The sequence below is a fragment of the Pollicipes pollicipes genome, unplaced genomic scaffold (assembly GCF_011947565.3).
Source record: "Pollicipes pollicipes isolate AB1234 unplaced genomic scaffold, Ppol_2.1 Scaffold_7231;HRSCAF=8579_pilon_pilon_pilon, whole genome shotgun sequence".
Lineage (NCBI taxonomy): Eukaryota > Metazoa > Arthropoda > Thecostraca > Pollicipedomorpha > Pollicipedidae > Pollicipes > Pollicipes pollicipes.
The window spans coordinates 36,712,897-36,961,261 of NW_023597034.1; the positions used below are offsets into that span (position 1 = coordinate 36,712,897).

Genomic DNA, 248,365 nt, shown 5'->3' on the forward strand with positions numbered 1-248,365 from the left:
ATTTAGGTTCTGGGGGCACTCTGGACACCGATCTGGAGCTTGACCTTGTTTGACCTCACTTAATCCGAAAGCCATGACCTAAGAACCTTAAGTTATGGCACAAGTGCGTTCCTATGTAGTATACAGGCCAATACACCCTACAAATTTGGCGTCTCTAGCTTTTTTAGTTTCTTGAACCTCAGGGGCTAAATTGACCGCAATCCGCGTGAGGGGCATTCAACCAGCTGCAGGATACTTAGTAAAACGAAAATGTGTTCCGGCTCTCCGAGGTTCCAAATAACGAAACGACGTGAGGACTTCGAACCAGCCACCATGGCTGATGCAACCTATCAATCAGTCCTTCAATGAACTTCAATATGCTATCATAACGAATATATATTTCACTCAATAACATGGCATCACGCATGCTTCCTTGTTTCGTACTCCCTTATTGCGGCCAAACACATAACTTGTTCGACATTTACAAAGCAACCGCTTTTATACAAGCCTAAGCCTTTATCACAGGCCCAAACCTCCATCATCGAGGGCGCAAATAACCACGGCAATCAGGGCGCCCTTAATCCATAATCGTCATCACTCTTTGATCTACATGAAAATCGGGCGAGTACCAATGACGTCATGGAAGTCTGTAATCAGCTGATTTAAGCGTCGCCCCGGTGATGCGCACGACTGGCATCTGCCAACGATCGTGCAAACACCAATTTTCGGCGACCATTGACGCGCCACGCAAGCAGGGAAGCATTATTGTCACTACGTTTAAAAACCATTGGCAGATGTTACCCTTCCCACCCTGCACATCAAAAATTGGCCCCATATCCGTGTGCATCGGCATATCCGCCGAAGCGCTTATTCGACGTGCCTCACGTCTACCCATGCATCACAAGCAACGCAGGATGCCTAGAACATCAGCACTAGTGCAAGCGGTCCCAGACTGATGGGACTTGTGTTTTTTCACAGGATGAAACACATCGCACATCTAGCAGTACTCCCTTCAAATGTTTATATCACAGGTCTGGTCAGTCTGCTTGCGCCGCACGAGGTTTATCCAAAGCCAGAGTAACACGAAAAAATGGCAGCGAAGTTGAAGGCATCTGATTGGTCACATGAACTAGTGACGTAGCGAGAAGCTCCGTTAAGCCGTTGTCTTTACAGCTGTCTCCAACGTCAGAAGAAACTGCATGCCTCATCTTGTGTTCATGAAACCTTCATCGTTTGGTTCGCAGCGTACCACAGTTTTATTAGCCGTTTTCAATCTGATGGCAATGGTCATTACGTTCTGACTCCTTCAACCAGGTGATAATGGGGTGGTATTAAAAATGTTTCGGTCGTCAGAACTGCGTTTTCCGACAAAAATCAGCACTTACGGACTTGCATCATGAGACTTTATTAGCTGGTGTGAACACAATAACCTCATATTGTCATAATAACCAGGGTGCACGCACGATTTTCGTGGAAAAGGGACGGAACTCAGTGAGTACTCGCTGATTTCTACTCGCTGTCAGTGGCCTTTTCTGCAGCTATAGCAATGTGTGCCCAAGGGGATGGACCACCTCTCCCGCCCCTTGACTATATCTATGATGGTAACCTTGAAACGGATAAGATGTGGCAACCCATTAGGGTGTCGCAGCCAATTCTGACCTTAGAAGCCCCCCCCCCCCCCCCATCCACGTCGCAAGGAAGTCTTTGCCATCTGACCCACCATACAGCTTCATAAAACAGCCGTCGTGAATTTGGCAGCCTAATATCCTCACGGTGACCGCAGAATGAGTGGGTAGCAATGTGTGGTTACCAGCAACCAATGTGATGTCGACACAACTCAATAATAATCGTGTTTTGCCTGCGGCGGCTTCACGGCCGATCAGGAGAGTTGCGTGCGCCCAGTGCCTGCTCCTGGATCTAACCCTGCTGACCGGGTAGCCGGTCGAATACGACTCGCTCGGTTGGGGGAGGTGGGCTCAATTTGAGCTACAGACATGAGATCTAAAAGCTAAGAGACCCTGGGACACGGAATTAATTGGGATTTGATCAAACTCAAAGGGTAAAACTGTAAGTAAATTAACTTGTGTCAAAATTTGACTTCCCTGGGTAGTGATCTGAGGTCAAGAATGGCCAAACTTCAGATGGGTGTCCAAAGTGTGTACTGACCTCCTCATGCGAACCGTCCCAAATTTAGATACCTGTTCTTAGCAAAATGTCTCAGGTGTTCATTTCATGGCGCTGACCTTACATAATATCCAAGGTCTTAGTGTTCAAAAACCCACAAGGTTGTCTCCACTGTTTAATTTGAAGTACCGAATGAGGATTACGCCAGGCAGTATGTGTTCCTCAAAACAAAAGATTATCTGCGCCATTTGTGGTCGGTGACCTCCTCTTACCTTCAAACAGTCCAAGGAAGATGTCTGTTGACGTCCTTGTTATAAATAAATTCAAAATGATCATCAGAAGCTACCCCATCAAGAAAGCTATGCTGTAAAAAGGCAGATTGGTTTTGGTCTCGGTCTGACCGTCTTATCGCGCCCAAGCTCAATGTACTTGTTGCTATCTGACTGAAATAGGTCGTATTGTCTAAGAAACTATTTTGAAGATACCGGCCTCGTAAACTCTACTGACGCGTTAGATTGAATGATTCCCTTGAAACTGCCTTCGCTGACAGCGACGGCCTGACTTTGATCTGCATAGGTCAGCGACCTTACAAGGCGCATCAAATTTTGCTCGTCAAAATATTTTATATTCATGTACTTGCTGACTACAACGATGGAAAGTTTGGCGCGGCTACACGGTACCGGTCGGTCATTATTCTGGAAAAAACCTTCGTGTGTTCATATTGACTACCTCCCCCCAAACACAGTGAGTGTTTGAGCGAGAGTGAGACAACAGGAGCCTGTTACAGGAGCCTCCCGAGTCAACAGGGCCACTCCTGGGGCCTCCTCACCTAGACCATGGGCTACCTAAGCCATAAAGCCGGTCTTATGATCCAGAAAACAGACCTCGTGATCCAGAAAAAGATCTTTTGAGCCCGATTTTGAATCCTTTAGCTCACCACTGGCCTCCTCGATCTGAAATCTGGTAATCTACGAGATCTACAAAACCTATAGTTTGGAAAAAGGAGCTTCCTAAAAATTTTCACGACGGGGCAGAAACATACTTTTGCTTCCCGGCATTGGGGGCAACTGAAGTCCCTGCCCCTTGCTGCGCTGTCCCTGCGCCAAGTGCCGCGGTAGGTAGTAGAACGACATTTTAGCATGGTTTGTTTTAGGGGGCGTTGCCTTTACGGGCTTGAAACGGACTAACATCGGCAGCAGTGTGCTCACATTTTACAACCTTTGCTAAGATTTTACAGTGGCTTTGTTGACAACAAATGCCGCTGTAGGAAAGGCAACGATGGAAAAAATATTCGTTTTTTTTGCTGCTCGCATAGTTGCCACTATCTGTTGTTTAACCTCATGCAACTATCGGTGCATCCGAGTCGAGAGCCTCGAAAGCTCTGAATTCCGTTATGCGCCCGACGACCCTAATGTTGCATATCACAGGCGAAGGTTTGCGGTGTGTGCCAACCTGACGTCATGCTGAGACTGACCAATTATAAAAAGACTTCAAAGCCAGAGCCACATTGAGGTTGAAGTGTACAAGTATTAGTCCACTGTTTTCCCCCATCCTTGAGTGGCCCTTGCTCGCGGCAGCCATGTCTCAGGGTTCTCCTTCATTTTTGCCCATTTGTTATTGTGAGGGTGGCTTTGATTAATGTCAGGGCTTGTCACACCGAAACTATTTCCCGGCGTTTTTATTTCAATCACTGTTGTATATTTTCCATGACAACCTGGATGTTTGAATGATGCATTTGTGTTGTCTTGTAGCTGGCTAAAAGCCGGGGTTCCGCCCCCTGGCTGTAATCCGTCCTGGGCTGTTTTGCATTCACCTGAAGATGCCTGCTGGTGTACTGACCTAATTTGTCTATTTATAAGTGGGGCATATGAAAAGTCAATGTTAAATGTATTCTTTAAAATAAGGCTTTTGGGGGGCCTGGCGCACTGCCTCATAACAATGTCTTGTGAACCTTGAACACTTAGTTGGCATCATGTCTAAGCACAGGTCTAATGCAGGTGGGGTGCAGAATCCCAGCTGCTTCAATTGTTATGCTCTTCTGGGCACCAGAAGTGGCATGTTGAAATGGGTGAGGCTGGTATGTGTGCTGGCCCTTGCTGGTGGCATTGAGCTTTATAGGTGAGTTGGATGCCGAGTTATTTTAATATGGTTCCCACTTTCTTCTGGGAAATATGTATCAGGGTATAATTGCAATATTTGAACTTTGGGTATTGTAGCTGGCAATAAATATAAATGAAGCTGGCTAAAGCTGATGTGTAATAATCTTCTGTGAATTATATCCCAGCTTAAAGTTTTGTGGTTTGTCCTCATCAGCACAAATTGTTAGGTATGTTATGGGCTGTACAGGATGAAATCATGCAAATGTGCCTTGTATAACATGGTATGTCTAAGGTTGATAGTTTTATTATGATTCATTGAGGCACTTGCAACTGCAACCAAGTAGTCCAAATCATATGTACTCATTGTCTCCAATACTCTTTTTCAGCTTGGTCATGGTTCACAAGCATGTCCATCAAGAGACAAGGCTATGCTCTGCCTCTGCATGCACTAAAGACTCAATTCCAACAGAAAGAGTTAGATCCCGGCAGTAGCTCAGCCCTGGTCCTGTAAAGAAAGCCTGTGCCATCTCGACAGCATCAGAGCAGGAAGTGAAGGTTATGGAATTTTTGTAGCTCAATCTATAATGCATGATCTTGTGCTCATGCCACAGCTTCAGTTGCTCATTTTCACAGATAGAAAATTCATAGATAAGAATATTATCTATTTGTGCATTATAATGGTATTCTTAAAATGTTCAGGTGTGGGGTTTGTTGGTGTAATTATCTACTGTTGGTTTTTTCTAGAACCAGGCTGACTTTGAACAAGCATTTTACATGACTGATGATACAATGTACCACTATATGCAAAGCCTGCAGTGTTCCAAACATCCTGTTGTCAGTTTTATGCTGACCTTGACCGTCCCCTTGCAGGCACAACGTTGGCCGGGTATGAGCTGCGTGCAGCTTTCCTGCTGGTGCGGCACGGCGACCGGGGCCCACTGCTACACGTGCGTAACCTGACTGACCTCGACTGCGGTACGTCAGCGTCGCTCTCTGGCGACCTCCGCCGGCTTTACTCCAACTACAGCCGCGCGGCGGCCGCGCGCGCCGCCGACCCTTTGTGGCAGGCGCGGCTGGCGGCGCTGAGCCAAACGCGCCTGCTGCCGGAGGGCCGTGGCTGCCGCGTAGGCCGGCTGACGCGGAAGGGTGCGCTGCAGCTGCTGCAGCTGGGCGCAGCGCTGCGCGGGCCCTACGCCCGCCTGGTGACCGGCCCGCTGGCGCTCTACTTTACGCCGCTGGAGCGCACCTTCCAGAGTGGTGCCGCGCTCCTGTACGGCCTGGCTGGCGAGGCGGCCCTCTCGGCGAGCACCGCGTACCGCGTGACGCGCGACGTCCACCTGTGCCCGGCGCGCTGCAGCTGCGCGGCGGCGCAGCGGCTGCAGACGCGCGCCGCGCTCGAGCGCCGCCGCCAGCTGGAGGCGCACCCGGCTGTGTCCGAGCGCACGGCGCGCGTTGGCGCGCTGGCGACGGAGCGCGCCGCCACACGAGCCGCCGCTGCGCCCGGGCGAGCTGTGGGATGCGCTGCTGGCGTTCGTCTGCCACGCTGCGGCCGCTGCCTTGCGCTGCCGGCCGCTGCGTGACGCCGGCCCGACGCCACCAGCCTGTTCGCCTTCCGCCGCTGGGAGAGCCGGCAGCCGCGCGCGTGCACGAGCGGCACGCCGCGCGGCTGCGCATGCGCGGCTTCTTCGCCGAGCTGGGCCGGCTGCTGGCGCGGCTGGAGGCGGGCGCCGCCGACGCGCCGGCGCTGGTCGTGTTTCGCCGCGCACGACCTGACGCTGAGCGCGGCGCTGCTCAGTCTGGACGTGCGCGCCATGGCCGTTCATCAGCAGCCACCGTACGCGGCCCGGCTGGCCATCGAGGTGTACGCGCCGAGCGCTGAGCACACGCAGAAGGGACTCCAGTTCCGCATGGTGTAACAACGGTGTCGACTTGACGCCGCTGCTGCCCATGTGCAACAAGAATGGCCGAGTTCCGGTACGGCCTTGTGGGCTGGCAGCGCTGATGAACTTCACGGGGCCGGGGTACATGGCGCCGTTTGACGGACGGTCATACGAGGAAGCCTGCGACGATCCCAGCAACTAGGTCGTTTTTTGCGAGGGCTGAATGATCCCTTCACGTGAACAATGGCGATCACTGAAACCCCCGTTTAGTGTCCTTAACGGCTACGCATGATGGTGGGCGCTCCTTGCCACACGAGTCATGTGGTATGTAACTGGCGGAACGGTTGTTGATAGGTGTCTTGTCATTTGCTATGTAACTGGTGGAACGTCGGATGACGGATGTCTAGTCATTTCGTAAATGACAGCATTTCATATATTTGATTTTGTTGGTTTTGGAGTCCTGGGCGCAGGGACAGCGGCCCGGCGTGGCTCTCGTATGCATGTATTACGCCTGCCAGCCGGCTATTTCAGGTCCAGTTGTGGAGTTGGCGAGTATTTGCATCGATCTCAGGCAGGGCACCGAATCTATGGCGTGCACCATTTTACGATACAACCCTAGCCTGCAGAGCTTGAAACGTTCCTACTGCGTTAGCCAGCTGTAGGCATGGTTGACCGATGAGAGCCGGCCGTTTCGGAGGTCCCCTCCCACTGCATGTGTGGGGAAAAAACATCCGGGCGCCGTTCCCCGTCCCGCCGGGGCGGCTGCATTGATCGGCGTGCCGGGGGGCGTGGTGTTGTGACCGGTGTGAAACGCTTTGATGCGTACCTACTTTTGATCACAGGATTCAATTTTTTAGTGTGCTAGCTATGAAGATATTCTAGTCTGCGACGCCGACCGGCTCTGCTCTGTGCGGTCATAAATGGTTACCAAGGTATTCTAGCCTGCGACGCCGACTGACTGGGCTGTGTGGTGATGCTTGCTTTTAGTTATTGACCTGTTCCAGTCAGCAACGCCAACTGGTTCTACACTGTGCGGTGATAGTTTGTTATTTAACGCTAGATAGCCGTCAGTCCTGTTTGACTAGTAGCGTTGCGTCGATCTTATTGCATTTTTTCGCAATGTATGAACTACTTATTACTCCGTTGTGTCACAAACAAATACTTAATAGTGCAAAATTGGCCTTTTGTGCGTGTCATACGCCCCAGGCGTTAAGCTGCAGGTGTTGATAGCAATAAAGCAGCGGATAGTAGACAATTTTGTGTGTGCTTGCGACAACCACCGGAACTAGTGGCGACGCCACAACAGCGTCATCATAGTAACTACTTGTGAGGGACGTTGGAGGCTGCCGGTAGGATATGGGTCCGTCGCGGTTCCACGTTCAAGTGGACTGAAGTTTTTAGTGTACGGCGCTTGTAATTTGCATTACTTTGCTAGGCCCGTGGCCGTGCGTGACTGACGACTTACCCGACGGTCACGTGTTTTCCCTACGCCTGGCGCCAGGCAAATTCGGCACGTCCTTGAAGGGGACGATCGTGCTAAGCGTCCGGCTGCTACCAGTAATAACTCGAGGAAATAGGAGCAGCTCATTTTCATTCATGTATATCATTTTTTCGTGTATCATTTCAAAAAGCAGGTACCCAAAATGTTGGGCACACTGTTTTCGACATAGACATATTGCCGTAACATTTTAGACGCGCGTTTTTATGGGCCAGTGGCCGCAGTGCAACGGGGGAGGGTCGACAACGTAAAGTTTCTAAAGCCTTGATTGGAGATTGTGCTACGACTTTTTTAAATTGCGTTTTATGTTTTCCTTCAGGACAGCAACACGGCCGTCTTTTGTCTAGCGCATCTGTATATTGTCTACCTCGGTCTACATGTACCTACTTTTAGTGATGCTACGCTTATTGCAGTGTAACCAGGTGGGGGCGAGTTCCGCCCAGCTCAGCCAGTGCGTAACAAGGGAAGGGGGTAGACGGCAAGGGAATGCTCACAAAGGCGTAACGTAGGGCCGTCTGCCGCGATTTCGCGGGAAGGGCTCTCGGTATGGGAAAATTCCTCCTAATTTGGCCGCTGCAATTTCGGATGGAAAATGACGCACATGTTTCGAAAGAGCAGCCCTGTTAAGCGGTAGTAATTGTATCTTCCATAGAGGAATGCGCTATGTGCGCCTGCGACATGTGCTCAAGGTGTTTGAGATTCTGAAACGGTAGGTGCTAAAACAAATTGTGAACAGATTGTCCGTGGTTTGCTTAATTTTGAATGCAATTGTGACTTGCAAATGAATGTAGGCTGCTAATAATGAAGTGATCGTTGTTTGCCTCATTTGAAATGTTCCTTTTAAGCATAAAGATATCAAATATATGATACAACAAGTGGTCCCACGCGTAGAAGTGCAACAATCGCCTGAGCACTTTTGTCAGTGAGCAGTTGCATGTTTTTAAAGCCAGCTATGAAGGGTTGAACTTCAGAGCATTTATCTGATTTTGTGCTTGAAGTACACCACAAGGCACAACCTAAGTGAAGACATCAGTCTGTGGTACATTAGGAGAATGTGCATGAAGTATGCCTACATGAAGTAGAGGCACTTGAGATGCTGGAACTTATGAACAAGGATGTCCATTTCAAGAGTAGGGATGCTGTCAAAAGCTGAACTTAGCTTATGCCACACCATGCCTGGAGTATTATGCACAGGGTTGGTCCCATGTACCCAAAAGGATATGGATAGGCCTGGAGGGGGTATGGTAAAAAGCAACTAGGATAATAACTATGATTAGCAACTTAGAATATGAGGAGATACTTCAGGTCTTGGATTGTATTCATTGAAATATCATAGATGTAGAGGGGTTCTCATAGAGGTATTTAAGATTGCAAAGGGAAAGACAAGGTAGATCTACAAGTGCACTTGAAGTTAGGCAGAAACTTAGAGGGAAACCAGTCTCAATAGCAAAAGGTAGGAGCAGAACTGTGAAGCTGCATATGTCACTTAGTCAAAGCATAATCAACAATTGGAATGGACCCAGGACTGCCAAAACAAAGTTGTAGAAAGTCCCCTCCCTAGCAACAGTTGAAAATGATCTGGACAACTTCTGTTGATCTAAGGGATCTTATCTCTAGTAAATTAGGGAAGTGAGGTCATAAGATTAGTGGCTAGCATGGGTTAGAAACCATTAATGGGCCCTGTTGGTCTGTCTGTTGGTCTGATGTGTTTGTGTCTTTATGCCTAGAGCTGAGCTCTTGGTGTTGTGTGACATGGTTGTCAGTTGTCATTCAACTTGTTCAGTGGTCATTTTAGTTGTAAAATACTGTTTAAGTGGCAGAGGTGCATGTCATTTACTTCCCCGCACTACTAGTGTTGGAAAATCTAAAAGTCTTCCTGGTAGCAGAGTACAAATGTTTTATAGTGGAGTACAAAATTATCCAAGTGCTGCAGGTCATTACAGTTGTATTTATGTTATCTTTAAGAGATAACAGTACAGTTGGTGGTACTCAACAAAAGCCCCACTTTTTATTTACAGCAATTCATGTAAAAACACTTTAAATGAAAGGAAACATCAGTATTAAACATGGCACACTGAAACAACAGTCTCTTACTGTGTACTATGCAACATGTGTGAATATACATAGGTTTGCAATTTATGAAAGGTTCTGCCTACACCCTCCGAAATGAAGAGTAATTACCCATTGGGCTTACACACTCTCCCAAATGGAGGGCGACTACACACCGGGCTAATGCACCCTCCAAAATGGAGGCTGGGTATGATACGCACAGCCAGAAAAAAAAGTGGTACACAAAAAAATGTGAAGTAACATGCCACAGACTGCTACCTACTCATGCTCCCACCACGATCACGCTGCTCACGGCTCCACCACGGTCACGTCACTCACAGCTCCACCAGCTAACTGGTTTTAAAAACAGCTAAGCATTTATGCCCCCCACCTTGCAACTCCCAGTCAACAACACGAGGCTCTGCATGTCCTACCTGAACAATAGAGACAGGCAGCACTCCTCACCGATTTATGGAGCCAGCGGGAGTATCATGCCTGCCAGACCCGTGCAGGCCGACCAAAAGGGATCAGAGTCAGTCACTCCGCTGACTCCGGCGGATAATGCAATGTATAAATGGATTTTGATGCGCTTTTACTGATACCATTGAAGAATATGATAATTCACGCTGCAATTTAATCATAATTTTGTCCTTAATCTTGTTTTTGTCCTTCTCCGTAATTTGTCGGACCAAAATTATGGGTTCATCTTACTCCGGTGTTCTGGTGTTTTTACCGGAGTGAGATGGGCTGTCTCCAAACAGTTTTTTGGGCGATGTATAGCAGCGTTTTTCAACTTAAAAGGATATTTTTGTAAAGCATGAATTACCAGCTCCAATTTCACACCCTTAAGTGACAATTTAACTTTGTTTAAGTCCACAGCTTCCGTAACATTTTTGTACTCCGGGTACCAGGAAGTGGCCAAAAATCCAACCACATGGCAGTTCTGGATGAGTACAAATAATAGTACAAAATAAGTCCTTCATAATCGTGATGTCCATCTCTGTACAGCTTCCCTCCAAATGCTTACAAATCTGTCCGAGGCATGAGCGCGAGCAGAATATTTATGCTCTTGACAAATCAGTCACGAGGAGGCGAACCATTAAAGCCAATTGGAAGAGCTCTGCTGTGTTCAAACCTCCAACCCTGAGCTGGGAGGTGGGTGCGAGCCGCTGAATAGTTGAGACGTTTCCGACACTGAATTGCGAGTGATTCTCTTATTTGCATTGCCATGACACAGTGGTGTTGCGTGAGTAGGCAGCCATCTGTGGTAGGTGATTGGCAGTGTGGTTTTCTATGACTGTTCGTTGCATCTTTGGCATTAATGTGATTCGTCGTCAATGGTAGGTTAAGTGATATTCAAGTTGGTCTGTGTAGGGCATAGGAAACGAGAGCTTGGCTGATCCACAGACCGGTGCGATTCTGGTACTCGTAACTCATTTCCCGGTATTGTTCAAAGGCGATATTCCATTCAAACATTCACACTTTACTTTTCACATTTCCATACATGGTTTATCATACACCTTAGATGGCAGGCAGACACAGGCTGCTTGCTATTGGCACCTCAGTCTGGTGGGTGCAAGATTTGTGCTCTCACGGATATCAATACATGGCTCCTAATGGAAGCAGCAAGTCTCACGCTGTTGCGCCTTTTGGTTTTTTTTTTGTCCTGACACAAAAAGGTAAAATGAGTTTCCCACAGGCCGTTTTTGTTGCATCATGATGGCGTACAAAATATTTCATATTACCTAGTCTACAATCCTGCGGTATAAAAATCTCCCAGTATACATTATGCCAGGAGACGTCAAGTTTTCCCAACCTGCGTCTAGGCAGATTTGTCCATAGAAACTGCTTTTGCTGGCTCCTCTGCATTTGCAGTTGGGTATAGTCAGGAAGTACCTGAATGTGGTTGGTCTTCCAGGTCTCAGGATGACGTCCGGGTTCTACAGCTATGCCAAGCTGACCAAGAATGCCACCGAGTACGCGCGGCGAATGAACCGGCTGAGCTGCCGCATCTTCGGCGAGGTGGCGCGGCCCACCACGCAAACGTCCATGAGAGTGGTGAAGCTGCTGTCAGAAAGGCCCAAGTACAAGGACCCAGAGTATGTGACTACTATCCACGCTTTAAAGAGACCTACTAACTTGATGATTCGGCTCAGGGCACTGGGTCTGTACCGGGACTGAGCACCAGGACTTCAACGATGAGATGAAGCGGTTGCGGAAGCTTAGAGGCAAGGGACCGCCCGGCCAAAGGGCCAGGGCAAGCGGGCCAAGAAGTAGGGATGGGCCCTTTTTCTCTCGTGGTTTGTCAAGTGCGTGGCTTGCGCAACTCAGTGATGCTCCGTCGAAAATGTTCTGTTTGAATGCTGTTTAGTCCAGTAAGAACAGCGTTGTGTCGTAAGCAGTCTGCTGACATAAACGAGGAAAGAGCGTATTGCTGTTTCGTACTGGCGAAGATGTCTACATCTCTGTGCTGAGATCTCCAGTTTGTTCGAGGACGGCCTGGGTGCTCTTGCGCGACTCGGTGACTCGGTTTTGACTTTGACTGATGGCTTCTTGGCGAATGCCACCGGATTTTCAAACTCAGTCACACATTTTCGAGGCACATCACCGATCTCTCGCTTGCGAGCGGCGTCTGGTGGCATCTGTGCGCATCCGGTCGGCAGCTCGTGTGCTCCAGCTGAAGGGCCGCAAAATCCAGCTCAGTCGCGAACTCTCCAGAACGCTGGGACGCCTGTCATATCACAGCATTATCAAAACGGGCTCCACAACCACACCCGGTGCACGGTATGTTTATTGCGGTAAAAAAGTACAAAAAGTCAAAAATCATACTCCTAGAAGTCTGTACTCCTCACGACCTTTTGTGACCCACAAATATTCCGGCACTGCGTAAGTAGACAAAGCAAATGTCGATTATAATCACATCTGACGGATACAAATAAACCTCAGAAAGAGAGCAGGACGATGGAGTCTCGGTCCACGCCGCAACACACCCCGCCAATTATGGACTGGACAAGGGAGCCGACGTCCCTGCATCCCCCACGGACAGAGATCGTGCAGAGCGCGCGTCCGGGGGCGCGGCACGCCTCGGCACGCCGCAGCGGCCGTTGACGCGTCAAACATCGCACGCGAGACGAGCGCGTGCCAGGCAACTCATTCACGCCGCTGGCCCCCCCGAAGCTGGCGGATTAGTGTACATCAACGACAGGTTAGGCCCACTTGACGAAATAAAAATATACATATATAGAAGAAGTATCGTGCAAAGGTTCGGTGGGATGTGCTGATTAGCTATATAACTTCATCAGAGCCATCAGTCATGTCTTGCATGCATTCCATTCTTTGCCGAGTGCAAACTGTAGCAGTTTGCAGACAGAAGTTCAGCTCTCTTACTTAGCACAGACAGAGCTGTCCCAGACAACCACAGGCACACACACAAAGCACAAACTCCAATCAGCCCTTGCGTTCACGCTCCCAAAGAACACATCTCCATAACTTCAGCGCTCACACCAACTGATCGCGGAACACACTATGTACTATGTGATCGAGGAGCACACTCCACATGATCAGGGAGCACAAGCCGTCCGATTACACAGCGCACGAATTGTATCGGAACATGTAGAACAGACTCCACCGAACCATGTAATGCGGGAGTCCGTCTGATTCCAGAGCCCGCCGGCCTGACTCGGACCGGGCAGCTGCCCACTGCGCCCGGGCGGCAGCGCACCGGGCAGCGACTAGATCGGGGCAGCGGTAGGTGCCGAGCGCGGCTCCCCGGCTCCCGCTGGAAGCACGCGGCGGAGCTACTCTGCGGAGAACGAACGGGGCCGGCGGCACGGAGGGCCGGCGCCCGGCAGAGCGGGTCCGTCTCTCCCCGGAGCGGCCGCTACATGACGGCGCACTTGCGCTGGCGCCGTCGCACCGGCTCCGGCCGCAGCACGGCGCGTACCGCCTCGTCAAACACCTGCCGGATGGGGACGGGGTTAGCGCGGTCACCGGCAGACATAGACCGCCAGCGGGGTCACCGGCGGATACAGACCGTCAGCGGGGTCACCGGCGGATACAGACCGTCAGCGGGGTCACCGCTGGACACAGACCGTCAGCGGGGTCACCGGCGGATACAGACCGTCAGCGGGGTCACCGGCGGACACAGACCGTCAGCGGCGTCACCGGCGGAGACAGACCAGCATCGGGGTCACCGGCGGATACAGACCGTCAGCTGGGGTCACGGGCGGACACAGACCGTCAGCGGGTCACCGGGACACAGACCGTCAGCGGGGTCACCGGCGGATACAGACCGTCAGCGGGCCACGGCGGACACAGACCGTCAGCGGGGTCACCGGCGGACACAGACCGTCAGCGGGGTCACCGGCGGACACAGACCGTCAGCGGGGTCACCGGCGGACACAGACCGTCAGCGGGGTCACCGGCGGACACAGACCGTCAGCGGGGTCACCGGCGGACAGACCGTCAGCGGGGTCACCGCGGATAGACCGTCAGCGGGGTCACCGCGGCGGACAACCCGCAGCGGGGTCACCGGCGGACACAGACCGTCAGCGGGGTCACCGGCGGACACAGACCGTCAGCGGGGTCACCGGCGGATACAGACCGTCAGCGGGGTCACCGGCGCACACAAACTGTCAGCGGGGTCACCGGCGGATATAGACCGTTAGCGGGGTCACGGGTGGACACAGACCGTTAGCGGGGTCACGGGGACACAGACCGTCGCGGGGTCACCGGCGAACACAGACCGTTAGCGGGTCACGGCGGATACAGACCGTCAGCGGGGTCACCGGCGGACACAGACCGTCAGCGGGGTCACCGGCGGATACAGACCGTAGCGGGGTCACCGGCGGACACAGGCCGTTAGCGGGGTCACCGGCGGATACAGACCGCCAGCGGGTCACGGTGGACACAGACCGTCAGCGTGGTCACCGGCGGACACAGACCGTCAATGGTTGGCGATATTTGGGAAGCGCACTGCTGGGTGTTCGTAAACATGTATCCGCTCGGCCGCGCACATCCTGCCCACTCATTGCTCTCAGTTAGGTCATCACCAAAGCACCGCCCCACGAGGGGTTTTCGTTGTTCGATGCCTTGTTAAAAAGCAAACGGGTCGTGGGATCCAGCTTGCATTCGGGCCATGTGCGTCGTCCGTGTGTAGGAATTCAACAGAAGGGATTGCTCAAAGCAGCGGCGCGTTCACGGCTGGCAGATCTTTGGCAGGCTTCGTGATGAGTGAGGTGTTGCTCAGCGGATGGCGCAGAAAAAATGACGGGTCTTTGTGTAAATTGGCTAGAAATGTGTGGTGATCTTCCCACAAATAGTAAACACGTCGAATACAACATTCCGACAAGGAGGGCCGCATTTGAAAAGTCGCGAGTGTAGGAAGAGGCATACCATGGGCCTTGTTGTTTTGCACGACACAAATAACCTCCAAGACAACCGCTCGCTGCTTGCAAAATCGCGGCATGAGTCACCCCCAGATCATTGCACATATATGGCAGCCCGTAATGCAAGCGAAGACGAGCCAGCGACCACAAGCTTCGGGTATCGGGTAATGAATCAGCCAGGCCATACCACAAATAAGGCACGCGGGGAGACATTGTGCATCCATCTAGCAAGACTTAAGCGAAACCGCTTCCGTTCAGGATCTTGCTGGGCCAGTCAGTTATGGTGTCACAAAACGTCGCCACACCAGCATTCAGTTCCAAGCTCTATCGGTGCTGGCGTCGCACCGCGAACAGTCTTCATGATCATTCACCGCAGACATAGCCCATCACGACGCCACCAGCGACGGTGCAGCACCACAGACCTCTGTGGTCGACCTAGATTCTCTCAAACCGCTGCCGCCACCGTGAACCCGTGGTCCGTGACCTCTCACCTGTTTGAGGCCGCGCTGGGTCAGCGCCGAGCATTCCATGTATTTGACAGCTCTGATCTTGTGCGCCAGCTTCTGGCCGTGCTCCCGTTTGACGGGCGACAGGCCGAGCTCCGACAGCTGCTGCAGCTGCTCCTTGTCCTCCCGCAGGTCAATCTTGGTACCTGGACGGTAGACTGGGCGTCACGAAGAGCCGCCTCGCGCCAACCGGAAGCCGTGCAGACGACTAGACATCCTTCCATCCCACTTAGTCGAACACCACACTTTACTAACTGGCTGTTGTTTCCTTACAATGTGTCAGTACAAAACGCGTATAAACATAAGCAGACCCAAACTTCTTGAGTTCTGCTCTTTTACAACGTCCTCCGCAACAAACCATAGATAACCTAGCGCAACTATCTCCATCCACGACAGGCTTAGCTGGCCGCCAGACAACCATAGTGCGGAGCTCGATGGCGGGGAGCACCTACCGACGAGTATGACGGGCGCCTCCGGACAGTGGTGCTTGATCTCGGCGCACCACTTGGTTGTGACATTCTCGAACGAGGACGGACTCACGACCGAGAAGCAGATCAGGAAGACGTCTGTCTGAAATGGTGCACAGAACATTTACTTGACTGATGTTGCAACACAGATCGCAGCGCGGCAACTGCTGGCGTCCAGATATCGTATCGACTTTTTCGTTTTGTCCCTATGTTCCATATTTCTTTCACTGATTCTAGCACAACTGCACAGTTCCAAGGGAACTAGACACACCACATCCTCTCTTTTGCATCCAGTAAATGGGGTGATAAAACAAGCATACAAGTCGCATTTCCCTTCTGCCGTGAGCCCCGTATTTCCCGTGCGGTGGTCGGGTGGTTACCTGGGGGTAGGACAGAGGCCGCAGCCGGTCATAGTCCTCCTGGCCAGCCGTGTCCCAGAGGCCGAGACTCACAGGGATGCCATCACACACCATGGGTGCCGAGTAGTTGTCGAACCTGCAGAATGACCAGATGTGGACATCAAATGCCAATACACTCACACATTGTAAATCCAGGAGACTACAGAATGTCCGATGGTGGAATGTCATACACAAGATCAAGCTGGTAGTCCAGACTAAGGAAACCAGGGAAATAAACTCAGCACCTGAGCCTTGGCAAGATATTGTCAGAGGCATGTAGCACCAACAGGGTCATTTCCTGGACAGGCAATAGAGTCCCCCAACTATCTGCATCACCCAACACAAACTGCCACTAGTTTTTGTTTACCCATTTGTCTCTGATTTCGACTGTGTTTTATCTAAGAGCCAATCCTTGAACTGGAGTAAATTTGGTAAAATGCAGGATGTCCTATGTTATCAAATTCTCAAAGATACAATGAAAGTGTGCAGGATTAAATCTGACAACCTGACATGTCATTCAGCAAAGGAAAGGCTTGCTCAAGCCCAAAACCATTACTGGCAAAGCATAAATGCACCAGGCTAGGCTTACTGCTAAAATACTTACACGGTGGGCACATATTCTCCTGGGAAGCTGTCTGTGGTGTAGGAGATCAGCATGCACGTCTTCCCAACTGTGCCATCTCCAACCACAACACACTTAATGGGACGACCAGATGACATGCCAGCTCTGTGTTGGTCAACGGATGTTCCAGGCCCACTGCAGGTACAGGCACAATGTGAGAGGAGATCTTTCCCACAACTCCTTACTATTTGGAATAAAAACACCAAATGATATTGTGCACATCTTACTTAAAATAACTGCACCCACCCAATCTATTCAGAAAAAACCAAAGCAGCTTGAAGTGCCTCCACCTTATGCATATAATACCTTGTTGTCTGTCAACTTAATACCAATAGTGCTGCAATATGCATGCATTGTTTGGATTCAAAATGCATTATTTGGTTACCAGCATGCTGTGATATTAGCAAATCAACAGTATTTAAGTCTGTGGCATTATACCTGCCTAGTGAACCAAAGCAAAAGGTGTCAGAATGGCAATTTCTATGATCATCTTCATGTTTTGGGATAATGCAAAATTTCAGTCTTACAGCCCTTCTATCAAATATTAATATGACACTATAAAATTTACATGTAAGATCACAGGGAGTGTCCCAGATACCTCTTGTTAATGCACCTTTAATGCCAAAGATGCCAACAATGCCAAATTTATCTTTGTTCTTGTATTACAGGCCTCAGAAGCAGAAGGGACTTTTCAATACTTAATCATATACATGGTTGCATATCACTCATAATGTATTATGCTATTTCATTTGCTACTTTCCTGATTATGCTTTGCATTTGATGCTAAGGATTGCACAATTAAACATCTCAAAACCAGTTAGAAGGGATAAGTTTGCAGCCATCCAGGCTTCTGCAAGTTGCCTTATTGTGGCAGAGCCCATGCTGATGGTAAGAGCTTCCTGATGTCTGTAATATCATTTGCAGGCTGTAAACTAACAGAATGAATACAGCAGCCATCAGATATAACAATTACACTGACACAATGCCAACAAACACAGGGATATGCAGGAAATGCAAACCTAACCCATAGAGTCATCTAGTCAGTCACAATAGCAGTGTACAAGAAATCCATCCACATGACTGACCCACGACCTCGTCTTTTTCCTTAACGGATGGGTCCAAGGAACCTCATGGGCCATGACTTATTCCACGACGGTGGGAACACCTAGAACTTGCTCATTCTGTTTGGTACTAGAGCGATTGGCAGTGAAATTGGAGATTGGTACGCACACAGTTCTCCTAGGCACACAAACAGACTTCGGTCTACGATACCGCCCAGCGTCCGACGTTCCGTCCACTCGCCATTTACCCACCCACCGGCAAACCCCCTGACAAGGCCGGCAAACCCACCCAGAGTGACTCACCCCTCACGCCTCGACTCAGCGATCGGCGCCGCTCCGGCGACCATCAACGGCAGCACTTCCAAGGAAAGGTCTATAGTGGCTAGTCCAACCCTGATTTGCTTATAGTCTGTATGGCCCGGCAAATGACGTCACTGGGTCAAGCTTTTCGGTTGTCTCCACTTTGCGGGGCACAATCGCTGGTGAGTAACGGTTTTCTTGCCACCTCGCAGTGGCGGAGCCACTATGCCGCTCAAGATGGGATGAAATTGGTCGAGAAGTGGCCTTTTAATCAAGGAGGATCTTTGGACTAAAGGCATCCCGTTCCGACATTCGGAAATTATAACTGGAGCCTTTAGAAGCCCTGCTGTCGTCTTAAAATGCAAAAATGCAGTGAGGACAGTCGGTCACCTCCCGGAGGAAGCACAAACTGAACATGATGGGCTGACTATGAGGGACCCGGGAGCCATGAGGGACCCCGGGCCGTGATGTATCATTGCATCATTGGAGGGCCAGGGCCAGAAGGTCCAGCTGGAGTTCGCATTTAGGACCCCTCCCCGGGCCAGTCCCTCAAATAGCAGTCAGAAGGCCTGATGCATTGAGCAAGGGCATTTTGGGACGTCCAGGGCCTCCTGGGACGTTCAGGACCTCCTGGGACGTTCAGGACCTCATTGTCGGTCAGGCACCACCAATGCCGAACAGTCAACCCAGGTCTTGTCAGTCTATCCACTCGGGGCCAGTTTCCGAATCCAGAAAAAAGGCCGGGACCACGACTGTCACTAAGGGCCTCTTGTTTTGAACGTAGCTCTGAGATCTTGAGGAGCCCCCGGCGTCGGTCGTGGGCAGAGGTGCAGGCAAAATGTTTGAGGTGACGGGCCACCATCAATTGCGATGGAGGTTTACTTTTATGAGTGAATCCCAGCGCCATTGACAGTGCCCAGTATGGCAACAGACTTCAGACTAAACAAACATTAACACGCTCCCGGTTGGCCGGTTGGATACCCTCCGCTCGGGTGGAGGGAGCGGGGGTCAGTCTGACCCCCCGAAAGGGTATGCTGACCTGTACGTGAACTCTTCAGGTCAAAGTTTGAGTCTCCTAGATCATAAACTTCGGGCCAAATAAGGTCAAACAGGGTCAAATTCCAGGTTGGTTTCCAAAGGGCAGCTAGAACCTAGACAACTGTTCTAAGCAAAGCTAGCTGTTCTAAGCTCATTTGGTCAATGACCTTGTTTGACATTTTAAAGGTCAAGGTAACCAAAATCATACAAGAATGCTTTGGGTTTTGGAATTGAAGAAACGACAAAGATTATGCTAGGCGCCATGTTCCTAAACACAAAATGTTGACCTCGGTCATTTTAGGTGAGTGACCTATTCTGACCTTTGAGAACTTCATGGAAGGTGTATAATGCGGCTCCTGTTATCAATAAATTTGAAATGAGTTCCAGAAACTACTCCATACAGCAAGACCTCGAGTGATAAAACAGATTGGTTTTGACCTTAGTCTGACCCTCATACCTGACCATAGGTCAATGTAATTTGTTTATTCAATTGCTGTGTTGCATAAGAATGTATCCCAGAGATGTGTGTCTTCGTCTTACGCCCCGTTATTGGATCAAACTGAGCGATTCCCTAGAAACTGCCTACGTTGAAACTATGGCTTGACTTTGAACTGCCATAGGTCAGTGACCTTGCAAGTTACACCTAAATTTGTTATGTTAAACGATCTGCTATCCAATTGTCTACAGTCAAACAAAATTTGGCGGGGCTATGCAGCGCCATTCGGAAACCATTTCGAAAAATCTTCAGGAGGTCAATTTGACCTCACCCGAGGGTGTGTAAATCGGTGTCGCACAGGGGTGCAGTGACGGCGCTGCATACTTTCAATAGGGGGCAAAATTTGTCAAGCGGTCTCCCGAACAAAGTGGGGCCTCCCGGGCAGCGTAATGTTCGGTGGAGAGGAGCACGTGCTCCCTCATCAAAATGTCACAGGCATCACATCCATGTAAATAAGTGTCGACGATGTAGCACTTGCTCGGGTGGGGATCAAATGCCCCCCGTAGGTTTTTTCGGAATGATTTTCGAACGGCGCGACGTAGCCGCGCCAAATTTGTCGCAGCTGTAAACAATTGAATAGCGGATAGATGTCCCTTCTAAAGCCACTGAACCTTATCAAATTCTCAGCCCGAAATCATTCCTGACAAAGCATAAATGCACCGGGCTATACTTATTGCTAAAATACTTACACGGTGGGCACATATTCTCCTGGAAAGCTGCTTGTGGTGTAGGAGATCAGCATGCATGTCTTCCCAACTGTGCCATCTCCAACCACAACACATTTAATGGGACGGCCAGATGACCTATGGCAGGTCAAAGTCGGGCCACGGTTTCAGCGAAGGCAATTTCTAGGGAATCGTTCAGTCCGCTCCAACAGCGAAGTGTAAGACGAAGCTACACATCTTTGATATATTTTCTTAGGTCACACAACAATTGAATAAACAAATTACATTGACCTAGGGTCAATTACAAAAGGTCGGACCAAGGTAAAGGCCAACCTGTTTTAGTACTGGAGTGTTCACTGTATGAGATCATTTGTAGTGCTCACTATGAGTTTATTGATTACAGGAACCGCATTATACACCTTCCGTGGACTTCTCAAAGGTCAGAATAGGTCATTAACCTAAAATGACCCAGTTCAACATTTTGTTTTAGGAATAGACTGCCTAGCGTATCCTTTGTCGCTTATCCAATTGCAAAACTCAAAGCGGCCTTGTACGGTTTTGACCACCATGACCTTCAAAAGGTCAAAAAGGTCACGTGCCTTAAATGAGTATGTGATCTTTTGGTTGTAACAATTATCTATGTTCTAGCGGCCCTTTGGAGACCAACCTGGATTTTGACCTTGTTTGACCTTATTTGACCCAAAGAACATGACCTAGGAACCTCAAACTTTGACCTAAGAGAGTAAACGTAAAGTTAAGCATACTTTGGGAATACGGTACCTCTGTTTCTCTTAGTTCCTGAGATATCAGGGGAGGGGCTCAAATTGACCCCCACGACACCCGAGCGAAGGGTATCGAACCGGCCACCCGGGTGCGTGTTAAAGATTCAGAATAGGGGCCCTCAAATTTTAGAAGAGATCTCAAAAAGAGATCTTGGTTTAAAAGTTGAAAAGGTCATCGAAAATCAAATTCCCGGGGAGCGTTGACCCTAACCAGAACATTAACCTTCCCTTGAAAGGAAATCGTACCGCCTGGTTGGCACCTCCGGCTGGCACCGTCAACACCAGCTTAATTACAATATAAAAAACACAAATCCACGGCTTATTGGATACACCTTTGGCTTGCAGAGACTATGCCATCACGCGGCATATTCAACGAAAGCGACAAATAACGAAATATGTAAAAATAAAAACATGGACCATAAAAACGTAACACCATAACAGTATGTAAAATACCGACCCCCACAGACATACCCAGCTAACCTGCACAGAGGGCTCAATGACTGTCCCAAAATGGCGGCGGTTTTCATGCATTGGCAGGCAGCTGTTGTCCTACCTAGTCCTACGTATCTATGACGAATTTGGTGTCCGAATTCACGTCTGCTCCCAAACCCGTCGGCTCTACACTCCGGAGACCGCAGCGTTCTGTGACGTTGTTTCTGTTGCCTTGGGCTGGACTACCGTTCAACTGGTTTCACCCACGTACACGTTTGATAGTTGTCTAATAGATGAAGTATCTTTTCTATAACTCATGCACATCCCTGGTAGTCAGCACATCACGCCCATTCCCGTCAGCCAGAGGTCCGCTTGGTCAATAAATTCTATGAAAGATGATGAGCGTAACCCAAAATAATGTAGACACAACCCTACATATAGTACCACGGCTCTCTCCATGCGTTTTCAAGGAGTTGATCACGTAGTGTAGAGAAACAAGCCCGCAAGTACTTGCGGTAACCCTACTGGCTTTAGAACAGACCTTCCCACCAGCGCGTAGAGCTAATCAATTTCCGCAGCGAGCCGTCAGCAGTAAACGTACACTTCTGACTCTCACACATGCGTGATGTGAGACTTTCAATGTTTTGTTTCATTTTTTGACCTCCACACGGGTCAACAAGCAAGAAACGACCAGCATGTGAACATGCAAACAGGGGTAGACATGCAAATAGATGCGCATTTCCATATAGAGTGTATCGTATGACAGCCTCCTTTGAACAAGGAGGCGATGCAAAAGTGCTTTGCACCTCTATATTATAGCCGAACTCATTGTGCAGTTTGCTGTCTAAACCTGTTAAACGAAAATGATTTAGTTACAAGGAAAGAGCAAAATTGGGAAATGGAAATTGTGCACGATTGCCGGCATGACAGGAATGTCGGCAAAATACGCATTTTGTGTTGAAGTTATCCGGAATTCAACTGACTCAGATCTCCCCAGCGATTTACCCATAAGATATGCCTTACTACCAAGTCTATCAGTGAGCTATCGATGTTGGCTTACCCTGGTGCCTAAAAGGTTTGTTTCAGCTGAGCAGCGTACCTGCTCACTCGACTTTCCCCCAGTATTGTTACAAAATCACGGCTGTTGAAATCTACATGCCACTGACCATAGTAGTGTCTATGGGATTTCAAGCCAAGGTAGTTTTCCTGCTTTCCAGCTAAAACTGCGCTCGAACCTGACGGGGGAGGGCCAAAGCACCACGAACTTCTCTCCTCTCTGACTGCGCCACTGGTCAAGAGCTCACAGTGCCTAACGTGGAATCCTGCTCGCCACATTAGTGTCCGAGTCGGAGTTCTGAATACCTTTACTGAACAGGGACTGGGGTGGGATCCAGAAAGTCAGTGGCCTCTAACGATGGGGCCCTTTTACAATGAAAGAAGACATGCAAAAACATAAATTAACGCTTCTACGATAAGACAATGAGTATCCTCTGCGTCGGTTACAGGCCTCCAGTACTGAACGGAGCGGAAAGGAATCCGCCCTATTCCAGCCAGGGCCTGATAATTGAACTAATCCTTGACCATGAAAGGTAATGTGAAACATGACTTTCCAGTGTCTTCCTCCCCCGTTACCCCCCCCCCCCCCCCTCCCCCCACCCACACACACCAGGAGTGTTTTGAGCACGAGCGTTCGCAATCTTCGAGCCCAAAAACTCCTTTCACAGCGTTACAGTCTCCGTCAAAGTGAGCAAGTGTTGGTTTCTGCAGGCAACACCAGGCGGCCAGGAAATGCGCGCGAGAACGGCCATGTGTGGGGAAATAAAGTCTCCGAAATTGGTTAACACGGGCTCTGGTAGCGGTTAATTTGGCAACCGGAAGTTTTTTATAGAATAGTTTTTCGCAGGCGCTCTTGCCGTCCCAAGCCTCGCGTAGTTTTAGGCCGATGAATAGCGGATAGTTCAGAATAAAAAATAGATCTACCTCGTGAGGTCGCTAACTTATGTCAGGTTGAAGTTAGGCCGTGGATCTCAGCGAAGGAAATTTCTAGGGAATTGGTCGATTTGATGGCACAGCGGAGGGCTGGACAAAGACAGTGGTTAAACCAAGAGCAAAACCATTCTGTTTTCATTGGAGAGCTTGCTTGATTAGGCAGTTTGTGACACTCATTTGGAAAATAATGATAACAAGAGCGGCAACAAAATCTTCCAAACATTTCATAGGTCATATAAGGTCTCTGACCTAAGCAAGTGACCTCTTGTTTAGAACAGGTATCTAGGTTTAAGGCGGTTGCATGAGAAGATCTGAAAGCACTTAAGACATCAATCCCGGGTTTGACTTGCTCGACCTTATTTGACCTGTGGTCGTGACCTAGGAACCTCTAAGTCTGCCGCATGTGAGTCTGCATATAGGTCAACCCACCATGTGAGTTTAGTGTTTCTAATACTCTAATTTGCTTAGATCTCAGCGGGTGGAAATTGTCACACATACAAACGTGAAGTATTCTGCCTGCCGCACAAGCACGTGTTAAAGATCAATTCGTGCCAGCGATATGCTAAACTTGGGCATGCGTTTCACATGCAAAATTTTGACGCCGATCCTCTGGAAGGATATCAGGCACATAAATACGAACAGCGCTTAGAGGTTCCACCACTGCGTCAAAAGTTCGTGGCGATGGAAATGCTCATCCGTTCCGAACAACAACGTGTGCACGTGTGAGGTATAAAGCCGAAAATACTTTCCACACCTGCGAATTTATTTCATATAACAATAAAAAGTACAAGTTTCCAATGCACTGTCCTTGCAAGTCGCCCTTTGTCCGCCGCCTGGTGTTAGCTGCAGGACCGACGTGGTTCGATTTAAGGATACTGTTACCCGGTTGGAACGTGCTGAATTAGTGCATTGAGAAATGATTTGATATCTGGTTCTTTCATCTTATTTGTCTGGTTTACATGCGCACCAGAAGTCAGTTTGAGTGTGAAATGGTTCGAGAAGTGAAAAAAACGCGACCCATGATTCAAAGACACAGCCTCAGCCAGCCTTTCACTCGACAATCGCCATCACCAACTCTCCAATCGCCGTGAGCCTTGTGGCCAGTTGATGTCCCTATTTGGGCGGGGCGAGGCCGCTGCGTTTGGTGCTCTAAATTTGATGCCTGAGCCTGCGATTTCTCTTTAAAGAAGAGTCTTACGAGTCTACTCTTTTTAAATCAACTGAGCAGCGCAGGCGATTTCATGGAGCAACCAACGCAATTATGCTTCAAAACAGTGGTACCTTTGATGCTTTGAAGCTCACGTAAATCGGATACTCAACGTCTAATTGCATACATTCCGTAAACGGTTGTAGCACATCGCCCGATGCCCGATGCCCGATGCGATGACCATTAAGCCAGCCAACGGATGTTATGCGTTGCCGTTGCTGCCGTTGTTGGCGCGATGTTTCCTGCTGCCGTCGCAGTTCTCTCGCCGAAACACTTCTCCTGGTACCGAATCCACTTCGTTTCGTCTTCTGCGCGGTGTGTTGCGCGCTTTGGGCCCTGAAAATGGCAATATTCAGGACCTCAGGTCACTGCCCCATGGCCTGAGTGTGGTCGATCATTCATGTACACAGATTTTGGTACCAAATAACCGATTTTATGCTAAGTCGTCTACCGAGGTCGATAGTAATGAATGCAGGTATGTCGAATAGCAGTGCAGAAATGCACTATACATGCACTCTCTCGGAGTGCTTGTATGGGAAAACTTAACGTGAGGCGACAAACATGGAGCACTTGTATGAAAGCCGACTTGAGTTATGTCTTCCTGCGGTCAAAATAACAGCGACACCAAACTATCAATGGTGCCATTCATGAGGGTAATTAAGCGAAATATTTACATCTGGTGAGAAAAAAGCTGAGTGTTAGTACATTGTTTTACCAGGACATCGCTGACTAGCATACCACTGTTTTTGTTAGAGAGACTGGAGCGTAGTAGCTAGCAGCTGTCTGCCCAGGAATACGATATTGTCTCTATAAATCATTTTTTTACATCAACTGCTTTCCGATCCACGCACTCACTAAAGGGAAAGTTTGGGTCGTTTTAGGCACTCGCTCCTGGCCCCTGCAATGGATGGCCTGCGGCTGACGGCAACAAAAGCAGTCGTCAATGATTTATAGGTGCGCTGGTTAAAAATGTGCGAAATAAAGAACAAAGCAGCAGACACCGGGAAAACGCTGTCAGCTCCAACTTGAAAAACGATGCTGCCATTTCTTTCTTATGTCACGATTCCAAAATTTGGTGTGCGCGCAAAAGTGTTGTGTGTTTGTGTTTGTATTTACACAAATAGTTTTTGCACGCAAAAGTGCTGAGAGAAAGGAAACAGATAAAATGGGATTGTCTTCGCGATGTTCATCCTGCGGAATCACCAAAAATCGTGGCAAGGAAATCTTCGTTGCAATTTAGACAGAACTGTACGTGAAGTACGAGCTGAACAGTATGAACCCATATGATAACAATACCTGCTTTCCTAGGCACGAGTCGTTTTAGGAGCTCGCTGTTAGCCCTTGACAGGTATAGCCTGCGGCCGATGGCAACAGCCGCGCTAAAGGTCAGTTGACGTCAGAAGGCAGGACGGACCGTGCCGAGCATTGCGGCACGTTAACGCGCGCTCGGGTGGGGGTCAAATTGACCCCCCGAAGGTTTTTCCGGAATGGTTTCCGAACAGCACGGCGTAGCCGCGCCAAATTTTGCATAGCTGTAGATAATTAAATAAAAAATTGTTTAACATCAAACATGTATATGTACTTTGCAGGGTCGCTGACCTATGGTAGGTCAAAGTCAGGCCATGGTTTCAGGGGAGGCAATTTCTAGGGAATCGTACAATCTGATACAACAACGGAGTGTTTGACAAAGCCGTACATCTCTGATATGCTTTCTCATGCACTAAAAATATTGAATGAGCAAATTACGTTGACCTAAGGGCAGGTGTGAAAGTCAGACCAAGGTCACAACCAACCTGATTTATTACTCTAGGGCCTGCTGTATGAGCCAGTTTGTGGTGCTCATTTCGAATTTATTGACAGCAGGAACCGCATTATACATCTTCCATTGACTTCTTGGAAGTCAGAAAAGGTCATTGACCTAGGATGACCCGGGTCGACATTTTGCTCTATAAACATACTGCCTAGCAATTGATACTGCCTATCTTTGTCGCTTATTCAAATGCAAAACTCAGAACAGTCTTGTATGATTTTTGTAACCATGACCTTCAAAAGGTCAAACAAGGTCACTGACCTCAAATGGACCTTAACTCTTTTGCATAGAAACAGCTTTCTAGGTTCTGGGGCACTTTCGTGACCAACCCAGAATTTGACTTATTTGACCTTATTTGATCTGAAGGTCATGACCTAGGAAGCTCAAACTTTAACTTTAATAAGTTCACGTACAATTCAAGACACCCTGCAAATTTGGTGTTTCTAGCCTTCTTAGTTCTCAAGATCTCAGGGGGGTCATATTGACCACCCCCCACCCGAGCGACGGGTATCTAACCGGCCTCCCGGGCGCGTGTTAAGCTTTCGCCACTAAATAATGCCGTTGCCTGGAATTGCGTGATCGGATGGTGGGGTCAGGGCTCTCACAAGCACTGCTTAGTGTGAGCGCTGATCCCAGAAATTCATCCTTTCAAAGTGTTCGCATCAAACAGACAAAAAAACATCACCAGGAGGCGTCCTCCCTGCGTACCAGCCTGCATGGTTTAGTTTAGTTCATTTGGTTTGAGGCGTTTCGGCCCGTTCGGACCATTCCACGCCCTAAAAAGATCTATTTCAACTCAAACTTAACTCTGTGTTTTGGAGAAAGAAGAAACGCCACCTCTTACCGTTGCACAATATCTGAAGCATTTCGGTACGTCCAAGAAAATTGAATAAAAGGTCGAGAAGATGTGGATGGTCATTACCTAGGGGGGACTTTTAACGATAATGCAACGTTGTGGTGGCGACCGTTTGTTTCCAGTGACATCCGCTGGTGTTGAAATTGTTACATTCAAGCACAATATGTTTAACCGAAAGGTGATGATCACACTCATGACATAGGGGACGCAGGTGTTTTAAATATATATAGCTATGTGTAAGCTTTGTGTGTCCGATTCGAAGACGTGCTAATACTTTTGCTTCCAAACGGTCTGGACGGCCAAGGTGCAATTTCCGGTTTTATATCTTGAAGCTGCGTTCTGGTGGTTTCTGTCCATTGTCGTTGCCAAGCTTGCTTTGCTAAATTGTGAATGGCCGTTTTTATTGAAGTACGGTCAACAGGGACTGGTGTTATGTCAGGTGACGCCAATGCTTCCTTAGCCAATTGGTCGGCCCTCTCATTTCCTCTGATACCTCGATGGCCTGGCACCCACACAAATTTAATGTCTATGCCTTGCGTGCGTAGAGAATGATAAGTGTCTTTAATACGAACGAGGTAGTGGGTGAGGCCAGGGTCAATAAGTGACAAAAGGGCCGCCCTAGAATCAGAGCAAATTACGATGGGCCTAGTCCCATGCCTTTGTTCTTCGATATGTTGCAAAAAAGAAATGAGGCAAACAGTTCTGCAAGATATAGGAATGTCCCATCGGGTAGCCTACCTTTTGTGAGTAATGGCCGTTACAGAGTATTGCGCATCCGGTGTGGTTTTCTGCCATGGAGCCATTTGCATATATAAAGCGACAGTGTGTATACTTTGCGATCATGCAATTAAATGTTTGTTGCACTCAAGCTGTTGTGATGGTGCGTTTAGAATCAGTGAAAAGAAACAAAACTTTGCGAGGTGCCACTTGCCAAGGGGCTTCTACTAAGTCAGGTGGCACGGAGGCTCGCGGAAGGACGTAATTTAAAATATGGCAAAAAACAGTGATACGTGATGCAATTGTAAGGCCCGAGCGACGCTCTGCTGGTCCTAAGTATGTATGGTGAATTCGTGGCCATATATGTGTGAAGGCAAGTGCTGGGTGACTTGGATTTTGTCTTATCTTTGTGACATACCTTGTAGTGTGCTCAATACGTCGGAGGGCTAAAGGCATAATGGAGGCATCTGCTTTAGGTGCCGAAATTGAGGACGTGCGTAATGTGCGTGTAAGCCGCAAACACATATTTGTGTAACAGTTAGGCACTTAAGACTGCCTTCCGTGCCACCTGCATACACTACAGATCCATATTCAATAATAGGAAGAACCAAATATGTATATAGCAACAATAACGCATGCCGGTCAACACCATGCCTTAATCCCGAGATGCACCTAAACAAATTCAAGCGTGTCACACATTTGGTGAGGACATGCTCAACGTGCTCGGACATGGACAACCTCGGGTCGAGAACGGTGCCTAAAAATTTGAACGATGAAAGAAAAGGAACATCGTGCCCGTCCAGTTGGAGAGAATATGTCCGTGTGTCTCGTCGCCCTTTACTGAAAATCATAACGGCTGATTTTTTAGCGGAAAAATAGAGACCATGGCGTTTTCACTATTGTTGTAACTTGTAAAGGACGTTTTGAAGGCGTGGCAATAAGTGATCACATTCTTCACCTGAGCACCAAACCGCGCTGTCATCCGCAAAAAGTGGCGAGGATATGCCTGAACGGAGATAATCAAACGTTTAATATAACATTAGGTTAAAGAGCATTGGAGATATAAAGCTGTCTCGTGGAAGGCCGTTTTCTTGAATGAGAACAGGAGGAACCGCCGATCGGCATCTTACACGGAACGGCCGCGTTCCTGAGAGAAATCCCACAAGAGAGTGTGCCAAATGTCCTTCAAATCCTAACTTTTGAGTTTAAAAATCAACACGCGTCCGGATGGGCGGCTGGATACCCTTTGCTCGGGTGGGGGTTCAATTTGACCCCCTAATATCTCGGGAACTAAGAAAGCTAGAGACACCAAATTTACAGGGTGCCTTGACCTGTACGTGAAATCTCTTCGGCCAAAGTTTGAGCTTCCTAGGTCATGACTTCAGGTCAAATAGGGTTAAACAAGGTCAAATTCCAGGTTGGTCTCTTTGAATGCCCCAGAACCCAGACGACTGTTTCTAAGTAAAAGGTTGCAAACCCCTTTGACGCCAGTGACCTTGTTTGACCTTTTAAAGGCCATGGTGACCAAAATATTACAAGGCTGCTCTGAGTTTTGCATTTGGATAATCGACAAAGATTACGCTAGGCAGTATGTTCCTAAAAAGAAACGTCGACCAGGGTCATCTTAGTTCAATGACCTTTTCTGACCTTTGGGAAGTCAATGGAAGACGCATAATGCGGCTCCTGCTGTCGACAAGTTCAAAATGAGCACCAGAAACTATCCAATACATCAAGCCCTAGAATAATAAATCAGGTTGGTTGGCCGTGGTCCGACCTTTATACCTGACCTTAGGTCAACATAATTCGCTTATTCAATATTTGTGTTGCCTAAGAAAGCATCCCAGAAATGTAGGGCCTCTTCAAACAATCTGTTGTTGCATCAAATTTAACGATTCGCTAGACATTTGCTTCGCTGAAACCGTGGCCTGACTTTGACCTGCCATATGTCAGCGACTTCACAAGGTACGCTTAAATTCGTGATGTCAAACGATCCGCTATTCAAGTTTTTACAGCCATGCAAAATTTGGCGCGCCTACGCCTCGCCGTTTGGAAACCATTTTCGAAAAACCTTTGGGAGGTCAATTTCACCCCCCCCCCCCCTCTACCCCACCCTAACGCGTGTTAAAGCTAGGTTATATAACCATGCGATAAAGCGCGAGTAACATCCAGAAACACAGCAGTGACTTGACGTTTTTGGCGGAATGCGCGACGAATTTTTGTTGCGAGACGAATGATGTGATTACAGGTGGTACCGTTACGTCGAAGTCTACATTGCGATCGAATATGAGTTTTTGTATTATCTATTATCCAGGCAAGCCGTTTGGCAACCATGCGTGCCATAAGCTTTTCCAAGCAGCTGGTGCGCGCAATTGGATGGTAGTTGACTGGGTCGTGTGAGTCCTTGTGTGGTTTTGGTATCAGGATTATTGTTGCTTCTTTCCATGCGTCCGGAAAAATATGAGAGGACCACAAATCATTGAAAACTTGTAATACAAATTGAAGCATGCTGTCAGGTAAGAGACGGAAGAAAGCGTAGTGGAGTCCATCCTGGCCTACTGAAGTGTTACCGGTGGATTTAATCTCATCGCCGAGCTATGAGAAAGAAAATGGTACGTTGTAGTCCTCTGTATTGTCGGAAAGAAAGTAATGGGAATGTGAATGAAGTCGGGGTCCCGCTTGATCTATGAAGTCTGCTTTGTAATTGTCAGAACTACAATGTGCTAGACCTTGGGCAAGAGCCTCCATGACCTGTGGTGATGATATAACTAGAACATTATTGATTCGGAGAGCTGGGTGAGATATAGACGGTCGCTTACCAGAAAGTGTACGAACTAATCCCCAAATTTTGCTTAACGGAGTAGCTGATGTAAATTACTGTAGGAAGTTTTACTAGGAACAACGTTTGGCGGCCCTGATGATTTTCCTTGTTTGAGCGCGTTCAGAGTTGCGGGCGAGTAAATTTGGAATGTCATGATTGCGTTGATAACTTCGAAAAACACGTTTGCGTCTGGCAATGGCCTTCTTAACATCATCTGTCCACCACGGTTCAGGGAGGCGCCGTGGTGAAGGTTCAGTCAGTGGAATTTTCGCGGTTGCTGCAGAATGAAGGATATGTGTGATAAGATCAACTCTTTGCTCTGGCGAATCATGCGATGATGGTTTGTAATACAAAGTTCCTGAATTTTGATCCAGTCTGTCTTTCGCAGATTCCAACAGGGTGTATATCGAGGAACTGCTTCAGCAGCAAAATCAAAAGTGGAGTAAATTTTAACTGGAAAATGGTCGCTGGCATAGACATCTCTCTCAACAGTCCCATCAAAGAAAGTTCCTATTGAGGGAGAGCACAACGACACGTCAATGGCTGCTTCCATCCCAGTGGGTGTTAAGCACTATTGCCTTTGTCTAGCAGGACTAAGATGTGTGTGTTGGCAAAATATTCAACCAAACGTCCTCGGCCATCAACGCCTTGGGTGTCATTACTCCACGTTGGACTGTGAGAGTTAAGATCGCCGAGGACGAGGAAAGGGCTTTGAAATTGAGCAACGAGTTGGCCAAGTCGCCGTAAAAGCTCCGTGTTGTTATAATTTAGTGTCATGTACATTGCGCATATGTCGATGGTACGGCCATGCAGCGGAACTGAACATGCAACGGCCTGAAGAGGTGTGTTAAGAGTGAGTGGCGTGTGCGTTAATTCTCCACTGACATACAGTGCCACCCCACCCTGGCGACGCGCACCGTCAGTGCTGTCACGGCGATATAACGTGTAATTTGGCATTTTAAAGTTATATGTGTCGGTGGGACGAAACCATGTTCCCTTTACGGCGATGATGATTGGAGCTAATTCTGCAAAAAAGGGCTTTCACTTCAGGCCATTTTTAAATGAGACCCGACAATTCCACTGTGAGATGCAACATTTAGTGATGAAGAGACCCATCCCCATCGGTTGACGGAAATCGGCCGAACGAGACAGAACGATTTCGTCCCATCGCCACCCTCACTGATGGACGGGACCGGTGGTCTTCGTTCGGGCGTGTTACAACAGGTGTTGTGTTGGGGGGAGGGGAGGCAACGTTCGTGCGGCGGCCAGAAGTGCCGGGCCGCCGACTGTTCATAGCCGGGGGGCTGGGACGCCGGAGGGCTTGAGCTGCACGCGCCTCACGCATAGCCGGAGGGCTGGAACGCCGGCCAGCCTGGGGGACGAGAGTGAACGGGCGTCTGGTCATACAAGCGCCCAGGCAGGGACGACTCAATGGTGTTTTTTCTTTGTCTGGGCATGCGTGGCCGACTCAGTTGAGTCAGAGGAGCGAGAGCTAAGGAGCTTCAGGGGAGGCAGCTGGGTAATGGAGTCTGTTTGTGTTCCACTTGTGACCATTGTGACTTTTGCTACCTGTGCATATGTCTTACTGGACTGCGATGACATCTTGGACTCAACAGTGCGCCGTGCCTCGGGATACGACACACCTGTCTTGGCCTTTTCAGAACAAATTTATTTTTATTTTCTCCATGTGGGACACTGAGAAGACTTGGCGGCATGATCAGCGCCCCCACAGCTCAAACATTTATGGGTGATGTACAGGCAGACCCCTCGTGAGGGGTCTCGCCACACTTGAGGCATCTGGTGCTTTGTTTGCAAAGCTCGCCGTCGTGTCCAAACCGCTGGCGCTTAAAACACCTGAGTGGATTTGGTATGAACACTAACTTCATAGCGGAGGTAACCAGCTGTGAGCGTTTCGGGAAGTCGGGTGATGGCAAAAGTGACAGCAAGCAGGCTGGTGTCGCGACGCTGGCCATCTCTAAAGGTCGTCAGACTTCGGACATGATAAACGTTTTCGCCCCCGAGCTCCGCCAAGATCTCCTCTTCCGTCATGAAACGGGGCTCAGGCGCGAAGATGGTGCTTTTGGTGGTGTTTCGGGCGTGGTGGAGAGACATTTTTACATGCTTGCCGCAGAATTCCGTTGTTTTGAGAAGAACCCTGGTCTGTGCGCGAGTGGTTGTTTTGATGACGAGTGATCCGTTTGCCGGTGCTTCAATTTTCAGGTCGCATGGGCCGCAGATAGCCTGAATTTGCTTTGATGGCCAGAAAACGTTGATCTTTCGAAACGACACATTTTCACTACAAGGTTAGACGACAACGTACGGGCCGAGAGGACCCAGCATTGGCTCAGAAGGCGGGCAAACACTGGTCATTGTCGAGCGAGGGTCAGCATCAGGGTGAGCAGGCACCGGAGTGGTCAATTACGAGCGAGGGTCGGAACCGGGGGCGTTCGATGGAGACGGCTGCTGTCCAGCCACCGTGGTGGAAGTGTGCGTACCAATGGTCATGGCCTGGGACGCGCAAGAGTCATCGGGCGATGCTGCGGCCAAAGCGGGGTCGGCAGCACTCCCGCCGTCTGTGTCCAAGGGCGTATCAATGCCAGAAGCCGGTTTCGAATCTGTGTCGGTGTCACCCTTCTTGCGTTTTCCGCGCTTCCTCATAGTCGGTAAACGGGAAGAGATCAACTAAACTCGAGTGAAAGATGCGTGTTTTAAACCAAGTGTTAACAAAAAAGCAACGGAAAAGACGATGAGAAAAAAGGACTCCTTGGCAGAAAGCCGCAACAGGAGCAACTGCTTCTATCAGAAGTTGTCTTGCTAATCGGGCGTAGCCAGCGAATGGTTCGACGTCCCTCCACGATCTGCCAGGGGAATGCGGTCACCCTTCCCGGGTCCCGCACCGAAACGTGCCACCCCTCCCCCCCCCCCCCCCTCTACCTCGGCCTCTAGCCGCCAGCATAACAACCAGGACGCCGGGCGGGGGACCATGTAACCAAGCATGGGCAAGGGAACGATCGCGTTACGTGAGGACGACTTCGGGGGATCGAGTCCACCTCCCCTGAGATAAGTTAGCACCAGGCTTGCGGCGGTACATGAAAAGAAAAGCCTCAAATGCCTCGGGCTCCTCCCTCCCCCTCCCCCAATTCTTCAAAACGTCCCTCGCTCCCCGCGCCCAACAAGGGACATGGAGTGATCGAGTGGCGGCAGAAGCGAGAACTAAGGCCCGGCGGCGTCAGGCCGAGCGGGACGTAATGGATGAGAGGGCGGGTCTGGACAGGTGGGCTGCAGGCGTCGCCGGTGTGCTATCAGCGACCGGTCCCGTCTGCCGCTCACGTGGTTCGGTGCCAGGATCAGGCCTTGTTTGGAAGAGAATCCTCATGCTCAATAGCATGTATGCATAGGGCATTGCCACCCAGCTCCAGGTTGAAATCACGGCTCAATTGCAGTAGTTTCGAATTAAGCCATAACGGTATGAGCCAGCAGGCGCTTATTACAAATCGTGTCCTCCTGTTGCGAGCATTTACGTTAGAAACCTCATCAGTCACCACCAAGACAATTATTTTAGGAAATAAATGCGCTTGGAAAAAGTACTTGTGCATTAAGCAAACTGATACGCAGTTCTCAGTCAACAAATGTACGTAATACGCATGATGTAAAATGAGTATGGTAAAAGAACGAGCATAAACGCTATTACCAAAGACCTCGTAAGCAAATGTTTGTGTAGTTCAAAGAACGCGTGCAAAACATTTGTTATGGCAAAAGGTTGATGAGAAGACAGAATCTCCTGAGCAAAAAGCTCGCATGCATAAAGTAAAATACAAAACATACCAAAATTGTCTTAGGCGATATTTAACATGTCAATGCTGGCATCACAAACATTGCTTGACAAAACACGACGTAAAATTCGTAAGTATCAGTGATGCTGCATCAATTGTTTGCATACGAAGTACTCGCATGACGACGTTTCAGAAAAAAAAAATTTGATCATCCGATTATTAAATTATTCACGCCACCTCTCGCATGCCGCCTGAATGCTGTGTTTGATGAATGAATTCATCTCTCAGTCAAATAATGAAGCTTGCTATTTCCAACTATCGGTTGTTCGTATGTTCCGTTCAAACATTATAGTTTGGGAAATGTTTGTCAACCCCTAGCAAGGTCCTAATGAAAAGCCTTAAGAGCGAAAAAAGATGTTTGTTAGAACACCATTTAGGTGCAAGGATGACCTTAACAACGACAAAGAACTGTGACTTTCCGGACTTAGTATTGCACAAATCAAAATGAAGCGATGCTCTTTTACCTTCCTTCCCCGTTGCTCAAAAACTTTCAGTTTTTATCCGATTTTCTTTTTTCGAAACATTAAGTACGCGTTCATGTGCTTTAACATGTGTACATGCGCTTTAAACACGCTATCCATGCTATGTTGTGATTTGAGCTGTAACGAGCCCATTTACCTTCTAAAGGCGGAAATGCACTTTTCCAATTGTCAGCGATGGCGTCAGCATTTCCGTTGGAAGCACTGTATTCCTGGTGGCCGTTTGACCTGGACATGGTCATGCACATATCATGCATCCGAATTTCAACTTTATGTGCGCATTGATGTGGAATTAACTTTGTCGATAAAAAACATTTGAGGACGAATGCTGGTGTATCCACATCACACATCTGCCTAAAAATTGCAAAGGTAGTTTTTCACATGAGCTTCATCCATGGCAAACAAATTCAAACGAAGTTATCCATACAGATGGTTATGATGCAAGCAGCTTCGTACTGAACTTTTCACACTTCCGTTTTCCCGAGCAAGGTTTTTACGTGATGATCTTTTCACATTACGAAACTGATACCGTAGGCAGCTTACCTTGACGGGCTTTCCGAATGCAAACTTGCAACTTGCAAGCAGTCGTCATGCAGTCCTTCCTATACGTGTTTTTGTCCGCAAGCAGAGGCAATATTCCTCAGGTATCATTTGGCGGCCGTGCCAATAGCTGTTGAGATGAAAAAATCGCACACAAATTTTTCTTGAGATCAAGTTTGTATGCCTTAGTACAGCAGAGCAACAACGGTGTGCTAAACAGCTCGTCATGCAGAAAGCTATTAATGCAAAAAGCTACAAAATATGCAGTCTGTGCGACGAAATCTTCGCCGGAAAGCTATTAAAGCAAAAATACTTTGGACGGAAAAGTCCATGGAAAAAGTCGCATGAGTTGTTAGAAGGCCAACACCTTTAAGCGTCAGAAAATCTTTGTAAGGATCCACACGTTGCCATGTAGAAATGTGATGATAGTAATATGTTTATACGCAAATATTCATACCTGTATGCCCCTCAGTGACAGAGTCTGTTTCATTTTGATACGGACATCACGCATTACGTATCATGCATTACTCATGTGTTCACAGTTTCAAGCAAGCCCGCTTCACTCATTAAGGCACTAATCGCACTGGCACAATCGGCCATGATGAGCCCACGGTTAGGTATGGCCGCTGACTTTTACAAGATTGGGCTCACTAATTATTTATCTGGATGGCCCTGTGCTCTGTTTATGATTTTAAGTTCTAAAAGGGTTAAAGGGTTCGTACCTCCGTGGATTTTAGCCTCAGTACGTTATTTATCCATGCTGAATGCATGACAAAATTTCAATGCACCTTTTTTCCTTCTCCCTGGTTATTTGACGAGGAACAAGGCTATCATACTGTCTTACGCTTGTGCAATGTTCCTCACAGCTGTGCTGGACAACTTCCGCAACTTTAAAGGGCCCTATAATGCTCAGCGAATGTACATAGCGTAGATAGCGTAATACACACTTAAATAAAGGCCCCGTGAAGAGGGATTGTACATGAACACGTCTAAAATAGCACAGAATTGAGAAAAACGATTATCACATACGTTCGGTGGCGATTTGGCTCAGGTGGCGCCCCCCTCCCCCCTTCCACATCTGATTGCGATAGGGATCAGCATCGGCTGTGGCAGACAACACCATGAATGAATGTGAAGACCCGAAGCACTTTTGTAAAGAGGCTTCTGGCTGCCCCCTTGCCGAATAGTACACAAAAATACGGCATTGTCTACTCCTATTGGGTCTAGATTGTAGAAGTACGACCAATTAAAAACATACGAAAAGTGAAATAAAGGCAATAGAGCAAACAGACTCGCTCCATGTCCTTAACGCACAAACTTTTGACAGGGAGCACGCCAACTGCCTCAAGTGATATGTGAATGACAAGTGACAAGAGAATCGGGCAATGTTGACGTGAGCTAACTCGCCTACGCGCACCCCATGCGGGTGAGAGCCATGCCAGCTGTCCCTCTTATTTGTGCATGGCATGGTAAAACTGAGCCAGGAAACAGGCGGGATGAAAATTATTGCGCACATAGTCAAGATGATAGTATATGGGCAGCCCAGCTGGGTCCCTCATGGGGCCCAGGCACCAGCCCGCCTGCACCACATGCTGGCATGTGGTCAGCTTGCCCGCCTGCGACCCTTTTGGATCCGAGTCTGTGTCGCTCACCCTCGTTGCGAACTAGTTTGTACACGATCAGAAAATATCCAACCGTGGAGAGCAAAGCATACAAAATATTGCACTAGGGTAAAATACGTCAGCATATGGGTAGCCCATTTGGGTTCGACATGGAGCCCAAAGACCATCCCACCTGCGGCGCATGTTGACATCAGCCCAAACTGCCCACATGCATCCCATATGAACCCCATACGGGCCGAACCACGACGAACGAACCACAACGGTCCAGCCAGTTGTCCCATGTTGTAAAATAATTGCACAAAATATGGCAAAAAGTCGATACAGTAAATACAATTGATATCCACATAATTGTGTAGGTGGCAACTTGTTGCATATCTAACATATGAGTAGCCCATCATGGAGCTCAAATACTAGCCCACATGCGGCCCATGTTGACATGAACCTAGTTTACCCACATACATCCCATATGAGCCCCAACCCGTGCTGCTCTCCTTTGCTATGTACTCATTTCTACATGATAGGAAAAATCCAACGCGGGAGCACAAAGCAACAAGCCTAATGCACCTGCACCGACTACAGTAGCGTATGGGCGACCCATCTGGGTACGAGGTGGAACCTGAATACCACCCCACCCGCGACCTACATGGACTTGAGCCCAGCTAGCCGGTGCTCAGCCCATATGGACTCCAGTCTAGGCAGCAGTCCCATGTTCTGAGGTAATTGTGCACGATAAGTCCAAGACAATGGGAACAACTGGTATGCACATCAGTGTTCTGTGTGTGGCAACTTTATTACGCATGTAACATATGGGCAGCCCATCTGGGCCCCAGATCAAGCCTAGATACCAGCCCACCTGCAGCCCATGTTGACATGAGCCCAGCTTGTCCGCACATGGCCCGCATGGCTCCCACCAACGCAGGCGCTCCCCCGTCGCGAGTTATTCCTTCTTGATGTGGTGAATTCCGACGGGACAGTACAAGGCACCAACATTTCTAGTGCATGTACAAATATGACATAATGTGGGCACGCCATGTGGGACCCAGCAGGAGCCCAGTTAGAACCCCCATGTGTAGCCCGTGCCCATATTAACCCAGTTTTCCCACGTTTAGCCCATGCGGGCCCATGCGGGAATGCTGACTGGGAAGTGCATTATAGGTCGCTAATGCAGACATACACAAGATGCAATTCGGCGTCTAAGTGTAAAGCTATGCACTGAAAGCAAAGTTAAAAAAACAAATGATATGCATGGTGAGAAGTGTATTCAAGTTTTGCCAAAGAGGGTGCGAAGGAGCATCACCTCAAACGTATACTGGCAATGCGGTGCTATGCATGAATAAGGTGCGAAAATATTCGCACGTGCAGATCGGAAAAAACATGTTTTTACCTGATAACATTTCATGTTCTTCCCTGGAAGTAAGCAAAACATGCTTGCGCAGAGGCGTCCCTAGACGTTGAAGTAAGAAGGATCCATGGCCTCTGAAACATGAAGGCCCGAAATGGAATGCTTCATTTCAGCATTTCCTTCTGTACACTTAACAGCATCTTAACCTCTGCCAGAGTCCAGCGCAGGAACAACGAAAGGGAGTTGAGCTGCAGTACGCAGAAGGCGTGGCCACCAACAACGAACCGTCAGCCGGCATCGGCGGCAATAGATCCTCCTCCCCTTGTTTGAATCATACGCTCCTCCCCCTTGTTTTGAAAACTGGATACGCCTATGCCACCTGTCCTTTGCATGCAATATAGGCACCATATATATGTGGCGTGGCCAATCACACCCTAACTCAGGGTGTCACTGTATTAGAGCCACGCTCAGTCCACCCGTCGTGTGGACTGAGCGTGGCTTTGGGTCGCACAAATGGGTCGCACAAACCATTGGACTCGCTGGCTCCACCGTTCGCCCACTTAGTGCTCCGACCCAGTGGTGCCCGAGGGCACCAGTTGGCTGGCCGCCCTTGACACATAGGCAGCCCGCAACGCACCACGCTGTGGCCGCACCACGCGTGGCATGCACCTGTGTTTAGAATTTTGGTATCATCATTCCATGTCTCGTACCTTCCTTTGAATATGTTAACGAATTCTTAAATATTGAAATGTCGCCACAATATATGTATCTCGAAATCATTATCTATCAATCTGAGTTTGTTAATGATTGAAGAAACTGAGTTTTAAAAGAAATGTTCAGATCGTCTGCGTCCTTGCCACCCCCCCCCCCCCCCCCCCCCATTTGACACTTAGTGCAGATTATTGGGTTGTCTTAGGAAGTGCAAATCATGTCGAGCGAAATCAGACGCCATTTTTTCAACATATAAATATAGTGCTTTCTAATAGGGCTTCCGGAGATCTCAAGGGAGGCGGACGTGGAATCCAACTCCCCGCGCGGAGCATTAGCGTCGGTAAGACCGAACGGAAGACCGGATACGCAGGAGAAGATTTCCGCGCCGTGGGAGGCCCTGTATGGCCAACACCAGGCCCTGTTGGTCGACAGGAGCCACCAGCTGATCGAAACAACGCGTGATCAGACGCTTGGGCCCCATGAAAAACACTTTAAACTTATCCAGTCTATGGAAAGGCTCCGATCGGGGGCACCATCGAGAATGATCGGAGGCACCACCGAGAATGATCGGAGGTACCGCCGAGAACGATCGGAGGCACCACCGAGAATGATCGGAGGTACCACCGAAAATGATCGGAGGAGATTTTGTTCAGTTATATATGCCTAAGAAATCCTCTCAAAATGGTAAGAAATCCTTCTCAAAAGGAAAAATATGCAGATGTTTGCTTGTGAGGCCCCCCAATCCGATTCAGTGGCCGCTATATCTGATCTTTTGAACTTTTGGAAAATGGCAGTGGCGCTGCCATTGTTTGTGTTATAAACAAGACTGGACTAGACATGAGGCATAAAAGCGACGGGTTTTTTGCACCCTTTGCGAGCAAAAAAACGGTTACAGAGCCAACTGCCTCCTAATGTTTTGAAAGCTTGAAAATTGACGACACACACACACACACACACACACACACACACACACACACACACACACACACACACACACACATCCATGTACCGGCCCGGCGATCTTTATTCCTGATTGTCCAGATTTCTGATAACCTCAGATTCCCCCCCCCCCCCGACGGTCTGTTCCGCAACAGAAATCAAAGTTTTCAATCCCCACGTGTTTTCCGTGCAACAGCAGCAGCGTCACATCCAATTTGCAAAATTTGAGGCCTACGCGTTTGTCTGTTCACTTTCGGGCACTGGACTACTGTTCTGCACAGTGCCGTAACCAGGATTTCGCTCCGGAGAGGGCCAAATTGAAGTGCGAGGCCCTTTCACCCAGTAGGCTCTCATTTCGTTGCTACATATGTTTGCATTTAAGGGACTCGTTTGTCTGCAGTCTATAAACGTGAACTTCGGTTACGTCACAACGAAAATGACGCAAGCTTCGACAGCAGAGGCGTCGGCTGCACCTGTGCGCTGCATGCTGCAGTCGGCACGTTCCGCTGCAAACTTGCGTCACGTCTGTCGTGACGTGACGGACTTCATGTTTACAAGCTCGCGCCCAGCTCAAACCAGGATGCGCGGAACAGAAGGCAAGGTCCGTTTTTCGTTTCCCCTGTTGTGGTGGATGTCATTGCTGCGCTGTTGATTGTCACGGAAGCAGGGTTTCGGCGATCTCATCACGTCTTTCAAGTCCGAAGGCACTGACCAATTTACCTCAATCCGCGGGGTGGCGGACAGCTTCGATGCGACAAAATGCACGGGTAGGAATATTCTGCTCCTATTTGCGTCTGATTATCAGTCATATATATATATATATATATATATATATATATATATATATATATATATATATATGTGTGTATGTGTGTATATATATATATATATATAGATGTATATATATATATATATATATATATATATATATATATATATATATATATAGGTTTACAGTTGCACGGAAACCAAGGATCCAAGAGGCTGAGGCCCGATAGTTCCGCAAGAGTTAACACTTTCCTTATGGGGGTTGCCTGGAAAGAAACATCCAACTGTGGTTATCGGCATCCCCATCTTGGAGAACTTCCAGAGGGCCCTTAGTGGCTTTTATCGTAAACTTGCTCAAAGTCAGAGTTATAATAATTCAGAAGTGCTGCGAATCAGAGTTCGGAATTCGAGAGCGCTGCAAAAACGGAATTAAGCCTAAGTCTTACCACGAGACATTGCATTTTTAGGGACGATAAAGCCGAGGTGTAATCAACCTTCCAGCAAATCCTTGGAATGCCAGAAGTACCAGGATATATCTATAATACTTGCATACCAGGAGCAGGTGGCGCAGAGGCGTCCTACTGCGCACGTGTTTGGACTAGGGCGCGGGAGCACCGCTTTCCTGTGGCGACTGACGCTCCATGTACGGCCTCCAGCACGTGATGTGAGTAGGCGACCGCAGCACGAGACACGGGGCCGCTCACTGCCTCCGCTGGCCGCTGGTCGGACGCATATCCGCCAGGTTAGGAGATATGGCCTCCGTTGTCGGTCCTAGGGCATCGGCAGCGTTCAAAAGGAAAGTGAAACTCATGAAAAAACGACTGGAGAGAAAACAGCGCTAACTGCACGTCATGTCATCCAACATTCACATCAAACATCTCGGCAACACTCCGCGAGGAAAGCACAATGCCCCCATGGGAGGCTTGACATTGGGTCTTGCCGGGAGTGGCGCGCGGACGGCAGCCGGGGGCGGGGGCCGTCAGCGGCGGCGTCAGCGCGGCCGAGCTGGGCGGGCGGCGTCAGCGCGACCGAGCAGCGCCGGCACCTGGCGGCCGGCGAGGTGAGAGCGCCGGCCCGGAGGCCGCCAACGGCCGCTCCGCCGAGCCGCCTCCGCCATTCCGCAGTTGTGGCGCAGCCGGGCGTGCCGGCGGATGCCTGGGAAGTGATAGGCCGCCACCGCCGCCAAAGGAGCAGCCATGCTCACGTGAGTACCGTGCCGTGTCTGCCAGCAGCGGTTTGCACGCGTTACGACTGGAACGGTATGGCTGGCATGGACTGTGTGGTAGTGTGGCTCCTTCACCGTTGTCCATGTCGTTCGGTGCGGGGTGCCTGGATGGCTGACACGGGACATGTGGTAGCACGGCCCTCTCACTTGTCCCTGCCGTTCGGTGCGGGGTAGCTGGATGGATGACACGGGACATGTGGTAGCACGGCCCTCTCACTTGTCCCTGCCGTTCGGTGCGGGGTAGCTGGATGGATGACACGGGACATGTGGTAGCACGGCCCTCTCACTTGTCCCTGCCGTTCGGTGCGGGGTAGCTGGATGGATGACACGGGATATGTGGTAGCACGGCCCTCTCACTTGTCCCTGCCGTTCGGTGCGGGGTAGCTGGATGGATGACACGGGACATGTGGTAGCACGGCCCTCTCACTTGTCCCTGCCGTTCGGTGCGGGGTAGCTGGATGGATGACACGGGACATGTGGTAGCACGGCCCTCTCACTTGTCCCTGCCGTTCGGTGCGGGGTAGCTGGATGGATGACACGGGACATGTGGTAGCACGGCCCTCTCACTTGTCCCTGCCGTTCGGTGCGGGGTAGCTGGATGGATGACACGGGACATGTGGTAGCACGGCCCTCTCACTTGTCCCTGCCGTTCGGTGCGGGGTAGCTGGATGGATGACACGGGATATGTGGTAGCACGGCCCTCTCACTTGTCCCTGTCGTTCGGTGCGGGGTGACTGGATGGCTGACACGGGATATGTGGTAGCGCGGCTCCATCACTTGTCCCTGCCGTTCGGTGCGGGGGTGACTGGATGGCTGACACGGGACATGTGGTAGCGCGACCCCATCACTCGTCCCTGTCGTTCGGTGCGCGTTGCCTGGCTTCGGATGGCCTGACCGGACGTGCTCAGAGTTTCCGATTGCGTCTTGGGGGACCCTGCGGCAAGGTCCTGGCTCTGTTTGCTGAGGTTAGGAGAGGCTTTTAGGGCTCGGACGCCTTTTGCCGGTGCCATACAACCATATGCTTTGAACCACGCTGTCGTACCGTACGCTGCCACACGAGAAAGGTTTTTGACCGTTTCCCCTCGAGGTCGTCGCAATTGTCAGTACAAAACTGTCCCACAATTGCAAGGCCGTTCAAGGTTGAAAACGTACTACCGTGAATCTAGATCTGGGATCTGGCGCGCGGATTTGGGATTCCCCTCCCACTGGGAAAGGTTTCTTCAGAAAGGCTCCATGCGCTTGTGGGGCCCGGAGGCCCTATAGACCGTCCTAAACGTATGCATGGTTTTGAGAACGCGCGCTGACAAACTTAGCACAACAACACTGACGCCTGGCGTTGCGGTCTCCGTAAGCCGCGTGGTAAGGTGCGCCGCAGCTAGCATATCATATCACTCGCATGCATCAATAAACACATCACAAGACATATCAATCGCCTGCGTTGGGCAGGCGAGTGATAACGACCACGTAGCAAAAATAAGCTTTAGAACGATTTATGAAATGGATTTGTACACGTGTTACTGCTTGCTTCTAACCCGTAAATTTCGCTGGTGCAATTTTCAAACCCATCCAGTGTAATTCACAGCTTCATATCCAAACGTCTTAGCTGTTATAGCCCCACGAATAGTCTGAGATTTCAGTTGGCACGGCATCACTGGCGAGACATCAGAACCGACAGTGCGCGCCGTGTTGTCATAAAACTGCTTCACAGGACATGCCCAGTCAGCGTCGAGGTTATAGACGCTGTTCTTTACGGTGATGGTGACTGAGCCAGGCCACCCAAGACAGCGCTTATGATTCCAGGGTGATTGTAACCAGGGCTGTTATGGGTGCGACACTTCTCCACTTTTTGTAATGCCTGTCTGATCGATTTTTCACGTCGAAGTGTTGCTCACTTCCATGCACCAGTAACCACTGAGCATCCCATGCGGTGCAGCTTTAGGAGATTGCCGCCTGCACTCTAACAGTGGCAAAGCTCACGTGCTATTTAGCGCAATCCAATCCGAAAAACGTGAACTAGCAATAATGAACCGACTTTGACTTCACGAATAGTTTGTGGTGCTGGATTGTGAGCACTGATGAAACGCGGATGCCAGGTTGCGTAAGTACATTCGGTGTGTTAACTGAATAGGGCGAATCAGGGGTCGTAGATATGATGAAATGGATTTCCGTGCCATTTAAGCTCTTTAAGACTGGTGATAGACGTACCAGTAATGCCTGGAATGCCAGGCATTGAACTTAAGACGAACGCATCTTCACATTCACACGCAAACATTGACGTGCTATTTCATGGCCGTAGTTGGTGTTTCTGTACGTGACAGCTAATGCGTTCAAAGCCGAACGCATCCAAAAATATCGGGACCAAAATAGATAGTCCTTGAGCGTTCAAGGTATAACGCACTGATCGCCACCCATGGATAACACCGTCAACAGCATCTGGTACTCCGAACAAGCGAGAAGCCTCATAACTAGTGTAGTGGAGCCCTGAATGATCGGCCACACCCCAGCAGGTTGTACATGGTTTTCGGCAAGCGCGGCTCGTGCCTGGGCACGTGTACGGGCAAGACCAATCTGATAAACGGCGTGACAGACCAGTGTGAAACCCCCTGAGCGATCGAGAGTGCCTTGACGAGCTAACATAGAAACCCTCAGCAGCGTTTTAGGATGCTTTGAGGAAAAAGGAAGCACTCAAGTTTGATGTGGCTAGCCCCTGAGCAATGGGAAACACCCATTATGGTTAACAGTGTTGAAAAGTACGTAGGGTTCTCCGCAAATAAAATAGATTGGAAATATCCATGACGTCCAAGCAAAGCTGGACGGAAAGAACCTGAGGTGGTCCTGCGAACTTTCGAGAGTTATTTTACATGTTAACATATGCGATCCCAGACGACAGCTAGATATATAATAAGAATATATAAAGATAAACGTCAATACCATCCAACCAGATAAAATAAACCGGAGCCAATGTGAAAGGCCCTCGAGCGATCGGCATGGCGGGCAAGTCAGCATACAGGGGACTCAGCCTGAGGGGCTCCGACAATAGTGCAAAGCCCTCCGAACCAAAGAGAAGGACCCAAGTTAAGTGTGAAGCGCCCCAGATCTATCGTGAGTGCCGCGGCACGTGGACGGGGCCTCCTGGCAGCAACGCAGTGCTCTCTGAGATATTGGCAAGAGCACCAAACCATTGTGCAAGGCCTCTGGGTAATAGTGCATATATCAACGTGTAGGGAACCTGGTAAAAAACCAATGCCGTAAACACGACCATCTTAGTAAGTCATAAGTTATTTTTGTTTACTCTTGGGTCTGGCATCTTCGTTCGTGGCTCCCTCTGGTCGCAGGAGGCACGTAATCATCTCATTGTTTGCGCTTTGTGCAGCATACCTGCGTGTGTAATCCCGGTTTGGCACCTCTGGGCTCCTCCGGACCCCATGGGGGCCCCAGTGGGAGAGGGGAATGGGCGATGACCCACTCGCTCCTCACTGGATTCGTCCTTGGTGTGGACAAGCTCCTCATCCTTTGCGCCGTTTTTTTTTATTGCGCCTTTCCTAACAGTGGACGCGATTGTAAACGCTGCGTGTTATGTGTTGTCCTGTGTAAGGACAGTTCACCTTTAACTTAATAACGTGCTCCTTTTGCTAAGTTTGAGCTGTACATTTCAAAAGAAAATCGATGTCATTTAAGTTTAATAGGTCGCGATAACAGCTTCCTATTCAGTTCGGGGAGTGACAGTCCTTCCCCAAGTTTAAGAACAGAGTGGGCCAAATATTGATGACACTTTTTTGCGTACATTGGGATTATTCTTAGCCATGTGTTTCAGCTTAGCTTCCTAACTTATTTTGCGAAAGTGCGCCCATGCAACAACCCGTGCAGCACATCGTTTTGCCCCGTTTTGAGTAAAGAGGTAATTAACATTAACCTCTATGGATTGTACATTACGTATTGCTGACGAATGCCCCCATTACTACCGCAGGAATTCGGACCGTCGTGGTCCGATGGACTTGCGTGCACGTAACCACTACCTTCAGCATAGGGTTCTTGATTGAAGTACGTCACAGTAACGGTCGTCAGCGCCGCATTGTCGCGTCGGTGGTCGTGACATGGAAATTACGCCGCCGTTGCGATGGAGCACACGTTTCAAGGCCTAATGAAAGCGTGCAGCATATTGCCCCGCTCACGCCTGTGAGCCGGATGAGATCACGACTTAGTCTGCTCTCGCGCTGGCCATGACAGTGCGTTGGGGTGAGTGAGCTGTTTCGCAATGAACCGGACGCTCGGCAGGGATGACTGACTGCCGCCTGTGTGACTCGGCTGCCGCCGACTGCGTCAGTTGCGCAACGAGATGGCCAGCCGTCCCAGTGCACGCACACTGCGCGTTAAGCCAAAACGGAGAAAAACGCGAAGGGAAGGCGTCGGAAGGTTGCTGGGTGCGATCCACACTTTGCGGTGGTGTACGCTACTAAGTAAGGATAAGCTGTGCCCGCTACGACGCACTACCATCATGCAGCTGGCCATACACCCATGGCTGTATCATACGCAGCGGAGTCACTGTCATGGCTGGAGAGCACGGGGATGTCGTGTGTGTCGTGTCGTCGTGTCGATCAGCGCATGTCGCTGACGCGTCGCAAAATTGCATAGGCGATCCGAGGCTGGGATGAAAGTCGTAAGAGCGGAATCGTAAAGTAGACGTTAGTTTGCACCTTTCATCGTGCGCCCAAGTGATCTGGGCGGGGCTACTGATGCCAGAAATTCATCCGATCACCAAGTTAGAACTGAACCTCAGAATTACAAAGATGTAACGAAGGCTTAGTTTTGCATTTACATTGTATAAGCCAAGATCATCCCAAGGAAAAATGGTAGTCATGGACGAATCCGCGCCACCTTCCGCAAAGTTAGCAAAACCGCATGAGTTTGCCATTCAAAGAGGGTTCAACGACATCAGAACTAGACCAATCATAGGGATTGAGAAATGATTCCGACTGTCACCTTAATTTTCAACTCTCTCCTGGTTCGAGTCAGTAAGACACTTTTTTGCGGAGCAGGGCGATCGCAGGTGTAATTATCGGCACGCAGATGATGCATGAATGCGAATGAGTGAGGCCTGTCGCTTTTGAGATACAGTATATACAGAAGTTATCAATGCGTGTGTCAGTCTCATCTTGCCGCAGTGCCTGGTCGCTGAATATGGACGTTTTACCTACATGCGGCGCTCAGTTATTTCGTAAGCTGAAAGTAATATGTGGGTGTAATGTTGGTAACATTGCGACGCTGCAGAAAGTCACCTGATCAAAGGCCCTGCATTCAAATGCCTTGCAAATGTTACAGTACAGTATTTCAAGAACCGTGCCATTTGATAATGAACGTTTCATGGCGTAGCTTTAGCTTTTTTGCCATTGATGGTCGCAAAACATAGAGCCGCTTGTGCCAAGCTGGGCAGGGCAGCCGAAGCTACAAATTTCCGGCTTAATCAACTCGCTCGCTGAAACTCGCTCGGTCCGGGGACAGGCTTGTAGAGGTAGGTAAGACATATTTTGGGGTGTGGAGCGAGTGAGGTGACGGCAAATGAAAGCTGTCAGGCGGAGACCTGTCAATATAATACTCGCACACTCACATATAGCTTGACTTGAGAGTCGGCTTGCCACCGATCTTGGCAGGCTTATAAATTTTTATCGACGACGTCGAGTGATCTCACATAATTTACAGCTTGAGCAAATGTGATCAAAATGTTCGCAAAGAACGCATATATTTTGGATGAATGGTGGGAAGAGACATTGGTCAATTTCCGGTCCATTACATGTACACCAATGGGCTGGGGAGACTTCGCCCAAACATCGCCTTTACCGTTCGCTTCATATCTTTATCTTTTCTGGCTGCTAAGATCTAGTATCAATCATCAAAAATTCCCCCTTATTTTGCGGCGTATTTTGCGGTCCTACGCATGATTTGCGCATGATACTGCAGGCTGTTTTACACAGCAACCCATTTTGTTGCCATTACGATTGTTCATTTTCTCTCCCGCCGGTATGTTCCAGTTTCGTGCCGCTGCAGTGCCAGGTCGCCGATATATGGGGGGTTTTCGCAGCGCTCCAATGATATTCGTCTCCACGTGATGTCATGTAAAGTATTTGCGTTCGCAGCGCGGTACGTTTTCTGTTAACGTCTTCGTAATTTTCGTGACGATAGGTGCGCAGCCGAGACAATAGCATTTACGCTTGCGCGCACTGAGCGTGCCACTAGCAATGCAAAGTACAAATGATGCTACTCGCCATGCACAACACATAATTTCTTTACCCGCCGTCGGCCCTGGGCACGAGAATTTACTATTTATAATGAGCTTGCTGCGCCATGTATGTCTCAATTCGATCAAATGTCGGAAAGGGATTCTGCGCATCCGGCAAAAATTATACGTGACCTCACGTAAAATCTGTCGTCCAGGTCGCTGAGAACACACCCCTGAACCCGGCTTCGACCCGCTGTGTTCTTCAGCGTTTTCTCCTCTAGTTAATTTTTTCTTTATCCATGTCGACCGAACAGCAGTGGGGGAGGGGGTTCGTGGTGATACGCAATGTCGGAGGAGAAGCATGCCTGATCAGTGTGCATGAGATTTCCTGGCAATATATATGGCACAGCTTTTCAAGGATAGTGCTTTTTGTTGGTGAGAGCGGCGTCATCTTGCGATCAGTGGCTGCGAAGATGTAAGAGCCTAATGTAAGAGCTGCGAAGGTGTCAGAGCCTTGCCAGATCTACGGCCGCGTCGGTTTCATAATTCGAATTAACGTGCGTCCTTGCTCAGGGTAAAGGATGGCGAGGAAATACAGGTAATGAATTCTTAGCCCAGTGTATCCACTCAACGGTTCCGAATTTCGTTATCATGCTTTCGTGCAATTTGAGTTTTTCATCCATTTCACATAATTATCTGGGCACTTGCCAAGTGACGCTTAAGAATGAAGTACAAAAAATATAAATGTGTCACGGGTGATTGACTAATCATAGCTTTACTCCACAGCTCAATATCCTGTTATCATTGAGCATGGAATTGGACCAAATCAATACTTCCATGTCAAGCAGTTGCGCTCAAGCATTCGAAGGGCATATCATGTTCTGATATCACCTGCACATCGTCTTATCGTCTACAGCCCATCGCACGGTGCAGAAACTTCAACAACATCAACAAGATCATTAATGCTACCTTGCTTAGCGGCGTTTCCGGTGGTGGAAAGTGCTGCTCATGTTCCTGGGCGACTTGACCTGGTGTCACGGTCTGAAGTCTTGGATCACGAGATGGATTGTTATCACTTGGATCGTGGATGGTCTTCAAATGTCTCGGATCACTGATGGCTTGGCCCGGGGCCGCGGGCCAAGACCTTGGTTCGCCTGATGAGCGCATTCCGGCCGGCAGGATAACGGACCGGACGAGCAACGCGAAGGCGGTGATCTTCATCCTGGCCGTCGCAGCCAGCTTAGCTATCCTCATTATAGTCGGCGTCGAGCTCAGTAAGTGCCCTCTAAGTGCCGTGCAACAACTTCCGGGACCGTGCTACTTTTTCTGTCTTGCAGTTGCGAATATGTTTATAATTGGAATGCACGCCTACGCCGATCTTTGGCTGCCTTTCCCAAATAGCCTGCGATCTTGCAGTGTCAGTGGCTGGAGTATTGTTACCTCAGTAAATGGAAGATACCAGGACAAACCGTCCGTAGCACGACACTCATTCCCGGCATTCACACGATTTTTGACCTATATGGTTCACTTGGGTCCTTAGATACCAGTTACATTTTAGATATCAGTTACATTTTTGGCATAAGTCAGTAGGACAACTGATACAGATCGTGCTATTTTTGGGATAATGGCTTCCAGACAGTAAAAAAGACTGAACACCACTAGCAATGTCAGAAAAAGCACCCCAATTGGACATAAGCATAATCAGCAGGAATCAGCGGTCAACCTCAAATCTCGGCATAACCCAAACATCGAGCTTTCCACCAGTGATCTCGTGACCTGGTTTTGATATCAGTAGGTCAAACCGTGCGCATTTATTCCGTTTCATAATTCAAAAATGCCTTTTGATTAGACGTTTATCGATAGCAGTTCTAAAAGCATCGGAACTTAATGTTTGAAATGGGATCAGTGACTTGGCATGTTCAACAGTATTTGTGGGAACCATGATCTACGCTTACAATTTTGTGTATTTCTTTGTAACAATAATGCATGGAACACAATCTTGCTTGGCTGGTGGGTTGTTGAAACAGGTGGTGGACATGGACTGGATGGTGCAATGACATGCCTCATGTAAGCTCATTTTGGCGCTGCCCGGACGCACTCCTCTGATGTGTCTGATTCACAAATCGTAATGATAAGGGACCGATCAGGGCGGCGGAGGTGTCTTGATAAAGAGCGGCATCTAGGGAAAAATGGAGTGCACAAGAAAGGCTTGTTTTAGGATACATCAGAAAATATATAAACTACCAGAACGTGACGAAAATAATTCCTAAACTGGATCTCCTCTTATGTCAGCTTCCGAACTAGCGCCGCATTTTTGCTAGCAGTAGGGAGGTACATGAATACAATATAGGTTACCAAATGTACGTTGGCACACAGCATCGAAGCCCAGAACTTCAGCTGGCTTCTCTCGTGAGATCGTTAACTTATGAAGATCTGATTCGCCACAGCGAGTGTCCTATGGGCAGTTTCAGAGCATATTGCGCCCCCAATGCAGTAATTATCCCGCGATTAGACTGTCAACACCTTTTTGGGTGTTCAGAGCGGTGTTAGGTGCCTGGGAAGCGAGGGCTTGCTGCTGACAGGTGCAGCCTGGGTAAAATGATACAACTGGCAGTTTGTAGCCTTCTATTAAAGTGGAAGTGAGCTCCGTACCCCACATCACAACTTTGAGGGTATACACCGAATATAATCACAGGGAGGAACGCGTCTTGTGTATTTTGATGGTAGGTGTGGGCATTTTTCCTTGCTCAGCACATACTTATTTTGTGACGCCACACCGGTTGACAGGAGGATGAACATGCCAAAACCCCTGGGTAGCGCCATATCGAGCCTGGCCAGCCATGATTTTGTGGTTTTATTGCAAAATATGTTTTCAAGACGCTGAAAATGATACTTAGCGAGAGGGACGACATTCTGGTCGGTGCCTGCTAATACATCCTCTTTTGTAATGCGGGATGTGCGTGCATACATTTTCTTACATTCCGCTTCGCGCGTCACTCTTCGGGGATCGGTGGGGCTTCTCCAGCGGAGCGTACGACGGCGAGCAAGCCTGCCATGGCCAGGAATTCCCCCCGCCTAACCGAACACGACCCATAGGACCGAGCGGGACCTGAGAGTCCGTCGCTGCTGCCGGTCGGGCCCATATTGTTGACCGGATCCGCGAGGAAAACGGTGTGAGTGGCCCGGCCAGGTGGGGAAAGCCGCCGTTTTCCCCGTAACCGGCCATGACGGTGGCCTCTTCTGGAAGTCAAGGTTGAGAGTCCGTGAAAGGTGGGGGAATCCTTCAGAGAGTCCAGGAGAGGGGCTTGAGGATGGAGTCTCCCGGGGAGTTCCGAGGAACGAGGGAACTAGGAGCGTGGAGGAGAAGTGGTGGTGACAACCAGGCGGCGATATCTGGCTTTGCGGACAACGTGACACCGGCGACAACATGCACGCGTAAGCCCACAGGCTATCCCCACCCTCACCGGGCCATGGACGGCTGGCGCTCCTGTGTCCCCTGAGCCCTCCCTACCGGGCGGGCGTGGGCCACGGCCTCCTGTCTCTCCCGTGCAGTTAGGGAAGGGGAGGGGGGGGGGGGGGCACTGGCCACGGAACCCTCCCGGATGGGCAATGTGTTTCGGGCCCGCTCCCATAGTTAAGGAGGGGGAGCGTGACGTGTCGCGTGGTTCGTCTGTCGTAGTGATTTTGTAAATACAAGTAGCAGTCTGCATTTTAAATGGTTCAGTGTGGAAGCGAGCCTGGAGTTATTTGGTCATGCGGCGACAGGGCACTCGCGCCCGGCGTGAGTGGGAATGGTGACTGAGGCTGTTAACATGCGTCTCGGCGCGACAGCCCGCCCGTCAGCCCGCGCCGAGGCTATCTTGATTTCGTTGTTGGAACCGACCCCGAGACACTGTGCTGCGCAGCAGCGGAAAGCTGCGAGCGGTGGGCGTGACCGAAGGAATGGTGGGCCGCCCAGCGTGGACGGAGCGCGGGGAGCGACGTCTGAACAGGGAGCCTTCATCCTGGAGGTCAGACGCGGGAGCGAGTCGCCGGCCAGCTTCGGACGCCTGACGTCGGCCCAGCGGCGGCGTCTGTGCCGAGCTGATGAATTAACACGATACATTTTAAGCAGGGCTTAAGCGTGGCTTTATGGAATGTTGATGTGCGATAAAAAAGTTCGTTGGCTTGACGAGGACTCACGCGGGCCAGCCAATAATGCCAAGGCGCTGGATGAAAGGGGGGGGGGGGGGGGCATCCGCGTGCCAGCCAAGAATGAGTGGGCTGAAGTGGGCGCCAGCGTATGTGTATGCTTGGAGTGAGTGTGGTGGGGGCGCCGAATGCATGGAGTCTGCGTGGATAAGTTAAGGCCGAGGGGGCGTCCATGGTTGGTACACAGCGGACCCTTGCCAATGTAATTCGCCAGTTGCGTGGGACCCTTGCCAGGTGAGCGCACTTTCGGCGCATCCGGTTCCGCTGCCCCGTTCAAACATTATCCAAGCTGCAAAGGTGGAGGGTGGTATGCCGTGTTAAGGGCACACAGCCATGCACGGGAAGACAGCCGTCCATGGTGCTTGACTGGATCTACCATCTCGCCGGTGCCCCGGTCATCCGCTTCATCCTAGCTTTGTGACTCAAATGAGTGTGTGTTGATGTCGGGTGTACCGGAAGTCACCACGTGCCGAGTCGTGCGCCTAACATCATCTGGCTCGTATGCTGACCACTGGGCTCCTCTTTATAAGTTCGCTCGTGTGGGGAGGCGTGACGGCAGCAGCCGGCGGCGCTTAACATCCAGGGGCGGCCAGACAGCCGCGCAGCGCACGTCGTCACTTCCAGAACCACCACCCACAGATGCTACACCATGCTTTATTGTGAAGTGCGCAGAGTGCCGTAAACCTATCCATAGTGCATGGCTTACGGCATTGGCCAAACCCTCGAGCCTTGCAATTGCTTTTCCTCCGACGCACCGAAAAACAACTCTGTGATGGTGAATTCATTCCAAAAGGTCCTTCTCCATGTCAAATCGAGGCTCTCAATGACTACAAAGATGACTTTGTCCTGATTCCAAATGGCACTTTTGCGACCGATTAATGTCAAAATGTTTGTGGTGGTCTAAGTTAGTCGCTGAATCGGGCTTTCACACGTAAGTCTTCAGCGCACATTCACCGACCAAATTCTGATACCCGGTGGTCTGCGCAATCACAAAGGAGACTTTCTGTCAAAATAGGACACTTCTTCACATCAGGGACCGGCAGACTAAATTGTGTGGAGGACATTGTCAAAGCGCATTTTGCCAACAGCTAAGTGATGAAAGCGCACAAAAGACGCACCGGTTCGGGCTGATCAGTTAAACAGATGCAAGCTTTTGTGCTATGAATTAGCATGTGGAGACTCTGTGAAGACGTGTTTGAGTAGGAACACCATGACCGTCATAAAGTAGCCGTTCTGCTGACCTCACAGCCTTTTGTGCCATCTGTCACCTTGATGTACATGGCCATAGTGAGATATACGCCGGATAACACCGTCTGGCAAGGTGCGCTCTGTCGCAGAGAGAAAGCCTGGCAAGAGATCGCTGGAAGAGCGCTCAAGGCCCGCCTCAAATTTATAAGAAAAGCACATGATGGCTGACGAGGTTTGGATGTCAGTCTCTTCTTTTCACCGCCCCGGCAAGATCGAAAGTGGCTTGCCTTATTCTGTTCCATCCGTGCCACGATCAATGCACATCCATGTTAACCATGCAACGTCCATCAACAACAAACAGGGAGAAGACTCATGAGAGCAATATCTCAAGGCGCTGTCGAATGGCGCGTAAAATATATCGGGGGAGGGGCGGACATAAACCGCGTTTTCGACATGGAAAAGGCTAAATAGGTGTTTTTATAAGCTTACATCTGTTTTAGCCGATAAAAACTGGTAGAAAGGAGAGTCGCAGAAACTCGTTTCAGCAAGCTGAAATACCAACTCTCGTACACGTGCTCACGGCAATGGTCAACTGTGTCCCAATCGCTCAGTTGGATAGAGCATTTGCCTTGCGGCCCACCAATTTGGGCGTGTGGGTTCGAGTCGCTTCAGGCGCTTGCTGTTTGTCCGTGACAAGGGCGGTTGATGGCAATGACCGCGCTTAAGGTCAGGTGACGTCAGAGGGCAGGACGGACCGTGCCGATCATTGCGGCGCGCTTAACTGAATTCCGTCGTCGATCGCCACCAACGCGACAAATAGCCACCGCCAAAAGCCGCCGAGGACGCCACCAAATTCTGTCGTCAGATCTAGAATTTCTCGATCGTATGTTGGTTGCCGGAGCCCACACAAAATGTACTGTTCAGAGAGTGTTTTCATCCTAGAATCTATTCATTCGAAAAGGTTCGACGAATCTCGAAAAGAGCTTCTAAAATGGCGCGCCATGACTGGCATTGTTCGGGCGCATGTCTCCGCTGGGCAGCACCAGGTCCGGCCGGCGGGCGGGCGTGAGCTAGCATGCTGGCGTGAGTCGGCATCGGTGGCGCGGCAACCGCTGGCCGGACAGAGCTGGTTTCGCCACCGGGCGTGATTCCGGGAGGGAGCACAGCGCACGCTTGAAGGTCACTCCAAGGTCGGAGCTACAACCGGTCGTAGGTTAATCCAGCAAAATGTCTCATGTGTAATCTCACCAGCTGCTAAGCATGTTTCGTTTGCGTGCATTCTGACCTGGGGTCATTCATGAGCCCCGTCTCATCTAGTCAACCTTTAAGCTTTGTCCGAATGGGTTTAGCGCCAAACCATTGAATGTAGCCGCGTAACCAATGCAAGGTATGAAAAGCTTTGACCGATATATAAACGTCATTTTAACCCGATGTTAACCCCTTTTTTGAGAGTGCCGCAAACCTCCCATCCAACCCATTTTTAGAATGATTTCGGAACGGTTTGAGCACGATGTTGAGAGTTTGGCTGGCTCCAAGTTCACCCATGATGGTGATCGGTATTAAACATGGAGCGTGAATGGAAGCACATTCAGAGACTAACAAAAGGGGAGCTACGTTTTTGATTACACACACCCTGAAGTTCTGAGTGATGTCGCATGACTGAACCTCACGGACCTTGGCAGGGTCACGTTCGCAAATAACGCGTGGAGGGCCGAGGGTGCGAAAACGGTCATATGGTTTTTTCGACTCCACTGATTCTCAGTGATTGCGGTTATTCTCACACAATCTTTTTTAGATCAAAGATGAGTTGCGAACAGCATTCTCGGTATTGCGAATCGATCCGTATCTACAAACGTTTCGTCTCGGGCGTGGACGTAGGCCACATGAACTTTCACGGAGCGAGGGGTGGATCTTTCCCGGAGATGAGGGGCTGGCTCGGCCCTTGCCCATAATTTTGCTCTTACCATGGAAGCTAACTATTTTTCACCGCTGATTTGTATCTCCTTGCAGTTTCAGAACAAACACTGCAGGCCTTTAATAGCTTTGTCATTCCAGCATTTTACGAAATTTACATGCAAGCCGATAAAGCCTGACACGTTTTTAACCTCTTTGCAGTCTGAACAAACTTGACGTGATTTTGGATTAAGCGAAATAGAGCTTGATGAAAAATAAGCTTGAATGAGAGGGTCCTTCTGCGATGGGTGCCAAAACGTTGAGAGGCTTTCCTTTGCTCAGTTCAGCATTTACGCACGTAATCGGATTAAATTTGTGTTGTAGTTCCATGTATAACTTATATCAATTACCCGGTGTGAATTTTTCAAACTATTCAGTTCGTTATAATCAATACTTCCTGTGTACATTTCTGTTTGCTGCAGTGAGTGTGTACAGACTAAACACGATCACTCGGGTAATAAATATGTACTGGTGCACAAACATTGGTTTTTACCAAACGCTTAGTTGCAAGGTTTTGCATGTGCAAAATTTATGTGCATGATTCTGTATATACGCATGTAAACGCATGGTATTTTGACCGTATACGTAAACCTCCGCGTCGCATTTAGTGGATCATGCCGCTCAACACATGGCATTGCCATGAGGAAGAAGACATTTGGATTGTATTTCTTTGTATGTGCGATTTTTCAGCTTTTACGCGTGCATATTTTTCCTATGTCGTAGTATTGCATGTTTGTATGTACGGATTTAAGTAAAGCTTTATGGAGTAAGGTCATTGTCATCAGCAAAGAATCCCCTGAGCTTCTGGTTTTTCACCATGATGAGTTCAGAGATTTTATATCGACACCCATCGACCTTCCGCACACCTGGCCAAACATTGGTTATGCTGTCAATAATCACTGACAAGGTAATCCCATGTTTGCTTGGTATATGTGTAAACAGTATCTTCTGGTGTATTAAAGGTCGATAGTTACCAGCATACGAGTATTAAACTAAGAATTAAATGAGAGCGTCTAAAATAATGAAGAACATGGTCATGCTAAGGCAGGTAAAAAGTAATCGGAGACCGGCTGATGCACCAGACATTCAGAGTTGTGGTATTACGGCAGCGGCGGCAGGTAGTAAGTCAGTAACGGTGGTACTAACGACTCAAGGTTTGAAGAATCGGAACAGCGGTATGAAATAAAAAGTGCGTTGCTTTCTGTGGTCATGATATTCGACAACTATCGGTGCGGGCCGCTCCCCCGTCGTCATTAATTTCTGACTGGTGGTGCTGCAGTAGCGCCTTAGCCGACAGTGCGGCAATTTCAGTGGTATCAAGAAGTGCAACGACTAAACCAGACTTTGCTGGAAGACCCGCTAAGTGTGCTGGAATCCGTTGCCAGAGCTGGCTCTCAATTGGGGCAGCATGCAATCGAGTGTGCGCACTGCACACCGCTCTATGTTTACTTCAGTTCTAGGTGTTTATTTTAACGACGCACGTGGGTGTAGTGTTTATGAATGTCACATCGCACTGCAGCAAGATTGAGCGGCTGCCGGCTTGCCTGCGCTATGACGGCAGCCAAAATCCAGAGTCCCCGAATGTGGACCATAAGTCATAATTTTTAAACGAATGGGCTATGCATCCATCTCACCGACCTTTCTTCTCGTACGGACTTTGGTGTAGCTGCTATTTGGGATTAGCACACACGCTGAGCAGTGACTGATACTTGAGCCCCTATTCCGCCATCAAATCGTCAAAATCCGGGTCAATGGTATAACGGGACCAACGGCAACGGCACCTTTGGCAGCGAAAGCCCAACGTGCCGCAACGTTCGGCACGGTTCTCCTGCCATTTGACGTCATTTGACCTTAAGCGCGTCCGCTGTCACCGGCCGTGCGCCATCCCAGTTCGGGACAGCGACGCGACCCAGTTCCGCCACGGGTGGCAGAATCAGAGGGCGGCTGCTGGAACCAACTAAGCTCCCGCCACGACCGTCCCCATATCAAAACCGTGCCGTCATGCAAACAACAGCCGATAATGTCCTGTATACTTCTGTAATCGCTGGTTTTACTAGAGGCGTCATGGTAGTATTGACCTCAAAATATTTTTTTCTGTCTAAAACAGGTTCCAGCAGGTCACCTCAGGAGGCCATCCTAACTTCCATTGAGTGTCATGACACTGGAAATGGGGTCGTGACATAAGTAGTGTCCCGGCCCCCACTGTGTTCCAAAATATGCGCAGGGGCTTCCATCTCTAACACATGTCTTTCGTTGTAACTGTACCATACTGTACTGCTGTACCACATAAAGCTGTACCATTGATACCACTCCCGTGTGAGTTTGATCTTTAACACGCGCCCGGGTGGCCGACCTAGAAACCCTTCGTTCGGGTGGGCGGGGGGGGGGGGGGGCAACTTGACCACCTCCCCCCCCCTGAGGTCTCGGGAACTAAGAAAGCTAGAGACACGAAATTTACAGGGTGTGTTGACTTGTACGTGAACTCATTTAGGTCAGAGTTTCAAGTTCCTAGGTCATGACCTTCGGGTCGAAAAAGGCCAAACAAGAGTCAAGTTCCAGGTTGGTCCCCAAAGTGCGCCCAGAATCTAGATAACCGTCTCTAAGTAAAAGGCCACATGATCAGATCGAAGGATTCCCTAGAAATTGCCTCCGCTGAAACGGCCTGACTTTGACCTGCAATAGGTCAGTGACCTTACGAGGCACACCTAATTTTTTTGATACCCAACGATCCGCTATTCAATTTTCTACAGCTATGCAAAATTTGGCGCGGCTACGCCGCGCCGTTCGGAAATCATTCTGGAAAGACTTTCGGGGGGTCAATTTGAACGCCACCCGAGCGCGTGTTCAGTTCAACTCAGAAGGTAGTAGAAACCTGTGGTCAATTGCAGTCAGTGGTTGTTGAGGTGACATTTGTGACATCATTGAAATCGCCAGAGATCACCTAAAATGCTCTAAATTTCGTCCAAATTCTCGACTTCCAGGCCATGTACCAACCTTTATTTCAACATTCAGCTTTATCACCGACACCAAACTAGCCAGCGTGCTCTAACATGTCAGAAGTATATCAGTAGCCTAGGAAAGATCATTTGTCAATAAAGTTCGCTCAATCCAAAGTCGCGTTATCTAACCTGCTCCAATTGTTGTACTCCAATTTTCATGGTATATAGAAGTCGCCAGTCTGAAAATGTCAGCTGCGCCGACTTGTTTAGAGGCGCGCAGCCAGAGCCTTGGTAAAGGGGGGGGGGGACATGGTTGACAAAGGGCCCTCTGATAGTAAAAGCCCTCCGATCCCTCCCCCCCCCAAAAAAAATTGCCACATGTGGCCAAATTGTAAAGAGAACACGTTTTATTTGACGTCCTTCATTTTTACCGTCTAAAACCGGAAAAGAGGCCAGAAGCTATCGGTAGATAAATTCTGCCTGCATTTCATGGTCATCACACTAGAAACCATGCGCTAGTCGATTGCATGAAATGAATCACCGGCGCTGTCCATTTTACAATGGTCTAGTGGACTATTTCTTAACCATTAGAACTCAGACGATTTGTCCAAATATTTGGGTGGGCTGTACAGAGATGTCAAAGACCCCGCGAATGTTAATCGAAATGCGGCAACCATTTGCATTTACATGGCTGAACTATGCTCGTCTGGAAATATTCAACATTCAGTCAGAATTGATAGCTGATGCGAAGTGTATAACGCAGTTATAAGCACGCGCGCTCGCAAATCTCGGTAGCAAAAACCTCAAAGCCAGACGTTGCAGCCTCCGCTGGCTGTGCACCGCTGGCCTTGTGGCTAATATTATGCTGTGTCCAACGGGTAGACGAAAATGATAAGACATTTGAAAGAAGTACCTTTGAGCGCTAGGACACCAAACAGTACAGCTTAGAAGGTCGTCCGAGTTACATTACACCTGAGCGATTTTTATATTGCTGATGAGAACGGATTAGCCTGTGCGGTATCACTACATAGTACTAGAATCTGGTGATGGAATTGGAAGAATAAGGCTAAAATTGCAAGTTTTTGTCTCGCGATACCTGGTCATCCGTCCAAACGGCAGCCTCAAAGCTGTAAAAAAGATGCTCCTCGTCTAGTCTTTGAAAGGCGGAATTGAGTTTCATACATTCGTAACCATTATTTTACGACGGTCGTTCTCGCGCGAATACCGCCCGCCGCCTGGTGTCACTTGCGGTGGCCAACGGCAGTCGGTTTTACAGAAGCTACAACACAGGCCATCGCTGTTCTTGCTCCCTGAGATTACGAGCGCGCAGGCTGAAGCCTTTTGGTGTGATTCCTTTCCGTGGTCGATCCTGGAAAAGGCGAACGTTTTCAGACAAACAGGGGACGGCCTTGTTCGTTCTTGAATGAATTTCATGTCATCTGGGCTTCACAACACACTCAGCTGCTGAGGCCATATGGCGTTGCCTGCCTCTCATCCTGACAGGAGGGGCGGGACCGCGGGAAATCCAATCCCGCACCTCTGGCCTCCCAGACGTGCAGTGGTTCACACAGATGTGTGAGCCGCTGCACTATCGGCACTCGCTGAATTCATTTCAGTCCACTCTGTTCAATACTGATGAGGTCCCTTATTCCCCTCCGGGAAAGGGACCCCGGAGCAGATCATTAAGGGCACATTATTCTTCCCGGTTGAAGAGCTAAATGGCCGGTCTGTCCCACCGCGCGGTGTCTTCTGACTGTCATTCTGGCGACACGGAGCGGGGTCCCCTGGCCGATCCGGAGGCCCTTATCACATTAGTCCCCCCCTGACACAGAAGGCCGTTTGGCCCAATCAGTTGACTGTGGATCGACACAGGGACCTCCTTTGACGCAACAACATCCCTGACCGCCGCAAGTGGTCTAATAATTAGCACAAATACTCCAGGTCGGCTTAGTGGGCCCTTGCTAAAGATGCGTTGGAGGCCCACCGCGGGGTGCTGGGGCTCTGACTTGCACAGGACCCTTTTCATTGCCTTATTCTGAACAATTAGATAATGTTCTTATTTTTTATTTCGTTGTCGGAGGGTCCCGACCAACGACAGATGCCCTGTGTCATTCGGGGTCCCTCCCCGCCCCTGCTGAGCAAATCTTCCCCGACCGACTGGAGGCCCTTTGTTGACACATAATACCCTGTTAGGCCCTGCGGGCCCGTGAACAATACAGGAGCCCCACATTGTTACAGGGGCCCGACCAATGTAAATCAAGGGCCCGGCCGTGTGCCTGTTTGGGAAATGGGTCCACAGAGCTCAGACCGATATGGAGCCGGCTCTTCGCTGACATTTGACGTTACGGCCCTGCGGGCGAGGGTCCTTAATGTGGCCTACAGCCAGCTCTTCAGGCCCTTCTTTAGCCTTCAATAGAGCCCTTCATCTGTGGTCTCGAAGAGAGCATTCAGCTTCTCTTCGGGCCTCTCAAACAGCGCCCCTGCCCGACTCGGGGCCACTTGCAGCCACCTGCCCCCTGTTAGGCACTGTGGCCCTTGACGAACATAGGAGCTCCTCATTGTATCAGGGACCTCGAACACCGTAAGTCGCGCGCCCAGGCCTCGTTCCCACTTAGGAACTGGGTCTCGAGGGCTCAAACGAGCATGGAACCGACTGTGTGGTTCCTTGTCGAGCTCCTATATGATAGGAATAGAGAACCCTAATAACAGGGCCCCAATAAAACCATTCTACTGGCATTTCAGGTCACGGCCCGAGTCCAATTGTGACCTTGATCTTCAGTCCCGAGGGACCCTCTGTCCCCTTTTCGGATCACCTCAAGCCGGCACATGACCCCCTTCCATACAATGTGAGTTCCCGACCGACCCCGGGGCGCAACCACTGTTTCAGGGACCCAGACCAATGCAAATCGTAGCCCCGGCTTTACCCTGCTTGGGAAATGAACCTCCAGGGCTCAAACTGGCAGGGAGCAACTGTTCGGTGTTTGTGGTCTCTGGCCTATTCAGACATCCGCATTGCCTCAGGGGGTCCTCAAACGGTACAGGAACCCCTGACTGATATTTCAGGTCACGACCCCACCCGCCGCGATTCTTTAGGTGACTTGCATCCGGTCCTTCGGGTCCATATACCTTCCACCCGTGCCTTTGATAGTCGGTTCCGTTGAGCCACCCGGGGCCTCTTCGAACCTGCCCTTGCACATCGAACACTGCCTTGGTTTGCCCGGGGCCTCTTGCGAGCACAGAGCCCTTTGTTAGACGCTGTGAGCCCCTGGCAGATACAGGCGCCCCGACTAGTGAAAATCACTGGCCCCGGCTTCGTAGTTAGTTAGGAAGTGGGCTCTCGGGCCCATACCGACATGGAGCCGACCGTGCGATACTGGCGGTGCATGATCGAAATATGGGCTCATACCGTCTCAGGGGGTCCCCGATCGGCGCAAAGGACACTCCAGCAGTCATTTGAGGGCCATTCCCCGCAGGCCGGAGCCCATGAATAAGGCTCCGACCAGCCTTTCATGCCCCACCCCCCCCCCCCCCCCATTGGGCCCTTGATCGTCGAACCCGATGGGCCCTCTAGGATCTTCGGACCTTCTCGAATACTGTCCCTGGCCGACTCAAGGCCCCAACCAATGAAAATGGCTGCTCCAGCTTTGTTCCTGCTTGGGAAATAGGCCCCCCGGCCCGTGCTGCCACGGAGCCGACTGTGCGTTACAGGTGTTGTGTGACCGACATATAGATCCTTATCGACTCAGGGGGCTCCTGATCAACATGCAGAACCCCAACTGGCGTTGGGGTGCCCGCCCTTGCAAACCAGGGTTCCTTGAAACGACTTCCGGTCGGCCATTCGGGCCCTTTGGGCCCTCAAATCTGACCCCTAATGGTAGGTCCCGAGGGGCCCAAAGGGTGCATCGGAACCTCCCGGGGGCACGTGCCCCTGCTCTTCCCTTGCCTGTGATAACGATCTGCTTATCGCAAGAGGGCAAAAACGTCCCTGCTCCAACTGTTACGTCGCATGACTTCCGGTGATGACGTAATGGGCGGGACCGCGAAACTACGACCGAATGGCTCAGAAGCACTAAAAAGGTGGAGGAGACGCGGGTGTTGAAGTTGGACACAGCGCACATCGCATCCGAATGAAGAGAACAGACCTCCCGTGCCGCAGAACACTGGGAATCGCAAGGCAGTGATCGCCGGTTCGAGAAATGAAAATTGTCATGCATCGCAGAAAAGAAGAAAGACACTGTAGGAGCATGTTGGTTAAGAGGGAGACACTAATTGCCGGGACAAAACCGGCTATATACTGTCCAGAACAACCCACTTGCGTACCATGAGACAAATAAAAGCGTTTGGCAACGTAGCACATGCCGCAAAGTGGCTCGTAATGCCTGAGCCTTCGCAGTTCTGCCTCGCCTCTCCTCACCAACCAACACGATTCGTCCCCAGTAAATGCTGCCAGGAGAGCGGAAGTCGTCCGTTAGAACGCTCGCAGTACTGGTCCTTCCATGGCGCCTGACTAGTGGGCCCGTTCCAGACGGGACGGTGAAGAAGCCGGCAGCCCAGCTGACCGGCGCCGGCAGCGCCGCCACCTCCGACTCCAAACTGGGCCAGTACCGGTCGGCAGCGGTGTGCGCCGACGCCGGCGTCTGCGCCTCCATCGGCAGGTGAGGCTTACCCTGCGAAGGCCGCTGCTGAGACAGCTGTCAGGTGAGGCTCACCCTGCTGAGACTGCTGCTGAGACAGATGCCAGGTGAAGCTCACCCTGCTGAGACTGCTGCTAAGACAGCTGCCAGGTGAGGCTCACCCTGCTAAGATTGCTGCTGAGACAGTTGCCAGGTGAGGCTCACCCTGCTGAGACTGTTACCGAGACAGCTGCCAGGTGAGGCTCACCCTGCTGAGACTGCTGCTGAGACAGATGCCAGGTGAAGCTCACCCTGCTGAGACTGCTGCTGAGACAGCTGCCAGGTGAGGCTCACCCTGCTGAGACTGCTGCTGAGACAGCTGCCAGGTGAGGCTCACCCTGCTGAGACTGCTACTGAGACAGCTGCCAGGTGAGGCTCACCCTGCTGAGACTGTTACTGAGACAGCAGCCAGGTGAGGCTCACCCTGCTGAGACTGCTGCTAAGATAGCTGCCAGGTGAGGCTCACCCTGCTGAGACTGTTACCGAGACTGCTGGCAGGTGAGGATCATCCTGCGTTGCGCGACAGAAGGTGAAGCATGCACAACTTTGCAGTGCCAGTCATTACCTTCATGTGAATGGCGTCTTTTCACTACAAGCCTATTTATCATGTCAGCGTGGTGCTCGACAGCCGTCAGCAGAGTTGGAAGGTTTCTGAGGTGACACGAACTGAATTAGCGATTTAATGCCAGCAATGACAACAGCATTGAATGCTAGCAACAAACAGCAATGATGGCAGCAATGACAGTACAACAATGACAGCAGCAGTTTTGGGTGCCAGATTTTGTGTTTTAGGTCACCTTCCACGCCACATACATCAATGTGACAAACCTCAATGGTTAAAGCCTCACACGAGAGGCAACCAAGCTTGCGCGACATTACCATCCGTCCATCTGAATAGCAGCTCGGGATATCTGCCAAGCGGACCACCCCCCGGGCACGCACACTTGTGCACTATCCCACCACGCATCCGGCTTCATTAGCGGCCCCTCGCTAGGCGGCCCATCCGCCGGCCTCCCCCATCCCCCACCCCACCCCTCCCCCTCCGCCTACCCTCCCGCCGCCCGGGCTCACAGTCGCGCTGTGCCCGGCAGGACGATGCTGCAGCGGGGCGGCAACGCAGTGGACGCGGCGCTGGCCACGCTGCTCTGCGACGGCGTGGCCAACCCGCACAGCATGGGCATCGGCGGCGGCTTCGTCATGACGCTGTACAACCACAGCACGGGTCTGACGGAGACGCTGGTGGCGCGGGAGCGCGCACCGGCCGCCGCCGCCGCCGACATGTTCTCCGAGAAGGCAGAGGCGCAGACAGGTGCGGAGCAACGGTGGTCGGGATATATATATATATATATATATATATATATATATATATAATATGATACTGTAAAGAGAAGAGAAATCACAATTGGGGCAAGTGACAGATGTGCATTTTTGAACCAACACGCTGTTGGGGAGGGGGAGGGGAAGGAAACGAGAACGTGGATGACAAACGTATCATGGAGGAAACGTCTGCAATGTGCTGCTCAACCATGACACTGGCCGACGTGCGTGCGACAGGCGGCATGTCGGTGGCCGTGCCGGGCGAGATCCCCGGGTACTGGGCGGTGCACCAGCGGTACGGCCGGCTGCCGTGGCGCGCCCTCTTCCAGCCGGCCATCAGCCTGTGTCGCTACGGCGTGCCCGTGTCGCACACGTTGCAGAAGGCGCTGCAGAACAGCCGCATCCAGACCTTGCTGCACAACGACAGCTTCCACCTGGGGTGAGGAGCGCCGCTGGACCTGGGCGGCCGTTTAGGCGTGGTGCGATTACTTGGGCGGCGAGGCGGACAGGCTGTGGCGTCCTTCGCTGTCTACAACGCTGCTAATTTGAAATTTTACAAGGCTTTCTGCTTGGCACCCGCTGGCGCCTGCGCCCGTGGGCATGTTTGTGATATTCCTGTTCATGCGATATCAATTCGCAAGGTCTATAGATCTTAGACGGTAGAATCAAATGTACGAAAACTGTGGATCCCATGGGGATGTGAGTAGCTTTCATTGACGTGGTTCTCAACATTTTCGCTCAACACCCTCGCTTTTCCAACCTCTATTTTAGTGCAGGCTCGTGGAGTTTTGTCATTAAAGATAAACCATTCCGACTTTGTTTCAAGCCGCTGCCTTAGCCTAGTAATGGACAAGCAGATGAGCAAGCAACGGGAGAAGCCCAAGAGTTCATTTGCTCTTCAACTGTCAAACAAACCTGTTTTGGCTATCCCATCACAGCATCACAGCTGACTATCTCCGGCACGCATCCGTGCATAGACTGACAAGTCTGCTCTTCCAGTGACATCTTTCTGAAGGACGGTAACGACACCATGGAGTTGGGGGACGTGGTGCGGAAGCCAACGCTAGCAGCCACGCTGGAAAAGATCGCAGAGGGCGGGCTGCAGGCGTACCAAGACCTGGGCCAGAAGCTTGCCGAGGACATTCAGGAGATTGGTGGCGTTGTTACACATGACGATATTAAAAACTACATGTGAGTAACTGTGGATCTCTGTGGGCATTTCCGTGGCCATTGGGTTTCGAACCTCGATGTGGCATCAACAATTACAGTTTCGTGAAGGCGTACATCGAGCAGACAGTAGTTATTGCCTTATTCCTCGGAGAACAATCAGGAGAGTGGAGATATAGATGGATTAATATTTCGGAAACATGCCGCTATTGAAACAATAATAGAGGACTTGTACTATGGTTTCGATATAGGCATGTTGCCGGAATATCAACTTATCTGAATTTCCATTCTCCTAGTTTGACGCCGAGAAATAAGGCTGTAACTACTGTCTGATAGATGTCAATAATGCTCCTCGCGAATGCTCCGAACAACTTAAGGAAGCCTACATCGTTTGAGGCGCAATTTGGTGTGAAATTCCTATAGCGCATGAACGATTTAGAAGGAACGTCGGAAACGCGCATTACACGGCATGTTTCCCAGCTCCATAGATGTTTTCGGCACATCTATGCGCAATCGGTGCGTTGCACCGAGAATAACGCATCGCATCGTTGAATGTTGCGTGTCCCGTGGTATTGTTCAACTGCGGAACTCTTTTTCTTCTGTGTGTCCTATGCAGGCTGCACATGTGCACCACAGCTGTCGAGTCACGTTCCACCTGTGCGAGTGGTTGTGTGATACTAAGACGCTGTCAGTGGAGCACCGCCTACCCTGCCCTTCCACCCCCTCCCCACCCCCACGCTCTGAGTGCTGAGCGCGTGGCTGCGGGCGTCACAGCGCACCGTGTCTCGGTGGGGCGACATCCCCAGGACGACATTCGAAGCGCTGGTGCTCTCTCGCACTGTGCCCCATTTACTGTTACACTTGTAACGCGGTCACGTCCACTTTTTGGCTTGAAGCCCCAACAGGACGCATCTTGCTTCTAACCTGTCCGCGCGCACGCATCGGCGGCTGCGGGAGGGCCATGCGAACGGTCCCGAATGGTCGGCGGGAGCTCTGCCTGCTCGTCTGGCACGCGTGTTTCCTCTCTCCCCCTCGTGTTCCGGTGCGTTATCGGTGCGCGTTTTCTCTCAGATTTTAAGTGCACGGTATCGATGTGTGTATTGGGCTGATAGGGTGTGTAATTGTGATGTCGTGTGTGCGTGCGTGCGTGCGTGCGTGCGTGCGTGCGTGCGTGCGTGCGTGTATGCGTGCGTGCTTACGTGCGTGCGTGCGTGCGTGCGTGCGTGCGTGCGTGCATGCGTGCGTGCGTGCGTGCGAGCATGCGTGGGAGCGTGGGTGCGAGCATGTGCGCGTGCGTGAGTGTGCGTGTGTGTGTGTGTGTGTGTGCGTGTACGTGCGCGTGCGCGTGCCTGTGCGCGTGCGCGTGCGTGTGCGTGTGCGTGTGTGTGTGCGTGTGCATGCGTGTGTGTGTGTGTGTGACGTTTCCGGCGTGCCGGTGCTTAGACAGGATCGTCCGCGGGTCCGAGGCAGTGTCGCCTAGCGAGTGGTCGGCGGTGGCATACGTGAGGCAGTCGTTCGTCGCTGGGGACTTGCCGGCTTACTGGACTACACAGCCTGGTGGACAGGGGCGCCCTTGCGTCAGCGTGCCGCGCCGATGGATTTTAGTTTTCAGACGCCCTGTTTGGGTGCAGTCGTGGCGGTACAGTATATCTGTAGGTCTGAGGTACTATGGTATGATGCACTTTCTCGTTGAGAGCGGAAAGCTGCGGAACCGAGGTCGATCCGGCTGTCATCGTTATTTCAAGGCGCACCACTGAGAGCGCCCAGACCATGTTAAACAAGTTATTCGGGCCGAGCAAAAGCAGCACCACCTCACACCACGCCTAGTTCTCAGCCTGTTGTCAGAAGCGCAAGCCCTGTCTCCACTCTCATCCTTCTCAGCGCGGCGTGGGAAGCACCATCGTACACTGACACCACGCGTCTGCGCCCACCCTCTGTGAAAAGCGCCACCACCTCTCACCCCGTCCTCTGCGAGCAGCGCTAGCACCCCTCCTCCTGCCCTCTGTGAGCAGCGCCACCACTCTGCACCCCACCCTCTGTGAGAAACGCCAGCACCCTCACCTTGTCTGCCGTGAGCAGTGCCAGAACACCTCACTCCGCCCTCTGTGAGCACCACCAGCACCTCCACTCCGCCCTCTGTGAGCACCCCAAGCACCCCTCACCCCGCCCTGTGTGAGCACCACCCCCACTCCGCCCTCTGTGAGCACCACCAGCACCCCTCACTTTGCCCTCTGAGAGCACCACCCCCACTCCGCCCTCTGTGAGCACCACCCCCACTCCGCACTCTGAGCAACATCCCCACTCCGCCCTCTGTGAGCACCACCCCTCACTGGCCGCTGTGCCGTCAGGCCGACGTGGGCGGCACCGGTGCGGGTGCGGCTGCCGGTCAGCGGCCTGACGCTGTACTCGGTGCCGCCGCCGGCCAGCGGCGCCGTCCTCGCCGTCATCCTCGGCGTGCTGGACGGCCTCAACCTCAGCCCGGCCAGTCTCGCCGACGACGCGGCGCAGGCCCGCACCCTCCACACCATCGTCGAGACGTTCAAGTTCGCCTACGCTCAGCGCAGCCGGCTGGGAGATGCTGACTTTGTCGACGTCGATGAGGTGGGCGCTGAGCGGGGTCCGGGGCGTGGCGTCCTGATGAGGTGGTAGGCGGAGTGTGCGGGGGTCCGCCGTGTTAACAGAGCTGTGGGGTTTCCTGGGAGTTTCTGATTAGTTAGATACTAACGGAGGCTTTTCTTATCTCGTTGGTCTCACGCAATGGAGAAAGCATGGCGCCATCTGAGTTTGTTTGCTTATGTATAAGATAACAGGCGTATGGCATGAAGCACCGTGTCTTTGAGTGACGTCATCACATGACATCAGCACAGGGCTGGAACCAGACTGGTGTGAATGCACTGGTGTGACGTCATTAGAGTTGAATTTGATACAAGCAAGAAAAGCGTTCAGCTTCGGCTTTTTCAGCATTTTTTACGTCTTTTTATGTCGTTTTTGTATATTCATCCATACTGGTTTGCATGGATGGCTCAAGGTTCAGAAGGCCCGTTAAGCATACCTTGTTGCGTATACCCTAAAGCCTCCACCTTAATTGTATCAGTCAGTTCAACAAATAACTTAGCATCCGCCCTTTCGCCGCACAGGACTGCGTACCCTGTTACCACATGCACTTGCAATGCACAGGCAGCTCTGCTTACCACACAACTGCTGTGACAACACGGGTTCAGAAATTACGAATGCAGAGGTCTTGTGCTGGCCGTCATCGATCGTCACTACCCCAGGATGAGCTGGTTAAACCAGGTTTTCGGGGGAACATGTTGTAAATAATCGACGTTTCGGAGCTGTGCTCATGTCACGACTACGAGTATGACCAGTATACCAGTATATGCCGTATAAAATGCCATACCATACTATACCATATCATATACTAGTGCTCTCGTGACTTGAGAACAGCTTCGAAACGTTGGGTGTTGGCAATATAGCCCATATTTGGTTGATAACGTCGGTTAGCCAGTACCTCCTGGGATACCGAGGGTTGATAACTGCTAGCACAAGACCTCTGAGCTCATAGTGTCATTGTAGCTGACCCACTGGCTGTTCACGCAGCTGGTGCGGAACATGACGTCGGACGAGTTTCTGGCGTCGGTGCGTCGCCGCATACGGCCAGACGGCGTGCTGGGCAGTCCGGAGGAGTACGGCGCCGACTTCGCCGCCGCCAACGACAGCGGCACAGCACACATCTCCGTGGTCGACGCCGACGGCAGCGCCGTCTCCGTCACCAGCACCGTCAACCTTTAGTACGTGCCGCCGCCGACCGGCGGAGATGAAGGTCACGCTGGCAGCAGAACAATCGGGAGCGTGCCTGCGGCGCGCTCCGACGCCAGGTGGCGCGAGTCCGTGGGTCCCGATGACGTCAGCGCCCACCCGCCGAGCGCGCCGCCAGTCATGCATCGCCCAGAGGCGCTCGGCGGCATGCAAAGTTGCACTCCAAAACTAAGAAAGACGTATTGTGCAGCATGCCGCTTGTGATGCGTGGTGTCTTATGGCTCAATGCTCCTCATGAGTACAACGGACTATGCCGGGATTCTCGTAACATGGGTGGAGCTCGGTCTGTGTGTGTCTCGTGTCTCGTGTCTCGTGTGTCGTGTGTGTGTCTCGCGTCTCGTTGTTGTGGAGCTTGGGTCGACGCGGACTGAAGCCAGCCGGTCTCAAAGTGTCACGTTGGTCATGAAGTTTGAGGCTTAATGCCAGTTGTTTTCATCTCAGGTCAACGTCATCGTTTGCAATTGCTGTCTCGAAGTACTGTCTGTCTAAGGCAGTGGCGCAGCTAAGAGAGGTTTCCTGAGGGCACTTTCAGCACGTCCCCACCACCATCAGGCTCAGGCATTTCTTCACCACTCTGCTGAATATTATTTCAGGATCTGGTGATAAAGAAAACTATTTCGGTGTTAAATCTCGTGGACACTACCATGAGCAGGGAAATGTAGAGCCAAGCAGAGTAATTTAGTTAAAGACCTAGTGGATACGCGAGTGAATATGTATGGTACGTAGTTTAAACAATTGTGGAAGGCCCCAGGGCGGACCAGATCGAAAGTTTATCGATGAGTTAGGTTCTGTATTTATTAGCGTTTGTGGATCTGAGCTTGTCCACATTGCGCAGGTACTGCCAGTCGGGTGCTGCCACTCACTCGTAGAAAGTCCCCTTCGCAAATCATGGCAGGTCCCCGCGCCTCTCCGATTCTGGCTGCGCCCATAGTGTAAGCCCACACAGGTACTGCTGTAAATTGTATGCATGGATCTACCATCCGGCGGTTTAAAATAATCACGTTCATGTATCGCTAACATTATCTTGCTTTCGGTGTAAATGAAGCCTTCCAAACCCCGATCACAAGCTTAGTCTACTCACGTCGAGAAATAGTCGTTTAGGTGACTATTTTCTTGTCCATTTCTACCTTTTCCAGCGAGATGCGTGCCGTCAAAGTGCGTTGTGATCTACAGTGGATCATCGTCATCGTTTTTGTCTTGTTTTCTAGTCTCGGGAGCGGATTCCGGTCTCCACAGACGGGAATAATCCTGAACAACGAAATGGACGACTTCAGCTCAAATTTTACAAACTACTTTGGTCTACCGCCATCGGAGAACAATCGTATTGAGCCAGGTAAGTCTACAACTGAGATGGCGGTTGGGCAAACGTGGTGGTGGAACAAATGCTGTACACGGACATGCTCAATCAGGGGCGTGGCTAGGGGGTTTCTCAAAGGGCCCGTAATTCGATGAAAATGCATAAAGCTGATTTTTATCTTTTTTTCCAAGAGCCCTCAAAGGTGAGGAAAATGAATAGGGTAGTGTCGAAGGGTGGGGCCCGCTCCTTTCGCCCGCCTCCGGCTACGCCTGCATGCGCCACATGCATTGTGGTGATGTGTCAGGTGGCTGTCACAGTATGTTTTGTCACAGTATGTCAGGCTGTCACAGTATGTTTTTCTATTATATTTGAATTAGAAACTCTACAGTTTTCACGATCTTAGGGTGTGACTGATATACATGACTGGAAATGTCTAAGCTTGTCTCAACGCCACTCCGTGCAGGTCGTAATTTTGCTCTGTCAAACGCTGGGATTTCACCAGGAGAGCGCGGTTCTGCCATTTGCTCATCCACAGATTTCATGCAAACAGGAAATCCCTTTCCGCCAGAGCACGTGGATTCAATAGCCGTTTCAGCTCGACCTCTGGCATAACTGGCCAGTGGCAGGGCGGTGGAACAATAATGCGGGGGTAATTGGACGCGTGTGTGAAAAGTACGGCAAGATAATAAGGCATCACACGAAATCGTCACAGGTGTGAGAGTGGCGTTGCACTATTTTCGCTCGCGACCTTCGGCGCTCGTGTGTTGACGGGCTGCGTTGCGTGTTGCAGGCAAACGGCCGCAGTCGTCCATGGCTCCCGCCATCCTGGTGGACGACGACGGCGGGGTGAGGATGGTTATCGGCGCCTCAGGAGGAACCAAGATCACGTCGGTCACGGGCTACGTAAGTTTAGAATGGCGCTGTTCAGTAAAGCTGTTGCTATCAAGCTGTTATACTAAGTTGCTTCACTAAGATGCCTCCACTTTTGTTTTTTGTTTTAATGGGCTGTAATTCAAACTGCATAAGATAGGACGGATCTGGTTCATTAAAATACATACAGATTGATAAAATGTGAAACGAACTCTGGGTACTAACGGGAGTCTAAATGCCGCGTTAAAGGCCTCTGGATGCGTGCTTGGTTAGGACGGTTATGCTGGTGATGGTGGAGACGTTGAACTCTTTTAAAAAAATATCCTGTTGGCTGCTGAGCGACCTTTCGCTTGCTCAAGGTCTTTCCAAGTTCGTCTCAAATGTCCCATTGCCAGCGAACGAGGTTCAGGATACCCTGAACTGTAAGGCTCCAGCACCGGTGAGCTTATTATATGCAAGCTTATATATAAACTCTCGCCCGTACGCTCCCACGTTCTGGCCATTGCAGGTCGCTGCACGAAACCTTTGGATGGGTGAAGACATCAAGGAAGCTGTTGACGCAATGAGAGTGCACCATCAGCTTTTGCCAGATGTTCTGAAAATAGAGAAGGGGATGCCTGAGGTAAGAGTGAGATGTAGATCAAGCAGATATCGGGTGAATCGCACTCGGGGACAAACGTGCACTCTTCCTGATAAGTTTATACGAATGCTTTGTACGGCTCACTTGTGACCCCGAAAACCGTGTACCAGCATTGCTTGTACCATCTTGTCGGATGCAAAACTCTGATCTCCACGCGCGGGCTGATCGAGTATTTACGCTGGAGTGGTAAGTTGTGGCAAGTCACAAACTCAGGCCAAGTGATGCCAGAGCACACACTCAGGTTGGCGCTGATGAATACTGTTATTACGGTGGTCCGTAAAAGCCGGGGCGGGGCAACCGTTCATGTGCGCGTTGAAGGGAGGGTTTCTGGCCAAGTCGGGATTTTTAACTATGCACCTGGGATGGCAGGGAAGTTCGATTAGAATTTGTTGGTGTCATTAGTTTCTACCAATTTGCATCCACTGACGAGATATTGCCACAGCCCCCAAAGTTGCTTTGACGCGTATGGAAGCATGAAGTAATCGGGTAGCCCCCAAGCAATATTGACTGCTAAACACATCGACATTATTGAGAAGGCATCGTTAGCTCTAGCCAATGGTTTTTCGAGGATGCCACTTGTCAGCGCTGACAGTAGCTTGCAAACGCAGCGATGGCGGCGGCCATCATGTTGGTGTTTTTATACATTCAGATGTGTGTTGCGGGTGTACGTGGTTGGACACATGGTAGGAATAGTCAGTTGAAACGCACCGCGATTAATTTATGTTGGCCTTTTTATGTTGAGATGAGACACAAGTATTGTGTCATGTCAATCAGCTGCACTAGGCTCTAGGAAAATGTAATTGTTCTACGTTGTTTGGCAGCGACTACAGGCGGAAGATTCCTATATCCTGCAATTAATGACCGAATTCCAAACGCACGTGCCCAAAAGTCAGCGTCCAAAATAACAGATGCGCTGACATTATTGCTGCGATGTCGCTGGTACACCAGGCATGTTCAAGGTATCATATTTTTCCGCCTCAAATTACGCAAGGAGCCTTCAACTGCGTCCCGCTCTATACCGCAAGCGCTCTCCCCATACACACGGGACTGTAGCAACCAAGATTATGGCCATGTCACTAGCGCGCTAAACACACTACCTTTAAGTCCGTTGGAAGTGGATGTAGCATATTGGCTGCGTGGGTCTTGAGTTTCGCGTACAAACCATTGAACGCGTCCCTTAAGAAATACCCAGTGGATCGTTTTTGGCTTACACCGGTCATTAAGTCGTAGTCAATGTGATAGTGCGAGAATCGACTATAACGGGACTCGTATTCAGACTTCAAGGACACGCTACGTCACGCTCTGTGAGCCCAACCAGGAGCAACTTCTCTGGGAGTGCGAGACCTAGCCGTGTAGATCACGCGTGGGCGATGATTGTCTCCGAACCGGATACGACGTTGATACGGATAGCGTTGTCTCCGAACCGGATACGGATAGCGCTGAGTGTTCGCCGTCTCCGTCTCCGTCCTCGCTCTCACCCCGGCTTCCGACGGCAGGTGCTGGCGGAACAGCTGCGGCTTCTGGGTCACCCGGTGGAGGAGGCCAACCACCTGGCACGGGTCTGCGGTATCGCGCGAACTGCGGGAGGGCGTCTGGAAGCCAACGCCGATTACAGGAAGGGTGGGGACGTGGCAGGCTTCTGATGGCGGTCAACTCACCGCGTCCACGCTGTGCCATATTTTATAGCCTCGCTTGTTATTTTACATGATGACATATCCGTTCATAGACCGAACTTTTACATAGCGACGATTGGATGGTGCCACTGAGCTATCATTGGTGTTACAAACTGATATCACTGAACGTTTGTATAATGGATAAATAGCGTGCGCCTGCGCGTAATTCAGGTTTTATTCATTGTTTCGCGGACTGCTTGCCAGCGCCAATGCCATAACTCAAAGAGACAGTGTTCTTTTGCCCTGACAGAGACCATGAGATTCGATTACAAAAACATGGGAGCAATGGGTTACTCTATCGTTAATTCCACATGTCATGCGTAGCGTGCGATTGGATCGGCCATGACTGTAATGAGCATCCCCGAGGCTGCTGCTCTTACATTGAATTTTATTGCTGAGATGTGGATTTAATAGAGTGATGCCCAAGGTGACAACGTAATTGCCTTGCTTCACCCCGCTGGAAGTGAACGTCATCAGAATCACGCTGGTAACCCCAGTATGGTTCGATTTCAGCTCGTGGCTTAAATTTTTAGCCATTTGCTTTGACACTTAAATGTATACATTCAACCATTCATGGAAGAAAGTCTGGGGATGCACTTACGTATGGTCGATTTTTCCATCCATGCAGCACCACAAAGGCATAATGTAATGTTTGCTAACGTTTTATGAAGCATGATCTCCTTGCCATGCGGTTTGCCCTTTGTTTAACGCAATAAGCTTGACTTTTTAAAATGAAATGGAAAGTTAGGAAATAGGATAGCAGGATAGAAGCCACACTGACCAAAATAAAAGGCTTCCTTCGACGAGATGCTACCGACATCTTGAAAGGGCTCTGGTGTTATGACTTGGCGCTGGCCTGTTACATGATCGAAACAACGGTCGTTGGGTGCAGGGCTGCGTCATAAATCTGACGACGCATAGCGTTACGTGGTGATGCGTGTCCGCTCTTAGTTTGATTGTGTGTACGATCATTGTTTGAACAATATCTCATTTGTCATAGTTCTGTAGTGAAACAATAAATAGCCTTTCTTAAAATATAGCGGTGCAATTTCGAATAAAAACTTCGAAGCATCTATGAGACTGATTTATGGATTATACAAACCACGGATTTGCTATTCTGTATGTGATACTGCACCCGGGCGAAAGAGTTGCATGCAATATAGGGCAGAATTGAATGGCATTCCAAACCTGACCAGAATAAACGGATTCAAACTGACTGTAAATATCGCATTAATGTTAGGAGCACAGCTGTGCCCACAACCGATGCAGACCACTTGTGACCGAGATAGGGTCTCGGCTGGACAGTAGACTTGCTTTGACTTTTTGATCAGGCTAGACTGGGAATTTGTGGAAAAGTAGATCGTTGCTTGATGGGCGCCATGTGACCAACGTAGTCTGCGCGCCCCAAAGCCCAAATCATCATCATCATAAATTGTTGCTTGCGTGCGTTGAATACTGGTGGATTCAATGGCTGAAGACGGAACCTGAATGCTCAACCAAGAAAGCTACGTTAGTCGTTTGCATTTGTAAGCCAAAAGAGGTGAATGATGAATCATTGAGTGCGCAACTTACTCCGGTTATGATCTGTGGTGCTACAAATATCTGAATGGCCCTACATGTAAGCATGCATTTTCATGTGTTTCGTCCTCCACATCACCCGTCCGGGTTCGGGGGATTGCCGGCGGGGTGGGGGATGGTGAGTAAGCCGGCCATGGTCCTGAACTCCCCCCCCCCCCCCCGCCGCACCAAACGCAACCATTAGGTCGAGAGATGAATGCGGATAGGTCCGACGCCCTGACCGATCGGCCCGCATTGCTGACCGGGTCTACGGGGGTGGGTGGGCAGTGTGTGTCGCCCGACCACGTGGGGTAAGCCGCCGTCACCCCCCCCCCCTCCCCCCTCCGGGGCGCGGACCGGCCATGACGGTGGCCTCTTCTTCCGAAATGGACCAACACGTCAAAGGGAAACGCCTGCCCTCCGCCGGCCAAGCAAGATTACTGGGTGCGTCACGTCCGATCTCCGGCGAGGCAGCATGCCATGTTTTGATGATGTTTGCTGCCGCCACGCCGGCGCTGCCGCCGCCCAAACGGGTATCAGGAGCGCCACGCCATGAGGAACTGGGCCAGAGGGGCACGCGCAGAGCCCATCCTAGGCGAGGCAGGAAGAGAGCGGATGAGCCTTGCACCCTTGCCGACGACGCCACGCCCGAGATCCGGCCCAGGGGCACGTTGGGGACCGGGCCCTGAAAGCAGCGCAGGCCGGCCCGGCAACACATTAGACGGAGGGGGCCTTGCGGCAAAACTATTGGACCGGACGAAGACGAAGGCGTGCCGACCCAGTTGGAAGAAGCTTCCACAGGAGTCTCCCAGAGAGCCGGAAAGGAGGAGCAGAAAGAAGGGCCTCCGAGGAGATCAGTGCTGGGGAGTGCATCAGGTGCCTACAGCCGTGTCTCGACAGTACGAGACGGCTCTATCCCTCATCACCCGGCGGCGACATCTGGCTCCGCGGACAACCGAACACTGGCGACAACATGCGCCTCTGTGTCCACCGGCTGTTGTCCCCATCCCTCCTGGACCAGAAGCTGCTGGTGCTCCAAACGCGTCCCTTGAACCCTCTACAGCGGACGGGCGTGGGCCATGTATGCCTGTTCTCTGCCGTGTATTTGGGAAGGGGGGGGGGGGGCGCTGGCCATGCGACCCTCCCGGCACTTTCTTGGACTCCCATAGGAGTCCAAAAAAGGGGACTCCCAGGAGCGGCTCCCATAGTAAGTTGATGTATCGCGCGGTTCGTCTACGTCTGAGTAATTTTTGTAAATACAGGTGACAGTCTGTGTTTCAACGGTTTACCGCAGAAGCGAGGCTGGAGGTGATTTGGTCAGGTGGCGACAGGGCACTCGCGCTCGGCGCGGGTGGGCATAATGACCGAGGCCGGTGACGCGCACTTCGGCGCGGTGGCTCGTTCATTGGCCTATGCCGGAGCTATCTTGGTTTAGCCATTGGAGGCGGCCATAAGGGTCCAGATCGTTTCGTTATTGCTCTCACGGGCCACGCGTCGAAGCCGGTGTGGCGTACGAGCTGCGGCCGTACATCTACGGGCGGTTTTCTTCGACTAGAGCGTTAGTATTTTGTCCAACTCGTCGGCTTGGCTGTTCCTTGCTTCCCTTATTTTCCCCAGTGATCAGGAACGGTACGCTCTCAACCAAGCCTCGTCCAGCTTACGTGTGCGGGATTATCCGCAATTACTCTCATTTCCCTTTGTAATTCGTTGCTTGACCTAGTTCGCAAGACTCCAGCCAGACTGACACCTCCCTTTGTCGATTCGCACCCAGCTGCCCCTTTAACGAAGGACGAGTCGCGCAGTAACGGTAATGACCGCGAAGAGTGATTAGTAGGTGCGAACGCACCCGAACAGTGTGCTAATGGTATGTTCAGTGATGCGGAGGAGCCAGACGACCGTAGTCCTGCCCTTACGCCGGTAAATGTTCGATTGGCAGCGCTACTCGAGGGCGCGGGCTCGCTCTTTTTCAAGATTATATCCAAACCCCTTGAATGGATCAATTTCTGGGATCACGCTCAGCAGTGAGCTTGTCATGTGGGCCTTGACACCTACCACCCGATCGCGCAATGCCAGGTAACGGCAGAATTTAGTGGCGAGAATTTGATACGTGCGGTGTCGCAATCCACGATATGGTCTATCTTGCCCTCTGACGACAAACTGGTCTTTAACGGGACCGCCGCCACCTGCCACAGACCACAGGCCATACCGGTGGAGGGCAAATACCAAGCGCCTAAAGCAATTCGATCCCAACCCGCCACAGATGGGTGGATCGGAAGGCAGACGATTTAACCAACAGCCAGCGGGACGGACTGCGCTGACCGACAGCCGACTCGTTTCGTTTTCTCTCGCTTGACCCCAGGCGTGACGGCATGAAAAGACATATGCTATGGCAGGACCAAGGACCAGTGGGGACGCCCGATATGCCGGATTATGTACGGTGGCAGCTGGGTCTATTCGTTGGTGTGCAATGCCTTGCGAGAAAACAGGATGCAGCCCATTCTCTTCCGACGTGGTTTATGCCAGGCCTTATGAGCTCTTGATGGCGGGATGTTCAGGACAGGTAGAGATACCGCCATCGACGCTCATGGGGAGGGCGGCAAGGAACCAGGCTGCCGGACAGGCCGGGTCCCCAAAAGCGCGCCGGCGGACGAGACCACAAGGCATGAACCCAGGTCATGCCGGACGCTCGCTGTTTTCCAAGGGCTCCACCGTCCCATCGGACGTACTGTCTGCCTCCAGGCCTCTGAGAGACGCGCCGTGGGGGTGCTGCCTTGCAAAGGTCACTCTGGCAGGCGGGGGCGAGGGCGCAGAAGCCCGGAGGCGACGTGTCCGTGCTGGACGAGGCGCTGCCTACGGCGCACGCGCGGCAGCGGAAAGCTGCGAGCGGTGGGCGTGGCCGAGGGAATGGCGTGCCATCCACCGTGGTCGAAACGCGGGGAGCGTTCTCCGAATAGGGAGCCGTCGCACTGGAGGTCAGGAGAGGGAACGAGGCGCCGTCCAGCTTCGGACACCTGATGTCGGCCCAGTAGCTACGTCGGTGCCATGCTGATAAATTAACCTGATCTGTTTTAAAGAGGGCATGCAGCATGGGGCAGCTTTCCTGAGTGTATCAAATGCGTTAAATAAATGCACTTTAGTTTGACGAGGATTTGCGCCGACGAGCCAATTACAATGCCGGGGAGCTGGATAAAACCGGCAGGGCAGACACCCCCGGGCGAGCCAAGAGGAGTGGGGCGACGTGGGTACCAGCGGATGCGCATACTTGGAGCGAGTGTGGTATGGCGCCAAATGCATGAGATTTGTTTGGATTAGTTAAGGCTGAGGAGGCTTCCAGGCTTGTTATCCAGCGGGCCCTTGCCGATGCGTTTTGCCGGTTGCGCGAGATCCCTTCCGATTTTGAAATATTATGGATGCATCTGGTTCCGTTTTTGCCCGTTTAAGTGTCGTCATCAGTTTTAAGGTGGAGGTGGGGTACCGTGTTTAAGGGCACACAGTCATGTACGGGGAGACAGCCGTTCATTGTGCCTGACAGGATCTACCATCCCGCCAATGCCTCGGCCACCCGCTTCATCCTAGGTCTGTGGCTCACATGAGTATAAGTTGATGTCGGCTGTACCAGAGCCACAACGTGCCGAGTTGTGCCCAATATCATCTGGCTCGTATGCTGACCAATAAACTCCTCATGCTCTTGTGGTGGGGAGGCGTGGCAGCAGCAGCCGGCGGCACACAAACATCCTGCGGCGGCTCGGCAGCAGAGCACGCGCCCCACCTAACCTTCCCCCCCCCCCCCCCTCTCCACACACGCACATACTTTGAAGCGAAATCTGTCAAGGCGTTCCAGTAGTAATCTTTGCTATCGTTCTCGCGCCTGTCACCTGGATACGATTTTTAAAAAGACACGGAAGGACCCGTTTGTGTATTTTACGATACCTTCAGCCAGAGCATTGATGTCAAAGGGAATGTTCCACATTTGTAGGGCGTTTTGAACTGAAATAACCATCGTGAGGACCTTTTGATGAAGTTCACGGTCATGTCATTTTTAAGACCCAAAACGATCTGGTTCCTGAGTTACACGCCTGCAAAAGTGCGAAAAGGTTATTTGGAGCCTATTTCAAAGCTGCCTCGGCGTTAATGACGTCATAGAAACGTCATGCGATCGCGCTCACACTACAGACTGTTTTCTGCTTATGGTCAAGACAGCGTGACCGCTGGTACATTCGCAAAAGCGATGATGCGGCACGTACGATGCAATGCGCGGAAGATGATTGACTGTTAGCAAGATTTCGCTGCTGAATGCGTGTCGCGAGCTTCCGTGTGTTTCGAGGTATTCCTCAGGTCTAGCTGCCAGATGTTGCCAGGTTTTGCTGTTGTCACAAACCATTTCATGACGCCATCAAACAATGACTTAATTTGGCCCAGTTTTACAAACCTTCAAATTTTGCTACTTCGCGTCGTTTTTGAACCTTGAAAGCTTACCAATAGTTACAATAAGCTTTTCCCATAATATCTAATGCCAAACTCAATATCTTCAAACGTGGAACATTCCTTTTAACCCGCGCCGGCCGGGCGTCTGAGACAATCCCGCACGGCCGCAGGACTGACAAAAGTGTGCCAAAAGTGCAAAAAGTGCAAAAAGTAAAAGTGTAAAAGCTCGCGTTATGGAAACCGGCGAAGCAGGGTAAGAGTCAAAATTGTTGACCTTCAGACCTTTTTATTCATTTTGCCTACGCTGGTGTAGAAATATCTATGTGAGATAATAAAAACAGTCAGCTGATACAGCAGAATCACGTGTTTCGTTGCGAACATCGAAACATGAAAAGAAAGTTAATCAGCAAGCCATAATTGTCCTTTGCATGCTACGTAGCATGCAAATCTGATGCTACCTGTGATACTTGCCATGTATAGCGCAAAGTGTTAATTCAAACCAGCTTCTGGGGCCCCAACCAACTTCCATGCTGGGCTGGCCCCCTCAATGCCGATTCCTCCCCCCCCCCCCCACTTTTAGCTGGAATATAACAAAAAATGTGAAAAGTTAACTTTAATACAAAACCATCTCCTTTGGGCTTGATTTATTGACCATGACATATGGCCTGCTGCCTTACCCTAATTATGCATACAAAATGGCATTCCTGTCTTTATGCCACCATCACACAAACTAAATTGATTTCTACTATTAATGTAGGCTGATTACAAGGAAGGCTGTCTGCATTCACAACTTGCATTTAATGTATACAGTGATTATGTCAAGGATTCCACCAGGAAAATTTTTCAATGCAATGTTAGTAAAAACAGCAATAAAATATACCATATTGGCATGCACGCAAATGTCATGCTCACAAGTGCGAAGAAACTTTACACATGACTGAACACTGTAGAACAAATCACTTCCAGAGCTTTCCTGTTGCGGTGGAGGTGTTCTCATCAGCAAATAGTCAACATTGTCCTCAGAGACAACCAAATGTCAATCTGTCACTGACCACAATATAACAACGTCTCGTCCTATTGCACTAAAAGTATTGGTAAAAGGGTAGATGGCGATGAAACCTGTATCCATCCTACCTCCCTCCTAAATGCTTACATTTGCCATAGCATCTCACTCCTCACTTTCCATCGCCTTCCCATTGCCTACATCATTAGCTGTCCTAATTTTCCAGCAACCAAAATTTATGTTAGCAAATTGTTGAACTGTTGATAGTTGTTTAAATGCTGAAAAAAACACCGGTGAACTAATTACTTTAAAAGCATGGGCATATATTTCTGAAGAAAGGTTGGGGGAGCAGTGACAAGATTCGCAATCTTCCCCTCAAAATATGGATGTCCACCAGATTAGCACACTTCTTCACAAGCTTAAGCGGAGATGGAGCCCTGAACTGAACAGGAAACTAGGCACTGCTCTGTTTTGTAGATATATGTGACTGATACCCACTCTCAATCAGGACAAGGATAAAAATGGCATAAATCGGCACTTTAGAGCCATTATCACCTCCTGCCACTCCCTCTCTTGGGGAGTGTCGTCACACTTCAATATCGAACCCACGGTTCAATTCATAGGTAGGAACGCTGGTCACTTGTGACTGCTGCAGTGAGTCAAACGCCTTTTCTGTCTCTTGCAAAGGCGGTCTGGATCATCACAGGTCAATTTATACCTTGATCGAATCAGCTCGCCGACTTACTCTATATGATTTCGCCGTGGCTGTTACTTAAATTGTCTAGCAAAGGTATTTTTGGCACCAAGCTGCTTGTAAACGCATCCATTTTTGTCGCCGATCTCATCCCACAAGTCGGAAGAATTTACCACCCTTGCATGGCCGGAGAGGAAGTTGACTTTCTCTGGGATCTCCAACTTCCAGACGTCGCATGAGAAAAACAAAGATACCGTTTCAAAAGTAACGTCAAATCGGAAAGAATGCACCGCAAATTTTTGGCCTCAGATCAAACGTAAGGTCACCAGGGGCCATGAAATGTCAAAAACGGTCGTTTTGATGAATGCAGTTAAAGCCTATGTAAACGCGTCAAGACACGTATTGAGGGCACGGGAATAAGCGTTAAGACCGACTGTGGTGAGTCCGTTCCGGCCAGTTATGTTCCCCCACATGGACACCGTCAGATCAGGTTACCGTTCTAAATTAATCTACCAAGAGCCTACAAGAACGATAGTTTTCTTTACAATGTGCTTCTGACTAAGTTTGCTTTATGATATGCACCCGTGAGAAAAAGTATTCCAGACACAAAATGTTATTTTAGAGTGACCTAGAGGTCATCTGAGATCAACTTAGGTCAAATTCATGAACCATCCAAATTAAAAAGATTTTAAGTGCCAACCGGGTCTATGTGACCAGTACAACACTGGTTTAAGTCATAACTATTTTGTTGAATACCTACAGGTACCCAGTATCGCATAGTTGTTGCCTACATTATGCGTAGTCCCTTCGACGCTTGGCAATGCATTTGCAACAAACTGGGAACAGGTACGCTGGCACATGAAATTAGACGTCATCGGCTTCACAAACACGGTAGGGAGGTGGTTACACGCGTCGCAGTCGTTCATCTAGCCCCTCCACTATAGGAAACACGGGTAATTGACCTTCAATGACCTTATATGAACTTGCATGACCTATTGTAGCCTCATCATGCGTTATAGGTATATCTGAAAAATGCTTGCAATGGTGTATGCCAGTGCTGCGTCCAAAGTTACCTAAGAAATCTTACTATCTGAGCTCAGCACGTGCTTTTCAGAGGGCACCCACAGAAATAGGTCGCGACCTGGTTCAAGGTCATGTGTTCTGTGTTTATATGATGGTTGTGCATGCAAATCAGTAGTCTTTTTTCGCATACAACACCGAAAATTAAAAAAATGCATAATACCAACTTACATTACTTTCGAAGAAATAGCAAAAAATAACATGGCTTAACGTTAATAAACGCACAATTTTTGAAAAATCTGAAAAAACAAAAATTGCAGGTTTTATCATCTCCTATTACTATACCAAGTTTTAGCATTGGTGAATGACACAAAAGGTTTTGTGTGATCAAAATTTCTCAAAGATTCGCCTCTTTGACCTGACCAAGGTGACTGATTTCAGTGGATCAAAACTTGAAATGCGCATAAACGACGTTAAATTAAAAGATAAACAAATATTGGAAGTTTCGTGCGACTGCGAGCGTTCGTTTTTGACCTGTGCTCGAAAAATGTTGGGGGAAGTCAACTTCTCCCCACCGGTCGGGCGCGAGGTAAGCCCACGATGCTTATCATATCTGTCATTCAGCGATGGGTATATGTCTTACATCAATTCAAACCAGAGAAAGAGAAATTGTTTATATACACCAATCAGTCGCTGCGAACAGTTGTGCCTCAAAACGATCACCCTCCGCATTTTGGTTAAGCCGTGCGTCATAAAAATCTGCCACCGTCACTCGCAAGCAGATCATAATATATCTCAGCAATAATGGATCTGGATAACGCTTGGTCTAACCGCGACCACAGCTTCGACGTCGCACAACCCTAGTACCTCCAGCCAAGGAGCGCCAGACCTTGGTCATGCGGGCGATAGACACGGCATTTCATACTCCCCGTCTTATTTCCGAGCTTGTGACTATGTGCTCTCCGGACAGCGGTGCTCCCTCGCCGCAGCACGCCACCAGGCGAGGTCCCCACGCAGACCGTTGGACCTGGGCGCGCCGCGGCGGCTCGAGCCGCAACGGCGCGTCCAGGGAGCGTGCCGCGGCGCTCAACTACCGATGCACGGCTGCATGTAGCCGAACCAGTAGCTGTCGCAGAACTGCGCGTGGATGCTGTAGGGGCCGCAGTGGTGGATGCGGGCCTGCTCCTCACAGGAGCAGGGCGGCGCGTGGCCGACAAACTGCGTCTGGCAGTACCTGCAAACCCGAGAGATGTGAGCGAACCGTGGTGACCGAACAGGTGTGAGATATGACGGCATGACAGAACGCAGGGCATCCTACATGACCTGCGAGCCTCGGGTTTTCAACTAAACGCGGCGTGACCCCGCTACTGCGCTGGCGACCAGGACCGAGCGCCGCCTGGTCAGTCCGAGCCGCCGGGCTCAGGCGCTCACTTGGTTCCGTAGACTTCGAGCGTTTTGTTGGAGCACTCCCAGTCGTTCATGCAGTCGTAGAAGTTGCCACTTGGGGAGCCTGCGTCTATCCAGTATTGGATGGACATGCCGTACGGGCCGCAGTAGACGCCGTTCAGGCAGGTTCCCTTGGCCGGCATGCTACAGTTGCCGGCGCTGCCTGTGCGACCGCCCGAGTTCTGCCGAGGAACGTCAGGCCCTGTCGCGTCATGCCGGCACCAACAGGCAGCTACCGGCGTGCTCACGGCCACCACAAGCCTGCCTGCAGCCACTGGGCCGTGCACGGGAATGGTTCGAGGCTGGATATGTCAGTGTTCTCAGAAACTCAGGAGAAAATCAGCTGACAGTATGTACCCCAGAAGCTGGTGACCCCGATTATTCTCGCCAAGGGCACTTGATTTGGAATAACTCATGCCTATGAATTATGCACCAGTTTACGATGAGTGTAATATCACCAAACAGATTTAACAGCTCACAGATCAGGCAGTGTTCAAAATTTCCCCAAAGAAACATTTTTCAATGTCACGTTGTTTCCCAAAATGACAGTGGTCACGAGGTATACCTAAGATACAGTCACACGAGGTAGTCTACCATAGCAACTCGAGTACTGAAATCGGTTACTTAGCACACTTGATCATACTCACTTAACGACGAAAACCACAACATGTCAGACAAACTGCCATAGAACATTCGAATACGCACCAACAGAAATCGTTACTATTACCAAACCAAACTTAATCGATACTGTCTACAGTGACAAAAATTGACCCTATTTATTTAGCCCCCACAGGGACAAAAGTCACGAGTTTACCACACACACCTATCAAGCCACCATTCATGCTTCTTTAGATCAAAGCCTGGACTCGCTCCCATTCCCGAAACCCACGCAGGCGCACAACATGACCAGCAGTCACAACCAGGACGTCGATGAGCGGGGCGCCACATGAGATGGCATGCGGGCCGAGATTCCCACCGCGCAGATGCATTCCTTGCAGTGCTCTTCGATGGAGAGCACGCCCTGCTGCCACAGCAGGGCCACCACCACCAGCATCAGCGTCTTCAGCATGTCTTGGGCTCGGTGTTCACTCGTGTCGGGACGTGGCACTGTGTGGGATGAGGCCTCCGAGGCTGACCTTAAGTAGTGGCGCCCACCTGTTGCCGGTGGGTCGGCTCTCATGAGCGACAGCTGTCGCCGGTCGCGCGGGACTGACCGTGCTCACGGCTGTGACGGGCCCACGCCGAGACGTCGGAAGCGAGGGGAGGGGCGGCCGCGCCCTCACGACACCGGTGGGTGCAAACACATGTCCTTGCCGCCCTTCCTCTGCACAAGCAACCCCTATAAATTGATCTCAGGCATAAGTCAGTTCGCTTGTCTAATATTGGACCAAAATTTGTCCTCGTTCCACAAAGCTGGTCGTGACCATTCCAACCGCAGACACTTCACAGCGTCGCATTCCGCCGAGCGAAGAGACGGCTTCCTTCGCTGCGGTAGTGCCGCCTGTTGCGGGAGTATTGGAGGTTTCCATTTCCATTACTCGAGGTTTCCCTGCGTAAGACTGCCTGTGGTCAATACACCCGTTACCCATGGAGTTGTATCTATACAAGCCCGCTACTTCTCCCCATACAGATGCATCCTCGCGTTACGCGCTTGGTTGCATTTCTCCAGCAATTTAATTCAACATCATGAACCATTTTCAAAAAGGCTTACACTTAAGACTACCTTTTGCATAAGTTCTTGTGAAAATGATGTAAATGGAATGTATTATGATAAGAAGCGTGCACTCTTTTTGAACCATCCACGGGACATTTCGTAAGCGTCTTACACATACCGTACCCATGCAAGTAGTTATCCCGAAATTTGTGCCCAATCCCAACTGTTACCCATTTTAGATCGGTACTTATAGGTTTACCCCTTCCATGAAGTCCCTCAACTGAAATGTTTTTAAGTGCTGTCAAATTGGCATTAAAAGAGGTGGAACAAATGAACTTAAACTCTCATTGAGCGCTTCAATATGCCATGGCTCACGTGAAGAATAACGCTGCCTTTTTGACAGCGTAACTAGCTAGTATTTTTAAAAAAATGAACCCATGACACATTGCATTTTATACCCACCTTTTATCTGATGTTTATACCTAAAACGTAGCATTTTATATCCACCCTTCATGTCATGTCTATACTTAAAACGCAGCATTTTATATCCACCCTTCATCTGATGTTTATACCTAAAACGTAGCATTTTTTATCCACCCTTCATGTGATGTCTATACTTAAAACACAGCATTTTATATCCACCCTTCATCCGATGTCTATTGCTGCGTTCGTAGTATTACTTACGGGACCTTTTGTAGTCTTCTTGGCCTGTCAAGGGGCGCCAAGCCATATCATTGTCTAAACTTATTATCGGGAAGGAGCGCGGAATTTATGTTCTGAAAATTTTTCGACCCAACCAACCCCAAATACCTGAAATATCCACACTCCTGCCCTTCTGCCCTGCTCACTTCTGGTGTAGCCTTAAGGCCGAAGGCCGCAAGGCTATAGCCTAAAATGCTGATATAATGTAATTACCACCAGGTGGCGCTTGTCGTACGCTCTGCCCGTGTTAAGGCCAAGCTTTGTAGAGTTATTACTTCGCGAAAGAAAAATATCCTGTTGGCGGAAGGCAATCATATGAATCGGGATTATGCTTTGGGATTTTCTTAGGATATTTTACACACAAACTGTTTTGGGTGGCACCAATCGCCTCAATTGAACTTTCATAATTACCGTAGGATTTACATGACCACGGATGATATTTCGATGATGAAGAAGTTGATATATTTTGAAAAAACAGCCGAACGCCTTAAACTTTTTGTGTCAGGATAATGAGACTCCACTTTCTCCTTGTCCAGACATCTCTACATGCGAGTTGAGTCTAACCACGTCCAACCCTCAACGGGAAAGCATTTTGCGATACATTTTGCATACAGCTCGTGCGCACAAATCTACTAGCGTACTCGAGGAGGATTTAACCAACTGTGCTATGAGGAACCTGTTTCAGGTGTCCATTGCGATACCTGTGCTTAATGCGCCCTTCTCGTATTCTAATGCCCTACCTATCCCATGACCTCCATGCCCTAACCATGCTCACAAAACTGCGTGAAAGGTGGTGTGTACATACTGTGTGCATAGGGTACCTAAGCTGCGCACAATCGCGCAGAAGTGATGGTGCGGTTTGTAACGACTACTACGACTACCAGGCGAAGCGTTTCAGGTGCAATGCTGCACGGCCGGCCGTGGCACCGGGCCGGAAAATACCCTCAGGCGTCAGCAAAGGTGACAGCAGCAGGGTGGCACCCACCCAGCGGCCCAACTCTGCACTGCTTCCGGTCAGGAAGTGGTGCCGACGGAAACGGGTCCGATTTTTCTGAGACAGCATCCTACCCGCGCCCCACATCGACACGGTACGCTTTGTTGACCGCATCTGCATTGCTAGCGCGACTAAGACATTCATTTTAGCGTACGCTCAGCGCACTTTAACTGATATGGAGGTATATGTTTAACTGATATGGAGGTATATGCTGCTTTGTCCATAAATCTGCACCATATACGTAAAGCAGCAGTTCTACTAGATGACCTGCTATGGCCATACTCACCGCAGATATGTGACTGCATGTGCGGGCTCACGCCCTAGATTCTCTGGCTGGGAAACATGCCGTGTCGGCGTAGGTATGGGCTATCGCGTGTGACAACATAATGCATAATTGATCCATTAGGACACGTACCATAATTCATCGTGCGTTACCCTGCAGTTAACACTAATAAAGGGACTTCCGGTATATATGTAGGCGCAATTGTTTACACTGCAAATACGGTTTTCGGTATGCGTCATGACAAAACAGACCAAGTTAGCCTAACGCACCAGGTTATACGTGGTTTTGTCCCTACCTACTCATGTTCGATACGCAAGACTTTTAGATATCTAGAAACAACATATTTTTCACAATATTCTACCATTACCTTATGCAGGCCGTGGATCACGTTTATGACCGAAGGTGGCCTAGTGTGCGGTTATCTAAATGGCCCGCCCCAATCCATATAGAAAGAATCCTTGTTACGCGGTAAGGTCAGTCGTCATCATGGGTTCGTGGCATATTGAATAATAAGAATGTTGCACACATAGGATGTAGACCGACGACCTGCAAATATGCTGCGTGTTGTTACGTGAACGGCGCCATGTCGACATGACTCCGTATGTCATGATGGACATGGTATAAAATGGATGCGTCATTTAGGTTGACGCTAATTCTCAATTGCTTCTGCTATTGCATCTGAAGGTATATGAGAAAAAATAAAGATTATAAAAAATATACCTGGCAATTAATAAGTTGTACTAGAGTTGGTCATCGTGTAGCACTGTTAAATAACGTGTACCAAAATATCTCAAGAACTTACCACAACTGAAAAGGTGAAAAATCATATTAAAAGTGAGCAAGTCTATCTTACAGGGTAATACTCAAAGCAACTCTTCATACTTCCAACAGCTGTTTGTCATCGGGATATTTCCAGGCATTTTCAAAAAAGCCGTGATTAAGCCCATCTTTAAAGGTGGGGGCTCTCAATTTGTAACTAATTAAATACCTATTGCTATTTTTCCGTTTATGTCCAAAATTCTCCAAAAACTTATGTATCACAGACTGATTCTTCACATAAACCAAAACCGCGCAATTCACCAAAATCAGTTCGAATTTCAAAAGAGCAAAAGTACCTACATACCAACTCTTCTTCTCCAGGAAACCATTGCCAAGGCTTTTGAAAACGGAGGACATGTGCTAGGTTTGTATTTATATTTTTTAAAAAAAACATCTGACTCTGTTAACACAAACCTTCGTCTACGTAAACTTACTTAATATGGTAGTTCGATGAAAATCTCATGAAATCATTTCTTCTGATTTGCTTGGCAGAACTCAATGTGTAAAAATCAGGAATTATCCATCATCGTTCAAAAGCGTAACAATGGGTGTACTCCAAGGATCAATTCTGGGTCCAATTCTGTTCCTATTGTACATAAATGACTTGCCTTGATTAAGCAGTAACATGATTTTCCTCTCTTACGCTGATGATGCTGCAATTTTTTTCAAAAATAAAAGTATTGTGGAACCTTAGAACAATGTCAATACGCTTTTGCTCCTAATGGTCTCCTGGTTTAGTGCCAATTCTGTCTCACTGAACGTATCAAAAACATCTTCACAGCATTACGCTACCTTTTCTTCGCATTTCCAACTAAATGGACCAATTAACAATTCACCTATCGAAGAGAAAAAAGAGATCCAACACCTTGGTCTGCTCATTGACAAATCGCATGAAATTTACGCGCCACGTTAATTTTGTTGCAAGTATATTAACTAGAAACATTGGAATAATAAGCAGGGTTAGGTGCTTCATTGATAAAACAACGCCACATATACTCTATAGCACTTTGATTTTTCCTCATCTAAATTACTGCTGCTTGATTCGGGTGTAAATTATGCTTCTCAACTAGATCGGTTTCTAATTTTGCAAAAAAGAACTGTGCGTCTGATAGAAAATGTGTATCCTCCACAAAGCTCCGAGTCAATCTTTAAGCGATACAAAATTTTGAAATTATCGAATATCTCTAAATCCCAAATGTTAATTATAATGCACAAATTTCTAACTTCACAGCTTCCTGCATGATTCGATTTAATATACAAGCTTTCCGAATCAAATGAAATGGATTAAGAGGCGAGTAAAACATTTAGACTAACCTTTCTCTACTCGCAATTATAGACTATTTGCATCTTGCCTTGGCCCTAAGCTGTGGAACGACGCTATGGTTTTATATTTTCCAAGAATGACTGATATCTCTGCTTAAAACCATCGTTAAGAACATCACCCGCAAGCATTTCGTGAATGCATCTAAACGTAACCAACATACTTGAAGATATTGCAATCCTTTGCGCCGCACGTATGTAACCCACTTCATATTTAACCTCCCTCATGCTTCATAATCACGTTCTCATGTAGTTATAGCCATGCACATGTACTCAAATTCATGGCCCGGCCCCGGGAGTTCTTCCAGCAACAGGCTCGGCTTAGCTGGGTGGACTCCCTGGATATCCAGCTCAAAGAGCCCAGCACGAAAATGACCAGGTAATTGCCCCCCCCCCCCGACTTCTGTGGCTGTACAGCCCTTACTAACGCTGTGAAGGAGTGGTTGTAGCTTATTGGGTGGTTGTAGCGGGCTGTCATTAGCTGACTTTGGCTAATGACTACTTTAAGCTTCCCCATGTATGCTTTGTCTTTGCCTATTGCATAACACTATTCCTCCGGGTCTGCACCAACTCCTCGCCTGCTTCTTCATGTTTGTTTCCTCTTCCTAGCTGGGAGTGCCGCGACTTGATTTTATGTTTTCCGGTGTTAACGCACGGTTTATTGCGTCGCTGGAATAGATGGAGGGGCACTCCTGGTTACCTGTTTTTAAGTAACGGTAAAGAAAAAAGCAAGCAAACCATGGGGCTCAAATAACAATCCACAAGCTGATAAATCATTAGTTCAGAGCTGTCATACTGAGTTATTGTCATTTAATGTATCAGGAGGTACTGGTTCAAAGGAGTGTTCCACATTATTATGGGTTTTTGACCTGAAACAGCCATCTTGAAGGCCTTTTGGTGCTGTTCACAATCATACTCTTTTTAAGACCTAAGTCCAGCTACTTTCGTAGCTACACGCCCACGAAAATGGAGGAAGGTATATCGAAGAGAATATTTCAACTTTACTCTGGGTTTCATGACGGCATAATGGCATAATTAAAATCCTGCCATTCCATAAAACATGCAGCGATCAAGGCCAAGCAATACAATTGTTTAAGCGTTCATATCTGGCGTTTGTGAGCGCGATTTCCAGATAAAATAGCCATCAGCTTGTTCTCAACCAATGTTGTGCAGGGTACGGTGACGCAATCAAACCATGACTTGCTGGGAGCATGTTTACTAAACAGATAATTGTGCTATCTAGAGCATTCTTTTCCACTTAAAAATCATACCATTAGTTATAAAGGAACGTGCTTCATCACCTATTTTTTAATATCTCCAAATATGAGATATTCCGTTTGAGTGACTTTACAGAGCAATCATTGGTTGCATTGACCGCACAGTAATTTCGACTTTTTGAGTAATACTGTTAACTTCATAGCCAATGTTTTCTCGATAACGTCGCTCTATCAGTACCTAATGGTATATTAAATGTCGAAAACTGCGCGTAAGGACTCTCAATTCATCATGTTAAAATTTCATGGACTGAAGTCCTTTTGGCTTTCTGGCTTATATTAAGTATAAACTCGTGAACGTTTCGTTACTGAGATACCAACAGCATCTCCTTGCAGCCTGCTTGGCCCTTGGCAGCCTGCTGTCTTGCTCACGCACTTAGTTACGCTCACTTGCGAGGCTTTTTAGAAACACATTGAGGAAAAGCTGGCCTTACCTACTTCAGATTAGTAACGGTTACAGAGGCCAGGAAACGTGAAGATCGGATGGGTCTGCACTGTCTCTCAGAAAAAGCACATCGCCAGGCGACGAGTGTTTGCGTGATTATTGTCTGATTCGAACATACCTGCGTGCTCCAGAACTTTTTTTTTGGGGGGGGGCGGGGGCATTCCAAATCGAGCGTGCAATTATTGCATTTCATTAACCGGAAATGGTTATACAGACGCCCTCTTTATCCTCTCGGTAACCGGAACTTTGCCGATGAGTCACGTCCGTGCGCAGCGGGCCGGAAGTGAGCGGATCGTTAAGGCAACGACTTGGTAAAGACGCTGCAGTGTGCTGTGTTGCGTCAACAAAACGGTCCAGCATCCCGTATATTTGTCTTCAGCATGTAAAGCAGATATGAAGCGGACGCTACGCTGCAGACAAATTGCAACTTAGCATGATGCATAAAATATACTAGGATGACAAGGAGTATGCAAGCATAACAACTCACGACCCATCGCTACAGACCACGTAAACACTTCCCTTGTCGCGCACCCACGACACGCGGATACTGCTTGTAATGTTTGTGGTGCATCACCAAAGAAGAAACTAGCATATCGCAAAGCGCAGGCTGAGCTTACCATACTGGCTTGCAGTGTCAAAACCATATTAGTCTCTCCCTGAATCACCTTGATGTTTCCAGTTTTAGGGGATACAACTGTTGTTGGCTTAGCATTTCACTTGAACAGAACAAAGCATGTAACCATGACATGAGGTTCACAAGGACACGAATAGGTAAAAACATCACATAATCTTGATCCTTACAGCCCAAGTCCCAAGTCGACGCATTACAGATAGGACCACAGCTGTTGTTATCAACGCTTGACAACGGTGACAAGACATCTCACGGTGGCTAGCAGGTACAATGGTGACATTTATCACTGCAAAACATTCCGATACGCAACCTCAAAAAACCGTCTTAATGTCAACAGTTACAATGCACCTGCACATGAACTTGAGGTAAATATTTAGCAACCTTGCGACACAGCAGCGAAAATGGAAGGCCACAAAACGCTTGAACATTGTTACTGAGTCACAGATCGGGACTTCACACGCTGGCACTTCCCCTCAGATGCACCGGGCACGATGGCAACACATTCCTACCAATTTAATATATCGCTTACTACTGGAACTTGATCTCATGTAAAGGGGTTGAGCTTGCGGGATCAATTTTGTCAACTTTATATAGCTTTTTGGACGGAGATGACTGTGATTCCATTAAAGCTGCCAAGCCAGCCAAATAAATGCACATCAGCATAAATCGACATTTGTGTGGAATGACTGACCTGCTACCTGAAACCGGTCTAATGCAAAAACTACTGGTACACCACTGATGTCCTGACCGCCCATAAACCCACGACAGAGCCGAACTTACGGAAACCCAGCGTAAAGATGGCTAAGGTTTTGACAATGCAGTTTTATGGACCTGTAGCACGTGTAATTATGTCCCAATTTCAGAGATAGTCCCTGCTGCATCCAAAAACGTGCGAAAGAGATGGCTGGCCTGGACTAGCCGCTCGCCGCTGAGGCGCGCCAGCCATCTTCCGCAGACGGCCCGGGCGCACCTTGTTTTGTTGCCGGCCGAGTTTAATGTGTCTGCAGCCCGGTGCGGCCGACGGTTCACCGGCGCTGGGCACGCTGTGTGGGCGGCTGGTGGAGCTGAGAGCCACAGCCGAACTGAGAGGGACGCAAAATGGCCGCCGACCTCGGTTCTTCGGCCAGCCGTGGCAGTTGCGCCTACCTCTCACGGGCACGGACCGAGGCCCCGGGGTGTCCCTGATCCGCGTGGAGTCCCCACCTTCCGCCGCCCTTGACAGCGCTCGCTTTCCGCCAGTGGCTGTCTGCAACGCACGGACCCAGCGACCGCCCATAAAGTCGGGCTCATGGTTGTCGCAGCGCCCGGGGGCATGAGCAACATACACCTTTGTCCCGCCGACCAGGCCAGATCAATACGGGGCACAGAGGGGCAGCAGGGCGTAGCCCGTGTGACCCTTGCCGGTCTCCAGGCCGACAGGTGACTTAGCACTGCCTGCGGTCCGTGCGCAGGGGACCTGAAATCCACCCAACAACGGACCGCTGCATCAACGCGAACGGAACGGTCCAGCACCCCTGCACCGGGACAAAATGGCGACGGCGCGGCGTCGGCAGCTGGCCGGGGAGCAGGCGTCGGACCCGGGCGCTGCCGCAGCGACCGTTGAAAGGTGTCGTCCGGGCCAGACAGCGCTGCCGGGTCGGCGGCTCGCCAGTGCCGGCCTCCGCGTCTGGCCATGTGGCAGCCCCCGCCGCCGCTGCGGCCGCACAGCCATGGTAAGTGTCACCCGACCGGGGATGTCCGCTGCATGACAATGAGGACTGGGAATTGTGCACTGATGCCGAGGACATTTTATCATCGGAACGCGACATGGGGGGATTTCCAGCCTACGTCCATGTCAAATTCGAAACAGCTTTGCCCTTTTGTGGCCGTTTTCACCGAGCATTGAACACGCTAAAATTTGATTTTACATTGAAATGCGCATAGAAATACACGGGTAGCAGCGACAGCCCCAGAGAATCGCGTGGTCTCGACGTGGGGTTCGGGGTCATATATATTCCCATTAACGCTAGCGGATAGTTACAGCTGCTCAGCTATGGACCGTAACTAAGTGGAGGCTTTAATTTCCAGGTATAGCATGCGGTGTGGAGTTTTTCATCCAGTCAACGTGATTGGCATTGAAGGTTATAGTGTACCATACAGTGAACAAATGATGATTAATAAGCGCACAGAAAAGGTCGAGCAATGAAAAGCGATCCTGCTGAATTTAAGCTTCAGGGTTTACAAAGTGCCCTAACAACAACTCACGTGGGCTTTCCTGGCTGTAATTGTGATGCAAACTCGAAAAGCTCTGATGAACTTTTTGTGCGGCCTTGTTTACATATTTGCCTGATCGCATTTCGGACAAACTGTTAGATAAATTATAGCCTACCACAAAATTTAAGGGGATCCCGGCGCACAATTTTAAGTTCCGTTAGACACACAAAGCGTATAGCCAAGTTTCCCGTGGAGCGATTTTGCTCATTATCTGAAAGGAGATCACATGGGTCTTCTGGGCTGCAACCACCCGCTACTCCTCTCGTCCTACCGGTATGAAGTTATCAAGCCCAGCCAAGCGCGCACGGACCGACTCAAAAAGATACTCTGCAACAACAAGCACCCGTGGTTGGACCACCCTCTCTTTGGGACAAATTTTCGTGAGGAGTTTGCCAATAGCATGAACCCGGTAATCATGCAGAGGCCTGCATCGAGCACAGGCGGCTGCTCGGCCCCCGGGGCTTGTAGCGGGCGCATCAAGCTCACAAACATCAACCCGCTGCAGCGCACGAGCGCCCGCTACGACTTCATGACGTCCAGGCCTCCAGGTCCGAGCTGCCTGACCCCGGGCGCCAAGATCGTTACGCCGAACCACGAGAACATGCACACCGCCTACCGCTACGAGACCCGGCTGTCGGAGCAGCAGCGACCCGTGGTGGAGACCGGCGACTTCAAGACCAACTACTCGAACCCCATCCTGGGCACGTCGTTCCGCTACGAGTACGCGCGGCCGCGGCCGGCCGGCGCCGCCGTCAAGCCACTAGCTGACCCGGTACACCAGATGTACGCCTGCCACCGGCAGGGCGCCGCGGAAGCGCCGTAGGTCGCGCGGCTCGAACGCGCCGCATCTGCGGGGAAGCGCGGCACGGTTCTGCGTGGGCGTTACGTCAAGATTCTGTGGGAATGCAACGCCACGTGGACAGATCCGCTTGCATCAGCGTCATACACTGTGGCATGCTTAAGATGTGTATGCGTGGTGCTTGTTTCTGAGGATGCTTGCCTTTATTTGATCAGTGGAATGTGCTTTGATAATTAATTTGACAAGGTACTGAACTTACTACCTGGCTTTTACATGGCTTCTTGGCACTTTCTATACGACTAAATTACAATGGAAGTGAAAACGCAACACAAATGAAACGATGTACAAACGGCGTGCTTCTAAAGAAGCACAACAGATATTCATGTGAATAAGCCCCATTTTAAGTGCTCAACTTTGTTAAGTAAGAATATCAGGTACGTCAAGCTGCCTCTTTTGAACTGGAGGTAATCGATCAGAACAGGGAAACAATCAGTGCATAAAGACTTAACAATTATCTATAGTTGACAACTATTAATTATCTAACAATTATTTCAAATTTCTAGGAAAACGCTCACACCGTGATCAGTGCTTAATGGTTTATTATGGCCCAGCGGGACATGCGCAGTTCGCCTGAGCTTCTAAAAGGTTGTAGCGCTGTCCGTTTCTTTGCTGCTCCTTTTACGAGAACAACCGTTTGACATTGTCTAGTCGCCGTTATATTGAGGTTCATTCAAAAAGGTTGGTGAGTGAGTAGGAACGCCAACGATGCACTTGCAATACAAACCGTCAGAGCCATGGGATTTAAATAAAGAGAAGTCCACTGGCGTGTTTCTCTCATATCCATGGTAATGCTGCAGCTGTTTCAGTGTTTTACCTGACTGGCGACTTCTTGGCTGACATATCTACGGTGTTTCAGTGCACGTTTTTGGGCAGAATGTAGCCATTTAGTGACTGCATCTCAAACAGCAAGCGTTGCAGTTTCAAATCCGCAAGATCAGCAGGGAGAGGAGATAGGTTCGAGTGTCCGTGTCATGCTCCGCTTTTTCACTTTTAACTTCAAATGAGTCATAATTGAAAATGTGTCGTGTGCTGGTGGTTGTATTCTTTCCCAAAAGTCCTAGAACGTAACCGAGTTCTTATTTACGTGGTTTGGTTTTGTTGTTTCCTCCGCAACTGGATGACGGATTTTCCATAACCTCATAATGGCTCATTTTCCATAATCTCGTAAAGGCTTATAATCGGGCGGCGTAGTTAACAGGTTGCCAGTCTCTACATGAACCCCATAATCCAATGGTAACTACAAATACAATTTATTATTGTCCCACCAACCTTTTTGTTCCGTTGTTTTTGAAGATAATTAAGATTCGCTGCCTCCGCCCCTGGAGGCTGCCACTGCAGCTCAGGACCAAGTTCCGCCCACTTCCGGGACCGGTGCAGCCTTCAGCCGAATCATTAAGATCACCGCGCAGGCGTACCGCTCGCAGCAGGAACCCATTGTGACATCAGATCATGTATCAGCATAGCCTCTATCCAGGTCTGTCGAAAGCCGCGTGGCGGTCATGGGGAAAGCCTTTATTTGCTGTCTGGTTTTGATCGTACCCATTTCCGAATTCGCGTGCTGTTCAGTAGTGAATAGATTTTACACAGAATGCAATCCAGCTGAAAGTGCATCGAGTATTTCTTTCCTACGAAACCGCAAGACAAGAACCAACAGAGGTTTTCTAACAGCGCAATGGCTTTTCGGTCTATCATATAAAGTACATCCGCATGAACATTCATAAATCCTGCAATCCCCACCAGCAGTTTGGTAAAGGTCTGTCTGATTAGTGTGAGGGTCACGGAACGAGACAAGGGGGTCATAATTAACAGTAAAGCAAAATTTCCAGCGCCGAGCTGCATATTCAGCGCGTCATAATGCACTTACGAGTCACCGTTAACTTAAGAACCGAAGCGGTCTTAGAGGATGCGGACCCCTTCTACCATCCGCTTGATTGGTGTTATCCAATTGTCAGAATGACGAGGATGACGGAAGGGCCGCACCATCCGACTAAAAAGCTGACGAGTTTCAGAGGCGCGTCCAGAATGGAATAAGAGACGTACATTATCCAGCCTACGTCTCTGCATGATCACCTATTGCTGATCCTTTAAACTCATCCCGTTTCAGCATCCGCTGCTCCAAGCCCCGCGGATGGCGACGGCGATCCAGAGGCGTCGGGCAGCCCCGGGCGGGGCCGGGTAGCCTCTACAGAGGAGGAGGTCGCTCGGAAGGCGCCGGACCCGGACGCCGCGCCGGCCGCCGACTGCCAGCTCCGGTCGCCTCCACCGGCGGACGACGGGCCGCCAACGTCGCCGTCGCCATCGGCGGCGCCGGCGAGGCCCGCTCCGGACGGCGCGGCGCGGGCCGAGCCGGTCCAGAGGGGCGGCGGCGCCGCCGGCGGCCGCCGCGTGCCGCTCTGCTCCCGCTGCCGCAACCACGGCGTCAAGAACGAGCTGCGCGGCCACAAAGGGCTCTGCAACTTCAAGGACTGCTCCTGCTCCAGGTGGTTGCCGCTCCGCCCTCGGCCCGGTCACTTGGGGCCAGGCTCCCCGCCGGTGCTCACACCCACTGGCTGCTGCTCGGCCCTCGGCCCGGTCACTTGAGGCCAGGCTCTCCGCCGGTGCTCTACCCCACTGTTTGTTGGAGGAGTTTGGCTGGTGCGCACGGTCGTGTAGCCCTTGGCAATGAAAAAGTGATTTCCGGGATGGTGCGCTATGTGGTAGCTCAGGTCACAATGGTTATGTAATTGATTTGGTCTTAAATCAAAATGGAGTTAAGTTGTTGAAAGGGAAGCCGCAAACATCTTTGTGTTATTGCTCTGGCTTATTGTGACCAGTTCATTGCATGGTCCATTGTTGCGTTTAGATCAAAGATGGGACTATTCCCGCGAAGGCTGTTTCGGTGGTAAATTGGAAATAGCTATCTCTAAAGCCTGCCGTTTCAGGTCAGCCGTGGTTACCTTTCAGGTGCGTCCTGGTGCGAGAGCGGCAGGCGATCATGGCGCGCCAGGTGGCGCTGACCAGGATACAGCAGCAGCAGGAGCGGTCCGGAAAGGTCCTACTGACACCACCTGTTAATGTGGTACCAACGCAGCAGGAGACGACCGGTGACGAGTGCATCGCGCTGAACCTGACCAAGCCAGGTGGGTACCCGACCCCAGCCGGACTGGACAGGCATTGTCGATCATTGACGAGTGCATCGCGCCTGAACCTGACCAAGCCAGGTGGGTACCCGACCCCAGCCGGACTAGACAGGCATTGTCGACCTCTGACGAGTGCATCGCGCTGAACCTGACCAAGCCAGGTGGGTACCCGACCCCAGTCGGACTGGACAGGCATTGTCGATCGCAGCTTCTCCACTCAAGTACCCAATCTCGACCAGACAGCACCGGTGATGGGCGGGACCACTGAAGGCACTGTCAAACCCGTGCCCTGGCGCAGAAAACAGCAGTCAAGCCATGTCACCACTTGCTCGTCGTGCACCATGATCTGTCTCTTCTAACCGTGTTGCAAGCCCCGCCAGGCGCACAGCCAAGGGAGGGGCCTGGGGGGGGGGGGGGGATGGCGGACCCCTCATGATAGCGATATTTTTCGTTTTCACCACAGAGGGCTCCAGGCAGAAAGTCAAACATCGACGTGATATGTCTTCAACGTGCCCCGAGCTCGGCTGCGCCCCTGAGTCCCTTTATGAGCTTGGCTGCTCCCTGAGCCCCTTTATGGGCCCCGCTGCGCCACCGAACTCCGCTGAGCTCAGGCTGCGGAGGTAAATCCGAATGTATTACCCTATTTTCATAAACGGGTCATGTTGACCCTCCTTTTGAATTTTTACCACCGTATTCTCAACCGCTCGAACCCAAGTTCTGGAACTTAGCATTTTTCTAAGTATCAATATCACACACTCTGGCAAGACTTAAGTCTCGTTTGCGGTGAAAGGACAAAGTTGATGTAGGCATTACCAGCGGTGTGATTTTTTTAAACATAATTATTGGCGCTTAAAAAGCGTTTGTTCAAGCCGTACAAGAACTCCTTTGATATAGCAAAGGCACGCAACATAGAGAACCCCGCTCTGCAACACTTGGGCATGCGTTGATCTGGCCGACCCGGCGAGGCGAGCCGTTATCATCAGCATTTGGGCCATGCTAATGGCCACTTGTGCCGACCCAGCATAAGCGAGCCCACTATTGACACTGGGCTGACTAAGCGAAGCGAGCCAAGTCGACCCGATCATGTTAAGAACGCCTTTTGCACTGTACTTCTGGGATATTGTCCATAGCGTGACGTAAGAGCCCTTGCTTGAGCCATTTGTTATTCATATTAACACGAGCCAAAGTTCTCCGTTAAATGCGCCGTGCTCGGGTCAGGGTCAGGGGGTTTGGACAAATGGACCGCTGAGATCTCAAGAGCTGAGAAAGGTAGAGACACCAAAGGCAGGTAGGACTTTTTGTGAAATCGCATGTGTCAAACCATTAAGTACCAAGCCGTAACCTGCGAGTTCAATAAGGTCAAACAAGGTCAACCTCCAGATCGGTGTCCGAAGTGCCCTCATACCTTCTCATGCAGACGGCTTTACTCGAGGTGCCCCTCATCACCAAAATGTCATTGGTATTTTTTTGAGGATAGCAACCCTCAAGTCAATAACAATTTGGCCGATTGAAGGTAAAATTGACCCGAAATTTTTGGAATTCTTTTTTATTTAAAGTTTTCATCAGCGACTAGTTGGTAGAGCGGTATGAAGGCATACTCATTAAAGCAAAGGTTGATCGAGGTTATTTTAGGTCAGTGACCTCCTCCGATCTTCATTAAGTCACAATCAGAAATTTCTGACATCACTGTGATCATGGAATTCGAAATGGACGTTAAAAAATAGCTCACAACGCGAGTTTGTAGCAATGAAGCGGTTTGGTTTTCATCGTGATCCAATCCCATACTTTAATCAAAGGTAAGGAAATCAGTCGCAATCCTCATTTTAATGGCCTAGCTATCTAAGAAAACATTTTAAAGCTGTGTAATTTCGTTAAACATCACGTTGGGAACGACGCCCTGATCACTTACTGTGGGGGAGTTTTCCCAGGTTGCCGTTCACCATTTCGAGCATAGGCTACTGGCTGAAGCCCTGCACAAATTTTCAAAACGATCCATTTTCTCCGTTTTTGGGTACCCGAAAAACGCAGGTGGTGAATGACTAAAAATGCCCAAAGCGTAACTCATTCTGTTAGTGAATACCATATTTGACCACACATCTGCCCGAGAGCCACGCGTACGCAAGGACCCATTCATTCTTTCCATTCAATCGCTAATCCGTTCATTCATATTTGTTCGCGACGCAAGCGGTTTGATAGAGCGAACCGCCAGACGAATTTTGTCAATTAGCTCTGGATCAGTCGGTGCTGTGCAATCTCGTTGTTTGATGTACGTCGCATGTCCGCTGTGGGTCCCACTGCAGGCAGTTGGAGCAGGCAGCACTCATCCTTCCGCATGTATGTCATTTGTGGCTCATCGACCAAGAACAATGTGGGAGCCACATGATGCGATGTTATCAGGTCTGGCCACGAACAATGTCTATATGCAAGCAGTTTCCCATCAGCATATGCACCGGCACCTTTTTCACTTGCATCTTGCTCCTACCCAAACACAGTTTTACGTACGCGCCTCCTTTGCTCTCGCGTTGATTTTTTAACACGTAGGCTTCCGGTTTTGACGACAGACATGCCTCGTGGGTAAATCACAAAAATTAGCTCAGAAAATCCAGCTCCACCATCTTAGACCTTTAATATTAAAAGAAAGGTTGAAAAAAGAATACTTCTCCGCCGCCTCTCTCGCCGCCAACTAAAGGAGTACGGCAATGTACAAAAGGCACGGTGGGGCATATGTTACCGTCATTTGGTCCAAAATGTTTGGGAATATCAATTACTTTTATGATGGAGTGGTAACTGTAATGCACCACGTCACGTTTGATTAACACGCGTACGGGTGGCCGGCTAGATACCCTTCGCTCGGGTGGGGGGCAAATTTGGCCCCGCTGAGATCTTGGGAAATAAGAAAGCTAGAGCGGTAATTTGCGGGTTTGTTGACCTGTACGTGAACTCACTTACATCAAAGTTTCAGGTTCATAGGTCACGACCTTTGGATCAAAAAGGTCAAACAGGGTCAAGTTGCAGGCTTGGTCTCCAAAGTGCCCCCAGAACCTAGATAACCGTTTCTACGCAAAAGGTCACATTAACATTCGAGGTCAGTGACCTTTGAGATGTTGAAGGTGAAGGTGACCAAAATCATACAAGATTGCTTTGAGTTTCGCATTTGACTAAGTTACAAAGATTGCGCTAGGCAGTATTTTCGTAAAACAAAATGTTGACCTGGCTTATTTTAGGTCAATGACGTATTCTGACCTCTAAGAAGTAAATGGAAGTGCGTTTCCTGCTGTCAATAAACGCGAAGTGAGCACCAGAAACTATTTCATACAGCAAGCTCTAGAGTAACAAAACAGGTTGGTTTTGATCTTGATGTGACCTTCATACCTGGCCTTAGGTCAATGCTATTTGCTCATTCAACTGTTGTGTTGCCTCAGAAAGCATCTCAGAGGTATATGACTTCGTCTAACACTTCGTTGTTGGATCAGCTTGAAGGATTCCCTAGAAATTGCCTTCTCCGAAACCATGGCCTAAACTTGACCTGTCATAGGTCAGCGACCTTACAAAGTAAATCTAAATTTTAATGTTAAACGATCCGCTATTCAATTGTTTACAGTATGCAAATTTGGTGCGGCCACGCCACGCCGTTCGGAAACCATTCTGGAAAAACCGTCGGGGGGTCAATTTGACCCCCACGACCGAGCGCGAGTTTAAGCACAAGGTAAGATCCGGAGTAAGGTGATGGCTTGGAATGTTCCTACCATGAGACAGCCCTTAGTCGGTATTCAGGAACATGAACGACTTGTAAATATCAAAAAGATGAAAATAAGCCAAGAATATAACCTTCAGCAAATGAAAGAAAATGCTAGTGAATGTCACTTGCTCATCGCAGATACTTCCGAAGAGGCTTCATCTTCCTCACCAATATGGCAACATCTTATGAAGTGGCTTCCGCTCACTCCGTGCTCTATGGTCTATGCGCCATAAATACGAGAAGTATAACAACACTCCGTCGACGCCCCACAAAAGGCATAAGAGACAAAAAGGAAAACAGAGCAACTCTCGACCCTTCGAAATTTGTCCAAAAAAGAATAGCGCATTTGTTAGTTAACCCACTGTTTTGCAGGCCTGAATTGTAAAAACAGTACAGCATGCCTGCAATAAAAGAACTAGTTTGCCGTCTCACAAAAATTCGTTACTGATGAATTGAATTACCGTTGACAAACTGTTTCTAGTACACCATACTCTCTTCGTTGCATACATGTGCATCATGCAGAAATGTGTCCCCAAGGGCATACTTGCACACAAAACAGCACACAGCTGAAGTTTCTTGATGTACAAATTGTGAAATATTGACTTGCAATGTAATCGGTCATTAAGTGGTGCTAATTCACACTTAATTGTTTCGTTAGTTGAAGTGGATGTGAGGCCGGCCCAGCTAGCCCTCGCTGGTAACCACGAACTGCACTGCGAGAATTTAATCAAATGCAGGTGTAAAAATATGGGGGCGCTCCTAGAGGAAATTTTCCAGCAAGATTAACGCGTGTTTAGCTGCACGTTTTTGTTTGGTGTGACTAATGGGTTCTTGAATTCGCGAAAGAGCGTGGTACATTTCACTATCCAGCCGGTGGAGAAGTATTTTCATCTGTGTCATTGATATATCCTAGCTGTTATCACAATTGGTATGCCATTTAGTTTTTTTACGTATTTAGGCTCCTCAGCCCTGGGCAAAAAGCTCTAGCAGTCTGCCTGTGGCCAGTCACGAGACAGAGTGAGACCTCATAGAAGAGTTCCGTTGTCATGAACGATTTCTGATTATGATCAGAACCACCCACACATTTTAATCAATGCTATAACTCACGCTTTCTAAAGTCATTCCAAACAACCGGGTTTGCTTAGCTGCTCTCAGATGATGCTGGTCGCCCTACATTGACGTGTTTAACGGCATCAGCAACAGAGAGCTGAACTTCACAAATGTGTGTGAGTTTAAGTCCATTACGTCTCAAGTCTGGGTGATTGCTCATGTTTGAACCGATCGAGCGGACGTTGTGCAAGCCCCACACATAACTGAGTGTTTGAGTAGGATAGGCCTCATTCCCAAACCCTGCAAATGGCAGTCTTTAATGGCTACCCGGTGTTACGAGCTCTTCAGAGGGCTCAGAATGCCGTCGGTAAAACCAGCGCCCGCTCCCGTCTGCAGGTAAATGGCAAGTTGTTCGATTTCCTGCAGTTTATGTTTAACAACGGGCCGCCTCGGTGCAAAACTCAGTCCTATAGCAGGAGCTCAAATAGCCCCGATAGATTGCCGTCGAATCCAAATTATTGCTGAAGTTTGGATTACCGCATCGACCAGTCACTTAGGACACAATGGAGCACGCAACACCGGGTGTGCATTAGAACGCCAAGTCGGGAAACACCGCCGAGGGCTAAGCAGAGCACACATGAGGGTCGGATCTCAGGGGGAATGTGGCCGTAATTCCTCTTGGGACCTTCTTTGGCACCGTGCCAGCGGGGATTGTTAGGCGTCACAGAATGTGTCAGCGCCACAGAAACTTGCCAGGCCCACATGAGCTTGAATGCCCTCAAGAAAAGTCCAACTGGGGCCAAAGCGCATGAAAACGAACAAACGGACCTTTTGGGAGGGAACCCTTTCGGACCATGCAGCGGCCTTCATTCATTGGAGGGCACTTAAACGGAAAGTGACCATCCGCTGCCGGCATCCTGGATCTGTCCCAACACACCCGCAGCATGCAAAGGTGTGCACATTGCAATGCATTACTCATACACCACGAGTCACACAGCAGGGTTTCAGGAGACCACCACCGAAGGGCGCAGAAGGGAACATCAGTGCACAACATCGCTCCGGAGCTTCATTGAAATTCAAAATGATTGTGAGGATACGCACCTCACCTTCGCCTGTTTAGGCGTGAAAATAAAGATGAATAGGAGCCGGCCGCCATTTTGCAAACATGCTATATTTACGAGGAAATTTTAGAGCTGTCGTTACCCCAAATAAAAAAACGCATCCTCGCAGATGTGTGAGAAGGATTTTTCAGGGAATTGTTTCACATTGAAAGACATTGAAGAGCTATGCAGGCTTAATCAGACTCATCGGACTCAAGAGCCGTACAGGCTCACTTCAGGCTCACTTCAGGCTCAATTCCAGTCAGTCGTATTGGAAAAAGCTAAATGGTAAATGCTGGTATACTTTTAGGTGCAACAGACTGTCTAAATCACACAATTTTGCAATTTAGTAATCATGCGCCTCAATCTGTCACGTTGCATCACGTCATGGAAGTTTTAATGACGGTGACGTCAGAGTCATTACCAGACTGGTTGCGTCAAGCTGCCACTGTAGCGGTGTATGACTCACCTGTGTATGACCACAGGTGTATGACTCACCTGTGGTATTTTTACGCGCCTAAGATGCCGTTGGCGGTCTGAGCGTGTACAGTTATGTTACGAGCTCTATGTGCGTCTGTTAGTCATCTTTTCTCGTGGTAGTCTAGGAGTAGTTTTTCGTCATGGCATGTTTTTTACTGGCACTTGCATCTTTGATTATGACACTATGTACGTGGAGCATTCGATTATCGTCCTCAAATCCGCCTTACCTGGAAGCTGCTAAGTGCCTGTCCCATTTATCACAAATCGTGGCTCGTGATCGAGACGCAGTCCACCCTGCATTCTCCTCCGCGCTTTACCCTGCATCCTCGCGACGCCCCGCTGTCCGGGGTCGTCTGCATGTGCCAGCCGCGAATCGGTAGAAAGACCCCTGGTGGGGCCCCGTCCGAGCATTAAGCGCATGTTCCCGTCCCCCCCCCGCGAGGGGGTCGCTGTGCAGGCTAAGTCTCACAGATTGGACCGTCAGGTGTATGTAGTGATGCTTCGCCGCAATCCGGTCTCTTCTTCCTACAGCCCTGAACTGGTATTACCCGCCGAAAGGCGGGTAATACCAGTAATACCAGATACGAGTAATCATGATCGAGGCATACAATCTGCCGTTCAACCCGACTGTTGTCAGCTGCTTTCTTTAGCTCGGACACTTGGTGCCGAATCCCTGCAAACACTGCAAACACACAAACAATATCAGTGGCCATATTTTGCATGACCTTAAGCACAATACAGGCGACGAGGAGAAGGCATGTGCATGGCATTTATGTGATGCCTATCTGGGTGGCTTCCAAATAGCCGACGCAAAATAGCGTGCACAGGCTCGCGTGCGTCAAGCTCAGAAACAAGACGGCTGGAAGTCTAACAAAAAGGTGTTCGTTGCGAACTTCAAGGAATGTCTGAAAGTGGCTATCTCAGTACAAAGCTTGGTACAGCTGTAACACGTTCCCTTTAAGAGATATAGCGTAAAAGTATTGTATAAACGTCTGTTTCTCCTGCCTTCAAACCGAGCAGTGTGGGCTCAGAACAAACTGAGACTGACCAGATGGTAGTGTTTACGGATACAGTTTTGAATTATCATAATCAATCATAGATAGCCGTATTGCCAGTGAGGCACTTACTCAATATAATATGCTTGCCTCCATGACAGGGTATGCTGCTGTATGTGATCAGGCATCACGGTTTGTCAAATTATTTGGGCAAACACGATTTGTACCAGGCAGTGGACACTGGGTTTTGATAAAATATGCAACTTGTGTTGCACAAAAGAACAGCGTCTTCCTAAATCAAATATGAATCGGAGTAAGCAGCCAGAAAACCCTACCTGACTCTACCCTTCAGCTATCGTTGACATGTTAAAGATATGTTAAAAAGATATTTGGCACGTTAAAGGCCTGTCCTTCCCGCGAGACAAGTGAAGCACACAGTCATCAGAATGCATACAGCTTGGAGAAATACGATAAAAACGAAGTCTGGTGTGTACGGTAGATTTGTAATAGAATTAAAAGACTTGCAATACATGTGAACAGACAGAAAATTACCCACGTATGTCCTAGTTTCTTGGATATGCCTAGGTACACCCGTTGTTAAATTGCGCACTTGCTGTGTGCTTTACAACAGTAGGCGATGTGTGATTAGAAGTATATGTCACTTCATTGCACGGGCTTGGCGCTGCAAGCACGCGCATAGCATATCACTAAGGTCCTAAGCTTGTCTCCGTGTATGCTTCATGAATAAGTCATGGGTATTGACTGCTGTGCGCATCAACGCTCGGGGGCGTGCGTATTATTTTTTTCCAAAATTTTCCATTTTTTATTATTTTCCAAAACAGTGAGTGGTTCAAGTCCTTGTTGTCATTTTTTCAATGCATATTTTTTTCTATGCGCATCCTTATGGCTCATCTTGAACTTTCACGAGTGGTGGATCGGCCATTTCGTCCCCACAATTCTAACAAAAAAAAATGTTCGGCGTGTACTTGATTCTGCGTTGGCCTGGTACCATCACCAAGCCTTCGCCGGTCGATCCGTAGAAAACGCGAACGGTCAGGACGGTCACTAAAGCATGGGCGATGGAGGTTGTTCTAGGCTGAGAAAAAGACGATCATTATTTTCGGCGTTTTTCCAGTCAACGACTACAGGATCGATGGAAAATTTTCAGAAACTTGGGAGGATCAGGCCCAGCCCCTGTCCCCTTAACTCCAGCACTCGTGATCAGAGATGCAAGTTTCACGTATTCCTGAGGATATGCCTCTGATCTGTAATTTTCCAGAAATGTAGCATCTCCCAATAGTTTGTGGTGACCATCCTCATGTTGACCCTACTGGTCTGTGGAAGTTTGGTTCATAACCAGACTTATTCAGAAGAATTGTATCACCGAGCCAAAGCCTGGTTCGCTATGCCTTCTCAGTTCACGGTAGTCCGTATCACCCATCGGTTCGCTTGTTTGGTCCAGAGATGGCGCTGTCTGGCAGCAGCAGCCCGGCGCCGACGGCCAGCCGGGACCAGGTGGAACGCTCACTGCTCTGGGCGGCCGACATCTGCCGCGTTTACCCGCAGGTGTTCTCCCTCATCTACATCATCTTCAGGGAGAGCAACAGCCCGGCGGAGGCTCTCGCCTGGTTCAGAAACCGTGAGTACACACGCCGGACGCGACCGCGGCCGCGCGGCGTTCGCACCCGGTGGCGGCTTTGCAAAGCTCTGCCCTGAATAGAGCAGTGGTTTAATGCTGCTAATTTCGCAACTTACGAAAGGGCAGAGTGGTGCGCCCTTGATCGATTGTGCGCCAATCGCCGCACAGTTGATCCGAAATGAAATAGTCGATTACCTCGTGTTGCGTGACTAATGAATAATGCATTCCAGGAGAGGTCATAATGGTACGTGTCCGACATCAAACACAAGGTTTCTCATTTCAGTGATCCAAAGGAGCATGGACAAGAGATCAAGTATTTGGCAGCCATGGAACCTGGCTTAGGTCTGCGTTACACACTGCCGAACCGCTGAGGCGACATTTCTGGTTCGTGCTGTGATGATATTCACTCGCTGCGGCCTTTAGGATGGCAGCGGAGCAGGTTGTGAGGAATTCGAGTCGTTTTCCTGGAATGTGATCACAAAAGAGCTATATGAGTCGGCTTTAGGCTGTATGAGGAGTATTATAATGCATTGGGTGGCACAAGCAATGCTGATAACGGCCTAGTTAAACTGCTCTTCCTTTGGACTATGTTGATAACACCCTTGCTGACCGCCCGCTCTTTTCTGAGAGACTTCATCTGAATGCTCGCATCATATCGTGCGCAAAATTCGGGCTTGGAATAAATAAAGCTGGTCGTTTCGCACACAAAAAACCGTGCATATTTTACAAGAAGACTATTTGATAAAGGCTGGTGATTTGTAAGCATGTTTGATTGAAATACTGCCGCAGCTGGTTCGTACTGGCATTTAAGCAGAAGACCTGGACTGACCGGAAGGAACGTTTTCACGGTAAACAGCATAGGCTTTCCATGAATTAAACAATACCGAGTCAAAGGCGCTTTCTCCTGACGGTCGCATTCGTCTTCCCATATTAATTCCTAGAATGCACACAATGTTTCACTTCAGCATTCTTGACCAAGCGCCATCTAGTTAACCTAACATACACATAACGCATCAGGATGTTTATTGAACAAGCGATAGCACTTCTCAATACATCTAAGGGAAACTTAATTCAATACGTATGTAAATAGTCATGAGAACAAACATGTGATGCAACTCGCGGGGCAGGTAAGTTCCAGCCACGCCGTCGCGCTCGTCCGTCACTCCAGTCCAGAGATTGCCAAGCGCAGGCACGTGCTACTGACTGGCGAGCGTGCGGCCCCAGGTCCAGAGATTGCCAAGCGCAGGCACGTGATACTGACTGGCGTGCGTGCGGTCCCAAGTCCAGAGATTGCCAAGCGCAGGCACGTGATACTGACTGGCGCGCGTGCAGCCCCAGAGACGCGGTCACCGGAGCCATCCCACGCCGAGCTCCATTCCGACCGCTGCGTCGATTGCATCGCCTTTATTGCGCACACATTGTCATCTTGGTGAACTGTGCCATTCTCTTGACGGCCTGCGAAGCAGCTCTGGGTTCTGATGCATTTGTGGGTTTTCTTGACACGCCGTAGGAAAATTTGGCTGGAGACATCTTGCCAGTGCCCTCCACCGAATAATTGGCGCGTTGTCCACCTACCTTACAAAACATCAGCCAAATATCGCAGCATCGCAGACAAGTTCGACACGTGCCCCGCGTTGGCCGAGTGTGGGACAGGGAGCGGGTGGTCGGCGCGACGGGGCTGGGACGGGAGGGATAGCCCGCGGGTCTACCCACCCTACCATCTCCGACCTGCCCTGACCTGTGCTCGCGCTGCTGGCTCACCTCCGCCCCTCCCCCATTCTGCAAGCCGCCGCTAGATGCACTAGCGTGAACCTCTGTAAGTCACTGAAGCCAGACCGGCCGAATGGATCAGGAGTTTCGAGCCGGTGGCGAAACAGAGGCACGCGGGATCAGTGGGCTACGCAGTGCTCAGGAGCCGCTCCCCAGCTTCTCCGATCCCGACTCGCCCGCGGTCCGAGTCCCACCAGCTGGATCATCCCATCATTCTGACACACAAAGCTTGCAAGCAGCGGTCTTCCCACCGTCAGTCAGAAGCCAGTCGTTCACGTTTTGTCGTCAACTAGCCTTCAGAGTGCATGAAACCAGCTCATCAAGATCCTCCGGCAGCATGTCTAATGCTTGGGATAAAGGAGAAGCTGTTCTGCAAACCGAAGAGCAAATATACACATGTGAGTTCTGTGGCGCACGAGATGGCAACAGTACAGCTAACGTCGTTCGGCCCAGCTCATCGACAGCCAAGGGCGTTTCACAGCCCCATTGCAGTGAAGATTGAGCAAGCTGCGCTGACTAGTGTGCGCAAAGACGCCATGTTGATCCTGGCACTGCCAGACAGCCAGAGGAGCAATGCCTCTAAGGAGTTGCGAGCCGCCATATCGGCCGCCCAATGGGGAGACGGTAGCACGCATGACGTCATCACGCCCGCCTTACGGCGACCTGCGCGTAACGGCGTGACGCAAGCCTTGCAAGCAGGAGCGGCCCCTGGGACGGCACGCCTAAAAAGGGGGCGGCAGCCGGTAACCACCGACGGCGCCTCCAGTCGGAGCTCTGAGGTCCAGATGACGTCATCAGAGCGCCGTCCTTAGCAAAACGGCCAACGGGTGGCGCGATCGCGCGCTGGCCAGGACGCTGGTGAGCTAATGTGTCAAAATACTGCATCAAATACGCCGGTCGAACGAGGCAATGCTTGGATGATAAAAGTAGTTAAAACAACGCACTTACACAATTTAAATCGCCGAGATAATTGGCGAGAGCGTGTCACAAAGCTCTCCATCGTTTCACAGCTGTCGTCCAACACGCCAACAGCCTGTACGCGCTCGCAAGCCGCGCAGCGTCAAGTCCGAGGCCATTGAGCACCGCGCACACCAGTCTGAATGCACATTCTGCTTCATGCCCGCGCCTCTTCCCGGCCGACACCGACACTGAACTTCGTCGCCAACGGTCCCTCGCACGGTCGGTCGTCGTCTCGCCGGAGGCATCTCCCGCTGCGGCTCCGCCGGCGCGACCGGGCCAGGCTGGCGCGGCTGACCCCGGCCGGCCGGCGCTCACTGCATGCTGCAGAAGCGGCGCGACTGCTCGGCGGGCTCGGGCGTGGTGGGCGCGGCAGGGCCGGCGGCGCGGCCGGCCTGCTCGGCCTGCTGTCATCTCTGCTCGAGCGTCGAGACGATCGGCGGCCGGCGAGGCTTGTTCTCCAGCACGGCTTCGACCTCGGCCAGCAGGCCGGCCGTGAGGCGCGGCAGCAGCTGCGGACGCCAGCAGCCGCCGGCCGTCAGCCGCCGCCCGCCACGCGGCGCGCAGCAGGAGCACTTACAGGTGGGCGCCGAACACGGTGATTGGAAGTGGGATGTGGACGCGGTGGTACGCTGAGGTGGGACACGGACCAGGGAGGTTAGAGGTGTGCTGGTACGGGGAGACTAGAGTTGGGCGCGGACCGGGTGGGGCTGGAGCTGGGGACGGGCCATGCGATGGGGTACAAGGGAGCGGTTTATGGAGATCGCACGCCGGTCGGACGTGACATCCTCAGGGTGTCACTATAGGTGGGAACGGACCAGGAACACTGCTAAACGAAGCTGTTAGAACAAGGAGGGGGACGGCTAGAGCGTCAGTCAGAATACAGCCGTTAGGGGGGGGGGTCACAAATCGGCCGCGCTGTCCGGATGGCGCCCCAACGGCGGCAGTTTCGGCGTGCAGCGCCAGTGGATGGAACTGGGGATCTTGTAGGCTGGTACAGCAGGGATCGAGAAATGGAGTGTAAGTTGTCACATACACTCCATTGGAGTTTGCCTGGTCAGTGCAAACAGCAGCAGACAGAGATGACCGAGTCGATGTGTGCAACAATGGCACAGCCTGGAGCGGAGTGGGGCAATGGATGGAGATGACTGGTGTAGTAACACTGGATTTCGATGGCATCTGTTAGACAGGATGACAGTTTTCCTTTAAAAACGAGCAGAAGTCTGCAACAGGCTTAAAATGCAAACGAAGCTAGACAATTTGGTTTAGACTGTTATGAAAGAAGCTACATCAAAAATAGAAACACAAAACCTCCCAATGCCAACAGATTCAGAAAACATTTAAATGCATGGACGAACATGCAATCCTCGATATCACATTCCAGACATTTACGAAATGCTCATCTGATGGCAAGTTTCTGGAAGAGAGAGAGAGGGCAATTGTGACATCTATGACAACAACATTTGCATGAATTCAGCTATGAAAAGCTTCGTATCTAAACACATGCAGGCCGGCTCGCATCAGAACATCACCACGAGGAGAATCCTGTGAGTTTGCGAACAAAAGGCAGTGGTTCGGCGATCAGACAGCATGACACTACTCCATGGCTGTCGACACGTTCGCTCTAGGTTCTCAAAGCAAAATACAGGCACAAGCATGGCCATACAGACACTGCACGACGTATGTGCCTGAGCGGGGAAGGCATCCTGTGAGTAGCTATTTGACATGGAATCGCCAGGTGTTACAATAAACCTTATATTCATACGTATATGGTTGCAATGCTCTACTACAAAAACATCTAGACTAGTCAACAAACTTGTGAGTAAAATTTTTTCGGTGAGCAACCAGGAATCCAGGGGGTCGTCTGAGGAGAGGAAAATGCGTCGGTTGGGAAGAAGGGGTAATTTTTACAGCTGCTTTGGTTAAGCTTGGTTGGAGGGGTTTGGAGCCGGTTGAAATCGAGGAGCGTTGGTCGGAGAGGCTGTCCGCCACAATGGAGAACGGCTGGGTAAAGGAAACTGGGTATTGACTGAGTGAGGAAGTCGCCGACGTTGAGGGGAGGACGCTGGTTTCCGAAAAACGATCGGCGGGAGTGAGAAGCATTGGATGCACGCGAGCGGCTCTGCCTCGAGGAGGCTCATAAGCCTATGAATGTTCATCGGGGAGCATCCGAGCCCTTGGGAATGGGTGAGACGGGAAGGAAGCGGACGGGACGGTTGCCGAGAATGTTCTCCAGCTCACTGCTGACCGCCGGCGTCAGGCGTGACGTCATCTAAAAACAGCCAGAACAAAACGCAGGCAATCAAACATGTCCGAGAACTGACCAGAACGGGGCAAGACCAACGGCAAATGGCATGATAACTCAACATAAGGGTGCAAATGATATAGTTTCATTCCACGATAGAATCTTTTCAGATCCTTTTTAGCGTTGTGGTCCTAAGCTATGACTTGGAATGGTTTGTGTGTCTAATAGGTACGACAGTGATGAGAAACATAACATCTAATTATTTCAGAAGTACCGTCTCAACACGGCAGCATGATCAACAAAAGGAATCTACTACATTATGGCACTCCAATTCAAAAGCTGAAACTGATTCAACAGCAAGCAAGTGAACCAATCGACCTATGTGAGGTAACCAAACCAGGACTATGGAATGCAAAGCCTTCGGTAAGAACTGGAAGCATGCGGTGCCTCGATATCAATAAATCTCACGAAATGGCTCACAAAAATGGTCTGCGGGTGTCACCTGCATGAATCAGCAGCCTCAGTGCACGGCACCTCGCCGATCTCTCTCGCGGCGATGTTCCTCCCCCCAGACACGGAACCATGCGTTACAGGCCCCCAGCCGTGCCAGCTGAGGGCCAGGCCCTCCTGCGGGAGCAGCAGCAGTCAGTGAACCCACCGCCAGTGCCTGAATGTGGTCCAGGATTTGTTGACAGTTGACGGCCCCCACCAGCACGCAGCCAACCGTATCGTTCTTCAGGCTCCACGCTACCGACAGCTGGGTGACCGAGCAGCCCAGCTTCTCGGCCAGAAGCGAGATCTCGCGCAATCGTGCCTGCGTCCGCTTGCCATCCTCGGCGTTCAGCCGGTCGGCGTTCCACGGCGACATCTGTGGGCGATTGGTGGCACTGAAGCTTCGCTCGACTTTCGGGCAGTGCAATGAGTGTGCAAGGCTCAGGTATCCACATGTGCTTTGTTCGGTCACATAACCAGTAGCGTGTCACGGATAAGAAAAGGAGCAGGCCTGAGAAAGTGGAAAATGGCACATCGAGGCTAGTGAGATGTGGCGTAGGGCTAAGGTGCCGTGGTGCAGAAACCGGAGCAATATTCCGAGCAAAGAGCACGTGCAAAACCTGGGTTTGCGGTCCTGACGTCTCTCGAAGCACTCACAAACGGTGTAGAAAATCACAGAGACAACGCTTAAGCAGTACAGGCCTGTGGTGCATCTGGAGTCACAGGGCAACCATAAGAGCGGCAAAAGCAGCCAAAGCACGCTAAAGTCCTTACGGGGCCGCCGTGACACAAGGAACTCCACGAAAGCCGGGTGCCCCGAGTGAAAGAGGATGAAACCAAAACTAAAAATTATCTGAGGCTTCGGGATGGTGAAAATACGGACATGTGTCTCTCCACATGAACACACAGGTATGATACATCAGGGCAGTTAAACCAAAATCATCGAACAAAACAAGGATGCAGCATCGCAAGTGAAGGCCTTGGAGAAACAGAGCCCCAGTCCATTGCATGGTCTGTGGCGGTCATAAACAGAAAAGAGAGAGAGAGAGGGAGAGAGAGGGAGAGATTACAAAGAGAGAGACACAGAGAAGATAGAATAGAGAGAGAGGAAAGGGACGGAGAGACGAGAGGAGGAGAGAGAGGAGAAGAGAGAGAGAGAGAGTAAGAGAAAGAGAGAGCGAGAGAGAGAGAAAGAGAGAAGAGATGAGAGAGAGAGAGATTGAGATAGAGTAGGAGAGAGAGCGAGAGCGAGATAGAGGAGAGATACGAGAGAGGAGAGAGAGAGGAGGAGATAAGAGAGAGATAAGAGAGAAGAGAGAGAGAGAGAGAGAGAGAGAGAGAGAGAGAGAGAGAGAGAGCGGGAAATTAGGTCATAAAAACTTTGATCACCTAGCGATCAGTTACAGATTGCAGTCACGTGGTGCCTTGAAGGCAAGCCATCAGAGGTGTTGGATGACGCGTACCTATGTACACGTCTGTCAGAGGCCGTGACAAGTACCTATGTACCTATGACAAGCACCTGTGTCAGAGGTCATGACGCGTACCTATGTACACATCTGTCGGAGGCCATGGCCAACTCCGCAACAAAACTGGTCATCATTTTGAAAAGTGAACTTCGTGCAGGATGCCTGAGACTGCCAACTTGCAACTGGCTTTTTAACTATTGCTAAATATCCCTATCATCATGTGGCGTTACTGAGCTAACCATAAACGCACCATTTAAAGTGAATAAGATTATGCCTCGACGATAGCATACTGAGCTGGACTTCAAATTATCTTTACAACGTTAAAACATTCTGCTAGTTAACGCCGCGTTAGTGCGTAACGGCTTTTCGGAAGGACTGAAACGAGGTATTAATATCATGGATGGGATAATTGTTTGGAATATCGCCCTCATCTGTCGTGTTACTAAGTGCACCCATTTTGGTATGCACCCACTACCAGACGCAAAAAGACACGTTGTCGTTGCAGCGTCCGTTGCCAAGGGCAGTTGATAACCTGGTACTGCGAAGTCCCGGTCCGCGCGGGAAAAGCACACCCGGCAATCGTCTGCTGTTGCATGGCTGATGTCCCAGGGGGCGGACGTACCCCGGACCGAGCGCCAGCGGCACGTGCACATACATGTGTGCTGCTCGGCGCGTCACCCAAGACGTCACACGGCCGACCGGAAGCCTTCTGGTCATGACAGCATGATATTAGCCTAAGTCGCTAGTGCCACAGCCCGCCATCATCGGCACGACGCCCGGGCAGGCTCACACGCGCCTTCCGCTGCCACGCTTGACCGCGGCAAGGGCCTCTCACCTCCTCCCGCTTAGCGTTGTTGTTCTGCTTGTTGTTATCGCCGCCGTCCCAGCTGGCGTATTTCCTCTGCAACAGCGGCGGCCGGCTGTGAGTCGCGCCGGGCGCCCGGCGGTGTCGCCTGGCGCCGGATATTGTGCCTCTCCAGAGGCCGTCCGCTCGGCGGGGCGCCACTCCCCGCTGCCTCCCGGGCCGGGCATAGGCGGCGACACAGCGGAGAGGGGGGGAGGGGGAGATGGCGCTCTGGCGATGCAGCTACCCCAACACTTGAGGGCCGCGTGGAGACTGGAGAACGCTACCACGTCTGCTTGGAGCTGATGGGTCCCGAGCGAATATACGAATGTTTTTTGCCGTGGGAAATGTCTACCTTTTGCAGTTCGCCTAGTTTGTAGTGGTCAAAATGTTTATGGTCAAGGTATATATAAGCAATGTACCAAGAATATTGCTCTCCCTTCAAAAGAAATGTTGCACATTTGAAAATAATGAAGCACTCATCATATATGATGAAATAAACTACCTTATAGCTATCTGTATACTTTTAAGAGGTTAAGACAACGCAGCTTCTTTACTAAGTTAGAATGTTCTTCAATGCGTCAGTATGTGATTCGTCATCGTGCCTTGGACAACATTGTCTGAGAGCCAGCTGACGGCCATTACATTTGGAAACTGTGCATACGAACGCCAAATATGAAGGTCTCAACACCTTCCTTTTTTCTTGGCCTTCGTCACCCCGTGGCCAATGGAATGGCAAGATTATAATGACGTCATTACGGCGCCTGAATGCCTAGTGCCCCATCTGTACATGATTCAAAAGCTAAAACTTAGTTGTTTTTTGTTGTACACTATCTGATTTCTTCGCCTGAACTCTACTTACGGCGAAGACATGTTGCACTGGCTTATCAGTAGCGGGTAGCGCAAACGGAGAGGATGGGCCAATGCTTAGAGATGAGACGCTTTTTTGAACTTCTAATTAGATGCACTATTCCTGCACTATGGATTGTGCTACAACTGCAGTATGGCTAATGGAAAGGACATTGAGTTACTTTGAGTTGATGCATCCACGCATTTGTCGTGCATTGGTCCCATGTACTCCCATCTCCCCTCCCATCATATGGATATATTTGTTGGGTTTTAGCTCTCTGTATACATAATTTGCGACGCATTTTAACAGCAGTGGTAGTTCGTATGGTATATACGATAACGTACACAAACTAAATAGATATCGTACGACACATCAACTAGGAGTAATACATTGCAAGATATTTCATGTAAATGCATGACCCACATGAACTGGTGTTATATGTATCATATGTTGGATAACACACGTACCGAATTGTGTTCAATACATGCACCGTAACAGTTCTGCTTTCAATACATGGGTTAAGTTCGAAATCAATCATGCGATTAAAAAAACTACGGCAGAAAAAAATAAAGCAGGTCTTCACGGCCATTATCTGCTAGCTTGATTGACTCTCCTGCGACAAGGCAAGCTACTGTGTTTGGAAATAACTATGAGCAGCGTGAAATTCCGGCCCGTGAATGCGTGAGAGTAAAAAGTCGGTGATTTTATAACACGTATAACTGCCATCTCAAACTGGACGTGTCACGAAGTCGCAGAGAACAGGCGACGCTAATGTGAGAAGGCTTAACTATGGCTATCTGCGATGTATGGGACGGGCACCCTGTATACTTGACTATGGCTATCTGCGATGTATGGGACGGGCACCCTGCATACTTGACTATGGCTATCTGCGATTATGGGACGGCGCCCCGTATACTTGACTATGGCTATCTGCGATATATGGGACGGGCACCCTGTAAACGGGCCGAGGGGCAGCTGATAACAGAGCGTGGGAGCTTGCCTTGAACGAAGGGCGTGTGAACAGCGGCACGCCGTCCTCCACCTTCCCCGAAACGAGGCCGACCGATAGCGGACTCCACGACATGCAGCCCACACCTGCGGCAGGGAGCGCACGTGAGCGGGAGCATGGAGCTCACCCAGAGCTGGAGATTCCGCGCGACACGTCGCTGACAGGCACCACGCCGCTCTAGACATCACAGGTGTTCGGTAATTACCCAGGTGCTGCCAGGGCCTCGGGCCCGGCGAGCCTACTGAAAGGCGCTGTTGATCGGAGCCGTTGACCTATGTGCTGACGTGTATCCACGCGGCCTGGTCACTGTTGGTCGCTTTTACGAAGGCTACTTGCGTAAAATGACTTTTATGGTCTTGTAAGAGCGTTACTCGTTTCTCCTGATCAGAGCGCTTCACATTGGGTTGTTTGTTACACTGACAACAAAGTGCAATAAGTATGTGCAATAAGTGCAATAAGTATGTGCCCATCTCTTTGCTCATGGCTGGCCCAAAAAGACAAAGCATCATTCATACCCCAAACGTATGTGGGCTAAGCGGCAAGACCATACGGTCATGTTATATATATATATATATATATATATATATTGATTCATTCATAAATATATATATATATATATACATGTACATAAATGCATTTTCGCAAACACCGGATGTTGGGATGTACAATTTGATGCTGAACTTTTTGGCTCCTGGCACCATTTACGATCGTCTGTGGAGTCTCGAAACAAGCCCCTCAGATGTCAAGGCTTTTTGTTACAGATCGCGTCCTTGTGCCGTAAGCTCAAAAATACGAGCCGATTTCATTTCGAGCACGGAACTCATAAGCTGCGGGGATCTGATCTACGGGACGTCTAATGCCAGGACGGCGTATAGCCGCACCGGATTGTTTTCACCTCAGCTGGCTTCTGCAGACCTCCGGCTCGTATAAAGCAGTGGCCTGTCACGACGGCAAGCCATTCAAACCAGCTGCCTTAATCAATTATTATTTATGGTCACTTCGTCGATTCAGCGTCTGGCCTGTTCGGGAAGAAGCAGCGAGACCGTCAAGAGGACGCCATCGATCGGGTTGACCCGACTTCACCAAATTCGAACGGTGTGGGGGGAGCGCAGGCCGAATGGAGAACTCTCCACTGCTCAGAAGAAAAATGGTCGCTGCGCCGAGGGTAACAGAGATCAATTTCGGGTTGAAATTGCTCGAGTCCTTATCTACCCGCCTCTGCTGCATATACGCCAGCAGCTGGTGAACATTCCATGACAGACCACGCACGGAGCTCCGGCACTGCCGCCAGTCTGCAACGACTCACGAAGCCCGGCGCTCCAGTATCGACCGGGCAGTACATTCAGCGGGGGCATGCATTCCTTCCTCGCACCGATTATGGCACGTGGGCCCACGGTCCCGCGGCTCGCGCGAGGCGACGGCGACCGACCCACTCTAAGGGAACTGTTGGGCACGGCAGAATGCGTGACTGGCATTCGACGCTCAACACCGATGATGCAGCACCCGGATATTACGACCTGGGTGGGCCTCCGGTGAAGCTTACGGGCTCACACTGGCCGCCGCAGAACAACACCGGCGTGCTCAGTGTCACGCTCACTGACCCGGGCATGACAAGGACGGGCTGCTGCCTGGTGGGGAGGCGGCACAGCCGTGCTCAATTACGTTATGCGTCAGCCATTAATCACATTCTCGCAAAATTAGGTCCTCGATGTTACGTTTACGGGCAGCAAACATAAGTATGTAAATTTCAGTTTGTAGGTTTTTGGTAAGGATGGTAGCAGACAAAACGTATATAGAGGAGGCAACGTCAATGGTAGGCGTTTTTTACTTCGTGCGTGTTTTTCCTGTTTAAGGGAACGCCTAGTCCACTGAGCAGCTTCGGAAAGGCTTCACTAGCGCATCACTAACATGGCGTGAAAAACGTCACGGTGAAGCCAGCAGAACGCCGGGCTCGTCCCCAACTGTTCGTGGTCTTTGTGGTGGCCGGAGGCGACGACAGCCGACTCGGCAGCCATCGTCTGTCGTTGCTCAGGCAAGTAGGCGAGGCTACATCGACTCTGAGACAGAAACTGCGCCTGACACACACACGGTGGAGGTTATCTTGCGGAAGGACGGCATATGCAACAGTATGCACCCCTAAGACGGTGCTCAGCAGAACACAAGATGAAGAGGAAGACAGCCGCTCTTGCATGATCACACTAACCCAGACATTACGTGAAAAACAGGAACATGTCACGTGAAAAAGATACTCAAAAACCGACACGGATTTCTGCTGTGCTCGGACAAAGTGTGACATGGCCCACATAGCAGTTCTCAAATTATAAGCGCAGGCAGCAGAAAGATGACCTTTCGTTGCCGAGCTACTTCTGGTTGGTAACCCAGCTTGGAGAGAGCAAAAGCCCTGATTACCCGGGACCTAAGGCCTTCAAACTGGAGATACGCGTCCCCCAGTGCAGTTCCGAGGTGGTTACCAATCTTGTTGAACGTCTCCGGCATGTAGAGCTCGGTCTTCTCTCGGCAGAACATGTGGTATTCGGTCTGCTCGACGATGGGCAGCGTGCAGTTGAACTGGCGACAGTTGGTGTAGGCCTCGAATATCTCGGCCGGACTCCACTTGGCCGAGCCCCAGTACATGGCCCACCCCTGGCTGATGCAGTAGTGGCAGGCGCGCACCACCTCTGGGGGAGACAGACGTCAGACGGTCACTCCCCACTGCAGTCACCCCAGCGGAACATTCGGCAGATGCTGTCCAAAGTCTAGGACTCCCTTGGCTGACCACAGGCGACAGTCGATGGCTCACGATAGACAACAGACGATGGCTGACGACAGGCAATAGACGATGGCTGACGACAGGCAACAGACGATGACTGACGACAAACAATTAACGATGGCTGACGACAGACAATAGACGATGGCCGATGACAGAAAGTAGACGATGGCTGACGACAAACAATGGACAGTGACTGACGACAGACAACGAAAGATGGCTGACGGTAGACATGGCGATGATTCGTCACTACTGTTGCCTCTGTTGGAGATATTCAACAGACGATGCCCCCCATTCTTTTTTAGAAATGTGGCCTAAAGTTTGTCGGGGACGAATAGGAGACTGTCATGCTCATCAAGCGCAGTATGTTTCAAACGCCATGACACGACCAACCAAACAGGGCGATTTCAGTTCAGCCTCAGAACCGTTCTTTTCCTGCGATATTAACGTGGCACGCAACGTCGCGGCCCAGGCCCTTGGGTTTGCGGCGCTCTACTAAGTGAGCCCTCAGCCCCTACCAACAAAGAAAATTAGATGTTCTTCAAACAGGGATATACAGTTGAAAACAGACATTCCTAGCGGGTATTTCCTAACACTGGCACGTTGCTGCGTCACACAGTGCCCGAAACAGGCATATCAATCCGGCACGTCGTTGAATGCAAATAATCCCGCCGACGAATCAGCACACACTCACGAACATTTCGTGTTTGACAGTTGCGTCTTCAGGAGGAAGAACACGTGACCGCATGACACTTATTTGCAGTAGTCAGGGGAACAGCACAACACACCATGGAACTAGTATAAGCCGGGTATGTCTATTCACGTATGGATGGCGCCTGGCATGCAAACGGGCTAACAGGTGGACCCAAATGAACTCAGCGAACCGATGACAACATGATGCTGTCTGCAAACGACTTACCTTCCATCGGACATTTCGGGTCCATCTTTTGAATGATGAAGATGTCCACGTATTCCAGCTGTAGGCGTTCGAGGGAGGCTTTAAGTGATTCTATTATCCTCTTCCGAGAAAGTCCTCTGTCTTCTCCTCTGTGAAGTGCCATCAAACTGCTATAGCCTTGGCAGAGGAGAACCCGTCGCATCGCCGCCCATAAACAGGCACATTCACGCACAAAACTCATTCGGCAAACAGCTCCCGGAAGACCCGGGGGCTTTCAGCAGGAAGATGGCTTTCCAAGTGGAAAGTACAGGCCTGCTGATTCTCGTCGGAGGCTTGAAGTGTAACACACCGGGACTGTGGCGGCAGTGGGTAATGGCTTGCGTTGTCGGGTGCGGCGGCCGGGATCCGTGGGCTGCATTTGATTCGTCGGCGGCGTCAACCGCCGGGTCAACACTCGTCACTATCATGGACATCGGTTGAACAGCAGCGCAGTGAATGCGTTCACCGGTGGAAGGCGGGACAGCGTCCCAATTCGATTCGAATCACAGATGTTGTGAACGATGATTCGAACTCTCAGTAGAACTCAGTCTTATCACCGGCATTCTCTGCAGTGGACATCTGTCAGCTGCCTTGTCGCTATAACTGACTTGTTGACGGCAGCATGGTTTGCCACGGGCTGGTCACGGACAGAGATTTTCATGCAGTATATTTGGCCTGCATTGGAAGGGCTGAGGTCAGCCTCAGAAAACTTGCAATTTGCATCGGCCATTTACCGATCTGAGACTCAAAATGCCGCCTGGACGGACATCAACTCTCGTCTGACGCGATCATTGTTCAAAACACTGCTAAAGGTTCACTTCGAAAGTAAATTTGTGTGTTGAAAAGATTCAATTACGACGTGTTCAATATAATAATCACCTTCCATTTCATATCATATGATTCAGTGCTAAATATCCCGGATGACATTTCGTTGCGTATATGTTACGTGCAGAAATGTCTAGATAGCTAAATTGCTCATCAAGTGAAGGTTTTCCGGTCCGCTATAGGTACCCATTTTTAAGATTTAATCCGAATTCCTTGAATGGATGAATTTCTGGGATCAGAGCTCGCGCTAAACAGTGTTTGTTGTGTGAGCCCCCACCCCTGACACCCAATCGTGTAATTCTCAGAGCAACGGCAGAATTGGTGACGAAATTTCAACGTGCCGTCATGTTCGGCCAAAGCACGTCTTGCCCGTTGACGTCAGCTGGCCTTACGCGACCGCTGCTAACGGCCGCAGGCCATGGCTGTCAAGGACAAATAGTGAGCGCTTAAAACGACTCGAACCCGTTTCACAGCGGGTAACTGGATAGGAAGGCAGGAGCTCTAATCGCCCCAGCCACCGGGACGGACTCGTGCTATCTTGCCATGAGCTGTCTCAAAATCACATGCACAGTCAGATTTTTTTTCAAAATGACGCTTAAAGAAGTAAATGACAACCGGATTCGGCCTAAGACGAGGCCAGAACTTTTTTTAAAAATTTGATCCGAACCCTTTGAATGGATGGATTTATGGGATCAGCGCTCGCGCTGAGCAGTGCTTGTTGTGTGAGCCCTGACCCCCACCACCCGATCGCGCAATTCCAGGCAACGGCAGAATTTAGGGGCGAAAGCTTGACGTGCCGCAATGCTCGGCACGGTCCGTCTTGCGCTCTGACGTCAACTGACCTTTGGAGCGACCGCTGCCACCGGCCGCAGGCCATACCTGTCAAAGGCAAATAGCGGGCGCCCTAAAGCGACTCGAACCCACCCTGCCACGGATGGGTGGAGCGGAAGACAGGCGCTCTAACCAACTGAGTCACCGGGACAAACAGTGTACATAATGTATGATATGGTTTATGTACGCAAAAACGGAACGACGAACTTATATTTGCCTGTGAGTTCGTGAAGTGACTAAGGCACCTCAGTCATCCAATTCGGCTAGTGGTAGGAATGCTAAGGTAGGCAACTAATTCGACATTCTCTGAAGGCATTCCGTGTGGACACTTTGTACCAGTGTGCATACTTTAGCTACGTACCAGAGCAGAATTTGTTATATTCTTTAATTGCTTACTGGCTTAGATAAAAGTGAATGCATCATTGTTGCAATCTTCACTGTCACACCACCAACGTTGCGTTCTTACCGACGTATAAAATAGAGCGTGCGACTCTGACGGGTTATTTAAGCACAAAGAGTTCAGAAGGGCATGGAGATTATCATCGAAATGCATCGAAGAGCGCCGATTTCTCACATCTTCGTCAAGCAGAACCTCAGACTTTACAGGCCAGAGGCAGGGGAATTCAGGAAGTCGAAACTGCCAGGTTTGTCATAGCGGTCTTGTCATAACGTTTGGTATGATCTCTCGATAATGTTGGCGATACATCCGAGAAAAATGTCTGTGTTGAGTCATCCGTCCTGTCCTGCTGGGACTCGACTCGCCACAGTGCACATATCATCCAGGAACACGGGCGCGAAAAACTGAACAAGATGCACGAAATCAAAACATTTGTCGTGTGGTGTCATATCATGAGTATGTGCCCCCATCACAATTTCTGCTCGGCCATTGTTTTGGCCCAGTCAGATCTGTGGTCCGCGGCGCGAGCTATGCGAGTTACCGCCACGGCACGATGGCGCGAGCTGTGGCCACGGCACGATGGCGCACTGTTCGTCACACCTGCCGAGCAGCTGCACTTACATACCTCGTCAGTTCGTCCAGGCCGGGTCCCCAGTTTTCGGGTATTTACACCGGAAAAGCAGTGGGATTCACAGCACGGCGCGCTGTTAGCAGCACATGCTTAACAGGTCGGGAGGCGGCTCCAGAGTGAATACAGCAGTAGGTACCACTGCGGTAAACAAGGGCCGTCCAGGGCAACACTGCGCAGCCTCCGGTGCCCACTGAATGATAAGCGCCCTGCTGAAAATGATGTTCTCTGCTTCGCACAGGATGCTGCCATCTTGCGCACATTGCAACTAATTCTTGAATAAACCCACGGCTACTTCGAAAAGACCGTTCTCGCGCGTATGAGACTGAATGCTTGGTGGGCCGACTTGCCGGGTTTCACCACTGGACTTTCCCTGCTTGGGTACCTGAGAAGCAGGATGTTCACAAACGATTGTGAGAAGCAGGCTGTATTTTAAGAGCTAGGTGGCGAACACCATTGGAAATGTACAGCCGCACAGAGGCCCAAGTCCGCACCATGGGAGAGCTCCACCCGTTAGGGAAACGCAATGCCGTGAAAACCGTGATCGAGAAAATTGATTACTGATCACGTGACACCATTTGAGAGGCCATGTGACTCTGTCAAAAGCGTGCTTCGTGTTTCTGCAATTTTCGCTTGCATTTGTTGAATATAATGCCGGCGGTTGAAAATCGAAATTTGTCCGACCTTTCGTGACCCGACGGTATCGTGAACGGCGTCCATCACAAGTGGCGTGTTGTTCCTGATCTGCTTTCAATGCCAGAGTAGACGTACCACATTTCGCCCTTTTCGCCGATCTTAATTGTCCTCAGCCGATGTCGCTACACGCACCCGTGGTGCTGCGCTCACCGATTGGACCAGTAGACCTTGGTGATGACGATGTAGCTGGTGCGCTTCCAGTTCTGGTTCTTCAATATTTGCCCGAGCCGCAGCTCAGCCTGATCGCCCGAGTAGAACTCTGCCGTGTCGAACAGGTTGATGCCGTTCTCGTAAGCGCACGCGATGACCTGTTCGGCTGCTTCGTCCGACACCTGTGGGCTCAGGGTGACCCACGTGCCTGGGTCGCCCCGCGGGGCCGTCTCAGATCAGTTGCGTCACTCCATGGTGAGACGTTGATTTGACCGGCTCGAAGAGGTTCAACTAGGAGCAATCGTGCTGTCAGCGACTGCATCGGTAGCTGACTGGTTGGTGAATGATTGTCAGGTGTAGTTGACCGAGTCATTCCGCCGGGCGGATATCAGACATAAAAATAGCAGGTTACCCGAACTCAGCAGATTCTAGGCTTCACCATCGCCGTATCATTAGTCACTTAATCATGCTCCCCGAACTTCACCACAACGAGAGAACGTAGGGCATGATTATGGCTACACGCATGGATGGAAAGGCCACAAGTGACATGAAATGATGGGGGACTCAGAGTTCATGCCAACAGTCGCACCTGTCCTAAATATAATTCATGGTAACATTAGGTGTCTAGCTTCTCTATGTTTATGTCTTAGAAGTAAGCAGTGCTTTGACGCTGCAGAAAGACCAGTATTACAGTATTAAGGATAGAAAATCAACACCCAGACCTTGCACACCTAATTAGACAATACCCAAGTGACCGATTGCAGTCATCGCCCATCCTATCCGATGCCACAAATGCCGCGTTCACTGACCTAGCCCTATGCTGGGCACCCTGAGGCCACTCTTGCCGAGCGGCCGGTACCGGATGGCATGTGTCGAGCCGAGGCTGCTGCTCTGGCGGCTGAGCTGGGCCGACAGCCGGGGCACGGCCAGGCTGTCCTGCGCCGGCGGCGACGCGTCCATGTCGACGCTCTCACCGCGCGAGATCTGCAGGTCCTCCAGGCCGTCCAGGCTGGCAATCGGCGCGCTGCCGGCGGAGCGAGAGGGGTGCGTCACAGCGGGCGGCGTAGGGGGCGCAGGAAAGGGGCGGGCTGAGGAGGGATGCGCGGGCAGGGAGGACGGACTGAGGACAGAAGCGTGGGGAGGAAGCGCGAGCAGGAAGACGCGGCTAATGGTAGAGGACAGGGAAAGAGGGGCGGAGGCTTAGGAGGGAAGCTCAGGGAGGGAGGGGCGTGCTGCGAGGGGAGGCGCGTCGGACTGCGGAGGAAGAAGCAGAAGAGTTCGAGTCAGACTGAGGAGGGAGAAGCAGGGGAGGTCAGGTCAATCTGCAGAGGAACACGAGGGAGGAAGGAACGGGCTTGACAGGTAAGGGCGGGAGGTCGGAGTGGGATGAGGAGGAAGAGCACGGGAACAGTGCCAGAGCAGTTCACCGACGTCAGACTCGACTGGAAATACCAGACCATGTTATACGTCATGAAATACGTGTGGAGCGTCACACTGGACTGTCGGCAGCAGAAAGCATCAGCATAAAAAGAATACAGAAGTTATGAATGGGAATCGAAACCTGAGCTTACAAGTGTTGTCAAGAGCTTGACAGTTACGTTAAGACAGTTGCATGATGCCGTCTTCGTCCGTCTCCAGCAAGCCTGAACGCACGCACATCCTTCGACTCGCACATACCTGTAACCACACACACACACACATCCAAAACCTGCATCCGCATGCATTAAGCCACGCTTAAAAAGTTGATGTTATATTCGCATGCGAAGGCAGCGCGTAATGTAACGATGTAATGTGACGGTATAACATGTGCGAAACGTACTATCAATGAACTAATGTTCGTCTCCTGGTGCGTTCTATGGAGACGGCAAACATTTTTTGCTGCCAGTGCTCGTGCCAGGCATGCATGTTCAGCTGGTGAATACCCTGCATTGTTTCTGCGGCTGCCACCCTAACCCTTGACTGCACACCACCGCCGCATATTCCAACGCTCCACCCCAGTGCTACGGCGTGTGACCCCTCTCGTGGATCGATAACCCGGCCGGGTCCTGGTGCCGTGGCCGCCGTAACTGCGGCGAACGGTCGCGCAAGAGTCCATGGTCGGCCAACCGAGAACAAAGCCGGGATGAAATGCGGCAGAGCAACGGTGGCCGTCGTCAGGGTCGGGCGCTGCAGACTGCCCGTCAGGAGGGCAGGGTCGGGCTCGGGCACACGGACTGCACGCGGACAGGGTCGGGACTGCCCCTCTGACGGGAGGGTCAGGCGCTGCAGACTGCCCGTCAGGAGGGCGGGTCCGGGCTCGGGCACACGGACTGCACGCGGACAGGGTCGGGACTGCCCCTCTGACGGGAGGGTCGGGCGCTGCAGACTGCCCGTCAGGAGGGCGGGTCCGGACTCGGGCACACGGACTGCTCGCGGACAGGGTCGGGACTGCCCCTCTGACGGGGAGGGTCGGGCGCTGCAGACTGCCCGTCAGGAGGGCGGGTCCGGACTCGGGCACACGGACTGCTCGCGGACGGGGTCGGGACTGCCCCTCTGACGGGGAGGGTCGGGCGCTGCAGACTGCCCGTCAGGAGGGCGGGTCCGGACTCGGGCACACGGACTGCTCGCGGACAGGGTCGGGACTGCCCCTCTGACGGGAGGGTCGGGCACTGCAGACTGCCCGTCAGGAGGGCGGGTCCGGACTCGGGCACACGGACTGCTCGCGGACAGGGTCGGGACTGCCCCTCTGACGGGAGGGTCGGGCACTGCAGACTGCCCGTCAGGAGGGCGGGTCCGGACTCGGGCACACGGACTGCTCGCGGACAGGGTCGGGACTGCCCCTCTGACGGGGAGGGTCGGGCACCGCAGACTGCCCGTCAGGAGGGCGGGTCCGGACTCGGGCACACGGACTGCCCGCGGACAGGGTCGGGACTGCCCCTCTGACGGGGAGGGTCGGGCGCTGCAGACTGCCCGTCAGGAGCGCGGGTCCGGACTCGGGCACGCGGACTGCTCGCGGACAGGGTCGGGACTGCCCCTCTGACGGGGAGGGTCGGGCGCTGCAGACTGCCCGTCAGGAGCGCGGGTCCGGACTCGGGCACGCGGACTGCTCGCGGACAGGGTCGGGACTGCCCCTCTGACGGGGAGGGTCGGGCACTGCAGACTGCCCGTCAGGAGCGCGGGTCCGGACTCGGGCACACGGACTGCTCGCGGACAGGGTCGGGACTGCCCCTCTGACGGGGAGGGTCGGGCGCTGCAGACTGCCCGTCAGGAGCGCGGGTCCGGACTCGGGCACGCGGACTGCTCGCGGACAGGGTCGGGACTGCCCCTCTGACGGGAGGGTCGGGCGCTGCAGACTGCCCGTCAGGCAGGCAGGGTCGGCCTCGGGCAAAGGGACTGCCCGTCAGGCGGGCAGGCTCGGGCTCGGGCACACGGACTGCCCGCCTGACGAGCAGTAGCGGGGTGATGAAGCGGCCCGTTTGTGGCGGCTGCGTGGCACCGCCTCGTCGGCAAGACGCGCCTTGTGAAGGTAGACCGCCACTCCGGAGAGAGACCTCCGACCGGCGGAGTGTCGGTCGGGGTGCCGATCACTCGGTCAGGTGGAGAGTCACATGCATCGACTGACTACGCTACTTAGGTACGCACTACACTGCTAGCACGTTGTCGTGTTGATAAACATAGACGGTGAACACAGAACGACGGTGTCCGAAATGCGCGTGCTGTGCGGCAGAGAGGTGCGCTGTGCAGGCGCGTGTGTGCAGCTGCATGCACCCCCTCGGAGTAAGAGGCGTGCACCCCTGTCGGAACGAGGGACACCGCGTGCACTCATGTCGGAGCGAGGGACGCTGAGTGCACCCCTATCGCAACCTAACCGACACCCAGTGAACCGACCGCAGGCACCAGACGGGCCATCAAGTTCGGCCGCCCGCAGATCATCTCTGAACTTTACTAGAGCGCGTGAAAGTGGGACGCGTGTGAAGGCAAAGCGAAACATGTGCGGGTGGCCGGTGCCCAGCATCTTATTTCAAGACAACGGCAAGTGTCCCAATCGTCGACGCCATGCGTGCCGCCGTACTGCACGACCTGCAGGCCGACCCTGCATGTGAGGCCCATATCCGGTACCCGTGACCCTGGCTGCCCTGGCTGCACCCTGGCTCACCCTGGCTGTTCATATGCGATACCCGTGACCCTGGCTGCCCTGGCTGCACCCCGGCTGACCCTGGCCGTTCATATCCGATGCCCGTGACCCTGGCTGCCAGGCCAAGCTCTATTGGTCAGCTTGCCAAGACAGTGACCGAGGGGCCTAAGCATTCCAGCAAGCTGGCAAGTTTGTGAGCATGAAGCGTTCGGCCCTAACTTGCGAACGAAACGTGAGATGTGCGTCACACCACGGCAGCTGCTGGGACTTGACGACGTCCGTGGCGCCAAATACGCTGGGCGTTGCTTTACCGCGCGTATCATTTGGATAGGACTTGGCACACCCTCACTGCAGCCATTGACCAATAACCTATCATTGATTATCATTATCATGACCATTATTAGAATATGGGATCCTGCATTATATGTCATATCATGTGATTATCATCACCTATCATTTGTGTTAGGATCACCGTCTAGGAGCGGCACTACCTTCTCAATACGGTGTGAGCCCTGCAACGTTGTCTTTGTGTCTGGCACCGCTGTTTCTGGCCACTGGTGGTTACACCCCAGTAACGGACCTGTCTCTTACAGAATCTCCCCAGAGACATGCGGCGATAGTAAATACAGCGGGCTGTATCCGGCGGGGACGGTCAAAACATCTGCAGCCGTCGTCTGGACCGAGCCGCGGCGTGCCCTACCGCCTGGCCAGCTCGTGTTTACCGTCGGGCCGGGATGTGGTCCGGAAAATTGGCTCATCAGGGAGGCCGAGCTCGCCGGGGTGCTGCTGATGAGAACAGCTCACCGCCGACGGAAGACACCGTGGAGTTAAGTGTAGCTCTTGATGATAGCTTTCGTCACACGATGTGACTTATATCACCTGGCAATTTAACCCGAAATTCAAACTGCGCCAGGTCGGAAGGGGAGTTGACCTTGCACTGCTGATTTTTCAGCGCAGCTCAAAAACCAACGCTTGTAGCGACAGTAAATTTGCCGTACTTATTTCTAGGTCAATTTCTGAAAAATACTCATAACATTGTGAGCGTTATGTATGCCATTGCTCAAACTAGCTTTAATAATAGAACGTGACAGCACCTACAGCTTGTTCTTTTCGGCTTTTTGGAAACAGACGGGATCAAACAGGCGGGATCAAGCGGGCGGGATCAAACAGGCGGGATCAGTGTCATATTGTGGGGTTCAATCATGGCCATTTTTCGTAAATAATGAAAATTGGACGTATTTTGGTTTAATTTTTGTTGGTTGCATGTGAGGAAAAGAGGACTAACTCGCAAGCACAACCATCACAGTGACCACAGAGCACCTGACATTGGCCTAGGTCATAACCCTACCTCTATGGGCACCTTCTGCGGAACGCGTGCTGAGTTCAAAATGGGGAGTTTTTTTAGGTAATTTGGAAGCAGGAATTCGAATACTCACTGAAAACATGTTGCGATAGCATTGTGGTGCATAATAAAGTTACAATGTGTCACCCGAGGACATGCAATGCCATATAAGGTCATCCAAAGTCGATGACATCTGTTGGCAGTAGCGGAGGGGCTAGATGAAGGAGTGCGACGTGTGCACCCACCTCTATATCGTGTTTGTGAAGCTGATGATGTACACGTTCATGCACCAACGTACCTTTTTCGGTTTGCGACAAATACATTGTCAAACGTGGAGAGGTACTATGCAAAATGCTTGCAAGAGCTACGCGCTCTTAAGTACGTGTGGATGTACTATAAGCGATTTCCGACTACAGAGATGCATTGTCCTGGTCACGTAGACCCAGTTAGCACTTTTTTCCTTCTGAAGGCCTATGAACTTGACCTACGTCAACCTCAGCTGACCTCTAGCTCAGCCTAAAATGATATGTTTTAGTTGGACTACCCTGTCCTCACAGTTGCAGCCTCATAAAACATACGAAGTCAGAAGCGCATTGCGGATGAAAGTAAAAAGTCTCGTTCTTGTAGGTCATTCTCAGTCTTGTTCAAGTAGGCCATTCTGAACGATGACCTGATCTGACTTGACCCTTCGTGCAGAGCAAAAATGGTCGGGATGGACTCCCCACAATCTGACCTCTGAATTATGTGCCCTCAATATCCGTCTTAACATGCTACCATAGGCTTTTCAGTACATTTATCAAACCAACCGTTTTTTTTCCTCTCGTGATCATCGGTAACCTTGATTTGACTTAACGTAAAAACTTGGTGTCCATTCTCCATGATTTGGCGAGACCTTCGCAACGGTATCTTTTTGTTTTTGTCGCACGACTCCTGGAAGTTGGAGATCCCAGGATGGAGTCTCAACTTTCCTCCGGCAGGGCGCGGTTGTCTCAGACCCGGTAAGAGTATGTTCAGTCCCTCATTCAGCCCACTCTTTTGAAATCCCGAGGACCCAACTGTAAAAAAACAAAGGGCGTTCCATAGCTTCCAACAAGATATGCATGCCTAAAAAGATAGGTTGAAATATGGTGGGCATGGAGCAGCGGGAGGACCAAACAACTAAAGTTATCGTAATATGTTTTTATTCGATACAGTTGGTACCTTGCCGATCAATTTTGACGTAGCTAACACAGGTTAACAGCTAATTATTTGCACATTGAAATATTGCGGTGGCGTTATAAAATGCAATATTCATTGGCGCACCTCGGATTTAGAAAGATAACTAATCTTTGAAAAAATTTTCAGTTATACCGGCAAATGTGATGGCAATAAATTGCGGTGCTTGTATAGTGTGGGTGGAGGCGCGTCATGGGCGTACCCAGGTTTCAATAGGAAGGAGGGCAAGAACACGTGGTTTCAGCGTGGCTTCCTAAGCGGACGCCGTCCGCTGACAGGTTGCTGTTGACGGCCACGGCCTCTGTGTGCTGAAATACCCCTCCCCCCCCCCCTCTTGTCATTCTCGCCTCGCCTCTGATGTACAGCATTCTGGACTCGCCTCTGATATACAGCCGTGTTTTTAGATGATGTGTTTTGCACAAAGTGAAAAATGGTACGCAGTACGTCGTTTCAGTGCTTAATGTTTCAAGCTGTTATGAATGCCCTTACTGTAATCCCAGGAGACACCTCTGAGCTTGTTGTCTTCCTTCTGATTCAAAAGTGCACACATGTCCTATCGCTACACTCGGTGCCCCATAGCTCTCGCCTAAATTTGACACTGACACCCTCTGCACTCTATCCGTTCCAAATAGATATGTTTTTGTCTTTGTACGTATCGAATGGTTGTGTAAATATTGGCAGAAAATGCAAAGTTTTGCATCTAAATGCCCAAAGGTGTCCCATTTATACCGGCAGTCACCGGAAACAGCAGTAACTCCTGTAAACGCAAGGCAGCGAGCACAACCCCGAGGTGATCGCCATCTAGGGTGGAATCAAGGCATAGATGTGAGTAAATTATATTTTGACTTCAATTCGGTGGAGCCTGGTTCACCCCTTTGCAGCACTGCAATTTATCGATGGAACAAATAGGCGGTGGAATATCTTAAGGCTGAAAGCTGGGCAATAAGCCACGTTTGTTCAGATGATTGCACTGCATTGTGAAGTCGTGGGTCGACGAGAAAAGTCGATAAATATTGATGTCAGTCTTTCTTAACCAGAACCCAAGCTGACCTAGCAAAAACGGAATTCGATGCATTGTGGCGGGCCTTCGGGCACAGGGGCGGCAAAGAGGCCAGGTAGTCTTGAGCCTGCTCTCTGCCTGCTGCTGCCTGCAGGAGAGCTCCAGTAACGGTCTGATGAACCCAGAGGACAAGTGGCTGGATGCAGTGCTACAACCAGTTATAGTGGACACATGCAATGACAAATGGCGGGTTGTCCTCAACTGCTAGTGCCATCTGTTGGAGCATCAGCATCATCGGCCGCCACCTAGCGGCCAGCAGTGAAGCAACAGTCAGTGAATGTTGGGTGGACAATACACGCTGTTCATTAAGTCCAGATTAGCTGAAAGCCGATGGAAACGCACAACAGGCAAGGAGAATGGGAACACCACAAGTAGGAATTATTAATAAGGAATTAAAACCCCTGTAATCAAATAGCCAAGGCCTTAAGAGAAAGCAATTTCATCCACGGCCTATACGCATGATTGAGATCCCTGGCGACGCAAATAGGGATCCGACGCAGTTCTGGTAAGCGCAGTGCGACAACGTAAGTTTGGCTAAGCTATTTTGGTGGTAAAGCTTAAAATGGTTTTCGATGTCTCATGCATATAAGAATTTGAACAAAGCACTTGTAGATTGATGATAAAGACTCCAGTGAATCCTTGTCGTCAGTAGATTGGACGTCAAGCCACGGTACGTACCGATACATTGGTTCTAGCCTTTCAAGCACCTCTTCTGTTCTGTGACTGGCTGCTCAGCAGCGCACATGAATGGCTTTGTCAATACCTGGAGTGTGCTTGTGCTGTTTATAGCCCCAACCATCACGTGTTTGCTTTTTTGGCATTGTTCCGAAACGTCATAGTTATGCTGTGCTTTGCGTGACGCAGGTGCGCTTTCGGACGTCGCTTACAGTGTCCGCTTTACCAGGGGTTCACTGCATGGACTCCCGTCATAGCCCCAAAGTCGATATATTCGCTCTAAATGGTAGAATGAGAAAGACTTTGGACGTTGTTGACAACAAACAGCTTGACCGTCCTCGAGCCCTAAGACATATGAAAGACCTAGTTAGATAGAAATTATCGGGTATTTGCGCAGCGCTTGGGAAATTCGACACAAAGGTATCATCTATCGTAACTCACGCGCCAGACCATACAGACAGATGCCCACGGCTCGGGCGTTGTCGCGACCTGATCCGTAACCTGCGTTCTAAACCTAGGTCGGTTCCTCCTATCACAGTCGTAAGGTATCGTAAAACACACTGGGGAATTTTAGAAGTGCGCGTCCTTTACAGCTGAGCACCACTTGGCCGCAAGCCGCAAAAAGCGTAATTTGGCTACCTGTTAGGAAACCCATCAGCCTTAAGCTGAAAAAACAAGATGTCAGTCGTGAGACCTCGTCAAGCCACACACGCTTGTCGTAATCCCATCTCTAGCACGTCAATGCCAATGGGGTCGCATTTCATCCCTGTCTTCACCAACATAGGTGACAGTATGGCTCAAGCGTTCGAAGGCTCTAAATATAATGGAATGATATCCAAGCATGCATAAACGGATCTATAAAATTGTTGTAATAAACTAACTGATAAACATTGAGACACATTGTCCAGAAGGTGGTTTTGGCATCAATATTGCAATATTTTTAAAGACATTTTTCAGCTTGATTCTGATATTTGAGTGGGACAATGTACACGCGTGATAGTCGAAAACCCTGCTACCGATCCCCAGACACCTTGTCAAAACACAGACTACAAGAGCAACGGCCTGCTCTCCTACATAACAGCAGTTGGATCCAGTCTCTTAATGTGATGGTGCAAGTATCGACGCTGTAGTAGCGCGTGAGACGAACCTCGCGCAGATCAAGATATGGCTGCCGTTGTATCTTAGTCCCATTGTAATCATATCAAGTTGAGCTCAAGGAGCCGCCTGACGCAGCAGGCCGGCGCTGTCGATCGTAGCGCTAGTGACGTCATACGCCCTCTCCTCGCCCCTCCGAGATGGAAATCCTGCCTGACGTCGTGGTGTGGCCGTCCTGCAGGGGTCGCCGCGGCCGCGACACGTCGTCGGAAGGCCCGGAGCCTGAATCACGTCGCTCGCACGGATACACTGGCCACCACTAGTTAACAACTAAGAATTTTGTCAGCGTCTGGTACTTTGACTTGGGGGGCTTGTTTTTTTATTGACAATGCGAGGGCTTGTCCGGCATAGTGTGCATGACGTGCGATAACGAGATGGTTACCACGTTTGTTTGTTCGTTTGTTGTGCAGTGCTCACTGGAAGATTACCTCTCTTCGAATAGTCTAAGCTTCACTTATGTGAATTTCGACTTCACTCCCATACAACGTCATCAGGCGGTTGAATCCGGACGCCGGTGCATAGATTCAGAACGCACGAGATTCGAACACCTTATGCTAAATGCCGACTCAAATCAAGCTGAGCCGTGATCAAGCAAAGACGTGAGCAGACGAAAATAGAGCTCATTTCTGCAATAAGGGTATGATATCTACCAAACTAAGTGGGGTCTCGTCAGGGCTCCCACACGAACCGCGCTTGCAGTATATCAGCGACCCATGCTCGCACTCGATACATAAATGTGAAGCTGGGCCGGAGCTCATACAATTTCTAGACGATTAAAACTGGCAATAGAGATTTCGGTGTCTGGGAAGTGGTCTTATAAATCCCATCAATCAGATAGATTTCTTCGTAAAAGCCTATCGTTGCGTAACGTACCCGACACTAATGCGATGTCCTTCAAGGATTCGGGTGCGATGCTTGCGTGCGTTTGCGTCTGTCCACGCCCGTGTATGCAGGAACACGAACGTTTAAAGTTGGCACGGCCTTGGCGTGCTTAAAAGCCCTCTAGGTTACGCAGCCGTTGGCAAGCGAGTGTACCTTAGAAAGTGAACGTCGGCAAGTACTCGGTATAGGATCGCTTGTCGTCCACATGTGACGAAGTGATCTCACACATGATATCATGCTGAGAAGTTCGGTATCTGGGTTCGCTACCGACAGCTGCTTCCGACGAGTGACATCGATGTAACATCACTCAGTGGGGACGAAATTACACTGATTTGTTGCAGATGCCGCAGGCATTGTGCAAGATCCTGGTTCGCGCTTGGCTTAAGTCGAAGACGGCACTTTTAAGCGGCAATTAATTATGTGCTTAATTTGGGTTAGCCCGGGTTAGGCTGCGTTGTACAGGCCTTTGCGTGAAGCAGTTTTGGAGCTCCAGAGCTCAGAATGAGTTCACAAAACCCCGGTCTCGTGACTACCCATTTCAATAACGTTTTAACCTTAAACAGGTCTCCCATGCATTTTTTTACTTCGAAATGCATACACCAATGCCCTTTAAAGCTCAGCATGGCTATCCTCTGGATCCGCCGCTGAAGTCTCCACCTTAGCGTTAGACTCCGGATATGACCTCTTAAAGGTATCAGAGCAGAAGACGTTAACTTTAAAGCAGATTTGTGCCCGAGCATAGCGGCACAGCCGATCAGTTGCCCCATCGCTGCCAATACTGCTGCGGTTTGGAGGGAAGATATAGCCCGCGCATGATCTCAGATTGTGTGAGATGAATGATCTAAAGAGTCTAGGATTGGAGAACGGCGTAGTATCCACCACATCACGACTGGATGCACTGCGCACTGTGGGTGCGATCACTCATCGTCTTATATCACGACCGACAGCAACTTAATTCAGAACACTTTAGTCAGTGCGCCCAGACGTCCAGCATTTAATTTAGGAAGATCCATGGCGCACTTCCCAATAGGGTTTAAATTGGTAGGCCCAAACTTTTACGGACGTTGCGTGTAGCGACGTCAGCCTCACATAAGTGAAAGCCGTGGTCTGTGAAGATACATCACATGGCAAGGACGTGGTCCTTTGATTTAACTGTACTATTATAAAATAATGCAGCGAAGTTGTTCACAAAGTTAAGTCGCTTCAGCTCAATCAAACGTTGCAAATGCTAGAAGTTGGCCACTCAAAAAGGATTTCATAAGAGCATATTTAAGGTGCCTGTGCCCACCCTCCAAAGCGACACCCTGTCAAGTGATAAAGCTTTCCATAATCGCAAATGATCTTGTGGCATGCATTCCAGTCCTTTCCTGCTCTCTGCGAGCACCCATCTTGTGGGGATGCTCTTATATTTTTGAACAAACAGAACTGTTTCCGATCCATGACCCCAGATATTCCATGGTGTTGGATACTTCGAGACCCCAAGCTGGGACAGCTGTTTTGCTATATCACCCTCCTGCCAGCCAGCATGAAGTCGAGTGGATTTTGATGCACATCAGCACGATTCGGGATAAGCGTCAATACTTTGCAGCAGTAATAGACCTGAGATTGGTTGTGGATGGGCCGTGGCGTCGTGTAAGACACACTCAGAGTAGGTGAGAACCAGCAAACTGTACTCGAGGCTGAGTTAGTACTACAATTCGATTTGCACCACACAACTGGTTTACAATAATCTACTTCAAACATGTCACGTCCACGCCGAAATTGCCGAAGGGCAGACACCGCGCGGACATAAGAGAGAGAGAGCTCTCTCCAGCCCAGAGTCCTTACCCATCCGTCAGCGTTCGGTTCGACTTTCGCCACCGGAGTTTCTTCATGAGGACAACCGAACACGACACTGTACTCGACAGACCCTAGCTGCACCATACAGATCCCGATCACTGCGAGGAGCGGGCCGCAGGCGACGCTGCTGACCCGGCGGTGGCCTGAGGGCACGGAGCTGCCGCGCGGCCGGTCCGTCAGGCCGTCGCCCACAGCGGCGCAGTGTAACCGGGCCCGCCGTTGGCCCGCGCAGGTGGTCCCTGCTCCAATGTAATTGATTCGCAGCTGCGGGTGGCGAGCACGCACCGCGCCAGACCGCCGCCAGCTGGCCCCCAGCTGTCGGCTGACACGACCCGAGCTGGTCAGACAGACGGCTGGTGACCCGAGCTGGTGACACTGTCCTTTGATGTGAGCTGGTCGACACGCCAGGACTGTCATGTTGGAATCACACACGCACGGTTCCGTGAGCGCAACCTGAACCGGTCAGGCGTCCAGCAGCGGTGGGAGCCTGCCGCCCGTCCAGGACAGCTTAGCAGCTGCTTCCACGCCGAAGTATCCGTCACACGTACAGTGGTCGGAGAAGTTGGCGGGGCGCGTCTCACCGCCAGCACGCCATCCGTCCGGCCGGAGTGGTCAGCGTCATGCCGGCGTCCGCCCGGCGCGGACAGGCCCATACGTCACGTGGCGGGCCGGCGTCTGCCCTTCTTCAGCGGAGGCGTAGCCGCCGGGCAGCGCCGCATCGACGAGCCGCCGCCGCCGCTGGAAGCGTGCAGCGCCGTGCTTCCGCCGACGCGCGTCCGGCGGGACACCGCCTGCCGCCCCGCCCCGCCCCTTCCCCTCTCCGGCGTCGACCAAGCGCCGACTCCGAGAACGACGGCCCGTGGAATGCGGGCGGCGGCTGGCGGCGGGTCGGTGCCGCGGCGGCGCCCGCCGGTCGGCAATGGCAGCCTCTCACGCGGCGGCACGCCCGGGCCGCATTGCAGGGGCGGGAAGCCGACGAGGCCTCCGGGGCTGCGGCCGTCGGCGCGGCGCGGCCGGCCGACGGCGCCGGGCCGCCTGGGGCCGATGTAGTCGCTGCAGCCGGCAGCGGCGACGGCAAGCGGTGTTGGAAGCGCGCGACGTTGGGGTGGACGGAGACTGACTGATGCTGGCTGAAGGAGGCGGTCCGTGTCGCTGGACGAGTTTGGGCACGTTTCAGCGGTTTTTTTATGTGGGTGAGTGCGAGCGTCGTCAGGAGTGGTTTTGCGGCGCTGGGGTGAGCCAGGATATCTGGTGGATGTCGCCAGTATCGATATGGGCAGTTGGGGCCAGCTCCAGCACGTGATGCAAGTGAAGAGCTGCGGTTCTGGGTCAGCTCGGCCCTACCGACAGCGGATAAGGCCATGACGCGCAGCAGCGGTGATCCGACGACCTGGGTCCAGCGTCGCAGCTCTGGTGACCTAAGTCTACTGTCGCAGGGCTGTTGACCTTGGTCCACTGTCGTGTGCCGAGTGGCTCGGATACAGTGTCACTGGCACGACGGCCTGGGAACAGTGTCGCAGGCCTGGTTGCATGTGTGCTCGGAATGTGACCGGTCGTGCCTGAGGCTAACCCTGCAAGCTCTGTATGCAATCCATAAAGGATATCGACAAGGACATACAGCCAGGATCAAAAGCTGCGCTGAATGCGACCAGTTCCGTACAAGCGATCGTATTTTATTTGATGGTTATGCGCCGTGAAGTCGCAAAACGTGCCCCGTCGTAGATTGCATATGTTTTCGGGTGCTGGTGGCCTCTCTCAAAAGAAGCGCCTGGTGACGTCACACAGCGACTTGCCGTTTGATGCATCAGCTTTCGTCGAAGGTCTAAAAACGAGCGTCTCTTTGGCCGTGAGTCAAGAGTGCTAACCACGAGCTGCAGCGGTCCGAACACAGCACTGAACTGAACGTTCGTATTTCCTTCACGGCAAACTAGTAACGATAAATAATTGAGGAACAGCCTTTGAGCATCACTCGTAGATTATCATCACGGGACACGCAAGCAGTGACAGGCGGGAAGGTGTAAGACCCCAAAAGTTGCGTATAGGGACGAGAGTATTCACGCACAATCCATTGGAAACCAGCGCATTGCCACGCGCAAAGGCAACAATCCCCGCTCGCTATCAACGGGCGCTCTTGTGTGAGAGCCGACGTTCGAAGGGTCCCGTCGGGTTACCACTCCGGCCGCCGGCCAGCATTTCGTGAGGCGTGGAGCCAACTGCGGAGCTAAGTGGAGCTAATCGTGGAGCTAAGCGGAGCTAACTGTGGAGCTAACTGTAGCGATGTGGCGCTCGATTCGAGGTGAAGCAGTGCTACATTATCCCTTACACCTCAGCTCATTACAGGGTTGCCAGGTCGCACGACCGGTCGCCGTGGCCCTTAATTAAATGTGACCAAAAGGAAGAGGGCTGAAGATGGCTGGAGAGCTACGGCGATAAAGGGACCTGATTCGGTAAACTGGATTTGGTCCATGCTGGAAGAGAAAATCTGACGTTCGTTTCTTGGTGGTTTGTTCGTTCAAATGTTTGTTTCGAGCAGTGGGAAGTTGTGCCTTTTTTGTTTCGGTGCGATCGCAAACTAAGGGGGGCTGAATGACGTAAAACCAAGGGCCAGTATATCTTGCCCACAATCGCACTGCTCTGAAAAGAGAACCTTGAGTAGGGATTGAAAAGTTTGGTAGCTAGTCTGTCGTGGCCGAGTTTTCTCAAAAATAGCTGTGAGCAAATGATCTGAGGCAAAAGCCAAATCGCAAAGCACCCGGCGCGTTAACAGTTCTATTTAAATTTCAGGTGATTTTACGTACGTTTTGGGTTTATCTGCGAGGAACTTCATGCTTATAGATACGACAGCAGAGATAGTTTTTTTCTTCATAGGAACACCGGGATAATGGAGAGTTCGATGCGTTGATATTTTGGCAGCGTGCCTTTATCGGAACGAATAGCAGAAGTGAATTCAAAATAGCCTGCGGGTGCTCCTACTCCATTTTTCAGGGTTTTTAAAAACAGCAAGCCACAATTTTCACAGGTCACCATCATTCAGGGGACTATACAGGAAACAATTGCCAGCCATTATTTCGATACGGTGCATACCTAACTCAGCATAGGAATACGCAAAAAGGTGTGTACACGCAAACGAAATCAAGTAAACATGCATCACGCCGTGCAATTCATTCAAATATGCAAAACGATTTTAAGTAAACATGCATCACGCATTACGCATCAACTACACATGCAAACGATATCATTTGAAGAGACGTCGCGCGCCGCACGTCAGGCATCACTCACACATCTAAAGTATCATAAGCTAACATACATCACACAGCAAGACAGTTATCACGTTCGCATAATCGGCCATGATGAGCCATGTACGTTAAGGTCTGGTCGACGGCTTTTTATACGAAAAGGCTCGCATATTCTCCTGTCTGGATGGTCCTGTGCTCTGTAAATGACATTGAGTTCTAAAAGTGGCATCGGTAAAAAGAAGGTAGCTAACGAAACTTAGTGTAAAGTATATGAAAAACATGGGAGGAACATAGACTATGTCAGGGAGTCAATGTGCCCTTTTCACTTGAGACATACTGAACACCTGCAAGACGCCAAAAACAAAACTAGGAATACCCCTTTCTGTGACCATTTTTGGCAAAACGCGCACAGGCTGAAATCCGGGAAGGAATGGACCCTATACCCTCTTTAGAGCTCAGTCATCTGCAGATCACAGGAACATCCCGACAGGAAAATAAGTGAGTCTTTTCTTACAAAAAGGTGGCGACTAGACCGTAATGTAAATGGTTCACCATGTCCGATTATATGAGCGTGATAATTGTCTTGATATGTGATGCGCGCTGGCTTAAAATCGTTTACATGCATGCGTGGTGCTCAATGCGTGATGCGCGACGTCTATTTAATTAAAATCGTTTGCATGCATAAATGGTGCGCGATGCGCGATGCCCGTTTACTTCAACTCACTTGCATGTACACGCATTTTTGGCACATTATAATTATCGGTTAGATATGCACTGCATCGTAGCACTGGCTGGCAATGGTTTCTTGTTTAATCCCCTAAATGCTGGTGACCTGTAAAAACTGTGTCTCACTGTTTAAAAAGTTGAAAAATTGGGTAGGATCATTCGCAGACAATTTTGACTTCTTTTCAATTTTTTCAACCTTCTACTTTTTCAACCTTTTAAACTTTCAACAATCAGTTTTCAACAAATTCGTCTTGATAAGGGCATGTTGCCGAAATATGGACACATCTATGTCTCCATTCTCCTGTTTGTTTGTTTTTTACCAGGAGTAAGGCTTTTACTGTTGTCTTACCTTCAGAAATTTTTTGTAAGTCCTAGAACTCGTCGTTATTCCTACCTTTTATTTCTAGCAGAGCCGTACGAATCCTGACGGCATTCTGTGGCGAAAAAATGGAACGTTTGGACCGGCCGGGTACACAAATAGTTGCCAGTTGTTATGAAAACATGTCGGGTTCTGAGCATAACCTCGAAGCGTTATAAATCTTATCTGGCCATCAATCAATCACCAAAGGTATCAACACGCTCGGCGATCAAACAATGCCCACCAATGTGTGCAACGGACGGCCGGCTTCTGTCGTTCATGTATGTTTACTGTTCACAGCCAGGAAGATGCCTCATGCGACGTCGGACGAGCCAGGCAAAAACGGATGTGAGGACTGCCAGCTTTTCTCACGTAGATGATGGAAAAACCTGCGGCTTGCGGCGCTGCTCGTAATAACACACGTATAGTTTAATGAAGCGGTGTTACCATCCGAAAGCTCGGGAACTAGGTACAAGAGCAATTCAAAACTTCTCGTCATTAATGTATTTCGAATGGTTTGCATGAGCGTCTTTGGTTTCAGAGTGCTTGTAAAGCAAAGCTTGTTGTGTGCATCTGCCATGGAGCCACCAGCCAAGTTACACCGTTTAGCTCGACAGTATTTCTGCCTTCGCCTTTTCGCTGGTCGGACCACGGAGGGTGTTATGTCGCACGATGCTGCGGCAGCCTGGGCTGACCCACCTTGACCACCTACCAGCTGACCTTTCCGGGTCAGCCGAGCCACTCTGCGACTCATACTCTGAGCACTCTGGGAGTCGTACCCAGTGCCGCTGGATAACGGCACCGACACCTTCTCCCCAGACCCCACAGGTGACACGTTGGAATACAAGGCATGCGTAACGAAAGGCGTTTTCTGGGGCCAAACAACGCCTATATATGGACCTTGAAGGTGTAAGGTATAAATGGACCTCGGCACACAGTCGTATGCTGGAAAGACCTTTATCTCATTCTTGTGCCCAGGCGACATCCAAAATACATGTTGTCTGATGGAAACCACACTATCTATAATTCCTTAATAATGCTACTGCGTTATCAGGAAGTTTTCTCCGTGTAAACAATGAACCAATGTCAAGTAAGGATGACAAACTTACAATAGATACCTAGAAAAGCAAGTCAGATTGTAAAAACCTTCCGTACAATCGGCCACAAACTTGTGCTGAGAACCCGGAGTGCTTTCATCATAAGCCAGGCATTCAGCCCAGTTTTGTGAACAAGCACGGGATAAGCCCGTAAGCGTCACACGTGAATAACCCGAGATACATCAGACAGTTGAGCCAGGTGGGATGCGTGTACGAAGAGTTATTGATTGGGACAGGTGCTTTTCGATGCACCCGCTTTACCATGCAGTGTCAAACGCGTGCAACATGTTCGGTGTAGAACATTTCGTACAAACTCGCTAATCACTTCATTCTACAAAACCTTTCGCAATGCCTACTCCTTTGAATATATCGCTACAAGCTCGGGCGACCTAGAGCATTCATTTTATAATACGCCCAGCGACAAAAGAGAGGCAGTCCGCTGTTGGTGCTGGGCGCCCCCATGTTCCGAATGATCCCAGCACGAATAACCACGGTCGCATCCATCAAGAGTAACAACCTCCCCAATGTGGCCCCGCGATAAACAATGCATGGCGGGTGGGGGCGGCGCGCGGCGCGGCGCGGCGGTGCGAGGCTCGGGCCTGGCCGTTGCAGGGCGCCGGGGGCGGGCGCCGGTCACCTGAGGATGAGGCCGGCCCGGAACAGCTGGCGGCGGGGCGACACGTGCCCCGCGGGCATGGCGCACGGCCGGCCGGAGCGCCGACTGACGCCCGTCGCCCGGCCTCGGCCTGTTGTGGCGCGCACGACACGGCAACCGTTGGCAACGGCCGCCCGGCCCGCCGACGGCCGACGTCGGGGCAGGAGGGACAGACTGTGGGAGGGACTGACTGTGGACTGTGGACCGGGGCGGGAAGAACAGGCCGTGGGAGGGACTGATTGTGGATTGTGGACCGGGGCGGAAGGGACAGACCGTGGACCGTAGACCGGTGCGTGCGAGAAAGACTGCATATAAAACACTCAGGTTGGAAGATCAGACAGACTTCATGCTGACAGACGATAGAGGCCGAAGACAGGACATATTTCTGGCAGGCAGGCGGGAGTAACTGCAGACTAACAGACTGGACGGACTGCAGACCGGCAGAGAAACCAGAATTATCAGACTGGCAGACGGGGCAGGTCCCAAATCGCCAAGTAGAATAGATTTCAGACTGGCAAGCTGGTGATGCGGCAGACTGAGAGACCGACCAGGACAAATATGTTAGATTTTCCCATTGGCCGGCGGGTCTGGCCAAGCCCTAACGACATGCGTGACAGGCTGAATGAAGACTCGAATACCAGACGAGGTCGGCTCCACACGTAAGCAGTAAACGGAGCAGACTAAATGCCACGACTGCAGACGAAACGGGTGCAAACTGCAAACCGGAACGGCCAACGACTCATACTGCAGAACCCCAACGAGAAATGAAGCCGGCTGCGGACCCTAACGGCGGACACATCCGACTGCAGAAGGAGGGTCGCCGCGGCGTTACAACCAGAACTCCGCGGCCAAGCGCCACGGCGTCGCCGCACCAGAGGACCGGCGGACGGACGGACGGGCGAGCCGGGCCGGTACACCCCCTCCCTCCCCCCCCTCACCCCCACCGGCCGCGGACGTTCAAAGGCGCCGACGACGTGGCTGACGATTCTGGCGCTGCCAAAGCGGCACTCGGCGGCGGCGCGCCAAAGGTCAGCCGGCCCGTCAGCGGCGAGGTGTAACGTCACGCCCTGGTGACCGCTGGCGGAGACTGGAGGGGGCGGGGACCGGGGGCGGGGGTGGTCGGCGGGGACAGGAGGGAGTGGAGATGGTCGGCGGGACCGCAGGGAACGGGGACGGTCGGCGAAGAAAGGAAGGGCGCGGGTAGTAATGAGTCATGACCTCCTATGTATCGTTTCCTCTAATGTGTCACAACACCTGAAGTCTTAACTCCCAACGTGTCAAAAAGCCTCATGTTCATAGCCTCTAATCTATAATAATTCCTAATTAGTGGCTCACTATACCTTACGTATCGTGAGACCCAGTGTATCAAGTCACCTAATGTTTCACGACTCCTGATGTATCTTAACTCCTAATATATCACCTCACCTAACGTGTCAGAACACCTAGTGTATCATGACCACTGCTGCTTCATAACGCCTAACGCATCGTAATCTCTAATGTCCGTAACCTCCAGTGTATTACAACTCTTAGTGAATCATAGTTAAGTATCATAACACTAGTGTTTCTGATACTGGCCCGGCCCGAGGAAGCGTGGAAGGTCCGCGGGGACCGAGGGGGAGAGCGGGGACGGTTGGCGCGGCCGGGGGCGTAGGCAGTCTGCGGCGACAGGAGGGAGCGGACATAGTCAGTGGAGATCGGAGGGATTGGGGACGGTCGGTGGAGACCGGAAGGGGAGGGGGCGGGCGGCGGGGATCGGAGGACACGGTTGCGGTCGACGTGAACTGGGGGGAGCTGGGAAGATCCTCGGAGACCGACGGGGCGGGAACCAGAGGGGGCGGGGGCGCTCGGCGATGACCGGAGGGGGCGAGAGAGTGTCGGCAGAGACCGGAGGAGACAGGGCAGCTGACGTGAGCCGGAGGGGTGATGGCCACTGGCGGGGCCCGGAGGGAGCGGGGGCAGGGACGGGGGGTGGGGACCGGAGAGAGCGGGAGATGGCCGCCGGGGACCGGAGGAGGTGGGGCAGCCGACGGGGAGAGGAGGGGCGATGGAAGGGGTGGAGACCGAAAGGATGGAGTCCGCAGCGATTGTCGATCCACACGCTGCGACAACACAAGGTTTTTATCATGCTGGGCGCGTTATCGCCAAGCGCTCTGCCAATTGCTTCCCTCCATATCTTTCCGAAAAGATTAAATCTTCATTGCCCGGTCCTTGGACCTCGGACCTCGTACTCGGTCCTCGAATGTGCCTATTTTTCTGGGTTTTAATCCCAGCTGCAAAACAATTACAGTGTAAAAATCGAATGTCCGGCAAAACGATGTTCTATGGATCAGAAGAGCAATACACGTGACGCGCTGTGTCCAGTCCAAGAGTAACCTTCTGGCCCATGGTTTTAAGATTGCCTAATTGAAACAAGCGGCGCAAGGACAGCTAGCTCCATGTGCCTTCCGACGGTTAACTTTCAACTTGATGTGATATGCTTCTAATGTGTCATGCGATTATCGTGCGCGTCAATATGCCACAGGCGGCTTTACATAGACGCTTTACATAGACGCAAAATTGTCAATTACTAAGAGACGTAATATTTGGGTTGGACATTCAAACATTCTCATCACGCTATTCGATTACTCAGCCCTAATGTCATTCGTACAGCTCTTACCACGCGTCGGATTTGACCTCAGCAGAATGACCCGCTTCCAGCCACACGAGCGGCTTTTGCTTGATCCACGCTTTGTCTTTGATCGTTCCCAGCACTTCCCTCAGATTTGCATCAAAGGAGATGTCAAGAACACTTAACTCTGATGGGTCTGTCATGCAAAGAGGAGCTGCGACCGCAACGTGGTATACTATATTTAGTTCAGCCACGGACCGGCGTCATTGCTGCTGCTGCCGGTGCGGCTCTGTAATACTTTGAGTGCCACGCTCTGAGGCAGGAGCGATTCACTGCTTACCTCTGGGTTTGAGAAATAAGTCCCATTACACCTGTGCTTAGAAGACGGAGGGCGGCAGCCACGCAGCCGTCGCCCCTGGCAAGTTTGATAAGTTTCTCCCCGACTGCGGACGTCTCGACGGCGCGCGAGCTCGCCGTGCGTTCGCCGCAGCGCACGCCGCTTGGGGTTTGCCAGTGACGGAGGGACAGTCCCGTCGGTAGACGCCAGACCGGTTTGCGGAGAGATCAGACTGGCGCGACCCCAACGTCAGAGGTCAGAGGTCTGAGCGGCCGGCGGTGCTCATCAGAGCCGCGTCCGGTCTGGGACGGCGGTCCCCCGTGGTGATGCGTGTGACGTCATGCGACCGGTCTCCACGCGTCGCCACCATGGCCATCGTCTGATATTCAGGTTTCAGTCGCGCTCTGCTCCGCCTGGACGATGTCAACTACCACTGAAACGTTTCACAGACCGGATGCGCTGAATAGGACGAGAACAGAAAGCGGATGTAGATTGGTTGCAACGATCATAACATGCTTCGCTCCCAAATGCATCATGGTAGTACATCCGTAAAAGCATTAGTGGTGCGTTCCGCTCTCATATATGGACTGGCACAAGTGCAGCCAAGGACAGCAACGACGCAATCAATTTGTACTGTCCACAAAATATGGCGATCTTTCGTCCGGACTGGTTCAGTTATTACGAGCGTGGCTGTGGTTTATGTCGCTGCGGGCGTAATTACGTTGAGATTTCCGAGTGTGGCATTGTCTTGGAATATGTTCGAAAACACCGCTAGAAGTGGTTGATAAGCCCCCGCCCCATGCCTTCTTTTGTGTACGAGAACACCAACCAACCAACACCAACTTGATATCTTCCTTAGAACGACCTGAATAAATATTTGGGCCATCTGAATCTAAGCTTGACTGCGGTGAGTCCCGAAAGTGAATGGGATAAACGTTTACTTACGCCGCCGTAAATTGCTCCGATTGGGCCAGACGGCTTCCGCCCAGAGCGCTAGTGCAGACCTGGACTATGGGACCACCTGCTCACCTGACCGCCTGATCACAGATTCATCAGACCACTGGACCATCGGACCACCTGACCATCGGACCACTGGACCATCGAACCAACTAGCCATCGGACCACCTGACTATCAGACCACCTAGCAAAACCTCGGACGACCCAACCCGGTGAAACGTTGGACCACCTTACCCGGTGAGGCGTTGGACCACGTTACCCGGTGATGCGTTGGACCACCTTACCCGGTGAGGCGTTGGACCACCTTACCCGGTGAAACGGCGGAGGACGGGAGAGCATGGTGAGACTTGGTCATACACGGATATAAAACAAGCCTTGCAACACTAATGGTGGTAGACATTATCAATGCAGCAAAAGGTCATCTAAAACTGACTTCGCAACTGAGAGATCGGAATTGAGGTACCAAGATGACGCCAGAACTAAGTGAAGGGGTGGGAGGACAATTTCAGAGTCACTTGCTCTGCGGCAGGACAAAATGATGGCATAGAATAGTTCCAACACCTGTCAAAAGCAGGCACTGCATCACACGCAACATTGTGAACCAACTCTCTCCTCGTCTCAGTGATTTACGTGTGTCTTTTCCTTTCTACGTCCTCGTATATCCAAGTCGTCACTTATTCAAGGCTTTGTCAGAACGAGCGCCGCCGCTGGCAACAATCAGCGAGACGCAGCATTTCCGTGTTGGAATTCAATTACTGTTGGAAATAGAGTACTTACCATCGTAGTGTCACCAAAGTAATATTATACGCTCATGGTTTGGCACATCTCTAGACTAATTTAGGTATAGGCATGACCTCCAGATTGCGGGCTGTAACTAGACGGATTCAGCTTCAGACAAGCCCTGTTCTGTGGAAGTTTTGGCGGTCTTTTTCGTGCATGCTTCTCAAACTGGGAGGAGCGGGCGCGTGCGGCGCGGCATTAAGGCGTGACACGTTGGGACGTGCACCATACCGCAACCTCAACCCGTGCTTAGCAGTACAGTCGCTCTGCGCGGCGGCCAGAGGATCCCATTGCTGCATGGCTAGTGCAATGTTGCATTGTTTTCAAGCGTGTGCTGCAGGACAGTTGACTTGAAGGACTGCCGCTAAGGGCTAGTCTCGCAAAATCCGTCGGAAGCTGAGGCCAAGGATCCAAAACCTGACTAATCTGCAATTATGTTTCTCTCCGGATTTTCTTGTTTTGTGTCATAGCCATTTGCAGCAAAGCTTTACACTTGTTGTAAAGCAAATGTCTTAATGCACATATATTCCTTGGTTTGCGAGCGAATCAATGTGTCACTTGATCCTGCATCGATGTCTGCAAATACTTACCAATTTCCACAAATTCGCACCAATTTTGTAGCATTGCGCGCCGATTGGGCATGCCAATCATTGGTAGAGCAATGACGCACGCCACTTCACATTTTGGAGTGCGGTTGGATTTCAAGATGAACATCTGTCCGCTAGGACTTCTGTGGTTCTGGACTGGGCTTACAGCACATATTTTGAAGGCAAAGTCAGATGAACACCCGGGATTTAATTTAACTACGAACGACGTTTTACAACAATGACCCAAACTTCGCGATACAGTGTTCCGAGAAAGTTTCGGGTTTGACACTGAAATCGCTCAACCTGCACTAGCATATCCAATTCTTGCCGACGCGGTATTGCTTATGCCTGCGTACAAAGATCCATCAAATGAACTGTTGAGCAAGGTTCGCCGAAGGCCTGATGATCTTGTCAAACTAGATGAAGCTACATACTGAATTGGACGCGTTTCTCAGTAAACACGGTGAGTAGCGCAGGCGCGTTGTTTATGACGTGTGCTGGACGGTGGACGATACGTCAATAGCATGCACTTTTTCGTGAAATGCTCTTCATCAGTTTGTTGTTGGGCGTGGTAGAAAAGGGAAAGTATGCATGCGTGCTTGAAGAGTTGTATGGTATTTGACGGTTGCATAATATCATGCTTGATTGATGCTGGTTGAAACCTTATCTAGATACTTCATGTTGTACGTGGATTTTCAGGCGTTATTTCTGTAGTGTTTGTCTTGCTTGAAATTTCTCACCAGCTGTGCTCTCAAATTGGGAGACTGGGTGTCAAGCTGGGGAGTTCAGCTGCAACTTGGGAAGACTGAATCTCCCCCGCAACTGACTAGGGTCCTACACCCTTGGCTGGTCTAACGACTGGGCCGGCGCGAATATCGGCCAGTCCAGGAGACCGCCGCCGCTGGACGCGGGGCGAACTGTCTACGGCCCCCGCACAGCCGGGCCCCATTACACAAGTTGCCGACATGGGTGGTTCGGCGGGTTATGGCCCCCGCTGCCTGACCTGACCCGGCGACCCACTCTGTCGCCCGCGATACCACAGTGAACGAATTCGAGTGAGTGGCCACATTCGCTCATGCTATCGACTGACCTGCTGAATAAAGCATGTGGGGAGGGGAGGGAGGGGAGGCGCGACCCTGCAGCAGACGGACAACTGTCCGCCCATGAAAACCCGCCTGCCACTCGGCTGACGTACTGGCGCGAAACAATGACGTCATACAGAACGTTTGTTCCCGTGGCTTTTGTCTACCCGCGCAGATATGGGAATGAAACGAATGATTTAAACTGGCGTGGATGGGTGTTTGAGATTTTGCTAACGCATGAATAACTGCCACATGGCCCTGTGCTCTGAACTCGAACATATCCAGGGGCCGAGCTCATTAGAAGATGGGTGGCATGGGGTAACGAGATTTCAGGCAGAGTCTGCCAAGAAAATCCCACTGGCATCAAGAAAATGTGATCCCATTTCCAACATAAAAATCCCATCAATACGCTTATGGACATTAGTGTGTGCATTGGGGGAGGACGGGGGGCGAATCCCTCACAGTATGTGTGGAACGCTCCATCCATAATCACACCCTTGGGGCTTTTGTCAGGCTAAGACGCTTCGACAAATACACGACTTGATCGCCATCATATTTGTAAACTCGTTCACAATCCCCGGCCGCACTGTAACCGGCCCGCCAACATTTCTCGGGTCTCCGAAAATGGACGCTGGGTGCCATAGTATTGGAAGGACGGAACAGTTTTCGGGCCTCAGAACGGATATAGCGAAGACAGCGCTAGCAAAAAGTCACGGAAAGCCTCATGGGCCTGGAGAATACGGCACGGGTACTTTCATACGGTACTGCATTGTAACTGTTAATATTACAGATAATTCGCGGCAGAGCAGGCTTAAAGAAACTACAAGCATTCATGAAGTATCTGAAGAGGTCTTACGGTTCAAGAGGATGCTTTTGCGTAGGTAATTCCTTCGGACGGACGCGACATTTCCAAGGGATGGAAGACCCTGCCTGATCACTCATAGCCACGACAACGAAGCAAAAGTCAGTACGTAGTTTGACAAGTTATGACTGGTCATGTTGGATGACCCAGTAAGTGTGTAAGATGCTTCAATGCCTATAGTGATTTTGCTTAATTTCTTCATTCTTCGTTAACGTCTAAATTGGCTCTATTTCCGTGAAATGACAGAGGCAATCTGCATCAAATGACGAACAAAAGGTGATCTAAACCAATGTACGGCAAAACAGTTATTTCTAGGTCATACGCCTGATTTGACACGAATCGGTCAAGCACATTCGGCTAATCTTTCCTCAAAGCTGCGTGCGCGCTAGTAATGGCAAACAAGAATGTGATTCAAATCATTGCCCAAAACAGCAATTGCCAAAACAAAAATCCGTCAAAATCTTTTCGCAACATCTGCCATAAAGCATACATAAGTGATTCAACCCCAAGTACATATTTGCTCTTACTATCTGCAAGTCCCACTCCCGGCTAAATAGGTTTTCAGCGCGGCATCCGAAAATTTTTCCCCGACTCAGAACAAAAGTGTTGATGGTGACATTCAGTCCATGCCTGGCAATGGTAGTGCATCATGCTACCGCAGTTATTCCTGTACGCTATGCCTTTGTGCATTGGTTGAATTGCATTGCCTCCAAAAAGTGGCAATACATGAGCCCAGCCATGCAGCAGTTTGTTACTTTCGACGTCGAAAATTCATGCAAAAACGAAAGAACACAAACCGACCCAAGCCAAGAGGCTAAAAACAACACGCCACAGCTGTAATATCAACTTCCAAAGAAACGAGCGAAAACACATCACACTAGTCCCTTTACCGGTAAAAGCTCTGAAGTTCGCTCCCAATCTCGCCCATGTCGAAACGCAGCGTCAGCTACCTCGTGCAACACAAAGAGCGCGCGCCTGCGAGCCGCACCTGGTGTGGCGGGCGTGGCCGGTGACCTGGGGTCGGCCAGCGGGCCTGCTCGGGCCGACACGGCTGGCGAACACGGCGCGCCGCCCGCCCGCCGACACCGCCTATTGATCACTGCGGCGGGCATGCGACGGCCACCGGTTCACTGTGCCGCGGGGCGGCACCGGCGCAGCAGCTCTGGCCGTGCACCGCACCGGTATCAGCGGCCTGGGCGCGCGCCAGCCGCCCGGCCCGCCCCGCCGGCCGGCACGCCACCGGTGCCGCCCGCCGCCGGCACCGGCACGCCACGGACGCTCCCCGGCACCCGGGCTGGACCGTGCGCCGGTCCTGATGGAGATAAATTTTCAACTTGGGCGGTGTGGCCCGGCTGCCATGCCATCCAAAAGCCAATATCACAGCGACCACCGATCTCAGTACGGTGCAGATTTACGGGACAAGACACGCAGTACTTTAGGATAGCTTTTAAAGGAAATGAGTTCTCGAATATTTAAACGCAATTGCCTGGTTTAGTACGTCGCATAGTTCTGAATAGTTTAAATACGTCGGAAGCTTCAGCGTACTCTCCTGATTAGTTGTTCACCTGTTTACTAGAAGTTTTCTCTTCACGCGGTAATAGTTCTGCGAAGTTGTGCTCTGATTATCCCTGTGGGAAGCAAGCACGCAGTAATGCTCCCTTCATCACGGCAGTATTTTGCTCCATATCTAAGCCAGTGTGTGCTTTTTCCGGGAGCGGTCTTCAATGTAAGAGGTTGTGGCCAGTGACGGTAGATTGCTGAGAGACGAGCAAAGGTGGAGTTGTCATCCAAGCCCTGGAAAAGTGTAGCTGAACCTTATAGTGCTGTATGGAATGAAACCTCTTAAAAGAACACCCTGTAAACTCTAACTGGGTTTGCCCGGCCCTGCTGAGACCTAAATCGAGAGAGGCAGATTGGGCCATGACAGCAACTCGGGCGTACGACGCAGGTTACTGCGACTAATATGCCGTCAAATTATGTGCGTTTCTTTAAACGTTCGACACAGCCGTCCAAACCGTAAACTACCATGGGTTTCTCAATTTTGTCGGCTAAATTTGGCACCGCCGGCAGGACCCACGACCGGCAGTTTTCGGGCAATGTAATTGCTGGGCTAGTGCGCTAGCGTCAGCGAACCCCCACCTGCTAAACTCTCGTGAAAGACGAATTTTTCAATTCAATGCGTACTCTCCTAGTGAACAGATCAATGCAAAGTTTTGCATTCATCCGGTCCATTGTATAATCATCTGAACATGCCAATGCGTACTCTCCTAGTGAACAGATCAATGCGAAGTCTTGCATTCATCCGGTCCATTGTGTAATCATCTGAACGTGTCTGGTATCGTCAGCTCGGGTATTACATTACCTGCATGATAGCATTGATACCTCCCGCGTCTGCTTCCATCCAGCTGGTTACACGTCTCACAACGTGCCTCCCTGAGAACAATTTCCGCAACAAAGAAGTGAACTGAACTTGTCCGAACGCGCGAGCGAACGTACCTCGGCGTGGCACGCCTCGCTCGCCGCGTCACCGCTCGCCGTGGGCTGCATGGGACGGCGGTGCCCGCCACGGCAGCTGTGCGGCGGTGGTGGCGTCGCCGATGGCTCCATTAGTGTGACAGGTGCGCTGTGCGACGAGCGATCAGCGGAGCAGAGGGGACGGGCCCCAGCCGACCGCTCCATCAGCCCCAGCCGATAACACCGCCCGTCGCCGCCTCCAGGCCCCCGCCCGCTTCGGCGCCCGGCGACAGTTCTGCTACTGCTGCTACTGCTACTGCTACGGATGCCGTGGCAGTTGGGGAATTTGGCCGTGAAACAATTTTCATCGGAATTTTATAAGAGGCATATTTCAGATGCATGTGAAACGTGGTGTTATGCACGTTGTGTAGATTGGTGACTTACGGTTGTCCGACGCCTACTTTATTACCCATACTTGAAGCGAAGGTATCATGTTTGCCTTCACCACCTCATGAGACCAAGTTGACATGGTAGGCACCCTGTGGGAGCCCTTGTTATCTTACTGTCACTTAGGTAATCGGTGAGGTGGCTTTCAAGATAGCTTTTGCGAAGCGGAGCGGACAAAATTTGGAACAAGTTACAGCCATGGTTAGCTGACATTTTTTGATTGCGGCGAACCTTACTGACGGTTTTCGCACAAAAAGACGTAGCCGGTACTAAGAAGGATGATCAAGAGGATCGAAGGCAAGACGGACTTGACATTCGAAAACGTCGGCCAACCATGAGCCGGGAACACACTCGTCGGTCGGGGGACGGGGGTAGGGGGGGCTCCCTTTCCGGGAGCATAACAGTCTCACGATATGGTACAGCCGTAGAGTCGGCCTGAGGTCTCTGGGCCCCCTGTGCCCGGTTAGGGACGCCCCGAGCATCCCGACCGATAGAGCTTGAGCGACGGCCAGCGTGAGACGAGACGAGGCGTAGGTGGTGAATGGAGAGGGAAGGAAAGAGAACGGGAGACAGGGGGAGACAGAGAAGAGAGAGGAAATGATCTGAGAGCCCTGCAGAAAGCCCCGGATGATGTCACACGTTGATGTTTAGCCATTTGATCACCGTAAAACAGTTAGTCTGGAGCGATCTCACTGTGTTGAATCTCACCTTGATGGAGGTGACATTTTAGAGCTATCGCTGTCTTCGGTCATACCGGACGTCCTGCGGTTATCCTGTAAAAAAAAAAAAATATGAACCCACCTGTGCCACATCAGCGACGAAAGCAGTCATTGGCACGTCGGGCACACAGGTTCGAGCGTTAGCCGTGGCATAGTACCTCCTGGCTTTGCGACGTGTAAAAATAGTGTGCATTCCAGAAAATAGAAAAGTTGCCGCTATATCAACCTTTATTTTCACGTGAATTTGTCTTGTCGGCCTTACGGCGCGTAACTGCGGAAAAAGATTCTCTCGCTAGGAATCCAGGTAGTACAAACCACACGCCCACAAGCCGGATGGCTTACCTGTGATTGGTCGATGCATCACTATCTGTCATAATCCTGCACTCGCGTGACCTAATGGTAGTGCGACATGCGGGTATTTACCCGATCTGCTCTGTGTACGTGACAAGCGATTACACGATTAAGCATAATGCGCCGAGTTCAGGTGAGTTAGCAGGTCGCTTACGCAAACTTTATATGTGTATATATATATATATATATATATATATATATATATATATATATATATATGCGTATGTATATATGTAAAGCTGTATACAAATATATTTATTAAGCTATATATGAATATATGTGCAACGTTTGCTATACATACATACATATATATATATATATATATATATATATATATATATATATAACTTATCGGTGATGCCACATCAGACGATAATCAAAGCACAAATTCAACCGCAACCAACAGCCACCCCCCGTCCTGACAGTGAATCAGATCTGTTGGTCGCCCAACATGCGGTATGCAGCTCTTGCCTCGACTTCGGTCATAAGACTTTAAATAAACACGCGCTCTTGTTGTGGTAACCGTTTACACCATGTGAAACATTGGCGACGCCACACCAGTGAAGCGAGGAGCGTGTGACGCCCAAATCCTGGAAGAACTGGAATCCAAACCCGACAGTGGAGAAAACTAGACGAGAGGACTATGAGCCGATGCCACTGAAGTGGCGGAGGCCTCGACACTATGGGAGCTTGGGAGCCCGCAAGGAATACTGCAGGAGTAGGTGCTCAGCGGACTGCAGTACAACCTGCAACTGAGCCCCTCAGCCCGAGCCGTTTGAAGGGGCTCCTCTTCGGCTTCTGGTGGTGTAGACAAATAAAACTCAAACAGGCATAGACTATCGTGGAGCCAGGGCGGGAGGTATCGGTATCTTCGTGATTACAAACTTCAGCAACAAACCAACTAAAGCAGCGAGAGGCGAAATCAGCGGTTGTGTTCAGACACCAGGGATGTTTTACTTACGCGTCTGATGAGGTTACACGCGTCCGACGACGCCGAACAGCGTGATCATAGCTCTACGAGTCTGGACTTACCGAACAGGCCGCCAGATCCTGTGCTCGGTCGGGAACCTTTTTGTTTGGTTGTTCGTGCCACGTGCACATGCAAATATGATTGCCCCAGCGTGAGCATCGTAAACAACGGCCTCAAGCGCCTTCAGTGCCTTTCACTGCCAGGCATCAGCGGGATGCTGTGCTGGTGAACTGGTGGTGTGGTGTGCTGGTGGTGAACACCGTCGTGAGAGGTGTTCCAGGGGTAGGGGAATTCCAAGGTGCCGGGTATCGTCTTGGTATCAAAATCATGCCAGAGTTCGCCACCCGGTGGCGTTTCGAGTTTGTTCATTCCGGTCCGGCTCACACTTGAAGGCGTTGTTTTATTTTCGGTGGCGGACTCTTACTGGAAATGCCGGACTGGCGTCAGTGCAGGCAACGATTGGTCGTGTGCACCCAGACCGAGCGTCGGGGTGTAGTGCTCGATCAGCAGCTGCGCAGCGGGCCCCACGTGGACGCACGTCCGCACCGTGTGCGTAATTCGTTTTGCGTTCTGGCACCAGCCGGCGTGCCGGCTCTGCCTTCCGACGCAGGAGAAAGCTTTACTGCGGCGCACCATCGTGGACATGACTCTCCTTTTTGGAAGCGCACAAGTAGCTGTGACCGCGGTGGACATTGAGCGCATGGAGGCCTGATAGGCATCGCCTTAAAAGCAGCTGTCTCGCTGCCGCGGCGAGCGTACAACACAGCCCTTCTCAGGGCCCTGCTTGCCCCGCAAATACGGAATGATGCCCGATCTGTTGTGCTCAGAAAGTACAGCGGCCTGTTTTGCTCTTCACCTCGCTTGCGTTAAGCCCTTTTGAAGGCTCTGGCCATGCTTGCCTACCGCCCGGGCGAGCTAATTTGAAGGTTTGTCGGATGCTCGTTTTTGCTCCGCGATCGAGATTTGGGGCGGCCTATAAACTTGGTCTGCCGGAGGATGGACAGCTGCCTCCATTCTCCACTGCCGGAGGATGGACAGCTGCCTCCATTCTCCCCTGCGGCCCTAGTGTGGTATGGCTGAGTCCCTTAGATGGCTCTTGACGAGAACCGACCCAGGGAACGGAAGGCTTGCGCATCTTTTACGTGTGAGTTGGTGAGAAGACCATGCATACTGAATGTGTGTAATGTGCATGTGCATGCTTGCATGTCTTTCCATTTCATGCTTCCATACAGGTTTGCAAATAAATGTTGGTGGAGATCTGAAGATCTGAACCGCACCGAGGACCGGAGGAAAAAAGCGCACACTCGCTCACGAGTGTGAGAGGCCCACATGAATGCCCGCCTTCCATGGAAAGAGACACCATCGCTCTCATTGTTCAAAGTTCTGCTGAACACATTCTTTCACGAAACGTCGATTGCGATGAAACTGCGCGCATGACAGCACCGAAAGAGTGTGCTTTCATTTGTTTTAGTAATCTAAGCCTTTTTCAGCACTCCTGTGTGGGAGAGACAATTTGTGGACAATTCATGAACGCATTTCACTGTCTCCAAAGTTTTTGAAGGAGCATTTTAGTTCAGTTATCAAAATGCTCCCCGTCCTTACTACACTGTCTCCTCAGTGTAAAAACTGACCGCTCACTGAAGACGTAAACTCATTATATGAACCTTCACGACGTCATGTAATCGTCAAGCTCATGTTGAGGATAAGCGTTGTTCATAGAGGAAGTCATGTAAGTTACATAGCTAATTAGTACAATCAATTACTATATGCCTACTTAATTTTCGATCGACAACCAAAGTTATAATACATCAAAAATAATTTGCAAACTAATGAAGTCACTTATGTTCTTTGTGCATAACTTCACTCTTGTTGGAATGGTGCGGTTTGCCCTAAATGCGCCATTACGGTATTGGCCACTGTCAATCATCTGAGCTCTTACACCGGTATGTGTTTTGCGGGAGCGGTTGTGAGGAGCTGGTAAGCGTAGATAAATCTGAATGTGGAATTCGGGGGGTTGCTTGAGTTGTTAGTGAAAGCTAGCTACTACAAACCTTGGTCGGGGCATGTAGAAAGGTCATACCCAATTATGCATATGTGCCTGTCCAACGATATGTGTAGTGTGCATGGCTGAGTAGGATATGGGGCTGAGCATTTAGATTCTGAGTGTTTGTCCGTTTATTATGTGGAGATGTTCAGTTCACTGCAATTCACAGCTGATAATAAAATTTAATCATCAGGACCCAGTATGGGAAAGCATCATTGTGAAGTTGGTTTATGTATTTTTGTACAAGACGTTGGAAACTGGCCACATCTCACAATAGTTGGTTGGGATAGCAAATGAGCAAAATTTCATTGTTGTGTGTATTGGTTTATGTAACTTCCGTGGATGAAATCAGCATAGAAGGGTAAGTGTTTGAATTTTGGCAAGATTTCCTTTTCAAGGTAAGCTTGTCTGACCGGTAGTGCCACACATGAATTAAGAGAGTAATGCGTTGGGGGGCAGTGTTCGGGCCCGCTGCCACAATCAATGGACAATTTTGACATGCTTTGCCGATAAGGAAAAGCTTGATGCCACAGGCCTAGAGCTGTATCAAATCGCAGTGCCTTCTAATATAGGTCTGGCACATTTAAGTGCCATATTTGAAAATGCCCTTGAGAAATATATCCTGTTAATAAAGCTAGGATATTAATTTCAAGAAAATTTTTATGTTCAAGGTTTTGGGAAATTTTGAGACGTGATCCGAGTGGTCTAAGTTTTGTGATAGATCATATGCTGGAACATGTTAGAAAAAGCAGAACCTTTAATTGTGGATAGGACCTGGTCTATACCTGCTCTAAACTGCTCGACGATCTACGGCCGGCGCGGGCGGCGGGCGGAACCGACGATGCCGCGGAGAGCGCGGTGGACCGGCACTGTTACATTAACGGACCCACATTTCATACATATATACTCAAACCACAAAATGTACGCAGTTGTACATACAATTCAACAAGGAACATGTCTGTTCCAATTTCGTGCCGCCACAGAGGATGGTCTCGTTGGTACGGTGTATGGTGTAAAGCTGAAAAAGTGCGATTTTCAAGAAAATTAGACCTTTGAAGCTACCCTAACGGGATCAATTATTATACCAACAACATGGAAAGCGAGTAACTATCATTAAATCTCGTTGAGATTAATCCATTGGTGTTTCCTCTAAGCTCCATCTGTTTAACCTTAGAAACGCCAGGGGGTGGGGCTCGCATCACCCCCCCCCCCCCCTAAGATCTCGGGGACTGAGAAAGCTAGAGACGCCAAATTTGCAGAGTGTCTTGACCTGTACGTGCACTCAGTTAGGTCAAAGTTTGAGTTGCATAGGCCATAATCTTCAGGTTAAATAAGGTCAAACAAGGTCAAATTATATGACGGTCTCCTGAGTGCCCCCAGAACCTAGGAAACTGTTTCTAAGCAAAAGGTCAAAAGCCCATTTGAGGTTAGTGACCTTATTTCACCTTTTGAAGGTCATGGGGACCAAAATCCTAAAAGACTGGTGTGAGCTTTGCATTTGAATAAGTGTCAAAGGTTACGCTAGGCAGTATGTTCATAAAACAAAATGTCGACCCGAGTCGTCTTAGGCCAATGACCTTTTCTGACCTCTAAGAAGTTAATGGAAGATGTATGATGCGGTTCCTGCTGTCAATAAATTCGAAATGAGCACCACAAACTATCCCAGACAGCAAGTCCTAGAGTAATCAATCAGGTTGGCTGTGACCTTGGTCTGACCTTCATGCCTGACCTTAGGTCAACTGCTCATTCAATATTTGTAGTGCTTAAGAAAGCATCTCAGAGATGCATGGCTTCGTCAAACATGCCGTTTTTGTATCAGATTGGACGATTCCATGGGAATTGCCTTCGCTAAAACCATGGCCTGGTTTTGAACTGCCATAGGTCAGTGACCCTACAAGGTACGTCTACATTTTTTATGTCAAACGATCCGCTATTCAATTGTCTACAGCTATGCAAAATTTGGCGCGGCTACGCCGCGCCGTTCGGAAACCATTTTGGAAAAACCTTGAGGGAGGTCACTTTGACCCCCACCCCACCCGAGCGCGTGTAAAAGCTATCATATGTCTACTAAGCTATTACGTACTATATTGACGCTGCAAACGAACCGAATAGAATAGGGAGAACAAAACGAAAGAACGATGCCGCCACAAAATGCGAAAAGTTTGTTGACAAATAAACATATCAACGTTTTGGTGTTGTTTTTTTACCTAACCTTGGCTTTGGTTCTGCAGGGTGTTTCATTTAAAATATCAGTTTTAGGGAGGCTGTGATGTGTATACCAAGTTATAAACATGTTTCCTTATATGATAGTTACTTGAACATATGGATTTTTTTTTCTTCGACCAGTGTTCGTCTACCTAGCAGGATGTCTCCACCACAGTCCCCTGAACACGCACGCATTTCTCAAAATTCCATTATGACCAACACCTGCTAATGTCTTGCCAGTGGCGTGTTGAGCCGCTGAGCGCGGAGACGGAGGCCTGCATCTCTAGCTCTCAGACCATAGTGATTGTCTGAAAAACACCAAGCTAGACGCCCGATCATTGCCAACAATCCTTGCAAGATATTACGTGCTTGGCCTATGTTTGGTATCCTTACACGCACTTTTAAAGTACTATTGAAAGTGAGACGCCTTGTTGTAACCCATGTATTTGGCAGGGTTAAGTGAAACTGTGAGTTGATCGAGCTCCGTGGTTGAAAGCCATGATTCACCTGGATCGATCCAAACCGAGCTGTTGCATGGGCGGCGCTTCTTAAATCGAACACAGCTCCAAGCCCGCCAGTCCTCGGATCGATCCGGTGTCCGAGTGTCGTGAGTCACGGGCGGGCTGTGTTCGCCCCAGCCCGCTGTCCAGGCCTCCATTCCAGAGCCGGGCCGGACAGGCCGCCATTCCAGAGCCGGGCCGGACAGACTTCCACTCCGCGCCCCTGCCGTCAGGCCGTGGAAGTCACCAGGTCACGCTCGCCCAACCGGCCAGCACCGAAAATAGAAGCAGCCTCACGATCGTAGATGGATGTATATATCCGCTGCTGAAAAGTCGTCGCTAGGAACTTTTCGTGTTGCTGCAGTTTGCTGTAGTTCTTTGCTGCAGTTGTTTGGTTCCCTGCCTATGCATTCAGAAGGTGGAAGAACTGCTAATGGGAACCACAATCCACCTGCCGGTTCATAGAAAGTGATGGGATGGGCGCACCTTCATCAAGGTCTTGCTTTCGATCACACGGTCAGAGGCTTCTGGTGTCTCAAGCCCCGAACAGATGAGCGCGCACGCGCTGCGGGGTCGAATGGCTTTCGATTACACGGAATATCCCTTGTAAAATCGCTGGTGCGTGCAAGCTCATGGTTTGGCCAGGGAGACCGCGCTGATCGCCATCCTAGAGCCGGGCCTGGACGGAGATTGGGATTGGATTGTGCAGTAATTGGGCAGGGATTGGGATTGGATTGTGCAGTAATTGGGCAGGGATCGGGACGGGACTGGGTCGGAATTGGACAGGGACGGGCTTGGATTGGGCAGGCGATGACTTGACAGCGATCGGACAGCGATTGGGCAGAAACTTGGCCGCTGTTGGGTCGGACTTCAGCCAGGATTGGGAAGGGATAGTGCAGGATTGGGCGGGCCGTGATCGGCCGTGTCCGCCGGCAGCCCCGGTGTGGACCGGTGCCGACCCTGCCACTCCCTGTGGGCTATTTGTGGCCTGCACGGCCGCGAAGGTCGAGCTGGCACTCCCCGCGGCAGTGGAGGCCAGCTGCGTGACGTCACGCTCCCTCGCGAAGTGGCCACAGCCGTCCGCCCCACCGAGGTCAGCGCCGCTGGCTGCACGGCTACCGGCTGGCGGCAACACGCTATCCTGGCAGGCATACGGGAGAGGCACCCAGCCGAGCCTTGTCTCCGGGTCTTTCCCTGCATGACCGCTGCATGGTGCCTGTTCATAAAGGAAAATCAGGAAGCTGATGAGTAACTTGATAAGATGTAAAGCGTTGCAGTGAACTGTGACTTCTGGTATGCGATGGCATTTTTGATTGTTTCACAGATAAAACAAATGTACGTTATTGTATGCGTCAGACTATCGTTGACAAGTGACTAGTTGCAGGATGCTGAAAGGCACCATAAAGCCACCGCTCACCGTACGCACAACACATGCAGCATATATCAAGAGGAATATTTTAGCCATGGCCCTGCCTGGCTCTGTTTTATAACATTTGCATATAGTTGCAATATTTTTGAAAGGGATTGGGTTTATCCCTAATACCCCAACCGCACTCTGAAAAGGATCGACAATTGTGCACAAAAAATGCGCGCAACAAAAAGTAAACAAGCAAAATAATGTTTCAAAATACTCATCAAACAAAGAGCACCACGAATGCTACCTTTGCCCCATTTTGGCTTTGGCCCAAGGTCGATGGCACTGTTGTCCAAAACATAATAACAGTGATGTGGGCACCACTTCAACGTGTTGACTTCCGCCTGGAGCTAAGCTGAAGCCAAGGTCCTGGTCGTAGGTCTTCGCTTGTCGAGGTCTGGCAGCAAGTAATTTTACCTGAATGAGATGAAGATGGCGTATCTCCTTGCAAGCATGTTACAAAGAACGCCCAAACCTTAAGCCTATGCACATGTAATGTACCCTGCGCTGTCTGGGTGCATGCGCTGCCGGACTTGGTTTGAGTTCATACTGCAGATAATGTTGTTAAGATGTGTGACAAACACACGTGCTTTGTTAAGTAATATGCTTCGCTCCAACATGCTTCAGGGTGCCGCGGCCTGTTTCAGCGTGTGCCTTGCTTCGGCTGTTGTTTCAGAAGCTACACCCAATGTCAAACGCTGATTCAGCCATGCTACAGCAGGTTGCACCTATCCGTCGTTTGCTTTCTTCTTTTCAACGCATGCCGCTGGACTGCAGATTAACTCCAAACTGATTTTGTTATTTTTTTAACTCCCCAATTAACTTTTAAAGGAACAGGGTTCGGTTTCCTGGAACAACCAGCACTTATATTCCCCCGAGACAGAGATAGAACAGATTAACATACGTTAGTCAGCACAGTGGAACCTCCAGAAAGTGGAATAAGAGACAGGGATTCACAAAAAGGGGCTAGGTTTTCCAGAAGCGGCGCGGGGCTGCGGCGGTACTGTACCTGGGCTTTGGAACTGGAGTTGCGGGCCCACGGAGGGCCGGAGATGCCGAACCAGAACTGGTGGGCCATCGGGCCGCACGCAGCGCCGCACCCCTCACCAAGCTGACCGACCTGTCGACAGACCGCGGAGCTACTATGGACCGCCACTGGAGAGATCTGCGGCAGCCCTTTAAGGGCGAAACATACGGTTAGAAGTCCTGAGCTGGCCGCAGGACAGTTCGGCTGGGTCATGTGCGCCTGATGGCGAGGCAGCTTCAGAGGTCCTAGGATCGTTTTTCTTGAGTGTTCAAGCCGGGCCTTCGTCCCATCCCCCAAACTTACAGCAGACTCTTCCCCTCAGCTTACAGCAGAATCCCCAACTTCTAGCCGGACTCTTCAAACTCGGCGGGATACCAGCCAGCCACCGATCTAGAACATTCGGATGGAGGCCTCGCGGGAACCCTTCCTTTGCTCAATTCATCCCCGACCAGTGGAACTGTGGCCACACCAACACCCTACTCCTGTCTAACCAGTTGTGCCTTCCCGTTGCTCAACAGTTTGCAATTGTTCAGTACTTTATTTCTAATTGATTGATCAGTTTCAGAAAGGTTTACAGTCACAGTATTCTGTCACGTTGGCAATTGCAAAAGTAGTGTGAATACAGTTAGCATAACTGAAAAAGTACACGCAGTAATTTTGTGTGGTATTTCTTGAGCTACCATTCTGAAGCTTCGTAAATATTTTACCGGTGCCCGTACCCCGCTCGTGTTTTTTCTTTAATATTTGCCCAAACCAGTCCGTCACCTATTTTATTTGGTGTCCATAGGGTTATCCTACTCGCGAAATACTCCCAAGATGTGGTTGAAATGCCAAGAAAAGCAAATAGGAAAACGTATTCAGAACTAAAATTAATGTGAATGCGTGAGTCCGCTGTCTAAATTTCTAGCTCTTCTTTCGGTTCTGGGCTTGGCAGCAGTTTCAGCGCGTTCACTGTCGAAATATCTTATTTTAACAGAGTGCTCAAATCAGCACTTTGCTCATGACGTTACTCGCTAGTCAGCTGGCCTCGCCGCCCCGGTGGCGAGGCCATTGCTGGTTCGTACTGACACCGCCAGTCTAGACCGTGCACCGTCCAGACTAGTGGTGCCAGAACAACGATGATATTTTTTTATCAGATTTCCATAAATTGATTGGCACTCTGCCTTCATGAATGGCTTTATGGACTGCCGTAGGTAAAAAAGTGCCGTGGGTTTCACGCCCAGTGTGCTAAAGGAAAACATGAAACGGAGAATTATCCCTACTTTACCATCCCCAAAAATGGTTGAGTCATTTCAGGCTGCTGCTTGCGGTCCACCGGTTACGTCAGGTGATCTGAGATCGGGTCTGTTTGTACTAGAGCGACGGGACTATCTTAGTCGTCTAGACGGCAGCCTCAAGAGGGCTCAAGTCAGAAAGGGTTCAAAGATTCAGTCAGAGGTTTCAGTTCAGAGCATCTGTCATCAGCGGATTTCATTTTCAAGGCTTAGGGTTCGGTCAGCTGAGGTCATCTTATCACCTGCCATGACCCTGACCTTACCTACCTTGAACTTACGATAAAGCACTTTTGGTCGATTGTGGTAAAATAAATGCCCATGGTTTTAGATGTCACTGTATCTATGGTATAATAACGTACTTCATTATGATGCAGTGTAACACGCGTTGCGTATTATGCGACGCCGTACGCAACGTATCACGAGCCAGGTCACAGACTGGGCTTCTTGAACTATGATAAGCCTTGCCTGAATGATCATTTGTTAACTATGACAATCAACTTGGTAACCTAAATATCGACTTTCTTGAACTATGATAAGCACTCATTATTCTAACATCACTTGAGCTATGACACAATGTTAAGCATTATGAGCTCTGTAGTTGGGAGAACTGACCTGCGGTATGCAACCAGTAATTGGCATATGCTTTGAGAAAACCTGATGCATTAAGGCAGTGTTTATGGTCACCTGTGACCATGAGCACTGGACACTGCCTTGCAACATTGTGGTTTGTGCAGTGTAAACCAGTTGCTTGTTGTTTATTGTCATGGACATAACAGACATCCCCCAGCTATGTCTGTCTCAGTGGATCAGATGGTTAGGACGCTTGCATTCCGATCCACCTACCCATGGTGGGGTGGGGTCGAGTCAATTTCGAACAGGTAATGGCCTACAGCCATTCAGCGGCTACGTTAAAGGTCAGGTGACGTCAGAGGGCGGGGCGAAGCGTGCCGAGCATCGCGGCACGTTAAAACTTCGTCACCAAATTCTGCTGTTCACTTGGAATGGCACGATCGGATGGATGGATCGGATCAGGGCTCACACGAAAAGTACTGCTTAGCGTGCGTTTTGGTGCCAGCAATTCATTTATTCCTAAGGTTCAAATTAAATCGGAAAAAGAACATAGATAAGACAGTGGTATTAGCCTTATCCCCCGGAAAAACCAGGGAAATAGAGATATAGTTAGGCTGATATGACATTTCGGCAACATGCCTTTACCGAAACAAATAGCAGAATTCTTCTGCAGCTGTTTCATTAAAGGCATGTTGCCGAAATATCAACCTAACTATATCTTCATTCTCCTGGTTTTTCCGCGGAATTAGGCTAATACTGCTGTCTGATCTATGTGAACAAGATTCCTCGCTAATGCACTGACCAACTTACAGAAAAAGAACACTAAAATGGCCAATTGCTGGGTGACTGACGATATAACAATGATTGCTTACGAAACCAGCCACACATAACTATGAAGGTAATGCAACCACACCATCACCAGTGAGCTTTCACTTCTTCCTTCCAGACGGCACGTTTCATGACGCGTCGCGTAACAGGTTCAGAGGCTCGAGCATAGTTCTGCGCATTCAAATGCAGGTGGTGTGTATAAATAGTCAACTCCACAGTGTTTGACATGGCATCGCACGTCGGAAGAATGCAGTCTAAAAAAATGGCTAGTCGATATATTTGGACGCGCAATTCTGGCACGTGACGATGCGCAGAAGGGAGAGCATGCCTGGTGCACTGCAGTCCAATGGCGGTGGTGAACGATGTCATCCATGGCCTTTCGCGAAAAGAAAGTGTAAAAACATAAGACCATGCTTGATGAGAGACGTCATCGAACATGTCCAAAAGAGCAAGGGACTGTCATAGCCCATCGCTGGGTGATGTGTTTGTACTCGGTCAAGGTACAAGATACACCGAGCACACTCCAGGCGTTTTAAGCTAGTCGCAGGATCTTCCGTCCATATGGTTCACGATCATTTTCTGGTACAGATCTTACGCATGCGTGTGGCTCGGGGCATATGTAGTTTAAGTGAGTACACGTAACATGCAGTTGCCTTGGCGACCGTTGCATCAGTTTGGGGTTAGATGATGAGTCTAGGATGAGATGGTCAAGTTTGATGTGCCAAGTGGGCGTCTGGGTGGACAGGCTATCCAAGCCAACCTGAAAGGCAGTGACGTCTGGGAAACAGATCGGATCTGATCGCGAAATAGATCTGATTTGGCGAAACAGCTTAATGTCGTCGGCATACGTTACTTACATTTGTTTGAATGAAATGAAAAGGGTCGGATGTAACAGAAATCCCCCGTATGTTTATTTCTGGAGCTTAAGACAGGATTGACGCCGCATTGGAGCGCACGCCGCCTAACGCGACTCGCTGCCGTCGTTGTGTGGGGTAGGGCTCGGTCCAGGGAACGCCACCTCAGACACGTTGAATGAAGCATTTATTTTGTGAAAGGTGGAAAGTGATCTACACTAGTATGGGCTGATGAGTAATCGGAATAGATATGGTCTGCCCGTGAACCTGCCTGGGTCGGGTCCCATCTGCAGGGAAGATCGGAGTTTGGTGATGCACAAAGGGTTCGAAATGAACGCATGGTTATGTGGCAGTACAGGTCAACCGTGTAGGAGGCAATAAAATACAGCCTTTGCCAAAAGGTTGCACATTGAAGGCCTGGCGAATAGCCAATTAGTTTTCAGGTTTGCCTTTGTTCATCCTGCTGCGGATCAGAACAACGCAACGTTTCACCCCACAAGCGCGGAAATGCCTCTTGAGAGAGGGAGGAGTTATACGTGATTCTAATGACCCCGGCCAGCCTTTCAATAAGATTCGGATACTGATCCTGTCCGGGTCACACGCGCTGTGCTTCCTGATAGAGGGGAGGGGAGAGGAGCAGTTTTACCGCGGGGTGAAGAAAGCTACGTCGAGTTACAAATGTCAAAACCAGGGTGTCAGTGAGCTGAAATGGAGATCGGGAAAGTCGCCTCACTGCTTGATGGCGCAATTTGAGCAGTGCCTCCTAGTACATTAAAGGTCGGATATTCAACGCAAGGACTCAGATGTCAAGAGACCAGAAGCTGACGGCCTTTCTTGCCTACGGCGAGAAAACTTCTCGAACAGTTCGGCCAGCCATGGCAGCTACGCTTTTTCAGAGCTGATACATTTACAATAGCCGACCGCGGCTTAACGTATTTGTTAGCAACAACTCTGCTTCTTTGGACGTCGTGCTGCAGCAACTTTTGGACATCCGCTTGCAGGCTACTCATCAGGTTGTAGATTTCTGCAACCCTTCATTTTGAACAGAATATCTTCCCGTTCGATTAACATGGAACGCCAAAGTTCCTGATTGCACAAACTGCGGAACACAGGTCGAAACTCCAAACAGCTGTCGACTGCCGCGGTGTCGCGGTAACGGTCGAGACCGACCGATGCTGACTAACGGTCGAGACCGACCGATGCTGTCTAACAGTCGAGACCGACCGATGCTGTCTCAGGAGAGGATGGATAATCCTACTGGCAAATACCATGGAAAAAATATAAAAAACCATATGTCCAAATACCGTATGTCCAAATAGTAATGGTATGCTTACATTGGTATAAGCAATGCATACCAATGTATCTCCTTTCACATCTTATCGCGGGCAAGCCATGCGTACACTCGTCTTGGGATGCTATTAGGACTAATATCAAATATCGGCATCCAGAGCAGATGGCAGCGTGCAGCCAAAAGCTCGATGTGGGCAATTTTCCGTCTACAAAACAATAAGGGATTTAAAAATTGCCCTACCTACAGCGATAAAAGTCAGCGTCAGCGTGTCAGCGATAAAAGGGATAGCAGCCAATGCTGCCTTTTCTGACACCTGCCTCAAACTCAACACTGGGCATAAACCGACACGGATCGGACCATCAAGCCAGCCACTCGGTCTGCTTTTACCAAAATACACCCAACGTATCTGTGTTTTTCGCGATAGTTTGGCCAAAAACAGAAAGCAAATAAACCATTCCGAATTTCTAAGTCGACGATTGGAAAAGACAGCTATGCTATGTCCAAGTGCCATGCCCACTCTCAAGTCATGTTATTTTTAGACTTTCGGGCGGACGCCAACCATCAGTGCAACTGCGTGCTTGAAAAATTCATGGAAGAGAGATAATTTAATGCATCGATGACGCTTCTTTGCATGGGTACCCAAGTGCTATCGGCTTCTTTTATTGCTGCCCCTGGTTTTAACAACATGACGGTAATACCCGTGGCTGCGGTATCGTTGATCCGAAGCCGTGAAAGGCGCCTGCCTGGTTTACGACTATTTTAAAAGCGACGAAGACCGGAAGGCTAACAAGGCACGTCTTTGTCATAACCTGATTTAACAATGGCCTTTAAAATGCTGAAAAGGCCTTGAGAAGCCCTTTAGAAATTTGCTATCCATTTTGGTAAAAATAAAATTATCAGTTCCAATTAAACCAGATTCATACTCATCCATATACACTGAATCACTGGCTGCACCGACGCCTTTGATCACAAGGCGTCACGCAAACACACAGCAGAAGGGTCTGAACAACAACCAGCAATCCGCCAGCCGCATCAGTCACCAGTCCATGTTGCGGATAAGTACAAGTGCCACAAACAAGCTGTGTCAGACCAATAACTAGTCATCTCGCATCCTTCGTCAGCGTCGACGCACCTGCATCCACACGCTGAGGGGTGAAAAACAATTTGACGGCTAGGTGCCCTTAGCATCGTTGAACTCATCCGATTTTGTCTTAAATGGACTAAAACGATGTCAACTTACCTTTCAATAGACGTTGGCTTATCTCAATATTATTGCAACCTTTGAAGCCTGTAAGAGACTGCACGACCATGATATGAAGAACGCATTCCTTCACAACCGTTTTCGTTGCCTCTCATCGCCCAGGGATATATCATCGCACGACAATCCTCACTGAACCCAGCTGGGGTTTATCACGCACTGTCTCACCAAAACATTTTAGACCACCGTCCTCGAGAGCACGCCTTCTAAAACCTTTCAACGGTTCACCTCAGCTCCGCACAAGCCACCAGTCCACACCGTCGAATGGAACGTCTCGCCAGTCCAGAGCGGCGCGCTCCGGCGGCGGCGGCGGCGACGGCGGCCAGGTGAGCCGATGTCGATGGCGGCGGCTGCTGTGCGTGCTATCGCCTCAGCCGCTCTTTGTCAACACGGCGGCGGCGGCGGCTGCGGCGCCGCAGAGGTATGCACATGCGGCTGGGGGCATGTGCGGCGGGCTGTCCGCTATATTTACATCCAAACTTGACGCGCCGCCAACTAGCCTCCAGCCCGCACGCCAGCAGCTCCCGCCCGCCAGACAGACGGTGTGGCGGACCCGGACCGGCCTGCACCACGGAGGCGAAGGCCGCCCAGACCACACAGACGCCATACGCATTCCGCTTGTCTTGAAGAACGTGGCTGTTATTTCATTATTCCTTTGAGTGGATCAGCCTGGTTGATTTCAGCGTTTCGCCGCGGGCGTTTGAGGCCCAGCGCCGGTCGACGCTGGCCTGTCGGTATCAATTACGATGTTTCGTGGTGAGCGCCTGAGGCGCAGTTTAGTCGAATCTAAGAGTGCGGCTTTTCGAAACACTTGGACCCCTCGCTGGCAGGGATGAGATGGAATGCCGCGGGACATGACCCACACATTTACAACTCTTCTCGACCTGTCTCCGTGCCAGGTGGGGGCCCGTTCTGGCCGCCTCGAGCGGGCTGGACGACCGGACCCACGTGTGGTTGTCAACTGTTCTGGAACGTCTGGCACCCGTGGACCTGGAGACACGTCAGGGACGGGAAGATGAACGCACCCAAGGGGGTCAGCGGGCCGTGCTGCCTTACCCCTGAGCCGAGAGGTTTACGCTGGACCCGGGAGCTTTGGCTGGAAGTCGGTTCAGATCCACAGGAGTGGGGAATCAAGTTGACATCCTGATTAAACTTATGGCTACGTGCCTGAGGGGGAGTTTGAGTCATTTGATTTCATGTTGTAATGTAAAGGCCGTCTGACGAACGGACGTACTCCAGTGCACTAGAACGTTCTTTAGGTTACGATCGTGCATGGTGGGGGGGGGGGGGGGAGGGGGGGGCTTGATGAACCAGAATCAATGAAGTATTATTTGCCCAAATGTCCGATATCCATTTCATCGAACAATGCTGCCATAATTGTGATGTTTGCCCTAGCCACAGATCCATCCACGTGATGTGTTTCCTCGGAACGGCATCAGATCCATGGCAAGACGCAATGAAATTACAAGGTGTGCAGCAGTAAAATAACAAGTGCAAAATGAGTCAACCATTATCGTCAATGAGCTACAAAAAAGACACAAGCCAAAGTCGCATTCCACGCGGTGTATGTCATGCAAAACAAGACTGACCCATCCCATCCGCAGCTCAAGCGCCCCCCCCCCCCCCCCCCCAGCCACCGCCGCTTCGTGGCCGTCACGACAGCTGACGCTACGAAGCAGCGGTTCAGCTCTGGAACCTGTCTGTGTGCCGCGAGAGTAGGCATGTCGGCGGCGAGAGTCGGCATGTCGGCAGCTCTGGCGCTCCGCCCCTGGTGCAGTGGTAACCTGTTTGTGTGCCGCGGGAGTCGGCATGTCGGCAGCTCTGGCGCTCCGCCCCTGGTGCAGTGGTAACTCGTCTGTGTGCCGCGGGAGTCGGCATGTCGGCAGCTCTGGCGCTCCGCCCCTGGTGCAGTGGTAACTCGTCTGTGTGCCGCGGGAGTCGGCATGTCGGCAGCTCTGGCGCTCCGTCCCTGGTGCAGTGGTAACCCGTCTGTGTGCCGCGGGAGTCGGCATGTCGGCAGCTCTGGCGCTCCGCTCCTGGTGCAGTGGTAACTCGTCTGTGTGCCACGAGAGCCGGTATGTCGGCAACTCTGGCGCTCCGCTCCGAGAGCAGTGGTAACTCGTCTGTGTGCCTCGAGAGGCGGTATGTCGGCAACTCTGGCGCTCCATCCCGAGTGCAGTGGTCCGACGACACACCGCAGGCCGGGGGACCAACGTGCGGCGAATCGCCAGCGTGTCGCGTCGGTGGCGGCACTTTGAGGTCCCGCTTCTCAGCACCTGCTCGATCCATTTCTAAGCCGGGGGTGCCAGGGCTGGAGCCGCAGACCAATCTACGCGCTGTGCCTCACGACCGACACGACCCGGGCGCTGAAGGTCGCGGTCCAATGTAGATGGTTTTTGGTGTCCCTGTTTCAAATTGAAACGTCCGACATAATGTGGAGAGATGTGTGCGTTTGGATAAAGGTCTTGTAAAATCTCCACTGAAAAGGCGGTCGAACCGATATCGACAAGTGGAACGTTGCATTTTCTGACCACAAGCATGTGCCATGACCGCAGGGGCAGCCAAAAGGGGAGGGAAGGCTCGCCCCCCCCCCCCCCCCTCTACCTTAGGTTAACATTTGTATGCTTCACCGTAAATGACTCCTGAAAGTATTAATATGATGCGTTCTCACCGAGCTCCCCGAAATCTTCACGAAAATCCTGGCCTCCACTCTGAGCCCAAGCTTTGTTTCATGGCAGCGCTCAGCAAGCGCATGAAGGGCGAGGTTTTTTTATTTACCCAGCGTTATACAGATGAGAGCCTGGTCTCTGCTAGCAATCTAGGAGTCCTGACAAAAGTCAAGTCAGCCATGCCCGAGCTCATCTTGAGTGAATTCGATCCAAACTAGCGCTGCAGCGAGCCTGTTAGGCATGAAACTTTATCGACCGGGCAGTGAGTGGAACGGTGAATAAATGATCAAACAGCTGGCTGCAGATGATGACCAAACAGCTGGCCGCGGTGCAAATGATTTGTCGTCAACATGCCGAACAGGATTGGTTCAGGGAGTGATCCGTGAGTAAGCCCGACAAAATCGGGCCGCAGTGCAAGCTCACCAAGTGGTTTCTGTCATTCGGGTAGCTCTGAAACCCTGAGAGCTCGGTGCCAAGCCAGCAAGGCTTTGTTAGCAAGGCTTATTAATGACACAGCTGACAAGCAGAGCAATGGTTGTTATATGAATGGTGGAGAACCGAAGGCCTTCAAACAATGAAAACGGCTGCTGATACATCAAAGTAGGACCCAGGGCCTAAACAGTCCTGTGAATTAAAAACCAGGCGTGATTTAGCCACGACGAGGGAGCCCACTTCGCCGATGTGATGATGATGATGACTCCTGGACTACACCACTGATCATCCACGCACTACTAGCGCACTTTACGAAGGCCTCCGTAGAGATCCGTGGGCATAATGGTGTTAGTCCTGCGCGAGGACAATGAACCCTCGCCCCAATGAGGGTGTTGATGCAACCCCCTAAGCTTTTTTAGGATACTTCTCCGGAACGTTGTACAGTCGCGCCCAAAATTTTCAGTAGTCTATGAGACAACTATTGCGCGTATTTTGACACTAAAAACATGCTTCTATCTCTCTGGTTTTGGAGCAGCGGCAATTTTTTGAGGAGCGGGCACAGCGCGGCAATCTATGGCCGGCGCGGGTGGCGGGCGGCAACAGACGGTACCACTGAACCCCCGCGGCGGGCTGGCACGGTTACATTACGGAGCCACATCTCATTACACTCAAAGCACATAAAGATATACACCATTGTACTCAGCTTTAAACAAGAAAAATGCCTGTTTTACTTTTGTGTGGCCACGAGACATAATCTTGTTTGTATGATGTAGAGATGAAAAGCGCGATTTTCTGGAAAACCAAAGGCTTTCGTAAAATGAATTTTTTCACGTGACAAATGACTTCACTTCACATCATGACCTTTTCTCAATAGTGTAGTGGTTAACACGCCTACATTAACCACTGCGTGTCTGGGAAACCAGAGGCACGGGGTTCCATTTTCCGCGATGCCCGCCCTTCCTGCCAATGTGAGAGGCAGGCGACGCCATACAGCCTCAGCAGCTGAGTGCGTTGTAAACCCCAATGACGACGATGATGACCTTTGACCTAGCACAGTGAGGTTAATTGTCTACCTAAAAGCACAAGAACTAGAACCAATCGCAAGATTTTTCTCAGAACAATCCAATGGTGCGCTCCGCTAATCTCTATTTTTATCAAGCTGAAACACGAGGGGAGGTTGCATCGACCCACCCTATCAGTCGCGTTACGAAAAACGGCAAATCGGGGTAAGGGTTAAGAGATAAATCGAAGACCTAGAACCTCAAAGTAAGAACAACATCGCGCGTGATTCATTTCCGGTACAGCAACCGTTAAAATGTTTACCACCACGCGCGATGTTCACAGTACACCAAAACTCGTACAGCATGGTTGTGAAGGATGTGAGCGTGAATTCAGATTTGCTTGTCCTGCATGCAGTCTTTCATCCATCCTACCCTCCCCCCTTGTTGCATAGCACCAGCAGAATACTGAAGAAGCGTTTTCCGCTAGCGACGGTCAAACTAGAGACAGTTCGGTCTGAAAACGGCGACCGGTTTTCTCTACCTCCATCCGCCAAAAAAGATGGTTGACCTTTCCGTGGCTCCGCGGCCCCACGCGTCATTACGCCCCCACGAACGGAAGGCTTTGCTGGACCCCAGCGTCATACCAAAGCTTGGTACCGCTGAGTTTCACACACACAGTTACCCGATCTTAGTATTCCCGGCCATGCCATGACCTTTGGCGCTCTCAGGATCCTTCCAACGGTTTGATGCACCCCTGATCGTCTTGGGACCTAGCGATGGCTTTAGATCCCAGCTCTAGTGTGTTTTGACCACCATGGGACCTCCTGACAGTCTCAGGGGCTCCGGCCATCGCCGCTGCCGCACGCTTGAACTGCCGTGCCGTGAACTGGCGCACTGCCTCTGTGGGATGTTGGGCGCACTGAGCTCAGAACCAGTCCGATTTAATTCCAGAGCAGCTCCGGCCATCCCCGTCCGCCACTCGAGCCCGCCACGCCTCCGCGCAAGGGCAGCCGCCACGCGAAGCATACGCTTCTCGTTCGCTGAGGTCAATGGTTGGCTGACGTCAGCCCCGATGAGTACGATACCGTGGCTGAGCGCGCCCTCCGCATCCAGAACAATATCTAATCAAGTGAAATTATTTTGATGTATCCTAAAGATCTAAAGGTCTCACAAAGTCGATTTAAAATGGCGCTGGTGCGTGCAAAAACATTCTCAAGCAGCGAGCTGGCTACATGTTAACCAAACCGTTACTTGCACAGCACAAAACAGACAGCAGTACTTCACATGGATTTATTACCGTCAACGTTCCCTAAATACATACATACACAAGAGCGCTGATCGTTAATACACGCCCTCTCGACGACTCCAGAACACGACGACTCCCGGCTATTTGTCTGGAATGTTCTCCAGACCCTGTAACGTACAAGTTCGGATCAAAAACTCATGCTACACCACCGGGCCCGTATGCCCGGAGGGTTTCGCGGTGGTCGTGCCAGTTAGTCGAAGCACCGGGGTTCAGATGGCGATGAAATGACAACGTGTGACCTTTCTTGCGGTCGCTCCAGTCCGTTTGCATCCATGCATCCCGTATCACTTCCCCATGAAGTTATTTAACCCAGATCGTCTCCATGTGGTGCATGATAAGCAGCGTGACGTGGCATTCGACGGCTTCGCTCATGAATTTGAAATACATCGCATTTTTTGGCGCTGGCGTAAAGCAAAACATCACGCAAACGCTGCCTTTCCAATTACAAATGTGCAGACATAATGTAAAAACCTTGAAACACTCAGACATTTCCAGCGGTGCCCAGTGACGTCACGCATGACTAAAAAAGGAACAGGATATTGCGTGTCCGTTGAATAGTGTTTGCATCTTGTTATTGCACTCAATCCAGTGAGTGTTAAAACTCGTACCTTCCATTTGTAGTAGTCGCCAAAAAGCCGCTGATCCCTCCTTAGCACCTGTCTCTGCTCTAGGTATTTCAGAGCTTTGATGTTTGGCTGAAAACAAAACGAGCTGAATGAACAGCGCATCGAAGTGTGGCGGAGTACACCGCAATCAACAGTTGGATGTTGCCTTTGTGCAACGCAAGGATCTAAAAGTGACCCAAAATCGAACTACAGTTCATCTATGAACCTTGTGACCGCAAACGATGTTTTCAGTGGTATTTGCGTGAACAGAAGGGAGGTGATCGCACGAGTGACACCAAACACCACCGCAAATGTCTAACGCGCCCGGGAAGCACGGTACGTAACGGATGCGCACCGGTCACATCTAACGGCTTGCACCAGGCCTGATACCTGGCCATGATCAGGTGCGGGTGCAGACGCGCGGCGCGTCAACAGCTGACGGCGAAGCCGGTGCCAGGCCGAGCGACAATGACCGCTGACGTATCAAGCTCGAAGAGGCGGGGCTACAGGCCGCGAGTCTTCGATGTCCGCTAATCGGAATTTAGCGTCAGCGGCCCAGCCTGTCATTCAGCGTTATGACACCCACAGCTGCCGAGGCTATATAGTGTCACCTGCCTCTCAGCCTGACAGGAAAGACGGGCACAGCGGGGAATCAGCTCAGTCTGGTCAGCCACACTTATAACACTATGATTTGCAGCCACGGTTCTACTGTCGTGTTGGTTTCAGCATCACGGAGCGCAGTCCCTTAAAAGCTGGGTTTGTTTTCACGGCTTTGAAATGAAATGTGTTTGACCACCAGGCGACGTATCTCTAGGACGTTGCAATATCGCCAACTTATTTCACCTCCCCATTCGATCCACACGAGGAAAAAAGAACGGCCAGATCGCGAAAAGGCTAGAGAGATCACAAGTCTGAAGCATGCCCAGGTCTCGGCGGTCAGACGTCGCGCCGCCGTCAGACTGAGTCATGCTGACGGAGAAGAAACGGACAATCTCAGCGGTGGAACTGTGCGGACTACCACGCGCCATCCTGCTCCAGTGATGTATCCACCCGTTTTGACGCGTTTGTAAGGAATATCAAATCCCAACAACCAGAGTAGACATGAAACGTTCTGTATGGTATAAGCGAATGCGCCGGTGTTTTACTCATTGACACATTTTAGAGCCGTCCGACCCATCGGTGTGCCAGCAACCAATCGAAAAGCCGCCGAGGTCACCTTCTTTGGAACTGATCTGAAATATATGTTGCTGTGCCTTGGAACTGATAAATCCCAAGTTGGTCGAATAAACAACACAGGCGTTCAATCCTTTTCACCACGAAGAAAATCCATCCGTCATATTCGAGTATCCCGTAAGCCCGTGGTTACGACCGCGTGCAGTACGACTCATTACCGAGACAATCTTCCCACCATCTCGGCGTAGTTCGTAATCCTGCGGTTACAGTTGCCCATTACCGCAATTGTGCTCGTCAAACCCATAAGAGGATAAACGCAGTCGTTCCAATTCCAACGTAGTCGTAGGTTCGATTTCTGTAGGCTCGCAAAGGCCACGATCTCCGCTCGCTAACGTTTTCACGTTATCTTCTTGGTGTTCGCAAGATCACGGCTGTGATCCCCTGACACGTCCCACGGCCACGCCGGTACCAGCACCCCGCCCTGCCGTTCAATGAGACAACTACAAGCCATCAAGAGTTGATCACCAAGTTGAAGCTCGCTTCAGACACTTACATTGCCAGACTACTGCAGCACTAAATGAAACTCTGCAAGGAAGCTTCGAGTCGTTCTGAGCGTCGCAGTCTCCACCGGTTCGTTGTGAAGTCACTACACATCTAACAGGGAGGGTCCCACATTTGTATAGGGTTTTGAGCTGAAATATCCACCTTGAAAATTATCCAGTACAGCTCACATGCCCGACACCTCTTAAGACATAAACCCCCTCGCTTTTGAGCTATAGGTCTGCGAAAATGTGCAGACTATTTCAGGAGACTATTTCAAGGTCACCCAGGCTACAAGATGCTATAATAATGCCATTCAAATCCTGCTTTTCTGTTAGCCACACAGCAGTCAAGGCCAAGACATATATAATTTTTGAGTCATTCATATCTGGAGTTTGTGATCCTAATTTCCACATCTGCTGGATGCCAGTTGGCTCTCACTTTTGTGCAAGGTACGATGATGTAATCAAACAATGGTGCATTGAGGAGCATATTTACTAAACAGAGAAATTGTGTTGTATGAAGCACCCTTTTCTACTTACAAGCATGCTGAGAGTAAGTGAGCCTATTTCATCATATCTGATGCTTGCTTCAATATATTCAAATGTGGAGTATTCCTTTTAACAATCTGCCCCCAAAAATGCAGTATGCCAATCCAACTAAATTCAAAATCTGATCTTGTGCATATGCCCTGTACCCATACTGATGGGGAATGGGTGATTAATTGCTTTGCTTTGTATGAAAAGTGAACTAGTAAACCTATATCCCTTTATTTCAGCCAATTGACAAGGCAGCTGAAAGGCTGGGACATGCTCAAGAATGGAGATGAAATGTAGCACTTAGATTGCAAACATATTGCAGTAACCTCTGGCACCTAATGTCTGATGAAGTGGCAGCTTAGGCTCCTCCGACATGACCTACACTACATGACCATTACATGACCACTACATGACCACTACATGACTACATGACCACTACATGACCTTTGTAACAGTATCTGGCACTCATGTCTATGTCACAGCTTGCCCTCCTCAGCATATAAGACATCTATCCAATAGTTCAATGCAGTCCTCCACAAACCTAGACTACCAAGAAAACAGGTCATTGTTGTCACAAACCAGTGTTCAGCACCAAAGCAATTAAGACTGACAGTGCATAGATCAGTTTCAGTTCCAGGCAGACAGGTCAGGGACACCACATGTTTGTTCTGAACCTCAACTGGGTTCCAACCATGGAACATCCCCCTGTGTTTCACACTTGTGGATACCTCTGGGTCCAATGTCTCGAACTGGGGAAGCAACAACTATTTTGAATCTCATTTCTTTTTTTAATACTTGATCTAACTAGACTTGGATCCAGTATTCATAGATGTAGAAATCATATGCCTGGCTTATGGTTCAGATGTGTGTGCATCCCATGTAGGCCCAGTTTGGCTGCAGTGACTTTAAAAGACTAAGGGCAATCCTTTTTGTGGGCTTGGTGTTATCTCTGGCATTCTGATTGGAGTGCTTTCCCACTTTGGGCTTAATGCACCCCTGCACATGCAATTTGGGATCTGTTTATTAAAGTTGTTTTTTTCAATGTTATGCATGACTCCTGCAAATGCAAAGGCTTGGAACTAACAAATTATATATTAGCACAATTCCTGAGGCAAAACATTTAGCCATGTTTGTATGATATCCAAAGCTGTAGAAAACACCACATTTACAGCAATCTTAGAGGCCATTACAATGCCAATGTCCTGGCCTAAAATATGGATATTTTGAAAGATAACTTCCTACTTGGATGGCTATTTGACATAAAGTGCAAATTAAATCTTCATGTAACCAGCACTGGCTCACATATACAAAGCCAGGGGGATGGCCAGTGAGGCCTCCTCCTTCCTTTGAGCCAACAGGTTTGCACTAGATACTAGGAAATACCCCACCACAGTTTTGTCTAAATTCACAAAATTTCAGAGAATATTTGATATTTGATACCCAGGTAAAATTGAGGCCTTATCCCTACCATCTCACTTTTAACACAGGAATGAGCACAAGCTCTGTCAGCAAAAAATCCATTTACTGTGTAGATGCCCACCTGATGTCAGCATGCTGAACCTAACACAAGAATGTGTGCTAAGCTCAGGCAAGGCCATGGTGCTGGTATTTCAAATAACTTGTGTAAATAAATATATATATATATATATATATATATAACATTTTGATCTGGAATTACTGATGCCAAACTATAATTACTTGAAACATTTACTCTCAATGTGCTGAAGTAGGTGATGATTGCACACCAAATTCTGATTGCTTAGACCCACTGCAAAAATGCACTGAAAATGCACAATTTATTTTAAAAACACCACTGCTGCCAAGGACATGCTTGGGGCCACATGCAATGTGCCATCTAGGTTAAGGGGATGTGGCACACCTGGAGCCAAGAAATTCATCTGCAGTAACATTGGGTTTTTGGCCAGATGTTCTACACTCATTTGTTTTTATGGAACACTGCACATTCCACAATGAAAAGACTCCACATTATGAAGGACAGGGAGAGAATGTTGCACACAAGTTATGCATTATCTTCGAATATCCAGTCATCTCCAGTCGTCACTAAAGCCAGCAGCATGTGTAATCTACTTACATTTCCATTATACACAAGCTTGTTAGTGTAGTACATAAGATATCCCGGAACACTCAATGCTCCAACGATGACGGCAAATGGTGGAATTATTTCAAACCACATTGTATATGCCTACAAGTCGTCAGTTTCAATAAATGTAACACGCAGCAAAATACTTCTTCTCCTTCGGTAGGCAATCACCAAGGATTTCATAAAGTCTACCTATGGACACGTGCTAAAATACTGCCAAGTGGATGCGTCAAGGAACAAACTGTTTAGTATGTTGTGTCATACGCTGAGCCTCTCGCAGGACTGCACGCTCCGATGTCTGTTTCTGACTTAAAATTATGAAGACAAATCTTTGCAGAACATTTCAAGGCTGAAACAGCTACGATAACTATTACATCGAGATTGTTTTTAAAAGAATCGTGCGGCGCAGCCCGACGACAGTTGGTCAAGTGTTTTGCGCTTGTTGTTATTCTAAGGGCTTGGGCCGAACCCTTTGATTCGATCGATATCTGGAATCATACCTCGCACTTAGCATTTTATGGCCTTTGACCTCAGGCGCGCCCGCTGCTCCTGGTCGCTGTTATCCCAGCCAGGAACAAACAGCCGGCGACGACTTGAACCCTCGAACTCGAATTGCGAGTGTCCTAGGTGCTACTTGAACTGCTTCGGGACCGTGTGTGTATGCCCTCGTAACCAGTGTGTGCGACCAGACCCGACGTGACATCAGGCTCCGTTAAGTTGTCCATCTGCAGGACTCAACATAATATGGGCTATTGCCAAAAGTATGAATTTTGGCTGGCTGCATGTGTGGCGCCTGAAATAGGCGCACTTCAGACCGTACACGTGCCCCACGTGTCAATCGCCGGTGACCGTAAGAAATACGAATTGCTCAGTCATGGACTTAACATGCGCTCGGGTGAGGATCAATCTGACTCCCCCGAAGGTTTTTCCGGAATGGTTTGCGAAAAGCGCGGCGTAGCCGCTCCAATTCTTGCACAACTGTAGACAATTGAACAGCGGCTCCTTTGGTGTCGAGAATTTAGACGTACCCTGCAAGTTTGCTGACCCACGGCAGGTCAAAGTCAGGCCATGTATTCAGCGGTCAATTTCTAAGGAATCGTTCCATCTGATACAACAACGGGGTTTTAGACGAAGCCATACGTCTCTGAGTGCGTGCAGTGTGTTTTCTTAGACAGCAAAACAATTAAATGAGCAAATTACATGGACCTAGGGTCAGATATAAAGATCAGATCAAAATGAGCACCAACATGTTTTATTACTATGGGGGTTGTTACATTGGGGTAGCTTCTCGTCCTTATTTCGAATTTATTGATAACGGGAACTGCATTATACGTCTTCCACGGACTTCCTCAAAGACCAGAATAGGTCACTGACCTAAAAAGACCCAGGTCAACATTCTGTCCTTATGAACATTCCGCCCAGCGCAACGTTCATCGCTTATTCGAATACGAAACTCAAAGCAGTCTTGTATGATTCTGGTCACGATGACCTTTTAAAGGTCAAGAGGTCACTGACCTCAAATGTTCATGCGACTTTTTGCTTAAGACAGGTATCTAGGTAGGCTCTTTGGAGACCAACCTGTGGGCACTTTTTCACACACTTCTGTGGGCACTTGGGAGGCCAACCTGGAGTTCGAACTTGTTTGACCTTAGTTGATCTGGAGGTCGTGACCTAGAAACCTCAAACTTTGACCTCAGTTTAAGTACAGAACAATACACCCTGTGAATTTGGCGTCTGTACCTCTCTTGGTTCCTAAGATCTTAGGAGGGGGTCAAATCCCCCACCCCGCCCGAGCGAAGGATATCCAGCCAGCCACCCGGGAGCGTGTTAAACCTCAGAGCTTTGTCATGCCGATACGACTGCAAATAGAAGGCTGGTCGCACAGTAATGTATATTATTACAGATGGAGCATCACAGTTATCACAGGCATGTACACGTTACTAACGCTGCACGGAAGACGATGTTCTAGATAACCCCACAACACGTTTCTGCATTTCAGAAGTTGAATAGTGGCATGCATGATATATAAGCCGTCCAAGGAAATGACACACGGAAATGACACATTTTTTGCAGTTAATATATCCACATATTTTGGCTAAAGGTAAAAAAACGACTTCGCCGCTGGCACATCCTAGAAATGCTCCAGACTATAAAAAACAAAAAAGAAGGTGGACTGAAAGCGTACCTTTCACTACGATGAGAGCCACGACCCCGGGTTGGGTTCCACGCACAGTATGCCTCATAAAGTGCAGCCAGCCTGGGACACTGCAGTAAATTACGCGATGGCAGCATCATTAGACGAGCAGAGGTTGATCCGAAGCACTCCCAACCGACAGATTAAAACCGTCCTTAGACTTCGTCGCCCGGCGGGCGCAGCAGACGAGAAAGGCCTGCTGGCCGTGGCCTGCCGTTCCGATCAGCACAGCGGGCTGCAGAGAGGCGTGCCGCCGCCGGCCGCCGTCCATCCGGCGGTGCTGTCCCCCTTCTCTGGGCAGCGCGTCCCAGGCGGCCGGCCGGCCCGGCTACCGTCAGCCCCTCACGCCGTCGCCGGCCACGGGCGTGCCCTGGCGCGAGTGGCGCGCGTGCAGGCCGCAGTAGGGTGACAGCGGCCCGGCCGGGTTGCGGCAGGGCAGCCCGCTGCGGCAAGACGCCGCGCACCATGGCCGCTCGCCGGGGCTGGGGAGCAGACTGGGCCGCCAGTGTCAGTCACGCGAAGACTGGGGCCACATGTGTCAGGCGCGACATGACTGGGGCCTCGTGAGTCACGTAAAGACAGGCCAGCGGCGCGGCCGTTTACCGGTGGTGGGAAACAGACCAGGGTTGCAGGCAAATACCATGTTGTTATCCGTCGTCAATTGCTTATCGTCACTGAAAAGGGGCCGGGTGCCGGTGCTCGTGGATGATGTGCACATACGCCAGAAGAATGTGTGCTATAGGTCTCAATAATTTGAGTACTGTCAACATCAAGTGTTTTGAAAGCGTCACTTCTTGTTGAACCGGCAACACGAGTTCAAAGTTGAAATGAGTTCTGTTGAATTCGACACCGCACATTATCGGTACAGCCACAGCCCTGGAGTGGTGTAATTTTCCTGACGTGCTTGAATTCAGTGGAATGGAAGAGGTTTGTTTGTTGGCCTTTGCCAAGCACATAGTCAGATTCCTCAGAACTAAAAAGCAGCACGGCTGCCTGAAAAGCTCTTTCAACACGCGGTATGCGTATGAGTGCTGTTTATAAAAAGGAAGTGTTCCACATTGCTATAGAGTTTTGAAATGAAATAGCCATCTTGACCTTTCGGTGCAGCTCACAGCGCCGCCCGCCTCCAGTCCTGAGCCCTCCTAGTTTCTGAGCTGCACGCCAGTGGAAAATGGGGGAAGAGTATTTCGGGGTCATTTTGGCATTCGTGATACAATAAGGTCATTTAAATTCTGTCATTCCATAAACCATGCGACGATCGAGGCCGATAAAAATGTAATGGTCGAGTCGTTCATTGCTGGCGATTTTCGGCACGACTTCCAGATATCATGGCAGGCAATTCACTCTCAATCAATGTTGCGCAATGTGCGATGATAATTAAACAAAGACGTTTCGAGGAGCACATTTACTTAACAGAGAAACTGCGTTGTCTAAAACAGTCTTCAACTTCAAAGTATACCACTATTTGTAAGCGAGCTTATTTCATCACATCTGATGCTTGCTTCGATATCTTCAAATGTGAAGCGTTCCTTTGAACTACCAGTGTAAATATACCGCAGGTGGGATCCGGAAGAAGGCCCCCTTTCCGCTGTAACGGCTCTGCAAAGTTTAGAACTTCGCGTGAGCTCTGTGGGAGATGATACGCAATGGTTGTACTTTCATTGTGCAACTGTTCTAGTGTCTCAGTCTATCAGTCTCAGCCGAAGACGAGTAACAAAGGCGGCAGTATCTTAGCATTGCTCGGAGCTTGTTGCAGTCGAAAAGGTGCTAAAGGCGCCATAAGTTTCCACTCGTTCTATACCAAACTTTTAAAAATGGTAGGTGGGCCGAATGCATTTAATTTCTAGTTTTTATGCCGACATAATCGACTTTTCACATATCAGATGGCAATGGTTACAAATATGTTACACAATCGCTGAAAAGCACTCGAAACAACCGATGTTTTCAGCAGCGTTTTATGGTTCGAACACTTATTATTTCCAGCGGTGCGCTTAGTCATTGTCATGATTTATTTCAATGATTGCTTGAAATATTCATATTTTTACTGGCTAATATAAGCACAAAACTGAAAATGTCTCGTAACCAGAAACATGCGGATTTCTGTCCTAACTAAATCCCTCCCGGCCAGTTTTCCCAGACCTTGTGGGAGCACATAAGATGACGTGCTAAAATGACATTGCTTGTTATGCACACGTTTGACCACTTTTCCAGCTCGATCGGGTGGTACTGGCGCATGGCACTTTCTTGACCCAGGGCGGCGTAAACCACGTTTCGCCAACACAAACGGTCATTAGTAGCCCCCACCTACCCGGACCGGGCCAGCGTGCCGTTGCTGCCGCCGCGGGGACTGCCGAGCGGCGACTCTCGACCGGAGGACGGCGGCGTCCGCAGCTCAGGTCGTGGGGTCAGCAGACGCCGTCTCAGCGGCGACGGCCGGGTCATCTGGCGCACACACACAGGCACGGTTACAGCTCAGGTCACGGGGTCAGCAGACACCGTCTCAGCGGCGACGGCCGGGTCATCTGGCGCACACACACAGGCACGGTTACAGCTCAGGTCACGGGGTCAGCACACGTCTCCTGAAGGGCGACGGCCGGGTCAGCTGGCGCACACACGGGCACCAGCACAGGTCACGAGGTCAGCGGACGTCTCCTAAAGGGCGGCGGTCGGGTCAGCTGGCGCACACACGGGCACGGTTACAGCTCAGGTAGCGGAGTCAGCAGACGTCTCCTAAAGGGTGACGGTCGGGTCAGCTGGCGCACACACGGGCACGGTTACAGCTCAGGTCACGGGGTCAGCATACGTCTCCTAAAGGGTGACGGTCGGGTCAGCTGGCGCACACACGGGCACCAGCACAGGTCACGAGGTCCGCGGACGTCTCCTGAAGGGTGACGGTCGGGTCAGCTGGCGCACACACAGGCACCAGCTCAGGTCACGAGGTCAGCGGACGTCTCCTGAAGGGCGACGGTCGGGTCAGCTGGCGCACACACGGGCACGGTTACAGCTCAGGTCACGGGGTCAGCACACGTCTCCTGAAGGGTGACGGTCGGGTCAGCTGGCGCACACACGGGCACCAGCTCAGGTCACGAGGTCAGCGGACGTCTCCTGAAGGGTGACGGTCGGGTCAGCTGGCGCACACACGGGCACCAACTCAGGTCACGAGGTCAGCACACGTCTCTGAAGGGCGACGGTCGGGTCAGCTGGCGCACACACGGGCACCAACTCAGGTCGCGAGGTCAGCATACGTCTCCTGAAGGGTGACGGTCGGATCAGCTGGCGCACACACGGGCACCAACACAGGTCACGAGGTCAGCACACGTCTCCTGAAGGGCGACGGTCGGGTCAGCTGGCGCACACACGGGCGCAGCTATCACGGCGGTGCGGCTCCACAGCACCAGCCGCACCGCGGTGACAGGGGAAGGGGGGGGGGGGGCGTTACGAACAGCAGGCACCGGGCCAGCACACAGGAGGCCAGGGCATGATTGGAACACAGCCGGGGCAAGGGCGGGGATTGGGACGGCGGGGTCACGGAGGAAACCGAAATCCGTGTGTTCGATAAGTCGTGGTATTTTTCCAGCGTTGTGAGAACACAGCATGCGTCTTTTTTGTCCTGGTTTGTCCTGGTTTGTCCAGTTTAAGCACACCATGGCGTACAACACCCTGTAACCTACTACAGGATTTCCACGCGAGGGCGCACGCTCGGCGGGGACGAGCTGGTCTGGATCGCCAGCTTCCCGGAAAAGATCCCAGCAGGGTTCGCGGACCGCGACGGTCACGCCCCGAGGTGGGCGCCAGGGTGGACAAGGCGGCATACACTCAGCTCATCAGTGCAGTGAACATGGTTTGCAAAGATATGCGCGGCTGGATGTTTACTGTCATGTCCTACAGTCCTACTCTGCCGCCACGTCTGCTGTACACTGTTACCGTTGTTTACGTTATTCATGCCAGCACAAAACAGCCTGTAAAAATGGGTGGGGTCATACATACTAAATAATTCAGAATGTGTAGGATGTCGGTAACAGGGGAAGCGGCAATAGAATCGTTGCATCTTGGGCACAACACGATGCAAAACAATCCCTAGAAACACCCCGAACGAAGCGTGCGGGTCCAACCGCCATACATAATAGCGATACAAGTGACTACCTGAGCCTAAAAATAGCTATCTAAATGGAAGACACTACGCGTCACGTTTCGGTAAGCGGTTTCCTACCTGAACCGGGCACGGAATGCACTTTTGTCTGAAAGGCTGGCAGGTGGTTGCATGTCTAAAATGTTAAGTTCCGTGCCAAACCTGTCACGTGCCGCTACAGCCCTCGCGCGTGATTGCATTGTCGGACATGGCCCGGCCGAGTGTCGCTGGGTCGCCACGTGACCTCCGATCCATGGCGAGGCTGGCAGAGCCCCTGGATATTGCAGTGAGGCCCCGCGTGGCCAGGCGGTCGACACGCTAACAGCGAAAGTTACCGCGCGACAATAATGAGCTCCGCAACTTTCAGATGTCAAAGGTCAGGGGAGGCACCTACCAATAACAGGTCATGGTTTCCTTTCCCAACACAAGTAAAGATATTCTGCAGTTTTCGCGACGGGCAACGGCGCATATCCGTGCACATGCAAAACAAGCTCACGGTCTACATTACAGTGGCATGAGACAGCATCAGCCATGCGTTGTGCCAAAGCTTTGACGACATGCTTCAACAGATAATGGACGACATTTGCATTATTGTTGTCCGCAAAATAACTACATTCTGGTATCAGCTGACAGCCTTCCAGCTGTGCTGCGGTGTCGATCAGGAGCACTTCATATGGTTTTTCAACAAGGCAACTTGGGTACGTGATAGCAGTGATTAAATGCAGCAGAAAACAAGAATGTGGAAGCGATAGCAAAAAATGTGGGAACAGCAAAATAAATGCGCGGAAAAACACGGAAAAGGAGAAGCTTGAGGAGCCGTTATGAAGAGCAACAAATCCTGTTAAAAGAGCACTACACTAAAAGGGGATGGGACTGGCTTCAAGGGCAGGGGGCGGGCCACATTGGGATTAGGGACGAGAGGAAAACATACAGACCGAAAGCAAGGAATATTATGCGAACACAATGTAGTGACGGCATGATCACACCCGTGCCCGACGCCCACCTCGGGTCTGAGCGGCACCCTGAAGCCGCTCAGGCTGTCCAGGCTGTCGGCGCGCGTCGGTCCGGCCGCCTCCGGCTCCGTCTCCAGCTCCGAATCGGACGAGTTCACGTCTGGGGGCGGGGCGAGGGTCGGTCAGATGAAGAGCCGCGCCGCAGAGACGTGTCCGGCCAGTCCATCGCTACAAATGTCGCCGACAGGCAGCGGCAACTCAGAATCGGACGCGAGCCGTCCGTGTCGTGAGCGAGGCGGGCGTGGGGTGCGGACCAGACCGGACTCTGTGCGGACCAGACCGGACTCTGTGCGGACCAGACCGGACTCTGTGTGGATCAGACCGGATTCTGTGCGAACCAGACCGGACTCTGTGCGAACCAGACCGGACTCTGTGTGGACCGGACCGGACTCTGTGCGGACCAGACCAGACTCTGTGCGGCGGTCCGCGCCCTGCACCGACAGTGTGGGGTCGGGGTGACACGCTAACCCCGTGCGGGGATGAAGAACAGACGGTGGTCCCGCGCAGGCATAGAAAAGCCTCTAACCTCGCGTAGACAGACGGGACAGGTCGGCCGGCTGGGTGGCATTGGTGGTCATCTCTGGAGCCCAGGGACTGCGCAGCTCCAGCGGCGGCTTACGGTCGACGGCCTTCCGTCTGTACAGACGATAGAGCCAGGCGACCAGCTGATGCCCTGCAGCGGGTCCGACGGGGTCAGACGGCAGGGTCAACAAGGTCAGGCATCACGGTCAGCCAGGTCATAAGAGACTAGGATTGAAGCACGATCGAACTGCGCCAAGCATTTAAATGTACACTTTATAGATCATCTGTAGACATATACGAGCACGGCTGTTGATGCACAAGCGATCGCTCAGCTTCAAGTTCTTCATGCTTCAAATTTGTTACGTTATTCAACGCACAGCCACTATTTCACAACTTTCATACATGGAATGGACACATCGGCAAGTCATTAAGACATGCTGAGACGCTGCGCGAGCAGATCCACAGTATCATGCCTTTTCACCGTCACATCAGGCCCCGCATTAGATGTGATGAGTTTCCACAGTCGCCGCAGTTATGCACGATATAGCAATGCGCACCGGCAGATTTTGCCACAGGCCGACAATCTTAGCCGCCGTGGCCGCTCAGCACCGCTTGCGGCCATTCCGCCGAAGTCATTACGGAGTGTCCTCCCCAACTCGACCTGCCTGACACTAAACCGATCCCAGGCCGACTTCGGGAGAACGAACTACAGTGATGGCATTGCCCTTTGACCGCATCGAAAGTGGCTGCCATAAATGAAGCGCTTGAAATACAAAGGCGAGAGTCAGTGACCGCAAACACGACCAAAAAGCTCGGGGGTGAGCTGCCACAACATGAGACGGGCCGCTTGACACCATCTCATGCTGTCTTCACGCTCCCCACGTCGCCATGTTGACGCCGCGCCACCGCCTGTATCGCGGCGTGGTCGCGCCAGAGCGCAGTCTCGCCGCCGGCACTGACCGACGCCGACCGTGACCAGCAGCGTGGTGACGGCGGAGAACTGCAGATGCGGGCCGTACTGCAGCAGCGACAGCAGGTTGGCCGGCACCACTAGCAGCAGCGCCAGCCTCACGACGTACGCCGCCTGCAGGAACACCAGCAGCAGCATGCCCAGCAGAAGGTAGCCCACGTGCATCAGCATGGCCGTCACCCGGTGCAGGTCACCGCCTGAGGGGACAGAGGGGAGACGGGGACAGGTCAGCACCACGGCCGTCACCCGGTGCAGGTCACCACCTGAGGGGACAGAGGGGAGACGGGGACAGGTCAGCACCACGGTCGTCACCCGGTGCAGGTCACCACCTGAGGGGACAGAGGGGAGATGGGGACAGGTCAGCACCACGGCCGTCACCCGGTGCAGGTCACCACCTGAGGGGTCAGAGGGGAGACGGGGACAGGTCAGCACCACGGCCGTCATCCGGTGCAGGTCACCACCTGAGGGGACAGAGGGGAGACGGGGACAGGTCAGCACCACGACCGTCACCCGGTGCAGGTCACCACCTGAGGGGACAGAGGGGAGACAGGGACAGGTCAGCACAACGGCCGTCACCTGGTGCAGGTCGCCACCTGAGGGGTCAGAGGGGAGACGGGGATAGGTCAGCACCATGGCCGTCACCTGGTGCAGGTCACCACCTGAGGGGACAGAGGGGAGACGGGGACAGGTCAGCACCAAGGCCGTCACCCGGTGCAGGTCACCGCCTGAGGGGACAGAGGGGGAGACGGGGACAGGTCAGCACCACGGTCGTCATCCGGTGCAGGTCACCACCTGAGGGGACAGAGGGGAGATGGAGACAGGTCAGCACCATGGCCGTCACCCGGTGCAGGTCACCACCTGAGGGGACAGAGGGGAGACGGGGACAGGTCAGCACCACGGCCGTCACCCGGTGCAGGTCACCACCTGAGGGGACAGAGGGGAGACGGGGACAGGTCGGCACCACGGCCGTCACCCGGTGCAGGTCACCACCTGAGGGGACAGAGGGGAGACGGGGACAGGTCAGCACCACGGCCGTCACCCGGTGCAGGTCACCGCCTGAGGGGACAGAGGGGAGACAGGGACAGGTCGGCACAACGGCCGTCATCCGGTGCAGGTCACCACCTGAGGGGACAGAGGGGAGACGGGGACAGGTCAGCACCACGGCCGTCACCCGATGCAGGTCACCACCTGAGGGGACAGAGGGGAGACGGGGACAGGTCAGCACCACGGCCGTCATCCGGTGCAGGTCACCACCTGAGGGGACAGAGGGGAGACAGGAACAGGTCGGCACCACGGCCGTCATCCGGTGCAGGTCACCACCTGAAGGGACACAGGGGAGACGGGGACAGGTCAGCACCACGGCCGTCACCCGGTGCAGGTCACCACCTGAGGGGACAGAGGGGAGATGGAGACAGGTCAGCACCACGGTCGTCACCCGATGCAGGTCACAACCTGAGGGGACAGAGGGGAGACGGGGACAGGTCAGCACCACGGCCGTCACCCGGTGCAGGTCACAACCTGAGGGGACAGAGGGGAGACGGGGACAGGTCAGCACCACGGCCGTCACCCGGTGCAGGTCACAACCTGAGGGGACAGAGGGGAGACGGGGACAGGTCAGCACCACGGCCGTCATCCGGTGCAGGTCACAACCTGAGGGGACAGAGGGGAGACGGGGACAGGTCAGCACCACGGTCGTCATCCGGTGCAGGTCACAACCTGAGGGGACAGAGGGGAGACGGGGACAGGTCAGCACCACGGCCGTCACCCGGTGCAGGTCACCACCTGAGGGGACAGAGGGGAGACGGGGACAGGTCAGCACCACGGCCGTCATCCGGTGCAGGTCACCACCTGAGGGGACAGAGGGGAGACGGGGACAGGTCAGCCCAGGTGCATCAGCATGGTCGTCACCCGGTACCGGTCACTGTTTGGAGGGGAGGGGAAGACGAGAGACGGGGACGGCAGGCATCAAAAAGGACGCGTAACTACATCACACATGCAATGAATGCATCCCACATCGGGCCAAACGTCGATAAATCCATCATCAGAAAATTAACAACATCCGTGAGACTGTGAAGAGACTGACCTCTTGATAACCGAAGCAATCATTTAATCTACCTCATTCGATAAACGAGCTCTCCGCAGCAGAGGCGGCCATGGCGTCGAACAGCAACAAAAAGAACGCTCCCGAGACCTCCAAGTGCTTCCAAGAACTTCCAAGTACATCCACCGCTACTTAAGTATGGTTCATTAGTATGGACACGGAACAGTGAGATCCACTTGACACGGCAACGGTCCACTAGCCGTGACACAGCCATAGCCCAACTGGAGGGCCCCTGATGTTGAGGTTGGATCCCGAAATTCCTACATTCCTGAGATGATATTGACGACGACATGACACCTGCCCGCCAACCTCACACGACACCATCATACTACCATCACTGACACAAAACAATGTCACTAACACCACAGCGAACCCAACAACAGAAGCAAAACAGCAGATGACCCAGGCGGCTGTCGCATCGATCATCTCAGACAGGCAGCACCTGCGCGGTGACACCACGCGCGCCCCGAGGCGCCTCCTGGCCAGGCCGGCTCTCACCGAGCACGTCGACCAGCCAGCCGAGCTTGCGGTCCAGCTGGCGCTGCGTGTCGTCCAGGGTCGAGAGCAGCGCCACGATCGTGCCGTTCATGCGGCCCAGGCTGCCCAGCAGCGCGTCGAACCGTCCCACTACCGCCCGCGTCGTCACGTCTGCGGCAGGGGCGGGCGGTCATTGTAACGGGGCGGCGCAGGACACCCGGCACGGCGCAACGCTCCGACTGGCGAGCATGTTCCACTCTGTGCGTGACTGCATTGCCCTGTCAGCGGTCATGGATGGAACCAATGCACCACACGTCCACGGCGCGTTGCGGCCTGCCGTTCGCTTCACGAGCGATACGTTCACCGCAATGGTCCACGCCACACGGCTGGCTTCTGCCATCGTCAGCTTTAGGCTGATTGAGCCGACAGAGGGCCAGCGCACCGACAGAGACGGCGGCGAGGGCCCGGGGCAGGGCGGAGCGCGGCCGGAAGCTGCATACCGACGCTCTCCAGCTGGTGCAGCAGCTGCAGCGCGCTGTGGTGGATCAGCTCGAGGTCGGCGCTCAGCTGCTGGTGGGAGCGGTTGCGGGCCTCCTCCTGGCGGCTCAGCTGCTGGCCGGCCCGCTCGAGGCCGGCGCGGATCTCGGCCAGCGTGTGCGCCACGCCCGCCTGGCCCACGCTGATGGCCGAGCGCACGCGGCCCAGCTCGCGCAGGTTACCCGCCACGTGCGACTGGATCGACGACTGCGGCACGACGCGCGGTCTCAGGCGAACATGCCGCACGGCACCACGCTTGATGAGGATTCAGGGCAACAAGGCAAGGCGCGCCCGATGTGTTGAGCCGCCAGGTGTGCCTGCAGATTCGCTGGGGCTTGGCTTTCTCAGCTCGTTGAAATAAGCAGCTGCCACCATATGCCCTGCGCTGTGGTCGTCTTTCAATAACACAACAGATAAACACATGTTCTAACACAGCTAAACGTTCCAAAACGCTTGCGTGAGCCGTAGGCAACAAAGCAACGCAAACCCCTGCGCACACGTGCGTCGTGTGGCGCCTCCCAGGACGCGGGATGGGCTGTCCCACCTGGGCGGTGCGCAGCTGCTCGTGCCGACCGAGCAGCTCCTGCTGGCCTTGCGCCACCCGCTCCATGGTGTCGGCCGTCAGCCGCTCCAGCGCCTGCTGGCTGCCCTCCAGCAGCTGCATCTGCTCCAGCTGCCGGAACGTCTGCGCCGCCAGCCGGTTCACGGCCAGCTCGGTGGAGGCGCGGAACTGCTGCTGCCGCGCCGCGTAGCAGACGGCGCGCGCCCGGTTCGAGACGATGTGGTAGGCGTTCCAGGTGTGCGCGTCCATGTGGCGCGTGCAGGCCGCGATCGTCTGCCGGACGCGGGGCGTCGCTGAGCGAGTGGCATAGGCGCGAGAGGTTTGGGACTCGAGGCAGCTGACACAACAGACATCCGAATCCAGTTACAAACGTCTCTGGATTGAAGTGTGTAAAGAGCCTGACCCATGACGTGCCTATTGCTGGCTAGTGGTGTTTTAGGGCGCTCCGCCGCAACAACGCCAATATAAATTGGCCTGGGCTGTCTCACACAAACACACCCCCAAAAAAGATACTCGACTGTTGCTGGTAAAATAAACGTTGGCGTGATCTAGCCAATAATAGCACAACCAGAAGGCGAGCGTGGTTGAGGACGCACCATGTCCGAAGTGCAGGGATACACTGGCCTGGACTCCGATTCGGACTGGCAGTTGAGGAGCTGCACGGAGACCTTCGCCATGTCCTCCTCCGACAGCTGACTGCACGACTGGTGCAGCGACAGGAATATCTGGAAGGCAGGCGAGCGCATTATGGAGGAGGTAAGTGAAGGCAGCTACAACTGCGACTGTAGCCGCGCATTTTGTACCGGTCATGCAGCACTGCACGATTATCTCAATTACCCAACAAACCTTGAGTCCTACAATTGTGAATGTGTCATGCCATTGGGACTTTACGACGCACTCAGCTGCTGAGGCTTTATGGCGTCGCCTGCCTCTCACCCTGGCGGGAAGGGCGGGCACCGCGGGGAATCGAACCCCGTACCCCTGGTTTCCCAGACGCGCATTGGTTAACGCAGATGCATCAACCGCTACACTACCAGCACTCCTACAATTGTGAATGTCCTCTTTCAGCAACCCTATTCATGAAGACATTGCATTCGTTCATACTGCATGCCATGAATCTTTTTCAGAACTTTAATTACATAACCGAGTTTTGCACGTGAACGTGATATCAGCTCATAGCCTGCGCAACGAACATGAATACAGTAAGAAGCACAACAGTGAGAACAGTCACGGCAATCTTCGCTGACGCCTGCATTACGCCAGACGCCACCGCACAGGTATGTACAGGAACGAGGCCGTGGTCTGCGCAGCCTGGAAGCACAGTGGCGCAGCGACTGTCACAGTGTCAACGGTGACAAGCCCGATGGCCTGCAACAAACCGAGGCTGCAAAGTGTCGTGGCGCCCGAGTGCCAAGGCGCGAACCGCTTGAGACCAGTCCGGGCCGGCCGGTGGCGGCAGCGACGCTCACCTTGTGCTGGCACATGTCCAGCTCGGACAGCTCCATCGGCGCCAGCTTCTTCACCGACGAGAGGAACTTGTCGTCAGCACTCTGCACCTCGAACGGTACAGGCCGCGCGCCGTCGGCGGCCGGCTGCCCGGCGGGCCCGGCGGCCGGCGGGGGCTCGCTGGTCCACAGCCAGCCAAGCAGGCTGGCCTGGCACAGCTGCCCAGCACACAGCAGCACCAGCAGCACAGCACACAGCTGCTGGCCAGCACACTGCATCATGTGCCCTCTCTGTCTCTTGTTCTACAGCTGAAAATAGCATGTCAAAAATCAGGTAAGAATGATATCAAGTTATACTATTTGTTAGATACCAGATGGTGAAAATGCAATGAGACACCTTTCTTCAGACATGTGGCTGGATCCCAAATGTAGGTCCAGGACCCCATAGGTTTCCATATTAATGAGCTCCTAGGATAAGACACAGATCTTTTGGAGCTCCAGGCACATGTTTGCATGTCACACTTCACTTTAAATTCATCTAAATGTGAGGCTCCTTGGTGTAACAAGACATGATGGCAGATCCAAGTCTGAACAAAAGGCACATTTGGAATTTAGTGGACCCTCAGCTCCATAAAACAGCAGATCCTTTCTTTTTTAGGCTTGGTTTCTGGATTTTATCACTCTGCTCCATACACAAAGGTCTGATATGAGAACTTGCAAGCTACAAGCTAAGCTGAGTAGGTTAGATGGTTGGATAAGGTTATCAAGGTTAAGCACTTTAGTAATCCAGTTAAAAAATTGTCATGTGGCAGTGTTTTTCATAGTCTATATCACCTTCACTTACTTTGTATTTTTAAACAGGATAGGGATGTACTGACATTGTATTGGATTTGTGGTTGTACTTGAATGTTTTACATAATCAAAGTTAATCAAAGGCTATCTCACTTTAAGAAAAACAGTCAGATATGCAGGGCCTTTCAATGTATTGCAATTTTGCAGTGAATGTGCTCCACATCAATCTGTGTCAAAGTACAAATGCAAACAGCATGAATCAATTTTGACTCAGTGTCGCATGGAGAGAGATCCTCCCCAAAACCTTGACATACTGTAACTGTTGACTGCAGGCAAGGCCACTGTTTAAGGTACCCAAAAGCCAGGCCGGTGCCTGGCACGAGGAGATGGTCGATACCTGCAGTCAAAATGCATGGCATCATTGGGAGGTAACAATATTTAGAACATAAAACAAAGATACAGATCAAAGAATACCAACCAAGGTACTATGCAACTCAGGTAGGTGCATATTTTATATTGTTCCTCAAAAAACCAACCTGAAAACAACGAGAGCGATGTGCGTGCCCCCAAAATCCGTTTTGAATTCCGCACCGTCTGCCGGTCTGGCCGTGTTGCTCAGCTGTTCGTTACCCTGCCTGGCTGCCAGCTGATTCTCCAGATTTTTGCCGTCTCCACCCTGGAAACCGTTAGATTATTGACACCGAAAGTCTCTAGAAGTCGCCAACATTCCAAAAGTCCCGGTTCTTATAGCCCGCTTCGCTCAGACGTACAGAAAACGTAAAGAGAACCACTGGCATCCTGATGCGGCGAGTGGAGCCTTGAGTGAAACTTATTGTTGAGCAGGACGGGACATGCCTCGTATTTTCCCAAACTAGGATGCTGTACCTGACCTCCATCGTGCCCGTGGGCCGCATGCTTTTCCCGGTTGTCTGCTACAAATTGACGTTTTTAGGTCGCGCTGTTCATTCCGGGCTAGTGTGATTCCTCATCCTTAAGTATCCCCTAATCTTGGGTGCGTGGCTACACGCATGCCTGATCAAACAGATACTTGGTCAGTGCGCCATATAAGTCACGCATGGAAAGGTCACCAACGGAACGTCTCAACGACAAAGGCGCCAAAAGAAGGCAGGCATTGAGTATTACCGGATCCTGCCTTACCGACGAATCTAACTTCCATCCATAGGGCAGACGGCAATGTTTTCGCACTGATGATTTCCGCACGATCTCTGACGAGATAACCGCATATGTAAATGTCAATGCATAGTGATCTGGGCGGGAGTCGCTTCGTATAGATACACTTGGATGCGTCATAATTTACACCGGCGGCCTTCCTGTGTAGATCACGGCGCTTAATGAAGGGTGGCGGTTTAGCCGGAAACGCATGTGCGCTTACATAACGACGGATCGCGATACGCACACAAACGTGGTGTTGCGGGCAAGAAGTCACGTGTCACGGTTTACAGGGGAAATGAAGGCATGCATAACGAACGATGCGCCACGATGTACGCAGTGATGGCGTTACACGCCGGTAACGGCGTTTCGTCTACACAGGAATGGTGCTGCGTGTAAGCAACGTGTCGCGAATTGGACACAATCACAGCGCGTGGCAAAAACGCATGGTGCCGACGCGACTCTCCACCAGGCCCGGTCACGACATCCCGCTCGTATTCTGCAGCCTCCTTGTAGCAGGAGAGGCCGCGGCGGTGCTTGAAGTCTGCTGACTCCGGGCGCTGACTGAACAGCGCACCTCCCTGGTAAAAATCAGCGCCCGTGAGATGCTTCGCGTTCGCAACCACTAACCACCCGTCTCCAGGTGCCAGTGTCGTTCTCCACACTCGACGCCAGCAGTTGGGCGGCAAAGTTGGCTCGGCGCGATGCCGCCATGCTTGTCTGCGCCCTGGAGATGACGACCAGCGTACGCTCACCAGTGAGACCAGCACACCTGAGCCAAAAAGCAAATACGTACCTGTATTAGCCGACCTCGAGTTTTCGGTTACAACCAGTCAAATACCTCGCCAACAACGTGCCACCGCGTTCATCCTTCCATCGGAATAACTGTACGGCATAATCTGCTGACCGCCATCCACATAATCGCGCACTTACGCCAAAACGTACATCAGCCGTACGCAATGTATCTGTCGGGTCATCCCACAAGCACCGTTTCGCGCTGCTGGCTCCCTGATGATTCCATGCGAAAATGGACAAACGGCACTCACTTCGAAGGCAAAAGTATGTGGCACAGTGCAATACCGACGGTGTGGCTCGCCGGCCACATCACCCAGCATGCATATCAGCGACACAGAATTCACGAAACACCATCACTCCTCTCCCGCCTCCTCCTTCTCCTCGTGCTGCTTGGCCAGGCTGCCAAACACCTGTGCAGGCACGCTTTGCTGTGAGACAGTCTCCTCCTCTTCCTCATCGTCATCCTCGTCCTCGTCCAGCTGGATCTCAGCCGGGTTCTGGACGCGACCGTCCTCGGCCACGGCCGTCTCCTCCTCGGTGGCGGTGCCACGCACGAACAGGATGCCGCCGTCGTCCGGCCGGCCCGCCGACTTCTGCGCCGCGCGCGCCTCCAGCATGCGCATGCCGTCGTTGAGGCCGGGCGCCAGGTCCGAGATAGTGCCCGCCATGGAGGAGGCCGACGCCAACATAGCCGCCGACATCATGTTCACCTGCTCAGGAGGCGACAGGGTCAGTGACACGATCGCCACGACGCAAACATCACGGGACATGAACGCCAAGTGGCGGACGCACCTGCCATACTCTGAAACTTATTCATCTGTACTTCGCCCCAATGGCAATCAAAAAGTATCCGCCGAGTCGCACGTAGCACGCTGCCAAAAGGCATTACTAGAAACTGTCACTAGATAAAATAGACGAACTCGCCCTCTTTAAAAGACCTCGCATACAAAACCAACTTACCCCGTAAACAAGCCAGATTGGTAAACCCTTACACACTCTACCACCGTCCTTCGAGACGCGGTCGAGCCCGACAACGCTGCCGGTCGGCCCAGTGCCGCTCACCTGCGTGTTATAGGTGGCCTGCACGGAGCGTTTGATGCGCAGCATCTCGCGCATCGTGTCCTCGTTGCCGTGGCGCACCTCGAACTCGCGCCACGTGCTCCAGAAGGTGGCCGTGGTGCGCGGGTCACACATCTGGCTGCAAGTGGGCGTAGATGGCGCGCGCCCGGTCAATCTCGCCTAGCCGGCGCTTCCAGCTCGGCGAAGCGCATGCACGTGTCGCGCGCCTCGTCGTCGCGCAGCTTGCTCGATAGCCTTCTCGTAGATCTCGCGCGTGCGCGTCACGCCGTAAATCTCGGCTGCCTTGCGGGTGTAAACGTCGAACATGAACTTCTTCTCGGCCTGCGGGACGGCGGTCGTGGCGCGGTCGTAGACGGCCATGGCGTGCCGCGCCAGGCCGTGCTCCTCCTCCAGTTTGGCGTATAAGCATGTACAGTGACTTGGCGTACTGCTCGGGACAGTGCTCCAGGCACTGCTCGAACAGGTCGCGCGCGCGTTCCAGCTTGGTGCCGCCGTACCGCTCGACGAACTTGGTGAGGTACGTGTTCCAGATGTCGTACACGTACGGCCACTTGAAGAGGCCGATGCCTTTCTCGTAAGCCTTGAACGCCTCCTCGAAAATAGTTGTTCTCTTCGAGGAACAGGCCGTAGTTGATGATGATGCGCTGGCGTGGCGATCTTCAGCTTCGATGATGCGGTCGTAAACGGCCTTGCACGTCTTGAATGTGCCGAAACTCTCCTCCAGATCGGCGTACATTGACCAGAGCTTGAGCGACTTGTAGATACGCATCTGCACTGTCTCCGACTGGTCGTGGTAGGCCACCTTGCGCGGCGGCGGCGCCACGGCGCGCTGCATCAGCTGCAGCGCGCGGTCATACTCCTCGTGCCGGATCTCCATCTCGGCCCATTCGCACCAGACCGTCGCCAGGTCGTCCACCTTGGCGTAGCCCACCTGGCACGCCTTCTCGAACACCACGCGCGCGTCGTCCAGCTGGTCGTTCTCTTCGTAGAACTTGGCGAAGGCCACCCACAGCGTGTGCAGCTTGCCCGTGGCCAGCTTGGGGTCGACCGTCTGTACCGCCTCCGTGTACGTGTTGATGATTTCGCGCGGCTTGCCCGCGAACAGCTCTACGCGCTTGTGCCACTCCAGAACGTTGTGCGGGTTCTGGCGCAGCAGGACCGAGTTGAGCAGCAGCGGCCGCCGCTGGATCAGCTCTTCGAAGCGCGCCAGCCGCAGCTCCAGCTCGATGTCGTCCTCCTCCGAGGGCGTCGTCTTCTGCGCCACCTGCTCCATCCGCTTGTTGAGGCTGAGCTCCTCGAACTGGGCGTAGGCGTCGAACACCTGCGTGAAGTCGCGCACGGTCGTCACTGTCTGGATTGCCTCCTCGTAGATGTCGCGCGCGCGGTCGAACAGCGCGCTGCGGATGTAGTAGTCGGCCAGCGAGTTCCACAGCTGGCCCAGCTGGTCCGTGTAGCGGCGTAGGCCGCCGCGAATGATGGCGTTCACGTCCAGCGACTTGACCTTGTGCGGGTTCTTGCTGATGAGCTCACAAAGCTCGTTCCACAGCTGGTGGTTGGACTTGCCCTGCTGCGACACGAAGTGCTCCTCGTTGACGATGGCCGCCAGGCGCATGGCCGCCTCGTCCAGCCGGTCGACCGAGCGCAGGTATTCGATGAACTCCTCCACCTTCTCCGGGCAGAGCTTCAGGTAGCGGCGGAACACGCGCACGGCCGTCTCCGGCACGTCGTGCTTCTTCACGAAGCTGATGTAGAGCGGCCAGAGCCGGTGGTGCTGCGTGATGGGCAGCGCCCGCAGTGCGCGGTCGAACACGCCGCGCGTGCGCGTGATCAGCTGCTGGTCGATCAGCAGCTGGCAGTAGTCGAGCCAGATGCGCGGCATCTTGTGCATGAACACCAGCGCCCGCTCGAAGGCGCTGTTGACGGCGTCATAGGCCGGGTCGATGATGGAGCGGCCCTTGAGCTGCCTGCGCCGCAGACGTAGGTAGCTGTGCCACAGCTTGTAGCTGCCTGGCAGCTCGCGCAGCGCGCGCTCGTACAGCATGTTGACTGACTTCCCATGACGCCTCCTTCTTGTGCTCGATGTAGCGCAGCCAGTGCTTCACCGAGTAAGGGTTTCTGAGGATCTCCTCTTCATATGGGAGATCATCTTCACTGAAGATGATCTCTGGCTTTTCAGATACAGGCATCTTGCAGTTTGTCTTATATTGGACAGACTTCGAGCACGCCTGAAATCACGAAATGGTCAGGTGAAGCAAAAACGAGTGCAACAAAAATACGACCATAAACCTGACATCAATATGGATGATAGACTGAGGGAGTGGGACATATGTTCCATAATAACACAGCATCTGGTGTACCACAGGTATCGAGTGTTGAACCGGCAGTCCACTGCATTAACAATGGTGTAGGTAAGATGAGGAAACATTTCAGTCAAATCGTCTGGTCGGAGCCCGACTCCAGCTCAGACCCCATTCCGGACCAGCCTGTCATCGCTCCCTCCAAAATCTCTGTGTAAGGGGGCCATCATACAACCTGGGCTGTTGATGATTTGGGCTTTGAGGTGCACCAACTACATTGGTCACATGGTGCCCAGCCTGGGCTGTTGAACTGTGTCTTTAAGAATCCATAACAACAACAGTTCATTGCATAACTGTGCATGACAACTGATTAGGACAATAGTGCAATAGTAGCATCATGGCCTGTCATGCCTGTTCTCATAGTGAGTGGCAGGCACACTCTGCTCAAGGCATATCACCCTTTACTGTGTGCTTTAATTTCCCAATCAGTGATTTGTAACATCTATCATAACATATGTTCAGTCCAATTATTAACCATTCCTGCAATTCAGTCTTGAATTTCTCCTGTGGAACTCAATTTTAATCCATAATAAAGGTTTTGTTCAATCCCTTTTTAACTATAATGGGACACAGTTAGATGAAAAAGCTGATGCTTTTGACACTTTTTTGCATGCCTAATGTCTTTGTGGCATATGAATGGTATATGACAGATGTGAGATGATCCAACTGATAAAAAAGGTCACACCCTTTTTTCCTGACATGTTATGTACAAATAAATCATTGCTCTATCAGCTCACTAGCCCAGTATCTGTGTGAATGAGATGTGCCTCTGGTTGGCACAAGTCTTCAAATACTTGCATGTTGTTCTTTGACCCTGAAAAGCTACAGCAAAGCTGCCCAGATTTGTACTGACACTGGATCTATTTCTCAGTCCTAAATAGGTGTCAAGTCCAAGAGGGAGGACTTGCCATCAGTTTGTCATTTGACAGGTACCCAAATGGACAGGACAATAAAACTCGATAAACACAAGCTGCATGTCATGCTAACAAATGATCTGATTTCAGCCACCAAACTTGTTTACTTAGTGATCATAGCAAGTTTTACAAAAGTAATGATACATGAAAATAACTTGTTCATAAGTCATTGCAGCCCAAGCTTATTTTTTAAGCATAACAAATGTGCAATCCAGTCCCCCAATCCAGCTGCTAATCTAAAAATGCAACATGCATTCATAGGAATAAGCATGGGTTTAGCACCCTGACAGCCCAATTCTCCCCCTTTCAAGACTGCTATCTGGTCACATTTCCATGCCAAGGGAGAAATGCATGGACAGCCACATCAGGACCTTTCATAACATTTTACAAATTCCTAATACTGTTTGGATAACTGACAAAATTACAGAATGTGTACCACACAATGTTTGTCAATGGGGCTGTAAGGATCAGCATCCATCCTGATAGCCTGAGCTTAACTAATGATTCAATGCTACTGGAGCCAGTTATTCTTGCAACACAACTTTGTTAAAAAGTTATAGAGCACATATGATGCTTTGGAATTGAATTAAAATGTCATCCACATTATTGCAATATTGTTTATAAATTAGTGACCAATGATCAGGATATTGGGCATGCAGTCTTCACATAAAAGGACATGCAAGTAAACTGAGCTGAAATAAAAGGCATGTGATTGAGATGGAAGATAGCATTACACAAATGAATTTTTAAAAAATGGCAGTGATGACTAAAGGCACTAAGGATTTTAGGACCAGATGGGAATACAATATATTTGACACAGGCTCCATCCACTTTGCTCAATTTTCTTCCAGCAGCAGTAATTTTGCACAGAACAACACATGGCTATGCCAAACACCAGCCCTTCCATGGTTCATGTAGGTTTGACATGGTCATGTGGCTCATGGATCATGACATTTCAGTTGTAAGCATAGCTGGTGAAACATGGTTGATTTGTAGCCTGAAGGCACTGGGTATTAGTACTATAACAGGCATGTTTGGTCTGATAGGGAGGACAGGTGGCAAATGGCCACAGAGGGTCAGGGCAGCCCAAGGTAGACAAGCTCTACCATTGCCATTCTCAAGTCTGTATAACACCCATATACTGAGCTGGATGCTGAAGTGATATTGACATGCTGAACTTGTCCCCCATATGATCTGGAGTTCATTAAAGCTCAAGTTAGCTTATTTTTGAAGAATTTTACTAGTAATTGACATTAAAATGTTATGATAACTTCAAAAATGGCTCTCAATGAACCTCAATTGATGAAGATCATACATCATGCACCAGGCATCCTGATAGCCATGTATGTCCACTGAAATTGTTTCTGCTATGCACCCTCTATGCCAAGCATGCTTGATGTTGCATGCCTTTTTCAAGTCCAGTAGCATTTCAACATATGTTACAGATATTTAATGTATATATGTATATGTCATGCTACAGTAAATTGATACCTGTGAGCCTTCCTGTGCTTGAGGCACAGCCTATCTGTCAGCATTCCTCCACTTCCTCCCAATCCACCCACTGTACTTGATGCATAAGCCCCATCAGTGTGCTGAGTGTCATGCTGGTTAAAACGTCTACTTGGAGAGTGCCCAAAGCACTGTTCTACATGCACTGAAATTTTTACTACAACATCCACTTTACACATCCTGGCTTGCAGGTAGAGGCATGTTGCAAAATTGTTTAATGCACCGGACCAGTACAACTTAGTGGTGGATTAATAGCCAACACAGCATGCTTTGCGCAAGTTATCTACACACAAAAGCCATCCATCTAAACCATCCCACAAAAAATCCTTACTGTGCGGGACAATCCACGGCACTAAAGATGTATCAACCTCTCGTAAGGACCTACGTCCTATGAACTCCGGGCTGATCTCTCGCAGAGACCAATAATTAATGATAGCCGGAATAATCCCCCACATCAACTCAAACTCTCACGCTCGAAAATAGCATAACAGGCCGGCTCAAATGGCATATATGGCGCATCCGTGCACAGCCGTTGCGCGGAGAATAGAAACGGTAAGGTAGTATGTGACGTCACTGAAAACCATGCCATGTTTTGAAAGGCATGCATTGCTTTTGCTGTTCAATAAATCTTCATATACGATAATATTTTGCCTCCTCTAGTCGTATATAGGATCACTTTCCCATACGTCAGCCTCCATAGCCATAAGAAAGGGTGGTGGGGTTCGTGGGCACCGCGGCAGTACCACGGGGTATTCCGGACAAATATCTCACTGAAGTGCATTTGCCCTATTGCCTTTCAACCGAATTCATCTACACGGATGTTTTTCATCGACAGGTCTTTTTGACGCCTTTTAGTGAAGGTATATGCTAAAAGCAGCGTGGCAATTTGTAAGCGCGCCTTTTTCGACGTGTTTAACTTACAAAATGTCATGAAGTCAAAATTAATATTCCTGGATTACTAATCTGCCAATCTATTTAATTTGAATGCCTATTTGCCGACGTACTTTTTGGTCGAGTGTTTATTGCCAAGCTGTTGTAAATTCTAATGGCAATTTGCTGAAATGCTCTTCATTGAAATGTCAATGAGCCGATTTTTCCACTTGAATGCCATTTTGACTGAATGTTCTAGTGGAAGGTTGGTTGACCGCAATGCTTTTTAATCAAATGCCATTAAGATGACAGTATTTTTAGTTAAACACTTACTGCTGAAAAGTGGAGCGCAGCTCAGAACACTGTGAACCGCCAATACGATCGTTTAACACTATGGCGTTGTTTAGCCAGTACTTTCTGGTATGTCGAAGGCCGTTAGCTCGGTGTAAGAACTTTGAACTTACAGTGCGTACAGTTGTCCACTTAGTTGCAATATATGTGTTTTTCACTCTATCGCCCTACTGAGAGAAGCCTCAGTGGCCCGAAGATATATCAAAAACTTGGCAAGCTAGGTCCACGTGAAAAAAACGGCAATGAAAAGCTCTTGTCAAGCTACAACAGATTAGTCTGAGGGAGCGATGGTGAATGTGATATTTGACAGCTTGAATCAGGACCATACTCATAACCCTTAACTACCTCCTGTCAGATGGGCTTTAGTCGCCATGGTCAGAGGTGACCTGCTGTGTGCCAAGTCACATAAAAGGAGGAAGGCTAGTGTTCCACTCGCCTGTTTACCTATATCAAGTACTAAGCAAGCCAAACCAGCGCGAGTTACTCCATGATCTTAGCCATATTGGTCACGCCCAACCAACATCTTGCTATTAATGTGTAACGTAATTCATGGACCGCCCATTGCGGTCTGTGGTGATATCACCAAAGAAGATTTGCAATCGCTCGAGCTACATTATGGCAAAAGGGACCATTGTTCGGCAAGGTGGCTATTCGACGAATTTGTGCCCATCTCATTGGCATTCGTCAAATTGCATTTTGACCATTGGCTTTCAGGAACTCAAACATTTGGTGTTTTCTCATTCGTCAAATTGCTGTTCGTACAGTTTATAGTTCGACTAAAACATTTCGCTTCTTTTGCCATTCGATGCTTATCTATTCGTCTAAATGCCGTTTCCGCATACTGACATCCCGTTAATTAACACTTGGGAAAACTAATCAAGTCTTGACGGATTAGCCTTTCTACCAACCTGCATTTAGACACTTTGCACTTCTTAAAAAGCAAATGTTGTCAAAAGCGTTTCGCCTTTTAGACGTTCGTCGTTTTAACATGGTACGAACAGGATGTAATGGGCAGGGGGTCAGTGCCTTCGGCTGCTCCATTTGTGGCCTAAGTCCGAACCTCGGTTGCGTCATGACCCCAGCGCGCTATTATGGCCTCTGCGGTCGCTTACGCCGCGTAAAGGCGCGCAAAACGACGTGCGTCGCGTTACTTGAAAACAAAACTACGGCGAAATGGCGTAACAGCAAAAAGCAATCGGTTTGTTTACATTCGGTGGAATAACGTTCGGCTGAACATCTTTCGGTAATTTGCACCGGCACTTCTTTTTCTAGGACTTTAACACGAGCTTGGGTGGGGTCAAATTGCTCCCGGAAGTTTTTCCCGAATAGTTTCCGAACGGCGCGGCGTAGCCATGCCACATTTTGCATAGCTGTAGACAACTGAATAACGGATTGCTTGGTGCCAAAAAATTTAGATGTGCCTTGTAAGGTTGATGACCTGCGACAGGTCAAAGTCAGGCCATGGATTCCGCGAAGTGAATTTCTAGGATATCGTTCAATCTGATGCAACAGCGGAGTGTTAGACGTAGCCATACGGCTCTGAGGTGCTTTCTTAGCCATTACAACAATTGAATGAACAAATTAAATTAATCTAAGGCTAGTTTTGAAGGTCAGACCAGGGTCAAAACCACTCTGACTTAGCTTCCAGGGCTCGCAGTATGGGGTGGTTTCTGGCGCTCATTTCGAATTTATTGATGACAGGAGACACATTATGCATTTTCCATAGACTTCTCCAAGGTCAAAATAGGTGACTGACCTAAGAAAGCCCAGGTCGACATTTTGAATTTAGGAGCATACTTCTTAGCGTAACCTTTGACGCTTATTCAAATTCAAAACTCAAAGCAGTCATGTATGCTTTCGGTCACCATGACCTTCAAAAGGTTGAACAAAGTCACTGATCTGAAAGGAGCATGCAACCTTTGCTTAGAACAGATATCTAGGTTTTGGGGCACTTTAGAACCCAACCCGAAAATTGGTCTGGCTTGACCTCATTTGACGCAAAGGTTATGATCTAGAAGCCCCAAACTTTGATTTAAGTGAGTTCAGGTACAGGCCAATACACCCTGCAAATCGGGTGTCTCTAGCTCTGTTAGTGCTTGCGATCTCAGGGGGGCCAAATTGACCCCCACCCCACCCGAGCGAAGGGTATCCAACCGACCACCTGAGCGCGTGTTAAGGAGCGGTGTTGCCTAGCGGCACAGCTAAGGCTCCCCATTCCCTTCAGACCCAGATTTGTCTCACTTTTCCACCATGGATGGCTTCTGGTGCCCCCAAATTATATTTTCAGCTTCAACAACGGGTCTCATGACGCTGCATGGGGTGAAGCCATGAGATTAAGCCTACGCCGTCCGTCCCAATATCCGAAAATTGCGGGATGTTTCATCACCGCATACTAGCCGCGTGGGCCAAGAGTTATCCGCCATTTGATAGGCATGCATGCATACATGGGAACACATGCTCACTTGCTCGCACTTCCTCGGTCGAACCTACACGCCATCGGCCGCCTGGACGCCTCGGCTGGTCTAAGCTGACCGGTGAGATCGTGGCGACGCCTATCGGCGACACGCTGCGGCTCGCGCACGGTTGGCCGGCGTCGCGTGCATCACGCGGCGACCGCGCATGGTCGGGCCGACCTTGGATGAACCCCGATTTGTGCCGCATGGCGCGTCTGACCGTCACCATCTTGACCCGCGCACGGGCAACTTCCGGCGGAGCGGACGGCAGCTGTTCGGGCCTCAGAAATAACTTACTTAACTTTACCGCTGACATAAGCTTGGAATTGTCATGTGCGGTACATGCGCGTAATGTGGGTATGGTGCGAATATTCAGCTCGATATGTCACTCGTATCTCGGAGCGAATCTGAATGAGAACGGAAGGGCACTTAAAGGCAAACACAGCAGCCCCCGGCTTGTCCGTATTGGAGACGTGATCCCACCGTTGTGCACTTGGCATGGAGGTACGATTGAGGAACCACGATCGGCGACTGTTACTGGGCACTCGTGGAACGGAGTAAAAGCAGCTTATACCACTGAGACTCAGAAATGGCTGCTGCATTTGTCGAGCGCAGATCAATTGAAGTGTGATTACGCTGGCCAACCAAGCATCTCAACCAATGCATCTCGGTCGTCTTACTGAGGTTCATTCAGGGCAGCTATTTGCGTATTTCATCTGTATTATTTCGGATGACGAATGCTGCAAATGCACACCATTTCCACCCCTTCGCTACATAAACGTTCTGAGGAAGATGGAGCGGTGCGTACAGTGATAAGACACTACTTTCATAATAGAACTGATCTAGACTTAAGCTACATAAACATACAAACAACACTCAAGATCACGTTACAGATGTCACAGGTTTCGTAAGTGGCGTCACATAGCTGTACAGCATGTATCAAAACAGCTGAACTGATCCGCACTGCCCAGTGAAGGCGGCTTACGCGGTCCTAAAACAAAACTCGCCGCATTCGCCGTCGACGCAAAAAGCAACGACACAACAAGAAAGGAGCGAAGGTTCGGCCGCACCGTCACGGCTCACACGCGCTCGCGGCCATAGGTATGACGTATTTACAATGATTCAGCTCCTCCGAGCGCTCCTTGGGGCCGCGCCCACGTGGGGCGCTCCAGGAGCGCTGCCGGAAGACTTCGTCGCCCGTCTATCTGCCAGAGGGGCTGGGTGTAGGGCGCACGCTCTGGCTTCACCATCCTGCTGACGTGCCTCGAGCCCCGGACCAGCTGGCGACGGCACAGCACGGAAGTCAGCAGCACGCTTCTCACACCGGTCACGCCAGCCCACGCGAATGCCGCGTCTTACCGACGCAACGACAGCAGACGCGTTTGCGGTACTCAGGCCAGTTACAGCGCAATGGACTCCGACACTCATTCCGATTCCGCCTGTGAACGGCGCTGAGAAAAATGAAAATTATAGTTCCAGACCACGTGACACGCATATGAGTCTGCTTTTAGTTCAGTCCATCCGCTGATTCCCACGCAACCGTTGTACGTCGGTGACGTCGAGGTTAAACCTGTCATGGTGATCCGCGACGAGTAGTATCTAGCCAATGTTACGAGCCTTCCCATCTCACATAAAGTTACTTACGTCACGAGTCTGCGCAACTCAGTTCGTCTCCGCCATCCAAGCAGTCCGGCTTTCCATCGCAAATCTGAAACACGTCCGGATTTTATTGCCTGTGCAAGAGGCGCATATTATACAATCATTGTTAAAACTGCATGCCTAATGCCAAATTGCCGGCATGAACGGAGAAATGGCACATTTTCGACAGGGCAGAAGTGGTTCTTCAATTTTCCGAAATTCCTATGGTCGCATATTACAATTTCACCTCAGTACGCAGCTTTGACTACGACACTTGCAGAGCTGATTTATGCACGACTCGGATGAGAAGGTAGTGTCCTAAGGCGTAGTTTGTTAAAAGTGCTGGAAATGAGGAGCCTAAACATATAAATATTTTAATATAATTGGAGAACCATATGCCTAAAAATTGGAGTCTTTCATGCCCTCTTGCGTGGATTGTTTCAGTGACGACGGCGCGGGCTTGCCCGGCGAATCCCATCGCTCCAAACGGCTCACGACCCAAACTAAGTAGACTGTCCCCAGCTATCTCACTGACGAAAACATCTTACGAATCGAGATGTCTGAAGCACCAATGTCTTGCTTTGCTAAAGGTTACGAGATTTTCGTTCTTCCAAGCCCAGCCTCCATAAGGAGGAACTGAGAGAGGTTTCTCAATTAACTCGAGTGTCCCACTAATTCGGTGTCTTACCCTCTGGGGTGCACCACTACTAGAACTGTCCTCTGCTCGGGTCATCCCACTGATAAAGTTTCTCGCTAGCTCAGGGTGCGTCACTGTTCTCACTCACTGCCCAGAGGCCATCACCGCCTCGGAGGGCCTCACTGTCGGCAGCGTCCTGGACTGACCTGCTCCGACTGGATGCACTGTCCGGTTCGGCACTGGAACTGTCCTCGCTCGCAGTTGAACGGGGGACAGAACTCGGGCTCGTCCGAGCCGTCCCCGCAGTCGTCCTGCAGCGGCAAGGTCAGGTCACGTGGAATAGGGTGACGGGGACATTTCAAACTCATGCCAAGACATCGGTGTCTTGGTTGATAATGGGAGGGTATTATTAAATGTTCTTCGACGTATCGAATTGAAGTGTAATATATCGTATTGTTGCAGCGCTGGGAAAACAAAACTTCGCACCTGTGTCGTTTTTGCGTTATTTCGCTGCCTGAAATTAATGACTAATACATTGAGTTCTTCACACCTCAACTGCGGTCTGCAAGAAGTAGGCCAAGTAGACTCCTGCACACGAGGATCGCTATCCTTTCCATGTACCCTCGTACGTTCCAACTGACTGACAGCGCTTCTTCCGCGCCCCGTCCAGCGTGCCAATAACGGTCCCGCCCGCTATAGGGGGCGCCACCGCCGCCGCTCGGTGCGCCTTCGACGCACCTCGCCGTTACAGACGAGCCAGTGCGGCAGGCACTTGAAGGTCTGCTTGCAGATGAACTGGTCGCGGGTGCAGTTGGTGGTGCAGGTGGCGCCGTCGTCCTCGGTGACGAAGTGGTCGGGGCAGGCGCAGGCGCGGCCCCCATCAGGCGTCAGCAGACAGAGTGTGGCGCAGCCGCCGCCAGATTCGCCACACGGGTTCGGCCGCGTCACTGCCGACAGCGGGCGGCTCATCAGACACTGCACTGCACTGCACTACACGGACACTGCATACACTGCACTGCGGGCACTCCGCTGGGAGGGTGGAACATCGCAGGGATATGGAAAGACGAGCTGTTACCGTGAAAGGCTTTTAAAGCAATCGAATGGCTGTGTTGTAGGGAAATGAGCGAATAAATATTCCGCCAGATGCGCCGACAAACTGTTTTGCAGCGGCAGAACAAATTCGATTAAGCTCTCGATTATAATCATTCCGCGTGCTTTACCTGTGCCTGTACAGGTTGATGCAATGACTACACGGCACAATCATACTGAAGGTTGAGCCACGACAGCAGCATTGAATAAAGCGCAGTCGAGTAGAATACAAAACTATAATATATTGTGTTATTCGGCTGTGGTTGGGACTAGATGGGTTCCACGATACACTAGAATAGAATGAGTTCAGAGTTCTTATGCTGAGTTATCGACCTTGCACATTCCGTGTATTATGCCAGGGGGTACTGGTTAAACGACGCTTCAGAACAAACCTTGACTGCTGGCAATGTAACCAGTCTGTGCTTTATAGCGTCGTTCAACCAATGTCTCCTGGTATATTGCAGGCTAATAACTCAGCATAAGAGCTCTGAACTCATATAACGCCAAAAAAGGAACTGAAGACGTTTCTTGCATATATAAAGCACCAAAGCAATGCTATGAAAGCCGTGTGGCCGGTATGCGATGGATTTAGCGAGCGATTCGAAAATAACGTTGATAAAGTAAATTTTTAGACGGTTGGATGGCAGGGATAAAAATCAATAAGGATATTCGGCGTGTCTATGTGATTAGGCCATATCAATCCAGACAGACGTTGGTGTCAATCCTTAGTCACTATCTCGTCTCAGAGTTTGCTGATGTCTGATGTAAAAACCCGAAGCATCAAAGTTTCCTCTTATTTGGCACAACAATCTAGGTTCCGGATATTGCAAGACGTAAAAATAACAACTGGTGTCTGGTTAAGTCGCAGAAGAAGCCTGCATTCCAGCGCCAATGTGTCGCGTCGTCTGTCATTACATCTGATAGCGGAATTATCTCTTAAGAAACGCTGGGTGGTGTAACGGTTACACCGGCTGCGCCTTCAGCTTATGGCATTCCCTCTCTCCACGTCAGCTTTCAATGCACCCTGTTTGCCAAATATGTTTTTTGAGAAGCTTTTAATGACGAAATGAAATAAATATAAGCGTAAGCAGTTATCAACGCAACAAGCAACAACTCAAGGAAATCGCAGATGTGTAGGGTTCAGGATGTCACGTAGGTGCCTTTTTAGCTTGGTTGCTCGAAACGATGCGGGACCGAACAATTATGTCTTTCTATATTTCATGGGTGAACCAGATGGATCAGATTAAACCAATGGCGTGTGGAAGTACAGCTTAGTCGGATGGATGTCTGCGCAGTTAGATTTCCGGGACGTGGTGAAACCGGATCGGTAAGGCTCCTAGAGCGACGTCAGAGCGGTTTCACCCATGTCCACAGATCGCTCAGCAGCATCGCACGGCGTGCCAATCGCGGTAAATCGCCGTCCGCGCATCATAGACTCACAGCCAACAGACTAGCATGTGCGAATGTAGACTCCCAGCCAATCGACTGGCACGTGCGAAGGTAGACTCGCAGCAATCGACTGGCATGTGCGAAGGTAGACTCACAGCCAATCGACTGGCACGTGCGAAGGTAGACTCACAGCCAACAGACTGGCACGTGCGAAGGTAGACTCACAGCCAACAGACTGGCACGTGCGAAGGGTGCTTAGCCCGGGTTCGGGCTTCGGCATGAAAAAAAATCGTTCAATACAAGCATAGAGGAATCACAATGTACTTCCAGCTTAACAAAGCAGAAATACATGTGAAAGGTCGCAGACTGTCACGTTCGGCAGCTGCCATCTGCTGGCTTTTGGACTAGCTTTATGACTGACTTTTGGACTGGCTTTAGGACTGACTCCTGGATTGGCTTTTACGTGGCGAAATGATACCGTCGAGCAGAGCTCATTGGTATCGATCGGCGTTTGGCAGAACACCTTGAGACACCCGCTGCTTACGCGGTTTCTGCTGCGAAGAATGGAAGACGCGGACGCCCATGGGCAGACTGCTGGAGTTGCGGAGTGTGATGGCGTGCGTGCCGTTGTATTTGATGATGCTGTTGGTCTCCCAGCTGGACCAGAACAGCTCCTTCTGGTAGATGGCCAGCGAGAAGATGTGCAGCAGCGGGCGGATCGTAAGGCCTAGAACAAAAGCGGAGACGTCGAGAGAATGGCGAACATGGCACGTCGGAGCAAAGATCTCACACAACGGAGAAAACCCGGGTCACCAAGCACGACGAACTTCCGTCTGTACCCTCAGGACTCCTGGCCAACCTCGCTCGTCCTCACCCTCAGAACTCCTGACCAGCACCGCCCGTCCTCACCCTCATGACTCCTGACCGACGCCGCCCGCCTCGGGACTCCTGACCAACTTCGCCCGTCTTCACCCTCGGTACTCCTGACCAGCACCGCCCGTCCTCACCCTCGGAACTCCTGACCAGCACCGCCCGTCCTCACCCTCGGAACTCCTGACCAGCACCGCCCGTCCTCACCCTCGGAACTCCTGACCGGCGCCGCCCGTCCTCATACGCAGTCCTAAGCAGCTCTCTCGCCCCCCACACTGGGCATTTCTGCCAGCAATGCCAGTTCTGACCGGCGACGCTCCTGAACAACACTGGCGTGCCCCCACCCCCTCCCCTTCCCGATCCCCTGAGAGGCTCCTCGTCCTCACACCCGGTGTTTCTGAGCAGGCCTGCCAGCGCTCACCTTCGGGACTCCTCAGCAGCACGCGTCGGTTGCGACCCTGCATGTCGGCCACCTCGATGTGGCCCAGCTGAGCATCGGCCCAGAACAGCTGCTGCGTCTCGCGGCTGATGGTGAGTGCGTTCGGCCACACCAGATTGCCCGTGATGAGGGGCGCCGGCCGCGAGCCGTCCATGCCCGCCGACCCGATGAACGCCGGCTCCGCCCAGTCCGTGTAGTAGAGCAGCCTGGCGGGCACACCGGAGCGTGAGGGGAGGCGCAGGCGCCGCTGCGGACCGGTGTGCGCTGCAGGGACAGCGCCGGTGGATACAGACACAGATGCATGGGGGTCGGGTGCTCCATGGGTAATGGATGCTCGGGAGTTTACGCCACTGTACGAGTCGCAACAGATAAAAGCATCGACGATAAAGACGGTGATAAGGGCGGTTTCCTAATCATCTTGATGACAGGTGTGAGGCAAGGTTGGCCATGGACGTAATGGCGCTGGTCGGCAGGCGCACATTTGAGGGCAGTATGCTCCATTTGTGAGACGCGCAGAGCAAGAGTGATCACCGCGCGGATTCAGAGCTAGCTCGCACCAGGTGCGGCTGGCCGGCTTCTGCTGACCGGGCATCACACTTGGCCAGAGCGGAGTGACTTCTGCTCGTGCACATGGGTAGTGGATAGTATAGACCAGGTCATGAAACATGATTTAGTGAGCGTGTTGTTAACTACGTGCCATCCCATTTGTAATAGCACAGCTGACACACAATCATGGTGCTTCAGATCATTTACAACACGGGCGTCAAGGTTAAGAATCTTCTGCACCATGTGTTTGTGCGCATCGGTGCGGTTACTCCAGCACGTCCATTTAGCAAGGTAAATGGAAAACACTGGTACTCCAGTCACTAGCCGTGTTATCTCCTTCAGCTAACGGCGTCACATCATAGCCAGCCAGGTAAGTGCTGCATGGTAACGAGCGAAATACGATCGAAACTATGCTTGTTCAACTCTGGAGCGACGTTCAGGCGAGTCGATGGTGACAGCCCAGGATCCGCGCGCGTTGAGAATACTGAATGACATTAGCGCCAAAGGTAACCGAATATTACGGGTCAGAGTTTAGGCCAATGAAAGTTAATGAAGACCATCTCATTTTGGAGTGATTAAGCTTTAATTCACTTCTCGGAGATCCCGCTGGATGATGTATGGTGTTCTTGAAGGCTTTGCTGTTGCTTGTTGGCCGGTATGCCAAATACGGTGGTGGGTAGGCCTGATAAGAGGAGGGGAATTAGCAGATGTTTCGTCTGCAATCCCTCTTCAGTGCTAACCGCAGCGCTGACAACGCTGAAGAGGCCCTGTGTCTGAAATCAGCTCATATCTGCGAAATCTGTTGATCCCTCTGTGCCTATTAAAGCTACCCACTACCATGTGCGGTTTACAGATTAACAACCATCATGATTATTTTTAAGACTGTTCTGTATGAGCATCGTTGCAGTCGTCATTGGGGTTTTACGACGCACTTAGCCGATGGGGCTACATGGCGTCGCTTGCTTCCCACCCAGGCAGGACATGAACTACCGACAAACTTTTGTTCACCGACAACCTTTAAGTCCTAGCATGTTAGAAGGCGGGATGGGGTCAAAAAATGTCGTGCCATCGGCGTATGTGAAAGTACGGCACGTATTGCATCAGATCGTTTGTGAAAAATGAAAAGCAGGATTAGGCCCAAAACAGAATCCTGGACCACTCAGACTGCACCGGAATGACACGATATTGGCTGGGCACCTAAGTGCGGTGGAGACAGACACGGTCTCACACGGTCGTCTGGGCAGCAGCTCAGACGAGACCTGCTGTAGATGCGGACGGACCAAAACAAGCGGGTGCCTCTGTATTGCAGTACTGGCACCTGGAGCGGATCAACGCTTGGTGCGGGCGTGGAGGCGTAACAGGCGTTTTACATCACTGCTACACTGCACATGGACGTGGGAGGAGCAGTGAAAAACGACCTACAGCGGTCACAGTGCGCCAGTGAAAGCTGAACAGGACGGCGCAGCCGCGTGCCTGGACTGCTGACGACAGGACAGCGGACAGGAGCGTGTACAGTCTCTGTCAGGACGGTGGCGATGAACAGGAAAGACGTGGGACAATGGACGTTTTGGCGCAAGGTCTGAAGGCGAACTATGAACAACAATGGAGGGCCGGAAACGGACAGGGATCAGACCATGGCAGGACACCGCCAGAGAGCTCCTGGAAAGTCGGATCCCTGACCGAACCATACCGGAGCAAGTGCTAGCTGCTGCGGTGCTGGATGACGATGCGGGAGCATGGATGGAGTGGACGCAACAGCAGAGCAGTACGGGGTGGATGGGGCAGTGCGCAGTGACTGCAGTACGTAGTGTACTGTAGCATTTGACCGAGCAGGCAAAACGCAGCAGTACTAATGACACTCTCATAGCTGTGCTTACATGGAGACTGGACATAACAGAAGCTGTACAGAATATGCCCTACCTACTGGGAAGTTAATAAACGTATTAGATAGAGCGTTTCCACTCGAGGTTCACAGCTAAATTGCAGCAGTTTATTGTTCAGTTTTACGAACGCACTTCGCGGAGAGCAAATCACCAGGTGTTGCGTTGGACCGCTAGCGTTAACCTCATCTGATTGGAACCTACACAGCTACTAAGGAGTGACCTGACGCCGGTATACGACAGCCTTTTCCGGCATGCCAGCAAGTTGGTGTCAAGGTCAACACGCGCCGTTCGCATACTGCGGGGCGAAATAAAGGTGCCGAGTGGTTTTTGGTCGAGCAAGAATGGCGTTTAGTGGTGTTATAGCGTAGATGGAACGAGGTGGTCATTTAAGTATGTTTAATTGCCGTCAGACATCTGCAAGCACTTGTGCAAAGACATCACTCAACATATTGTTAACGGTTACGTACAACGGATCGGTTCTGTCGGATTGGAAAGTCGAGATCCTTTCGAGAGAACAACACTTACATCACGCAGTGCACGCAACAATAATGCATGCGGCCAGCTTTGTAAGATTCCCGTCGGTTGGATTACGTCTGGTGCAATACCAACGGGCGTCTCTTACGAGAAGTATACCAGTTCACAGAGCGGAAAACCCGGGATGGCAAACACGATTATCCAGCCCCACGCAAGCCTTCCACGGTGCAGCGTTATGGTGCGATGAAGCATGAAGTCGGCTGTCCGAGGCCGCGGGCCGAGATATCATGGTCTGAACCGGTCCCGTCCGATCGGTGGACGCCCCCTCCATACAGGGGCGTGAGTGGCGGAGCTGGCCGCCGGTTCGGCCCACGCCGCTGGCCGGCGCGCCAGGTGACCTCCGGTGGCCGGGGTGTGGGAGACGGCGGCGCCAGGGCTGGGCCGAGGGGTTACGGCCGCGGCACCGGACCAGCCGCCCGACACAAGGCCGCCTGGTACTGCCCCCGCCGACGCTGGTGCCGGCCCGCGCAAACGACGGCAACGGGCTTCGGCACGGGTCACACCGGGGAAGGGCTCTGGCACGGGTCACACCGAGGAGGTGCTCCGGCACGGGCCACACCGGGGACGGGCTCCGGCACGGGTCACACCGGGGATGGGCTCCGGCACGGATCACACCGGGGATGGGCTCCGGCACGGGTCACACCGGGGACGGGCTCCGACACGGGTCACACCGGGGAGGGGCTCCGGCACGGGTCGCACCGGGGAGGGGCTCCGGCACGGGTCACACCGGGGACGGGCTCCGGCACGGGTCGCACCGGGGATGGGGTCCGAGAAGGCTCTTAGCGATGACCACACTGAGATCAGACTTGTAGGATGCACTGGGGACCGAGTTCAGAGACATGCTATGTTTGAATTCCATGTTCGGCCTCAACAGAGCGTGGGGGCTGGTTGACTTTGGTTGCACATCTTAGGGATAGTTAAGTTGATTTCTTTGCCGGATTTCTGATCCCAATCAGTCATGCACGGGCTGAAGAGGAATGCAATATCGCCAGATAAGATAGGTCGTAGTCAGATAGGCACCAGTTGTTAAGTTTGGGTTTCAGCTGATCATGACCGATAATTATGGAAAAAGTGGGCGACCGTTGCGACACAGCTGTTTTACTTGCAAGGCAGGGAAAAAGTGGCTTGTGACTGAACTGGATCGCCGTGAAAAACAGACCAGTAGCTGGATCTTCTGGCTCCCACCAGCACTTTACGTCATTGCCCTGTTTTCTGAACCAAGAGCTCTGTGATGGTTTTTGTCTGTCGTTTTAACCTACCATAAATAGTTGAACACTGCCCAGACCTCAGGCAAGATCACCCTACAATAGCCAAAAGGAGTGATAACACGATTGAAGTTGTCTGCACCTCTCACAGAAGCACTGTCCGTTAGTCAATCACAGCATCAAATTGTGTCCGTTCAGGCACGATCCACGCGAGTGAAGCCGACCGGCCGGCCACTGTTCTGATGTTCGGCTCTGCACCTGGGGTCCCGTGCGCTTCGCCCAAGTCTGGGCCTGGTGTTCAGCCGCTGCACGCAGCTTCATGCCGGGCATCGCCGCCACCGTGCGCTGCTCTGCCTCAAGAGCTGTCGCTGCCGTCGCAGCTCCGGCTGGCGAGCCGACACTCACCCGGCCTCGGGGTCGACGCAGATGGCGCGCGGCTTGCGCAGGCCCTCGGTGATGAGCGTCTTCTTGAAGCGGCCGTCTCGCTCCGAGACGAGAATGGAGGACGAGCCGCCGTCCGTCCAGTACAGGTTGCCCGTCACCCAGTCCACGGCCAGGTTATCCGGCCGGTCAGCGCCCGAGTGCAGCGACTGCGAGGTCAGAGGTCGGGTCGCCGGTTAAGTGACGGATTAGGCCGGAGTCGACGGCTATTCAACGAGGCCGAATGTCGGATTAGGTAGCGATTATGTCGCTGGTCAGGTCTGGGGGCGGTCAAAAGTAGAATGACTCGTTCTATGACTTACAGGGTAATCGTTATGACACAATCAATCAAGTCATGTACAGGATCAAACTTATGCTTGTTGCCTAATTACTTAGCAGGAGAAGAAGCTAGATTAAAGCATTCGTTCATGAGGTCATGAGCAAATTGGCGGATAACACCGGTGCCCTGACTTCGTAGCACGTATCAAGCAACACGGCAGTGGAGCAGACTGTATACCCAGCCCACCCAACCATTGATGAGACTCAACTTTAAAATGTTTTCCCATGAAAAATCGAGTAGCACACGTATGAGCAAAAATTACCATCCGGCGTGGATGGCATCGAACGTGGCTTCCCGGGACGGCGTTTTGATGCCTAACCCCAGGGATGAGTACATATTTTCCTCACCACTAAAAAGACGGTGCCTAAACAAGAGCCGGAATCGTGCCATCAACACATCGCGGAAAACAAGTTGCGAGACAAAGGTTCGACGACTGCATTTCCATGCGGCGCAGGTATACAACACCTCGGTTAGGAATTTTGTGTCTGCAGCATATGGTTTAATGACTTTGCAACATTAGCCGAGATGCGAAAATAACATGCCTGTAAACAACGGGCAGGGTAATACTGTTCCATCAAGCCGTGTTATGAAGGTGAACCGTGCAGCCGCATCTACGGTAGACATGATAAAAGGTCTGGAGCGTAATGAAGAGCTCACTAACGGAGCATACGGGAAGCCCCGAGGTAGTAACGAGGCCTCTTTATTCCGCGCCGCCGACCATCCAAATGACAAGACAGGCGCTCACTTCCGCGCCCGTCGACTGTGGACACGCCCGCCCGGCCCCTGACAGCTCCGCGTGTCACGCTTCGGAAGAGTGCGCACGGGTCGGAGAGACGCCGGCCCTGATCAGCGCCGGAGACGCGCCACTCTCCCCTGATTTAGAGGGGAGAGCGGCCGGCATCTCCGCCGTACTCCGCTGTTGAAGGCGCAGTGGAGCGCGCCGGCTGATGCCGATTCCGCTGTTGGAGGCGCAGTGGAGCGCGCCGGCTGATGCCGATTCCGCTCTTCCCACGCCGATCGCCGGCCGCTGTCACGCTCCGCGAACCCGATAAATCCGATGTCTCTGCCGAATCAGCCGTATAGTCGGCCGAGCGCACTTTACCGGGGATGGGCAGCCAGTCGGGTCTTGCAACACCGCTATTTAGCAGCTGCGTGTGCTGTGGCGATGAGCCGCTCGGCTGCCTGCGTGTGGAGTTGGATGCATGCTGCATGTACAACCAGCAGTCAAAACGCTGTAAAATGATTTTGCAATGCTTCCAATAAGGAGAATATAGCGCCTACATGAAACAAAAAATGATGTGGACGACCTTTGTAAGCTTTATAAGCGATGCAACAATGACTGTTCGATAATCATCTTCCTGACGCGGTCCTCGCGGCTTGGCACGAACAACGCGCGCTCTGATTCCTTCCCTTGATTCCTTCCCAGTGACATGACGCGTCACGCACTACAGAGGAGGCCGCGGCCCGGCCGCCCGCTCCTGTGGCGGCACCGCAGCACGGTAGGGTGTCGGGGTGGCGGACTCGCGTGCCGTCGCGCAGACGATGGGCCGGCCGGCGGGCCGTCAGCGTAAAAACGGCGCGGCAGGCGACGGCGCCGGCCGGCGCCGCGTTGACTCCAGCCGGTCCCGCGCCGCCTGGCCCCGGCCCCACGGCCTCCGACACAGGCCGCGGCCCCGTGCTGCCTGACAGTGACCCTGTGTCGCCTGACACCAACCACGTGTCGACTGACAGCGTCCGAGTGCTGCCTGACAGCGGCCGGTCAAGCCGAGGTCAGACGCCATCGTCGCGAGGAAACGCGTCGGTCCGTTCGCGTGGAGCGACGACCGCCGTTGTTTGTGACGCCTCGCGCGTCCGTGACACCTCAGATCTACATATGTGCCAGCATGTGAGATGCTGCTGACAATCAATAAGTGGCGCTGGTGGGCTAGTCGCCGCAGATTACCTTTCGTGTGTGGAGCGCTTGCGTCGTGCAACAGCTGCGTTGCATCGACGATGTGACGTCACAGTGACGTCACTGCTTGTTTGCTCGCTCATCAGCCGGTGCGGCCCGGTGCTTACTTCACTCGCCGGTGTGACGGCGCAAGTATAGATTGGCTTGCGATATCACTTTTCACAATGGCTCAGTCCGGAGGGACCAATGATTTTGCGCTGAATATTTATTCTAATCTCAGCATACCGAGAGAGCTTACCTATGCGCCACATGTTAACTTCATAAAGCACACACGTGCGGTGGGCGCAAGGGAATTAGAACCATTGCTTCAGAGTAAGCAATTTTCCATTCACATTAGGCCTGTCTTTTCTAAACGTCCGTGTTCTACAAGCCAGCAACGCCGCAGTACAACATCACGACACGTTAGGCAACGAGCATTGCAAAAATCTCAAAAGACCGTCTTCTGCACACAAAACCGAGCGCCATCCGTGCACGACCGGCCCGTGGCGCCACGTCATTTCCATACGACGGCCGGGACGGCGCTACGCCGCGGACGGGTCACGACGAGCCGTGTGGGGCCGAGGCTGACCGTGCAGAGCGTGGGCCACGAGGCCTCCCCACCGTGCCTTCCACCGGACGAGCCGGGCCTGAGCCGAATCACAATGCTGCGTTGCTGCGGCCGGACGTCCCGAAGCAAGGCCCGAAGGCCCGCCCGGGTGGCGGACCCGTGCAGGTGCGCGTGATAGTCGAAGCGTAGTGCAGGAGGGATCAGTGCCGCGATCAGGGACGACATGGCCGCCGGCCGCGGGAGCGTCAGGTCCTGCACGCGTCTGACAAGGTCACGGTGCTCCGTAGCGCCATGAGTCGGATCAGTCACGAGACCCCAGGCTGTTGCGCTCTGGACTTGACTTATCCGGCTCAGGCAATGCACGCCATTGTGAAAAGTCTGGAGCGTGAAATACCGGGCGGGGTTCAGCCGGCTAATTGCGAATGTTGGCGGAGATGTGTCGGCAGCAACAGGCAGCCGGTGTTGTAATTGAGCCGCAGAGCGCAACAGTCGGTGTTAGCATAGCTTCCAGAATGAAACGGGTTTTTACGAAATGGTTTGAAGTCGATGAGAAGGTCTTAAAAGGCCGATTTCAAGAAAAGCGTTGCCAACCTCAGCAGCACTGCAATGCTTGAGACCACGGACTAGTCCTATAAAAGTAAAGTGGGATAGTATCACTAAAACGTTAGCTAACTGTTATGCTGATTGTACAGCTCGTTTCGTGGAGCAAAGTGTGAAAATAGGCAGACAAGACTTAAAGACGATGCATTTCCAGAGTAAACCAGCAGCTATTTAGCACATAACTTTAACTGCGCGCAACATACTTCGAATGGAAACAGGCCTTTGTTTTTGTGTAAGCGCGGCAATTTCTGCAGGCAGGTCAGATCTTGCTCTTGTATTAGTTGAATCGGAAACATTCGAATTACCTTGTGGGAGGCACCATTGCGACGCCGACGTAAAAGGAGTGGTATCAGCACGCAGCAAAATTCGTCTTCGAGAGAAAGCAAGTGAACACAGGCACGTATGCGCAGACCCGGTCAAAACGATAAGGGGACAAAAAATAGTTGTTTTCAATTGATTCCTCAAGTCGAGCAGTATGGTACCCTAGAGGACTGATATCTCTCTGATAATTGCTTTAGGTTAACGATGCAATAAAATGCGTGTAATTGCTTACGACTGGCACGTCTAGTTGCGTAAGGACCTTGGCCACCCATTGCGTACTGTGCACGAAATTGGCGCGCGGGCTACATAAAGACTCTTCTTGAATCCTCACGGTCAAGGCCGGGGGATCTCACCTCCAACCGGGTCAGCTAATTAACATAACGCCCTCGCGTGGCGTTAGTGCGGTGAGCTGCACGTTGCCTATGAGTGATTGCAGGTCAAGGCAAGCAGGCAACTTGATCACTCACATCTGGTAAACGGTTCTTCCTCAACACACCTGCGCGGGCATGCCGTGGGGCAGTAATTTACCATCATTGCGTCTAGGTCTTCTTCCTTTATGCAGGTTTCGTGACCGTGGGCAGGTACGTGGAAGCAGCACATGTGGCATCCTAACCCCGAGCCGACCTTTTCCTTTTTCCCGGGCTGTACTTTGCCGGATTAGTACCTGCCTTTTCCGTCACTTAACTACGCATCGGCTTTCCGCTTAAAAACGTAGTCGTTACTTTCTCCCCTTGACAATAGCTACCGTTTTCGTTCGAAGGCAAACGCGTTTTCTTCGTTCACCATCACCAATGTACGGCAGCGATGGCTCGGCGCGGTCCCGTTTCTGCAGCCTGTTTCTGCAGGTGGCGGTTACTGGAGGGTTTGACGTGGCGCTGATCCGGCAATGCGCCTCCCTGCCCACACTCCGATGCCTTTTGTGAAATCATCGTCAAACAGTCTGATTTCCAGTGGCACCTTTGTTGTGACACGCCGCTCATGGATACCAGCAGTCATCAGCAGACCTGCGGCAGCTGATCTCTGACCTCGGGGCAAACCTTCCGCATGCAGACCGGTCGGCCGGGGATGAGCAGCCACGATTGCGGCGCCGGGTGTCTGGTGTGAGCCAGCGGCCGTCTCGCGCCTAACGGGATCAGTCACCGCATGTACGACCAGTCTTACACATACCACGGCCTGGCATGGCAGATGTGGCCCACACCCTACCTGGGTAGCCTGCTCCAGCCCGTGACGCGTGCGGCGGCGGTACCTCACCTCTGACGGGCCGTTGTGGCACATGCGGTCGATGCTGCCGGTGAAGCGGACCACCGTCCAGAAGAAGCACTGCCGCTGCCAGTCGTAGTCGACGCCGACGGCGTTGGTGAGCCCGGTGGCCACCGGCTCCTCGTTCGAGCCGTCCAGGTCCATCAGATGTAGCGCGTCCCGCGACGAGAACAGCAGCCTCGGTCGGTCGTCGTCCATCAGACACGTACGACCTGCGCACACGCCGCCGGCCGTCACGCGCACGGAGTGCAGGTCACGGTCACGAGCGTGAGGTCGTGGAGCTCTGGTCACGGCCCAGGACTTCAGCTACGATCATGGACCTGAGATCAGGACCACAAATCTCACGGCCCTGAGGTCAGGACCACGAATCTCACGCCCTGAGGTCAGGACCACGGAGCTCACGGACCTGAGGTCAAGACCACGGATCTCCAGGACCTGAGGTCAGGACCACAAATCTCCCGGACCTGAGATCAGTACCAAAAATCCCACGGCCCTGAGGTCGGGACCATGGATCTCACGGACCTTGAGGTCAGGACCACGGATCTCCCGGACCTGAGGTCAGAACCACAAATACTCACGGCCCTGAGGTCAGGACCACGGATCTCACGCCCTGAGGTCAGGACCACGGATCTCACGTCCTGAGGTCAGGACCGCGGGTCTCACGGACCTGAGGTCAGGACCACGGGTCTCACACCCTGAGGTCAGGACCACGAATCTCACGGATCTGAGGTCAGGAACACGGATCTCACGGACCTTAGGTCAGGATCGCGGATCTCAGGTTACGATCGCGGATCCCAAGTGAAGTTCACGGGCTTCAGATAGCTAAAGCGATCACGGCCACGGGCCTCAAGTCTCCGTCACAGGTTCTGAAGTGCGGACCGGAGTGCCAGGTCACAGTAGCCCACTTTGGGTCGTCACCGTCACGAAGCCCGGATCTCAGGCGAGGCCACGGTCGCCAGCAGATGTCGCGCCCGACTTAGATAATGTTCATGTACCTCGTGCCATAATCTCAGGTTGTGATCATGGTCAAATTAAAAGTGATGGGACTTAATTGCCATAATTACGGTGAAGATCATGGGCACTTGGATCACTTGTGGGAATGTGAGGCCACTGTTCCGAAGTTCAAAATGATTCCATTACGGTCGATACGAATCACGATATCAAAATGGATGTAACGAAAGTAGCGTGTGTGATGCTGAAGACAGCGGCGCCCAAAGTCACTGAGATCATTTCAAGCCACGGGTAGAAAGGGAAAACAGAGAGCGTTCGATTTCATAAGCAGGAGAAAATTTGAACGTGAGGCCTGGCAAGGCCAGCAAAAGCATGCCTTATAGACTCGTGGCGGCACTGGAAGCCCCATTGCATTGCTCGCACGAGCCGCGTTTCCGTACAGAGCGACGCTAAACTTTACCATTATCGGAACTATCAGAACACACCATCCTCTCGAACCGGATTTCTCCACCTCCGGCATTCCGGTAACATCACGTTCCGGCTGTGAAGACGGCCCCCGACTGGTACCCCCTGGCACCTGCCAGACGCGACCACGATGATACACCAATGACTCACAAAGGGAGGACCTGGCCGCGACCTTCAGTCACGTCTGATCTCAGTGGCCTCCGGAAATCCGTGGCGCCGAAGTGTGCTGCGGTCAGCCGACAGCCTAGGTCACCAAGCGTGCAATTTTCACATGGGCACAGCACCCACATCTACATTGTTACCATGGGTAAATAACAAATTTCTCTTGAAGATAAACGTTGTTGCCGTGATTTCCCTCCTGCCGAAAATTGCTTTTATCGCAGGAGACTGAGAGCGTTGGTCACGCTATAATCTTCCGGCTGCGGGCTTTTTACATCTTTTTTTGGTGGCAATAGTGGAAGAGTTCCACAAGCTGCTGGCTGGGAGGAGAAGCCAGCTGCGCACTGATGCACCGAACGCTGTAAATCACTGAGCAGCCATGCCGTGGCTACTTGCTTTGGGCAGCCATGCTATGTACAGCCGCGACAGTCACGTTGAATCCCGAGAGCAGTCGTTCTCATTGTTGAATAGTCGTGTCATGACATAGCGGGTGCGGCATTTTTCGATATCATTTTAGCAGTTTACGTGAGCAATATATATCGGGCCTTAAAACATAAATGCGATTGAATGCCACCGCCACTTCATGTCAACAAGCCGAACGATAAATGCCTGCTGTAGCTGAAGTTCGAAAGCCGTGTTCATTTGCTTCGATGTAAAGCTCTTCCGCTGCATGACGCATCGTTGCGCGAGTGTTATGACTTTCATGGCCGATGCTCGTAATAGCCTTTTTGTCTCGAACGCACGTGCGTGTGAGGAATTACATCGTGTTTACTTGTAATGATACCAAGAGTAATAGCCCGGGTTGAAACCTATCATTCTCAGGCTGTGCGCTAACTATGCCACGTTGCTCCGTCTCACGCTCCCCGTGCATTACTAATGCATGCCACACATGAGTTACGCCAAAGTAACGAACAGCAGCTCGGCCCGCTGCCTTCTAAAAGCAGCACGAGAAAGAAGACGCGCTCAGACGGGCAGTCACGCCGCGGACATCACCGCGGGCGTCGAGCCATCCGGCCCCGAGCGGCCGGCGCTGGCGGTCACGGCGCGTCGCGGCTAACGCGGCGGTCACGCCGCCACACCGCCGCGTGCACGGACCCGGCGGCCGCGGAGAGGGCGGCGCGGCCAGCCGCTGCGCGCCGGTCATCATTGCCCAACTCCGCCAGCTGATGTCACCGCGCCAAATCGGCGTGATTGCATGCCAGTTAGCGCGCCGGACACCGCGGCGGCGGCGTCGAGAAAGTGATGCCGCCGCGGTCAGCGGTTAGCGGCGCCTGGCGATGAACGCCGGAGCGGTCCCGGCGGAGGGACGCCGGCCGGGCCGCTCCCCTGTCATGAGTCCCGCGCACTGCGCGCTGACCTAGCTCCGCTGAATGGACGGGTGCCAAACTCATGGCGCGGGGGGGAAGGGGGAGGGGCTCGTTTCGCAAGCGTGGATGGGTCTCGGCATCCACAGCTGTGGGATACTGTTGTCGTAAGCAATATTCAAGGCTTCGATTTGTGATGTTTTGCCAATAAACCAAGATGAAGCCCGTAGTTAACCAATGACGGAGCACCCACCTGCCGTATACTCAGCTGTAAATCCAGCATGTGAAGTCATTACAGCATCGAGCGGCTCACCTATCAGCCCCAAAACTATTATATGCACTGTGATCTAGGACGCAACGAGAGAGGTGTTCGCGTCGGTTCGTCACCGGCTCCATGACCTCGCACCACACGAGCGGCGGCCGAGCGCAGAGTGCATGGGTACTCACCGTCCGAGTCGAGCCGTCTCTGGGCGGGGCAGCCGCAGCGCACCATGCCGGAGATGTCGCTGGTGCATAGGTGGCTGCAGCCGCCGTTCGCCTTCAGGCAGCTGTTGCTGTCGTCGTTGAGCGGCAGCGGCACGGCGCCGGCCACGGCTCTGGGCACCGGCCGGCTGCGCCGGACCGATGCCGACGTCACCGCCTCGCGAGGCAGCGTCTTCGTCGTTGTCCCCTTAGAGGTCTCGGTGGCGGTGGCGGCCGTGGTCGCCGGCGGCTCCCTAGTGGTCGGTTCGGGCGTCGTCGTGGCCGCTGCGGCGGTCGAAGTCGGCGGAGGATCGGTGGCCGCGGCGGCGCGAACCGCAGTCGTCGACGCGAGCTCGGTGGTCGTCTCGGCGGTCGTCGAGCCGTCGGCGGTGCCGGCAGCCGACGGCGCCTCCGTCTCGGCGCTGGCCTGGGCGGTGTTGTTCTCCATGGCGGCCACGCTGAGCAGGAGGCGCTGCAGGCAGCCGTCTCCCTGGCACGGCTCGGGGTCGGTGGCCAGCGCCTGCGCCGCCTCGCCGCAGCTGCTGCCGGCGCAGCGCGGCAGCTGCACGCTCGCGCATGCGGCGCCCTCGCAGCCCTGACCGTCGCGCGCCAGCGTCTGCAGGATCTCGGGCAGGCAGCGGCCGCCGGCGCACGCAAACGCCGCCGGCTCCGTCGTCTGCCCCGGCATGGCGGCGATGTCTAGCAGCAGCTGCGGCATGGGCTCCAGCGGTCGCGCCAGCGGCGGCCGCGTCTTGCAGTTGCCGCCGGTGCAGCCCGCCACCGCGTCCAGGTCGGGGCAGTTGGCGCCCTCGCACGGCTCGCCGCGCTCGGCGATGCGGAGCAGCAGGTCCGAGATGGGCGCGCCGGGCTTGGCCGCCAGCTGCGAGGCGCACTCGCTGCCCACGCAGTTGGCGGCGGCCGGCGGCGCGGTGGTGGCGGCGGCGGCGGACGGCCGCCGCGCCGTCGCCGAGGAGGGCAGCACGGTCAGGCGGCGCCCGGAGGACTCGAAGGAGCGGGCCAGGTCTGACACGTCCAGCGCGCCGCCGGAGCGACCGCCGTCCACGCTGCGGGCGCTGATGGCGTCTGGGGCGAGCACGAGGCGCGTTAGATGAGCGAGCTCGTGACGTGTACGAGGCCCGTTGTGAAACTATGACGCGTCATAAGGTACATCACTTGAAGATAATTTAGTAGTAATAGCCTTATTCCTCGGAAAAAAACCAGGAGAAGGGGAAAATAGGTGCGTCGATAATTCAGCAACATACCTTTATCAAAACGGTAGCAAAAGAAGCAGAATACAATAGCAGAATACAGGTATGTTGCCAAAATATCAACGCACCTTTATTTCATTCCATTTCATACATATATTCTCCTCCCGAGGAATAAGGCTGTTACTAGTGTCTTGACTATGTGAATATTGCTCCTCATAAATGCACTCAACAGCTTGCATCTCTTGAAATTTTCATAGAACTTAGAATAGTGTTAAGCATCACGTTTTCATAATATTCCACGAATTTGTCTTTCAAATTATTTTAAAGAACTGTAGCGTTGCCAAAATCTCCTTCAAACCTATGTCTACAAAAACCAAGCTTTTAGCATCCCACTATCAAGCAAATGGTTTAGTTTGCGTAGATTTCCCCATGATATGCGATCTCTATTTATCAAGCATCAGTCTAGCACATGCAGTGATGGAAAGTTGGGATACGGAATGCTTCGCACGCGCCAGAACCGTCGTTGCATATTTTCAAAACGTTTTTCCAAACCGAATTTTCCTGTTCGCTTGACAGAATGGGGAAGACCTGCTTGCGAAGCACATTATGCTGAAGCCGAGGCATGTACCTATCCTCCCGACGCGGCGGCACGAACCACGCTAAATTGACGCAAAATCGCACAAATGCGTAATACCGAACTGGTCACTGCGACACGGCGACCGGTCGCAAGACAAGCCAGAATGCCCGGCCGCACGGGCCAAGCTTGGCTAATGGACAGCCTACAATGCAGAATACGTCTGTTTGTTGCTCAGTTATGCCCATGATTAAGCCCATATTGCCATCGAAAACGGGTAGTGTCCAGTTTTTCCACATGGCGTGGGTCACAATACTTATACCTTGTGCAAACGTTGTTACAATCGGCTGTGTTGAAGAAACGACCGTGTAACAGCGTTTCACAATTTGAAGAAAAATAGCTGTCGCTGTTCTGATCCGGACAAGGCTGCCAGGACTGGTAATCAGGCCGATTGCGTGTCGCGGTACGACCACCACCGTACAAGAACCAGGATGTTTGGTAGAAGAAATGACGCCACAAAAACACGCAAAACAAGCGGGCGTTATGATGTTGACCAAAAGATGTTGTGCCTGTGCGAAAATGCGTCAAACATAGTTGCAAAAACTGCGTCCACCACATGAGTGATGTCATGCACAAGTGACACACGGCAAGCTGCAGACGTCTGCGATAAAAGATGGATGACGTACATTCTCAATGCGACCTGTGATCACATACGGACGAAGGGACACGAGGCCCGTCGAGCTCCGCCGATCCGACAATACCAATGAGACGGCGGTGGCGCCTGGTGGACAGCCCGATCTGGGACAGGAAGAGCTCGGCTGGACTGGACAGTCGCCACGCGCTAAGCCAAGGTGAGGTCAGCGGACCTTGGCCAGGACCGGGTCAGCAGGCCGGGCGGGGCCGGCCGCCAAGGTCGCAGGACGCGACGACGCGGACCCGTCGCGCGCCCGATGCCGCCGAGGTTTGAGGACCGCGCCGACCGGGGCACCCACCGCAGCTGACCCGGCGGCAGCAGTTGGGCCAGGGCGCCTCCGGGTCCGGATCGATGACGTCACAGTTGGGGCCCAGCGCATCCTCGATGATGTAGCGGCACCTGCGGGGACCGGTGCGTCATCAACGCCGCGTCCGGTGACGTCATACCACGCCGCAATCGACCTGTGATTGGGGGCGGCAGTTCAGCACTCCCCACTCTGATTGGGGGCGAGAGGCCGGTTGTTACACGACGCCGTTCCCACCGGTCAGGCGACCGGCAGTTGGAGAGGGTGAGCCGCCGGCTCGCGAGGCAGCTCGCGTGCCATATACGGAGCCAGCGGGGTCGCGGCCGGTCGGCGCCACTCGCCGCGAGCCGGCCGGACACGCGCCGGCCCCTCAGGACGGCGCAGAAAGCTGGAGTAGTGCTCGACCGTGAGTGGCGGCCTGCGTCTCAGGCTCTTTCAGCGGTGTCTGCTGCCTTGAGGGGGAGAGTTTAACGCGGCACCTCGCCCCGGCCGTGCGCTGCGGCCGAAGGCGCGCCGGTGTCCTCCAGTGACGAAGATGGCCGTGCCAGCCGCCGGCAGCCCCACCTGACTCATCTCCCAGCCGCGTCACCGTCCCGGAGACGGGTACCACAAGCCGACAGCCGGTTCTGGCGGCGCGGCGCCGGCCGGCACCGGTCAACTGGCCTGACCGCCATCCCCGCGCGGTCGCCAGCCGTGAGGCGCGAGTCGCACGAGGCGGGGATTGTGTGTCTAAATCGGTGGTCGCGAGTCATGAGTGACTGGTTGCAGCAGGAGTCGCGGCAATGAGTGGTGGATCGCGAGTCACCAGTCCCCAGTTGCAGGTCATAAGCCACATGCTAGGTGTGAGACACAAGAGTGGATGGTCACGAGTCACAGCAAACAAGTCACGAGACGCGAGCCATCGGTCAAAAGCATATTTGCCACATCTTATGGGGGTAGCTTTACCTCCTCCTAATATGCTAGAAAAGTATTGTGTAATTTTAGTTGAACTGACACCTTGATACTTGTCCGCACCAAGCGGACCAAAGCCTCTCCCAAGAATCGACATTGTATCCTCCCCTCATCTCACAATGCCAGGGTCACGAGTCAGGGGTCGTAAGTCCGGGTCACGACTTTCAGTCGGGAGTAGCTGGTCAGAAGCTCCACGTCGCGCCAGCGAGTCACCGGCCGCCGGTCACGAGTCGTGAGTTACGAGAAGTCTCCGCTGCCGGCGGTCAGCCAGCGCCGTGATGCGGCCGGCCGCGGGTGAAAGGCCGAGGCGTGCGGGCCGGCCTGCGCCGCGGTGCTCCCCGCTCTCGGTGGCGCGGTGTCGACGGCGGCGCGGCGGCGCGCGGCGGTGGCGCGCGCGTCCTTTCTCCCGCCGCGCCGTAATGACGCGCGTCGGCACCCCTGCAGGGACGGGTCCGGCCTCCCCGGCCGCGGAGGAGGCCGCCGTGGGGGCGGCAGCGATGGAGCGGGGCGACGCCGATCTATAGACGCCGGCGGCGGCGGCGAGGTGGAACGGTCGCTGCTGAATGCATGTGGGCTCCTAACGGCTGAGCGTGTTGGGCGTTGTGCGCTTGCGTTGGTGACGGTAGTGCGATATGTGATATTTTGGCTTGTGTCATATATAAGGTGCATCATAAGGTGCATATATACGCGACGTCTGTTAGCACACCTGCCGCTAACAGACGTCGCGAAGTGCCGAGGTATTGACTGACTGAAAAAGACTAACATCAAGGAACAAAGACGAACAATTAAGCTGAGACGACCCTGGTGCCCTTGGTCGCACCATTAATGGTGGTGAGAAAACAAGCGCTTCAGTAAAAACGGCCGCTTTAACCACGAACTGCAAATACCATCCTTCGGCTTTTAGACCGTTTGATCGGGGGAAATTCACACCGCATTTTATGCAGCAGTGACGTCAAAGAGCATTCAACTAGTGTTGAACGTATCATATCATGCGATAAAAAAGCACCGGCAGATCACCACGAATCGCAAATGATCGTGGTGTACGGTTACTGAAGTTTGGTAGCCGAACCAGCATAGGTAACATACACTGAATTTTGACGTAGGAATGCATCTGTTTAAACTGACACTCCATCAATGGCCACGCAAACACTTGACCTAAATGATCGAAACACCGTCGGCTAGTTTTCGCCATGGACACGGCGCCGAGTGGCGTGGCGACAGGGCCGGCGACTCACCCGAGCACCAGGACGCCCGGCCTGCCGTTCGTCCAGCCGTCCACGCACTCCGCCTTCGTGCAGCCGCTCTCTCGCCACGTGTCGCCGACGTCGAAGTACCGCCCCAGCGTCTTCGAGTAGCAGTCGCCGCCATCTGAAGTGGAGACGCCAGGCTCAGACGGGGGTTCACAGCGGCGCGAGGTCGTGCGACTCCTCGGCATGGCGAGCGCGCGGGAGGCTATGAGTGGCAGTTACTTCACACTTGAGATTAGTTAGTTATTGGTGTTTCAGGGCGCACCGACGGCTAGAGTCATCGAGCACCCATTCAAACTTGAGATATGTTTGAGTGGTGGATGTTGTTATATCCAAGTTTTTTTTCAAAGGCTGCAGTGGAAAAGTAGAGGAAAGTAAAAGCAGGCTTCAGCAGAAGTAGCTTTCTTACGCGGGCGGCGCAGTCGTGTGTTCTTCCAATCGCGTGGTGTAGGGTTGCATGATAGACATCCGTGGGAAATAGTTAGCGTGAGGGTTGCTGCGAGCCTGCGATGTTTTCACGCGATCATTCCCTCTCGTGATCCGGCTGAATAACACTGAAAAAGTTTGGTTGACGAAGGATTTAAGAGAACACCCTGCAAAGGATTGTGTCAATTCTGAGTGAAGCATGCATCGCTACGCCTGTTAAACCTCAACCTTCTACCACGCTTACGATAGTTTAGTTTTAATCATTGGATATTTATGCAGTGAATGACTCGTGACTCGTGACTCGATGTTACACCGCTTCCATTGCGCGGTCCATTTGATCCCATCTATTCTCGGAATCCCGCGCCGCACCAGCTGACTTCATCCCGTCACTGTTTACTTTCGGGTCCCGTGCCTGTTGTGGTGGCGCTTCATTACGGCTGTTTTACTCTCATGCATTACGTCTGTTTACTTTGTGCGGGCGCTACGTTCATCTCACCAGCTTAAGCACTTTTTGCAACCAATGGATCCCGGTGCAAGTGACGAACACCACACAGACCCACAGGATCAAAACTTCAAAAGAGCCGTTGGCCCATTCTTTATCTACTTCGGCAATGCACGGAGCCTGCTAAATATTGCGAGGAGATGGAACGTCTGCTTTACAAAAGATCGGGAAGAGAGCTGTTCTCATAGTCGCATCTAAACGAGTGTTTTTGGACACTCGTGCTAGCGAGCGAGCGGGGACTGAGTGGGCACGGCACGCGTATGTCCTCCAATGACCCGACGACAGCTGATGACTGATCGCACCGCGGGACGTGCGCTGCGAGGCTCAGTCTGCTTACTGGCACGCGTCTCTGCGGCCACAGCCTGCCCGACGGGCCTCGAGATCTGCTTTCGGTGAGCCTGCGCGAGTACACAGCTGCCGGCGCCGTGAGCAAAGGCACATCTATGCTTCTGAGCAGCCCGGCGTCGGCACTCTGCCGCCTAGCAACTTCCTGTTGACTATTTTCCCAGCGCCGCGTGGAGTCTTGTCTCAGAGAGAAAACACGTCGACTCTGGGCGGTCTCTTGCGCCGCGGTTCGACTGTTGTGCGTTGAGGCCGACTGGAAAGCAGCTTACGCATATTTATCAGCCTGGTAACTGTGAAAACGCGTTGGGAAAGCTAGCAATGTCTGCAGTCCCTGACGCGTTGCGCGTGAACTGAGACGCTGCTGAGGTGATAGCGAAGCTAAAGCTGAACGGCCTGGTGCCGACCTCATCCTTGAAGTAACGCGTGTCCTAATGGTGGAGAACACAAATACGTCATTGACGGCGCCACTGTCCCCAGGCAGTCCGCTAATGACAGAGGAGCGCGCGAAACGCTCCGAAGCTCGCTTCCACACTACGTCCTCAGTCAGCGCCAGCGGGGGCCGCCGCCGATTGCCCCACGGAGCACCGGACGTGGCGACCCGGCGTCGATTTGTAACGCCGTTGTGTTGGAGCTCGGCGCTGGAGCGGCTCCTCCGGTGACGGCCGCCGTCGGCGCGTCAGTCAGGCCACGCGCTGCATCGCCGCGGCGAGAGACCGTCGTTGGCTCACGGGACTTGACCAGCGCTCCGGACAGGGCCGGAGCACGCTACGTGGCCGTAGGCACGACCGGAACACGCTACGTGGCCGTAGGCACGACCGGAACACGCTACGTGGTCGGAGGCAGGGCCGGAACACGGTACGTGACCGCAGGCAGGCCGGAACACTCTGCGTGGCCCGAGATAGGATCGGAGCACGCTACGTGGCCGTAGGCACGACCGGAACACGCTACGTGGTCGGAGGCAGGGCCGGAACACGGTACGTGACCGCAGGTAGGCCGGAACACTGCGTGGCCCGAGATAGGATCGGAGCACGCTACGTGGCCCGAGGCAGGACCGGACCACGCTACGTGGCCGTCGGCAAGACCGGAACACGCTACTTGGCAGGAGGCAGGACCCACGCCACCGATCCAGAACGGGGAACGCCGCGGACGAGATCGCGACCCCCGGACTGGACCATGGGACGGTCGGGGGACACAGCAGCAAACGGACCGGGACCGCCGCCCGAACCGCCGGGAGAGTGTTGTCCGGATCTCACCGGACACGACCGGGCGGTAACGGACGGGTGCCGCTGCTGGTCAGAACACCAGCTAGCTAGCTACGGCCCACCAAGACGGGGTGGTATCAGCTGGCGGCGGAAGAACGCCGGCCGGCTCGGGTTCAGCCGCTTCGGCGCTGTTCCACTCCTCTCAGACTGCGATGACGTCGCAGCGCTGGTCCCGTTCTGGGAAGAGACACGGTGCCGGGGTGCTGGGACCATTCTGAGAAGGACGCGGTGCTGGAGTGGCGGGGCCAGGCTTCGGTGGATGGGTGTGCTGGCTTCTTCGTGGTACACATGACCCTAAAGCACGGCTGATGCATGGTGCCGCTTCCAAACAGCTTGGACGTCATGATCCGTCCTGGCGCGTGTGGCGCGTCACAGCTCATGGCGCGTCACAGCTCTGAGACAAGCGATGCTGCCGCGCTCTGAGACAAGCGATGCTGCCGGGCTCGCTGCTCATGTCATGCTTCCGCGAGGTTCTTTCGGATTATAGTTTGATAGAGCAACCTGCCTTTGTATACATTATGCATCATCTCACCGTTGGACTGGCGCTTCATCTGTTGCTCCCGAATTGGTGCAAACTACTTTGTTTGCTTACGATGACAAACGTCATGGCACCGTCTCTGGGGTGTAACCGTGAGTGCCCAAGTGCAAGTCGAGGAGGGCACCTAGAGTTGGATCAAGAAATAGCCATGAGAAATAGCCACTACCTGAAGGCTAATTTTCACGAATAAAAGGATACCGCAAAAGACGATCTTGCCCGACTTTGCACACATCCGCTACCAATCAGCTAAACACACACAATCTCCCACGTTAACTTAGAGTGCTCTGTGTATTGCAACAATCTAATGGGGAACCTGAACTGGGTCAGATGTCGATCACCCCCCTCCCCAAAAAATTCCCGCACAGTTTCAGCCTTTCGGTATGTTCGAGCGTAATGATTGTAACAGCGAGTTTTTGGTATGATAGGCACGCCCTAATGAGGAACCACCAGAGTGCTGAAATCGTGTTTCGGGTTTCTTCCATCGTCTTCCATTTTCTTCCATACACACCTGACTGACGCGTGTCGAAAACGAAAACAGTGCAAGAATGCTGCGTACGCATCGATATCCGGCATGCGTAGCCCTTTTTAGCGCAATTGCCAGAGGCTTAGCTCTGTTGAAACTCAATTGCTACTGGACTTGGACCAGACTCAGTTGCTTCTCGACACCTTGGCATCAACGATTTGGTTACTCCTAGCCCACTGCCAAAGGGCCAGGCCTCCAGAAGTCTGAATCGCATTCATCTCTTGAGCCGCTCGGCTACCCGAAACAACTTGAATACCCGTACTGTGAGATGACCGATGAATATGCCCTAACAGAAGACTGCACAGTAATCACGGCAATTTGGCAATACCTTCAGGGAGCGGGTCGTTCCACCCCTGGCTCCTGCACAGCTGGTAAATATGGGCGTACTTGTTACACGTCTCTTGCGATAATGATTCTGACCGCCTGTTCTGCTTCCGCACCCACCGCGCTTAGCTCATTGCACACGCGTCAAACAGGTTCTGGAGGTGGGGGCGGCCAACCCCGCCCCATGCGGGCTCCGCTTATTCGATGTGCCTCAGCAGCGGCAGCTTTTTATCCGAAGACCGGGGGTGGTAGTGCAACACCCCGCGCTCTTGTGACATGACAACAGTTGACGTCCGGTCAGGGGCTACAGCGCCGACGCATTGTGGCTAGTCTCCGTCCTCACCTTGCAGCGAGCCGGGCCCACGAATCGGAGATGACTGCTGCGCGAAAGCCCGCGTTTTTTTGTGGACGAACGCCATCATCCACACAGCAGCCCTCGTCTGGTACACAACATTCTCAGCAGTCCGAGCGCAGGATAAGCGGAGAAGCGCCGGCACGGCGAGCAGGGCGATTCGTGCCAGTGAAATCCAGCTGGCGTGATGCACGAGACTTGTCCGAGACCCCGCGCCTTCAGCCGTGAAACGGTCGCACCATAACGACTCATGGCAGGATGGTGTGGTGATCAGCTGACACCTGAGCTCCCAGCTCTAGCGCAGCCTGTCCCGCAGACTGCCCACGGGCACAGCCAGGGTAGCAGATGCAAACTTAGAACAGATTGGCTGAAAATGCGTTCATAACGCCTTTTGTCGAAGGCCAGCGCTGTTTTCGTCGTTCTCTGAAAATCACGCGGTATGCATGCGACTGAAAGCCTTCGTTGCCTCGCACACCGTCTCTTCGGGCCTCTCAAACGCGCGAGTCCTTGGGGATTCTCCGCGCGTTTAATTGCTGCCATCCATCGCAACGTGACGTGACGTGACGGCCTAAGCCACCAGGTAAACAAAATAGTCGCCAGCGCGTACGTGAGCCGGCTCTGGAGCGGCCCACATCGCCATCCCGTCCCCGAATGAACGCCGGAGACGACGAGCTCCCTTCCGAACACTCGCGCGGCGCGCGGATACGGTGCACTCAGAGCGTACATTGCCCGAAGACGTTCGTGTCAGGTGTGACTGGCAACGCAAAATTATTGACATTTATTGGATCCAACCCTAACGCGTAGTTAATGCTGGGGTTGAAACGTATCGATGCTGTCCTGCCAAGACAATACATATTGTGGGACGCATTCAAAATATGAGATAGTGACAGTCAAAGGCTTTATGACGAGGACTAAATACACGCTATTCTGTGACACGTTAAATTATGTATATATATATATATATATATATATATATATATATATATATATATATATATATATATATATATATATAAACTTAGATTGTACGGTATGCTGCCGCTCATTAGCGCCAAAGAAATAACTTACACACAGTTTTTAAGCATGTCCATCAATTATGCCCATTAACGACTGCTGCCTTCTCTGAAAATTGATTCTTAAATATCGTCATGCTGCATGTGCATGACGTGGTGGACATGCTGGTGCAATAGTTGCCTGATGAGGGGTGAGACCTAAGCAAAATTAACACTGTGTCGAACCTAACCACTCGTCTACAATAGCCAGGTAATATTTCGTTAATTTCGTCGTTAAGCGCCGAGGGTGATCCCAGGACTGTTCAGGACATGCGCGCACATAGTTCAAGAATTGGAACTCCGCCCCAATTTAGACACCGACGACTTTGATCGAAACTCAGTTGGGCAAGCATCGACACAGACAGGTGAAACTGAAAGTGAATTTGTCGCGTTCCGCGCCACCATCTGATCTCTTGTCTGCGGCGAAAGTGGATGGCACCGGTCGGCCCGGCCAGGACAGATACCTCGGACGAAGGACTGGCTGGTGGGGCACGTGCTCCGCCACCCCCGACCTGCCTGACGGAGGCCCGCCTACCGCAGGTTCTGGCGCCGGTCCATCAAAATATCACCCTTGGACGTCGGCTGTGTTTGGTCAGTTGGCCTTCTGTGCGGTGGGTTAATGCTCCACTATAGGGTGAGAGAATGACGCTAGAGCGACAGCGGCTTTGATGAAAGACTGCCGGTTACAGCAAACTGGAATGTTTGCGGACATAAGCCGCGACAAAGTCCACAAAATGTTTTCTCGCGAGGCTGCGGGAACAGAAACAAACCGCCCGGGGACGCCGTCGCCGACGCTGGACTTACTTTCGCTGGGAGCGGCGGTGGCGAGCGTGGCCGCCAAGAGCAGCGGCAGCAGGGGCCGGAGGGGCGCCATGGGCGGTCTGTCGAGCTCGGGCGCCGGGCGATGTCTGAGCGGCGCCGGCCGACCCGCCGCGGACGGCGCCCTGCCCGGCGACCTTGGCGGCCGCGTCCTCCCGAGGCGGCGCCGACTGCTCTCGGCCTCTCGCCGCCTGTGCGGACGGGCCCGCCGCCAGGTTAGGTCACCGCGGCGGCCGAGGCGGGTCGCAGGACGTCCCGCGCCTTGTGGCACACGCACAACGACGTCGGTCAACGAATGAGAAGCTGACCCCATTCAAAACCACGCACACACTCACACACACTCACAAGACTGGCATGCCATCATCTGACTCGCACCATATCCCTCAAGCCCCTGTACGGGCCAGTTTATAAAGCGCCGACTGGAGCCACGGCTCCTGCCGTCGTCGGCGCCGTCCGCTACACACACCCGGTCGACACAAACGGCCCTGTTTATTTGCGCAGGCACCGGAAAGGCGCCGTCGTCCGTACGGCAGCTTCCATTGTAAATCGGGTGTCGATGTGGAATGCCGCCGGGAGACGAGGCGACGACAGGGACTGCGCGACGGCCGACCAGCTGTCGGAGCCGACTGCCCCGGAGGCGCCTGCTCGACCCCCCCCCCCCCCTCCCCCAGCCGACCCGAGGGCGCTCACGCGACCCTCAGGGCAGTGAGCGCGTACTCGTCGTCACTCTCCTGCTCGCTTTTTTATGGCGTTGGGTTCCGCTGGTAGCCCTGTGATACCATTACCTTATTTGGGATCGTAGAGATTTTTAGAGACGTCTTAAGATCCTGTAGCTATCCCGTGGGAGAATAACTAGCTCGGAAGTCCGGCTTTGACTACATGTGGGTTTCCTGACAATCAATCCTCGTTTGTGGCATGCTGGTCATCTAAAGCGACTTTAACAGGGCTTCAGCCGAGCAAACCCGAGACACTAACAACAAGACACGGAATACCCCTTTCGGTGACCATTTTTTGGCAAAACACACTCAGGCTGAAATCGAGGGAGGCATGGATCCTATGCCCTCCTTAGAGTTCAAAATCATCTACAGAGCATGGGACCGCCCAGACAGGAAAATGACCGAATCTATAATCGTAAAAAGTCGGCGGCGAAATCTAAACGTACAAGGCTCACCATGGCCGATTATAGCGAAAGTGATATGTGCCTTGATGAGTGATGCGTGCTAACTTAAAATCGCTTACATGTGTAAGTGGTGCCTGACGCGTGATGTTCGATGCCTGTCCAATTGAAATCGTTTGCATGCAGAACTGATGCGTGGTATGTGATGCATGTCTGCTTTAACTTCCTTGCATGTTTGAATGAAGCGTAATACGTGATGCCTGTTTACCTGACTTTATTTGCCTGTACACGTATTTTTGCGTATTCCTATTCTTATCCGTGCACTGTATTGTAGTAATGGCGGGCAGCTTGCTCACTGTTTGATCCCCTGAATGTTGGTGTCCCGTAAAAACCGTGCTTTGCTGTTTCAAAAAAAGCCTGAATATCGGGCAAGATCATTGGCAGGCAATTTCGATTTCGCTTCTGCTATTGCCTCGATAAAGGTATGCCGTCGAATTATCCACTCATCTATATATCCAGTCTTCCGGTTTTTTTCCAAAGAATAAGGCCGTCACTACTGTCTTATATATGTATAATCAGTATAGTTGCCTCAAACTGGATGGCGGTGAACCGCGGCGACTGGATGACGCCGACAGCTGTTGCTTCTCAATGTAGTGAAAACATGCTCCAATCGTGTGAGCCTGCTCTCCTGGCCAACTCGGTCTGTCTTGATGCTAGCGCACCTTCCATTCTTAGAACAGACTGACAACTTTGACAACGGACGACCTGGTAAACTAAACACACCCTGTGTAGCACATGTCCAAAAACAAACAGACGATGACCATGGTGTGGACGGTGCTATCAATACCAGCTCACCGTTGACAATGTAAACGGAATCAAGTTCCGCTCATAGTTGTGCTTCTGATTGATCGCCAGGAGAATGGTTGGGATGAGTGGGCCGAGGGCAGCACGGGCATGACCATTCTTGGCTATAAACGGGTCGGACTGAGCCCCACAGTGTTATGCATAGTTATCGGCTTACTTCCAAACGCTTATGGAAGAACAAAGCCGAGCTTGTGGCGAAACAGGTTTAGATTTGCATATTTGTTACAAAAATGAAAGAAACTTCGCTTGTTTCACAGGCGCAGCTAGGGGGAACACGGGGGGCGAGGGCATGGCCTCGTGCCCCTGTCCCCCCCCCCCCCGGAGCCGAAAAAAGTCACTAAGCATTGGGCGAATTCATATACACTCTGTTCAAATTCACAATATTGTGTAGAAAAATTGACATAGCCAGGCTAAAGATAGCATTACCTAAGTGCCTGACCTGTTTCATGTCTGTATCTAGGCGTCACAATGACATTGACGACCACGTCATGACGCCGTGCCGCATTCCGTCACATGGGTGGTCAGGATGGCCCGCCCCAAGGTCAGTATGCCAGCCATTCCGTCACATGGGTGGTCAGGATGGCCCGCCCCAAGGTCAGTATGCCAGCCATTCCGTCACATGGGTGGTCAGGATAGCCAGCCCCAAGGTCAGTATGCCAGCCATTCCGTCACATGGGTGGTCAGGATGGCCAGCCCCAAGGTCAGTATGCCAGCCATTCCGTCACATGGGTGGTCAGGATGGCCAGCCCCAAGGTCAGTATGCCAGCCACTCCGTCACAGGGGTGATAAGGATGGCCCGCCCCAAGGTCAGTATGCCAGCCATTGCAATTCCCGATCGCTGACGTCAGCCCAGCATCAATTTAACGTAACGCTACGAGAAATCGCGCATTCAACATGCTTTTCAAAGGATGAGGAGACAACGAGAAGGCATTTACGGGCATTCGCGAACTGAAAATGGATAATATCGCTAACGATATTACTGACCAACGAGAGAGCATCCACACGTCCTGTGAAAGCACCGCCACCGACGTAGTTGTTCCAAGTTAACACACAGGCGCACTCGGCACCCTCGGCCTGGCGCACATCTCCAGAAGGTGGCGCCAGTTATGGCTTTCTGACCGCTGATATCAGGCACTTTTCGGGTGGGCTGAAAGCGAGGTCAACCCGGCTCGTCGGGTTCTGGTGTAACGGCGATGCTGGCTCTCTTCTCGTGTGGCCGGGTGCGATGGCTCACGGCTGTCGCATTGTCTGCCGTGGGTGAAGTGTTGGCGGAAGTGTCAGGTAGCAGCGCTCTTAGACAGTCCGGTTCTGGTCAGCACTGCCGTAATTACTTTGGAGGACATTTAGAGCCTTGACCAGATCCGATATGTACTGACAAACGGATAGCAGCTTCAATTTTTGGCCAATTAGCGGAGACCTCAGGTGAAGGGTTTGTAATGGATGAATATTCCCTTGCATCAATTTGCTGTGTCTGGCTCTGTATTTGCGTAAATTTGCGGCATGTATTTGCTGTTTTTTCATAAGTTCTGCTGCTTGTGCCAGCCAACAAATTTCAAATAATCAACATCATATTTTAGATATAACCCAAATGCAACATAGCCATTCGCACGCTAATGCTTTCGCATGCTCATCATTTTGAGGCACTTTTTTACAGAAGTACATTAGAGCGCCAGCCTTCCAAATCAGCCCACTAAGAGCGTAGAATGTTCGAGTCACTTAAGGCGCACGCTGCTTGCCGCTGACAGAAATGGCCTGCAGCCAGTGGCAGCGGCCGCGCTAATGATCGGATGACAGGTGAAGGTCACGACGCCACGTTAACCTTTCGCCGCAAAATCCTATCTTTGAACTGGAATTGAACCAACGGATGGTGAGATACTGTTGAGCAGCAACAATTTCTGTTGAGCGTTGCCGTTGATCCCAGAAATTCATCCATTCAAAGCTTCGAACGTAGCCCTCTAGCTCTCTAGCTCTAGCTCCACTACATAACGAAAATTCATAAAAAAACAGATAAATCTACTTAATTGAGAATAACTTGCAGGCATAAAGTCTTCTGCCTGCCACAGCCCTTCGATTAATCCTCATGATGGGAGGTGATTGATGAAACCTTCCTTAAGGTTGTTTTATGATACCTCTCCGAAAGATTTTGCAACCACGCCCAGTCTTCAGTTGTCTACAGGGCGTCCATTGCGCGTGCTTTGTAGCCAAAAACGTGCTCCCAGCCTTTCTGATTTTGTGGCAGCGGCGTTTTTTTAAGGATCACTGCACGGCGATATACGGCTGGGCGGACGGCGGACGGCTGCCGAGTATGCCGCGGAGCGGACGCGGCGGGCCGACATGGTTACATTAACACGCGCCCGAGTGACCTGCTCGATACCCTTCGCTCGGGTGGGGGGGGGGGGGTGGTCAGTTTGACCCCCTGAGGTCTCGGGAACTAAGAAAGCTAAAGACACTAAATTTACAGGGTGTGTTGACCTGTACGTGAACCCACTTAGGGTAACGTTTCAGGTTCCTAGGCCATGACCTTCGGGTCAAAAAAGGTCAAACAAGGTCAAGTTCCGGGCTGGTCTCCAAAGTGACCCCAGAACCTAGATCACCGTTTCTAAGCAAAACGTCACATCCTCATTCAATGTCAGTGACCTTGTTTGACATTTTGAAGGTCAAGGTGACCAAAATCATACAAGATCGCCTTGAGTTTTGCATTTGACTAAGCGACAAACATTACGCTAGGCAGTATGTTCATAAAACAGAATATTGGCCTGGGTCATTTCAGGTCAATGACCTATTCTAACCTCTAAGAAGTCCATGCAAAATGTATAATGCGGCTCCTGCTATCAATAAACACGAAATGAGCACCAGAAACTATCCCGCACAGCAAGCCCTGGAGTAACAACACAGGTTAGTTTTGACCTTGGTGTAACCTTCATACCTGACCTTAGGTCAATTTTATTTGGTTATTCAACTGCTTTGTTGCTTTATAAAGCATCTCAGATATGTATGGCTTCGTCTAACACTCCGTTGTTGGATCAGATTGAAGAATTCCCTAGAAATTGCCTTCGCTGAAACCATAACCTGACTGACCTGCCATAGACCAGCGACCTTACAAGGTAAATCTAAATTTGTGATGCCAAACGATCCACTATTCAATTGTCTACAGTTATGCTATCTTTGGCGCGGCTACGCCGCGCCGTTCGGAAACCATTCTGGACAAACCATTGGGAGTCAATTGGACCCCCAACCGAGCGTGTCTTAACAGAGTCATGCATCATAAATATATGACCGAAACACAAAAATAAATAGGCATCATTGTACTGAGAATTGAACAAGGAACGTGCCTGCCTCGTTAGGGTTTGTGTCTCTGCGAGTCGAGGTATTTGACATTTGAACATATAAAGCTGGCAAAGTCGAATTTTCATGAAAATTTGCATTTTGACCTGGAATAATGGCGTCAATTATTGAAGTACGAAACACACGAAATATTTCAGATGATGAGACTTTGTTGAGATCATTCCACTGATGCTTTCCGCTAAGCTTCATCTATTCATTTGTGAACGCCTGGGGAAGTCGCATCAACCACAGCCCCGCATCAGCCCGCGTCTTGAAAACGGCAAATCAGGGCGCGGGTAAAGTCTTTTGTAAAATTGAACCCCAAGAAATTATCTGCAATCTGTGAATCGATGCAGTTCGCAAATAACTTGGTTACTTCTCATTTCCACAGCTTTCTTTTGGTAGCAGCCTTGAAGCAAGTGAGTCCATAATTACAGACGGTTTTTGCTGACGCATGAGTATCCTCCCATGCACCCACGAACGCACAGCTGCGGCATCAAAAGCCGTGCCAAACTTACAAACAGGCATCCAAGTGAACGTCCTGTTCTTCTGCGTCATCGTGTGCAGCAGGCGGGAAAATCCAGCCCGAACGCTGTATGCATCGCACACAGTCATTTCAACATATCCGATTTATGCCGAAAATGCCTAGTCGACACTGATTTTGTGACTTCTGACTAAAAAGGCGAGTAAGGTGAGGTTACACAGGTTTCATGTTCACGGCGTGTTCACAAGCCAGTGAGAAAGGCATTGGTATTCAGGATGTATTCGTTGAAAATCGTGGTGGCGCTTATGTTTGCTGACGCGGAAATCCATCAACTTGCAGAAACCATTCTCTGTGTGGTTGTGGCATTTCTCGTGTGGGGACGGAGGATACTGCCGTTTCCCCGCGGCCTTTCATTGGTAAGCAACGAATGCAAACGCGCTGTACTGTCGTGGCAACCACGTCAACACGGCTGGCGAATGTTCTCTGGATTTCCATCCTGGGTGTTAATCCTTGTGCTGGTCGAGCTGAGAACAGACCTAGCAGGACTTGGCTCCAGGCAAGACTCATGCAAGTGAAACTAAACAGCATATCCACAGTATAATCGCTTTACATTCTTTCCCGCGTGCCGAAGACCCGACCGCTGCCGCGCCGTCCACAGACGGTTGGCCCGATGACGCTGCGACCCCGCCTGTGCCTGCTGCTGCTGCTCGGGCGTGTGCTGAGCGGCCCTGGCACGGCGCCCGTCCTGTACCTGCGGACGAGCGTGCACGGCGTTCTGCTCGCTCGGCTTGCCAGCGCCTCGCCGCTGCAGTGCTCCAGCTTCTGCAGCCGTCGGTCCGACTGCTTCTCCTGGAGCCTCGAGAAGGCCAGCGGCACCTGCAGCGTCCTGGGCGGAGCCGCTCGCCTCGGAGTCGGGCGAGCCGCTACTGGACGCTGTTTCGGCGCGTGCCGGCCGGCTACCGCCTGGGGCCTGGCGGTGTGGCCTACCGCTGTATGCCGGACGTGAAGAACCATTCGGCCGCGCAGGACGCCTGTTCGGAGACGACACAGGGAGCCGTGCTGGCGGCTCCGATGAATGACGAGAGCATGGCGGCACTCCTGAAGACATTGGTCTCAGTTAACTACGCCCAGTTGGGTATGATATGCTCCTCAAATGTGTACCGTAACATGACCGGCGGAGTGGTGCCAGTGAAGGCGAGTTGGTTCCTTGGAGACACCATGGGAACATGCCCCTATTCTACCCCGCAATGTGTTCGCACGAATCGCGACGGACTATTCCTGAGAGCTTGCAGCGGCGCTCATCCTTACATCTGTCAAGTTCAATTCTGAAACCAATAAGTCAGGTCCAATTGATGCTTTTGGCCATGCCACTCGCTATAAGAAGGGGGCTTTATTTCAGAGGCTCATATGTGGCGAGCATGAGTGCCTCATAGTACGGAACGTTGTAAGCTACCTACATAGCTTGCTGCAGTTGCGATTCAAAATTAGATCAATTCAGTCAAGTGTGCTACCATAGGTATGGATCTACTGATAGCAGTGTTTTCCAGACGGCGGATATATAATGAAGGGTAGCACCATGCAATTTGCCACATAGGTGAGTACTTGTTTGAGCCTGTTGCCAAAAACAAAACAAAACATTGCATCTGGTAATTTCGGGTCAATGAGACATGACGCCAGATCCCCACGCCCACAGAAGAACTTCCAGGCGAATGAGCTGCTTCTTTTGTTGCTTAACCGTGGTGACGCATCAATGGTCCATGGTGAGCAAATAGTTGTGAGGCAATGCTATCTATATGCTGTATCGCGCAAATAGATCACGTTGAACTGTTCAATAGCCATTCAAATCTACAGTTTCAATAACTTTGATTCCCAGGGCCTGACGAACTCTAATACTTTCTACCACCGGTCTGGATATACTGATTATCTTGACCTAGAAGCCTAAAATTGGACTTGAAATGCCTAAACAATAAAGCTCTAAAATTCTCGGGCATAAATATTTCGGCTGTTTTGCCTTTTTGCTAGTCATATCCAATCCCATGTTTGCCAAGAGCATGGTTAAAGCACATCATTTTCAACTCGACTCTTAACTAAACTAGGACGCTATCGGTGAATCGGAGGTTTTTTGTGACCTGTTTGCCCGGCAAGGGAGAAAAGGTCCGCCAACTGGAGGTAATGCTTAAGCACCCTTGCTATGACTCGTCCGAACCCTCATATTAACATTTATCCCCACTCCTAATTTGGACAAATCCGAAAAGCACGCATTAGGATTCAAAGAGGCCTCTCTGCCTCTAAATTCTTCATCTTCGTGTGAAGCGATGGTGAATGTGGAAAAAGTTAGATGCAAACCATCAGAACAGGCACTTTTTATGGCAAAATGGTACCAAAAAATACGGTGACATCAAGGAGTGCCGGCACGGCCACTGCCGCGGCACTCCCTGTTGTCATGGAGTGCCGCGGCAAGAACAAGTGGTATCACTCCTTGTGATACCACTTATTCCGCCCACGTATAAGTGTTTGCATTGTGCGGCGCTCACGAATAGGTGCGTGATGCCGTGCAGTGCCAAGACTGCATTTTGCATTTTGGTTGACGCATTTTGCATTTACTTTTGGAATGCCCGGTGCAAACGCTGTCCAGTTTCTCACTAGTTTGGTGTCACACAGATTGTCACGTAGGTGCGGATTGCTCGGTGCATGGACATTTATCGTACACTTGGAACGTCCAAACACATGTCAGCTCCTCTCACTGACCACAAACGAATACACTTAAAGCACGAGGTCGCAGTGGGATAAGTTTGGGCAAGCAGAGAACAAGTGTCACATGATGCAGCCTATATGCGGCATGCCTTTGCAGGGCATTGTGACACAAAGCAGCACCTCTTGCCGTTGACTGACGCTCTTCGTCGTGTTTTACCACCTTAGCAACTACAGGCAGCCAACTATAGCTGCCTGGCATATCACGCTCGGCTGATTATGTACCTACATGGGTTAAGAATCACTGTCGATGTCACGCACCGTTGTTAAAACGGTAGACAGATGTGCTTTATTTGTGAGCGAGAGATTATCAAGTATTTCACTTGCGTATTGCAATGTTTTGAACGGCGAAAAGTGAACAGGGAGTCACACAATGTGATTAACAGCAGCCCCAGGTGTTTCTGTGCCAGTGAAAGCGCACGGGTACATATGTTAAGAGATTTTAAATTTTACCTGCTCTGGTTGAGGCATATCAGTCGTCTATGCCTATTTTGCCCGGGGTTGGTTTCAAAAGGCGGCCAAATTCTGTTTTAAAAAGTTATAGATGAACTCGGTAACATAAAAAGCAGAAAAAGCGCGATTGGTGACCTTACATATTTCAATAGCATTTAACGTGGCCCAAAGGTGGTGCGAGGCGAATGGATGACGCACTTGTCTGAAACAGTTTGTGATTCGTCGCGCTTTCCACAAACATATCTTATGATCACTTTAGATAGCTACGATAGCTTCAATTCTGTTAGATGGTGAAATTGACTGCCATGGAGATTCAAAAGTTTTGGAAAGTCAGCTGTAATGTATGTTTAGTACAGCTGCCAAAAAAATACCCCTTTTGCATTGCGTTCCGCATAAAAACAAGGACAGACTATTCTTACGAATAAATTTCATATCACCATGGCCCATTAAAAGCCGGAATATGGTTTAAGCAAGTGTCATCTATTACCGAGGCAGATCTAACCCCGCCCGCTTACTCTAATAGTCTATGCTCCCCTTCCACCCATACGCATGCCTCGGTGCCCTCGTGTTATCTCAGTTATGCATGTTTTTAATGGTCTCCCTTCTAGATGTGATAAATAAAGGTTCAGTGAAAATGTATCTTTTATATCTACGACGTAGCTACATGGGCACTGCGCCGCTATTACTACAAAGCACCGGGTAAGAGCATAAACCTTGCTCATCGTGCAAGAGATGGCCTTTTCTACCATGAACTATTTCTTTGTCAGCAATTCTAACGCATAAATTGCTTTCCTGGGTGGCTCTGGGATCGGAGTCCTTGCAAAGTACACCGTGTCCCGTGGTTGTCGACGCTGTCATACACTGACTTCAAGCATGGGGATTTTCTCCAGTCTGCTGGAGGACAGGTTCTGGATGCTCAGCGTGTTGTGTGATGCTTTTAGGATATACTACGCATTTGTGTTAGACGTCAACACTGTCACGCGGAACTCTCGGAGATTGCAACACCTAAAACTACGGCCGCGCTTTCTTCAGTGTAAGAGTTGCGACCAATAACACGCGCCCGGGTGGCGGGTTGAATACCCTTGCCCAGGTGGGCGGATCAATTCAAACCCATTGAGATCTCAGAAAGGGAGAGAGATAGATGCGCTACATTTACAGGGTGTGCTGGCATGTATGTGATCTCATTTGTGTCTAAATTTGAGGTTCCTATGTCCTGACCTTTGGGTCAAGTAAGGTCAAACAAGGACAAACTCTAGATTGGTGTTGAAAGTACCCCCAGAAGTTCTCATGCAACCATCTTGAACCTAGGTACCCGTTCTAATTAAGGGTCCCTGGTGCTTATTCAAAGTCAGTGAAACTGTGTCAACTTTTGAAGGCCACGGGGATCAGAATCATACAAGACGGCTTTGACTTTTGCAGTTAAATAATCGCCAAGCATTACGCTAGTCAGTATGTTCCTTAAAGCGAAATGTTGAACTGGGTCATTTGAGGTCAGAGACCTATTCTGGCTTTTAAGAAGTGCATACGTGATATATAGTGTGCTTCCTGCTACCAAATAATTTGAAATGAGCACAAGAAAGTCCCACGCAGCAAGCTCTACAGTGATAAAACAGGTTGGTTTGACATTGGACTAGCTCTCATACCTGTCCCCAGATTATTGGAATTTGTGCATTTTTTTGTGCTGCCGAAGGAAATAAAACAGAGATGTTTGGCTTGGTCTAACATTCCGTTGTTGCATCAGGTTGAACGATTTCCTAGAAATTGTCTTCACTGAATCGATGGCCTGGCTTTCACCTGCCGCAGACCTCACTTGGCGGATCTAAATTTTTGATGCCAAATAACTTGCCATTCAGTTTACTACATCTAAGCAAAATTTGGCGTCGTTTCAATGCACCGTCCGGAAATTATTTTGAAAAAAATATTCAGGGCGGTCATGTTCACCCTCACCAGAGGGCGTGTTAATATTCGAGAGAGTGACGTCAAATGTTTGTGCTTAGTGTGAGATAACTTTCATATGTTTCAAAATTGTCCTACGTGATGGGAGATAAAATATTATGACCCCAAATAATAAATTACCTGTTACAGGAGCATTTGGACACGGGGCAGAAAAAACCACGGTAGGGGGTGCTAGTTCTGGAGTCACTTTAATTACAAATAGTGCTAGGGAAAACGGTGTTTTTTTGGCCTGGTGCACATGGCAATCGTCGCTGCACAACTCATTCTTTCTAAAGGGAAATGGGCGTCAATTCTTGAACAGTCCTTATTCTTTGCTAAATCTTTTAAAGTTGACCCAATGTAAGTTTCCTACTAGCCGGCGATCGATCGGCTAGCAGACACGGCTACAGGGCCGTGGGAAGGCTGGGAAAGGGTTGAAAATCCATGCGCACTAATTTGAACTGTGAATTTGGAATGCCTTAATCTACGGGGCGCTCATCCTGTTCACAGTGCATCATCTCTATAGTTTATAACGTCCACGATTTTCGGTACGGATGCCTCTGATTGACACCGTTCCCATGGCGTTTTTCATTTTCTGTTGTGAACCGCCATCATAAGAGCGCATATCTCGTTTCACTGATTGATGGTCCGACAAACGTAATAAGCCCTGTGGCGTGCGAGATCCATTGTTTGTCCTTATTCGGGGTATTTCCTTGAAAAAAAAATGGCAAAACTGTACATGCAGACAAAACATTTTCGTTTCCAGGTACCTTAAGTGACCCTAGGAATGAAAATTACAAGTTATGCTCTTTGTAACGTACAAAACAAGTTTTGATCACTCGTGGCTGCTTCTGGGCACACAAATTGACCTATTTGCCATCGAGTCTGTTGCGCCATTTTTGCCCCACTCCGATCGAAACGCAAGAAGAGATTCTGCGCGTCCGGCAAAGATTTTACGCGACGTCACATAAAATCTTTGCCGTCTGGGTCGTTGCCATCACCAAAGACACATTATCTATGCAGTATGATATCATGAGTGACGTTGACGGCATAGATTCTGCGTTGACTGAATTTGGCCGCTGCGGAGATACCCAGTCCCATGCAGCGCCGCATTGCTCCCACTCGCAGGACGGCGAGTGGAAGCGGCGCGAACGATCAGCTGATCAGCCGACGCAGCCGGTTACGAAAACCAAATAACGATAGTGGTGTTCAACTGTATATCATGCGGTACGGAATGGCATCACGGTCCCATGCGCCCCCCCCCCCCCCCACGTTAACTATAACGGGCATCGTACCCCAGCGGACGCAGGTGAAACTATTTGGTGGACATTATGAACTGTGGACATTATGATATGTATATTAATCCACTCCAATGACCATTCGGCTTACAGATTAGTGTAGGTGCGGCTAGACGAATATTTAAAAACTGAAGGTGCAAACGTGTGTGAGGAATGACCGATCTACTGAACACTTTTACGAGATGTATTTTCTTACAAAGAAACGAGGTGTGCCCAACCAACTCTATTGTTACCTGTCCGATAAGATCTCAGGAAATTTACAAAGGCGTGTCAGTCACTACGAAGCGTATCAAAATCTTGGGAAAGCGGTTTTGGGCGCCGTGCATTCACCACTAGGTATCAGCTAGTCACAAACCGGCTACCTCTCCCTCGGCTGGCTCTCCAGGCGCACCTCAGCATGCTAGCCCCCCTCAGCTGCACCACCAGTAGAGTGGGATAATATGTGTATATATATATATATATATATATATATATATATATAAATATATATATATATATAAATATAGATATAGATATTCGGATATTGTGCTTACTTGGCTCGGCGCAAGCACACGTGGACTGGATTTTCGCGTTTTATAGGAGCTCAAGACTTCGCGCCCAGAAGCCAGAAGCTGTCATTCATCTAGTACGCGGCAATGGTGTGACAAGGCTAGCTTCCTTCTGTCTGCAGTCTGCAACATTGC

At 51.4% G+C, this 248,365-nt stretch overlaps 8 protein-coding genes and 2 pseudogenes across 12 annotated transcripts; 3 read left to right on the plus strand and 7 right to left on the minus strand.

Annotated features, from left to right (window-relative positions):
• The first annotated feature begins 8,612 nt into the window (after positions 1-8,612).
• Positions 8,613-11,906, plus strand: LOC119110290 (28S ribosomal protein S33, mitochondrial-like; annotated as a pseudogene).
• A 1,216-nt stretch (positions 11,907-13,122) lies between these two features.
• On the minus strand, positions 13,123-18,322 carry LOC119110287 (ras-related C3 botulinum toxin substrate 1). The gene is made up of 6 exons (XM_037234051.1): positions 18,240-18,322; positions 16,992-17,144; positions 16,370-16,484; positions 15,975-16,092; positions 15,508-15,668; positions 13,123-13,587 (listed from the first exon to the last, which is right to left on the minus strand). The coding sequence occupies exons 2-6, from the start codon at positions 17,105-17,107 to the stop codon at positions 13,510-13,512; spliced, it is 588 nt and encodes a 195-aa protein (XP_037089946.1). The 5' UTR covers positions 17,108-17,144; positions 18,240-18,322; the 3' UTR covers positions 13,123-13,509.
• Positions 18,323-42,544: 24,222 nt separating this feature from the next.
• On the plus strand, positions 42,545-75,779 carry LOC119110284 (glutathione hydrolase 1 proenzyme). Its single transcript, XM_037234048.1, has 12 exons — positions 42,545-42,618; positions 50,033-50,127; positions 63,650-63,779; positions 64,889-65,106; positions 65,352-65,553; positions 66,114-66,305; positions 68,630-68,882; positions 69,882-70,072; positions 71,309-71,433; positions 72,188-72,300; positions 72,776-72,889; positions 74,404-75,779. The coding sequence occupies exons 1-12, from the start codon at positions 42,611-42,613 to the stop codon at positions 74,548-74,550; spliced, it is 1,788 nt and encodes a 595-aa protein (XP_037089943.1). The 5' UTR covers positions 42,545-42,610; the 3' UTR covers positions 74,551-75,779.
• An 8,417-nt stretch (positions 75,780-84,196) lies between these two features.
• On the minus strand, positions 84,197-85,824 carry LOC119110529 (invertebrate-type lysozyme-like). Its single transcript, XM_037234393.1, has 3 exons — positions 85,702-85,824; positions 84,711-84,907; positions 84,197-84,513 (listed from the first exon to the last, which is right to left on the minus strand). Exons 1-3 carry the CDS (start codon positions 85,792-85,794, stop codon positions 84,366-84,368), a joined length of 438 nt encoding a protein of 145 aa, XP_037090288.1. The 5' UTR covers positions 85,795-85,824; the 3' UTR covers positions 84,197-84,365.
• A 12,549-nt stretch (positions 85,825-98,373) lies between these two features.
• LOC119110339 (uncharacterized) lies at positions 98,374-108,781 on the plus strand. Its single transcript, XM_037234118.1, has 4 exons — positions 98,374-98,439; positions 98,903-99,078; positions 107,905-108,081; positions 108,365-108,781. Exons 2-4 carry the CDS (start codon positions 98,934-98,936, stop codon positions 108,421-108,423), a joined length of 381 nt encoding a protein of 126 aa, XP_037090013.1. The 5' UTR covers positions 98,374-98,439; positions 98,903-98,933; the 3' UTR covers positions 108,424-108,781.
• A 2,437-nt stretch (positions 108,782-111,218) lies between these two features.
• Positions 111,219-169,072, minus strand: Hk (potassium voltage-gated channel subfamily A regulatory beta subunit hyperkinetic). Of its 5 annotated transcripts, none has more exons than XM_037233354.1 (11): positions 168,701-169,072; positions 162,626-162,736; positions 154,122-154,186; positions 125,755-125,969; positions 124,946-125,153; positions 121,401-121,528; positions 120,186-120,392; positions 117,706-117,800; positions 115,847-115,912; positions 113,712-113,921; positions 111,219-111,320 (listed from the first exon to the last, which is right to left on the minus strand). In XM_037233354.1, the coding sequence occupies exons 2-11, from the start codon at positions 162,692-162,694 to the stop codon at positions 111,219-111,221; spliced, it is 1,365 nt and encodes a 454-aa protein (XP_037089249.1). In that variant the 5' UTR covers positions 162,695-162,736; positions 168,701-169,072. The 5 variants fall into 5 exon arrangements, with proteins under 5 accessions (XP_037089249.1, XP_037089248.1, XP_037089252.1 ...); XM_037233353.1 differs by lacking the exon at positions 111,219-111,320 and adding an exon at positions 111,343-113,080 and having other exon boundaries at positions 168,701-169,071; XM_037233357.1 differs by lacking the exons at positions 111,219-111,320; positions 162,626-162,736 and adding an exon at positions 111,343-113,080 and having other exon boundaries at positions 168,701-169,071.
• Positions 169,073-174,094: 5,022 nt separating this feature from the next.
• ND-MWFE (NADH dehydrogenase (ubiquinone) MWFE subunit) lies at positions 174,095-179,266 on the minus strand. Its single transcript, XM_037234026.1, has 3 exons — positions 179,076-179,266; positions 174,735-174,821; positions 174,095-174,233 (listed from the first exon to the last, which is right to left on the minus strand). Exons 1-3 carry the CDS (start codon positions 179,175-179,177, stop codon positions 174,207-174,209), a joined length of 216 nt encoding a protein of 71 aa, XP_037089921.1. The 5' UTR covers positions 179,178-179,266; the 3' UTR covers positions 174,095-174,206.
• A 2,346-nt stretch (positions 179,267-181,612) lies between these two features.
• Positions 181,613-191,702, minus strand: LOC119110069 (protein brambleberry). Its single transcript, XM_037233812.1, has 8 exons — positions 191,572-191,702; positions 190,991-191,234; positions 190,512-190,661; positions 187,903-188,109; positions 186,947-187,093; positions 186,411-186,520; positions 183,587-183,720; positions 181,613-181,772 (listed from the first exon to the last, which is right to left on the minus strand). The coding sequence occupies exons 1-8, from the start codon at positions 191,689-191,691 to the stop codon at positions 181,613-181,615; spliced, it is 1,272 nt and encodes a 423-aa protein (XP_037089707.1). The 5' UTR covers positions 191,692-191,702.
• Positions 191,703-195,797: 4,095 nt separating this feature from the next.
• On the minus strand, positions 195,798-201,641 carry LOC119110538 (pre-mRNA-splicing factor syf1 homolog; annotated as a pseudogene).
• A 4,344-nt stretch (positions 201,642-205,985) lies between these two features.
• Positions 205,986-242,333, minus strand: LOC119110070 (vitellogenin receptor). The gene is made up of 14 exons (XM_037233813.1): positions 242,233-242,333; positions 242,034-242,131; positions 229,302-229,434; positions 227,110-227,210; positions 225,364-225,418; positions 224,321-225,231; positions 220,986-221,206; positions 215,961-216,145; positions 211,370-211,593; positions 210,623-210,805; positions 208,339-208,547; positions 207,807-207,911; positions 206,970-207,033; positions 205,986-206,605 (listed from the first exon to the last, which is right to left on the minus strand). The coding sequence occupies exons 1-13, from the start codon at positions 242,331-242,333 to the stop codon at positions 206,971-206,973; spliced, it is 2,589 nt and encodes an 862-aa protein (XP_037089708.1). The 3' UTR covers positions 205,986-206,605; position 206,970.
• Positions 242,334-248,365: the final 6,032 nt, after the last annotated feature.

Bases quoted from the DNA above. Each gene is read 5' to 3' on its own strand.
- LOC119110287 (XM_037234051.1), bottom strand. From the start codon at position 17,107: ATGTCATCTGGTCGTCCCATTAAGTGTGTTGTGGTTGGAGATGGCACA. The intron at 16,093-16,369 runs GTAACCACCCGA...GCACCATTTCAG, and splicing joins GGCCTCTGTCCTACCCCCAG to ACAGACGTCTTCCTGATCTG. The intron at 13,588-15,507 runs GTGAGAGGTCAC...CCCATCCGGCAG, and splicing joins CCCAGCGCGGCCTCAAACAG to GTGTTTGACGAGGCGGTACG.
- LOC119110284 (XM_037234048.1), top strand. The intron at 50,128-63,649 runs GTAAGTGCCCTC...GGCCCGTTCCAG, and splicing joins TATAGTCGGCGTCGAGCTCA to ACGGGACGGTGAAGAAGCCG. The intron at 68,883-69,881 runs GTGGGCGCTGAG...CTGTTCACGCAG, and splicing joins ACTTTGTCGACGTCGATGAG to CTGGTGCGGAACATGACGTC.
- LOC119110529 (XM_037234393.1), bottom strand. From the start codon at position 85,794: ATGCTGAAGACGCTGATGCTGGTGGTGGTGGCCCTGCTGTGGCAGCAG. The intron at 84,908-85,701 runs GTGGGAATCTCG...GTTCCTCGGCAG, and splicing joins GCAAGGAATGCATCTGCGCG to AACTCGGGCGGTCGCACAGG. The intron at 84,514-84,710 runs GTGAGCGCCTGA...TCGGGTTTGCAG, and splicing joins CTCGAAGTCTACGGAACCAA to GTACTGCCAGACGCAGTTTG.
- LOC119110339 (XM_037234118.1), top strand. From the start codon at position 98,934: ATGGCGCGCCAGGTGGCGCTGACCAGGATACAGCAGCAGCAGGAGCGG. The intron at 99,079-107,904 runs GTGGGTACCCGA...TGTTTGGTCCAG, and splicing joins GCTGAACCTGACCAAGCCAG to AGATGGCGCTGTCTGGCAGC. The intron at 108,082-108,364 runs GTGAGTACACAC...TTCTCATTTCAG, and splicing joins TCTCGCCTGGTTCAGAAACC to TGATCCAAAGGAGCATGGAC.
- Hk (XM_037233353.1), bottom strand. From the start codon at position 162,694: ATGGCCCACCAGTTCTGGTTCGGCATCTCCGGCCCTCCGTGGGCCCGC. The intron at 154,187-162,625 runs GTACAGTACCGC...TTTTTTTTACAG, and splicing joins ACTCCAGTTCCAAAGCCCAG to GATAACCGCAGGACGTCCGG. The intron at 115,913-117,705 runs GCAAGCTCCCAC...CCGCTGTTGCAG, and splicing joins TCACACGCCCTTCGTTCAAG to AGGAAATACGCCAGCTGGGA.
- ND-MWFE (XM_037234026.1), bottom strand. From the start codon at position 179,177: ATGTGGTTTGAAATAATTCCACCATTTGCCGTCATCGTTGGAGCATTG. The intron at 174,822-179,075 runs GTAAGTAGATTA...TTTTGTTTTCAG, and splicing joins AGCTTGTGTATAATGGAAAT to CCAAACATCAAAGCTCTGAA. The intron at 174,234-174,734 runs GTACGAGTTTTA...TGTACGTTACAG, and splicing joins GCGACTACTACAAATGGAAG to GGTCTGGAGAACATTCCAGA.
- LOC119110069 (XM_037233812.1), bottom strand. From the start codon at position 191,691: ATGCAGCTGCTGGAGGGCAGCCAGCAGGCGCTGGAGCGGCTGACGGCC. The intron at 191,235-191,571 runs GTGGGACAGCCC...GTCGTGCCGCAG, and splicing joins AGCAGCTGCGCACCGCCCAG to TCGTCGATCCAGTCGCACGT. The intron at 187,094-187,902 runs GTCAGTGCCGGC...GACCCGCTGCAG, and splicing joins GCTGGTCACGGTCGGCGTCG to GGCATCAGCTGGTCGCCTGG.
- LOC119110070 (XM_037233813.1), bottom strand. From the start codon at position 242,333: ATGCTCTCGTCATTCATCGGAGCCGCCAGCACGGCTCCCTGTGTCGTC. The intron at 221,207-224,320 runs GTGAGTACCCAT...GCGTGTGCGCAG, and splicing joins GAGACGGCTCGACTCGGACG to GTCGTACGTGTCTGATGGAC. The intron at 208,548-210,622 runs GTAAGCAGCGGG...CGCTGTCGGCAG, and splicing joins TTCTTCGCAGCAGAAACCGC to TGACGCGGCCGAACCCGTGT.